At 39.6% G+C, this 269,320-nt stretch overlaps 7 protein-coding genes and 3 long non-coding RNA genes across 15 annotated transcripts; 3 read left to right on the forward strand and 7 right to left on the reverse strand.

Moving 5' to 3' along the window:
- Window positions 1-15,040: 15,040 nt before the first annotated feature.
- LOC122766985 (glucosidase 2 subunit beta-like) lies at window positions 15,041-139,062 on the reverse strand. Its single transcript, XM_044022277.1, has 15 exons — window positions 138,867-139,062; window positions 138,438-138,554; window positions 137,509-137,604; window positions 135,114-135,171; window positions 134,133-134,250; window positions 128,332-128,449; window positions 119,530-119,596; window positions 115,475-115,553; window positions 100,831-100,917; window positions 81,051-81,120; window positions 53,105-53,174; window positions 50,847-50,936; window positions 35,633-35,704; window positions 21,442-21,541; window positions 15,041-16,766 (listed from the first exon to the last, which is right to left on the reverse strand). Exons 1-15 carry the CDS (start codon window positions 138,946-138,948, stop codon window positions 16,629-16,631), a joined length of 1,362 nt encoding a protein of 453 aa, XP_043878212.1. The 5' UTR covers window positions 138,949-139,062; the 3' UTR covers window positions 15,041-16,628.
- On the reverse strand, window positions 90,936-92,533 carry LOC122766987. Its single transcript, XR_006360147.1, has 3 exons — window positions 92,257-92,533; window positions 91,320-91,400; window positions 90,936-90,992 (listed from the first exon to the last, which is right to left on the reverse strand). It is a non-coding gene; the product is annotated as an uncharacterized LOC122766987 (long non-coding RNA).
- Window positions 92,583-95,523, forward strand: LOC122766986. Its single transcript, XM_044022278.1, has 4 exons — window positions 92,583-92,627; window positions 93,190-93,303; window positions 93,762-93,969; window positions 95,047-95,523. The coding sequence occupies exons 1-4, from the start codon at window positions 92,584-92,586 to the stop codon at window positions 95,506-95,508; spliced, it is 828 nt and encodes a 275-aa protein (XP_043878213.1). The 5' UTR covers window position 92,583; the 3' UTR covers window positions 95,509-95,523.
- A 649-nt stretch (window positions 139,063-139,711) lies between the features above and the next one.
- LOC122766862 (doublesex- and mab-3-related transcription factor A1-like) lies at window positions 139,712-141,402 on the reverse strand. Its single transcript, XM_044022067.1, has 2 exons — window positions 140,805-141,402; window positions 139,712-140,646 (listed from the first exon to the last, which is right to left on the reverse strand). The coding sequence occupies exons 1-2, from the start codon at window positions 141,280-141,282 to the stop codon at window positions 139,850-139,852; spliced, it is 1,275 nt and encodes a 424-aa protein (XP_043878002.1). The 5' UTR covers window positions 141,283-141,402; the 3' UTR covers window positions 139,712-139,849.
- Window positions 141,403-169,125: 27,723 nt separating this feature from the next.
- On the forward strand, window positions 169,126-171,823 carry LOC122765780 (fatty acid-binding protein, intestinal-like). Its single transcript, XM_044020200.1, has 4 exons — window positions 169,126-169,300; window positions 170,292-170,464; window positions 170,803-170,910; window positions 171,001-171,823. The coding sequence occupies exons 1-4, from the start codon at window positions 169,234-169,236 to the stop codon at window positions 171,049-171,051; spliced, it is 399 nt and encodes a 132-aa protein (XP_043876135.1). The 5' UTR covers window positions 169,126-169,233; the 3' UTR covers window positions 171,052-171,823.
- A 4,049-nt stretch (window positions 171,824-175,872) lies between these two features.
- Window positions 175,873-212,619, reverse strand: LOC122766842 (RNA-binding protein with multiple splicing-like). 5 transcript variants are annotated; one of them, XR_006360115.1, is made up of 9 exons: window positions 212,132-212,618; window positions 198,343-198,420; window positions 197,539-197,577; window positions 194,590-194,652; window positions 191,508-191,658; window positions 189,554-189,681; window positions 186,755-186,818; window positions 179,246-179,365; window positions 175,873-178,691 (listed from the first exon to the last, which is right to left on the reverse strand). XR_006360115.1 is itself a non-coding variant. In XM_044022043.1 (8 exons), the coding sequence occupies exons 1-7, from the start codon at window positions 212,192-212,194 to the stop codon at window positions 186,756-186,758; spliced, it is 585 nt and encodes a 194-aa protein (XP_043877978.1). In that variant the 5' UTR covers window positions 212,195-212,619; the 3' UTR covers window positions 175,873-178,687; window positions 186,749-186,755. The 5 variants fall into 5 exon arrangements, 2 of the variants coding, with proteins under 2 accessions (XP_043877978.1, XP_043877977.1); XR_006360116.1 differs by having other exon boundaries at window positions 175,873-178,687; window positions 186,749-186,818; XR_006360114.1 differs by having other exon boundaries at window positions 186,749-186,818.
- Window positions 212,620-220,952: 8,333 nt separating this feature from the next.
- On the reverse strand, window positions 220,953-224,465 carry dctn6 (dynactin subunit 6). Its single transcript, XM_044022041.1, has 7 exons — window positions 223,291-224,465; window positions 223,016-223,080; window positions 222,627-222,732; window positions 222,255-222,343; window positions 221,775-221,822; window positions 221,461-221,603; window positions 220,953-221,366 (listed from the first exon to the last, which is right to left on the reverse strand). The coding sequence occupies exons 1-7, from the start codon at window positions 223,326-223,328 to the stop codon at window positions 221,268-221,270; spliced, it is 588 nt and encodes a 195-aa protein (XP_043877976.1). The 5' UTR covers window positions 223,329-224,465; the 3' UTR covers window positions 220,953-221,267.
- Window positions 224,466-224,815: 350 nt separating this feature from the next.
- Window positions 224,816-264,976, forward strand: LOC122766840 (zeta-sarcoglycan-like). Of its 2 annotated transcripts, none has more exons than XM_044022039.1 (8): window positions 224,816-225,091; window positions 236,245-236,439; window positions 241,016-241,117; window positions 249,341-249,431; window positions 251,521-251,643; window positions 252,497-252,569; window positions 262,335-262,458; window positions 264,160-264,976. In XM_044022039.1, the coding sequence occupies exons 1-8, from the start codon at window positions 225,053-225,055 to the stop codon at window positions 264,349-264,351; spliced, it is 939 nt and encodes a 312-aa protein (XP_043877974.1). In that variant the 5' UTR covers window positions 224,816-225,052; the 3' UTR covers window positions 264,352-264,976. The 2 variants fall into 2 exon arrangements, with proteins under 2 accessions (XP_043877974.1, XP_043877975.1); XM_044022040.1 differs by having other exon boundaries at window positions 249,344-249,431.
- Window positions 227,813-248,364, reverse strand: LOC122766843. Its single transcript, XR_006360117.1, has 6 exons — window positions 248,256-248,364; window positions 247,994-248,019; window positions 246,514-246,568; window positions 243,278-243,352; window positions 228,621-229,086; window positions 227,813-228,458 (listed from the first exon to the last, which is right to left on the reverse strand). It is a non-coding gene; the product is annotated as an uncharacterized LOC122766843 (long non-coding RNA).
- Window positions 262,231-263,973, reverse strand: LOC122766844. The gene is made up of 2 exons (XR_006360119.1): window positions 262,356-263,973; window positions 262,231-262,266 (listed from the first exon to the last, which is right to left on the reverse strand). It is a non-coding gene; the product is annotated as an uncharacterized LOC122766844 (long non-coding RNA).
- Window positions 264,977-269,320: the final 4,344 nt, after the last annotated feature.

Genomic DNA, 269,320 nt, shown 5'->3' on the forward strand with positions numbered 1-269,320 from the left:
AAAATTTAAACCTCCCTCAATGCATCAAGTTGCAAAAAACCCACAAGGGTAGCGAAGGATTTAAATTGATTAAAATTGCAGTCAGTGTAAAGTGTAAAGAGTGGAACGCCTCCTGGCTAAATACACAAATTAACTTGGACTGAGAATACAAAATACAACGAGTCCACTACAAAAAAAAGAAACAAGTAACATTAACAGAAACATACACTCAGAGCACTTAAGTTCACCATTGTGTTCAAAATATACTATGGTGTGTGTGTGTGTGTGTGTACAATATATTAAAGGGAATTCTGAGAATGTTCAACCTGGCCAGATTGGTTCCTGTGGGGCAACCTGTGACATTTTTCTTTATGTCCATTAAAAGTGCTCGTTTTCATCAATATATGTCTCAAATTGTTATTGTGAGCGTCTGATGACACTACCGAAGCACTCAACTCTCGCCCTGATTTCACATGAAACTCGGATGTTATTGAAGGAAGATGAAGCGACCAGAATTATGGCTAAATATGTAGCTGATGTGGACAACAATGACTGACTGCCATCCAAGTTTAGTGGACATTACAGAATGTGGCAGTTGCTGGTCCAGTTCTAAACAAACACACACGCACATACACACAAACACATTTCTAAACAGAGCCCAGGCTGAAAAATCCCAGAAATACCTCAATTAATAAACACATGTTAACATAGCAACAACAACAGCAGTAGAAAGGTACATATATGTAAACAAATGTGTGTCATCAGCGCTAGAATCTGGTAGAATCAAACCTTCATTATTTCTCAAAACAAGGAACTTATTGTCAACTCATTTGTGCTTGAATCACTCGTACAGAAACTCCGGTGCTAAGACAAGAGGTAAATGTGTGTTGTGATTACACAACAGTATTTGCTGACTCTAATGACATTAAACAATATTGTAGTTCTACAATATAGCAATAACCAACAGCCTCAGCCTGAATAGCGGGTGTGTAAGGCTGAAGTACACATTTTCTCTGCAGGAGAATCAAAACAATTACTTTAAATAAAGTTACTTGAAACCTGTAATAAAATCATGTTTTGACAGGGTTTTTTTTTTTGGTACATATTTAATATGCAATACTTTTGTACTGTGAGGACTCAGCATAATCTACAGGCTTGGTTGGGGAGCAACAATCAACAGCTCTTCTATTCTCAAAGTGAAATCATTCCAATTAAAGTCTCCAAGCGGCTTTAGCAAATGGGCTGATATTGTACATTCGGGAACCTTGGTATATTAAACAACAGTGTGAGTATTTTAGATATAATAATTACAGTACTACAGGTTTAGGCTGTTTGGACATGGCATGTGGTCTGCCTTTAACCCACAGAGGCATTCTGGCTGTCAGCAGCATCTGCAGCATCTGCAATAGTCCTTTCTCCTAGAAGACAAAGATACACACAAACACTCCCAAAAGGTTTGATTAGAACAGAATCAACCGGTTGAAGTGAAAGTGGGGATTTTATGGTTTCTACAGGGTTTTTATTTATATAGGTTTTTACGTCTGACCTGCAGGACCAAATAATACAGAAATAGGATATATATATATTAAGTCATATTAAAAAGTACCAGAATATAATGTGCATATATGCCATACATAATTCAAATTTACAGTATGCTGTCTTTATTTTGTCTTTCCACCAAGGAAAATGCTCTTTCAAATTATAATTGAAAAAGGCAGTTCAACAGATTGGGATGGAGTGGATGAATAGTGGCCCTTTACCTGACTTGTATATGGTCCCATTGACGGCCCCGTGTCATGGATATTTAACAGGTCCGTTCACAAGTGCATTCTCTCTCTGAGTGAGGTCCTTCCATTAAGCACAGCCTGAAATAATATGTAAGAGGTTATGCTGGATTAGACATGCTGCATCTCTCTATTCAAGAGGACAAGTGGTGATCAGCAGATATGCACACACATTAATGAGTCACTTGCAAAGATGAAAACAGTGAAACTGTGTTAAAGTAGCATTTTTAACCAGCTTGAAATTAATGAAATGTTGAAGCTCAAACAAAACAAGGCTCTTTATTTTAATGCACTGCATGCAGACATTCTCTGATCTCCTCTCTGCCACTGACACTTTTGTTGCTCTTTTGCATCATATTTCCATTTTGAAAGACACTGAGTGAATCCTGCTCTCTTGCAATTACTTGCAGGCCACGGTCAAACATGTTCAGTGATTGGATTTAAGTTGTTACATCACCAATTGTTGGAGCTTGGCTTCTGGCTTCCATCAACAAGACACCATCTATGTATCTTTCCCAAGAACAGTGCTGTGTTTTTCTCCCTGCGAAGAATAACCTTGGCACCTCCATTCTATAATGAGGCAGTGAAGAAAAGGGGGTGCAGATTAGAATAACAGCCTTAACTAATCCATAACAGACCAATGAGGTGCCATGTTTGGGAAAAACCGTGTCATTTCTCATTTCGCAGTGCCATGGCAAGATGTCTACTCTCTGTCAACTCCCCCACACACACACACACACACACACACACACACACAGCCCCGAGAATAGCTGCTGAGGCAAGCCGCCGCCACGAGGATGGAAATCAACAAACACAGCTTCTTCACTTCTCTCCTTTTTTCTCAGCTCCCACCAACAGTCTGAGGAGAACAGACAGGGAATCTATGTCTCTGTCTGTTGACTTAGGGAATCAAAGATGAATTTGAGCTCTGAGGAAACTACTGAGGACTCCAGCCCCATCTCAGGGACAGAGGTGGTTCTGTCAGTGATTGCTATTGACAGGTTTCGTTGTTGAGTGAGTGGCATCTTAGGCTGCTTTGGTTTCCTGTTGGCTCCTTCTGGTCAAAAGAATTCAAGATTAGGTTGGAGGCAATGAGAAAGAAGCTATAATATTAATAATCCTAAAAACACAATATCATTTGGATATCATTTACCACGCCACCATTCGCTTTGTTACTGGGGTAACAAACACTCACCACTGCAGTCTATATGCTCTTCACATTGGTTTCTGTTCATTTACAAACCCTTAATTGGTAAAACGCCATCTTATATATCGCTCATTACTCAATATCCATAACACCAGTTGTGCGCCTCATTCCAGCAGCTTTATTAACTTACTCATCTCCAAAGTCCGCACTTGTTTTGGTCATTTTTCGCCTTGTTGTTTGTGTGCCCTGTTCTTTTGGTGCCGTTTTGCTGCCCAGGTCGTCATCATAAATTTGAATTGGTTCTCAGCTGACTTACTGATGTCAGCAATGTTTAACTTAACTTATGCTTAACATGTTCAAACCCCGACATTCCACAAAGAAAACATTATGCAGAAGTAAACCTCCACCAAAGACACAAGGTTAACAAAAATGTCATTTCGCCATCAGAAATCTAATAATTTCCTCCTTGGCCAAAACCTACTTTCCCAAAAAATCTCATAAAATATCATCTTTCCTTTTATGCTGCTCACACACCCACAGACAGACAAACAGAGCTGAAAACAGTCCTTGGCAGATTTGTGTATGCAATGTGAAATTCATAAAGTTAAGAAAATAAATCCATGAAGTGGTCAAATTTATCTGCATTTCAGAAAGCGATGTCAATTGAAACTGCTCTTTCTTAGCCACAGTTGTTCAATAATCAGGTTAACATAAGCAGTAAAAAATAAAATATATGTTAATGGTACCACAGCGATATTTTTATTAAAACAGTGTTAGCAATTAAGTCAGCTGTCTGGCTCTGACATTTATTTTCTAACATGTACTGATATTTATAGAACAAAAAAGCAGATATAAATGATAATACAACAATAATAATTGTGAAACAAAGACGCTGAAGGTGTTCATGAGGAAAGAGAGGACTCTGACACACCACAGTAACTACTAATAAATGCTCAAGACCAAATTCTAATAAAATCAAAATAAAAATGAATTGTCTATGGGATTTCTGTGCCTGGTAGCGTGGACGTAGCCTATGCGTTTATGACGATGTCACGAAGCAAGTCGTGCAAAGCCGCGTTAACATGTTTGCTCGGCTAAAGCCACGAGCTTCTGTGCCTTTGTCTGCTCTGCTGTAATAAGACCGGATTCAAAGTTGACCACAGTCCGCCCAGAATAATGTCTCGTCCCTCATTTCCTCTGCAGCTCGTGGAGATGAGATCTCTTCACAATATTTACCCAGGGAATAATGATGTTTGATTTGACTCACTTCGGGGTGTGTCACTGTGAGGACGATTTTCGCCCACTCCTGCCAATGAGAGAGAAAACAGACAGAAGCTATGTCCACAGAAAAAAGAGCCTCACATCATTGTTTATGGATGATACGAGGCTGGAGTATTTCTGTGCTTGGCCTTCACAATGAACAACTGCTGTGTGGCTCTATTGCATTTCACTTTGATGCTTCTTTGTGCCTAATTCATGCTAAATTTATGGTACCTGGTACCTGGTACTTATTTACTACCTGCTCTGGCGAGGTTCCAAGCGCGCTGAATACTATGCCGTCACACAGAAATCAAGCCGAACAGTGCCGATCACTTAAAAAGACCTCACAATCCTAAAAACGTGAGTTCATCTCCAACAATTACCAGGGAAATGTCTAAAATCTCAATATTTAACAGAGGAGTGTGGTGCATTTAGTGACAGCACTGCCATGTTGTGCCGTGCCGTGCCGAGGCAAGCCGGGACCATAGTGGAAAAGGGCCAATAGTAAACATGCATTTTTTGACGCAACATTGTTTTTGCATGTCTTTAGTCATGTTGCCTATTTTCATGTACCTTTGTAATTGTTTTGTGCCCTTATTGTCTCTTTGTGGTCATGCCGCATACTTTGCTGTCACTTTAGATTGTTTCTCATCTCCTTCTGCATCTTCACGTTTTATATAAACCAATTATTATAAGAACCACTGCTGATCATGTACACTGAGGCAAACATTGCTCTTAGAGGAAAGATAAGGCAAAAAAAGAAGGGTTTAGACTAATTACAGATTCACACATAACTCTTGATTGGAATGCATTATGTCTACAGGCTGTTTTATCCCAAAGTAGGGCTTTAGAAATCCTCCAGGGTTGAGGGTTGTATTCACAAACGATGAGTTTCTGACGCAGCTCAGCTCAAACGCTCCTGACATCACAGCAGCAAAAACACAGTGTAATATTTACCTCATTACATTCTGCACTCTCTCTGAGGAGCAGTCATTTGCATGGCCATCTTAACATTGACAAAGATTTGCACACATTTTAATCATGCGACATAAAAAGGTATACAAAGTTGTTTATGACTGCTCCACCGCTGAGCATTAGTCGTGCACCATACAGCAGTGCACATTAAAAAAGATTGCACTTTGTTCCGAGCAGCGATTGCAAATCACAGACATCAGAGAGGGAGAGGGAGAATAGATGACTGTGGTGGCAGTTTGAGTCTAACCAAAACGCATTTACATATATAAAGCACGCAGCAGTGTGTGGACCAGGGATCTGTTTGAATAGCACGCTTCAGCCTGACTTCCCTCAGTGTAAGGAGTAGCAGGGGCCTCGCCGCTGTGACTGCAGTACCGTAAATTTTAAGTTGTTTACGGATGCTGCCATCTTGGTGCGCTCCGGGAGGGAAACTTGGAGCGGGGCCATTTACTGGCAGCTTGATGAGAGTGCAGTGAGGCGAGTTAATTAATACAACATCCCTGGGCCCACAGGCTAGGCTGCAAAGCTAAACCCAGGAGGGAGGAAGAGAAGATGAACATGGAGAGAGGGGACAGAGGGAATTATGGCACACAGTGGATAAAATTGGCCACAGTATCTGCTAGCAAAACACAATGGGACCACCTCCATCAAATCTTAAATTGGGATCAGACTACATGATATTTTGGTTAAAGATAATGACATCACAGCGCACTTCCTGGCAGCTGGGAAAGACGTCACTCATAAGAATCCAAACTCTCCTTCTGAAGCCTGGAGATTTGGGACTTGACCAATGCCATGCTGAGGTTTTACGAATGGAAATTCACCTGCAACAGGCACCTGTCGGTCAAAACCAGCTGTCAATCACACTGAAATCATCTACTTACCTCTAAACGGAAACACGAATTACAAAACTGACATTGAGGAAGAGCTGAAACTAGAGATGGAGGCCATTGAGGCTCAGGAAAATGTTTACCGTCAACCAGCGGTGTTGCCCCATGGTGGCTATTCAATCTCTTCTTACTTCCAGGTTGGCCTCATCTGACAAAGTTCTGACTGATGCTTTGCCCTCCATTAAACTGGACACCAACAGTGAAAGTAGAGTGAGACCTGGGCTCCTGTGGGAGAGGAAACAACTAAAGCATATTGAGATTCAACCTACTCTAATATGAAGTTGAGACAAGCTGATCCACTGGCATTCTGTAGGCTCTCAAACAAAGCCTTCCTTCCCCTGCAACTGATTTTTGGTAAACTGTATGCTAAGACATTTACACCCGTAGCACCACAGTTGCTGCTTCTCCTTTACTACGGCCTCACTGAGAAAATTCTGTTGGGCTCCATCAAACAAGAGAAAAACTTGCCTGGAGATAGGAGTCCATAGGGAAGACCTCACCACCTCCTCTCACTCTTTCTCTCTCCTTCTGTAACCATTTATTGTAGTTGGCAAAAAGCAACTTTAGGACCAAGGTTGTCCAACAACATTTTTCTTGTTTCCCAGTTGAGTAGCAGACGATGAGGACGAAAGCTAATAATCTGCACACTCAGCTTTTCTTTATTGTAATGCATGTAGAGTAGAGGATATCTTAAAGAATAGCACAGGCTGACCACTGCTCTACTCAAAAATAGTAGAAAAAAATCTTATTTTTGAAATAACAAGCTCACTCATTCATTGACTTATTTTTATCACGTTTGCAAATCGGCCAAAGGACGGCAGCAAAATACAGTAAATAGCGCGTCTGCCTGTAGACAAAAAGGAGATAGGGGCTATAAATACCCTGAATAAATCCTCCTAATCAGGAAGTGAAAGAAGCACGACTTGTGTTGATATAGGAAGCTGGTGGCTGAATCCCATTTTAAATGCTTTCGCCAGCTTTTTCTTTTGGTTAGTGTTTAGAATTCACTTGATAATTACCATATTAAAATGCATGTAGGAGTCTGTGCAGTTGTGGTGGGAAAAGATAAGACTGCGAGGGAAGGGAGGAGGGCGAAAAAAAAAGAAAGTCCACCGGAGGCCTATCAGTCAGTTCTGAATTGCTTTATAATTACTGAGATGCACAGACATAATTTCCTACTAAAAATAATGCAAAGTTTCATTTCCCTCCCCTGCTTTAATACTGTTGTGTGGGGGGAAAAAATCTCTTGCTCCTTCTCCCGAATGCATTAACTTAACCTCTTCCTGTATTAGTCAGTGTGGTGCCATGTTTAAGCAGAGTGTAGCCTAGTTTCTGCACAGCATGAATGCTGCAGCCTCCCAGTTTTGGGAGAAGAATCCAAATTCTGACACATTTGGGTTGGATTCATGAATATGACATACTGTCTAGCTACGGTTCTTTTAACTTGTCAGGGTTTTATTTGCATAGATTTCTCGTAAGTTTAAATCTTTTGTGTGAACCGACACTATTTAGAAACAAAGTTTTCCATACCGAGAACTTGGATCCTTCTGTATTTATTTGGCCTCAATTAGACTGAACCTGGTGACATTTTAATAGGGTTCATGATGAAGGTTTGGTTGTTAAAATGTAAGTGATTTCTTTTTCTTTCTTTTTTTTTTGATTTTCAGGCCCAGGGATAGATTTCTTAAGTAGTTCAGAGAATCAACCATCACTGCAGAAAATATAAAACAAGCAATTATTTTTGGGGTTTATTGGTTGTTTCCAACTTTGTTTTAAAGGGATAACGCCCATTTTTCACGCGGCAATACATTTTTTCCTTCATAAAAATAAGCAATTTATAATGTTTTTTCAATGCAGAAAATAAACCTGGTGAGGTCATAGTGATTTCATAAGGACACTAGACAGACTTGGCACAGAATTGCTGAGTTACATAGACAAGGCTCAGGGGCTTAATAAAGATTTTATGATGATGCATTTTGGGAAATAAAGAGTCTAAAAAACTTGCAGCCATGATGTTGAAATAGTTTTTCTTTTGTCAGCGCTGAAATATCAATGGTATTGGACATATTGTGATAATACTTCATTTTCAGTGTTTTTAAGGTTGTGGTTTTGGTGAATGGTGGTAAGTGCTAATTAGCAAGAGCTAATTGACTGAAACTAGGTTTGCACTGATTGACCAGTTCCTTATATAGATTTATTTTATTTATTTTTTTAGTCAGGAAAACACAATTTATACTACGGAACCCACAAGACAGTCTAGGAAAGGACGGGACGAAAAAGAAAGAGGTGGAAAGGAAAGGTTTCAGGAGGGGGTGTGAGACGGCCAGCAGGTTCTCCTATGATGAAATATTGATGCTGCTGACTTTGATTCTGCAATGGGTACTTTTGATCCAGATCTGTCGCGGCACATCCCCCCTCCCTCCACAACTATTCTTCCCCAGGTGTATCTCTGGTCTTCTCACTTTCGAAAAATGCCATCCACCCTCCACCACCTTTGATCAAATGTGTAGACTTTCAACAAGAACTTATAGAGATCAATGCTGTGTGTATATACAGGCAGGCGGATACTGTAGATCTATAACTCAGTATGTTTCAGTGGGTGCTGAATGACTGCCAGTGACGGGGCTTTGCAGTTAGTCTGTTGTTGTCTTTTATTTATCACGACTGCCGCTGCTGTAATTGATGACTGAATCAACACAGCCTGGAGAAGTACCCGCTGACTTCTTTCCCGTTTCTGAGCTGAGCAATCGTGTCTCTTTTCCCCTCACAGCACTGATGTGAAATTTAAATCCAATTCTTCCAAAAGCCAGAAAAAGCAGGCTCTCCATTATTTAAAGAGACAGATTTCATTCATGAAATCTCAGGGCATTGTTCAAGCTACAAATCCTGAGACTACTCTCGTCAGTGTGTTCACATCCATTGTTCGGCTCTCTGCAGATTTGTAGATCACCCAAGTACATCCCTACATGTTTTGTGCCTCTTTTATTCACTTAAAAGCATCAAGTGCTCTGTTTGTGTAGAAGTGTAGAGTACGTGCAGCGCTATGTCCCTGTACAATGGAGCCAAGAGCTGTCTGGCTGTCTGTCTGGCCAGTCATCCGTCAGCATGCTCAAGTCCCATATCACTATGTCTCACCTTCTAATGAAAAGCTAGCAGGTACTGAGCTTAAAATGGATGACTCTCGTGCACAGTGGAAGCTGTTGTGCACCCTTACCCTCTCCATCACTCTTCTTTGTCTCTTCTCGTTCCTAACACTCCCTGCAGCATAACAGCACTCAGTGTTTTGACTTTATTTGTCCGAGGGTCCAATTGTTTGATCTAAATGTGGTACTTGCTGCACAATGAGAAAATATTAGCTGCAGCAAAAGCTGGAAAGGACGACCCACAGTCTCCGTTTGCCTCCTTTTCAAAATGAAATTCCGAGAGTTGTTTTGAAAACTAAATGGTGTCTTTTTATTGCCTTATTCCTTAAAAGAATCCAGTACTTAGTTTTTCCTCTCCCCGCTCCACTAACCTGTATTATGTAATACAAAAATAATGGCCGAGTCTGGTCAAGCTATGTATCTTTGAGATGCAAAGCAGCAATGCAAACACTCATTAATAATTGCCATAATTGTATAAGTATGTGGAAACTGCTACACAAAATGGAGCAATGACTATTATCAGGTTGATAACCAATAATTACTTACAAACTCTGTGCTCATTAAGCAGCTCCTGTGGAGAAACTGAGCCCAATATAGCCCTCCAGAATCCCCTCCCCTCGCCCACCAGGATCCTGCTGCTCTCCGTCTCCCCCTCGTTATATCCCAGCAACTCTCCTCTTTCTTCATCCAGATTCTGCCTTTCATTCCATCTGTTATCCACGCTGTTCCGTTTCAATCACTTTCAATCACCTCACACAGGCGCGCACTTCTTTGTCCCCCACTCTCTCTTTTTCCCGGCCTTCCATCCTCTTATCTATGAGTAGTGATCACCATAATCTTTCTCCCCTCTACACATTTTCCTGCTAAATCCCAACATCCTGTTTATTTATGTACAGGGCATGCTGCTCTTGTCAACACCCCCCCCACCCCCCGCCTCTCTGGTCTTTCTCTCTGTGAAAGATTAACCATCCCCTCTGCATCTCGTCTCATCTATCATCCTAATGGTGGCTACAAGAGGGAAAAACAACAATTTGCAGAGGGAGAAACAGCCACAGAAGAGCACGGAAAGTGTTTGGATTGCCACCGTCAATCTAGTTTCCGTCTGTCACCGGTTGCATTTGCGTGGCGCATGTGTCACAGGACCGGAGCTCATCTAAACAGCTGAAATTGTCATTCACATATCCAGACTATCCATTTACAAGCACCTTCAGAATACTTTATACTTACCGAATAGGCCCCATCTTCTCAGTGTGGACTGACAAATGATGGATAAAAGTCTGCGGGGAGATAAAAAAAAAAAAATGGATGGATGTGGAAATGAATTAGTAAATAAATCCTCTGTTGCCTCAATCATGCAGAAAAGTCCCAAATAAAAATACCTTAGGTGAACGGAGGTTGCCGGTGTTTGGCACCACTTCATGTTACATAAATAAAATGGCATGACTTAATGTGATGTTTTAACAAAACTCAATAGTGTCAGCAATATTTTAACATAATGATGAAGGTTCTGTCGCATAATTAGCTCCCAATTTGTGATGTAATTTGTAGTTCTCTCAACTTTCTATCAACAGAAAGGTACTATGACCTCATATCATCGCTAAAGTTGTAAATTGGAGCAGGAAAGGCAGCAACTTTGATTGCTTTGTGTCTTTGAACTTGCTGAATCCCTGTAGCAAACGCTGCTACAAAAGGTACGACATTATTAGGTTTTATGCAAATTAGCAGCATCTCCCACCACTGTTGATTTGCGTCATATCCCTGCTGGTAAATTTGGGTTTGTAAGCAGTGTTCCTTTTTTTTTTTTTTTTTTGTCACTGCACTGTTTGACACACACTGTCATAACAGGGATCGTTCCCCTTGACATTTGAAACCATTTAAAGTAATCCACCTGCCCCTTGAACACGGATAATTTGTCCTATTTAGAGCTACAAGCTGACATTAAACCCGAAAATGACTTTGTGAGTGTTAGTATAATAGTATAATTGTCTATAATTGAATCATCCATGTATATTATCTTTTATATTTGGTGTGATTTATGGGAGATTTAAAAATGACCTTTTATACACTTGCTTCCCAGGCCTCGATCCTCGTCTCGCCTGCTCTGTGAGTGTGAGAAGGCGACTGCAGGAGGCCACTGGTAACCACATGCTATCACAGATCGGTCGTCCAGCCTCCAACCGCGACATGCTTACGCTCATCCGCTCCACAGGGGAAGTGTTGAGCCTCGCTTGCCGACGTGAGAGCACAAACAGAAACATTCACCCTCTACTTGGATAGGCAGTGCTGCTTATACCAGCCCTGCCTCCCTCTCCCAGTTTCACATTTCTCTCTCTCTTTCTCGCTGCTCCTCCCCTTGCTGTTCTCTACTCAGTGACTTTGTGTCTCTCCTCCTCTCAAAGCAGAGTTTTCCCTCAAGCGTCGGCCTGGTCTCTGTCATTTTTGTTGCTGTTTATTCCTCTATTTTGCGTATCATTCTCTTCCTCCCCCTTCCCTTTCCCGTCCTGTCAATATTAGTCTTTGTTCATCTGCATCTCTAATCCTCTCACTCCCCTGTATTCGTATGATGTCTGCATGATGTTCTACTGAGAAAAGTGAGTGATACTAGCTCTACTCTACAGTACATCGACTAGTGTCTTTACATGCTGTACATTTTTAGGTAATACAATATGCTCTTAATACACTACTTAGACAAGAATGTGCTATGTTAAAGAGATTCCTCTTTATTATTATTAGTAGTAGTAGTAGTATTTTTATTATCTGTTTTAGTTTGCTTTTGTGTTTCTCATCAACTCAAAGCTCTGAAAATCCAGGGTATTCTCACTTTGCAGCACAATAGTAATAATCTACTATTAAATTAAAGATTTAATAGTAGATTCAGTTACAGTATTTGGAGTTGGTAGAGACTGCAGCAGTGAATATTGGACTTAAACTCACCAGGTAACCAAAAACTATTTGCTGAAAGTAAAACGAGTCTTTACTTTCCACACACCCACCACACTTAAAGAAAAATGGTAACTACTAAAGCAAAATGGGTTCAAAGAAATACACTACCTTGAACACAGAATAACAAGTGCTGATGTGAAACGGTGCAGTAGTGTGCAAAAGATTTTTCTATGTATTAGCAATGCTATAATGACCGTACAGTATAATTATTTCCCAATCACTTATTTGAACATGCAAATAAGGACAATCCTGACTTTCTTGAAACTGGACTGAAGCCCTAATTAACTGGGTTATTGATTTAAAACCTGTGTTGTTGAGAAATATCATGCACACGTTGTACGAGTTAAACTCATTGACAGCTTGCTAATACATATTTATGTCACATCATTCCAATCTAAATGCCAATGATCCCAGAATTTGACAGACAGCGAAAACAACAAAACTGGTGGTGCCCTGGGACCCTTTGCAGAGTAGTGTACAGTATACAGTACTGTTTGTAACCATCATTTAAAAAAAGAAATAAGATTAAAAAAAATAAAAAACATGTGCTCACGGCTGACTGTGAAACATTAGTGTAAGCGAGTGAGTGTTGAAGTGAGGGAGATGGATGTGACTGTCGTACGCAGACTCAGCGCAAGCACCTTTTTTCCCCCCTCTCAGCCCTGAGGGCATAACTGGCCTCCCTTCAAAGACGGAAGCTTAAAAACAATCTCCAAAAGAGGGAAAGCGGCAGTGGGATATGGTGGGCGTCAGTCAACCAGTCAGTCAGTTAGTTGTCGAGGGCCTGGCTTTCTCCCACTTCATGGAACAGGTGGCCTGAACTAGTTTCTACAAAGCTGAGTCGGAGATTTAATGCAATATAAAGCCTCTGGGCCCTTTTAGCAATTTGGAGTCAACACACAAATACGCCCGCGCTCGTCGTGAAAGACTTTCCATCCCTGCCCCTTCATGTGCAAATGTGCTGAATGGAGGTGTGTAAGTATGTGCTAGCGTACGTCTGTGTGAGCTCAGCACGCGCTCAGCTTCCCCCACTGAATCACTCCCACAAGTCCCTCCTTCCCATTTTGGATGTGTGGCACAACATAGGTGGTCAGCCAGTTCAAAAACTCACTGCAGAGGCTGAAAATAACTGTCTATTTATATTTATAAAGTGGAGCCTGCCAATGCTGGAGCACACATGTAACTCAACGGGTTATGATCGATAATTGAAGTCAATATTCTACAGACTGTGGGCACATGTTTCATCCAAGGAGAAGTTCTTCATGAATCACCATAACATGGCCACCATATAGCAATGATGCAATACTAATAGTTTTTTCTGCAATATTGGAAGGAGCGCTGCTTTTCACAGTGTCTGTGTGATTGGCAACAGTTCCCGCCGCCGCTGCTGCTGCTGCTGCTGCTGCTGCTGCTGATTTAAGAGCAGGGCAAGATTAGTGTTTTTTTATGCTGACATCAGCTTTGGCATCTGTTGCATATTCAGAATGTTGAATGAGGGAGAGATTAAAATACAGAGCGAAAAAGTGTTGCTTCCTTGGGATGTTGGTGAATCAGAAAGGATTACATCCTTGGAAAAAGTGCTTTTGTCTCGCCATTTTGGCTGATCGATTGGCGCACGTCTTCTCGGAAGCGACTTAAACAGGATAATTAGTCGGTGAGTTGTCAGATTTTGCTGTATAAACACATCTTTAAACAGATCAACGATTCAACTCGAGCAAAAGGAACAGCACCAAGTAGAGTCTGTGCTGTTTGTGTTTAGTTTTAGCAGAAATGACTTTTGTCTGAATTGGTTGACACCTTCAGCAAAACACCTATTATTTAGAAAACCGAAGGTGAGAGTAAATAGTTTTGCCATGAAATAGAGTATGTGTATGGGAGCTGAAGCCAGATAAATAAAAAGCTGCGGTCCCTGGGCTACACAGCCTCAGGCTATTGCATTGCTAGCAGGCAAACAGACACACAGCTGCCCCGGCAGGGTAGGAATATATCAAGCAGCCTATTGGATACCTGACAAGTGATTTAGCTCCTTGCTTAATGAGCAGAGGGCTGTGCTGCAGAAAACCCACTCTCTAACATTACATAACGACATCATGGATAACATGCACAGTGAGAGAAGCAGACCGCTTTTGCAAGGGAGAATCGTGTGAAATCAAGAGATGTCACATTCAGTCAGCAGTGCATCACTAATAAGAAGTGAAAGCATGTAAATACATTAATGAATCTGCAGGGTATGTTTAGGAATAATATGCACGTACAGACACATGAACACAAACATAAACACTATCCATCATATTCCTCTGGCCCATGATACCTTGCGTGAATTGTGGGCGTGACTTCAGGCTCGTCCTATCGCTGCAGCAGAACTGGTGCTTTAAATAGTAACTGGACCCGAATCACAGGGCGTGATTGTGAAATTTAACATGGGAACATTCACCAGTTAAAGGGATGAAATGATCATTCCTCGTTTGCAGTGTGAAAGTAACACTACGAAGGTCAAGTTTACACCAACACTGATTAGGACAGGATACAATTTGTGTTAGATTTGACAAATTTTGTGTTAACATAACACTACTGGTTATATATAAACACTGCCAGAGTCTTTTACTGTGTATAAATACTGCATTATTACAATGCTATGTAACACCATCTGTATTTCCCAAATCATAATAAATGTAAAGAATTGTATTTACTCTATTCTTACTTCAGCCATTCAACTTGCTATGGATAATGTGAAAAGCTCAGTGGTGCATGAATAAACAGCAATAAGGTCAGTTTGCTTTGTTAAAGGAGGAGGGACATGATCTTATTTAAAGGCAGACTTAGAGCCAAGACAGAGACTTGGGGTCTAGCGACACAAGATCTGAGTTGACAACAACAATTGTAAGGCTTTGCGGTAAGTTTAGTGAGGTAGAGGAACAGTTACATTTGCAGAAATGTCATTTTATTTCTTTGACTATCTACAGTACATACAGTTGTATTGTTGTTAAGCCGTAAAGCTGCGGTCGGCAGGATGAATAGAAAAATAGTTCACTCAATCTCATCATCAAGTTGTCAAAATAATACATTTAACTTCAAACATTTTTGGGACTGCAGCTCTCTGTCATGAGTCCCTCTCACCAGATGAGCGTGGACAGACATGTGCTTCATACATAAAATACTGTATGACCCAGAGGGAATGTCTCACCTCTGAAAAGCTCTGCTGATATTGATGTCTTTTTATTGCATCTATTGTCAAACTGTTTTTTTTAGGCAGCTTTGCAGTGGAGGGCAGTATACAGACAGCTTCTTGGTACAATAACTGAGCTGGGATTGGTCAATGTCTCCTCTTATGGGCCAGATTTCCCAAAGGCTTGAAACAGAGGATAGATGAGCGGCAAACGACTCCATCAGTTTTCAGATAAATCCATTTACATTACACTGCCTAACCCGGCTTTAAGGGCTGCAGTGGAAACAGTATGTAAAGGACAATGCTGAGCTTAATTTATCCTATATTTAAAAACAGATTTAAAAAAAAAAACTAAACCAACAATGCATCCGTTTGTCTCTTTTCTCCTACAGTGTGGTGTGGCGTTCTTACTCAGACTGTAGCACTGTGTAGTCCCAGGCCCACTGGTTCCAGAGCTGAAGATGTAAACCTTTAAAAACAGGTCACAAATATGACACATGTTACATTTTAAAATGGGGCCAGATTTCCCAAAACAGCTGGATATTGTGGTTTTTGGCAAATGTTACTAAAAGAGGAGTAGGTGAACCATTTGCTGGGGACTATTATCAGCTGCATATTTGTAATCATTTGATGTTGTTTAGTATTTACAGCTGCAGGGAGGAGGTCACCACAGACTTAAACGCCGCCCTAATGTTCATCATAATGAAAGAACAAGAAACTTAGTAGATAACTTTGACAAAATGCATGATTCTGTTGGGTGATGGCTGTCATCAAGCCTTGGCTAAATGTGTATTTATAATAATAGATGATCAAATCATTGTTGGTTTTAGTTTTTTTCTTCTTCATTGATGTATTGGCAATAGAAAAATACTGAATATCAACAGACAAGAGTATCCACTATAATAAGGTACAAGTCTGCAGTTCTTCCATTTGTGCTTATAAAAAAACATCAACTTGACACAATAATCACTTAAAGTGATAATGGCAGATTGCAATGCAACTGATCTGTTATTTATTCAATAAATACATAATAATTGTATTGTCATATTGCTGAGAATTAAACCCTTATATATATGTATATACCTTCACTAACTCATGCAGCCTTTCAATACTAAGACATAGTAGAAATAAAGCTGCATTGTAACAATGAAAACTAAAGTGGAAGAACAGAGTTACTAAAAATCACATTATGACCTTAGCAAGACTTTGTTGGAAGTAAATGTTCTGGTAACAGATGTCAGAGGGGACCCTCAGGACCCTAGCCTGTCATCGCAGGGTAGACGTTTGGGGAACGGTTGGGGGCAGCTAGGTTAATCTAGGCTAGGCCAGTTGAGGGAGGGGTCACAGTTCACTGTGTATGCCCCGTTGCTTTAGCACTGGCTGACAGGCCACAGGAGTCTGAAAGTCCATGATGTACTGGCATTTGCTGGGCTCCTTCACCGATCGCAAGGCTGTCTCTGTTCCGCATGTCAGTGTGACCTAGAAAAGCACAAAGAAAGAAAAGTTGAGGTGGTGTGGGGAGAAGAGTGTTGTTAGGCTGTGTAAAGCGCCAAGGCAGAGTGTGTGTGTGTGTGTGTGTGTGTGTGTGTGTGTGTTTGATGGAAGACACCGTCCTACCTCTTAAGACAGTAGGTTTAGATGACCTAAAAAATAAATAAATCAATAAATGAATGAATGAATGAATGAATAAAAATTATAGCGTGAGTCGGGAAACCTTGAAAAGCCTCAAAACTGCAACACTAATTGCCCACTTTTTAGACCCACTCGTAGGGGGATGGGACCTCTTTCCCAGAATGTAAACAGTGTCTGCCATCTTTGCTAGCAGTTAAGCTAACAGGACCAAGTGGCACTGGTGGGCACGGGGGAAACTGAGGTTGGGAAGCACAATTTTTCAAAAATACTACAACCCATTCTAGAAATACAAAGCTGAATGCAAATCGGTTAAGTATTCCTTTAAAGAATTTAATATGGATGTAGGGAGACTCACAACAACACTCGACATGCTATGAACTAGCCACTAGTAAAACATAAACTCACCACTAATGAGCTGAAAAGGGGGAAGATATCTTAGCATAACTGACACACTTCTTTCAATAAATCTGTTCCCACTACTGCTTGTATAGTGCGACAAGAGGAGTAGTCTAACTGAACAGCGTTGACTGTGCACGCAAATGTACCGACTGATTCTCCATTCTCCTTCAAGAAGAATGTGGATCACTAAACGGCAGCATTATGTACAGACTCAGTCTTTGCACAGTGCAGCTGTCATTTCACACACATTCTGGTCTCTCCTCAAATAAAGTGAGCACACGAGCATTACTACCTCTCCTGCCATCGGAGAGCACAAGGACCAAAGTGTGGCTGTAACTGCGGGACATTATGGGACATCACTGCTGTTGACAGCACGTGTGAACAGGACAGAGGACGATGTGATTACCACTGTCATGTCATTTAATCTGAAACTTTGACACCCTCTGTAAGAGACTGGAGAGGAAAAAACAACTTATTTTACTTCTAGGGGGTTTCCATAGCAACCCCTCACATCATACTGCACCCAGTACAGACAATCCCTCTGGCGAACAAAAGCACCTAGTGAGGCAGAGAGATGGAAACTTGACAGGTATTACTGTGCTGAGTCTGGTACAAGTGGTGATTTGTTTTTTTTCCCCTACTTTGATTAAAAATGGAGGCATTTCACGTGGTGAAACAAAGCATTCACTTACAGTATGTTATGTTATCCATATAACCATTGTTGATTCAACAATGGTTATTGTTGAATATCGAGCCATATGTGGTGGACAAACGTTAAATTGATCAGATTCATTTTACATTCCAAACAAACAAACGTTCTATATTTTGTTTTCAGTAGCATCTGGGACAGCTTTGTCACCTTCAAGTAAATAATCCAGGTGATGTGATGTCATCTGGGTTATCTATACTCGAATTTGGAGACTGTAAGGTCAAACCAAGAGTGGAGTCTGAAGGAGGTGGATGTTTCCCAGGCAGTGTGGGTCTAATGAAAGACACTACTGAGTTGCACATGGAAAAGGTAGGATAAAGGTGTTAAGCACTAGATCTATACTAAAAAAAAAAGTTTTCCCTTTTTAAAATTTCTATGACCAATTAACTCTTGGCGTCTCTTGATCCGTCTTAGAATAAATAAGCACAAATAAGGGTTCTACTTAACAAATTAAGACTGAGGATTTAGCCTGTGAATATACTTGTGTTGTTTTTCCCCAACAAACATTAATTCAAACGTACTCATCTGCCACAGCTACAGCTAAACACACTGCTCACATGTAACAGCAACAGTCCAGCAGCTCCAATTCAATTAATAAATGAAACAGTTGAGTTCACTCTTCCCCGTGGACTTGAGATACACTGCACACTGCTTGAATTTGGATTACCTTGATATCCACCAGTGAAACAATACATCACTGGTCCCACTAGTCAAGTATAAAGAGAGAAGTGTGTTACAGAGCAGAAAGAGAGAGCACTACCCAAAGACGAGGTTCAGCATTTCAAATATAATGAGCGTTGACTTCTGACGAGACTTCATTTATGCCGACTGCACATGGTTAGAAGGTCGCATCAAAGGAATTCAGTTTAGTCTTTTCAGAGGGGGGCCTCTGGTTGGTATGAATACATTCACAGACGACATTCACTGGACTCTGATATGAAGAGAGGGGGCCAGGCAAAGAAAATTAGATGATTAAATGCACTACATTTTTAAGTGAGCAAATTCTAACGCAAAGATTATAAATGAAAGGCACAGACATGACTGAGGGAGGTGGCCAATCCTGAAAAGCGGGGGAGCTGCAGGAGAATGCAGCATTAAGCATAAAGATCAACGTGGACTGAAAAGCAAATCAGCTTACATCTTATGGCTTTGGACAAAACATCTTTCTTTGACTGACTGACACTCCACACTGCTCAAGTGCACATGCACAGGATTTGATTGTGTAAAAAAAAAAAAAGCAAACTGGGTGAGAAAACCTCGAGTTTTATACAAGTTCTCATTCTGCTGTATACACTGGTAATCTTTCTGTTGCAGTGGGTATTTGAAAACAGTTGACTGTGTTTTGTAGATTATCCAGAATAATTTCTAGGAAACTGTTTATGGTAAAAACAAGGTGCTGTATTTGATTACAGTAAGCACCTCATATTAAACTGTAAACTATATCATTTTGGCAGCACAAACTCTCAGAAGGAATCTCTAAAAGCTGGTCCAAGCACACCAAAAATGATCAAATTATCTTTGTTCTTCCTTTTAGAACCTCCAAGGAAACATTTATTTGGAACAGTATTTTATCAGTGAAGAGAATTCAATTATTTTGTATGTACCCCAATTGATGCAAACCTCATATATGACTGTTAGAGTCCGAATATTGTCCATTTCAGTAACACTGTCGGTTCAACAACAGCTGTTAGCTCAGAATAAAGCCGAGCTACCACAAATGAAGCTCAACACTTCAAAGAATTCTCACAGTAGCTTTACATTTTGACATATTATAAGTGACTGGAATTAATTATGTGTGAAATTATTCTGTTAAATGATGATATGTAAATTATGCAAAATTATATTATGTATTTATCATGAGAACGCTTGTTTAAATACAAGCTTTCAAGTTTAAAACCCGACCTACAAGGCTAGAGTTAAGTAGAAATAAAGAGAAAACGTCAAAATGATAAACAATTACTCTAAAAACATTGTATATCTTTATTTACTGTAATCTAACATATTTTGACAGTGAAATTGAATTGCCTGTGAATCACTAGTGAAAAAAAACGGTTCAGAGGAGGGAAAACACAGGAAGACAACATAAATATAGAAGGCAATACACTTAATACACCATTTGCCATCACAGTAGAAAAACAATGAAAAAAGAAGCAGAACAAACAAATATGATGTAAAACAAGAAAAACTCTGCAGTTAAGAAGTGAATGACAATAGTTTGTGTTGGCTTGTAATTTGGCTTGGGGATTTGATGCTTCCTTATTTATTTCTTTTTGTTTAGAGTTTAAAAACAAGGACTGGGATGCAAAAGCCACAACGGAAGTCAGCAGTTGTGGGGGGTTTTCTATAGTACAATCAATCATCAATTTGCATATCGGCACTTCTCACGAGATTTCAATGTGGTCATTTGGATTTGTAGAGCACCGATGTAGAAAAAAGTGACGCGTCAGTTACCCATCGACATCCGGACAGCGGAAAGCCTCCACATCTTCCGCCGCCGACTAAAAACACATTTCTTCCGACTCTACCTCGACTAAGACGACGACGACGAAAAAAAAAAATGTATACATCGCACTTATGACTAGCACTTCATAGTTTGGTTTACTTGAAGCTCTTGCTTACTTCTAGCTCTTATTTGTACCCAAATGTTTAAATGCACTTACTTTGATAAAAGAGTCTCCTAAATGACATGTTGTGCTATAGTCGCTCCTCTTGTTTTTGTATTGTTCGTCTTGCACATTTCTTTGCATAACATATTTAATACTCGGATTTCCTTTGTTTATTTCTAATTTTTCTTCTCTGTCTACCTTGTTGTGACTTTTGCCTGCTGTAACGATGCAAGTTTCCCCATATGGGACGAATAAAGGAACATCTTGTCTTTTTTTATGGTATTGAAAACAATTGAAATTTTTACGACTAGTTTATGCTTTCAGTTTTTTTGGACTTAATGCACAAGTAGTATGAAGTACCACAACTTTTATTAGTAGTTTATGGTTTCAATTTTATTGGACAAACTTCATGCATAAGTAGTATAAAGTACTTTTATTGTGTACTGCTGGTATTTTGGAAGACCAAAACTGCTTCTTGGTCTTCCATTCAGCCTGTTACTCTGCTTTCTAATAGTACACCTGCACACCAGCCAGCAGCAGTACTGCCCCCGATATACTGTCGAAAAAAACCCCATAAGTGCTGACTTCCGTTGTGGCTTTTGCATTCATCTTGAGTCTTCAGGGCCACCGTACAGGATGAATTTAAGTCAAAGCAGAATTCTTGGCACATCACCACATTAAGAGTCTCTCTTCATTTTGTTCCCTCACTGGTTTATTCTGCTCTCTCTCTCTCTCTCTCTCACACACACACATGTTACGTGTGAGTGTGTTTATATACGTTTTTGTGTCACACACACGTAGTACTTACTGTGGCACTGCGTGATCCTCCTTGCCAGCAGGGCTCTCCATTTTCATACACCATCTGACTGTAATGATTCTTTGGTGCTCCTGCCCACATCCCCCACATCCTGAAATTTAAGAGAAAAAAAATGTATACTCTTTTTCTTGACAAAACGACAAATTGCTTGAGAAAGAGGAAGAGGTTCTGTCTTTTTTTGTAAGGCTATAGGAAAAATGTGTAATTTCTTCGATAAACAATTGGGACAATTTGAGCCGAGAAACATATAATTTTTATAAACACCACTGGGCAGGTTTTTACGAGAAGCACTCTCTTCCAGGAAAAAATAAAAAGTTGGCAAGATGGCCAGTTTGGCACTTCCCTCTTTTGGTTTGTGGCCTTCTTCTCTTCAACAATGGAGGGGAAATATTAATTACAGTTTTTTGAGTTAAAGCAGCAACACACAAGGGACCAGGAAGAGAAAAAACAATGCCAGTAAAGCCCATCTTACAAGGGCTTCTTCTGCCCAGTGCAAGCTCATTACGTGCTCACAGAATCTTTCAAAGGGAATAAGGACAATCAAAGCGGTGCCAGTGGAAGCTGTCCAGCACAGTGCTGACAGATGTCATCTGATTAGACTTTCAGCAGCATAATTTCCTCTGATCTTTTGTTGACCTTGAGCAGCCTCTTCAAGGTGGTCTACGCAGTGATGCTGCTAGGAAGTGTGGATTTTTGTAAAACATTGTAAACCCGTTGGAGAGGTGAATAACTTGTTGAAAAATGGTTTTGCTCTGATCTCCACCCTTCACTGGTTTGCAATCGGTCTGTCATGGCAAATACACAGTAGCACTGGATAAAACATTGAAATCAATCTTTTCATTTTAGAAACATGCAAAGTAAATAGAAAAACAAAATGTCATGGCCCCCTTTTTTTAAGATCAACTAAAGGTTATGAATTCAACTTAACTTTTAATATGGCAAAGTGCTTTTCTATCCACTGTACAAGCACAACACTTGATCAATGTCCTTGAATTGACATTTCCAAAAAGGATTGAAGTGGTAAGATCTCATCTTGCCTTTAAGCACTATGTTTACATAGTATGGTCGCAGGACAGCAGATTAAAAAGTAGCCTTTCTGGCTGACCTACATGTTGTCAGAAACAACAATGAAGATGCACTGTCCCCGACAAACAAAACAATACATTGATTCATCCTTACTTCTTGTGTTCATTTGCCTGACTTCATGTCACACACTTGATTCAGAATGTCCAGTTTTAGGATTAAAATAAATAAATAAATAAAAAAGATCCTTGTGAGATAGAAAAGCGTTTTGACACTGTAGGAAACTATGCAGCCTTGGCGGAGATTTGTGCTCTTGTGCTTTCTCTACATAAATATCTTTACTAGTCATGTTGAGATTCAATTCTCGTGATGAGGTTTGTGCATTACGATGTTGCTTAACAACAAACCAGTTAGGCCATATTAATGAAGCACTATCACAATAGATAAAACATAGAACATGCAAGGCTGTGAAAAACAACAACAATATTCTACTTGGTTGTGTTCTGTTAATATCAATATCAATATCAATGTCCTCGTTTGACCTTGAATAAGACAAACATGGAGATCTCTTGGATTTTAAAAAGCACTTTTATTGACACAGTCAGGTCCCCCAGTGTGGCGTTTCTGCTGTTCGTGATGTGCACAGCTTATTTAAGATACCTAAATGGGTCACTCAGAGGTGAATTGCTCACACAAGTGGAAGCCGGCTGGGCCTGAGCGTCTTGCTTTTTTCCCTTCCTGCCCGTTTGATTGGGTTTTAGCACTCTGTTAGCACCAGGAGGCCCTCAAATGGATTGCTGTCAGGGCCAGCAGAGATGGTAAGCAGAGACGTGACAGTGCTTTGGCTCTTGCTTCTACTTGACCAGCAAACCCTTGCACATCACCTCATACGTTGCAAACCCCATCACCAGATACACCTCATTCCCACACCTCACCTTCGTTCACGTCCTTCTTTAATCTCTATTCAGCCCTCCTGAGCCCCAGGGGGCAGCGTAGTTCCCTGTCAATTAGGCTTGAGTTATCACTGAGATGTGGCCAAGACACTCCAGTCATTTGGACACACAGGAATCACAAGATGGAATCTTATTGACAGATCATTCCATGCCATAATACTTTCTTGCACTAGGTATTGGCAGCTCATTTTCTACAGCCATTCTACGCTTATTACCACAACAGATAGGTATTTACACCTACACATTGGACATTATTACTTAATTTTGCAGCATTAACAGGACTATATGGTATTCTGACTCTGCGACAGACGATAATAGCATGTGCAAAAATAGGCCCCCCTGACTCAATGACATTTTCTCATCCAATGTATCATTGTTTGGCTTTAAGCTGCAGCCATGATACACATGATGCTTACTTGCAGCAGCAGGGCCAGTCTCCTTATATTATCTGGGTTAATGTATATATATTTTCTTCATGTTGACTGAACTGCAGCACCTGTTTTCTGCAGCCAAGCTGGAAACATAGCTCGCTTGCCCAAGCTCACAACCAACATTACCATTTAGTACACTGATTTCCAAGGGTAGAGGAAGGACAGCAGACACATTTCTGTTTTAAATTCAGTGAAACACAAGAATGAAAGTGATTAAAATATGTAAAAAGATTATCACGAGCAGGGGAGAGTAAATCCCATCTTAGCTTTTGTGGAAATACATTTCTGACCACATGGAGACAGATCAGAAAGAGATTCCCTTTTAATTATTTATGGTAGAAGATATTAAACATGTGCTACTTTAAGACTTACAAAGTTGAGAATTGTATTTACATATATCTGAGTTATGACTCATACTTTGTCTGGCCTTCGACTAATGCCATGAAATGCACTTTGCAGCACAGATAAACCTGTAACAGCAGCATATCTTACCAGCTAAACCCATTATCCATGCATTTACTTTGCATTGTGAATGAGATAGTGGACCTAGGCGATCTAAGCCTCTGACTGCGCACATTAAGGAGTCAATTTCATTTAATTTCCTCTCTGAACTTGCAAAGGTGTGATACAGATGGAAGTGTGATTTAATTACATCAAGTACCAACAAAAACACCATTAAAATGCAGTTTTAGGTGCTTGAGACCTTTGGTGTTCTGTGGGTCTAAAGAACGGGTCAAACTGTTATGAAAAATGGTCTCAGAATATTGTTTTTAATGTGTTTTTGTAAACTAATCCTCATTAGGAATAATTAGTGTTAAAAAAGCTGATTAACTTCCTTTTCTTCGTGTGATAATGGCTTTAGCCGATATAAGCTCCTCTTATTTCTTTAAAAGGATGTGGTCGCCAGTGATTCTGTTTTAAACTTCACCGCAGCGCTAATCCTTATGCCTTGAGTGATAAATCCCGAAGATCCGCCCCTAATCTTGCTCAACGCTGAGTGGAGAATTATCCCCTCTGATATAGTCACAAGTCAACCTTTCATAAGTAATTATCATTTAGACAACTCCTCTCTGGTGCTAAAACATCCTGCATGCACTGAGGGGGGAGAGATCTGGGCCAAGAAATGTGAATTTGTGCGTATGTGATGCATGTCTCTGTGATTGTCGTTCTGTTTTGAGACCGTGGGCTTTCACTGGAGACAAATTGGATGAACAAAACCACAGGCAGAGAAGAACACAGTAGCTGCCCTGTGTTGTCTCTATGGTTGTCTCTGTTAAACTGAAAATAAATTTGCCTTCAGTACTTTCTTTGCATGTTTGTGACATAATAAATGTACAGACAATGCTTACATACACATGTACCATATGTATAGGATGTATTAAAAGTAAAGAAGCTCTAAAATATTATTACTTTATAAATTACGGACAATTACTTTCAAATCATACTTTCAATGATACTTTCACTTGCCGAGTCATCTGCAAGTGGACAAATAAAAAAGGTGCACTAGTAGTGAAACATAAAATGATACATAGGCCCTAAAGGCAAAAGGGGTGTAAGAAAATATTTATTATGCACTAAAATATCACAACAATTCATGGTATGGTACTGTATTGATTTTTTGAAAGCACTGTGTATCCATGTCAATATTCTTGTCAACAGTTTTCTGACAGTGGTTTCGTGTTGTACTAAAGGCTCCAAACTCTTGTTGACAGTAGGATTTTGGCCAATTCACGCTCTCACTCATTTTTACTATGAGAGTTTTTCTTGAAACTGAATATTTTTTGGGGAGAAATAGTTTGTAGAATCCCAGTATATCGTATCGTCACTGCTTGCTGCATCGCGATATGCATCATATTGCCAAATTCTTGTCGATGCACAGCCTTAACAGGCAGCTCATCTCACTCCCTTGTTAATAAAGACCATCAGCATTAAGCAAAGTCACTCTCACACACACACACACACACCAATTTGCAGCAACTGTCAAAGATTGGACAAGCCAGCACATGATTAGATTACATGTAAATACTTCTCTACCCATCAGCCTCTGAATCCTAACCTTGTGCATTACTAATGACATACAGTACCTGTGTTAAGATGGTATAACGTCTGTACTTATTACTGTCACCTTCCCACCGTAGAATCCACTCATTAGCTGCCACTGCAAAGAATTATAGCTCACAGCTAGGCTTTTTCACTGCTTTAACAAGGGGTCTGGAGCAGCAAGTTAGTCCCCTCACTATGCTGTTAACGTGCTAATCATTTACACCATGAGGCACGGCGCTGCACTGGCAGGTAGAGAGAGCAATTTGGAAGACCCTGCTTAATTTGGATTCTGTGAAGCAGCGCTGCACACACAGACAGACACAGAGAAGAGGGCCCCATTCTCATAGCCAAGAAGGAGTAAGCATTGCTAACCTCTGCCACTCAAGTAAGGTCACCAATCAGAGAACGGCATTCTGGGATGAGCACAGGCACTGTCATTACCGTGCCAGTCACTGATGCTCCTACCACCCATTGTGCCCAGCGCCTTAATAAATAATTCATACGTGTTGGAACATGTGAAGGGCACAGGCTCAGCCAGGACTTTGCTTTCACAAAAAATGGCTTTTATACTGTTTTATTCATTTCATGTATTTCTAGGGGTTGTGGGAAAAGGTTAAAAAGTAAATGTATATGTATGTTTAAAGTAGGAAATGTTTTTACATTAAACTGTGTGTACCAGTGATGCGATCGGCTTTACAATGAAGGTCGAATGTGTTCATGAACCAAACAAAAATAATTCTGCCATGGTGAAAAACTCCGGCCATGCCTCTGATGCTGCTGGCAAGCTTGCTGTAAGGCAAAAAAAAAAAGCTCAAGAACAACAAGAATCGGATTGGATGTCTCTCCTCCTGATAATCCAACAGCAACAACATAATCTGGGAAACAAATGGCACCAGTACCAGCAGAGCCCAGAGCTCCCACTGTACAGCACAAATGTCAAGCCGACTTTCTGCATATGGATTGACATGCCTCGGGGAAGACTGGAACATGTGCACGATGAGTGTGACTGGAAAAGGTCGAGAATCCAAGACTTAGTAGATACATAATATCAATAAATCTTTTGCACGTCAACTGCTGGAATGACATTAAAATTATGGCTTTAGTTTTGTAGGCCAGTTTTCTTTAATCCAGCACATGAACCTGAATGATTACTCCAATACTTTGAGTATAACCTACACGGTGCTGCATTAGCACAGAGACGTGCAGTTATAAAATAAATGTGCAGTTATAAAATAAATTCAGGGTGCATATTTTATCAACAACTCCTGACACATATGAATCAAGGCTGATGTCAAACCCAAATCAGTATTCCGTTAACAGCTCACTTGTGCCTCATTAACGAGTGGGCTAGATGTTGCCATGGTTACCCAACAGAAAGGCCATCGGGGGTTCACAGTGTCAACTCCTCCCACCCTCCACTGCCTACTATTTTAACCCTATCCTCAGACACACAAGGTTGTCACAAAGTGTGGGGACATAGATATACATAAATAGACATGACGTGTTCTATATTAGTGTGTTACATGACATCCTGACTGACTGTCAGTAGCTGCACTGGTAAACCATGGCCTGCTCTTCTTGAGTGCTGGGCATTAAGCGTCTGCAATGTTCCCAGGTAAAGAGGGCCCCTCTCTTTGCTAATGACACTCCAGCGAATGACCTTGACAGCTTGAAAATGAGCCCATTAAGTAGAACACTTAAATGTATAATTATGCACTTGTTCCAGTGGAACTGGTGTTACTTTGTGGGTTAAATCATTACAGCTCAGATAAGGTGGAAAAACATAATAATAAAATATATCAATTTAAAAATGCCTATCAAAACAATTAAGGGCCTCGACCGGCTTTGATATGAACAGATGAAAGGAAGCATCACTCAACGCGTTCAGCGAAGCAGTGGAGGGTAAAGCAAAAAGCAGCCATTAGTCTTTTTACTGAAAAAAAAAAATTGGTTGCTTGTTATCATTGTGACAGTTTAATGAAAAATGTAATCACGAGAGCAAAATAATCTAGACTATTTATGAAGAACTGGAGCACTATGTTTAACTTTTATGGGCTGCTTGTACAATGAAAACGTACATAAATAATAAAACCTAAAACATCTATAGAAAAGAAAAAGATGGTGCTGTCACGAATACATTTCAAGTATAATACTGGGTAGAGACATCTCCACACATTCACTGCAATTCTTCATTATTTATTCGAGTACCAAGTAGCTGCAACTTAGGCAGCCACTACTCTTTCTGGGATCAACACAAAATAAGATCTGTAATGTGTAACACAAAGAAAAAAACATAATGAAGCATTTTCAAACAAAGGTTTTTTTTCAAAAAAAAGAAAACTTGCATGGGCAAAATAAATTTGCTTTAATCTGAATGACATGAAATGGGCCAGTGGCTGTTGAAACATTACAGGACTAGTGTAGTTAGATAGTTTAGTGTCATAACCATTACAAGTGAAGTGTACAGTCAGTGAAATGAAAATTCATCTCATCCCTCTAATCACAAAGAGAAAATAAATAGTCGATAAAGTAATCGATAAATAAATCCAAAGGAAATAGTAGCATTATGTGCAAGTAGTGGTTTTTCAAATAACCCGTCAAACACTATGACATCAACTTTAGTAACACAAGACCATGTTATTTAGCACGTAACATGTCAAACCTTGAAGCAGATGGAGGACAGCAGTACAGGACCACATCGGGTGCAATGCCTATTTCTTAAGGTGCCTAATAAAGTGGCTGTTGGAAACTGCCTAGAAGATTTACTTAGTGGATTTTAGCCTGCGACTGCCGACCCCTAAGTCAGGCTATTCTGTCAAGAGGTGTTGAACTGTGTTATTTCCTGATTCAATCTCGGGTCGATTTTCAGTTTCTTTGTGCTCATTTGTAACCTGCTTGAGTCTGAGCAGTTTCACAGTAATAATCTTACAGCTCCCTTGTGATCGCTGTGCAATAAAATGGCCACCAATCGAGATAATTAGCTACAGTAATTTTCTCCTGTTTATACATGCGCAGCCAGTGCAAAAAACTGCAAGTGAGCAGTAATTAATCTTAGAAGGAGAAGGGACATAATATATTTTCCATCAAAACATCATTCCTTTTTATACTTTTTAAAGATTTAAGTTAGCCTAATGACAAATTGACCGTTACTGATCATGTATACATATTTTTTATTTTACTGTGTCCACAGAGCCGAGTCTCCATGCTTGCTAATTAATTTGCACAGCTGAATCAGTTGAGCTGAGGCCCCTAAAAGGAGTTTGACAGCCTGGAGGCACCCACAGCTTTGCACCTCTTTCTCTCAGTAACTGATGATTTTTAGATTACTTGTGGTTTTAGCAATGTTATAATGCCCCATAGAGTATAATTATTTCTTCATCACCTTACTGGAACACTTCCAGAAAATATGGGAAACACGTATGCAGTTTTAAAACATTTGTTTTATGAAAAAAAAAAAAAAACTACTTCTACAGGTGAAGGTGTCAAAACCTGTGTTCGTCCTACTATTTCATGTAGAGAAACATCTGTTGTGAAAGGTTTATTCATACACATGTATGAGTTAAACTCATATATAGACATTCAATCACATCATTCTAATCCAAATGCCAAGCCAAAGATCATAGAATAGAACAAAGCTGTTGGTGCCCTAAGACTTGTTTACAGTACTAGACATTCTATACTATACGATCTTTTATTTAGAGCAATGCGTGAACTGCATAGTGAAAACACAGTATAGGGTCACCAGCCTGGCAGCCTGTGAGGGAAAGTGTTGTTATGCTACATCTGTACAAGGCTAAAAAAAAAAGAAAAAGGAGTCAGATCTGTAAAAAGCTTACGTATGTCTACAGTAAAACGCTGCAAACAGCCAACCTATTTGTATTTTTCACAGTGGCCAGAACATCCCACTCTCTCTGGGGTTGCTCTTTCCTGTCATTTTTTTTCAACTGCCTGGCTCCATCGCAGTGGGCATATGCAGTCATTCACTGTGGTTTCAATGTTGCTAGGCTACCTTGCTTCTCCACTGTTTGCCGTTTGAAAATCTACTGTTCAATAAAGCAGTTCTAGGGAGACCTGTGGGTTTGAATACTGAGTAATATGAACCTGCAGGAGTAACTGACAACACTAATTAGCTTTTTGTTTCTTTTAAGTTTGACAATACCTTTTTTCTCCTTCCTTTCCCGCTCCACTAAGTTTGTGTCTTTCCTTCTATCAGAGGATCTATACATTTAACAATGAATAACCTACATTTTCGTCTTCTTTTTTCAAAGTGTACAGTCATAACCAGAGTGTTGACAATCTTTCCTTTGTAGCCTTCCCACTGTTTTTGAACAGTCTGTATATTTGTGTCTGCCCAGCAGTGTTGAGGTATTATTATTTCTGTTTTGTCTATCTCATTTCCAGCCATGGATGCTGGGCGTATTCCAAGTTTGGGCCGTCAAACACAGCATGTTTCCAAGGTTGAAGGGTGACCAAGCAAGCTGCCTACCGGGCTGTGTGCAATTTCAGCACTGCCTTTTACTCTCTCCTTGTGCGCCCTCGATGATGATGAGTGCAGAGCAGTTTGACCTCAGCACAATAGAAGGCCGAGCTCCTTGAACTTTGCAGGACGACACGCGCCGACCCCCGTGACCCCAACTGCGTTGCCACCTGATTTCCCACGAGTCCCTAAACAAAACACATTGGATGACCCTTCAACTGATCCCTTCCTCCTCCACAGCTGAATCACTCCCACTCTCTTTTGTCTGGAGGAAGATGCATCATAGTAAAATAGTTGTCATTGTTTTCTAATTTTTGTTTTGTCCAATCACATTTCTACATTCTAGATGTTTCTCTTTGTCTACTTAATCTCGGCACCTTTTTTTTGTCCCAAGTGAAAAATGAAGTGTAAAAATATTATTTATTTATATTTCAGCGACATTCTGTGTCTCTTATATCTTTACAGCTGGAACCATTTCCATGTATTTATCCTAAAACTAACTCTGAAAGCCACATGAATATTTCAAATGCACTTCCGCTCATGATGAAACGTTATTATGGCCAGGCTCTGTTGTGAGGGCATACTTTAAAGCTTTTTTTGTTTGTTTTTTGGCAGGAAATGTTTTGAATAATAAGCTAATTACTTATTGCTGACAATGTACTTCCTGGAGACTTTTAAAAACTTAAATGGATCACAGTGATAGCGAGCTGTGCTGCTGCTGCTGCTGCATGTATTTAAGCCATTTGACTCATTTGAGAGAAATTTAAATGAGATGTTACTGTATATTTGGTCCTGGCTGCTAACTGGATTCAACAGCTCCAGGCACATTCTGTTATATATTTGATCGTCCCCTTCAATGACAATCTGTTCTCTTGTTTCTAGTCAGATGCAGACTTTCTGTTTCTGCCCATGGAGAGACTGAAAGTCCATTTTGCTTTGTTGTGTGCACTGTCATCATTTGTGCAGCGGTGATATAATGTCACTGCATTCACTTATTTTCCTGTGGTCTGTGGTCCATTATGGTGTTACTGCTTCAGCAATAACAACGTTCAAGTTTAATGTTGCTTTAGATTAAGGCTTAAATTGTCTCTGCCTGGACTTGTGACCAAAATCAAAACACCCAACTCCTTCAATCAGCTGGAACCTGTATGAGATAACATCAATACCACACATGAATGGTTGTAAAGAGCTGCAGCAATCTAACTGCGATCTAAAAGGTCCAGTGGGTAAAATGTATAGTATCATAGTTGAAATTGTGTTCATTTGGCAGAAATTGTGGCTAAAATAGTTATATAATGAATTCAGATAAGTATACAAGCATCAAACCGTATGAATTGTTGTTCCATTAACCCAGAATGCGCAGTTCATCTCTACAGAGGCAGCCATTTTGGACCACCATGTTTTTACGGTGGTAGACTGAAGGCTACATAGGTTCTCCAAAACAATTGGAAGGAAAAGGTGAAGTGAGGGCAACAATAAATATTGCACAATTTTACACACTGTACTTTTAAGACACTGACACACTGAAATGAGAGTTTCTGTTTGCAAAGTTCTTAGACATTAACAAAAAAAAAAATGTGGATCCACTAAATGCAACCGCATCAAATCTTTGTGATAAGGACCTTCATAGAATTCGAAGCATGCTGCACTTTGGGAAAGTCCTTAGGCAGTGACTGATGAGGTAATATCCTTGGCCATCCTTCCTTGACTTTATGAAACACCCTGTAGGTGCTAAGAACAGGGCACATATGTTGTTTGGTGTACAGATAAACTGTTTGTCAAGAATTAGAGGAGGGTGAAAATTAGATTCCTTTTAGATATCTTCACATCAACAAATGGCAACATGGGCTAAAGCCGGTACCTTGACTTGCTAATGCATTGATATATTACAGTAACACGTAATCAGAAATTGCGAATAAATACACTAAATACAGCAAGTACTGCAACCTTTAAAACATCATAATTTTAAAGGTTCTGTATATACTGTAGAGGTAGTACACACACACACTTCAGCTGGGATAGTTGTAGAGAAACACATCAATACAACGAAGGCTGGTGGGAAATAAATGTGACATGCTGGTGACAAAGGCTGATCAATGTTCTGTTTAGTATATACTCTGCTCTGTGTGTGTGCACAGTCAATAGTTTCATATTATGTAGGCTCAGTTAATCACGAGGCGGTAGAGCTGCACTGACCATATATGCTCCAGCACATTACTGATTGTGTACGTGTGTATTTGTTTGTCTTTTCGGATGGAGTGAATTTTGTAAACAACCATGTTTACTGTCGCGTCATTGTAAGCAGCATGTCTGGTGTGGGTGGGGGTGTGGACATTATGAAGATGGACGACGCTGTCACAGAGGGACGGGGTTTGTCGCAATGCAAGCATTTGCTTCTACTCTGTTATCATTATCGTTGCTGATGTTATTGTTACAATGGCCATTTCGGGAAGCGGTTGAGCTGCCGAGTCTGAAAGGCAGAAAAGCGAAATGGAAAACGGAGACATTGGAATTCGAGTGGTGAACACGAGTTGTATAATATCTACATTTACAGATAATTGGGAGCATGCAGCATGACTGCTGTGCCTTATGAAATCTTTATGGCACTGTGTGTGGCCACAATATAAGAGCAAGCAGCTACAAAAGAACATTCCCAGGTTGATTTATTGTTTCTTAAGAACATTTGTATAGTTAATGGTCTAATGCCAACTATGCTGCAAAACCAAGCATGAAGGAAGGTTGCGGCTCAAGGAACAATTGTAACTTTTATGAGCCTTGACGCACTTCACAAACTGAGTGCTGGCCATGAGCCATTATCAGAATCCAGCCGCAACAGCATCCATTTAATGCGGAAACGGAACATAACTAATACAAATTTGTAGAAATGATGCAGGCAAGCATTAGCAACGTTAGTGGCACAGTAGTCACAGCTGCAGCTTCACTTTCATTGACAGGCCACACATGTTAATGTTGTTTTTCCCTCTCTACCCCCTTTTTTTTTTTTACTCCCTTACGTGGTTGTCCTTTAGGATGCTGGAGCAGGAGTGATAAATGCTGCCGTTTAAATCAAAGCACCCTCCTCTCCCCCCTCACCCCCTCTGGGGAGAAGGAGGATGCCTCCATGCAGATTGATATCAGGAGGCCCAGCCATATCCTGCAAGCGCTGACTGATGGTCTGTCTGGATAAAAAATGAACTTTATTCCCAGTGTGCAAGCTATGATTCATGTAGCTCCCCTACCCCTCCTTCCCCAAAACCATTTCACGTATACTCTCTGGAAACAGTATATAGTACATCATGTAGTGGTGCGCCGCCTGGCTACACCCAGAAAATACCAATCAGGTGTTTGTGTTAGGATAAGATAAAACAAGTGTCAAACTAGCATCTCTCTAAAGTCAATTTGCTGTGGAAAATGAAACATCAAAACTTCTAATCTTTCTGCGGGATACAGGAGGAGATGATGATTTCTCTTATTAACATCAGTCATTTTATGTGCACATATTTGAAGTCCTTCCCTTGGGTCTTATTTGGCAGCGATTTTGTTCCAAACAGAATTACTACACCATATGAGTCGGAGGCATGTTTTGACCACTGGTTGCATTTGGTCCCTTTGCCCTTCCATACATTCATGAGTGACAGGCAGGCAGAAGCGCTGGGGTCACATGACTCACAGTTAGCATTCTGTTCTTCCTTGTTATTGCTCTAAAGACATGGTGAAGCATCGCACTTTCCGCTCTAAAAGTGAGTGGGTAGCGTGGGAGGTGGCGGTGCAAAAAAGACAACACAGCCCTGTTCAAGAGATCCAATTAATTTGCCATCTAAAAAGCAAAACCTATATGTCCAGAGACGGATAATTCCTATTAATTTATATTTGTTGTCTCACTTCAACCACCAGATGATAAGTCAAGCCAAAAGGCATCACATCTCAGGAGTCAAAATGTTTTGACGATGCTGAAAATTTCCTGTGGTCATTTAGGCCTTTATATTGTCTCTTCACAAAACAAGTCATTAGCTTATGTGCCTGCACCAAAAAGCAATGCAATCCAGACCTCCTCTTTGGGAGGAGCTGCCACGAATCATAAAAGCTTTTTTTCCCCTAAAGGGTGTCAATGTCGGTGGAATAGTGTTTGCATAATTGCACCCTATAAAAGTGTCTGATGGCTGACGGTTAAGGCTAATGAGAGAGTGGAACAGGACAGTGAGGCGACATCCCACAATTATCACCTCAAATCTAAAATTCAAAGTGAAGAAGTACAAAACAGAGAAAACAGTGTGATATATAGATTGTTTTCCCTATAGCTGTATGAAAGAGGTTTTATGAGGATGAGAGGGTGGGGAAAAGTTGGTGTAATATGTGATTATAGAAGTAAAGTAAGTTACTGTTACAGTGCAGGTAGTGTTTTTGCTAACCGTTTGAGCAATGTCACATAATAATCAGTGCATGGACTCTAATGGGCAACAAAGAACTTCAGAAAAAAAGACCAAATCTTGTGAGATCTAAAGCTGCATTTCTATGGACACTTGATGGCATCTCTGATAGTGCCCAGGTGTTTCGATTCACACCAATGTCCATCAGTCAACACAGTCAATCCCAAGAGGACAGAAAAAAGCCGGAGCCTAATCCTTGAGATGAAACTGAAACCCTTTGAGACTGAGGAAATACAACCGCTGCAGTATATGAAACTTGCCCCCTGTTTGCCATTGATCAAAAGGTATTAAAACTATAATAGACATCTGTTAGCAATTGATCGAAGGTCATATGACGCCTAACAGAGATTGAATAACAATAAACACAATCAATAGTGCAAATCTTGGGTTTAGGATAACTTAAGCACCATAACATTGATTAAAAGAGCTTTCATAGGAGAGCAGTGGTGCTATTTGCTTCAGGTCCATTCATGAAACTGAGAATTAAATTGTATCTGTGCTTCAAATAAGAATTGAAGATAACCTTTTCTGGTTTTATTGGACGATAGAAGACCAAGGACAACACCATGCATTTCGGATTACATAAAGGTGCCTTAAGAGGAAAAAAAGCCCAGCAATTTGCAGCTTTAAAAATAAACAAGTGACGGTGTTCTGCACTAAACAGTGCTGAAAAGCTCTCTGTGTAAAGTGTCCATCAAAAGTTATGTTGTAAACAACTTGTCCTGGGTTATGTATTTTGTGCATTTCCATTGTCCCTGACCTGCACTACTGGTCACTGTGTGAGGTTTTATCTGTGGAGACAAAGGAGGAGGTGATTGAGGTACTTACCCTAATGAGACCTGTGTTCCTGCAGTGTTCTCTTGTGTGACTTGATTGAAGGGGCACAGGGTATAAGTGTACCTGCAGATGGGAAAAGCAGCTGTACGTCAGCAGTGGAAAAAGCAAACAAAGAGTATGTTGAATGGTGTTTTCTTGAGATTTTGCAAGATCAATTTTAGTGCATTATCCTTTATCAAAGCTGTTCTATGCAACATTTTACTATAAAACAGAACAAATGTGTTGCAGAATTACAATGTCCCTCAGGTCTATGGGGTGCTTTAGCTTAATTCTCTTTGTTGTTTTGTACTTTTAATCCTCACTTCAATTTAACAATTTACCATTTAACATTAACTCACTGCTCATATCAGGATCATTTTACGATGAAAGAATCGGGACTGAAGAAGCCATACCACCTGCTTAGTAGCAGTTAGCAAGGTTATTAAAAGCAGTGTAAAGCAAATGCAGAGATTCTCCTCTTCACACATTATACATGTTAGAAAATACTGGCAAAGGACATGTGGGGAAAAAAAACAGTGGAGTAAAATTTGAGATTTAAAGACAAAACAGCTTCTATTAAGTTCTCAAATGCTCTAACGAAGACCAGAGACACGACTCCTTATGAATGGTAATGTTTCTCTGGATGTGTTGGATGTATAAAGAATCAACAAATAGGTGGTGTGTTTTCAACCCGTTTCTGCTCCTCCAAATTACCCCCTCCCAAAAAACCAACAACAACATTCAAAAGCTCCACCTTAACTCAGGTCAATGAAAAACAGGTAATTAAAGTAAATGGAGGAAAACTTGGGGAACAAAGACAGGGTTTTATTATGAGCAGAAATACTGAGTAGTGCGACTCTACCTGGTTACCCATTGAGTGGGAAGACTGACGAGGAGCCACCCACAGATCCTCAACCAGGGCAAAGTGTAGGATGGGGAGTTAACAATTAGCATAGACTATCACTTATGCACTTGCCAGGGATAGTACTGAAGTAGAGGCACGATCACTATAGCTCCAGTAACAAACTGATCAAAGACCTTTGTGCTGAACCCGACAGGTGGAAAGGCAGGCAGGCTTTTTTCCTTGACATTGGAACCATTACACTGACTGCAATAAAAGAGCAGAGAATGCCCAGACAACCAAAACCAGAGAGGGAGAGCGAAAGGAGATAGAAAAAGAAAGAGAGGTGAGAAAGTGCAGGGTGGAGCAAAAGAAAAGGCTGTAGTGTAAGTCAGAGGAGGGATTAAAAAATGCATGAAAGAAACACAACATGAAAGAAAACGAAGAGAATCACAGAAAAGAGGGTTATTGGGAAATAACTAAGTGTCTGGATGCTCAGTTCGTTTGCTCATGCCCTCGTTTGTGAATTGTAGTAAATGCCTCTCATCTTAAATACTTCCATTTAGCCATTTACCCATCTGTATGTATGATTCAATGAATGCTCTCTACTGCCAGATACAAGGGCGAGAAGGAAAAAAGACACAAGCTTCTTTTGTGGCTGCAGAGTAAGCAGCAGCTCACATGACTATGGGACATTTTGGCAGACATTATGACTTCTGGAGAAAGTGAAGAATGTGTGATACTGTAGCAAGAAATGGTGTAAAGTATGAGTCTGCCGAAATTAAACCAGCTAAATGGAAAATTCAGCCACAATTCATTCAATTACCCATGCTTTTCATCATATGACATGTCAAAATGTCTGCTGTGACAGAAGCCCACTGACAATCCACTCTCCCTCCAGGGTATAGGGTTAGGCTATATGACAACGGCTATAGAGCAGGGGTCTCAAACTCAAATAACCTGTGGGGCACTGACGGTCTCATCTGGTCAGTCGGGAGCCAGTCAAGTGAAAAAAAAGCCCAACTTTTTTGGGAAAAGCAACAGTTGAGGTGGACGTTATGAGCTCATATCATCAATATGCCGTATTAATTCCTTTTATATATATATATATATATATATATATATATATATGTATATATATATATATGTATTTTTTTTTTTTTATTGCCTCGTGTGAGCTTTTCTGTCTTTTACTTCTTCTGTCTTTTATCCATTATTCTGTAGAGCACTTTGGCCCACTGTGTTTGTTTTAAAGTGCTTTACAAATAAAGTTAGATTGGAATTTCAAAATATAAGTGGTTGTTTTAATATGCAACCATAAAATAAAACATATTTATGATGCAAAATAATCTATTCATTTAAAAATAAAAACATATAGAAATTACTCGATACAACTTGATATTGTTTGGAGGGCCACATGAAATCGATTGGAGGGCCACATGACCCCTGCTATAGAGGCTTTCTCATTTTTGTTTTTGATAGTTTTGTGGACTAATTCAGTCTTAAACTAAATATATTGAAAATAAGATATTTGTAGATAACAACACTAATATCTCAGTGTGTAACAGTGGATAGACTACAATAGGTTTTGGTGCAGGCAGTGATGCTCCCTTTGGAATAAACTGTAAATACATTAAAGATCCTATGACCTTTCATGTATCACCATTAGCACAACAACACTGTGTCCAAGTACAGCCTGACAGAGCCACACAGAGCTGAAGTGCTAATCTAGTTTATCTATTCAGGATAAAAGCAGACCTAAGGGTTGGTCGATGCTTTCTTCACAGCTAGCCTTGACATTATTAAAGAGCTTCAACACCTGTAGTCAGCACCAGCATCATGACAAGTTAGTTGGACACCAACACTTGACAGACCTTACAACTGCTGTATTGTGCTATAATACTCATTCAGGTTTTTTTTTCCTCCAGATAATCTCTTTCCAAGAACCCCTAACCGCAAAATCAAAGGCCAACATAATATGATATTAACTTAACAGAACCCCTTAACAAATGACTAATAAACTGTAAGTCCCTCTGGACACTTGCTTCATTGTCCGAGATATGAGTCACTCATTAATCAGGTGTTTCGGCATCAACAATCATCCTCAACTGAGCCCAGAAACAGATGGAGGCAAAAACAACTGAGCAGAGGAAAGGGAGAGGAAAAAGGGTGTACCCCCGTATATCTGCACCTACCCCCACCCCACCATCACCCTCTCACCCTCGAGGCAAAGACATCCATCCCTGCCCACTTTTGCTGACACTCCAGCACTACATACTGTATGTATACACACAGAATTCAGGGCTATTTGTGTGCAGGGGAACTGTGGTCTGACCTTGGATTCTCACCTCCATGTGGAAGCAAAGAAGGCAACACACACACATAAACACAAACACACACACAAAATGTTGCTGGTGGAAAAAAGTTATGAGCAATATGGAGCCCAACATGTGAAAAGAGGTGCAGGTTTATTAGCTGCCTGTCTTGGAGACAGACAATTAAGATTCTCCCCCCGCTTCACGGAAATGTAATGTAGCAGAAAGGTCAAACCCGTACATTTAGACCAGGTGTGCTTCTCAGCTGGAGCAATTGAGCACAGTGTGACATTAAAGAGGTAATATGAGATGGACAGTTGGTGACAAAGATGTGGACGAGAGTTGCAGTGACTGAGTGAGTGGAACATAAGGTACAGCCACGAAAAAAAAAGAAACCAATAGAGTCAGAGGAAAGGGGATGAAGGAAGAGTAATGCTGTGCATATGAATCATCAAGTGAATAGCTCGCAACTGTGACGTGGGGAAAAAAAGGATAAGACCTTTTGTAAAGAAAAGATGCTAAAGCCCGCTGGGTCACTGATTAAACCTTTGGCAATAATTAGAAGGGCACGATGAGCAGGCGTTCAACAATTTCCCATTGAGTTCCCATTTCTAAACTCTACTCTGCGCCTCTTCCTGTCCCCCACTTTCGATCTGTCACCATCTGACATGCAGCTCTGACATCAGCCATAATAGGGTGGTACCACTGTGTCAGTCTTTGGCAGGTGTTCTCAAGCTGGAAGGTACACACTTAGAGAATAAATATCTTAGATGCATCCACTTAGACCCTCAGGCACTGTTTTATGCTTCACTGGATCTGGACTGCAGGCTCACTTACTTACTTACTTAACTTGAACTTGTAGCTGCTGATGTCTGGAGCAAAACCTGTCAGTTACTATATCAAATTCTGTGGAATTCAAAGATGTAAAATATGCAACGAACATTCCCGCACGACCTTTTCAATATAAATGAGCGTTACATTCAAACCATTGTCGAATGAGTTCACACAATGCTGATTAAGGCTATCAGCGCTACACAACTCTCTCCATGTGTCTCAGTATAGCAGGGTTTTATTTTCGTGTCTGCGATGACACAGGGTGACGCTTTCCACAGCACCACTGACAGAGGGAAGCATAATAGCTACAGCAATGATCCCATGCTGCTTCCCGACGTCATCAAACTACTTTTTTTTAGTTATTGTATTGATTGAGACACCTCCCAATGGCAGAAATGACAAGCATTTCAAGCAAATAAGTAAAATACGCGATCACTGGCACTAGGAAATAACAGCGGCACCATCCACAGAATTAATCATCTCAGACCAAGACACAGCATATCACATTTGTCAGATCAGGAGAATATTTGAAGCCCTGGCTGAAAACTACAAGGAGGCCTGGTCTTCCCTGTCCAGCACATTACTGGCAGATAAGGGAGACGTGCCGTCACTGATGATGTGTTCAAGTGCATTAACAGACGCATAGAATTACAATAATACATTCCACGTTCATAAGCAGAACACAAAGACACAATCGTTTCTATATCACAATAAGATACTGTTACTATGTAGCATATTTTTTTTTATATTGTATAACTTAGTGCTTAATCACTTAGTACTTTGATATTAACTAGAATACAGAAATACACAACTGATTAGGTGAAAGAACATTTAGGTGACTATTAATGCATTTGCAACTGAAATTTAATTTTACAACAAAATGAATATGTATTTGCTTTAAGGTTTAATGCATAAAGGACACTTCTATATCTTGATGACATTGTCATATTCCCAATCCAAGTTGGTAATTACAGCTATTACAGACAGGGGTGATTGCCAACTCCATAAAAAGATGACATCTACAACCATAAAGCATTACTATAAGATGTGTGGTACACTTCTGATACAATCAATTAGTGTTCACACTGGTTATGTTAAGAGGAAAAAACAGAAATATGTATTTTCTTAGTCTATACTGAGATTGAGTCAAGAGAAAGAAAGCGATAACAATTATGCTCTTTTCCCACTAGATTGTTATGTGATGGCGGGGGTGGAGTTCACTGTGGGTGAAACTGCAAACTCCAGCGTTGTCAACACGAGCTAATTGGTTTACAGGTAAAACTAGGTTCACTCGGCTGACAGGTCAGCGGTCAAAGGTGGCTCAGAAATAAACAGTGACCCAGTTTAACTGTTTAGTGGGAAACTCCAAAGAAACTCAAACCTATGGTCACACGTCTATCAGCAGAACGTGTTTCAACCAAAACACATTAGACTCCGGGGTCTAATCTTGTGATTTATTTCTTTTTAAATCACACATTTCTTTCAACTTAAGGTAAGTCCAACCTTTCATACTGCATGCACGTAGTGAGATATGAATTGTGTTGTAAATAATAAATCTTATAATGATAATAATAATAATAATATTGTACTGCAAGAGGCATTTATTTTACAGGTAGGAAGAAGTGTTTCCACAAAAGTGAAGGAGAAAAATTGTTAACATTTTCTGTTTAGGTATGATTAAAATAAAAATAATAATAGAAAATGTAATTGCTTTAGCACCTTTTCATGTGATGCACAAGATGTTTACAACTGAACGCCAGTTTAGTCACATTCATAGTAAAACAGGACATTTTAATCAGCAGAGAATGTGTAAATACACAATTTTAATTGAGCGTAAATTAAATTCAGGCAGGTACTGATCACTTGAGGTTAGGATTATATTTTTGGCTCCTTTGTCACTTTAACATATTAATGTCAATAAATCCTCTTAAGTCCAGTGTGTGACATTTTGGGGGCTTATTGGCATCTAATTGAATAAACTACCCATAAGTATGTTTGTACAAATGTATAATGGATGTTTGTGTATGATGGAAGTTGCCGGAATGCACTTGTGTTTCGCATGTTGATGCCAAAGTTTGCTGAACAAATGCAAAGAAGAACTCCTCCCCCTAAACCCACTGCATAAAGCAATGAGGTGAAAAAGGAGGAAACAGCAGTGAAAGTGGGAGAGTGTATAGAGTTCTGAAGGAGTATTTACATCCTTTTTGGAATGCAAAAGCCACCATAGTAACCTGATGGGTCTTTTGTTTCCATGCCACAACTATAAGATAACCTGCAGTGTTCAGACTTAATTACACCAAACTATGTTTATTCAAAATAACAATAAATAAGCCTTCTCTGCAGAGTAGTCACCTAATCTAATCTAATCTATGCGTAAGGATCTCTGTGGAAGATCTGCAGGAACTATTCTGAAGATCATCCATACTGCACAATGGATGTGTTTACTGTCAGTTCAAAAGAATAATTCTAATCCTCATTCAGACTGCAGAAAACTGAATACATCCAGGTCGAGTACAGCGAGGTGCAGGAGAAAGACTTGCAGCTCAGGAACCAGAGGCAGAACAAAATCATTAAATAATGTGTTTTAGTGTTGTTGGTGTAGTAAAAAGCTGAATCAGACATTGAGAGGGAGATTTGTTTGTGTGGGCATGGGGTGGAGGGTAAGTCAGTGTATTCATTGTGAACACAAAATAGCCCAGAAGTAGCTGGAAGCATTTAATCAAATGATTGTCTGTTAAGACAGAATCACACATAAGTAAGTAAAGTAAGTATAGGTAAGTCTAATATATGCCCCCAACCCCCCCCCAAAAACCTTAAACATCTGATCTTGTTCTGAAGACAGCAGGGTTTTCTGGCACCAGTATGTTTTTAAATCAGCAGATCCAGTGTGAACCTTTACATGTGCACCTTTCATAGGTGTTGGTTACAGCTGGCCATGATACAACGGTGCACTATTCTGTGTCTCATGCTGTGTATAATAAAGGTAAGTACAGAAACAAACAGAAAAGAAAAAAGACCTATTTGGGATTATAGCCCCTCTAGAGAAAGCTGCATTGTACACAGTCACAGTGTACTTTCTTTTAACACAGTGGATAAGAATAAAATTGGCACCTGGAAAAGGACATTCCCTGGACGAAACTCGAGTAAGTGCTGATGAAGCAATTTCTTTCCCTGTGTTTCAGGCTAACAAAAATGCAGAGCTTGTAATGTTACAGCATACTGTGCTTTATTGCACTTGTTTATGGCCGTTTTTGCTACTGTTTTACCAGTTTAATGTTAGCCTGCAATGATGATGTCAATATTACACCTGATGAACCAAAAGAGCGTTTAAGTCAGTTTCCAATGTGGTTTTTTCCAAGAGTGCGTCAGTAATACTGCAGTAAAGGCAGGTGGGTGTGAGGCACTTTTAGTCATGACTTTGTGGTGAAAATGTTCTGCAGTGTCTACGATAAAAGAAATAAAAGTACAATCGTGATGAGACTTTTGCTTTTTAGTACTCATAAAAGCTGAATTGCCAACTCATCAGGCCACAAGTGCAGCTGTGGAATCAAATTTTAAAAGTAAAAACTAAGGAATGAAAACTATTTAAAATTCTATCAAGATGATTGTGAGGTTTGATCAGTGCAATTCCTTTCACTTTTGCTGGCAACCCACAGACCCAGGTCCCCAGTAAAGAAGACACACACACAGTGGGCAGTTTTTCCAGTTTACCTTCATTTTCCACATGGCAACCCACAAATTCAACTCTGAATAAAATGCCGCAGTGTGGTTTTACCATGAGTCTGATTGAAGTCTACTTTTCTGACAGCTCATCATATTTTGGCCTTAGAATTCTTAATGCAAAGCTGAGAAGTCATATTTATTTTCATTTTTCATCTCATCCTTCTCTTCTTCAGTGAAACAACAGGAAAAAAGCGGGCGAATGCACAGCAGAGATGACTTTCCCTCATAAATTACCCGGTAAAAAAATAAAACAAAAAAAAAGCTTCTCCCCCTCAAAAGATGCCTCAATTTATGTGAAAATGGGAAACAAAACAAGGCAAATTCAAAGCTGATTCAGTTTTGAGTTTGCCATCGCTAAGGGCAAAAAGCCTCAAGCAGATCATTTAAACATGCATTCTCCCTGCCATCTTTCTCTCTTATATTATTATTGCTCCTATTCTAATTTTAAAGGTGATAAAAATTATGTGGAGGATATGATGGGAATCAGGTAAGAGCTGCTTTGTATTAACCTTTAAACTTTCTGAACAATGCATTGAACTATAAAATAACAGCACTCGAGTTTAGAATCTGATGCCACAAAACAAGATTATGAGATGACTTTACAGTAACTGCAATAACTACACATGCAATAAACCTCTCAGACTAATTTCACTGTGAGGGTTTTACTCTCTGATGCACATAAAAAAAACGACTGCCTTAAAGCAATAAACAATAATAGATAACAGAATATGAAAGTTGCTATGTAGGTGTAGAGCAAACTGGCTGAAAATAATTTTTTTTACACTTTTTCAAGTCAAAGGTGTAAAAGAAAAAATGGCTCCCAACACTAAAAATGTGTGAGGGATTCTACTGCAAATCGACATACAGAGGTGATAATTACAGTAAAAAAAAAAGGAGTGAACCAGCAATCAGACGTCAGTGTGAAACATCTGTTCCCAAGTTACTCCAGCTCACTATAAGTAAATAAAAGACTATGTACAGAGACGATACACATATTATATACATACAGATACATAATATAGTGTACAATGAACCATCTCTAAGGGTCTGTCCACATGGAAATGAGTGTGGGTGAATACGTATAGGTTTCCTTTTATCGTATTAGTGTTTCATCCACAAGGAAACAGCGTTTTGAGAGACCTGAAATAGCAGCAGGTGTAGGAAAATCCTAAAACGTCGCCCTTGTGTTTATGTGTTAACAACAAATATGCTACTTTGGGAAAACGATGGTGTCATAGTCCCACCTCTCTCTTGTGCTGGCATTCACTGCCCCCATCTTTTTCGTCTTCTTTGTTTTTGGTGTCGCATTACACTGCCATTTACAGGCCTGGCATATTATTATGTACTACAGCATTTTGGAAGAGTTTTGTCTGAATAGAGACAAAACGATACCGTGTTTACGGAAAACCTTTTCAAAACGTCAAAAAAAAATTACGTTTCAGTGTGGATATAGCCCAATGTATAAACTATACAATATGAAAATGTGGCTGGGGGCACTGGAACAAGCTTGAACATGAACATTAAGAGCATATAATTATACAATTCAGTACAACTATATGTCATATTGTAATAAAATTACAATGTAGTTGTTTTTTTAAAGATATGCTAAAAAAAGAGTGGAAAACAACGGATTGGTACATCATTAGTAAACATGCATGTTATCCTAGATTCACAAATACAATGAATCTGGATATAATCCAGCCATGGGTTGCTTACCATTTTGCTCTTACACAAAAACCATATAGGTGGAATTTCTAATTCCTTCTGCCTGCACAAATCCAGTTTCTGATGACATTTAAATGATATCTCATGATATATTATCTCATAGGTGCAGTTCCCAAAAGTAAGAGAAAGCATCGCTATGTCTTGCATGCAGATGGTCATAAGTGCCATTTGCTCACTTTAAATGCACAGCAGCATTACATGTCATTTTTACATTACATGTCATGTCATTTAGCAGACGCTTTTATCCAGCACCACACATGGTAATAATAATGGTAATAATAGGACATTTACAAATCTTAGCGCTCATTACTTATTTTATTTGGTTAAAAGCCTATATATGATCATCTTTTGTCCACGCTGAGGTGCCTTCGTCAGCTCATGGTTTGCTTCCTTCAGAGGAAATTAAGCCTAAATGCAGCTCATGATTTGCTGGCTAGTTGTGGTGTTATGAAACATGTTGTATAACTTTGCAACAGCAAGAAAAATAAAAATGTATCTGGGAAGGACAACTTGGCGCTGAATCACCTCATTTGAACTTTGACACAGGAGAACTTGGTGTGCTATGACAAGCTGAAATAAACAAGAACTGCTCTTTAGACTGTGTCGGCACAAACGACACACAGATCCACAGCTCACTGCCAGTTTCTCCTGCTATGAAGTTGGCTGGACGACAAAGACCGATAAGCTGTGGTGAATTTATGACCCCCATCACTGACACTCACTGTCAGTCCACTGGTCTTCGCGACCAACGGAAACTCCTGCTACGTCAGATGGACTCCCCTGCTGTGGACTGAATATTTTGGTACATACAAAACTTGCTCCTCTTCAGGCAATTATTTTTGTTTTGTTTACAATCATGAAAATGATAAAATGTTGGTGTCTGTAGTTTAAAAGACATCTAAAATGGTACATTACATCCTTAAAACGGTCAGTTTTTACAATGATGTAAAATTCTATATGTATGAGACGCAGTATTATCTGTGTAGTCAGAGCCTGATATAGCGTCTTCATCTGTGCCATCGATCTCGATTGTTGTCATGTTTATTTTAAAGTCTCGCTGCCATAAATATTCGCTGGCACTTCCAATTCCCTGAGCAAAAACAAATGCTCTGCCCCAGCAAATACTCTATTTATTCCTGAATATGAATTATATTGTACAGTACCCATTTAAAGATTGAAAAGCATGCAAGCTGTACATTATCATGTCTTCATTGTTCATCACTAAGCTCGGGACAAAAGAGCTATTAGCAGGGAGGAGATGTCAGAAAGTATTTGGAAATTGACTTTTCAGTACATTTGCTGTTAATCTGACTATAAAATATGATAGAAAAATATATAATATATAATATTAAAACAATGTTTTGTGTATTAAAACTATCCGATTTTCCTTGACAACTTGTTTTAAAGCAGATTAATGTTATCTCCCTGCCCCACTGTTATTGACAAATGACCAAACATGACCTTTTGAAGTTAATTAACTGCATGAGCAACTCATTAAGAGTAATGTTAAAATGCATGCTTTAATTTAACAGTGTCTGTGCCACATCCATCATAATTTGAAAGCCACTGGCTGTGACAAAGCGCTCCGAGGCAAGGGCCTGCATAAACAACACTTGTTTAGCAACATTACAATTATGATTAACAGATCTTTTGCCATTTTGTCCCTTTGATAAAACAAACAAGATTTCCTTTTCATGTGTGTGTATTTGTCTGTTATTGGTTGTATTTTTTACATCAATTTCCAATTGATTAACATTGAAGGCAAATTTCTTCTTTTAGTTCTTCATTTCCTGGAAACACTGACATGGCAGATGCTCTTACTTGGTTTATTACTAGCACAAGGTTCACTAAAAAATGTTTTCATTTCTGACTAAACTTGCCATCCACAGGCAGCAATAAACTTCCCATCTACAGACTCCAATCGTCCTGTCAACCCCCATTTGCAACTAGATATTATTCATGGCACAGCCGGAATCTACCACATATATGGCTCTTCATTTCCATGTTACTCTCACGGCAGTCAGCAGACACATCTAGGACTCCACGCCACCCGCCTACCCGTGGTTTATATCCAATTTGAAACAGGTCCCTCTAGGCTATCCTGATGGAGTCTTTCTTCCCTAGTAGAACCCGGTGCTCTGTTAAGGCCATGCGATGTTCTACTGACAGTTGGAAGTGTCACTTGTGCTGCGTTATCCTTCTCTCTTCTCTGTCAAAGCTGAACCACAGTGGCGGGCATGACTCACTGAAGTGCTGTACTTTCTAATGACACAAGAGCAGAGGCTGAGTCAATCTGACCTGACAGTCTTGCATAAATCACGGCCCTTTCGATTTAAGTTGCTTTGAGGACTGTCAACAAATCCACAGGAGAAATATTAGACTCTCCTGTAGGTAAGGGCTCCGCCTCTGAGAACTCATTATAGGGTGTCTTCCTTCATGCTGTGCCAGGCTCTGTTGACTGAATTGCCAAGCTTATTTCTGATTCACTGGCAGAGGCCTGCGTTTTAAATTCCCGACTCGTGATAAAAGCCCAGCAGCACCCTAAAGACCATTTCAGGGGAAATACAAGGATATTGGGTGGCTGCATTTTTTGGAAGCACAATTGTAAATGCAGTGTAAAAAAAGGTTAAAAAAAGTAGTAAGTGCCATTTAATGATAATGCACCAAATTCAACCCTCTACTGAGCTTTTATTCATGTTTTTTTATGGTCTGTAGAGAAACCAATGTAGAGTCTAGGCTACATCAATACTAGGTCTTCATTTAACAATCGTTTGAGCTAAGTTTTCCAATGTAATCTTTGTCTATATTAAAATGTAGAAAGGTTTATATCCCCTGACCATTCATGTGCATGCTAGTGTTTACAGGAAGTTGATTCTATCATTAACAATGGGGAACAGGTACAGACAATTTCTATGAGGCAATGACAAGGTGAAACAAACTGAGACTGTGTGTGTATGTGGGCCAAAAGAGCTGTGGGTTCACAGCTGATAGTTGAGTCACTACTGATAGGGAACCAATCAGGAAGTGAATCAGGAAACTGCATTATCAATTCCAGATGTTTCTGTTCTTGCCCGTTTAAACTAAAATGTTTCAACAAACGCAACTGGAGTCATCAGAATTTTAAACTTCTCCATGTTGGGGCTCTAGATGTAAGGTAGAAGACAGACATACAGGGTAGACTGAATGTGTTTTTAAATGAAAATGGATCATCTTGACATTAATCATTTGTAAATGTTCAAGAACAAAAGCCAGTTTTCCCCCACCTTTCAAATCAAAGTAATTACACATTTCCTCGGACAAACAAGAAAAGGCTTCAAGCCCCAAATCTCAGAAGGGATTCATATCATCATGAGGCAAGGAAGTAACTCTCAGAGACGCAGTGAAGAGGATCCTCCTTTGCCGAGACAAAAAGAAAAATCTCAGCTGACACTTTTGGCTAGAAATGAACAAGTTTGGCCTGCAGTATATAAGAGTAAACAGGACAAACACACTGTTCCTGTGCAGCTCCTGAAAAGCAATCAGCTATTTCTATTTCCTAGCACCATTAAGGCCGTCTAATATACCATGCTGCTCTACACATGTCAGTCTCACCAAATGATCCTCAACTGATTTAATGTGGAATCTTTTTCCTGCCAGGCCCCACACCAGCACCAACTGAATTTCATTCATTTGAATAATGCACAGCTATTAGTTATATCGAGGATAGGTGAGCGTTTCAGCTCGGGAAACTTCTATGGCTCCGAGCATTTTTTTTCCGATATTGGCTGACAGAATATAGAGGGAGCAATTTAATCAAACATGAGAGATCTTAGAAGGGTAGATGGTTTCAACTGATGAAGAAGCGGGAGAGAGAAGCATGTGCTTTTTTTCCATTACTGCTGAGGAACTGTAAGCTCTGCTAGTTTGCTACTTGAGGGCATGGAAGGGAGTGCTACAGAAAGCCGCTGGTTTATGTGTCTGTCAGTGTCATGTCTTCTCAGGATCATGGTTCAAGGTGAACACAAATATAAAAGGGGGAAGGGGGGAACTGGTAGATTACTGAGACGGTGCTGGTAGGTCAAAGGACCTTCAACTGGGCTGACATTAGACATTAGAGAATATTGTACTCTTCACTGATCTGAAGGATGAAAAATAACATGGAGTGTGTGTGATGCCAAGAGGCCAAGGATGAAAAGCTAACAGAGCACAGTTTGGTTCTCAGTGCAAAAGGCTGAGGGTGTGAGAATGAGAGAAATAGAAGAACTTGACCCAGTGTTCAAGAACTGGATTAACACACAATTTTATATTCACACTATTACAGCCTGCGCTATAGAAATGTTTTTGGGTAATGTTAAACTGTTTGCAAAACACAGAACGTTACATCAACAGTGCAGCTTTTCATTGTCTGAACCCTGTTTTAAAATGATGAGCTGTACCAGAAGTTAAAATAAATACATCAAGGCTAGAGAGAGTTTTCCTCTTAGTTGTTTATATTTTCAATGTTCAATCCCATTAGAACTACAATCATTCAACTCAAGCTATTTATCAATTATTAAGTTAGTTATTAATCATAATCAAAATAGTTAATTCATGAGACTGAATGAGTGAATTGGTCATCTTTTCCCTTCTTTCAAAGGGTGGTGCCCCAAAGGAAATGTATGTTAAGTCATTAATATAATATGAATATTTGTAATGTTGATGTTATTATTATTATTATCATTATTATTATCATTATTATTATTATTATTATTATTATTATTATTATTATTATTATTATTATTGTTATTATTACTAATAATAATAATAATAATAATAATCTTTGATAGCCAATAACTGATGGAAATGCCTCATTTTATGGTGCCTTACTTGATACAGGGCACTGAACCCCCTACAGGATCTTGATGTGGACACATATGTCTACACTATCCAATTGTGTCTTTGCTTCAGTGACATCAACAGAGAAGTCCTTCGTCACACCATTTAAGTTTCTCACAACCAGCGAGCAGCACCAAAACCCAAAATCATCTACAGTAAAAAGACAGATTTTTTCCCAGTTTAATTGCTCGAGCTGCAGATTTTGCCTCCTAAATGACAAACTATGCAAATAAATCGCACTGATGTGTAAGGGCATGGGAAAACCACAGATTCCAGATTCTAGAATGTATTTGCAGTGCAGATCTCAGATAATATTCTTTCAAAACTGAAACCACCCACGGGCTTCAAAAGCTCCAGCTGGCAAGCAATCCTAAAGAGAACAGATTCTACCCCAGCAGGGGCCATAGGGATGCAATGAGAGAGAGCAAAAGAAGCTCATTCTCTTGATTAAATTTAGTTGATTTAGCTGCTTGGCTTCTCCAGGGTGACTTGCAGCTCACAAATTATCAACTTTAAATGGTGGCTCTTTACTGAGATGGTTCACGTTTAATGCAGATAGCACTCGTTTTAGTACAGTGGCTCAAAATAAGATGGATTCCAGGCTCTAGTTAACATATTGATTTTCTGATCTCTAAAACTGTTTTATTTTTCTATCCAGTAACTTTTATGGCTACCTGCAGAGCAAGGGTAGTGGGCATGTAATTGCCTTCTGTGATTTCCATTATTGAAAGAACACAGGACTACAAAAAGCTTCAACATTGCACTGTTAAAAAGCAAAACAAAAAACAACATGAAAATGTATTTTTCCCGTCTGTGTGTGTTTTTCATTTTCATCAAAACAGTGTCATCTTTCTATGCCAGCTATCTCCATATTGATGCAGCCAAACATTCAACCATAAAAATCAAAAGTTAGTGAAAGTCAATCACTACTTACTCATATACTTTCAGCTTGTAACACTGGCTGTTCAAAAACAGAAACTCCCAATCTGTTCCGTAGTCGATGGCAAGCTTCTTCTGCAGATCACTGAGGAAACAATAATCAACACATTAGAAATTTAAATGAGGATTTTGTTTTTTTCTGATTAATGACACCACACAAGGTTTTAGATGTTGTTGAGTAAATCATTTGATGTACTATCCTTAGTATATGTGGGGAGTAAGCCCTACAACCTATCTATGCCCTTAACACAAAATCAGCAGAACAATAACACAAGTGCACTTTTTTTGTGAATGAGAATTGTTTTTGAATGTACTGGATCTGGAACAGTTATTGTGAGTCACTGACAAGCAGCTAGAACAACCCCTGGATGACTCCTAACTGTGCTGACGTTGTAGCTTTATTTTCCTTAACACATTCTGGGACCGACTTTTTGGGTATAGTGTTGATGAGGTGGCCCTTTAAAGCTCATTTCTATTCAGTGTCTCCAATTATATGGGCTGGTGAGGGCTGCTTTTCTTCACTAATCACAAATAAGGAAACTGAGCCCCATCTCTGACGGTGCATGAGGCCTTATTTCCATATTCATAACACCAAACTGCTAATGGGGTTAACAAATGTTTAGGGAGGGTGATTGTATCGCTTGAGGTTGATAAGGTAGGGCAGCGTGGGAGGAGGATTCGGGGTCAGAAATGAAATGCAGGTTGCCTAACTGTGTGCAAATGATTCTCAGATAGGGCAGGGGTCATAACATTTGCAGAGAATGTCATTTTTCTTTTCCCTTTGCAGCACAATAGAGAAATAAAAAGGGATGGACTTATGGGGCTGTGACTTAAATTTATTGTTAAATGTATAAGATGAAAACGTAATAGCACATGCACACTACTATCTACACACTGATGAAGGATGTAGCCCGAAGAGACCAAGAGGGAAGACAACATATAACATATCTAGTCCTCCAACTCATGAGTAAAAGTGAGTAATTTGACTAGGAGCTATCTAAGAAAGGTGGACAAAGAAGAAATAGAGCAACTGAAGTCACGCCAGATCATTTTCCCTCTTTTCTCCCTCGTGCTGACATTTGTTGAGGGAAAATCGTGACCTTTTGGTAACTACCATCTCTATGGTCGCCTCTCCTCTCTCCCTACTGTAATGAACAGTTTGCAGGCCTGAGGGCCACAGTAGCTACTTATCAGCTATTGCTGGCTGGCTCAGAGCGCTGTGAATTTGAGAAAAAATTTGACAGAAAGCATGTATCAGGGATTTACAGCCAAACCTGCTCAGACCTTTTCCACCCTTTTAGCTGCTGTAAGCATGTAAGCATGGAGGGTGACAGTAATGTTGGGGCATGGTCATACATAGCACATTCTTCATCAGCAGAGAGCTGCTTCGCGTTTCCGCATGTGCACGCATGCCCACGGTTCTGTTTGCGCATTAACAAGGGTGCATGGCAGCGAAGTGCAGGGTTTTACATATGTACCAGGTACCAGCAGACATCATAATTTAACTTCAAGCAAATTTCCATGGTTATCATATTTTTCATTGTCTCTTTTGACCAAAACAAACATGTGCTACCAACAGAAAAGCTACCGCAGTCGGCGCCTAAGGTCCGCAGAATCAAACTGGAGGTTTGCGTAGTTCGTCAATTTAGGGTCTAATGCGGAAATGGGTGGCTAACAATAGATTCATCATGCAGACCATCACTGACCTCTGCACACACATGAGGACGCAAAGTATGACCCTGCTCATGCAATATAAAAATGCAAAATGCAATATTACCAATTAAAAAGTATTGGGGGTGTAATATTTTCTGGATGCATACACAAAAATGGAGCTACATTGATAGACCATGTTTCAATACAAACTAATTTATGCTTGCCCAAACTAATTCATGCCATATCTATGTTTATAGGTTTAACGTGTTTGAATGGTTCACAGGCAAGACGAGCAAGTCTCATCTTGTTCAAAAAAAGTTAACAGTCTTAACCACCAGAGCACAGAAGGCAATCAATTGCATTTGTTTTCCTCAGTTAAAATTAGCCTTATGTACCACAGTGTGAATTCATTACTGTGCAGCTTTCCTCTCGACATTAGCACAGACGGATGGAGTCTATTTTAAGGCCTGATTACATACCATGCCATCCTGCTTACAACAACGTGAGTAAGAAACACAGTCACCAAAAAGTAAGACAGTGAGGTTTTATCCATAGTTATAGCTAACCTGTGCTTCTATTTCTTTGTTATTTCCCCCTTACCTTATTTCCATGTTGACTGTATCATAGGCTTCTTCTACTTTCTTCAGATTGGTAGCCTCCCACTTTGCAGCTAGACAAAACAAAAGGTCAGACAAATTAACAATACAGCATTGCAGCATCTCAGAAGCTGCGTGTTGCCAAACAGTGGGCTCTTAAAATAGGCATTTATGTGTAACGTGTGCGAGAGGAGTCTGCAAGTAAACAGAAAATGGGTAACATTTAAAACAGCCGCAGCCTTTTTTTCATCTCTTAACGCTGATAATTGCTTTAACCGATACAGTGAGAGAAAAGACTTCGGAGGGAGCACAGGTGACCACAGTGATGATTTGTCATAGAAGTGTGTTCATGATGTCATACTTCTAGAGCAGCAACTAACAAATTATTTTCTCGATTCATCGCTTGGTCCATAAAATATCAAAAACCTTAAAAAATATTGATTGTTTTTTTTTTATTATTCTTTTATCACCAGTTTGTGAACTGTAAAGTCATAAACATGTGTATGTATATTTTACTTTGGTCCCTAGGTCAAACTAAAAGGGCCATTTTTAAAAAGGTACAGTTCACTAAAAACATTATTGACTAATGGTAATGTTAACTGCCGTAATGTGCATCTTGGTGTTGTGAAGAAAATAATGCCAGAAGTGGCATCGGTGCCAAAAACTAAACAGATGAAGGACAAATTAGCTTGCGCATTAGGATCTTGTGTTCCTAATAATGTTGATTGGACCCAAAACTGATTAAAACCTGCAAGCACTGCAGAGTCATTTGATACGAGAGTAAAATATGACTAAACACATCCCAATTGGTCAAAAACCCAATTACATCTGGCTTTGAGGGTTTTTTGACCAGTGGGAATGGGGTGCTATTATCACTTGTGGTCACATTTAAAAAAGTGACTGACACCACAGCAGAATTAAACCTGATATAGGGGTCAGAGACCTGGAGGTAAAAATTAAGGCAGCAAACAGGAATTGAGAGGATGAAAAGACTTCCACTGTTTCACTGTCTAAGGCAGATGGACCTAGGGATTTATTGGGTTTTCTAGCAGTTAACAGGTTTGTCTCCGTCGTTGAGGAAATTGTCGTCGGGGTCTGCCACCGTGGCAACACAGAGGACTGCGTATGCGGTAAGGACTGTGTGGGAAGCTGTCATAGCCCTGGCCTGAATACCAATTAGCCTGTTCTTTGCATGTGGTCTCAGCTGGTTGCCCATAAAGATACCCCCCACACACAGTAATTCCCTCGGCACCTATTTCTCGCCGAACCCAGTACAGATGTGGTGTGTCCAAGAGGCAAGCTGTGATTTTCCATGCTGTAATGGCTATTTTTATAGCAGAAAGATGGGAAGATCTGTCCCCAACCCACCTCTAATTCTTTCTCACTCCCTCAGAAAAATTGCACGCAACAATATTCTCTCCTGCCCTCTCTTACATACTATCAGTTTCCCTCTCATGGCCTATTTCTCTCTCTCTCTCACACTCACACTCACACACATGCACGCACACGCACACCATCAGGCTAGCCAATGACAAAAGGAGACATGGAATCCCAAGTGGATGACATTTGACCCCTTGCAGCAGCCCGGTCTGATATGGAGAGAGTGGTGATGGTGAGGAGGGAGCTTGAGGAAGGAAGGAGGAGGAAGATTCGGGTAGAGCAGCCATGCGTACAGAATTACCCAGAGCAGTGAGCACAGGGCGAGTAAAGCCTCCTGGATGGTCTCGGCAGCACCAGTCAGGCCGAGATAACCTGAGGCCGACGTACAGTGTGCCAAAAAGACCTCATGCTTATGGTCTGATGAGTGGCTGTACGGTCAATGGATGTCATGGCTTCACAATCAGAACAAGGATAAATTAATTGTGAGAGCCTGTTTTGTATATGCTATGTGTGTGTGTGTGTGTGTGTGTGTGTGTGAGTAAAAACCAAATAGCATCATGGATCACTTCAATAATTAGATAAATGGTTGTCTCGGCATTTTGGGGGCATTCACGTGGAAAAAGTAGGGCACATGACTTTATGTTGAAGCAGAACTGACCAGGGGATGACATTGCTGTACTGTATTTCCCTTTTAGCACTGCATGCTATAAAGAGGTCTGTAAAATCACAGAGGCAATGGACAGAAATAGAAAGGGAAGAATGCACTGTGTAGTACTGTATGTGCCACACTTTTGTTGAAAATCTCCTGTGCATACATACCTTAAACTGGAGAGCACAGATGCTCCGTTTATGTGCAAATGGATCAATAGGAAATGTAATTTCTCTGCAGCTCTAAGAAAAGAAGCCTGGCTGTCAGTGCAGCAGCCATGCTTAACAAAACAAAGGCAATGCAGTGAGGACACCCTTGAACCTCACTCTCTCATAAGCCACACACACCTTCAGTATGATTATGTCAAACTACCAGGCACATGTAGGAGTTTGCTTTGTTGCCTGCAAAAGACTGCTTTATGAAATAAAGATCGACAGAGTGTTTAAGCTTCCATGTTCTATTCACTCTCACTCTCAACTTCTTTTATTCACGCCATCCATCATCCCCTTCTCTCTTTTTATTTTGACTTTAACGTTCTCCTCGCCTTCAGTTTGTTCAGCATGAGCTCCTCAGAGTCTTCCTGTCACCCCAACCCCACTCTCACTGCTTCCATTTTCTCCTTTTTCCTTGTTGACTGACAAACTTGATGTTACTGCAGAGAAGAGAGTGGGGGAGGGCTAAAATATAGGTTGAGGGATTCTGTAATGAAATGTTTATGGTAGGCTATAACGGTGAACAAGACGCCTTTCAGATAGTGTCAACAAGGTTGGCGATAGCATTAACAGCCACCTGCTGTCACCAAACACTACAGCCTTGAGGTGCAAATTACTCCTCTTTCTAAAATAAGCTACTTTATGAAAGATAAACTTAACAGAGCTAATAAAGACATTAAAAGATTGCATTTTAATAATAAAAGCTGTGTTTGCAATTACCAGAAGCAGAAGTTAAACATTTCTTTTTCCTCATGTTTCTCTCTTGATCTGTTAAATCTCACAGAAGACTCTGAGTCTATAGCGCAGGCTAGTGGGAGTTGAGAAGAGGTCAATCTTGCCCCCTGCATAATCGCTGTGTTGGAGTGTCTGATTGTATTAGAGGTGAGTGAATAACAGTAGCTGGCAGAAATAGCATCATGTTTTGAACTATCAGTGCAATTCATAGCCGTGTGACTGACTCAGTTTGTATTTATTCTCCCACACTCTTCTTTTATCTACTGTGGTTGAAGGACAAGCGCGTCAACTCATTTAGCAGAGACTGAATTTAGTAATGGGTCCATTCACTGCACTGCTATTATATCATTATATAAGCCAATGCTGCACATGGCATGACAAGGACCACACACCATGTTACATGATCTTCAGAATGATCAAAAGGGTCCAGTTGTAGTGTTTTAGCTGCTAGGATTATACACTATAATCACCTTGCATTAGTTTGATTGATAAGATCAATCATTTAGGCGTCACTGGTTGCAAATAACATTGATCAACATGCAAGAGTGTTGGTTTTGTCACTGGAACAATTAATTAATCAATAAAATCTTTGTGATGGGCAACTTACACAATCGTAATGCTTAATTATTTAAAAAGTAAGGAGCTCAATCAATTTCCTTGGCAAAAACTGGTTCTAAAATTTAGGACTTGCCGATGCAATATTCATTATAATTATTTGTTTGATACTGGTCCAAATTGCTGGATTGGATTTTGGAGAAAGACAAACAGAAAATCCAATATGTTGACTTATTTTGAGTCAAAAGATAACAGAAGCAAAAGAGATAAGATAAGTTTGGATAAACAAAACAAAACTGTATCAGACTGATACCGGCTCTGTAGATATACTCAAGTTCTGTGATATTAGGGTTAGACATGAAAAAAAAACATTCTCATACTGAAACTACAAGGGCAGCTGATTAGCTTATCTTAGCATAAAGACTGAAAAAAGACAAACAGTTGGCAAACAGTTGGCCTGGATCTCAAATGACATTTGTGATGAGAGTTACACTAGTTGTACAATAAACAAAGATGATCCTTGCTCCAGGGTATTTGACAGAACCTCAGTCACATGCTAAAATGACATTAACCTCTTTTTGGGAGCATCAAACCCCACTGAAGTGCATCACCTCTAAAATTATTCTAATTTTAACCCAAATCTAAGAGGAAAAATATCACATTTTGGTTGGGTGTCATGTGCTAGATAATTAATGGGGCTGGAGCAGTAACTTCTTGGGAGTCTTGTCATCAATTCAAAGTAGCCAGGGAACCAGTTGTGTCACTGCTCGAACTAATTGTCACACATAAGACCCTTTTCTACTCCTTATGCATCATTAGTATACTAAACCTTCTCATTTCACACTAAGCAAAAAGATTATCAAAATAAAAAATTATCAAAATATCTTCTCTTATCTTCTCATTTTATATCTTAATGTGTAATCTAAATGTGACATTTTAAAAAGGAAAATGAAACACATGACTTATTTATTTGTAAGGTGTTAATGTGATAATAGTATTCAATTCATGTAATAGAGTAAAACACATGGAAATGCAGCAGCCAAAGTCAACTGCTCATATTACCGTGATAATGCTTAATCACAACTTAACATTTAAAAAGAGATGGGGGCACAATGAGCAAAATAAACACTCTGTGAATGTGGTGTGTGAGTGCACTCTGCAACAACTGGGTGCTGTTTATGAATATGTATGATGTAACAAAAGCCTTGGAGCTGACCTACTTCTGCTCATGACTTGGTCCCCTTCCGGGGTTACTCTGTCATTTTGCAACCTACTGTAATAGCAGGCGGCATGCAACTCTCATGTACAAATCAACATGCTTTGAAACTGACAATCACCATTGCTGAAGGAAGGAGCTCAGTAAGCGCAGCTGCTTGTAGGAACAGCCAGGGTCTGGTAACAACAGTTTATTTATCCATTACATGCATAAAGACATGAACATTTTGGCAACTTTATAGTCCTTTTGTTTCCCTTAGTCTGTTTTATTGTTTGTTATTTTTGCTTCCCTAACTGTCGACGTCAAGATCACGACTGTCAAAAGTCTGTCTGAGTCGTTATAAAAGAATAAACATCTAATGTTTGTACTCAAGTCATGTGAAATAAATGCAAGGAATTAGAGTAAATGTATGATGGACAAGTACAAACAGACAAAAGTGAGCTCTCGACATAACTGGGGCTGCACACTGGAGAGCACTCGTCTGCACCATCTCATAAAATATCTTTATCTGGGATCATCTTGGTACATTGCCAAACATGGTTAGCTTCAGGAGCTGGGAAAGAAAAAAAAATCTATTTCAGACAACACAAGAGACAGAAGCTGGCAGTTATTCAAACCACACTTCCAACATGAGTGAAAATGGGCCGATTTGGTGTATCTCTTGAATTGGTGCAATCCAATACAACCCTCCTGTGGCTATCAAAATGCACAAATAAGGTTGAGAGAGGGTGAGAGGCAACAGCTTAATGTAAGAAGAAGGAAAATGTAAAACATTCTATAACAAAAGAAAGCTCTAGACCCTTTCATTCCGCTCCCCTCTAGACTCTGCATTGCTTGCTCCATCGAACTAGCACTTGAGGTGAGCACAATTATGTCTCAAGGACGCGTTACCCTCAGCCGGGGTCAGGGGTCTCGATGCGCACTGCGTTAATGGCCAAACCCATCCTGCTTAACATTTCACATCTAATTTTGAAAGTGCTGAACAGAGCCTTTAATTAACATCGGCCCTTGCCAAGGTTTTGCAAACCTGCCAGAGCACCAATCCCTGTGCTCTCTTACACACTGAAGCTCCGCTGCCAAACATGCCAATTCATTTGTTGAGTGCTGAGATGCATTGGCTTAGAAAAGCTCCCTGGTCACCCCAATGTGAACTGAGGGACACATTGAAGACTCTGTATGTGGGAGTTAGAGGTGTAGGAGTGTAATTTTTGTAGAGAGACTGCATTTCTAAGACAAGATGATTGTTAAATAAGCAAATAGTTTAAGTTCAGCAGAAGGACGCTATGCAGAGTATTAAACTACAATTATTATTAGTACAGAGTGATTATTACTCTTTACTGTGCGTGTAGTGATGTGATTGCATTAGATGAACAAAAGGAAGAAAAACAGACTCAAAAAATGAAAGTATTACTTTAACAGTATTACTTTACACTTTATGACTATTGTCCATGCAACTTTATTAGTTTTAGAAAATAATTAAAATCTAACCAAGTTTAATTAATTTGCACTTTATTGTAGGTTTGTGCCAAACATTTGCACATTTCAATAACTGATATTTATTGAATGTCTAAATTGATTGAAAAACTTTCTTTTATCATAGTTGTTTGTCATGAGGCAGGTGCTGGGGTGGCCACTAAGCTCCTCCTGGAAAAGAACATGAAATGTGTGTACAGATCCATGACTGAATTGATGATGGAAGTCATTAGGTTCTGTGTTTAACTAAATATGGTGATAATATGTGATATGAATGCTACAGTATACAACTGTTTGTTACACTTTCCCCTTCTTCCTTGGTTTAAAGTAAAAGTGTCCCAAATGGAGCTGGAACTTATTTCTGGTTATTGGTGCCCATATGCACACAGCTCATGTGTTTGTACTACATAAAACAGCAGCATCTGAACAAGTAAAATGACAACAATAACACCCTGGACTGTACCAGTAGAACTTCAGATGGTCAGATGCTTGACCTATATGGAAGACTCAAGAGCATGATAGTCTCTTCTTTCATTTAATAGTTTGACAGCTTGAATCTACAGAAAAGACACATGATATTCTCTCAAGGTCATGGTTTTTGGATATACTTGCATTATGCACTATGCATTAGGTTTTCCAGCACCGTCTCAAAACAGAGATGGACGTCAGTTTACCTAACAAAGACAACAACAGGAAAATGGTTGGTGCCTGGTTGGAAGTCAAAAGCAAAAGGAAAAACTGTTCATCAAAGAATATTGTGTGACCTCAGAAAAAGTTTTCACTGCACCTCAACCATTTACAGAAAACACACATGCCACTATACTAACATCAGACAAGTGGAGGATAGCACACAATGTGGCCAATCTAAATTGCAGTGTGCTGCTGGACTCCCAGTGACACTCCCCTTACACCGAGTCACTGAATTACAAAATGGGGGGGAAAAGAACCTCACTGTGCCTGCATGAAGCTACATCCCATAAGCTCATGCGATGACAAATCTGGTTACGGGTACACATTTAACTAGCAGGATATGAGCAGGTTTTGAAAAAGGTCGCTCGTAGGGATTGTGAGAATGGATCCAGAGTGTCAGTTAACTGTTTTAGAATCTGTGGCAGACATTGGCTCGGGTTGCACTAAGTGGTTACTGGGCAGCTCAACCAGCATCATGGCCCAAACCAGCAGCGTTAGCACTGCGGATGGCACGCGCTCTGTGAGAAACAGATGAGGCAGCACAAAGGACAGAGCCGACAAAAGCAAATGCAGTCAAGCTGTAGCTCAGCAGGCACCAACTGAAATAGGACCTGTGATGATAGCACCACGGACAGCACCAGTTTACCCCATCTAAGTCAGCACCATGGAGAGTGCTTGCTGAGCAGGCACCAAAGAAACTAGAGCACACAGAAAAGGCTGGGATAATAGCTGCAACTACCCTAACACTCTGCTGTGCAGTTCAGACACACAGTGCGTTTCCATGAACAGTTGAGTCAAGATGCAGTTGTAACTCAGCTACGACATTTAATTAAACTACTGTCCTTGTCCCAGTATACAAGTGCTAGAGGGGAATAAATTTATTGAATGAAGTCTGCCTCCAATTCAATAGGTGGCAACATATAGCCCTTTTAGCTTAGCTCATTATTAAACAGTTTCCAGTTGACCTATTATGCCACACACCTGAACAACTTCAGCTAGTGGTGAGTTGGTAGCATGTCAAGCGCAATTCCATGAACTTTAAAATGTGAACTTCTTTGAGCTGAGAGTATTGCTTCAGTCTCGTCAGACCAAAAATGTACCGGCCTGGATTTGTTGGGATGTCTTCTTCTACTATTAAATGGTTTCTTCTTTTATTGCAGAGCACCAGGGCCAGTTTGGGTTTGTTTGGACATAAAATACATGAAATGGTAATTCTACTCCCATTCACATTAGCTGGGAAATTTTATTTAGTACAATTTCCTTTTAGCCATTCCTCATTTGCACCACATCTGACTTAAGGGCAACACCATCAGAAGAAGAGCCCCACAGAAAAAACAGTGATGTACTCTAAGCCTATGTGTCCTCCCAAAATGGAGGCTTTTCATAACATGTCAGACCAATTACAGAAGTAAAAGGTGAAAGAGAAAGACAAACATGCACTAACACACACACAAACGTGGACATGTTGACACATAGACACAACTGTGCAGTGAGATAACAACAAAGGAAGCAAATGAGTGCAGCAGAGAGTGAGGGGGAAGGGTGAGGATATCTGGGTGTGTGTATGTGAGTGCACCAAGAGGCATTATGAAGCCTGGAAGATGTTTTTTTTGTTTGTTTTTTTTCTGGAAATTGGCTGCTTTGGAGAGGCAGCACCTGTTGTTGGACTAAACTGAACATCACTGACTGTGCAGCGCCACTCTCGGCCCAGTGAGGACGCTGCTGAGCAGTAGTGACTTCCTCTAGCTTCGATGCCCCTGAAGGAGGGGGGTTAGTGGAGACAATGTGCCTTATACAGTACACATGCATACATATTGACAGCGTATGCGTGTGGTCCTGACATGCATTTTCTCCCTGCATCAGTCTAATCGCGGGGGTGGGGGGGTGCAGAGGAGAGAATGACAAGTGAGAGTCAAGTTGTCACGCTATGGCTTCATGGCGGTGCACTGTGGGATAGCTCTCACTGGCCCTGGAGCAAAGCTCTTTATAGCAGCATGCTTGGTTCTGACACTCACTCACAAACACACATTATGAGAGGATGATGGCACTGCACCTGCATGCACTACACCCGGCACACAAGTCTCCAAAACACAACGAGCAGCACTGGATATTTTATGCGATGCACATGCTTCTGTATACTGCATTCGTGACCACTTTCTACATCAATGATGCATAACTGTGGGCCATGCTTTACTAAGTTATGTCTTTCAGTGTGAATACTAAACTGTATAATACTGTTACTCTTGACTCATGATATTTATAATGTATGGACAGTTGTTTTCAAATTACACAAGTGCTTCAAATTAACTGGTTTTTTTTAATTACTTAAAGGAGCAGCTCTTATTTTTTCATACTGCATCTCTAGACAGTTCCCTCTGCCTCATTTACTTTTACAACCATGCTCAATCCCCACTGGGACGAGCATGTTACCTCCTTCTCTCCTGGCAGTGTCACAATTATGATCAAAAGCTGCCTGTAAGTGTGTGCAGCTTGTGTTTGTTAGCGTGTGTGTGCGTCAGGAACAAGTGTGGACAAAACAAAAGGCAAAGCCAACACCAATCTCTCTTGTGTCAGTTAATTATTTCCAGCGCTCAAGACGTTGTTACGGACTGAAGACGCAGCTTAAGACTTCACTGAGGACACTGCTTTGTGAAGGCACATCGGCCCTTTATATAATTGTAGAACTAGATGCAAGAGATGGGACTCTGGCTACCAACACTGATACAGCAGACACAGCCTGATGGCAATTATTTAGACGTCCACTTGCTAATTATAATAGAGGATGACAGGTGCCCAAAACAATTTGAGAGCAAACTGCCTGTGAGCTTCTGCGTGTGATTGTCTCTGCTTATAGTTAGAGATAAAGATAGCCAGTGCAATGTCTCATCAGACAAACGTCTCTCTTAGTTTTCAACTGGACACCAACACTCCCAATGCTTTCTGAGGATTGTGTTACCGAGATGCGTGTAGGTTTCTCTAGCTACCAGAAGCTAATTGTATCAGATCTAGGAAGGTATGAATCTAATTATGACGGTGATTCACAAACTTAACCAAGAATATCTCATGAGCATTCAATGTTATTTTGACTTTTCACTTTTCCAATTAACACTATAAAACTGATATTGTGTTTTTAAATAGCTGTTAGCTTTAGCTATAGCTGTTATTTTAATTAAAATAACAGCTTCGGGAATCATTTTGATGATCTGATAGGGAGAACGGTGCCTCTTTTATTCCAGCTATGCAACCTGAACTTCAGTCCACAATGAGATGGCGGGAACACTGTGAAAAGTGTGTCAATTAATTATAGTCACAGACTCAAACTGACACAATCATTCAATCCGGTAAAACATCAAATATCTGCCTTCATCTCAATCTCATCTGCTTCCATCTATTTGTGTGGCCTGTTTACTGTTACAACAGTGTATCCAGAAAAGCCACAAACTGTTCTTTGAAACCAAATAACGTGCAAGCTGCAGGAATAGGGTGGACACAAATTAGAAGAACCATCCCCTTTTATCTGCAAATGTTGGAGTTAAAAATATACAGCCTAAAAGCACATTAGACTATCTGAAGTAATTACCATGTTGTCCACTGGAAACATTTTAATTGTCCTCTTGATATTGGGAAAATAAGGCATTGATGTTTACTGTGAAAATGGAGGAAACAAGCTAAAATCCTCCTGAGTGAACAATCAGAGAATAACAAACAGATCTGCAGACTCTATTAGCTTAGCTGTTAGCGCCACCCGAGTGAAGCAGTTGGCAATCACAGATGACGTAACAGCGATCAACCACATGTAACAAAAAATTAAAGTAATAATAATGTTATTATTCAGGGAATGTTGCAGTATTTTGAAGGGACTAGAGTGTCATATTCGGATGAACTTGATTTTTGCAACAACGAAAAAAAAGTCATAACCCTAATTTGAATCAGATAATTGAAATTAATCCAGCAGAATTGAAAACAAATCTGTGCCTACTTGAGTGGCAGTTGACAGTTTAGTTAGAGTCACATGCATTATGCTACTACCTGCTACTGTCACCTCAAGCCACTGACCAGAGGACGAGAGATAACAACCACAGAGGCCAGCGATGGAAATAAGCATTTATACAACAATATACCCCTAACAAAGGTAGAAAAGAACATTTAAAATATATTACCCACTAAAATGTGCACAGGAGTAAGTCACGCACATCTCAAACATCAATCCTTTCTGTGTTTTTTTCCATGCCTCTATCTTTTTCCCTTTAAGTCCTGATCAAACCATACAATCTAATATGTGCCATCTACTCATATCTTTACACCTTTGTCACTGCAACACACGCATTCAATATACATCAAAGACACACACATACAGTTATCCTCTAGAAGTGGAGGGGAGACACTGAAACCTCCCATGGGACTGAGTAGACTTGGGGAGGAGCTAGCAGAAGGTAGAGGGTATATCCAATCACTGAAATCAAGACAGTTGACTGGTGAATAATGAATATAAATTGAATGCTGGCTTCCGCTGTGTGTGGCTGTGGTGAGGAGAGTGAGCTAATGCATAGCTGATGATGTGAAGGGGTGATTGTAGGGTGTGTTTTTACACACACTTAAGACAGGACTATATTACTGTCTGACTGTCATTTTGTCCACGCTTCTTGCCTGTACAGTGTGTGTGTGCTTCTGTGTGTCTGCGAATGAGGCCTATTGACATCCTCCACTGTGACCCTCTGACTCCTGACAGCTCCAATCAGTGGGATGAGTGAGAGGCAACGGGAGGGGGTGTTAGTCCACAGAGAATGGTTATGATGAGGGTGTGTTTGTGTGTCGATGAGAGGGTCTTGTGTGTGTGTGTGTGTGTGTGTGTGTGTGTGAGTGTGTGAGAGAGTGAGAGAGATAGATAGATACAGACAAGGAAGCTCAAAGCATATAATTCCACATAAGAAAGCAGGAAATGTATTTTTTTCATATGGCATACAGTAGACAGTAGGTAACTCAGGATATGATACAAGAAACATGTGCCAATTTACAAATATCAGAATACAGCCGTTCTGTGATGTATGACAGGAGAGTGATGGAACAGTGCACCATGATATCGGTCTAACTTGAGAATACAAAATATCCTAAAAAAGGTCCAAATGCAGGATGATTATCCTGCGTTAAAATTCTTCTGTTACCTCCGCTCAAAGCTGCAGCTTATCCATAATCACATCTCAGTCAGGACAGTAATATATATCCATAATTATATTGTATCTAATAATATCTAATATCTAATATCTAATACATATCTCCCCCAATAAATGTTTCTATCTGTGTAGTGAAAAGTAAATTAAGACATATAATTATGGATATATATATATATATATATATTACTGTCCTGACTGAGATGTGATTATGGATAAGCTGCAGCTTTGGGGGTGGAGTGGCTCAGTGGTTAAGACCCTAACGGGTCAAGTTATAATAACATTCAAAAAGATAAACATTTTAGCGAAGAAATCATTGTTAAAAATTCAAAAGTTTTAATTTTGGTTCATACTTGCAGTGTATGCTAGAAATGATGGAATGAGGATGGTTGTTACAGTGCTATGACGCACACATTGTCATTTTTCACTCTATGTATTCTAATGTAACCACCATATCCACTATATGCTGTTTACTTGCCATGTATCAACGTCAGTTTCTTAGTGTCTTTGTGCGCCGCCTTGTGTTTCAGAACATGTTGACATGCCACACACAACCGATGATTAACACCTCTGTGACTGTTTGCAGAGTGTGTGCGTGAGTATAAACAACTCAAAGGCCTCCATGTGGAAAAGAAAAAAGTGCATTTTCAACACAATTTAGTATTTAAATATAAAGCCACTGGCTCCGAGTGCAACATCATGCAACATGTCACCTCCCATTAAGCTGAGAATTATCTATTAGCACCATTGCCTGCACTGTGGATTGGGAGAGTCACATGCCAAACAGTCCGACCTGACATTTTCTATTAACAAGATCCAGATTTAGAATCCACATTAGTCCCTACATGATGCCAGTCGCCTGTGTGAATGAGAGAGAGGAAAACCGTTGCACTGTGCTTAACACAAACACATTCCCAGATGGTTTTCTTCTCCACTCAAGAGGAGAGCAAACCCACTGCCATTCGCGCACACGTATGTGTGATTTTTAACACACAACCGAAAAGGAGGGGGCGGGGGGGCGGTGGGACTGTTTTCTGTCGGCCTCCTTCAGCCAGTTAAGCCACTCTGAGAATTCAGGCTCCCATTACAGTTATCCTGCCTTAGAGTTGTGTAGACAGACAGATCCGGCTACAAAGAATGTCTAAACATTATTTTTCTTTCGACTTGTTTGATGTACAAGTGCTAAGAAGTTGGATGTATAATGTTAACACTCACAGAGCTGTATATATTTACAAAACACTACGTTTCAATGGTCAAGGGATCACAGCCATTCACACCCCTTAGGAGTCTACAGCAATACTAGCTACTATGAGGCTGTAGTTTTACCCACAAAACTAAACATTAGCACACAAATGATTGCCAAACTCAAAACTATGGTATCACATTAAGCATGATAATCCTTGCTTATTGACAATCAACAAAATATGCAGCTGAAGCAATAGAGGAACAATTGAAGTGTTTGGGATTCATTGCCTGGAAACCTTGAATATCTGCAAAAAAAACATTGTGCCTATCCACCAAAGAGACATCTTTCACTGGATCAGTAACTACTTATAATAAAAGCCAGGTGTTGTTTTGGACTATCCTCTTTGATATACTTTTGCAGTAATAGATCAAATGGTTGTTGAAACACAACACAAAGGATTAAGGATTGTCCACCTTAGGGTGTCAGTAGGGTTACTTTTTTGAGGATCATAACAACCTCTATAAAATGACATCATGGCACTCTCATTCAACACTATAAGGTAGTGGTGGATAACAGTATAAAATAGATTTGTTTGTATGGCGAGCGAAAACATTTCCAATAATCTCTAAAGCCATAGAAATCTGTGTTTCTATTTGAGATAACTTCTATTTTGGTTGCCTGTTAATGACGTCATCTGTTTTACTGTTTTTGAGATAATGTTCAGGACAAACCCCCGATAAAATGTCTAAGTGAGGAAGGAAATATTTGATACTGCTAATTAGTCAGTGCTAGTTTATTGTGTATTTGATAACAATGGTTCGTAACTCATTGAAGTTAGCAGTGTGTTCTGCTGCCAAAGCTCTCCCAGCAAAGCACAAATGCACAGGTGAACCAAATGAGACAACAACTCCCATGATCCTCATGATGTCATGGCGTTTGGTTTGATTGTTTTTTCGAGAAATCTATAGCAGCAAAAGTAACATACCGTGCATTTAAAGAGCCATGAAAAACTTCATGTTGCTTCACATTTTTTGTCTCTCCTTTTCAGCACCATAAAAATAAATCGTGTTAACGTGCTTGCTGACCAGGCAGCCAATTCGAGTAAAGATTGAAAGGGCAAAACATGAAGGAGTGTGATTTATGTCTAATCACGGCACTCACACTTTCATGACGCTATAGCTGCACTTTCATTTCAGAGGGTAGTTTGTTACGCCTAAAGAGCCCTGTAAAGGTCTCATGCTTCATGCAATGATATAGTAAAGGTACGTGGGAGTCGTGATGCAGCGCCACTCTCTAGGTAGGCCCGCTTCCCGTTTCTATGCGGGCGAAACTGAAGTGTGTTCCACTCCAGGTCTTTCATGAGCAGTTTAATATATGTTTCTGCTGCATGACATATCAGCCAATAATAGGCTTTCTGTTGTTTACAACTACACACAATTTTTTTTCCCTGCCAAAACTAGCAGGCTTACAGGTTCTCTTTCGTAGGAACGTAAAAAGCGTCACATTATAAATTCCCTGGTCTATTATTACCTTTGCTGTAATGACACATCCCACACAGCCAGTGCCAAAGAACTCCGACTGGAAACAGGCCCAAGGCACTATGTTATATCTTGCTAACCGCATTGTAGTGATTGAAATCTGAAAACGAAGTGCAAGACCTAATTTTTCTTTTCGCTCCGTAAGCCACACTCACTCACCCTGGTTTCGCTCATTCACCCACGTGCACGAGCTCCATCTTTTGCTCTTTAACACTTGTTGGCTTGCCGGTGGCTTCAAGAGCTGCCTTAAATGTAATAAATTATAGACTTCAAGACATGATTCAAACGAATACGATTCTTTTTGAAGAATGACATTTAACCTTGGACAATATGGCACCAGCGACATAACTTTGCATCCCATCCTGGTGATTATAATTACAATTGACAGATCTAACCAAAATGCGCACATCATTTTACATATCATTAAAAAGCAGCATCATTTGTACTACACAGTGTTACATTATTTGTTATTCCCCTACCTCTCATACACCATCTAGTCCCACCTGCATTAATGTCTCATTCATATGTATGTACTATCATGTTTTGAAATATCATATCAGCATGGTGCAGCTTCCGCCGTCAATGCAAGCAGCCACAGTAAAACGGTAAGTCTCAGCTCTGTGCATGAGAGGATATGAGTCAGTAGAAGACAACAGCATAAACTGCACAAATATGATTGACTTGTCTAATCCAATTATATTAAGACACCGTTGTTCATTTAAGATGTACATTAAGCTCCAATTTGAAGACTATTTTTTGATTAGCAGACAGCAACAGACTGATTCCTGTGTCTGTTGATTTGTGCTGCATAACATGATTCATGCACCGTCAATCAAGCTTGACTTGGAGGACGGCACTGTTGCTGTCAATCGCTACAACCCCAACATGCAAATCGCATGGAGCCACATCTTCACGTATAGTGTGTGTGGAGTTTGCACATCAGTACATTGAGCTCGCTTACATTTGTTTATCCATAGTTGTATTTAACAGCCCTGACATTTACCAAAATTGATTTCCTTCACAGCCTTGCATTTGTTTGAACATACAACGGCGATGACTCTGTAATCCCATTTTAATTAGAAAGATGTAGTGAGCACGCTAAGCTCACGCGCTCTATTCCCCGCAGCGATGCCACACTGGCAAGGAATCAATCACCAAGGCGCCGGTTGCCAGGGCAACGAACAGGGGGCTTCTGCACTGCTGTCTAAGTGGTAAATGATTGTCGGTGTAACTCATTGGCGGATGTGAGTGAGTTTTTATCCATCTCTCTCTCTCATTCTCTCTTCTTTCACCCCCAACCCTCCAATCCTCCAATCCTCACATATCCAGAGAGTTAATTAAAAGCAGACAACATGAAATAAATCTAAATCTGAGTAGAAATGAAACATACAGTACAAATTGAATTCTCACGTCAAGGGGTTTCAGGATGGGTGGATAGGTGGGGGGTGGCAGAAAGGCAATAGTAGTGAAAAATTAATATGCAGAGTGGGAGAGGTGTGAAATGGAGAAAAACATACACAGGAAAAGGCTGGTGAATGGAGGGGGAGGTGTATAGAGGCAGGTAACTCCAAAGGAAGGCATCAGTTTACTCATGACAGATTTCAACTTGGACACCCTTTTTGCAAAGCCTTGCATCAGGCCTAAATCTACTACTTCACTATTGGTTTCACCACTAATATTATTTTAGTTACTTGTCAGGCTGATGTTAATTGAAGTTTGCTGCACACCGACTTTTTTACATATTGCCTGAATTTCCACTTTATTTTTGTACAGCGGGAGGAAGCAAAAACATTTCAACTAAGCCTTTTTCCCAGCACCAAGGGTTACAAGTAATTGTAGTGTACTTTTATGAAGACTTAAAAAAAAAACCTGCAAGGTCATTCAACAAACTATCAAGCAGCTGAATTAGAAAATATCACAACATCACATGCTTGTCGTGCACAAAAAACAAGAATGGCTGAGTGGCAAAACACACACAAGGTCAACACTGTGATTCACGAGCGTGGTTTTTCCTAAAGAAAACAACACCTCACCACCACAGAGGGAGAGGTGACACTTTCAGTTGTATTGAAGCAACAAGTGACCATTCCTGAGTAAAAAGCTCTGAAGGAATCCTTTGATAGCCTCCAATCTCTTGACCTGCATATACAAACGACACACTCCCTGTGAAGATTAAGTTCTGTTGCACTCCAAAGGCAATGTTTGTGAAATATTGGGGAGGTGAAACTGCTGGGAAAGTTGATAAAATACAACTCAGCACAACACAGTAGCCCCACAAAGAATTTGTCATTTCAACATTTTGGGTTTTGTCGGAGCTTGTGCACAGCATAATGTTTTTAGCATTGTGACTGAATAAAATTGAAGACAGGAACTGCAGCTGTTTATATTCAGTTTAACAATGAAGGGAGCTTTGTGGAGGAAATCTACCACTGAATGTTTCAAAGGACCAACAGCGAATATGTCCCAAACACTCTCCCTCATTCTCTCTGTGCGTCCCAAATCTCCATTGCAGTCCAACTGCTGCTACATGAAGCTAATGTAGCCATGGGCATCTTTTCTTTTTTTTTGTATTTCGCTAGATCATACAATGACAATTTCTGATGCAGTCGTCGTCCAAAAATATCCAGTATAAGCTCTTACAATGCATCACACTGGAAACAGGAAACAAGCCTAGCCCCGTTAAAATGGCTTTATATAGCTTTAGTTCATTTATTCCCAAGTGAAAGCTGCTGGATGGGCTAACAATGTATAGTTGGAAGAAATCATATATACACACCACCTGTGCGCAATAATGCCAAGAAATAAAGTTATCCAGCCAGGAAGATGTCCAAAATTGTAAGCATTGATCAATGCCACACCACACTTAGCCTAGCTTAGCATAAAAAGTGAATATGGGGAAAATCAGTGTGCACTGGCAGAAAAACATGTCTACCAGAAATATCTGTATCTGTTGGAGTAAATTCTATGAAACTGATGTAAATGAATTGACGTTTGAAATGGGATTTGATGGTTAAAAAAAAATTATGAGGACTGAGTGATGAGACAAAAAAACATCACTATAAAACTTTCAAATCAGTTGGTACTGATAATTACCACTTCAAAATTGCAGATATTTACAGATGCTCGCTTGCTCCTGAAGGAATGAAGAAAAAAAAGGATAATTGTGGTTCTAAACTTCTTAAGAGACAGAACACACAAATCTGAGGCAAAACACTCATAGCAATCATGTGTTGTGTCTCAGCGTGTTATATAAATATATATATATATATATATATATGTGTATATATATATATATACATATATAAAAAAAGATATATAGTGAACTTTTGTAACATTGATATTGATGAAATTTATAACACGATATATGTATATCTTTTGACTTCTGACATTTGGCTGGATTTTGAATATCCAGAGTCATTACCAATTACAACCAGTTGACATTTATCTGTCAATACTAGGACCCACTATGGAATATCTCATGTCAACTTGTGTGTGAGATGATCGGCAAAAGTTTACAGAAATGGAAAATGTCTGTTGCCGAATCCCCCAGTGGAAAGTCTAAGGTTGTCTGTGTTGTGAAAATAGCACCGTTTTACAGCACTCGAGATTTCTTGACCCAAACTACATCTCCCCAAACCCTTTCTAAGTAGAACACACATCACACTGGCCTGAGAATGAAGAAGTGTGCACTCCAGCAAACTCAGGTTGTCCATCTGGCAGCAGGCACTGCCTGTCTATCCACTGGGATCATTCCGTCCTACTCTTCTGCCTCCCACCACTGTCTCTCCAATTAAAAGTTACACATCAGCCTCAAGTCTGAGCCAGACTTCCAGATGGTTGGAATGATATAGCAAGCTTTTCTTCTGTTGCATTGTCAGTGGAGAAATCAGTTACCTGTGAGTCTATTTTCCAAAAGTGCTGTGCAGTTGGGTGGTTGGCGGATGCTTTGGGAATTGAGCCGAGTTCTTGAGCGTAGTTAACTCCCCAAACACAGCTCTGTACTTTTAGACACAGCATTGAAACTGAGCGAGGATCTGCAGATTTCTAATGTTAATGTGAAGCTACGGTTTCTTTTAAAGACTTTACAGGAGACTCAGCAATTTTCAGTAAAAAAAAAAACAAAAAACAATCATTCACATTTTTTTAATGATTGTTTTTTTGTTTTTTGATGATCTTATCATCATCATCACTTAGACACTCAGAATTAACTGACATTTAAATGTCAATCCCAAATACACATAATCATTTAAACTGTATTCCTTTCATACTGTAAAGAAAAAAAATTATCAATCAAATATAAACATTTTATGAAATATTGGTTTATACATCAAATATATGTCTGAGGTATAAGCCGGCATGTGGAGAGACTCTGAGGGCTTTAAAATGCAGACAACCATTGAAGCATCTTTTAGCACAAGTTTATTTTCTGCCTAGCTCTGAGGCGTTAACATACATGAAGCCGCCGGTGACCGCAGATCACAGGGAAAGCATGTCAGCCTTTATTTTACCATCAGAGCGACTAGTACATGTTATCCCACATGCTTAAGTGCAGTTGACAGGTAAATCCCATGGCTGAGCATTTCTACCGCTCTCACGCTTCCTCGTGAAAGTCTTTCCGTGTAGGAGCGACCATTCGCGTCTCTCGAGGCCACCAGACTGCAGCTCTTACAGAATATAGAATCAAACTTAAACAACTGAGAACATAATCTTGGAAATCATAGGACGCGCAAAGACAGTAGCACAGCCATCATCTTCTCAGTGTAACCACAGCCAAGCCTTCAGAAATGAAATGCATCAGCTCCAAAATTACACTGCAGTTAACATCAATCAAATTTGGGAGACAACTTATGTTTTTTAAGTATCATTATAAAGCTGGCAACAAGCTGTCTCTCACACGAATATGGTGGTTTTATTATTATTATTATTATTATTATCATTATTATTATTATTGTTATCATTATTCCTGTTCCAAAAAACTCTGACAGGCACATTTAATGATAATTGTATCTGCCAGTAGACCAGCTTTTCAAAGCAACACAGGAATTCAGTAGAATTTAATCCAACATCTTTCTTGAACTACCTTCCAGTCGCCTGCTGCCAGGATGGATTGTAACAGAACGTGCCAGCCTCGAATGGTCAGACTGAATATTGCTGTGGTGGATATTACAAGAAAGCCAAGAGATGAGACTTGTGTGGAAGGAAACAGAAGATTCTTCAAGCAGAGGCTTTAAAATTCTATCAAGGTCAGAACAGAAGCCTGTTTGAAAGATCAAAAATGGTGAATTTCCAGGAAAACAAAAATAATTGGTTAGTTTGACTATGATCCAAATGAATATGTGTACAGTATTACTGCATCAATTGGTTGATTTTCTTAATTGAAGAGATGGTATATATTGTCTTATTATTCTCAATTATGTCATATTGATCATATGAAACCAGCAATGATCAGGCTCAATATGTTTCAAGTGAAGTTCTGGAGCTAGCTGTAGGCAAATGGACTCATGAAGATGACCATGACATGATAAATGAGAGCCCTCACATGTGTTTACAAGTTAAGCCTCAACATTAGATGGCTCAAGGTGGCATCTACAGTATTACCTCACTGTTGCATTTCACATATAAGTCAGTTTACACACACCTTCACATTGTGTGATTTTGGGCTCAAATCAGATCAAAGATGGCAAATATGAATCATCACAAAAGTGTGTTGTTTTTTTTTAGATTATACTGTGACATATTTAGGAAAAGCAGGCTGTGTGCGAACACCTGTAAGCATAACATGATATTTTGTCACGCAGTATAGCAGTGTCATCCTCATACAAGGACAGAGGTCATTTGAAGTTTTCGACCACTGCTACCGTTTCAGAGTCACAAATCAATACAAACTGACACACCAGCATTCAGCAGGCCAGGATCTCAGGCAGGAAAATGTGTCAGTGGTCATCTCCTTTGTCAAGATCATTACCTGCCAGATGTGGACAAAAGGTGAACTGTGTTGCTGAGCTTCAAGTTATGTCGCCATAATAGTTGCTAAAGCAGCACGGCGAGTAGTGAGGGGGAAAATTCATGCCGATAACTGAGAGCATAATGGTCACTTCCACCCTCTGTGTTAAACATACTGTAGGTGGGCACGTCCAGGGACTCTACAGAGGGGAAGACATTGAATGACAGGCTGCTGCAACATACTCCATGATGATTACGACTGAATGGATAAAAATGCAAAAACACAAAACTCTTTGCAAGGATTACATTTACCACACTAGATGACCACCACTAACAGCAATGTTTACACTTGCAACCTGCAGGGCTAGAACACTAAGCAGCAAAACAGATTAAATGCCCCCATGGCAAGAACCCCAGATGGCTGATAAAGGCTTTGGTTTGAGTGTGCCATTTGTATTGTGGTCATTTGTTTCAATGCAAAGAATAATTGTTTGCAAACGTGCAACTCGAGAGCTTGACATTATATTAAATTATAAATGACCTTCGGGCAGCTGCTCTTTTCATTATGTAGATTTAAAAGTTACATTGTGTCCACATCTGTGGGTACTAGGGTTGGAAATTTCATGATTTTTCCTTGACCTGTTTATATGCACGTAAGTCAAGGACCTTGCTCTAGGGAAGCTGCCATCTTGAGCCACCGCATTTTCTACAGCAGCCTGAAAGGACAAACCAGTAAGAGTATGTGTTTTGCATTTTAAAGTTAAAGCTGAAGAGAGGGCTGAGCAGAGGAGTCCATTTGTTAAAACCTGCAGTAGATGTCATTGAATTGAACTGAATTGAAGTCTTACACACTAGACCAGCGGTGTAAAACGTACGGCCCATCGCCAAAAACAGCCCACCAGAGGGTCCAATCCAGCCCACAGGATGATTTTGTTTTTTTTTTAATTTTCATACAATTCTAAATTTTTCAGTGTGAGATACCTTTTGTTGATCCACTGTGATCTCTATGTTGTAATGCACATGTGTAATTATGTTGTGTTGTAATGTAACAAAGTACAAATACTTTGTTACTGTTACTTAAGTCCAAATTAACATATCTGTACTTTACTTTATTTAGATTTTTCTAGCAACTCCACTACATTTCCTCTAACTGTCTTTGGTACTCGTTACTACCAACTAAAATCAGAAGAAGAAGAGTTGGTATTATGGTCTGTATTTATACAGGCTCCCGGATTAAAATTAGTTTGACACCCCTGCACTACACCTTTATGTAAATACAAGAAAGCACTGCAAATACATGGATCACAACCAAATTCAGAAACACAACACAACAAAACAAATAAGTCTATATTTATCTGTACTCCACTGAAGCCCAAACAGCCAGATAGGGGATAATGACCATTACCAAACTAAATCACTTCATACCAAAGATGACCAACCATTTTAAAATCAAAGCTATTTACCATCTCCTGGAATAGCACAGTGGTCTTTGTTGTGCCAGTGAGAAATGGAGGTTGAAGCAAAGTTATTTATCTCCATTGAGTTGGAAATTAACTTCTGCCTGCTAGCAGTTTGACCCACTAAGAACCCTGCTACTCTGCTGACCACTCAGGCAACGTGTGGCAAAAAATAGCATAGTATAGGGTTTATGACTGGAGCAGATTAGCATCACATTGTTGATGTGACACACATTTCCCAGCATAAAGGAAATAAGAGTGTCCTTTAGCTAACAGGATAAGAGATGTAACAGAAGGGAAAAAACAGGTTATTCATCTGACAAACGAGAGCAAGAATGTGCCAAAATTGCAAAGATTTAAAGCCTAAGTAAATACTTCAGTAAATGTGATCCATTTTACAAGTAATAATAATTACTGTATGCTGTAAGAGTTTTATACATATACAGAAATAATTTGGGCAGTCTGTCCAAATAGATTTGCTCCAACCATTTTCTGTTTTAAAGCAAAAATACAGCAAAAATCACCAACTAGAATTGTGTTTTGACAGATTTCACACAGAATCGCAAATAAATTCTGAAGGTATGAGAAACTGTTTTCATGTGTATGAAGGCACATAAAATCCTCTGTTAAAATAAACGTTTCAAAAACTGTTGGCTGACAAGCTCTGACACAACAGGACCCAGTTCAAACCAGCCATGTTGATGTTAAAGTTCTCTCATATTTGTATATCACTAAGCAGACATAAATCAGGTTGGAATTGGTGTCGGGGACAATATTATGGGGTGTAAGATCCAAGATAAACTGTAGATAAACATGTTAAATGTAAAATCAAGGAAAACAAATCATTTCAGGACAGAAATCAGGACCTCGGCGAGGGGTGTCACACGCATTGTCAGTCAGGGGTCACAAACATCAGCAATCTGATCACAAGTGGGCCGAACGAGTAAAAATAATAGCATAATGACAAGAACTCCAAAGTTTTCCCTTGGTTTTACATTTAATGAATCACAAAACATATTATGAAAAACCTGACAATGTTATGCTTAAGTTTACCATTGCCGAACACATTGCAACTTACAGATCACAGTGGATCTATAAAAGGTACAAAACATTTAGTCACAGGTATCTGGAACTAAAAATTCAAGTATTTCACATAATAGAATGCGTCAAGATCTAGAAATAATTTTACTGCACATATACAGTATGTAGTATTTCTGAAACAAAAGTGGGAGCTAATAAAAATGTGACCCCAGGATACAAATTAGGAATTACTGTATGTATAATTGCATAATTGTAGATGATTATCTTCAATGCAGTGTTAATGTTCCTGCTCTGCTTCTGGACAGAGAAACAATTGAGACGTCTAATCTTATAATAATATGAATATGGCTACAATATGGTTGCCTTTGTGTGAGCTCTGCTAAATTTCATGTAGCCTTAGAGTAATCCTGCAGAAGTCACTCAAATCTGGATTGTGCAAAATTACGTTGATGCCAAATTCCAATAAACACAGTCTACATGGATGATTCTTATGTTTTTCTCTGACATTGTGCTAGCTAAGTCAGTCGTGCCCATTCCAATGCACATCTCAATTGTAATATCTGTCAAACGTTTTTGCAGTATGTTTTCACCGTATTGTGCGGCTCTACCTCCGAGAATTTATGAGAGGGGATAATTGTTGATGTTCATACACTCACACTAGCAGCAAGACTAGAATCACCTGGAAAAGTAGAGAGAAATCAATACAACAGGGCTAATTGGGCTCAAAGCAGGGAGTCAGGAAATGGTCGCAATTCATACCGATTTCTGCAACCCAAAGATGATGAAGAGCACAAATCGAAAAATGACAAGCGAGAATATGCAGCTCCTAGTTAGCAATGGGGGAGACGCAAATCTGTAAAGTTACGATTTATCTGCTTCTCATCTATTCTTCAGATAGTCAGTATAATAAATATAGATTTATAACCATTTTAACAACCACATTTTTCATTTTTACCGCATGTTCTGTTTTATATATGTATGATCTCAGGTCTTGTTTAGTCACAAAAAATATTTTAGTCACTTATTCTTTTTCAGTGGCTTGTCTGCTAGAGCAGAAAAACACCTCACTGATTCATACATGTCAGTCAAACTATCATTAGCTGTCCACCTGAAGACTTTAAATGTGGAAGTATTTATCCGCCAACACCACCTTGGATTTGTCATTGATGTAAAAGTATCTACAAGTTCACACTCTATAATCCTAACAAATAATTCAAATATTGTACTCAAACACTGCCTGTGTAGTTATTACAGTACAAGACTATAACGCCAACTACAATACTTTGTTTTCAAGACTCTGGTCTACAGACACATTTTGGGTTTTTCATTGTTGACTGGCGGAGTAAAAGCTGTACAACTACATGCTTTTCCCCCTAAACACAGGCTTTGTAGGCATTTTTATAGAAGGATAAGCCGATAATATAAGCACACAGGCAGTCCGTCTCTTTTTTGCCCCACCAAAATTACATGTCATTTAGCAGACGCTTTTATCCAAAGCGACTTACAATGGAATTGAATCTAAAGCTTTGTGAAGCTGAGAAACAAGCAAGAAATTGTCTGACACCCTTCATTATCTGATTCTAAGGAGAAATACTGATGTGGATGTTGGTGTTTTTATGCATATAGTGTATGTCAGTATCTGTCTTTGGGATTCTCTCCGTCTTTCTCTCCCTCTCTCTCAGACTCTGAATCAGCAGGTCCCTTCAGTAAACAAGGCTGAGTGATTGTTGGATTTGCATATTCCTGAATAAATTATATTGCATTTCTGCGATAAGCAGTAGACTACTGTTTAGTCGCTTTTCCTCCTCCTTTTCTGCTTCTTCTCTACACTATTCAGCACATGCTGCCACGAATTAACCCTGATCATGAGGGACCACGGCGAGTGAGAAAGTGCTGCTCAAAATTCATGTTTTCAGTGGTAGGAAAAACGATGCCACTGGCCCAGACTGCCAACTGCGTGGATGGTTAATCAGGCCTGATGATGCATGCCTATGTCCGCCACCAAGGACAAGATGGTAGTGACGCTCAGCAGTGTGAGATGAGCGGCAGAAAGCCTGGGAGAAGAGGGGGTGGAGATGAAGGAGACTCAAGCTATGAAGAATCAAGACAGTTAAAGAGATGAAGGTGATGAGGAGAAGAGAGGAGTCACAAATATCCCATTCCCACTGGTCAAAAAAATGGTTTAATCTTGTGTTTTGTGGGAGACCAGTGGGAGAGGACTGGGCAATAATTCAATAACAATATATATTGTTATATAATTTCCTTATACATCAATATAACAAAGGTTCAGAATATATTGGTTTAAATGTTGATGTACTGTGTGAACACCCTTAGAGACACAATAATAACTTGTAAATGTGTTTTGCGTTCATTCAACAAAGAAGGTTACTCTGGGCCAAAATATAGATTTTCAATTATTCAACATATTTTTGAGAATAATAATCAGTATCGACTGATTCAATTGTTTTTATCGTGATAATGTTTTGGCAAAACTGCCCAGCACTATGTGGGAAGATGTTTAATTGGCATTCAGTCTCGGGTATAATGACTTAACAGTGCACATGTGTTTTTTTCCACTTCTGCTCTGATCATCATTCGTGTGTAAACATGCCACATGTCTTCTTTGTCCACTTAATATTTGACAGCGATGCAAATTCCGGTGTCATTTTCAGCGCAACATTAAGTGCATTCACCTTCAGGCTGTTAGCATAGCCATTAGCTATGGCTGGTCTTTTTAGCGACTTAATATTGTTCACTTGCCATGTAGGGACCAAAGTAAAAGACACAAAAATGTAACAACAATAATATTATCACAAGGCTCCATTTTGGTGGTGGTGTTCTTCTTCTGCCGGGACTTTAGGTTTAGCATGAACTGTGACATCACAAAGATGAAAAAAAAAAAAATCCACAGGACAGAATAACTCCTGCCAATGGGAATGGTGCTAATCCCCTTTTATTTTTAGAGCATGCTCAAATACAAGGTACACTTGCTAAGTTTAATGTGAAACAGGCTAAAATGAGTATTTGAAGGACAAGAATTTGTACCCACTGGATGGGGTTATTTCTTGTGGGGACAAATGCACGTGTGTGTGCGCGCGTGTGCAGCCAGCCAGGCAGGCATATGGACATGTGTGCATATTCACATCACAGTCTCTGTTGAAGCAGGGGGATGTGGTTGTTAATATGAGCAGCTACAGATTGTGGCCCCATTTTAATTACAGCCGTGACGTGCTAAAGAAGCAACCAGAAGAAGAAAAAAAAAAACCTCCTCCATTAAATCCGCATGTAGGCCTCAGCCTTTTCCCCATCAGATCAGCTGATGACTGCTTTTTTTTTCCTTCTCCCCCTCACTTCCTTCAGAGAATTGGGCTGGTGGTATTTTGGCTGCAAAAAGGAAACCATCGGACGGCAGGGGCATGAATATTCCAAATGACTAATGTTGCACATGCTTATTTTTGACATATCTGGCTTCCGCAGGGAAATAAAACACTTCTAATGCAGGGGGACCATCTGTTATCTGTTGCTGGTGTTTCAGAGCAGGCGGGCTCTGTGAGCTCACACACACAAACACGCTCAACACACTCAACACACGCTTAGAAATACACACATAGGCGTGCGGGCACACGCATGTGCGCGCAGGCAGACAGGTCGCCGCATCCTCACACAGCGCGGGGTGTACATAGACAGCAAGACACACGTGCACACACATGTACAAACAGCACAGTCCACTGGGAGCATGCACAACAGACAGGCTCTAAACTCCTTTACAAATTGAACACTCTATTTTTTTTTTTAATATAATTTAGTATGTTTGTCAAAAGTGCTGTAAATCTCAAGCTGTAGGGTGACAGGGAATGCACACACTTTTTTTTTATGCTAGCCATAAATACCTGGACCTGTCTCGCGGCTGCAGCTGGAGCACAATAATATGCTGGTGGTGTGAAAGGGGAATAAACTAGCTGCATCACCTTGAAAACAAAACAGGAGACAAACAAACAGCCCCCTGCATCAGCCACTCATCTACACTAAGTGCATTCACACTTAGATTTGTTTAGAACAACAGCCGAAGGAAAAGGTGCAGGAGAAAAGGTAAACATAGCTCTTTTACACACGGATAATCGGTTTGTTATTTTCTAACAAGAGCTCATAGGTTCACCGGAATAGCTCTCTGTTCAATAGAATATTTTGGATAACTAAATTTGCTACACAATTCCCTCTAAACTCCAGTGTCTCCACATTTCAAAGGTATAAATTACATTTTATCAAACATCCATGTGACGTCAGTCTGTCTGTATTTGTCTTGTAAACAAAGCTATTTTTAGATCAGTTTTCTCACAATGAAACACAATGCGTGTGTCCTCATAAATGAAGAGAAATCTTTACTAAACAGGTTTTGATTTAATTTACCGTTTGAAAGTATTGTCTATTTTGAGCAACAGTGAATCCCTGTTAGTGGCATAAGGTCAAGGACTCCTGTTATTGCTTGTGTACGGTGACAAGAACAGTAGTCCATTTAACTGGCATTAAAGTATGCATGGAAATATACTGAGTTTACACACATTATTGTCGGTCCACTGTGGGTGACCTTCATGAAGTAAGATACAAACTAAAACTAAATATAATGAAACTTGAGTTACAGTAGACTACTTCATAGAATGAATAGTAGAATAGCAGTAGCTGTGTAGGCAGTAAGGTTAAATAACTTACCTCTGTCAGCAGCCTTTAAATGAGAATCTTCACCGACAGTACTGTCTTCTGAGCCATGTGTGTCTTTGATCTACAAGCACATGACGACAACAGAGAGGGAGGGAGAACAAGGTCAAAGATCTATACACATATAAAACCCATGGCTCCATTAATTTGTACAATGGCAAAAATGCCCTGTGTGTGTGTGTGTGTGTGTGTGCATGTGCGTGCATGTGTGTGTTAGAGAAAGAGAGAGAGAGTAATTTTAATGGATCATTGCAGCTCAATCCTTGACTCTAATATGCACCTCCCAGCAGACGCTGTGCACTTGGAAGTTGCAAAATACAAGGTTCCTTTCTGTGCTCGAGGATCCTCCCAGGAGGCTTTGAAAGACAGTTTAATGATGAAAGACAACATGCATGGATGCTAGTGTTCTGTTTTAGGCCACGTGGGACAAACCTCCAGAGCCAAAAACAATTTAAGGCCTTTCATTTTCTTTTTTTAAAGCGCCACGTTCATTTAGAAAGATTCAAATCACATTGAGGATGCTCACCTTGTGGAAGCCATTAGAGGCAGGGATGTAAATATTAGTGAATGCTACAGTGGAACAATAAAATATTAATATACCAAATATATAAATATTGACATTTATCAGTAGGAATCCACCTGAGGTTAGACAGACCTGTGGTTTTACACTGTGCTATATTCTGCTGTTGATTCTCATATAGGTATTCACCTCTTAAACAATGTGCAAAGACATCTATTCGTTGTGTAGCTTTTATGTTGCAGCAAAGGACTAAATATGACCAAATACTGGGCAGAGAAAATATGGGTCTGATTTGATGACTTGTCACATGCCGTCATCTTTTCCTACAAAGGAAACCAGACTGTAAACTCGACTGTGCAAGTGAGAGGTGTTGGTGAATGCGTCGTGTGACTCACCACCTCTGAGGAGAACAAAACAGAAAAAAGAAAAAAAAGAAAAACCTGCTGAAGATCACTGTGACATTGCATGCAGCCACAAAGCAACTCGGGAAGACTGGATGGAATACAAATGTGAAAAGCTGTCATGTGCAAAGGAAAACCCTAAATGCTACAATGTACAACTCTATTCTGATACTTTCAAGTTAAAATAGTTTATAGAAAACCTCTTAAAGTGCTTGTAACAATTAGAGAAGGCCTAATTCTGAGGTGGTAGATCAACACTGTCAATCACTATAATAAGGTCTATGGTTTCCTCACTTATTATATGTTATACAGTACATTACACTACTTGAATTTCCTTAACTATGTATAAATCATTAATTTTCTACTGTTGTGTTTACTTTCCTCTGGTGCGCAGCAATGAACAAAATGCCATATTCAATAATTGATCAAATAAAGAGGAAAGCTAAAGCTCTCTGTGCTTGACACCATCAGTTCACACACTCGGCGCGGATACAAACGTGAAACAGTTCGTTTAAATGGCATCACCACTTGACAACTGTCTGTAAAATGTCTTTTGAGAGGATTCAATTCTGACAGAGTCACTGAATCGATTGGTTGGTTTTTAATTTAAGTGTTGAGTACATTTTCATTTTACGATATGGGAAAAGTCATTTAGCCAGTTTTCATCATTTAAAAGCTAGTTAACTTCAGATGATGCACTAATCGCAATTATACGACTGGAATTAACCGATTTCTCTACAAAATGCCAATTGAATACTGCTTATACTGCATGACGGCCGAATTATTAAATGGCACCATATCTTCTGTACGGATTTAGTATCACACAGGTAACATGTATAAGCCAACACGTTTAGTTGACCATCAGAAAATCCAAATTATTACGACAGATTTAAAAGATACTGAGGTTCTTCTTCCATTTCTTTTGACTTCTCCCTTTCGGGGGTCGCCACAAAACTGAGGTACTCTCATGGATAATATCCATTACTCACTTAGCAACAATAGCCTCAACAAGATAGGTTTCCTGCTTATATTGATGCACTGTGAGAGGCAGGATTAATGGAGGCATCACTTCAAGCTCAGTCCTCGCAGTCTACCTTCAGTATCATCATCATTCTCCTGTTCTTGTTTGTATCTGAGGACGAGACACCAGCAGTGTAAAGCCTTCGAGCTGCCTCATACGCTTGCTCCCAGGATTCAGCCAGCAAACAAAAACAGGCTCGCTCTTGAAAACTGTCTGCCTTTGAAAGATCTTTATTCTCCATCCCCCAGCTGCTGGAGATGTGTGTAACTGCTTAGGCACACAATGGGTGCACTGCAGGTATTTGTCCACGGAGAGACGAGTCTAGTAAATGAAAGAGGGACACACACAAGCCCAGGAAGAGCCTAATTAATCGACAAGCAGATATTTCTGAATTTATAATCATCAAACAGACTTCATGTTGTTCCTGTACCACCATCCTTCGCCAGCCAATCGTCCCAAGCGACTTACTTAAGAGACTTATCTTATAACTACAGCCCTAATCAGAATAAATGACTAAAAGCTCCAAGGGAGTTGAAGGCTATACACATTTACATCAGAGGAACTGATGCAATTTAAATAGCCGCCTGTGCAAAGACTTATGGTTCAAACCACAGAGAATTCGAACTTATGCTTTCAATTTATTCTTTGTTTTTTGGCAGTCCTATATTCATGATAGCCAAGTAAGAGAGGCACGGCCGCCTCCTATGAGTGCTGCGTTGAATTCCCTCAGTAGTGTGCAGAGTTGGTGATCGTGTCATATTCTACGGAATAGTTTTCAATATATAATGCATCACATGCTTTTGACAGTTTGAATGCACTTCACTTGTGTGTTCCCTTCATTTACTCTCTGTACATCTCTGTGCCATGAAACTTCCTGTCAAAGTTTTCCACTTAATTGTGTCCCTTCTCTTTAGATGAATGTCTTGTACACATCACAGTCAATAAAAGGCTGTGTCTATAGCGCTCTATACTGTAATATACTGTTTTAAAACCGAGGCAAGTGGCTGTTCTGCCTTGTAGTGCGTGTTTTTTTTCCACCCCTGTGGGAAATGTGACATCCCAGACGTGATGGCTAAAGTGTCTTAAGCGATGCGCCAGAAATGATGCTGGAATTTGAACTGCTGCCAAAAATGAAGCAGCTGAAGAAGAAATAAGCGTGTTCACCTTTGTCTTGTGCTCCTAATAATGCCAATCAAAGACAAAGCTGATAAAACCCACATGCATTGCAAAGTCATTTGACCTGGGAGTGAATCTCAGTGAAATGCCTGTTTTAAACCCAGTACAACATGTTTGGGGGTAGCAGTTGCAGCCTAATATTGCTGAATTTTCCAGACTTACAGAGCCTGTAGCTTTAAATGGAGCAATGCCCTTTTTTCAGCCAGTGGTGTAATGCTAGTATGTCAACCAGTTTTAGCCAGTCAGAACGATCGATAGTCAAAGTTTTAAGTTTTGATAACTGCCACAAAGCCCATTACAACAGATGGCACGGACTGTGAAGCCTCGACTCTCTGTGTAAAAAAAAAAGAAGAGTCTAACAGCTCTCTGTAAATCAAAAGAGACAATAGTGCAGCAATTTTAAACCGGCTTTAAAGTCAAACTAGGCTTGATGTGGAGACTTCAGTGTTCACGTCATGACTGGTATTTCTGCAGAAGCACAGAGTTTGGCAGGAGAGCAGTGAGACTCGTGACAGAGTTGCTAATGCAAACTGAACCTGACTGTGACATTTGCAGAGTTTAACTCCTGGAAGAGAGTACAGGGCCAATGCAGTCCCTGGGTAGACCTTCAGTGAAATTCAACATCCAAAACATTAAGTCACGATACCTTAATGGTAAAAGGACTGTCGAGATCTGATCTACCAACAAAAAATGGAAGTTATTTTTAAGTTCTACAGTAAGATCTACATGTAGTGCATCTGGCCTTATGAGTACAAATCTTCTTTGTTCTAGTGGAGGCAGACACTTCTAAGAAACACTAAGATTACTGCTCAGTCAAGCATCGACTACATCACAGTTCAATGAAGGTTTTCCAAATTGACAAAGTGAAGCCTTTTCCCTTATCGCTCATTACTGTGTGATAAAATATATAACACACGTAGCCTGGATGTTAGAGCTCACTGTCAAGCTCGGGGTCAAATTTTCAAGTGACCAGATGGCCGACACAACAGAACTAATAACAATGCTTCTATAAAGTTTCTACAAGAGCACTTCCTGCATTCAGTTTAATTTTGACATATTTGAGAATCTGTGCTTGAAGCATTTAGAAGAAGATCAAGGCAGCACAAAGACAATTGTGTGTGGGTGTAGGTGAGCATGTGAGAGACAGCATGTGTGCTCTGTGAGAAGTAAAATAATGACAGACGAGAATGGATGGCTGGTGATGTGGTGACAAGGAAAGCGACACATATTTTTGGGCCTCAGGCTGGGCAGCTGTGAGGAACTTCTTCCCTCTTATCCCCCCCGCCCCCCGCTCTGTGCCACTGTTCAAACAGAGGACAAAAACGCCCTGAGTGATTTTCCTTTTCCGATGCCACATATGGCTGCTGGCGCTTTCCGCTTCTGTGTCTCCAGCTCGCAGCGAGGAGACTGACGGAATGAGTCATGGTGGTTTTAACGAGTGAACCTTCTGATTAATTTTAATGGCACTTCAAACCAAAATAGTGTCCCAGCAAGAGATTTTCTCAACTACTGTTGCATGTTTTCATGTTTAACTTTCACACAAACTGAGATCTAGTTTAATGCTGTGAAAGATTACAGTGCACAGTGCTGCCCCCTTTTCTATACAAGCCATGTATAGAAATCATGTTTGGACGACAGGCAGAGACTGTTCATAAAAACGTGTCCTCTCGGTGCAGAAAGTGAATTATCTTGAATGGCCATCGGAGGCGACTCCAAGGCAGTCACAGCACAATCATTAGTCTCAGGTCCTCTTCAAAGCAGCATCACATCGGCTGTTTCTCAACACCCAAGTATGTAAGGACGTACTTGCAGACTTCCTTGTTCTACTGTTTGAATGACAGGTGGCGCCAAGCGCTTAAGCCTCATTACAAGTGAAATACTTTTAATAAATGCATATATATTTATTGTTATTATTATTTTTCACGTTTTAAATGTTAACTTAATTTAATTCAATTTAATTAAAATATACAGTGCCATTGAATTGGAGCAGAACTGAGGCTGAAGTGTGGACGTACAGAGAAGTATGCAAGTTGAGACATGGCCATCCATTCATCCAATCATGGTACCATTTTGAGTCAAATAATCACCGACAGGTGGTACCATTCAATATGGTAAATCATGGTTGTGAGTCGGGCCCATGCCCAAAACCAAGATGATTCCTGCCAAAATATTAAACTAGTTGTTCACAAAGCAATGGGTGACATCGCAGTATGTTGCCCCTTATCCGCAAAGTGTGTATTAGAATGTGATCTTAAGCAGCATACTTAGAATTGAAATGTGCAGTCAGCACTAAACTCACAGACATGCTGCATAATTATATGTGACATACTGTAGCTTGAATAAAACCAACAGCCTTATGGAAATGAAGGCTACACATGCTCAACCACACAGCATCTTTCATATGTGACTGACACCCTCGGCTGCATCCTGGGACACCAGTTCAGACAAGAGCAAGAGCCAATTAAAGTAGTTTAATCTTGCAATCCTACGTACTGGATGGAGAGAAAGATGGCAGCTTGTGTGTTGCCGTCACACTTTCAGGTCGTGCCAGTTGGCTTCCCCAACGTGTGACAGCGGCAAGATCCATACAGAGCAGGAACAAGAAAGTAAAGAGCAGAAGGGGAGAACATGGCAGCCGAGGATTACCACCGCTACATCAAACGAATATTGTCACAACAGAGCAACGGAGCCGCTCCTGTTAACTGTGACACCATACAGCTGCTCGTCACACTGAACAAGGAAAGGCGGAAACCTACTGTAAGTCAAGCAAGCACACTGTTTATTAAATAAGAGCAGAAGAGAAGCAAGAAGCTGGTGATGCAGTGGCAGCAGCAAAGCAAGCACACTGTAATGGCGTCAAACCTTTCATCCTTCCATGAAATTGAATGTTGGGGAGGGGAAATGAAGTGTGCCTCTCAATTACAGTATAAGCAATCACTGAAGCTTGCACTTGAGAAATATGATATTGAGTGTTGGTGGTGGCATTTAAGTAGCATTCAAAAAAAACCACCGACGTGATTATTTTGTAAGATTATTTTATGGTTGATACAGCACGTTTATGTAATGTGCTGCTAAATGAAAGGGAAGGCAAGTTGAAAAAAGTAAACGCAGATAGAATCATGAATGAAAATGTATGAAATAAAATAGACAATGTTAACAAAGAAGCTGGTGTTCGCAAAAGTTAAAATGTAAATTTTCTGCATCATCTTCAAAGCCCCTAATCGTGCAACATTCACATAGAGTGCAGCCTGGGCTAAAACAGATTTGTTTCCATATGTTGGTATTTTAACTCAGAGGATCAGATGGATCAGCAGAAGTTCTGTAGTCATACTAAGATTTCAAAGAAAGTGTTAAATCATCAGCAGCCAGACTCAACTGAAAGGGCTGTAGTCTGAGACAGAAGGAAAACAGGAGGGAAAAAAGAAGTGAGTGTCAGGACAACAGACCAAAAGGAGATGCTGTCTCCTAGCAGATGCTGGCGTATGGTCCTGTCAGTCGTCATCCCGTGCAACTCTCCCTCCTCGGCACAGTGAAACTGAGGCAATATACTACATGAAATATTCACAAAAGTTGTCTTTGCTTAAAAAGGATTGGAGAGAGGTGGGAGGGGAGCACAATTCTGGGATAGACAGACAGAGAGTCCCCAAAATGCTTTACTCAGGCATCTCCTTCGGGTGTGGGGTAGCGCACACTGAAACAGAGGCAATGTACCACAATGAAATATTCACCAATACAGTCTTTGCCTAAAAAGGATTGAACAGAGATGATGGAGCAAGAAGAGCTGTGACAGAGATGGTGAGAGTTCCCCAAAAGCTCTTGATGTCAAGTTTGCTTCAGCTTCTGTACATGGCAGGGAGCCCAGCAGGGGTTCCATTAAATGTTCACACAAATGTTCCCTGAACAGCGCATCAGTCTCCATGGCAAAAGCCCCCAGTTCCCTAAAATACTCCATCATGTACTCTAAATACCCAAGGCATGCTTAGGCTACTGTTAAAAGCCCAGGAAAAATGTAATGTAAAGACAATATCTTCATTCAGACTGTTGACATTTAGTGTGAATGTATCTAACCCTAACCCTTATGGAATTACAGGAGACTGGCGTTAATTATGTTAAGAAACCTATGATGACCCATGTTGGTAACCCTTCCTTTTACGGTCCGGTAATTACCAGGTAAGTAGTACCCTCCTGGTAACTGTAGATTATAATCCTCTACCACCCATCAGGGTGTGTAGTTTTGAACATGGTACCTGGCAAAAACTCATATATTTCCCTGATAATTATCAGGTAAATATTGGGGTGATATTAGAGTTTTACAGAGTAGTTACCCTGTAAGAAAGGTGGAATTGTACTGTAAAAGGAAGCGTGGTTTGTTTCAATGATATTACCATGTACTTTCCTTTACATAAAGATACAATGCATTTTGTTACATTCCTTCACACAACCTGTGACAAATACGCAAAAACAGGTGAACTGTCAAAGAGACTAACTTTAATCCTCTTAATCTGCAAAACAGTGAACTTGAAGAGAGGAACTTCAATACTCTTAAAGTGTAAAACAGTGGCATAGCTTTCAAGTGTACTTATATTTCAAAACAAGTAGGGCATGTAATTTAACAACAAAAAAGTGTCCGGTCAGAAGAGGTAGAAATAATCGTAACAAAATAAAACTTTGCTGATCCAAAGTGCAAACTGACAACGCCTACTACAAAATAAAACGAGTAAGGCTGACAACACCCTAGTGGAAATGGCAGTGAGTGGCTAGTCAGCGGTTATTGAACGATATCAAACTCTAGGGGCAAAGAAAGAAATACAAGAAATTTGGCTGAATCCCCACCAGATAAAACAAAAAGACAGTGCAGTAATACATTCAAATAAATGCAATTTTTTTTAATGACATTGAAAGTACTGCATTTTAGAGCTTGATCCCTCACTTTGGCATTTTGTATTTGATAGGGAGCAACTCTGTGGCCTTCCTCATTTTTTAAATTTTTTCCTGCAGGGGTTTATTGGCATCTACAAATGCCTTGCATAATTTTGCGTAGTTCGCTAAAGTCTGTTTTTCTTTAAAGAGGGGCATCTCCCCAAAGTCTGCGCCCTCTGTGGCTATCATGACATCTGCAATGACCGCAGTCCCTGCAATGGTATTCCTGTCCACTCCGAGTTCTTCACAGGTGTTGGTCATGCTGCGGTTTCGCCTGAAGACTTTTAGGACCACTTTGTAGCGGTGGACAACATCTTCTGGGCTCAGAACTACAAAACAGATCATCAAAAGAAAATACAGATTAACACTGTGTAATAATTCCAAATCTATTTATAATCCTGACATGACATGAAGATCAGGGGTTAAACCAGTCATCTTGTGTCTGCAGTGCACTCCTCTTCTTCACTCCATGTTTAAATTGATACAGTTGTGGATACTGTCTAAAGAGCTGTTTCGTAATAAGGCCAGCCTTGACTCTGGTAAATATAGCCTATAAGATTGTGTTTGGGTTGAGGGGAGAGAGTTACCTTAGCATTATGCCACATCAAAAAAAAATCAATACATGAGCACGCTACACTGAAATTATGATGGAAATGTGACTGCAGTGTCACAATAAAAGATGCTTCCACAAACATGAACATCTTCCGTAGACCTTGCTAGGACCATGTGACAGGAGTCTATGCAAAAAGCCATTAGCTACCAGGTCATCTAGCTTCAATGTAATGTAATCAAAATAAATATAACAAATTAAACTTTTCACTTCAATGTATAAAATGGGGTGCATTTACCCAATTGTGGGGGCATTTAAAAAAAATAAAAATAAATGAATAAATGGTGCATAATATTGCTGACTTGTAATGTAAACAACAGTGCTGTTTGTGTGTGCGTTGTTCCAGAAGTAACAGAAATGTGAGCCATCTTTTTCCAGATGATGGGTTACCTCTCTTTCCAAATGATGAGGATTTTTTGGATTTGCTCTTCTTCCAGTCATCATCAGAGGAGTCTGAAGACCCATGTTTTTTGTGTTTCTTCTTACACTTCCTCTTCCGATCCTCATAGGGGTCATCTGAGTCAGAAGAGTCAGAGGAAACCCCATTTCTCATTTTGCGTTGCCCTTAAATTTAGAAAAATAAAATGTTAGAAGTTACCAAATCTATGAGTTTGAGTATGAGTTCTCTTTATTATCATTATTATTTTCATTTATAACATGAAAAGAACAGCAGCATCACAAAATCAGGGAAAACAGATAAGGGGGGCTGGGGTACAGTACTTAAAAATGTGACATCACGTCACCCCACCATAATCAAAATAAATATTTTTCTGATTTTGTTGTAGTGGTCGTAGGTAATTCTAAAAAAAAATTGTGGGCAACCTTGGTTCCACAATGGTTGCAGTTGCAGAAATACATCAGCCCTGCATCCAGAGAGACAGCAGACAGCGGGGGTTTGGGGATTTCAAGTCACTGACTAAACACTCTTTCAGTGATTGCTGTCAGAATATAGAGCCATTTAAAACTTATTTTAACACGAAACAATTGCTGGATGTTCCTTTAACTAATCAAGACTCCTTTAGATTGTATTTACAGCCTACCATGTTGGTTTCTGGGGGAACAGTATAGATACCTTTTGATGTTGTGTGGCCGACCTCTGTGTGGACAGCCTTCTCTCGGTTGAAGTCACGCTGCTCTTTTAGCAATCGGTTCTCCTCTTTCAAGAGACGGATTTCTTCCTTCAGTAGCTGGTTCTCCCCTTTTAATTTTTGAAAGTCATCCTTTAACTTTTCCATGGTAGGTGCCTTTGTTGGTGCTTTTGTTGGAGCATTTTGTTGACTCTCTTCAACTACAAAAAGTGCAAAAAGACATATTAAATACTTATTATGTTAAGATTATCATATTATTTCACCGTGTTCACTCCCAAATTTGTGTTCAGTCATAAGCTATTCTATTTCATTTACACTTCTAAGCTTTGTAGGTCCCTGAATACCCAGGTATGTGAACTAAAATTAAGATAAAAATCATTTAGGGGGTTTAGCTCGTCTTTAAGAATAGAGTTCCTGACAGCCTGGCCCCATGCAAGACCACTGTATGTACAACAAAGATTGAATAAAAAGCCGTTAGTTTATGGTTAAGACTGGCTATGGTGAAAACTTAAAATGGTTTATCTTACCACCATTGTCAGACAACATTGCAGGGTTCTCCTCTGGTGTGGTGTGCTGCTTTCTTTTGGTTTTGTGTGTGGTCGGCATGACTATAAGGGGTAAAGAAAATAAATTAAGAAACATTTTTCAGAAAGTAAAAAAACATTTGTAAACATTGTCAAGAGAATTTCATCAAAAAAACGCCACTTATAAGTAGTAGTGAAAATAGACAATCTAGTTCACAATGCATGTGTGTATTTAATATATCTTCTGTATGAATAGAAAATTCTCAGCTATGATAAAAAAAATCTCTCTGAGAAGTCATAGGCTTAATGTATCTCTAGTATATAATAATATACATAAATAATAGGGTTCTATCACGGTAGTTCTCAAAGTGATGCAGCTGATGCTATTATATTGTTTACATTTCACAGAATTGAATCTCATTACAGCTGATTTTACCTCAGGTAACATCACCTGAACATTTGATTTCATGTCAATACTTCACTGATCATGTGGCTTGTAATGTAGCAGCTAATAAACTAGTGTGAATACAGACAGCTGATAAACGTAGGGAAGCTAAAGACAGACTGACAGCTCAGGACAATATAAATGGAGCATATACAAATGTATGGACTCACACGGTTCGACCATGTGTGTGACGCATCAGACAAATTCCGGTGTTAAACGTGAACACACGACACCTGACATGTACTGAGAATATTATGTGAGAGTGGAGTCTGTGTCTGGAGAGTGTCTTTCTCACCTTCAACCAGAAAACCATCGGCTCTCTCTTCCACTTTCTGTCTGTCTTTGCTACACGCGGTGCAGAGCGCGCGTAATCTCTCTCTCTCACTCGCTGTCTTTCTCTCTCTTCCTCACAAAGTTAATCAAGACTCTAAGAAGTCCAATTTATCCAAAAAGTTCAAGGGAATGGAGAAAAAGGGGGTCGCATGTCTTTCTTACCAAGGTGGATGTATTGCAGAAGATCCGTGGGTGGTGGTCCGACTCCAACTTGCATCCTAGTTTTTCTCCCCCTGCCTCCTCGCGTTATTCCGAGTGCTACGTATCATGCGTCATTACGTATGCTCCGTTGAATGCCCGCGAAAAGCGCAATTTCCTCGGAGATGCTAGCCTGTGCAGTTTGAGACAGACTACTCTGGAAAGCGTAATATGACTTTGATAAGAAGATTACATGAGAGGACAGCGCAAGGACGTAAACAGTTGATAGGATGGCTCCAGGAGGAGAGGCTATTGGCAAAGAAAAAAAGATGCCCTGTTTGCAACAACAAAATGAAATTCAAAAGAACGAACACGACCAAGGACGGCTATCGATGGTAAGGGATGAGCATCATTGCCACACATTATTATTAGTATTATTAATATTATTGTTATTATTATTATTACTATTATTGTTATTATTATTATTATACATTGAAGTCAATGGCAAGTTACATGTATTTCCCCCCTAAAAATGACCATATTGACAATCTAATGTTAATCATAATGTATGTTACTTCTTCTAACTATCTTTACAGTGCATACTTGCTATGTTGAAGGAATGATTGGAATACATTTTTAACAAGACTGCAAGAATAGTACAGCAAATATAGTTTAACAATTCATGTTAACCTCTTTGGCACTTGAGGCCCTGTATACTGGTCCCGTTAAGGTTAGGAAAATGTTTAGACCTTTTTGCAAAATCTTTGCAAAATACCCACTTTGAAAGCCTCTGCTCTAGATTGCTTTCTGACTTAACCCAAAAAGTTGCTAAATATCACAAGTCAAAAGAATAGCAAAAAAAAAGTACAACACAATTAAAAAACAACACAATGCAAAAAATTTAGCACAAAAAGCCTGGGTCTTGTTTCAATTGTGGTCATTTATGTTATGTTACAGGAGCTGCAGAAAATCCTTTCACAGGGGCAGGAATATCACAAGGTCCATCAGAGATGGCTCAATATTCTCCCGGTCTCACATGTCATTATCATCATGGATGAAAATTATGCACAGGTTGGTTGCTCTGTCTCTCCCTCTCACTTCTATTTAAATGGCTTTGTAGGCATGATGTAACACTACATATTTTGACAAGTTAAACATTTATGTCTTATGCTCTCTCTCAAGATGCATACATGTGTTTTGTTACATAATAATAAAGCCCAGTGAGAGCTGATTAAATCAACATTGTTTTTTTTTTTTCATCTTAGTCAATTTCATTTTATCTTTAATCTATTCCAATCAGGCTGACCTGATACTGTACATGCAGATACCACATGTACACAGTGTGTTTTAATATAAATAGCCAAATGCATACACACATATTGCATAGTCAATCAAAAAATACAAGAAATCACACATGTTCATCCATCCCAACATCTGAGGCACCAATAAAACTGTAATTACCCCTCCCTGACTCCAAAACTCTCCCATCCTTGTTGCTAATATGTAGTTGTCCTCTTTATTTGGGTCAGTTTGTCACAGGGTTTGAGGAGAAGACATGTGGATATGCTAGAGGATGGAGTATGTGGGAGCAGCAAATCACTGACTAGGGTGACTACACTTCTACGTGAAATTTGCTGTGCAGCAGTCAGACGACTGGAGAGAAGAAGGGAAATGCGAATTGGAGGGAGAAGAGCTTTCGTAGCGATAGATGAGAGCAAGTTCAGACACAAAAGAAAGGTAAGCTTATATTTTGTTCATAAAATGTCAATTTCTGTTTTGTGTTGTACGGTGCAGTAGCTGTTTAAACAAGGACAATAGATTTTAAAGAAATGAAAGGGATAGTCCACTCAAAAACATCTACAATCTATAAAAGGTTCAACTTAGGGGTGGGACGAGATCTTGCAAAATTAATACGTCGTGAGGAAATATAAAATATATATACATTTAGGAGATAACTTTTGGACCCACTGTCTAAAACCTGGGTAGCATGTCAAAAAACATTAATTACTGCATAAAGTTGCTGAAACGAACAACAGTGTTTTTTGTGCAAGCCTGGTCTTTAGTGTTTTCTTCTGGAAAACAACTTGCAGGTGCTGAGTGTGTGTTAGAGATGGAAATTAATTATTTTAATGAAAATAAAAAATGTTGTCCCTGGATGATGATCTTTACTTTATGGGCATTCTGGGATTTCTTGGAAGGTTTTTTTGACCACTGACCACAAAATTTCTATACTGCCTTGATCCTCGCAATTTCATTGTACAACAAAAAACAAACAACAAAAAAAAAAACTTGTACATCGCACTTATGACTAGCACTTCATAGTTTGTTCTACTTGAAGCTCTTACTTACTTCTAGCTCTTATTTGTACCCAAATATTTAAATGCACTTTTGTAAGTCGCTTTGGATAAAAGCGTCTGCTAAATGACATGTAATGTAATGTAATGTACATTCCATTGTACATTCCATCTTACCTTTACCTTATCTATGTCTCAGAATATGCCATGCGGGGGTAGTGAATTTGGAGAAAAGGCCCTTGAAAGTCCTTGAAAGGTCCTTGAAATTGATGTAGGTGTGGGAACCCTGATCCAAATGCCTATGCCAAATGGCGTCTACATGGAAAAATCTTACTAGATATATGTTTTTATTAAAAAGTAAAAGTGTTGAGCTAGCCCTATGAATTGGTCATATGCCAGGCAGTATTAACATGATCATGGAGGTTGATCAACAAGCACCAAAGTGATTGCGACTTTAACATTCTCAAATGATGCATTTAAGTTGGACTGCCTTTAAGCATGACATTTTGTTTATTTTCAGTATGGACTTGGACGATTTGGAAAGACCTGGCGACGTCGCTCGTGGGTCTTTGGGATGATGGAAGTCAGGCGGTCCCGTAGACGCCCTGTTTTAAAACTGGTTGAAACTCGATCCAGGAGGACATTGCTCCCAATCATTAGAAAATATGTTAGACCTGGAAGTGAAATCATTAGTGATTGCTGGCGTTCCTACAACCGGTTGTCCCATGACGGCTACATACACTACCAGGTAAATCACCAGAGGTATTTTGTCCACCCTGGGACTGGTGCCCATACGCAGCACATTGAACGGGCGTGGCGGACTTATAAGGAGGACATCTACAGGTACAGGGGGAACCTGACAGAGAAGGCCTTGAAGATGAACTTAAGGTTCATTGAGTGGAACCACTGGCTCGGGAAAGAGCATAGGGAGGGCATTCTTGGACGCTTATTTAAAGACATAAGAGCATTTTACAAAGTGTAACCAGTGATGAAGTACTGTACTGCGTTGTGTTCACCTCTGTTGTCATCGTTTTCTGATTGAATAAAACACTAGTTAAGTTTACTTTATTGATCCTGCGGGGAAATTTGTATTCTTTATGGTGCAAAGGCTCAAAGGCTTTCTTTTATTGTACAGCTTCCACTTACTTTATAAATTGTAGACTTTCCTGGTAAGATTGCAGAACATTTTCAAAAAGCAGATTTATTCCAAAGGATATTGTAAGAACATGGTAATTGTACAGGAACAAACAAGGCTTACTTTTACAGTACAGTTACACCTTAATTACTGGGTAACTTGCAAGGTTTCACTTGATAATGTTTTGGAATCTATGTGGAACAAGTTCCTTATTACTGGGCAAAAATCTACTAAATACTGGGTAAATACCTGGTAATCACTGGGGAAGTATGAATTATTGCCAGGTAACACTGACACAGTAAAAACTACCGTATCTGTAACACCACTACTAATTGCCAGGAAAGTACATGGTAATATCATTGAAACAAACCACGCTTCCTTTTACAGTACAATTCCACCTTTCTTACAGGGTAACTACTCTGTAAAACTCTAATATCACCCCAATATTTACCTGATAATTATCAGGGAAATATTTGAGTTTTTGCCAGGTACCATGTTCAAAACTGCACACCCTGATGGGCGGTAGAGGATTATAATCTACAGTTACCAGGAAAGTACATGGTAATACCATGGAAACAAACCACGCTTCCTTTTACAGTACAGTTCCACCTTCCTTACAGGGTAATTCACAAGGTTTTACCTGATAATGTTTTGGAATGTACATGTTACACATTTGTAATTACTGGGTAAATACCAGTTAATATCAGCATAAATACATAGGGGTTATTGGGTAAATTGTAACTACTGGGTAATTAGAAAGTAATTACTTAGTAAATAGTTGCAAGTTATCAGGTTAATTCTGGGTAATTACCAGGTAAATACCAGAGTCATTACTACCCTCACTGTCACCACACAGGTTCATTGGTAATACATAATCAATAATAATATCATAATTCCTGGAGAAATACATGGTAGTTTGCAGTATATATCTAGTAAATACTAGGTAACTAGTTGGTATTTACCAGGTAATTATCAGATAACTACAGGTAAATATGTGATCATTTTTGAGTAAATACCTGGTAATTACCAGGTAAATACCAGGTAAGTTATTATCACCCTAACAAAGTCACATATAGACAGATTCAGCGGGTTTATAGTCTACAATATGCAATTGCAGGATATCTACCAGGTAATTTTTGGGTAAATACGTGGTAGTTGTCGGGAAAATACCAGGTAACTTGTTGGTATTTACCAGATAAATATCAGGTAAATATTTTTAACTATGGGTTTAAAATCTACAATATACATCTAAATATACATATATATCTACCAGGTAATTATTGGGTAAATGCCTGGTCGTAGTCAGAAAAATATCTTGTAAATACTGGGTAATTACCTGGTAAGTACTTGGTAATTACAATGTAATTACATTTAATTACACTGTTATTACTTAGTAAATACATCTTATTACCAGGTACTTACCTGGTAATTACCGGACCGTAAAAGGAAGGGTTACCAAAATGTTCATTAATGACCCTATTTCACCGATAAAATGTAGATGTGTTTCATAAGTAAATTAAAATACAGTTGACATGACAAAAAGGATGACGTAATCTACTGACACTTTGATCAACAAACAAAAAATATCAGGGAGGGTTGAACTGGGAAGAGAAGCAAGCAGAAAACCTATCAGACTAATCTCTTTGCGAGGTACAAAGGTTAGGTTGATCTACCTCAAGGACACAGTAGGGAAGCGGCAGAAATACACATTAGGAATAAAGAGAGGAGAGACGGCATAATTATGGTTGAATTTTGAAAAAGTGCGACATTTGGGAATTACGGAAGACAAAATACCAAAAGAAAAGATGTGAAAATAAAGTTGTGTCAGGCCAAGTAAAAACCATTACGTCATGATTTAAACCCCATACAGTTAAATCATTTTACACAAATATGGGGCAAAAGCAATGTGCTGTATAAGGTTGCATCAAGCAACATGAATGTGTATCTCTTCAAATGTTATTTAGTCAAACCGAGGACAAAGCAATGGAAGGCAGATTGAAGTCATATTACAATTAGAGGAAAAAGACTGAATAATTAACTCCTAATTAGGTTTATTAGAGATGTGCCGATTCATTAGCAGCCATTTTATCTGTGATGGCCTGTGTTGCCAGGATATGTGTTATGAAAGGAACGCAAGCATGGTGTGGAGAGTGGACTGCAAACACGCCATTAGCCGCCGCAGCTTCAGTGCAAGGCTTCAGCACGACAAAATTAAACACAGTCCTTTTGAATCTGTGTGAAAAGGTCACATCTGTCACCAGTCTAATACACAGTAATACATTCTGCACATGCACTGATCCGGAGCTTTGATGTGCGCGTGTCAAAAAATGTGAACAAACAGTGTCACATGTGAAATGAATCGCACGATCGACTGGCGTATAATGGATGGGCTTTAATCATGCAGTGAAGAGCAAGAAACCAAGAGGAAACTCAAACGCTTACGGGTGGCTTATGAATCCTTGAGGACGTTAGACGTCATGTGTAAGGACCATACAGAAACTCACAGCTTCCTGCAGTATCACAAGCAAATCGTGTGATTGCTGGATAAAAAGTGCTTATTTTGATTACTAGATCAACTCACGATTAAATATAAAAAAAATAAAAATATAAAAGAACATCATCTTCAAAATAGCAAAAGAAAGGATGTGCACAACGATGGTAAGAAGTGAGGCACAAGGTACTTGAGCTATAAGATTTCTCAGTACACTCATCAACAACCAGCCTGTTTTCATACATAAAAAATCGGATTTGTGCGTCACAGATGGTCAAACAAGCCTTTAAGCACCTATTTGCTCCATAGCGAAGGCCATAAATAAATAAAAGGACTAGAGTACTAAAAATTTATCTTTATAGCCCTTTGTATTTAGTCAAAGACATCAATTGTCATCTTAAAAAATATAGGGTTTTTTTTTTAGAAAAAGCTTATCTGTGAGCTCTCAGGTTATTTTTTAAACTTAAAAAAAGAAGTCAGTGTTTCATAAGCAAGAGACATATTCTTATGTTTCACTTGGTTTTTCATGTTAATCCATGAATGTGGAACCAAATAAAAATCTTTTACCTAAATACTAAAACCTACATGACTATAATTCAAATGGGATTATTTTTTGTTCCGTTTCACATACAATATAGTGATCTTTAACGTCTCCAGTTGGGTGTCACTGTCAGGTTAGTCCTGACCCGCAGCTGAACATGAAAGTGTGTATGGGTTGAAATCAAATCCGATTAAAGCATTTCATGGAAACTGTAGTTCTGGTCCAAAGCAGGTTCCTACCTTACTTTACAAAAAAAGCCTTTATTTTCCATTCAAATACTGAGCATGCTAGTTTATTTTGTTCAAATGGAAACATATAGATTTATTTATAATTGTATGTATAAGGTATTAAAAAAAGTATTATTTTGCTTTGCTGTAGGTTTGGTGATACTTGTCGGCATCACAACTCAGAGCGGTGCTGCTTTTGCAAACAATAAAGTGCAAATAAATTCCATATGTATGTCTGTTGTGTTTTCTTAGAAAGACGGAGGACATGAGTCTGCCTTACAATCCTCATTCTATGATGAAGCAACACCAAGATAAGCCAGGAGAATTGTGAAATCTAATCTGAACCCCAGTGGTTTTTTTGTCTATGGAAATGGCTAACGTCTTATCAGCAGAGTGGGTTATTTGAGCAGATTCATGCTGTGGCTTAGTGAAGGGACTCAATCACTGTGACCCAGCGATAGGCCTCACTGTCGTCCTCTCCCTCTCCCATCTTTTTATCTGGAGGAGCGGAAATGAAAGGATGGTATCTCGCACTCTCTGCATCTTCGGTTCAGGAGATGGAGAGAGGCGCGGACATTTTCTTCTTGGCTGTAGCTGACAGACGAAAACGTGGTTTATAAATCTGTGCTCAGAATGAAATATGCCCAGCAGTTTAGGGACTCTAAATTAACACAACCCCAAGAAAGGTTTTATGCTGTAATTTGTGCTGAGGGTGTCATGGTAGGATACAAACCTGAGATAAATCTAATCACACTTCGGTAAATTAAGAAGCTTCACAAATCACCAGCAGCAATATTTACAGCTGGAGAGTTTCATAAACAAGCTGTGTTTATGAAACTCTCTAGCTGGTTTTAGGTATGGATAAAGACGTTGATTACTTTGATTAACGTGTAACAGAACGGCAACATTTTGCATTCATTCACTCAGAGGTAAGATGTATGCACAGTGCTTCAACATTGGTACACTTTGACGTATAGATTTACACCATCAACCAACCAACCCACCACAGGCTTGTCCTCACAGTCTCACACTATTATAGTAACCAAGTCAAGCTAAATCCTGCTTTTTCAACAACACCTCAGCTTTTCTGATCTACACAGACATGGGGCATTATGGATAACTTTAGGTTAAAGAACAAAGCAAACACATCCACCTCCCATTGCTCAGTGATGCATAAACACTTCAGATGATCAAGAAAGCAGTTTTAAAACAAAGACTAAGAGCTCACAACCATGCTAACAGCTCTTTAAAGTTACACTAGGAACACACTTTAAGATATCAGACCCCTGAAGACAGGTTTGGATACATTTTCTGAAATGATATTGTGGTATAGGTAGTAAATTAAGCTAATGGCTCTCCTGTCTATGTTGAACGCTCCCTGTTCAGTGCAGACGATGCCTTAACATAACACTTATTTTGTAGCTACAGGAAATGTCAGGTGATTACCATATTATAATTACATTATATTTTGTGAGGACCGATTTTATGGAAAATCACCCAAAAGTTAGGATATTTCAGAAAGGACTTCAGTGACGCACCACTGACCTATATACCGGTTAGCATTAATAAAAATAATTACTAAAAGTAAATTTATTAATAAAAAGAAAACCATAAAAAACAACTGTGACAAATGCAATTTCCAGGAAGAGCCCATTCCAACAATTATAGGATCCACAAATAGTCACTACTGTATGTCACAAAGGTTCCAACAGAAAGTGAATAATTTGATGTGGAAAGTGTGGTAAGTGAGGCAATGAATTGTGCTTTGCTGGTTTCTGGAGTAAGTGGGACAATCCACGGAATAAAGGATTGAGGCATAAGAATTGAAAATACACATTGGAAAAGGTGGAAAAAGCAGAGACAGAGAGAAAGGAGGGGGTGTTGGAAAAATTTAGAATAATGGAGCTCACCTTGACACGGTCTCCTTTTGTCAGGATGTCCCAAAGTGTGTGTCGAAACTTTGTGAGATCCATCTGATGGGCTCCTCCCAACAAAGCCTGGGGAAATGAAGTGAGGTCTTTTTACAATTACTCAGTCAAATGGCATTTAAACACATTCAATGTGTAAACACAGTATAAAAGTCTCACATCACACATTCTCACTGGCGTTCAGCATAAAAGGATTTTTTCTTCTCTTGTAACTTAATACAAACCTAATACACAACCTGCACTGCAAATATTCAAGTCTTCACTACATTGTGACTCATATATCTCAAGATGTCCACGAGCTTACGATATTGCATCTTTTGTCGAGAGTCCGTTGGCCCCACAGGTACGGACGTGAATTACATAACTGATAATGAACAGTGTATCATCCCTCTCACATTCAGCTCACCTCCCAACTATCTCTGCTGCCATATCTGCTTATCCATTCAAGTCACTCTCTCATTAAATCAGCCTTTACAGCCTAACAGAGGAAGTTTACTGCCTTTAGAAGTCAAATACCATTCATCACAGAGAAGGCTGGCTGTACTTATATGGATATACTGCATGTTTTAATTCACTGGTGGACAAACATATCATTCATCCTAACTGAATAAACATAGACTATTGCAAGTAAAAAAAAGGGGCAACACGGAGTGAGGAGCAAATTAATCGGCTGCTTCTGCCAGCTGAAATTGAAGTCAGTGAGGCAGTGTGCACCAGTGGATGCCCATCAGTCACAAGTGCTTGTGCGAGGCCAGAAAAAGCTGAATGTGACGCTCCTGCACATTGGGAGGTACAGAATGAGGACAGAGGGGTGGAAGATGGTGCAGTTTCCAGTGTTTATTCATCTGAATCCGTGTCCCCTGGAAGCCATTTTGGCAGCGATGCATCACAGTGGGCGATGACCTTTAGATACTATGCACAATTAAGCTAATAAACACAACTGTGTACCGGGACACTTGGACTGGAAGGCAGGTGCTGTGAATCACCTTGGACGTGAGTGAGATCTTTTGTGCTTAGGTCGTCTTTTCAAACCCCAACTGAAATGTATTTGGTTGAAACAAAGGAAAAGGGCCATCAAGGAGGAAATGAGCTGAATGGGAGGTTTTGTTTGCAGCTGAAGTTTATTCGACCTTTGAGAAGTCAGCAGCCAAAGTTTGGTCAGATACTGTGGTAAGAGCAAAAAAAGAGATTTACTAGCTCTATTTCCTCATTTTCTAAATTTTGAAGTGTTGCTTACACAAATTCAGACATTTAAAGATGTGGGCTGTCAGAGGTGGTGATGGGTAATGTGGAATATATTTTGAGATTAAAAACTATGCTCATATTGCTACCATCTGTTCAAAAACCATAGAAACACATAAGCTTTTCCTGTTTTACCAATATCTGAAGTAATCCTATATATTATAATTTTTTTTTTCCATAGACATAATCTTATAAGTATCGGACCACTTATATTCGACTAACATTGATGCTAAACATGCAACATTTCAGCTAGCTGAAAAATAACAGCTGTAAGTTGTGCACTTCGAGTAAAGACAGGAAACAAAAAAACAAACTTTTGAATGAAGAGAATAAAGGAAAGAAATCTTGTCACTGAACTTCACACATGTATTACTTTAATACGCATTATGTGTCAGAACATTTCGTCTGTACACCCTGTCTGAACTGCAATTTATGAGATTTGACTCCTGTCATGAAAATTCTGCAACAGTTCTGACAAATAAGCTCTACATTTGATTTAGTCCACGGGCACTGATATAACTGTATGCAAAGATATTGCTTTACAGGGAGAAAGAGAAGAGAGGAAAGATCAAATAACATGGTTACATACTGTGCTATGTTATTTGATAGTTCCAGCTTGTTCCAGGCGCACAGTTGTTCTACAAATACCACTTATATCCACCTGGCAAGACAATATTGGGTTTCCTGTCGCAGTTATGAAATGTATCACCTTGCAAATATATGGAAACAGCACAAACAAAAAGATGAGACAGCTATTATAATGAAGTTGCACAAATAGAAAATATTACATCTCCCACACAGTATTTAAGGACATAAAGCATGTGTGTGCATGCTGTATGAATAAGCAGAGAGTCGCATACACGTAATAAAGCTGTCAGCCACTTATATCGATTTGCCTCATTTAAGCATCCCTGTCAACTCAGTTTGGGCATTTATCCTTCACTCAGTTGGATACTAAGAAACAAAGACAGCAGAGCAGCATGTTGTTCAGAGGGATAGGTATTCACTAGTGGATGGGAACTCTTGACCAAATTAAAAGAACTCCTTGCAGGTACGCAATATGACATACTTAACAATCACCTTTAAGTCCAGAGGTCCATTTTTAAGCCCAGATGGGTTTCAGTGAAACGTTCACTGGTAACTTCAGATAAGAACAAGTTTAATTTGAAGAGAGATTATCAATGCAAACCTGAAATGTCTGCCTCGCACGGCTCTGTGGAATCACTATATTCCTCTACCTCGACAGTAATTGTATCGCCCTTTTTGAGAAGTGACATTAGTCAAGTGGAAGACAAAGGTACGACTGCTGCAATATTAACATTTTTGTTATTCAAATCAAGAAAGAAAAGACACCTCTTCGTGTTCTGTTTGAGTTCCTGAGAGGAGAAGTGGAAACGGGGGAAAATGATACTAAATAAGTGAGGGAAGAGATGACAAGCTATTTGCTGACATCTCATTAAAATGTAACCAACGCAGGGGAGCTTTTTACAAACTAAACACATGTTTACAGTAATTGTGACTTAAGCATCAATTGATGCGTCCCTGAAGCTGATAATAATCTTGCAATGTAGTGGGCTGATTGGACCACCTGAAGCAAAGTGATTAAGCAAAGCAAAATCAAAAGTTCATCTAAAAGTGTTTGTGTGGATACAGTGGCAGTGCAGGGACATAAGGGGGCAAGGAGCATTTATCCTGTATAACACATTTTTTCATCCATCCATCCATCAGCTGACATAGGGCGATAGGCAGGGTACACCCTGGACAGTTTGCCTTCGCAGGGCCCACATAGAGACAAAAAACCATACACTCTCACATTCACACCTATGGTCAATTTAGATCAATTTACCTAATCCCCATATTGCATGTTTTTGGACTATGGGAGGAAGCCGGAGAACCCGGAGAAAACCCATGCACACACAGGGAGAACATGCATACTCAATGCTTGTTCCAACTAGGGCTCGAACCCGGGTCTTCTTGCTGCAAAGGCAAGAGCGCTAACCACTACGCCAATCATGTGGCCCGTCTGGGGGGGGTTTTGAGCAGCAGAATTTATTTTTTGTGGGCGGTTCTTTGTGTTTTGAGTCATACTCCAACCTATTTGCAGCCATTTTTGCTTTAATTACGCAATGTTGCCGTCATCTCCATTTGTCTCAACATAAAATGAATAATTTCCTATTAGCAGTGCAGGAATGTTATTGGGTGACACGAGATCTAAACAACTGAGTCATGTGGTGCTGCCTTTTTAATGACAGGTTTCTTGTCCAGACGACACAAAGGAAACTTGGAGCTGCATGGGGAAGGAAACAGAATGTGATTGGCATACAGGCACGTAATGAGGCAGCTATTCAGGGATTACGGCATCAAAAAAATGCATCACATGATCACGTTCGGGAGAAGCCAAACTCATGATCACAGCGCCGTACAGAGAGAGAGAGGGTCACATAGAGGTGCCCTTGAGCAAGGCACCCAATCCCCCATTGCTCCCCAGGAGCAGATAAGTGCTGCCCACTGCTGCTGGCTTGTGTGTGTGCACTACTGGTGTGAAATAGGATGGGTTAATTGTAGAGGACAAATTCACTATCACTAATTGGTGTGTGTGCAAAAGTGACTAATTCTAATTGGCAAAGGGTTTTAATGAATGGACATTTGTTCATATCCAAAGGTTATGCATAACCCTTATCAGATTTTAAAGGTTTCACAACACAGTTTTAGGTCTACATTGTATTGTAAAAATAAATAAATAAATCACTCCAAAAAAGTAGTACATTTCATAAATCAGCTCTACTTCCATTTGCAAAGCTCACATATGAGCAGAAATGCACACGACAGGTTTCAAACAAGGGTTTCAGCCCTTAATGGCGTAAACATCAGGTGATGTTGTTAGCTTCTTAAAACATGTTAATGAACGGCTCCCCCTTCTCTTAAGATAAATGCGATGGATCGATATATAGCATTGCATCAGTCTATATTTACTCAGTATCTGGACCCAGGGAACATTTCATAAAGGCCATAGGTTTGGCTTATCACGGAGCTAAATGCCAATGTAATTATTAGCGTCTGAAGATAGTGGAAAGGGAAGCACATCCTGCGGCAGTACACCATATTTAATTAATAAATGTCACTCTGTAGAGGGAGAGAGGAGAGTGCATGAGAAAAGGAAAAGAAGCAGAGAGAGGAGGGAAAGGGAGGGAGTCAGAGTGACAACAATACTGATCTTGACTTCAGTGCAGACACACAACTACAACCAGTAAATGTAAAAATGAACAAACAGGAGGCAGAGACAAGCGTGAGAACACTATATACAATCAGATTCTATCTTTATTTGCTGTAAAACATACAACAGTAGGGAAACAATTAGATGATCCATTCTTGCATAACATATTAGTCTTCTATACAAATGTTGTTTCAAGATCAAAAGATTAACATACTTATAAATACTTTCATATTTATAGACTCTTTCGATGTCTATAGATCTGTCATAATCATCTTAGAAGTCTTGTAGGGTCAAAGACAAACAGCTAATGACATTTACTTCAACTTTTAAATCTTTTTTTTAATCTTTTTGTGAGAATTATGGCTAGAATATAATTCTGATAGTATGTGATATATCTATCTATACTATCTGGCTATTCAAGATGTTTTTACACCATTTTTATGATTCTGATCAATGACTTCTGTCTGTAAAATAAAGGTATATGGCTCTGAAGTAAGAAAATGAAGTCCATGCTACTAGCATTAACTATATATTGCTCCAATTACTTGGCAGACATGACAGTGGTGGCAGACATCTTTCTTCAAAGCATGTCGCCAGTGTTCAGTGAAGCATTCTGGCCATATTTAGGGTTAAGTTATCATGTTGGATTTTACCTTTTTCTTTTTTTGATATCTTATCCAGTCATTTTGGACTGAGTATCGTATCAGCTCAACCGTAGTTTCCAGTCCAGTCGATGGCCAATCTTTTGTTTGTCGAACAAACAACAATTAAGACCATGGAGACAAGTTACTAGGTCAGTCATTGCAATTAATTAGATTCAGCTTTGTGTAGTTGCTTGTAGGCATCCCATAATCAGTGTAGTAGATCAACAAGCTCAATCTGTAGCCAGTCTCAACACTGAATCAGATTTTTTTGTTTAAAAAGGTTGATGCCGATTTGAAAAGACTTGTTGTTGTTTTTTTTTTAAACTGCATACACTAATGTATTACAATAGTATTCTGGCCTTTTCGGTTCTCACAGTGCTACCACTTAACTAAAATAAACGCAGAGAGGAAAAGTGTACGTTCATGTCACTGGTGTTCAGTAGTGGAAGTCTGCGTCCTATCTCACTTTGGTGGAGGTCAGAAAGGTCAGGTGTCCTGTCACTTTGCTTTTCCTGCTGTCAGGTAGCATGCACACGACAGGCAGCTTGTCAGAGAGGACACAAGCTCCCATGATGCCCCCCCCCCATCACACCCACCTATTTTTGAGTGCTACTTGAGTCATGACTACACCTGGGATCGTCTCGCCTTGGTGCCATTTTTGTCATCGGATCAGCTGCTGACTCCAGCCCTATATCTCCTGCCTTTTGTTCTCTGCCCACGTATTAACTGTGAACTGCATGAAAAACAGAAAAGGAGTTGAGGCGGCTTTGAAAAAGGAAAATAGATTAGGGCCCTGGAAAGCTGAGAAAAACAGAAAAAAGACATCTCTTAATGTTTCTTATGCAACAATTTCTATCCCTCTCTCTCATTTCTTCTGAAGGCGACACTTCTCGGCACACAGAAGTGGGTATTCTTGTTTGGAAACAATAGCAGGCGTGCTTCTGAGGCAACTGTTAAGCTACTGCAAAGCAGATGCTTTTTTCCCTCGCCAATCAATTTAACACCTACACCTCCCCTCTCCTCCTTCATGCTGGCTTTGGCTCATCAGTTTTAAATGGCACAAGACATTCTCGCATTGTTCTTTTGACTCACTCAGAGGACAAGAAACGTCTCTGCTGAAGTAACAGCCCTATCGAGGCTTAATCACCAATAGGTTGGGTCAGCACAGATGAAACATAAAACACAGCACGACAGCATATTACCGAAACACAATGCCACAGTATGTGAAGGTTCCAGTCTGTAGAGGAAATTATATTTGAGGGTCTGTAAAAAACAGGATGACAATTTGGAAACATTCCCCATCGTTCTGAATCTTGTGCTAGACTGAATTGCAAAGGAAAAGCCATCTGTGTCTGACTCTTATCCCTGGCTTCTCCAGAGCCTGGATGAGCCTGAGCCAGCAAATGTCAGTCGGATAAAGACCAAGCCTGACAGACAGACACAGGAGTTTTGTCATTTCATGTGTCATCCCTTTGCTAGCAAGACCAATCTTCGCTGGTCTCAAAAGCCCCAGGATGATGGGGGGAGGAAACATTCTCAGGGTGAACGTCAGGTTGTGTAACTCCTCCAAGTGCCATGGTAGCTGAAACGTTGAGGACACACACTGTTGTGATGCCCCTGCGGCCTTTGAGAGCTTTCATTATTGTCTTATGTGCTGTGCAACGGGGTCACCATGGAAACACAAAACACATCAAGCGTTTCCCAACAAAGGACATGAGGTTCTTCAACAAGATGTTCTTCCAAGAGCTAGTGTGGGTCACAGGATATTTGATGTGACATTGTGATATTTAAAAGAAATTGGTTTCTGCAGTTTATCTGCAGAAAAATGCTATTTCAATTATTATTTGCAGGCTGCGAAAGGCCTCAAACAAAAATAAAAATTCAGCTGGTAACTATACTGTAGGGCTGGGCAATCCTGTGAAAATGTATTAGCAATAATAACATGCTATCACTGTCGAAGAAAAAAGATGAATGATGTCACGCAGAGCAATCAATTGCTCCGAACATAAATCCCCTTGTTTTAAATGGAATTTGTACATTTCCTATGATGATAGTCATCAAAATATAAGTGTTTCTGTTTTTCTCATGAGTAAAGTCTATATATGATTATGTGTCACAAATACCTTTATAGTTACAGAAGTTACAGCCATTAATCCAGAATATGACTTCCATATTTACCTATGTTTATACTCTGAGATAATATATGTAAATATATAAAGCTTGCTCCAATATACTGTTTTGTAAATTATTTACCATTGAGGGAGTGCAAAGTTTGTATGATTACTTATCAGGACAGTGGAAACTGAACTACTAAACTGAAAAACAGTTTTTAATCATTATATTTATAACATTTACACTGACCATTTTTCACATGAGCCATGAACTGTTTATAAGTTCTGTAATTACTAGATCCTTTTCTTTTACTGTTAGCTGTGGAGTCTGAAATAGTTTTCCTATGCATGAAATTTACAGGAATTTACAGAAAACAAGGTCTGCGTATGTAGTATGTTACTGATACATCATTTTCACTTCAACAATCTAGTCTTATAATGCGGTATCATCAGAGCTGCATTAAGTGCAGAACACCACACTGCCACCCAGGTATTTTCTGGAACCAATGCCACATCAACAGAATTTGCAGACTGTAGATAAAAACTTGTGAATATATTAGCCAAACTAAAATACAAAACCCAAGACAATTTCACACCAAGGCTGCACAAATCCAACTCCTTGCAGATTGGACTACTACTGTTATTGATACTGAGCCTGTGAGAAACTAACCACACCACTAATGTTTCTAATAATTTAACATTAAAAAAAAAAAAATATGTTATGTCTGTTATACCAGGTGTATTCAAAACATGCTAGAGCATTTCAGTCACAAATTCCAATCTAAATACCAATGATCACAGCAATTGACAGACATAAATTTGGATCACTAAAGAATAATGCCTCACGAAGGTGTCTGAAACATTGAAACTAGTCTCACAGCTACAACATGCGTTGTGTTCTTGTGATACACTGTAAAATCACAGATCAATGCATTCACTTGGGAAGCACTGACAGATTGTCCCACTGCACAGTGTGTACCCTGTTCTCATGAGCTGCAGTTACACAGGTGCAACGTCAATAGTGTTTGCCAAGTGGTTAAAACTGATAAGAAAGCAAATGATTGCCTTAAGCTTGCTTTCAGGCTTTTTTTGTCAGTACAACTTGTAAGACAGAATTTTCAGCAATGAAGTCAAAGAGATACAAACACAGCTATGCCATTCAACTTAATAGAGAGTTACACTGCTGCTTTTTATATGAAGAGCACATTATTTTTGTTGCCAGAGTTAGTGCCATTACCAAAGTCTCCACCCACCCTGCACACCACCTTTTCCATCTGTTGCCCTTTGGCAGGAGCTACAGTTCCATTAAAACATGCACCACAGCATTTAGTAACAATATAATGTAACTTTCCCTGGGCCTTAAGGCAAGCAAACACTAACTCACCTGTTATATTGTTAGGGGCATAGTTTTAATCAATTTTAAATAGTCTCTTGGTCCTTCAGGGAAAAAAAGACTGGGATGTTATGTTTTGCTGTGAAAATGGAGGACAAGCTAAACTGTACTCGTCAGTGGACAATCATGACACCAAAGCATCTTAAAAGCAGCATGTGAAAGTACTTTGGGTTCCAGATCATATATGGGAAAATAACCAAGACATCTGCTGACCCACCTGTTAATTCAGTAACTAAGAGCAATTAGGTCATCTCATTTGTGTGTGGGCAGGCAATTTGGAGGAGGGGGTCTACAAATATCTTTAAGACGTAGCATGTCATGTAATATTCTTTAGCATTGGATTTGATTCCATTTGTTGATCTATTTATTCAATACTCATTTAATTCCATAGATCCTTCCTCTGTAGCTGGCAGTATTTTGTTGTGCTTGTTGAATATCGACATTTCTAATGCACGTTTTAAAATAATGCCCTGACCAGGATAGCACTGTATTATCTTGTATTTCCTGCAAAGTCAATAAAGCTTTCTATTAAACTCACATATATAATATTTTCTATTGTTACACCGTCTTAAAAGAATGTGACAAATAGATGCTGTTCATAAAAAGCCAGTCATAGAGACAGATCAATAAGACAGCTCTTGATATACGACACCTCTGTCAGGACTTGTTGGACCAGCAAAAAACAATCCCCGCTCACTCAGCTCCTTCCCTCTCTTGCCTTTGACCTGCCACTGGTTCCATTACCTGTGCCACCCGTGCGACCTCAAGCACATCCAATCTCAGCGGTTACATAACAAAAGAGGAGTAGTACAGGGAAGATTAGAGGTGCAGAGGAAGAGGGCAAAGCAAGAGATTGACGAGTGGCAGGTGTGCAGCCCGAAACAAATAAAAGTCTTTTACAGTTACCACCCAAATCATTCCATGTGGCCCCAGACCCCCGCCACCTCCCTTCACCTTCCCCTTGCCTCAAAAGAACATGACATATTACAGTGTTTTTAGCAGGTCTGTTTTCCTCCATCTCCGCTCTAAAAACCGCAAATCACTCCACCGCTGGTTTCAGCCTGTCATTTTCCATTATATAACTTGAAAGTGCTCTAGTCATGAAGAAAAAACATGACATGTGATGGGAGGTGGTGGTGAACTGAGGAAGGCAGGAAAACCTCTTTTACCATCAGCCCTATTACCCTTGTGTACCCAGATGGCTTTCAACACAAGACTATAATCTTGCTGGAGTATGCAAACTCTGTTTATGACTACCATGATTCATGACTCTAGCATTAGTTGGTGAAGTGTAAACTGTGGTTGGGTTACATCAACTACTGTATAACCCACAAGCAAACACAGCAAGAAACAGGAAGTCTGTGCATAAGCTATAAAAGAAACAGCATGGCCTACATCCATACAGTCAGTTAAAAAAAGAGTGGAATCCTAAGTACAGCTTAGGTCTGCAGATATTAAACTTCTACAGTACTCTCAGTGACGCAAGAACATGCGTTGCTCCAAAAAAGACATTTCAGAAAGTTAAATATAGCTTTAAAAAAAATCTGCTTATGAAGACCCATAAAAGCCTCACTCATTAAATCCTAGAATATCTGTAAGATTATGAAGCCTCCCAACAAATGCACGAACAAGGAAATTCTTGGCAGCAGACGAGAACTGTTCATTTTTGAGGAGGGATCTCTCCCTCTTTTGAGAGAGCGAGGCAGGAAAACGGCTCCAAAGGCCCTACCCATAAAAAACAAAGAGATTAAATGACCTGTGAATGTGACTTTCCATTTTTTACCATTACATTCAACTAGGGGGCCTGCTGCCCCCTTCTGGTTGCTAGCAAGTAAAAACCCATTGTACTGTATCTACAGCAACATTTCAGAACATTCCAACAGATTCCTTGTGTATCAGTGCACCCTATCCTGCATTCTCATTCAACATTTTATATCTTCTCTTTGAGAAAAAAAAAATATTATCTATCTCCTCCTACAAAAACAGAATGCAAACATGCCAGGTCCCCCTCTGAGGTGAGTTTCCACTGTTGGAAAGGGCCAAATGTCTACCAGCTCAAACAGATGGTGTGAAGTTGCTGACCTTGGCGGGCAGTGACTATAGTGCTGGTGTTTGTTTTCAGTGTATGGATGTGGATGTTATGAACATGAAGAGAGCTCAGTGCAGTTGCAACGACACAAAGGTGAAGTCAATGCTGCTCGGTTTGCTCTCAGTTTCTGTGGGATAGTGTTGAACCACCGTTATGATCACACATTCATCAGCTAAACAAGAATTTAGGAATTATGGCTCCTTTCCAATGGATGATCTAAAAATTAAAAAGAACAGGACAGCAACAATATGCATTTCATAACAAACTGCAAACATGTGATAGTGTGAAGATGTTTCACTGGTTTAAACTGCAGTGTGTGTACAATTTTAATTTTAACATATATATCTGTAAGATTCAAACCAGTGATGATTAAGCCCATCAGCTCCACTGTGTTTCTCAGTACAGCTGTGTTGAGATTTTGTGTCGCCCGGTGACATTCCCATGCTGCACACAGAATGTGTTTTACATAAAGACAGACAGACGCAACAGCAACATTGTGCTAGTAAAGCAAGACGACTACAAACAGGTTGGAGTATGACTGAAAACTAAAAGAAGCACCCATGCACCCAAGTTTCAGAGGTGAATTCTCACTCACTTCTACCGCTTTATCCTCCACATGAGGGTCGCAGGGGACGCTGGTGACAATCCCAGCTGACATAGGGCAAAATACGGGGTACACACTGGACAGGTCGCCAGTCTATCACAGTGCCACATTGAGACAAACAACCATTCACTCTCACACCTATGATCAATTTAGAGTGTCCAATTTTCCTAATCCCCAAATCTGCACGTCTTTAGATTGTAGGAGGAAAACGGAGAACCCGGAGAAAACCCATACATGGGTAGAACATGCAAAATCCATGCAGAAAGGCCCTTGTTCTGACTGAGTTGTGAACCCGGGTCTTCTTGCTGCAAAGTTAAGAGTGCTAAGAAGTGAATTCTACAGCTCAAAAATCCAGGTCGTTCAGCACTTTGACTGCCTGTGTATATACCAAACACTCCTTTAGTCAGGTCCAATAGTTTTGCTTGACAGGTCATTTCCAAATGAAGAATGCAGCATACAAATAATATTACATCGTTCAAGTTCATTATAATGAGTTAGTTAAGGTTCTGTATTTCCTTTTGTCCATACACCACTACCTCCCAATTGTACTATAGTAGCTACACTGTCTTCATTTCTTCCTTGTTACCAACTAATGTCAGTTCCTTTACTGCGTATAGGAACCCTGGGGTATAGCCAATATAAAACTGTGAAACAAGCAAGATTTACATACCCACTAGCAAACTATTATTGGGAATTCCCAACCTATTGTGCACCTACAGAAATGTTATACACCTACACTTTAAAACGCAAAATTTCCAAATTGTCTCTCCTCTGGCCAAGTAACTTGGTGTTGATAAAAGGAGATTTGGTCACCTTTTTAATCAAAGGATTTATTTCATCCTCTTGTGAAAAAGGAAAAAAAAACATTCTATTCTATGCTCAATCACTTTTTGTTTCTGGCAGACTGAGTTAGGGGCTTTGAAGGGATATGCGTGGGTAGTTGATGGATAAGTGAAATTCACCTCCGTACAAATGCCCATTTCTTGAGAAAAGGCAATTTCCTGGGGTTCTGTTCATAAGTACAGTCCCAGCTTGGTCACACATCCGTGCTTTTGAGAATTTATTGTTCTATGGCTATTGCCAAGAGAGGGGCAGTACACTCTTCGCAATGATGCTTGATCGTGTTTAATGTTTCCGTTTGGGTATTAAAAGTGCATGTTTCCAGGTGTATGACATGTTAAACATGCTGAAAAAGGGTTGAGACAGCCTGACAAGAGTGATGTCTTTTTTGACAATGAAAAGATATTCCTCTTGGATACTGACTTGGATTATCTCCTAAATGCAAGTGAACTTGACTCTGCATTAACAGTGGTTTCTCCAGAAATGGAGGGCTATAACATAATGATAGAATTCTGAGGGAGCGGCACTTCAGAATATCCATTTTCCCTCCCAAGTGGAGTGCCTCCTTTGATCATCAAATTGTTCTCCTGAAAATCCTCTCTGTTCTTGAATTATCTGGGCCGCTGGAGTGGAAACTAAATTTTCTGTGGAGGCTAAAGCTTCTAAGGAGACTAAAGCTTCTAAGGAGAAAGCAAAAGAATGGGGGGAGACTAATGAAAAAGTGCAACACAATTTGAAATAAATGTGCTAAAAATATGTATTTTTTCATATACTGTACATAAGTATATTTTTATGAGCGACAGAAGAAAAGTAATCAGGATCTTCAGAAGTCTCTTCCTGTCTGCCCACATAAGAAAACAGCATGGACCTGCGGTATGTTTTGAAATTCATCAAACTGAGAGGATCTACACTTATTTGGCACATGCAACAGAGTTACAGCAACAGCACTATGATGTTAAAGTTGACAGAAAATATACTTGCTTGATAGAAATGCTGAAGGATGCAAAGCAAAAAATAAAAGACTCATCAAGCAAAATCTCTGAATCCCTCCCAATACACATTAACTTGTTGCTGCTCTTGGACTTTGACACACTACATGCAGTTGCTTGTAAGTTTTAATGCAAGTTGCCCGTTGACTACAGTCATTGGAATTAAACTACAATTTAATTTGCCCAGCTTGATCACCGTTTGTTGTGGTTGCGGTTAAGTCCATATTTTCATTTTTATGCATATTCATACCGATTCATCCTCTTTAGATGTAGTTGAATTCATCAGCAATGCCTCACCGTTTGACAGTAGAAATAACAAATCAGCACTGATCTACCTCTACCTCTCTCATGTTGGTTACAGCCACAGCTTTGGTGCTGCTCAAGTTTGTCTGTTTTTTATTTAACAGCCTCAACAACAATTTCTCATATTGGATTTTACAGGAGTAAAAATTAAAAAGTCAATGCAAAACTCACATTCACACCTAAAGTGGAGGTCAGTTTTAATTGAGAAGAGTAAGCAAACATTGTATCCTGTGATTGTTTGAAAGAGTGCACATACTAATTGCTGGAAAAAAATATGGAGAGGGAAAAGAGGAAAAACTGAGCTGAAGCTACTTTGTTTACAGCCAGAGATTTTGATATCTGTTGCCTGAGAAGAGGAAGGCTCAACAAGTCTAAAGTGAAAACAAACAGCTTCATTCTCCCACAATCCTGCTTGAGGGGAAATCACTGTTGGGAAATTGTGCTTGTCCTGCTCGGAATTCAAATGAATATGGAAGGGACCCTGTTGTGTGTGTGGGAAAAAACAACTAGGCACTCAATCTAAGAAAGGTACAAATATCAAGAGAGTAGGCAAGGGTAATGTAGCTGTATTTGATCAGTTTGGACAATGTAAAAAGAACAGAAGTGCAAGATTTGAGCACACAGCTAATGCATGGTATTTTTCAGCTATAGAATAACTGAAATATTGAATAATATTGACATTAGCTTCCAAGTATACGTGCCAGTGTCATGATATAGACAGCTTGTGAGTGTCCCCAAGCCAGGTGAACATATGGTAACAGTCCCGACTATATGTACTATATTTAATTATTTTGACATATAACATTATATTTTATGATCTGCATTTATTTTAAGGTTGTATGTCTTTTAGAAAGAATGAAATAGCTTGGTGGGACACAGGAAGTTGGAAATAGAATAGAAGAACAAAAGCGTTGTACATTTTAGTCTTTTAATTTGAAGAACTGACAATAGAATTAGAAAAATAAGCCATCTTATCTTAGGGGAAAATATTGGGGAATCAGGGACACATTTTATATGATCTGTGGGAGCTAATGTATTATATCATATATAATATATATATGAAGCACTGAGAGAAATGCAGTGCATTCAACATATCTTGTGGTGACTTGTTAACTTCATGATTTCACACTTTAACACCCGTTCATGACCACACCTACAGCCCTGTGGTATGAAATGTATGATGAAAACACAACTTACCACTGCTTCATCCTCAGAGAGAAGCCGCCCCTCATCATGGATGACTGTCACTTTTGCCTGAAGTTCATCCACTGTTATTCTGTTGTATTTTAAGAGGGAAATACATACATACAGTAAGAGTTAGAACAGGACCTCTCTAAATAGCTTGTTCTACAAGGTTAATACTTTGCCACACCTATGAATTTGGTATTGCTGGCATGCCATGGAAGGAAAAATTAATAAAGAAATCACATGCAGGTTAAAAATGGTTTTGTTTTGTTCAGCGGTGTGTAGAAGCAAAGTCAGTATAACAGAGCAATAGCAGGGTCTCGGTGTAAAATGGTCACAGTGTGTGTTTGTTGCTCCTACATCTAAATGATTTTCACACAGTAGATCACATCATTCATGATTTCATCATAATGTATACATTAGCACCTTCATCACTACAGCTGACACCAGTGATGAGGTGTGTGTATACCATAGCACTTAAAAGGCTCCCAACACATCACCACCTACTCGCTGTAAGGACCTTTCAGGAAAACCCTGAAGATACCGACATCCACATTGCGCCTGCAAATAATGTTCTTGAGGCTTTCAAAACATTAGATTTTGGTACACATCTTGTTCTACAAGACCAGATTGTGAGCTAATACACTTTACTGCTGGAATTTCACTTGAGAGTAAATTGATTTTCATTTTGGGATTAGCTCATTTTTACCAGATTGGCCTTATTCAGGATTACATTGATTCAGGTTCTCTGTGCTTTTAGCCCATCAAACCCTGAGTGCTGCACAACAACACTGCACACAGCACAATCATGCAAGCCTCCTCTTATCCTAGAAAACTTGGATCTTTTCTTCAGCCATTCTTCCCTGCTGGTGTCTTTCTCGCAAAGGTTCCACGTAAACTAACACTACTGAGCTGAGATAATGACTGCATAGCTGAGATCAATCCCGGGAGTCCATCAGAAGCGGAAGTGCAGGCAAACATACAAAGCGAATAGCTTGTTCCACTAAAGAGGATCAATGCTTAGGGTAAGTGCTGGAAAAAAGCAGTGTCTTCCTCCATTGTGAGTCAGCACAGAGAAGCAGCTCTAAAAAATTAAATGTGTGAAGAAACATGGCTTTGGCCCCAATTAGAAAAGGCATTTACACACATACTGTATAGACTACTGCAGCATAAGAGCAGGTGCTTTGCACTGCACAACTACAGTTAGTTTCACTAAGAGAGTGATAAACATTAGGGAACTCACTCTCACATACACTGATAAATCTAGACAGAGGGGAGGGGATGAAAAGCACAACCTGTTCGTGGGCCTTTGGGAGGCTCCATCATGGTTCATTTCCTGAAGCAGTTGGTAGACTCTATTTATAGGCCAGCATACTGGTACCAGTTAATCCTACACTGGGCTGCCAACTGCCTGCCAGCTGGCACAGTGGGCCGCACTTGTGTGTGGCTCTTGGTTCAGGATGAAATAACCGCGAGGAAGTCCACGAGTTACGTTAATGACCAATGTATAAGAGCAAATCTTTTTCCCGATCACAAAAATTCACAAGAGGGACACTCACAGCACATTATATTTAGTTTCAGCGTATAAAAATTTAGGATGTTTTATTGGAAGTAATGTATTATAATACCAATATGTTATATTTGCATGGGAGAAAGTTGTGCTTTTATGGGGATAGCCATCCTGCCCCACCATAAATCCATAGCAGCCTGAAAGAATAAACCAGCCAGAGAGTGTTTTCTGTTACAAGTGGAAACGTACTATTGGCGCTTTTCCACTACACAGTTCCAGCATGACTCGGCTCGGCATAGCTTGACTCTACTCGTATTTTCTGCTTAGGGATTAGGGATAGTACCTAGTACACATTTAGTAACTGCTCTGTTGAGCTGAGCCGATACTAGGACGTGACATCAACAGACTTGTGTTGCGCTGGATAAGTCATGAGTGCGACGTTCGACACAAAAAACAAACCAAACAATGCTGAACTGTAGATCAGTTAAAAAGACGGTCATGGAGTAAGTACCGAAGCAATCTGATCCTAATGTTTCACTAATGTTTACACTGAAAACTACTGCTTTGCTCGTCACTAGTTTGTGTGTGTCATGTATAAAAAGGATGGCGCTGCATTTTCGTGTAGCCGTGGTACGACTCAGCTCACATTAAGGTGGTACTATAGTAATATAGTATAGTAATATATATAGGAAATGTTCTCTGACAAACATAGGAAAAAGTTGAGTGAATAGAGTCCATCTTTGTTACGATCTGCACTTCATCAGAGTAGATAAAAACTTCTTTCCTTCATATATGAAAAAATAAAGATAAAAAATGTCTGTGAATCTGCATGAACGGTAATTAACAATTCCTATTAAGTAGGTCAGTAGTGTCAGTAGGGACAAATCCAAAAGTTTTTTGTACAGTGTCTGTAATGTACATGCTAATCGAACACAAAGTCAGCAAATTCGCTGGCACTTGCAGACATGTATACTGGTTTCTTTCCAAGTTTCATTTATCATAACAGCAACTAAATCAAGCTTGACACCTGTGTGTGTAAGCTGTGAAGCCTTACAGAAAAAAAGTGGTGATGTTGCATACATACAAAAAAGCCTCTAACTACTGCTTTATTCAAAAGTGCATCAATACACTGCTCCTGCTTCAAGATAACCAGCTCACCAAATCCCACCGACTGTCGGACTGAAACAATAGCTGTGTAGAAATACGCAGTACTTGCAGATATTTCAGCTTAGTAATGCGTTTGTTTAAGAACAGAGAGACACCGTTTGGGATGGAAGGGATAGAGTGCATGATGGAGGCAGAGAAGGGGAAGGGATTGGGGGGCAGAAGGGCTGAATAATGGTACACATCTAGAAGCAGGAATGCATAAGTGGGCACACAGCACTGTCTGGAAATTTGCTGCACAAGCACTTTGTCCTCAATGCAGCCATATGTTTTATAGCACTTTCAGTTTACTACTATACCCAGCCCTGCTTCCTTTCCAGGAGAATACACCCAGTTAGCTTAAGCAGTATTGATTTTGGGCTTTTTTCATGGGTGTGATGTGAAGGTGAGCAACGGGTGGATGGCAGTGGAGAAAAAGCACGGAGGACAGGATCATTGAATATTACGTGCTCCGTTTCTCTGCAAGCCACCAGCAAATTTACACATCTTGCTCTATAGCAAAACGGATGCCTATGTTTTCAATAAAGACAGTAGTTAAACAATGCTCAAGAGCACAAGTTCATCGGCTGAGGTGGCTAAGAGAACAAATAGGTGTAGGAGGAGATGTGTGCACTCAGCTCAGACTGATGAGATTTGACTGTATCAGATATCAAGGCGGAACTAATGAATGTATACATATACATAATTATTATTACTGATACTGAACTCAAACACCAGTATGACCAAGTAGAGGAAATATAAAAGGAAAAATATAATTTTCAAACCCACTGTCAAGGATCTTCCTTAGTTGTGCCACATTTTCTCTTCAACTTTGACAATGTAATTATTCCAGGTTTGGTAAATTTGCTGCCCTATAACTCCTTAAAAATGATTATTATTTCTGGTTTCTTAAGGTTTTACATCAACACAGTTTTGTTTCTGTGTCCTGTGTTGTCTGCCCTACAGGTAAACAGTCGCAGTTTTTGCATCTTTTTAAATAGCTAGCAAGGGCTAAATAGTTAGCCATTAAAACTATGTTAAGTGTAAACTTGAATTTTGAAGGTTAATCTTGAAATAACATCAGTCAAATTAGTAGTAGTAGCTCCACTGAAATACAATACAAAACTGCAAAGGAAAACCACTCATTAGTCACAAACAAATTTTGAGAATTTTTTTCTTAGAATACATTACAATATGTTAAAAATATAACATTGACAGACTTAAAGATGTTTAAACAAATCCCTTTCCTCGATAAACCTTTGCCAGCACAGTTTCTAATTGAATGTAGCTTCTACTATTATGGCATATTTCAGTTTAAAAAGATGACAGACATGCATGGGCTTTGGAAGTATCAGTTTCATTAAAAAAAAAACACTTTGGTACGGAATGAGTAGTATGTGTGCATGTTAATTACCTGGCATCTTTATTGCTGTCCAGTAACTGGAACATGCTGGTTATGGTGTTGTTGTGATGTCTGAGACCTAAAAAAAAAGAAAAAGAAAAGATTTGACATCTGAATTCATGAAAAACCACCTCATCATTTAAAGAAACAGAATTCAAGCAGTTCATGTTCATGTTATTTTTCATAACAAAAACAAGTAGGATGTTCTCTTTAAAGGGTAACTAAACAGACTCTTCTGAGTCTAACTCCACTCACTGATGAGATGATGAGAGGAGGTGGTAGGGAGAGGGCAGAGTGGAGAGCAGTGCAGGGGGCGTGGTCTGGTAGTGAATCTGACCCTCACATCTCTTCACCGGCCACACCCCACTTTAATCAATTGAAAGAGAAAGCCGACAAAGCGACAGTGTCGGTTTTTATTTATTTATTATATTTATTTTTAAGTATATTTTTTGGGCTTTTCATTGCCTTTAATCAATAGCACAGTGGAGAGGGAGAAAGGAAATGGGGAGGCAGAGAGGGGGAACAACATGCAGGAAAGGGCTGCCCAATGCGGGATTTGATCCGGGCCGCCTGCAGTGAGGACCGTAACATCAACAGCAGCTTTACAAAGTGAGCTAAACACCGCCCCGGTGCCGGTTTTTATTAAAGGATGGAGAACAAGCCTTGCAGCAATTATCAGAACTAGAATCAGAATACTTTATTAAATTTCCGGGGGGAAATTGTTTAAATAAGAGTGTGACAAAAGAGTAGACCAGTGAGTGGACAAAGAAAGCCAGTGGAAAAAAGTTGAATGCAGTAGCTGGTGTTTGACCAGAGAGTTAGTAGATATGCTGGCTTTTATATGTACAACTTTGATACTGAAAGTGTGAAGATAACCACCTGGATCATTAAAAAAACATTACTAGATACCAATATCCATTGAGTTTTACATGAAAAATGGTTTAAATACACTTTAATTACAATTCAGCACAATAAATGCTAATGCATCTGAATGCAAACTGAGAGGCATGGGTATGTGAAAAGAGGGGAGCTATTGGATTTTTAAACATGGGGAGGAGAGGGGGGAGGATGGATGTTCTTAGGCAATCATGCAATGAGTCAGTCACGCTGTGCAAGAACATTTGGTTTCCCTGTAGGAAAAAAAAGCACGTCAGAGTCCAGAATGCAATCAGGAGGCTTTGTGCTGTAACGGCTGGTACAACAGCGATTTCCCTCTTCTCCATTCATATTCACAGGCAGATGAAAAGGAGACGCACAAACTTCTTCAACCCCCACTGCAGAGAGCATGTGACTCTACCCGATTCATTTTTGTGAATTGCTTTCATTGGAGTGGTAGGGAGAGGAAGTTCTCTTATGTTCGACATCTTCCCCATCATCAGCAGAAGGGAGAATGTAAAGGGGCAAACTGATTGGCCCCTAAGTCTGGGGAAAAGCACTTTACATAATGCTAATTGCGCATCCGCCGCAATTACCTTTTCGTACTAATTGCAGAAAAAGCTAAGAGTGAAATTAGCATTGTACAGTAGAGAGCCTGTATAGAGTGTGTGCTGAAGGAGCGTGAAAGAGAAATTAATATAACCCAGTTCATGAAATCAACCTTGCCAAAATGAACCATAAAAATATCTATAAAGACATGGATTGGGATTTAAGTTTATGCAAAATTCTACATTGCACCTCGACATGACTGAAAGCAACAAATGTCAGACCGCTCGCCTCCATTTGTTGACTCTATCGAAGGGAAAAACATGGTTTGCTAATATTCCTCTGCAATACACACAACATCTGTCATATTAGTGGCCTATTCTTTTGTTTGAACAGCGGTCTATTCCCAACCTAATGCTTGACATTCTCAACCCATCCTCTAGTCACTGTCTCGCAAAAATGAGCGCCCGGCGGAGGAAGAGAAATGGGCTCATCCCTCCCTCCACTGCAGAGCTGTAGCTATGAAAAACAACCATAAGGAGGATAGATGGAGACGAGAGGAGAGGAAGGCAGAGAAAGAAAAAGATGAAGTGGGGGTCGGTGGTAGGTGATAAGAGGAAGAGTGGGGAAGAAAATAAGTGAGGAGAGAGTGGGAGGGTGAAAAAAAAGAGAGAAAGGAGGTTCAAGACATTGGCTCTTTAGGCCGATGGCACATATAGGGGTCTATGTTTACTAATGGACACCATCACTCATCCACCCATGTTGCCCTGGCGATAGCACAGCACACTCGTAAAGTAAAGACGGGCACAAAGAGAAGAGAGAAAATGGAACATATCAGCAGGAGACTGCAGATCTTTGCCTCGGCTGCAGACCATGTATTCACATAAAACTTTCACGGTTATTGTAGAAGCTGCACTCCAAGACTAACAAAACACACATTTTGCTTTCTTTTTTTACACTACAAGCAATATTTCCAGGCAGGAAATTACTTCTGGAAAAAAATGCCTCGAGTTGGAAATGGATCAAGGAGATGCAGGTGCTGCATTCAAAGTTTCTTAACGGAAAAGAGGAGATGGAGTAAACCCAAAGATAGAATCTATGAATAAGTGGTTTAACCTAAATCCTGCATCTGATCCATGATGTGCTCATTGTAATATATTCATCAGGGTTGTGATTATAAAGCCATGTACTTTTATATTCAATACAAAATTTTGTGATTTTTCTTTGGAATGTGTCGTACAACAACCAAGGGTTGAGTCAATGGCCAGTCAACAAACTTCGCATCATAAGCAGCTACAAAATTCATCTTAATCTTTCCAGTGTTTGCAGTTGCAAATGTATTCTTGCAAGTTAGATTGCTTTCTAGACCAACTGTACACAAAACTCAAAATATGTTTACATTTGGCTTTTAAAATCTCATGCACTAGCATATTAGGACAGATTTTTCCAACACAACAAATAATTTGTTTTGACTGTAAAGCTGCTGTCAGTGATGTTGTCTTTTGGCTAATGTTTGGCTCCTCCTCCATCACCTCATGAACATTTTAGTTGAGGGGGTGGGACATTTCATTCATCAGCAAACATGTCACTGACCAAACATCTCAGATTAGTGACACGAATATTGAGCTATTTTGAGTTTTTTACTGAACCAACCTCCAAGCCACGTTTTTAAGATTGTTAATTAGTTTTAACTACACTGTCAGATTAATTTATTTGTCTCTGGCCAGTCAGGGTCCGGCAGTCTGACCAATCATCGCATAGTAGCTACTCAGCATGCTTTTGGAACCTCGTCGAAGTAGGTACTACAAATAGTACCTAGTACAAAGTTAGTGGAAACTCTACTTAAATCGTGCCGTGGTGAGGCCAGTAGAGCCGGTGGAAATACGCCATTTGAGGACCCAAACCAACTAGAAACAACACTAATCTACAAGGAGCTACACTTAAATCCATTTTCCACCACATAAACAGAATTTGCACACTGAAAATCTGAAAATTTAAATATTAAATTGTGAGCCAGTATATAGTTTAACATGTTTCCTTAATCTCTGACGACATGGTCATTTTATGATGTAATAAAATACATTTCTTTCATGCAGCTCTTTTGACTAAAAACAAAGAAGATTAAAATAAGGCTTCAGGGTGTCTAAGTGGGTATAAATAGCATTGTGCAGTGGCCAGACATTTATTGATATTTCTTATCAAGTATTAAGATACAGAAAAAAATGACTTTAAAATAAGGTATTCCAAGATAGACAGTCTGTTTTTGTGTTTTGTGTTTTTTCTAAATTAATCTGCATACCATACAGAAAGAAATGGAAACCCAGCAAAGTAAGAACCAGCATCTGTGTTTAATTTAAATTAAAATATACATTGTGACAGTCTATGATTATCGTCCAAACACTGGGAAGGATATACTTATATCAAAGCTGACAAAATGTCTGGCAGTGGACACACTGAGCCCAGATTATCCTCAAGGGACAATGAAATCCTGTCTGGAAGACAAATATTTGGTTTCTTCACTACATATTTCCATGTTTTTAATATCCACACAGCCTTATGCAAAAGACATTGTCAATGATGAAATATATTAAACATGCTAATGGTATTAATTTCAGCTTTGCCCAATAAATGGACCTGCGTACAGATGCCTGTTTGGACAAGGCTATTATAACATTTCATGCTATTACGTTCATGAAACGTGAGCCATTGGTGCAGGTTTAAATGTACAAGGATTCAAAATAGCTTTAGCTGCCCAAGTTCCTCATTGAAAACATTTACAATGTGTTTGACAGTGGGTGGAGTGGCTCAGTGGTTAAGACCGGTACCCTGTGCACGAAAGACATCATGGTCGCAATGGTCGCAAGTTCGACTCCACCCATGGCTGATTGTACTCAATTCCATTGTAAGTTGCTTCGGATAAAAGCGTCTGCTAAATAACATGTAATGTAAAGTATGTTGCAGTCAAGATTGCTAGAAGTAAAGCTCAAAAGATGAGGTAAACATACAGTAAATAAGTCACCAAATAAACTCAGTAGTATGTCCAGTGGGTAACGGTTTGGCTGTTTATTTGATTTCATATAGGTTTAGTTTTCAGTCATCACATTAAGCCATTAGGAATTATAACACACATTATAGCCCAAACCAATGAAACCAAGGAAATCAGTAAATTATCAATTATTTCCATGTTTGACAAACCTGTATAATAATGAATTTGATGACTAAAATAGCCAAGACAATTTGAATGTTTTTCTTAACTTGGCTGGTTTGACATCCTGCCTTCTTCTTAATTTATGCTGTATGCTGCCCTCCTGTATACCTTTGTAAAACGTGAGGAGCAGGAAAGAGGTTTGCAAGACAGTCAACTGGAGAATTCAGGTCAACTGCTGGATTAGCAATGAACTTGCAGAAATCTCCTCAAACTGTGGGTGAACTCTGAGAGCGTGTAGCTTTGCATACTGGGGTGGACTATTAAAGATGGTGCCAGACGTTCAATACAGTATGACTATATGACAATGTAATAAAATATAAATTGCTGGAAAAGGATGCAATCTTCATGTGAACTTGTGGCTTATCAAGGATGGCATTATGATGGAATTTTTCAAAAACAAGCTCACACGATCAGCGTCTTCTTTCGACTACCCAGGAATGTCATGTTATTGAATGAGAATGTACTCCAGATTTCCCAGCATGCTTGTATATATATCTATGAATAACGTATTTAGAAGTTTTGTATGGAAGAAAAACATGAGAACAGTGCTCAAAATGCCAACAAAGAGAAAATGACAAGGATAAATGGTTTGTATTTATATAGCGCTTTTCTGGTCTAAATGACTACTCAAAGTTGCTTTACTCTACAGTTTTGCCATACACCCATTCACACGCTGCTGGCACAGCAGGCCCAAGGACACGTCGAGCTACCACTGAGCTACCGTCGCCTCCAGGATGAGGACAGTAATTTTGGTGAAATTATATTAATTTGGCAGAAATTAAAGATAAAAAATATTATGCTACCATTTTAAAGTGTACAATCACCTAATTGTAACAATTAGTTTTTCATTACCCCAGAATGAGCCTTTGGTCTTAAAGTTTTTTGTTCCATAACTAAGAAGTTTAAAATGTCTTACTGCGTCCAACCACAGCAGCAATGGCACGCTGCGAGAGGCTGTGCAGCGTATATATATATATATACATATACACATGTATATATGTATATATATATATATATATATATATATATATATATATATATATATATATATATATATATATATATATATATATACATATATATATCTATTTATATATATATATATATATATATATATATATAAATAGATATCCATATACATATACACATATCTCACAGTGGACAAACAAAACATCTTTTGAGTTTTGTACACACAGTACTGTGCATGGAAACATAAGGCACTTTTCCACTACACAGTTATAGCACGACTCGGCTAGGCTCCCTCTTTTGCTTTTCCATTAGGAATAGTACCTGGTGCCTTTTTAGTACCTACTCTAGCACAGTTCCAAGCGAGCTGAGCCAATGCTAAAATGTGACGTCAACAGACAGCCGGCCACTGACTGGCAAAGAGTGTCTTCACTCGCATGACACAGGAATCAAATGATGCCGGACTGCAGATTAGTTTAAAGATTTAAAAATCCTGACAACATGCATAAATCTCCAACATTTAGCAAGGGCACTTCTGAAACCTCAATGATTCCATATACCAAAAAGAAACTTGCTCGTCATCCATTTGTGCGTCGCATATAAAACTCCAGTTTCACACAGTCGTACTGTGACAACTCTGCCAACGTTGAGGCGGTACTATGGAGTAATGGAAAAGGACGTGCCTGGTACCCAAACTGTGCCGGGCCGAGCCATGCAAGCACTGTATCGTGGAAAAGTGCCAATAGTGCCTGTGGCACACATTGCCACATAAGAATCTAATTTTCTTTGAGAGTACAAATAACCTGGCCCTTTTAAACTTCTCAATAACCGAGCATGAAGCCCTGGAGACACATTTGAGCGACAGCCGCAGTAAAGGGAAGGACTGTTAAGTTTTGCTTTGCAGGCTCAGCTAGCTGTTCTTCTGGTTTTTCATCCCTATTTTGAAGGACTATTGACAGGTCATAAAAGGAAAGACATGATGGTCATGAAAAACAAAACATTGTGATGTTCCTTTATTTAATTGAGGCAACTCAACCATCCATCCTCATGGGTCTCATATAGTTTAAGTCCCTTTTAAAGAAAAAAAACGTTTTATGGGTTCATCTTATAAAGTGCTTTGCAATCAAAATGTTTAGGTTAGGAAGCAGGTATACAAGATGTACATGTATTAGTCAGAGGTGCAAATGGCTTACAGCTAACAACAGAGGCCATTTATTTAATGATTTAGAGGCACTTTGTAGTAATACAAGAAACCTTTTAGACCTGATTTAAGGAATGCACATTGGTTTAGATAAGTGTGAGACCTTACTGCATAACATGTAAAGCTATAAAATATGGTTGGTAAGAAACAACAACGTATAAAGCGGCAGAGATTCTGAAATACTGGCTAGCACTTAATCAAAAAATAACTACTGTAAACACTTTGTTTTTGGTTAAACAAATTCAAAACAAGCTCAGACACAGAGTGGGAAAGATGCTTCCTTGCTTACTTCACCTAGACAATACAATAACAGGAGCAAATATTGTCAAGAAGTTGTAATGCGTATGCTGATCATTCACTATTCAAGTATTAATAAACATTTGATGTCACAGGGAGTGAAAAGAAAAGGTTTAATAATTAGCCTTTAAGTTTTTGAATCTTCAACTTCAACACACTGAAACTGCCACATCCACACAAAGTGTCATTAGACATGCATAATAAAAGCCTAGATGGATGGCCAACATGGACAAGACATGCCAACGTGACCACGGAAATGAAAATTGATGGTTGTTTCACCCTGAAGATGAGCAGTAATGGAAGAAAGGGATGACAGGCTCAAGAACGCAGGGGGGCCACTGACATCTGACAAAGGTCAGCTGGCACAGCAGGAGACATGATGGATGCATGCTTCCAGGAACAACCAAAGTCAAATGACCTTTATTGCAATCAAAACTTTCACTTGAGGGGCAGTTTGACACAAGATTATTTCCAACAATTTACGACAACAGAGACGAATATGAGAGGAGTGCGAGTAGAGTATTAAAAAGCAGACAACTGCCACTACTCTGCTTCTCAACGACTACATTTTAATTCAAAGAGAATTTAGTTTAAAGCTGCGGTGCATAACTTTGGGTGATTTTGTTAATGCTATTATTCTGCCTATGGTCTTCAAGAACAGAAACTAAATTTTGTAACATGATTTTTATGCTGTGTCTATCTTATAACATATAGCACAGACAGACGACAAAGTGGAAGGATTTCAACAACCAGGTTCTTGGAGCAGTAGTTTTTTTGTGTATGACTCTCTGTGTATCAGTCCTCTCTCTTTACTAGCACAATGGTGCTGTTGCCATCATCTATCTTGATATAAAAAAATCACTTCCTGTGTGCACAGGGTAAATGCTGCCAGGTCTAAATATCTCTTTACTGAGAAACACAGAGGGAGTCATGTGGAGCTGATAGACTTAATCAGTAATGAGGGAACTCTTTTGACAGTAGTATTAATGTAACACACATTTGTTTATATACAACTATTATATATTGTATTTATTATAATAACAATGATAATAATAATAATAATATAAACTATTTGGATTGTACATCACTTTCCTATATTTTGTGTAAATGTGTATGTATGTTTTATGAATTACAATGTAAAGCTCTACAAAAATACAAACACATGAGCTCATTTAACTCCAGTCTCTACTCACAGCACACGCACGTAATGATTCTAAATCCTTAAAGACTTCAGTGCAAAAAATGATTGAGTTCATTTTTCATCCAGCCCCACAAATTTCTGTACGTGCAAGTTGGAGTGTCACTTAAATGCAGAGCCAGCTTGTGCTCGAAGTGATAAGGGAATTTTCCTGTGAGTCATAAGTAACTTCTCTCTGATGGGTTGAGGAATGTAAAAGGAGAGCTGTGCGACTGTAATATGCTGCTGCTCAGCACTCCTATATGCGCTCATTTATTTCAATGGCACAGGCACTGGTATTTAACCTTCCAGCTATTTCGCAAGGTCTAACATTTGCCATCTTGGAACATTTGGCCCGAGGTTCTAAGGTCAATTTACTTTTGTTCAATGTGAGGCTGAACTGAAATGAAAGTGAAGCTGCCCTGTGGCATCTGTGGCAATGACCTTATTGTCGGTAAACTGAGGCAATACTGCGGATTGGCCAAATTGCTTGGAACAAAGTGGAAGCAAATCATGGCAGGTTATAGCTGTCCTGACACTTACCACTGTCGCCCGCTTCCAGTGCCTTTAATGTTTGCTCTGCCTCATTCTTCCTCCGCCTGTGTTCCTCAAGTTTGATCTGGAGGTCCTCGGCTGCCTGCTGAAGCTCTCGGAGTTGGGCCTGAAGAGAAACAAGAGATATCAACATTTAGAATTACATAGCAGACATTACAGTTGGTGGACATTTTTAGGTCTGTCAGTTACAGTGATAGTACATCAGTAATTACTGATACAATCTGATTTATTGCCTTGTATTTTATCCTGGTCTTACTTTTTATGCATGGTTTGTTGCAAATATCTTCTGTTCTTATATTTCTATAGACTTCATTTACACACATGTTGTTTTATGTTGTAATGTCTTTGACTGTAATGCTTAACTTTTAAATATAATAAAAAGTCATGTCACGTGACCTGCTGCATATAACTCTGTGTCTGACTATAGCGATGTTTAGACCTCATGTGTCCCAGTGACATTCCCACACTGCACACAGGAAGTGATTTAGTAAAGGGAGACAGGTGCAGGATGGAGTTTGAATGAAAACTCAAATTATTCAACATTTGACATAAAACAGACACTGTATACTAAAGAGACATGTTCATCAATCAGATTACATTAAATTACATGTCATTTAGCAGACGCTTTTATCCAAAAGCAACTTTGAGTAGGGGGAATTGAGTACAATCAGCCAGGGGTGGAGTTGAACTTGCGACCATGAAGTCTTTTACACATAGGGTACCGGTCTACCACTGTGCCACTCCACCCCCAATCAGATCTTCATGAATTATATATTTTTTGATTTTTATCGGTTAGTTGAGGGGTCCTCAGGAATATATGGCTCATAATTACTGTCCAAATTTCAGGAAAGATAAAGAAGTTTTAATTCCATCTATTCTAACTGTTAAGACTCAAATGGCTTGCAGACTATTGTCTAATTACTGGCACGTAGGTCTATATTTTCTATTAAACACACAAATAAAAAATAAATACATGTCCAACCAAAAGAAATTTTTTACTTAATATAATTGTATCCAGCAGGACAGTGGGACTTTGAAGATTTCATAGTGAGCACCTCTCTCCACACATACACAAATGTTCTTCAATTTCCATGGAGTTTTGAATGTTTTAAACCAAGTCATCGTCATCTGCATCACTTTTTACCCATGGAGATAAAGACTGAATGGATGTCACCGAGTCCCACTATACTGTAGAAAGACATAACCACATCCTTTTCCCACTGTGACTTATTATTTTCAGTGGTAGCTACAGAATTGGAGGATAAACTCTAGTTTTGAAACTGTGCCCCCTCTAGAGACGGCATCTTTTAGTTTGCCATCAGTATCATCATTTGTAACAAAAAAACATTACATTTATGACACAATATATATCGCCAGTACAGTTTTCAGCAGAACATATTTTTTGCTCGCGTTCACTGAAAGAAAGCTTCATTCTTAACAATCTGGCCTCATATTTAGCTGTAACTGCATATTAGTAAAAATATTTTTACACAAGTTTAAAGAATTTGCCTGTCATAGGAAATAATGGCAAAATCAATTAACTGATTATGCATGGCGTCTGAATTGATTTAGCCAAAATGACACAAGATGTGAATCTATAACGTTCCAGTTGTTGGATTACACAGAAGCTAAATATACCCAAGAACTAACACAATCGCTGACATGTAAAACTAAAGGTCTCGTCTGCTCTTCTTTCTTCATACCACACCCATGTATTCACAATAACTTGTACGACAGCACTTGGGTCTTCAAAATGGTCTACTTAAAAATCACATGAGCCAGGAATTGTTGCCATCACAACAAAGAAATGACAGCTTTTGACAACCATGCATAACCTATCATCGCTCTGTGTAATGGACCAATTAATACAAAAGAGCCACAGCTCCTTGTTTGTGCAGTCCAATCACTCCTCGGAGACTCTCATAATGCAGTGATGGATTCTGCCTGGTTCAAATAGGGATGACTTCGTTTCTAGGCCACGCTGCCTACTTAGCCACCTCCAGTTTGCTGCAGTGATTTATAGGCTCCATTTTGAGTGCGCGATAACATATTTGCTTGTGCATTACAACTGTAATATGTAGAACATTGTTGAAAAACACCATACAATGCGGGGATTTAATGCACACATAAGATATGTTATTTATAGATTTATAGATATAAATAAGGAGTTTAGAATATATTGAAGTATGAGAAAAATAAGCAGTATTCAAAATGGGATGGATGTGTTCTAATTTTTGTCTGTTCACATATTTTCCTTTTGCTTCTCATTTTAGATGACAACCCACTGCGACCCAATTATCAATATAATATTATTGCTAACTAAATATACACACATATACATACATACATACATATATACACATATATATATATATATATACATATACATATATATATACATATACACATATACATACATATACACTTATACATATACATATATATATAGATACAATCACAGGGGGTGGAGTGGCTCAGTGGTTAAGACCGGTACCCTGTGTGCGAAAGACATCATGGTCGCAAGTTCGACTCCACCCCTGGCTGATTGTACTCAATTCCATTGTAAGTCGCTTTGGATAAAAACGTCTTCTAAATGACATACATTACATAATGTAATACATATAATTATAACAGATATATTCTGGAGTGATTTTTGAGAGGTATACTTTTGACAAATAAATCACACCTTGAATGCATTTCTTAAAACATATACCAGTAAATCTATTCCTCAAATTTACTTGGCAACCCCAACAGAAATTTCTGCAGCCAAACAAGCCTCCAGAATTGCGATATAGTGCCATGAAGATGTTTTGCAAACAGAACCTCAGAGAGGCACCTGCAACCAGGCTTCTTTTGGATGATACCAGTTGTCAGCCCCACTGGTGTCCAATCATGTGTCCAATCACTTTCTTTATTTTCCAATAAATGGGAACTTAATTCACAAAATTGACACTAAAGACCTGAAACCAGCAATGTAGGCCATTAACTCAATTAAGTTAGATGCAGGACGTATGCTCATTTTCCCATTAGACTTTCTTTCAAATTTCTTTTTGCAACTAGCATTATCGCCCCCTAGTGGATATTCAACACATTCCTACTTCCTCATTGGTGACCTCAACTACTGGAAGACTACTTATCCTTTTAATCTGAAGTCTATGTCCAAAAAAACAGTCTTTAAGAATGAGTGGTTTAGAATAACCAGCCCTACATGTTCATTTACATTCTGTCTGACGTACTGACGAAATGAAACTTGAAAAAGCTTTATTAAGCAGCTAAAAACATTTTAAAAAGGGAGACAGAGAAATGGCAAAAGCAGCAAACCATTTCCTGCTTTAAAATGTACACTACATAGGGCCAATCAAAAGTAAGATAATCACAAACCTTCGCAAATAGGATTTTATTGAGCACCAATTGTGTCTCAATTAATAGCAGCATTTGTATTTCACACAGTGCTCACATGCTACACTCAGCTTTCATTGTGCGAAGGCTTCCAATTTGATTAAAATATTTTCTAGTGTGCCAACAGCAGATTCTGTTTTAACCATTGAACAGTAAGAAGAGTTCACTTTTGTGTCATTGTGTAAGGTTTTTCAAGATGAGGCTCCTGAGGTAACCCTGCCATATCAACAGAGACACAGTAGGAGAAGAGGACCACAATGTGCAGCGGGGCTCTGAGGGCTGGGTGACACTTCAGCCTCGATCTGCCAATCAGCCGCCAAAGAAAAGAACATGGGGGGGGGAGTGCAGACTACACACTCACAGACCATCTATTGGCAAATCAGACACAAGTGTGGGTGTGTTTGTGACAAAAAAGTGGCCTTCAGTCGAAGAAGTTGTCCATTTACCTGGATTATATGAAAATACATGACTGACACAAATGGTTCTGTAAAGTGCTTTAAACTCATTTCTGTACATATAAACACAAGGACTCTGACTGAACTGGCTGCTGATGAGCCCTTTCAAATCCCAACTAAAATACTTTTTTAAAATGACAGATATACTGGTTTTAAAATTTCAATTACTTATGTTCTACCAAAAGAAAAGGAAATTGCTGTTTGTGAGCCAGCGCTGACCATCCATCTATTTCCTAAAGCACAATAATGCATTAAGTAATGAGACCAGTGAACCAGTAAATATAACTTACAAACATCTAAAGAGACCCTCGGCTGCCAAATTTACCAATTTAATTTGCACCGAACTCCAGGGCTCCAGTTTCTAATTTTGCCTAGTGCTTGTTGAACGTAATAGAGAGCAGAGAAAAAGCTGAAGTACTTGTTCTACTTGTCTTGAAGGTCTATAAAGAAAACATTGATTTAAAATGGGCTTGATTGGCCAGGTTCTTGTTCATTTGTGCTGACTTACCACAGCCATTTACTGCTTCCAAGTGGGTGCAAATAAAGCATCATACTTGAAATTCTCAATATACAATCTAATGCAAAGCTGATGGTGAGCGGAGAATATGATGATGTTGATGGATTAACAGATGAAAGTCCAAACTAGGATTGTTTGGACAGCAGGTGTAATACATTTTTTACTAATCATCATAATGTACAGATACATTTGCTATGCTAAAATGGCATAAATTGATTACAACCCAGCAATAATGGCTGGAAAAGTGCTTTTTGACAGTTGACATACCTAGAAAATGCTAATCTGATCATGTTGACAGGACTGATTGCACAGCAGGCTAAGGTTGGTGCAGAAAATTGCACAACAGATGCCTGTAGCAGCAGGTGCCATAAACATGTTTGGTCACAACAATATCATAGAGCACAAGCTGCTCATTTAGACCAGGAATACTCAGAGCACAACACATCTAAAAGCAAATTAACCTCAACGTCCCCATCAATCAAGTGTGTTAGCTGTGTGTCAGCTAGCAAGCCCCATATTGACTGGCAGCGCATAACACCAGGGTGAAAAGTAAATTGAATATAGAGAATAAAGGAAACAATATCACCACAAAACCACTGCAAATTGGGGCCTTTTTATGAAAGCATTAGGGCAGCCTTCCATTATTAGGTTGCTGACCACACTCAAAACACATGCAACAGATGTAAACAACCCAAGACAAAGTAGTGACATGTAAAATCAAACATTAGACTCCAGAAGAATGGTATGTATACAATCCTCAAACAAGCTCATACTTAAGCTCAGTCCACACATATGTAAGTGACTTTCTGACTTTTATACACACAAATTGTAGGTTAGGCCTCTGAAAATGTGACTTTTGTGGAAAAGTTTTTTAGCATAAATCAGGGTTAACGTGTTCCAAAAGCACAAAACACCACCACGGTCTCACAGACAACCTAACATGGCTCTAGGCGCTCCATTATTCAAACCATACAAAAAACAGAGGATCACATCCATCTAAAAGGTTTTACACACTATACCACAGGAAAGGACTGATGATTCAAGGCAGATCTTGGCTGAGTTTTCAGCAATGTATTACTGATTTACTCGTTTGAACTAGGTTTCGAACAAATAGTTATTTCTCCATTGTGGAAAAAAGCTGATACAGTGAAATTAGTAATAAAACTCAAGTTTCCAATCAATTTACAGTTACCCTTTTCACCAGATCAAAAGTTTAAAATATGTATATGGTGCTTTATTTTTTACATCATAGGATACAAATCCTTGAATCAATTTTTGTAAAGGTCAAACTTTAATTAATTAATATAAATTGGTAAAACTTAAGTTCTTAAAGTAGGAATATGATAAAGCTTCTGAAAGGGCAACCCTGATGAATTTCCTGTGCTACTGCCACATGCTAATAGCTAGTAGCATTGTACCTGCTTCTCCCTCCAGAGCAGCACTCCTTCCTCAATCAGTTGCTGCTTGAGTTGCAAACCCTCGTCCAAGGTCCTCATCTGGCCCTCCACATACGCTCTCTCTCTCTGTCCCAGATTCCTGGAGGGGAGTAAGAGAGAGGACGCACAGACATCATTACTGAGAAAACATCGGCCACCCCTGCTTCAGTCATTGAGATGGCGCAATCCAATTTTTAAGGACTCACAGTACAGCAGGAATCCAAATGGGAAAATAGAAAAGTAAATAAGATGGAGGCTGATGCTGTGTGGCTGAACTAAATTGTTTTTGAAGTCTAGCAAACACAATAAGCGTGTGCACCTTGTGAAAACATAATGAGATATAGTCTGCTTATAGACAGCTTTGAGGCGAATGGCAGTGAATTAAATTATTGAGGACAGCAAAGAAAAGAAGTTACATTTACAGACCAGGCTACATTTCAGCATCATAGCTTTAGAAAATGAGTATGACCTGGCAGGAGTCTGAGTTCTTATACATGTTTTTATTCACTTTAACTCCAAAAACTAAAGTTTCTGCATTAAAATCAGCCATGGATCATCTGAACATGGTGACTAAATGTACAACAAGGAAAAGTATTTCCCATGGACGATCAATATCGTGATCCATTTACAGTAGATCACAAGAGTCAGAGTCAACAACTTCAAGTTTTTAAATCATAGTGACACTATGCCCCCTGGTGGCACAGTGAATGAAACATGGGTGCAGCAAGTGAGAAGTCAGTCACACTGATGTAAAATAAATCGCCTTACATTAAAGAAAAACTAAAGAAAACATTTTGTTTTGTTGTTTTAATCAAATTGCACAGTTCCAAACATTTCGAAAAACTGAATGGACTAATTGAATATTTCTCTTCTACAGCTGTGTAGATGAGACCATCTAATGAGTCAAAAAATGTTATGTAAAAATGTTATCTTGTAAATACAAAATCTCAGTTATCTACTGACCAGCAAGTGTTCTGGCAGTGAGCATGGCTGTTGTATTCATCTGAGGCATCGCAGCAATCTGTAAGAGAAAAAAAAAACACATAAAAAAAATCTAATACACAGTCGAGGGAACACAGGAGAATTCAACTTGTCAACAAGCAGAGGTTAGCAATGTGTCTTTATTACCAGCTGCTACAGAGAGGCTGGTATTGTTTTTACTGTGTGTGTGTGTGTGTGTGTGTGTGTGTGTGTGTGTACACTTGTATTTGTTACTTCTTTAGGACCTTTTCTGGCATAAACATTGACCCTGTCAGGATCAGTAGTCCTCATGAAGACCAAAACCAGGTCCTAATGAGGCAGAACCTAATTTCTGAGGAACTGGTTAAGTTTAAGGCTAATATTTGAAGAGTGGTTAGGTTAAGGTGGGCTTTAGGCATTATACCCGGCCATGGTTAAGGTTACAGATTATGCTTTGTTTAGGCTGTCCAAATTAACAGAAGTCAATGCAGGGTCCTACTAAAAATAGCAGTGCAAACAACCAAAAACATGTTGACATGCCAAGAACATGAATTAATAACAAAAACACATTGAGAACTATTTTAGGTATTTCAGAAGCAAATTTACATACAAAAAATTGTGAAGTGTTGCTGCAGTTCTTTTCTGGACAAAGCAATACATTTTAAATGTGTGAAACTGTACAGCATTTAACAGAGAAAAAGGGAACAGAAAAAGGCAACAAAATCCTCTGACATTTGATCAGATATTAACCAGCACTGTGTTTGTTAATATGTATAAAACAAATATGTAAAAAAGCAGAATCACACAAGCCATTCCCCATTTCCAGTAGCTGGAAACCGGTTGGAGTAAGACATACACACAAAGAACAACACAAACAAGCTCCCACAAAAGTTTCAGGAATGAATTATAAAACTGTTGACACTATGAACACTTCTTGCTCCCACACACCCATGTACTGTATAAACACAAACGCTCCCTTAGTCAGGTCTGTTGTTTATTTATTTATTTACTTACTTATTTATTATTTGACAAAGGCTGTTGTTAGATGAGGTTTGCAGCCCACAAATAACGTCACACTGTGTCTGTTTCCTCCCAATACTAACCAACAACTGGAATATGTTCCAGACTGATGTAAATTACCATAAATTAATAAAACTGTATTCTCTTCAGTGCAGATAATGATGTTCTATCCAGTCAGTTTTCATCCATAAAAAGCAGAGATTTTATCTTAGTGTCTGCCTGATATCTCTCTCGCTAGTTGAGAGTCTCTTGAGATCAGTCAGTTTTAAGATCAGCTGCATGGCATTTTGTTAGTGCTCAGATCTGTCTTTTTCTCAAATGTTTTAACCCAAGAGAGTGGACACAGTGTGAAGCTCCTCAATTACCCAGAACCCCATTGGTGACCATAGAAACAAGAGCATTACCACCCCGAAAAGGACGCCTATGAAACCCTCTCAACAACCAGTTGATGAAGAAAAGCAACATCACGTTGGCTACTAAGTGACTCTGTACAGGGCAGGGAAGGTGTAAGGAGACAAGTGGGAGTAAAATAAAAGGCGAAGGAAAGAAAGCAGCAGCTTTGTGAAATATTCCCTCACTGTTCTTATATATGTCTTTTTACACTACATGGTTGTTCATGCTGTCTAATGTTGCTGAGAACACTGGTGACAGGGCGGCAATGTCGACAATGGAATGTATTGATTTTATCCAAAGTGGAGAGCCACTGCAGAACTAAAGTGGAGGAGAAGAGGGGCTGAAAAACTACCTGATTAAGCACAGATATGTGGTCGATTTTACAGGAAAGAATGATGAAAAGCCTTGCAGATTAGAACAGGGTGTTTTTCAAGAACTGCAGAGGGAGGAAAACAGTACAGCGTCCACAAGTCCCATCTCATATTATTAGTATGTTTTTAAATGAAGACAAACCCACTCAAAGACAGTGACCTACTCCTTTCTTACGAACATGTTGGACATAAAACAGTTCTGCCATCGATGCCACTGACCATAGCGTGACAGTTACTTTTGTTATATTTTCCTCCGTCTCTTCATGCTTAATGCAATTCTTGAGTTCAACTAATGCTGATCAAAGTAGAAGGTGATAAAAGCCTGCATGTATACAGACAATTCCCATTTAACACATTCCCACTGGACAACAATAGAAACTTCAGTACAATCTACCATGTAACTATCCACCAGTTATTTTGAACAAATAAGAGAATTCAAATTCTCCAAGTATAATCTGTTTATCAATACAGCACTCTACAGCATCTTTTGTCCTTGAATAGCGCAGCAGCAGAAAACAGTATTAATCCATTGCCTTACTTGAAAAGGTTTATATAATCACCTCTTGGGAATGTACTTTCTCTATCTGCCATGATAAAATCTCTGAAGCACTTACCACAGATGCCATCATTGACTCGAGATGACGGTATGTAGTGTGGTCGAAAACCCAGATTGGTGCAGTAGAATCGGCCACGAGGACAGGCTGATGTTCCTACATGGGGTCAGGAGTCCAGGTTAGCATTGTTTAGTGTAACAACATCCAGACACCAATACAAACTATTCATAATTCATACACAAGACAACAGCAGAGTATTAACCTGTACTGTCATGTCAAACCCCTTGGCATTGATACCATAACAGCTGCTGCTAAGGTTGGACCTCTAATCTCTGGCAAACCATCAAATATTATAATAAAAAAAGGTCACTGTAAGATTGTAAAACAGACAATGACACGTAATGATCTCCTTAGTACATGTTTTGCTGCAGTGCATGTGATAAGCACAATTAACAAAAGTATAAGCAATCATGCATGTTTACTATATCAAGACTCGAAAAAGAAAATAATTTAAACGCTGCTTAAAAAAAGAACATACATAAGGTTACGTTTAAGTGAAAAGGAAATGTATAGGCTAATGAAAACCACAAGGCAATATTGTGGATGCCAACTGCTGTTAAACTGTGTGCAGCAGCTGACAGTGAGAGCGCTTTATAACAGTAACCTATCTTTATTTGTGTGCAGCAGCTGACAGTGAGAGCGCTTTATAACAGTAACCTATCTTTATTTATTTTATCTGCACTTATACCGTATTATAAATAAACATATTAATTGTAATACTGCTCATTTTTATATCTCTGTTTACACAACTTTCTTATTGTTACTCTGCTCAAGGTCTACTTATTCATTTACCCTCATTCTTCTTCTGTTAACAGTGCATGTTCCACTGCTATGACTGCTCCATAGCCCCTTAAATTCCCCCACTGGAGACAAATTACGTTTATGGAATGTAATCGAATCTAATTCATAATAGGTGAAAGAAGTTTTACCTGGTTCATCAGAGCCATCATCACAGTCGCAGTAGTCATCGTTCACCTGCTCAAACGGGATGATTTTGGAGCCATCGATACACAGGAAGGATTTCCTCTCTCTGTAGAAGCGTTTGTCTGTTACAGAATAAGAACATCACTGACTGATGCATTATGTTGATATTACACCACAGCCAGAAACTAACCAATTGAGTGGAGAACAGACTTTTGCATCGCTAACATGCATAAAAGGTCAACGGTGATGTCGATTCAGTTTCATTCACTAAAAATAATCAGCCGGGTGTTATTTGGTGTCACCATAACGTGCACGCTGCGTGTCACTGTAAAATGAGCGTTTGTTTCAGTAACGACACGCTGCATGGTGCGGAGTCGTTCAGGATATTTGCCAGGGTTAGCATTAAGCTAGGTAATAGAGGACGGTGAACTTACACGACGAGGATATCCCTCTTATTTTCCGCGAGTCTGCGAAACCACAACAAAACACAGCTGCGATAACAATGTGGAAACGCATGTCAGTTGGCAGAATTGTCAACTTTCCCCCGCTTGCCTCGTTAACAAAAACCCGCTCAAACCTGTTTAAATTTCATGACATGCGACGGACATTTAAACGGGATACATCCATGACTTCCTGAAATAGGCGGTCACGTGACGTATTCCGGGCGTGTAGTTGGTCGATTCTATTATTTCCGACGACCAATCACAAGTGAGTAAGGCTTCCAGGGCAAAAAACACATAGAATCACACTGTTTATTATGACATTTAACCGGTGTTGGAAAGATGGTTCTGGTTAGAAATCAAAGTGCAACTGTCTCTTTGAAATAACAGAATAGACAATGTCATCACAACATGGCACAATATACAGATGAAATAATTAGTGTGAACTTAACAATTTAAATGTGCCACACATTCATATATCTATTTAGTTTGATGTCATCTCTCAGTGTCCTTTCTTTTACCAAAGGTCTTTAATACTATATTGTAAAATGATATTAATTATCTACATTGTAACATTGCATTTAAATCTATCTATCTATAAAGTACTATATTACTATGTGTAACATACTATAGATAACATAATGATGAGAATTGTGGATACATGACCCCAAAAGTTGCCAAGTGCCCCTTTTATACCCCAACTTTGGCTGTGCACATATATTTTACTAGTGATGCTGCTAAATAAGTGTAGACATAGCTATATGTTTTAATTCTCATGCATGTGAGACATAGAGAATATACACAAGATAATGAGCACAAATGAAAACAATTATGACTTTCTTTCATCTTTTATTATCAATAAACAATATGTACAATATGTACAGTACAGAAAACCATGGGGATGCAATGTAAAAAGATAAATCTACAAAGACAATATAGAAAATAACTTTTTTTTCACGTGTTGATTTTTCATTTTGTCATTTCTCACTGCTCAGCCTTGTGTACAGGCCTGCTGCTGTGTTGCAGAGTGACTCTTTGCTCTGGAGGTAAGACAGGTCACGTATCATGCCTGGGAAAGAATATGAGTCCAAGGGTGGACGCAGTGGAAACACTGGCATCAGTCCGGATGTCATGTATGGTGACATAAAACCTGCCAAACTGCCGTTTGAGGAGGAATATGCCAACCGCAAAGGACTGACACCTAGGCGAGGACTGAGCCCGTACAGACTCTCACCCCCTGCGGCTGTAGGTGGCATGTGGAGCGGGGAGAAGGCTGATTTGCTCCCCAATGCACCGAGCGTACCGAGCGCACCGGGCAACCCGACAGAAGGCCTGAGCGCGCTTTGATGATTGGAGCTTTCCGAATCGAATTTGTTCTCTTTGGAGCTCAACACCAGTTCAATGGATTTGACAATGTCCCCTTTGCACGTTCTCACCATAGACTCTAGTGTGTCCCGTTTCTGATGGGGGAAAATCTTGGCCATGATGTCGGTGGGGTCGCGCTCCAGACTCGGGTAGTCATGGCTGGGTTTGTCCATCTCACTCCCTGACTCCGGGTCGGAGGAGAGCGACCTGTGCGGGCTCTCTGTGTGGTCGGAGCGCTGGTCGAACACCGGGGAGGAACTTGCACTGTCATGAATGAATGAACTCGTGTTGTCCTTGTTTGGAGACGACTCCTTGTTGCCATTTGGAGACGGCAGCCGCGTGCCGTGGGGTGCAAAGAGGGGTCGACCCATGAGCCCGTTGTAAATGTTGTATTTAGTCAATTTGTCATCTAGCAATACGGATGACAAAAAAGCATTTTAGTTGAAATAGCAATCAAATAACAACAGGTATCCTCAAATTAAAACATAGCACAACTGGTAATATTAATTGATATAATGATTTATTTTACAAAAATACGTAATCTCTCAATTTTCTATTTCAATTTACCATCTTTGGGGTTTTCCGCTCCAAAAACGTCAAAACTTGGAGCTGCTGGAGTGCCGCTGGTGGTCGCAGGCCCGCCTGGGCCCACAGGTGATCCCTGAGGGATTCCTGCCTCTCCTCCGATGCCCGAACCGGAGTACAGCATCCGCAGCTCCCGGGCCTCGCTCTCCTCCTGAGCCTGTTGCCTCCTCAGTGCCACCTGCGCCGCCATCACGCGCTGTCGCTCCGCTATGAGCGTGCACTTTGCGCACACGCAGTCTCTCCAGCGACAAAAGCGCTTGTGGCCTTTCAGCGCGGACACCACACCGTGGTTCCTGCATCTGGCGCACTTCGGGGTGCGCGGGTATCCCCTCTCCAACGGGGGATTACAAGCCCGGAGGAAGAGAGGTGGAGGGCGCAGGAGGGAAGGAGGCACCTGCAAACCACCGAGGGGGTTGGCGGAGTGCGCGGCGAGGCCAAGGGGTCTAATTCTGCTGTCCATCTCCCGAGAGGGACTGAGTGCAAAGTCTTCGTATGGTCCAATAAAGTAATTCAAGTGTAGACATTCACCTTCTGTGGGTGAGCGGAGTCTGAACTGCCACTGGTAGCGTGAACCAGCGCCTTAAGTGTCTCCTCTCCAGGTGGTTTTACATGAAATACAACACCCTCGTCACACCCCTTTCCGCTCCAGCCTCCCCTGTTTATTTGCATCCCGGATGAACTGTGGTCTAATCTGATGCAACTGAACCTGCACTGTTAAATATGATAGTCCCATTTTGTGAAATCATGTATTAACTTTAAAGATCCACTGTGTGACTTTTGGTGAGTTTTGTTGTGTGGAGTTCTGTTAAACAATACTATCAGACCTGACTGAGGGAGCATGTGTGTGTGTATACAGTGGTAGAGAAGTATACTGAAATATTTTAGGGCAGCAGGTGAACTTTTGTTTACTATGGGAGAAAGCTATAGTCTATAGTCCTCCTGGATAAAGAGCAGACTTCATTTAATATTAAATCAGTGGTGTAGTCTATATGATATACAGGTTTACACAGTAAACATTACACAATGTGTATTAATACTGTTTTTGACAGACGTTTCAGTCAAGCTATTTGTTTTTGCAAATAAAAGGAGGGGACTTTAACCATGTTCATTTAAAAAAACAAGTAAATATTTTCAAATTCATCATGCGCAGTCTTTATATTTACAGTAATTAGTATATTGGCTGCAGTACACCACACCACACTACACTGTATTGAATTCCACTCTTACAGTTGCTACATGGTGGATGCAAAATTGTAGATTTTGTTGAATTAACAAAGAAAGGAGGTCAAGAAAAGGAAAATCATGTTGCCTCAGGTCAGCTACATACAATTACCCCCCTTTGGTTGCCCTGCAATGAACAATGAATATTCACTATTAGGATGTTTTTAACAAAACAATGGCCCTCAACAACAGCCACAAAAGCAACAGGTAATTATCTACCTGGTTATTCTGTTGAGCAAATTACCTTGACAAAAGACCCATCTGTCAACAAACACCCAGTGAGATTGGCGGATAACTAATCACACCTTGTCACATGTTTCATTCACTTCTCTGCATTCAAACAGGATCCAGTTACAAGCGGCAGATTGCCTCACCGTTATTACACAGAGAATAACTTGAGCATAATGGGACAAACACAGCGGCAATCACCCAGGGAAACGCAACTGAACCACTGTCGGCCAAGCATTTGTGTCTCATCAACCATACTTGGATGATAATACAAAAACTGCATTTGTTCAATCAAGCCCCGCAATAAATACCACACATTTGACAAAACTACAAGAATAAGTTCAATTTTTGTCCATGAGTGAGTGTGTATTGCACATTTCTGAGCCTCAAGTGCTCACAGATCCCTCATTATTAAATAAAATATCAATAATGGAAGTATCCTTAGCTAGCAGACATCCCCTGATCACCTTCCAATGTGAGAGCGAGAAATCAGTGGCTTCCCTTGGTCTCCCCTCAGCTCTGTTTCCACCAGACTCTCTCTGAATAATGGATGTGGGTTAAAGAGGTTGTGTGTGGAAGCACTCGACCCCCTTGTGGCGTTTTACTGAGATAATGATCCTCTGAAGGGCGACTCTGAAGAAAATCTGCTGCCGCACAAGTCAGAAAATGACGCCAAGGGTACAATACACTGTGATTTGATGCAGATATAGCTGTTATTAGTTATTAGTGTTAGAATTCAGACTGCTAGGTGTTTCACTTTGCTGATAAAAGATGATTATAGTTCTTAAAACTTCAACCTTATAGGCGACTGCAGGGCATATGTCTGCTCCATCAGCCCTTAAGTGGTGGCTCTTATCAGCAGAATGCCATCAGCCCTTCCTTTGCAACGTGAGGAAAAGAGCACGCACACCTGCACTCATGCTCCTATGAAAAATCATATTGTGCAAAAACAATGCCGTCAAGTGGCTAAAGCATCCTGATAATGACTCTAGTGAATATGAGAAGCAAGCTGCTATTTGCAGAAAGATGTGCCAGAATTGATGGGCCTTGATAGATAGGGGTTGGGCACAGACTCACTCCAGCTGTGCAGGACATGACAATAATCTGCAAAAGCATCCATCAACACAAGAGAGCATATATGGTATAAAAAAAAAAACATAAATAAATGCCTGTGATGCAGATGCTATGTCGACGCAAATGCAGCTTTTTTTTATTATTATTATGATTTCATCCACTGTGAAGTGGAATTTGAGGTTTAGATTTGTGGCTGGCAAGTTTATCCAGGCACATTATGCTGCTCTCACCTGGCTTTCTTTTTAATACAGACAGATTACGGTACTTGTACCAGTTGCAGCGAGTGGCTGTGTTTTCACTGCATATGCAGCTCTTTTTAAAGGCTTAAATTTAGACTAATTTTGTAATAACAGAGAAGAGAAAAAGGGGAACAAAAACAACTCTTTTGGAGAAGCCTTTATAAAGTAGATTATAGATACAAGCTGTGGTGTTGTATTTACTCATTCACTTGCTCTTCTGTTTGACAATAGATCATAGGATTACAGGTTAAACAGGCACTTAACAGTTGTTTAAAGTGTCTTCAGCTTGTATCGGTTTCTGGAGATTGAGACAATGTCATTTTTCAACTAGTTTGTGCCAGTCCACCATTTGATCATTATCCATTTAACAGGAAAGCAACTTATCATGTGCTGTTATCCATGCTTTTTAGTAAACCTCCACTTCCATGGTTTACATGGATGACGTGTTTTAAGCCATTTTTTTTCTCTCAGCCTCACCCTAACACGGAACACAGGGGATTATCAGGGAAAAGAGCAGTTAGAGTAGATATGGCCAGCCAGTGTCTTAATTGTGTTCTTAACAGATCTGTTCATGTCAGATATGGTGTTTCATCACAGCCATGTGCCTCCCAGGACAGGGCTTTATCGGTGCAGCTCCTTATCTGACGCAAGGTGGCTGCTAATCTACTCACAAATCTCACAAAACCTGATTATGTCTCCCACTGTCAGAGGATGGAGGGAGGGAGGGGAGGAAGAGGTGAGAAGGTAAAAGCTGAGCGGAAGAGAGGCTCGTCATTAAAAAGTAAATCTTCCTTCTATTATTTCTTTCTTTCATTTCTTGTGTTATAATTAGATTTGTGCATCCATTCATCCTAAAACGTAATGAAAAACAAAAACAAATACACTTTTTCTCTCTTTGCTGCTGTTGTTTTGTGTAGCGACTTATATTAAGTGTTCAAAAATGTAAGTATTTACCTATCTATCTTACATTTCTGTAAACCATGGGGATTTTAAGTTGCAAAAACATAAACTGTTCATGTCACAGCAACATTTTGCAAAATTCCCACACAGAGATGGAGGAGTGAGCAAAAGCAAGACATTTGCCAAGCAGCAGACCACAGACAGGATGTAATGTTATTTGTATGATTCATCCTTCATCTGAAAACAGGTTCTGTCAGGCAATACTATCAGTACTGAGGGAGAGTTTGTGTGTATACACAGTGGCAGAACAGGCACAAGTGGGGGCAAGACTAACTCCAGTAAGCGTACACATGCAGGAGTAATCGGACTATGAATCGCATTATCCAGGAATGTTAGTCCGACTAAAACTAGCTCGATTATAGTCGGACTAACGTTAACATGCGTGTTAACATGCATGTAAACACACTGATTGTCATGAACCTTAGACCCAGATGTGACAGAAATCCACAGGTGTCACTATTTTGAGGCATGTCAGTGTCTCATATTTCAGGACAGTGGCATTGTTGTTGTTTTTTAATTGAGAGCACTGACACTGCAACCGGTTCCTCTGTCCTCCAGTGTGTGGAGGGGTTTGACCCTTGTGTGTTTACTTTCTCATCTGTCACTTCACACCCTTGTCTTTCAAGTGCCACACAGTAGCCTCCACTTCACTGCTGACATGGCCACCAGTGGTGGCTGTCAGGTTGCTCAGGTTAGTGTGATGCAAATGCAAAAACACATACTTATTTCAGCGTAACTTCCTCTCCACTTTAATGTCGTCGACAGTCGAGTTCAAACTCTGGGGGACGAAATAAAAACAGAGTGAACTGTAGTGAAGTGTGTTCTTTGCCATGTGTGTGGTCTCAGTGGAGTTGAGCGAGCAACTTTGCTTTTAGTTGAGCTTTCAAGATTCTTTTTCCTGTTTTTTTTTTTATAATTCTGCCGAGGGATGTTGACTGTCGCTGTGCCGTTGGACTTGGTTTCACTGTTTACGACGCCTGGGGCATCAGTGACGCCTTCGCCAGCATCCTACGGAAACATCCTCACACAAGTTTCTCTGGAGAATAGACACGGAAGCTGCGTTTGAGGTGTAAACCACAGTCACAGTGAAAAATTAGAATTTTCCTCCAAAATAAAACCATTGAGGTATTTAACAAAAAGTAACATTTTGTCTAAAACAGCAACTGAGCTAACCAAAGTTAAAGTAATAGTGTGACTTAGCCTTGTTGACGACTCATACTTTTAACTGTAACACATTTCTCAAATACTGCATTTAAATTGAGTTTAAATGATCAGAACCCATGTGCTATATCATCAGGTGACATATTAGCCTCTGGGGGTAATGGTCAATATTTTGGGGCTTCTATAGTCTAGGCATGAGATACCATCTAAATATTATCTGTGTTACTCATCTCATCTACTACAATAATGTAAGAATGAAACTTAATGATTTGTGATTTGCTAATTGCGTTGTTTCCACCCTTTCCAAACTTTTTTTTCTTAACATATGAAACAACGAAGCAAATGGAAGAACTCAACTTAAACAGAACAGAGTGTCTGAACTTTACCTTTGAAATCCATTTTTATTTAGTTCTGATTTCTGCATTTAATTGCTTTGGTTTGCTTTCGTGTTTTGAAAGGCACTGTATAAATTGAGTTGATGATAATTTTATTAATAACATTATTAAGACTATTACAGTAGTTTGTAGGTGGCAAGTCACACCATCGCAAACCAGCTGTGACTCGAACATGCGTAAAACGGTGTGAAATTAGTGTTATATGATTAAAAGTGGCTGTCAGGTGTAGGCAGTTTCCACATTGTGCAAATGCCAGTTTCTCTGGTGGATGAAAATTCAGGTAACGGCCGTGCTGCAGCCAAAATCTATTATTCTATTTTGTAAAAACTGAACTTATTTCGTAGCTCATGCAGAGATTACACACACACACACACCAGTGCATTGCAATAATTTGGACAATAGATTATTTTTCCTCTCCCTCTACATTCTGTATTCTGCAATCTTCTGCCATCTTCTTGTCCCCTATTCAATATTCCTCTATTTACTCTGTGTCTCCTCCTCTCAAACCTTTATTGGTGGTCTGAGTCTGGTAGGTATCCATCAGGGCCCCTCACTTAGCCTGGTAATGCCTCAGCGCCAGGGAACAATGGTGGACCAAAGACAGCCAAGTTTGCTCATGAGCACTGTGTGTGTGGATGAGTGTTGTGTGTGTGTGTGTGTGTGTGTGAGAGAGAGAGTGGGAGTGGGTGGGTGGCTTATGTGTGTGCACCCATGTGTGTATCTGTTTTTAATCATGCATATTACATCTGCATCAACATCATACATGTATAAGGAAATGCTGGTTCACTTTTACATACCAAGCCATTGTGAGCTTGTGTGTGCATGCATTTAAGCACTGTGTGTGCGTGTGTGTGTGTGTGTAACATTAGTACCCTGAAAGGTTCTGGTCAGGTGCCAGTGAATGCAACCTTCACTGTCTAAACAGGTTAAGATTGAACCCTGAGAGTTCCCCATTCTGCTCTCGCTGTAGCTACACTCTGTTTGTTTTCTGTCAATGACACTTCTTTACTCAGCAATACACTTACAAAGAGAGCTTTGCAGCGCAACAATGCATAACTCAGTGGCAGATGAGCACAGCCCTCTGTCAGGATTTAAAGACTCAGGTTCCTGGGTGTGTATTTTCTTCATAAAAATGTGACACTTGATGGCGAGCATCAAGAAACAAAATGTGGTAATGACAGACAAATTGTGGGAAAGAATCCCATGTTGGTACTATCCAAATTCCATGTCTTGACAGAGTTGGTGCAATAATTACATCTTAATTTTGGACATTTTTTTGTTGTTGGTGATGTTATTGTTCTGCCTAGTGTCCTTCATCTGAAAACAGGCTATGTCAAGCAATACTATCAGACCGGACCGTGGGAGCATTGCGAGTATACGGTGGCTTTGAGAGGTTTTTTTTGAGCAGCAGAATTCACCTCAACTTTTCACTTCTTTGTGTTTTCAGTCAATGTTGCTGTTGCCTCCGTCTGTCTTGACTTCAGAAATCACTTCCTGTGGGCAGAACAGGAATGTAGTCAGGCGACATGAGATCCAAACACTGTTGTACTGACAAATTCACAGAGTAGTGTGGAAATTGCTTAATCAGCTCTGAGTGACAGCATTTAATACTGATCAACTTTTAACACCTTTTAAGGCTTCCTTTTCCAACTACACATCTTTAAAATGGACTGCGCAGATTAAGCAGGATCTGCTTTCACCTACATGCACAGAAAGATCTAAAAACACAGAAATGCTCCAGCCTCAGTCTTACATACAAATAGGCAAACAATGAGACCTCCAAAGCACTGTTTACTCGGTCTTGAAGCAAAGGATCCATCATCATCCTAACGGGAAGAGGGTCTCTGGTTCATTTCCGTTTGCTGAAGAGATCTTTGTCAGATGTGAGGGTCTTTGCGATCAGATTAAAGGACTAGAAATCCTGGCAGTACACTAAATCTGACAATAACTGCTGAGGAAGTTATATAATGTCATCAAGAGACAAATGCAATAATATTTGCGTCAATGAAACAATAGCTAAGCTTTTTAAATCTATTGTAGTCCCCACCATCTCTTCAGAAACCTGCCTCAAGCTGCAGGACATTGATTTTTTTTCATTTTTATTGTTTTTTTGTCTTGGTTATGTATAATAAGGAACAAAACAATCTTACATCATCTTATGTGTTTACACCAATCCAATATATAAGCCCAAGGCTTTTTTTGCATCAATCTATTGGATATCCCAGTATATCAGTAATTTAATACAAAAGAAACTAGACAGAAATAAATAAGAAAACCAAACAGATATGATTCAAAATACATATTGATTATAGCAGGTTATATGCGACATATATGCAAACTTAAATATGTATACTGCATGTGATAAATGTGTGTCACGAGAGATGCATAAGTATCTGTGTCACTGTTGCAACACTAGGTCACAGTTAGTACAACATCGATCTTGGCCACGGTGCATTAACAGTAATAAAAGAGCAGGACATCGGAGCGCAGGGTGAGACATCAGCGCTGTGCATCTCTGACAGCGTGTTATGGGAAAATCTTCCAGGCTTTCAGTTACAGACAATAACAGCTTAGAAATTGTTAAACATTGTCTCTGATAGCAACTGGCATCTGCAAACAGATCAGATGAGAGTCGCTGCTGAGATTAGAGGAAACGTGAAACCGCCAGAGAAGCTGAGGCATTTAGCAGCGGGTCTGTTCGTGTCAAGTTTCGGCAAGAATATAATAAGAATAAGAATGCATTTTATTTCAAGGTCACCTTACAAAAGAAAAACAACTACAGAACAACAATAAAAACAATTAAAAAACTATTAGAATACAAATAATAAAACAATTAAAATACAACAGATATATTAACAGAGGGGTAAGCCAGTCTGAGCAGGTGTTATTATGAGCTCATACATTAAGAGTAAATGCAAATTTTGTCATTCTGTGCAGGTAAGTAAAACAAGATTTCTAAGTTAACAAATTGTTTTTTAACACAGTGAATTTCCAAGACATGACAGAACCAACTGTTCTAACAAATACTGACCAAATCTGCTCTGCAGTCGTCACCCTGCAGCAACTGTCAGTCCATATTTCACATGAACTCTGTTCACTTCTCACTTAGGGAACCACTGAGACGTGATAAACCTGTTACAGCTGAGCAGAAAGATCACAACACCTCTGTTATTTTTATCTTTATTCCAAGGTACACGACCTTCCCTGGCATTGAGTCAGACGGAGGCGCACAGGAGCACAAACGCTGCCATTTAAAATGTCACACTCTGTTGTGTTTGATTAAACAAAGGAGCTGCCACAGACTGCAATGAGACACACATTTGAAGATATTTATGTAACGGTCACTGATGGAGGAACTTCAGCTCATACGCAAGATTACAGCAACAACTGAAAAGTATTATAGTATTCATAGTATTTTTGAACTCGTTGTCGGTTGAATGCAGAACTGGATGCATATGTGAAAAAATATATCTAGCAGACTCAATTATGAGGCAAAAAAAATAGTGTTTACTTTTATTAAGTGAGAATATAGAATGTCAACATACATAACAACTGTATTAAAATATTGATTCATTTCATGAAATCTTAAATATAATAAGATTATAGTCAAACAAACACGTTTATACTGTGACTGCCACTCTCCTGCACAGCATAACCTGCAGTATGTGTGATGTGAAAACTGCATTTCATTTTCTTTTCTCAATGTTTTACTTTGTAAATTGTTGCAGCATGTGGGTGATGACAAATATGGTGTTTGAATATAAGATCTGTTGCCTTGATTGTTTTTTGTGTGTGTGTTCTGTTGGCTCCAAACCATAGCAACATGCATCTACATGGACTGACACCTGGATATGGTTCAAAACAGCTGAGGAACCACAGCCAGTCATCTACAGAGACAGAGGCACAGATAACAACACACACTGCAGTCTATTCAGAGGTAAGGACTGCAAAATGCTGGCTGCATGCAGATTCATCTCAGATAAAGGATAAATACAAAATAAAAGTGCTGACCACAGGTGTGAACAAAGCACCATTTTCAAAAACATCTCCAAATGGGGGACTGTGTGGATCTTGGGGGGAGTTTTTGAAGATCTTACCCCTTCTCATCTCCAAACACAAAGATAAATGGGATGTTTTATCATGTTAGATGTTGTATAATTGTACAACTGGAGTCCCAACATCAGTGCGGGCTTCAAATTCTAAGAACTGCAACCTTGAGTTCACAGGTTTGGGGAATTTATCTGATTATAATGCCCTGAATCGCAAACACGGCTTATCATCACCATCATTCACATTTTGATCAAGATCCTCCTCATGAAGCTTTAGAGAGTGTGAGAAAGTTCCCGGACCTATTTGAACTCGCAGAACTGTTTACAAACCTTAAAATCCTTGATAAAAGGCACTTTTATTGGATCGTATGTGTGATCTCAGTCACACATAGAACTATGTTTCTAAAAGACCTGTGTAATTCTTCCCACTCAGAAACATCATTAAAAATGGCACAAATGTGTAATCACTGTGGGTATGAAGTTTTAGACAATCTTCAGTGTCTAACGGCATGGATTACTGGTGTTTCCTGTCAAACAGGCTTCTGGTATGTATCTGGGTTTTGTGTTCCATCTACTGAACAGTTTATATCATCATTTGACCCGCAACATGACTCTTCTTAGGTTTTTCAGTGTTAAATTGAAGGTACAGGACTACATGCCAGGTTTCAAGTGAATTCATTTACTGACATTACCAAGAAATGCACTGAAAAGCATACTTTGATAAATTTAGTTCTGCAAGTATATATATATGCAGATTTTGTAAACATGGACGACGGAAATTTCCCATTGCCTGTTTTTGTGACATCATGTCATGAATGCACCAAGTCTACCAGCGATAATGTGACCATGGTTACTGTCTTTCACTTCAGTCCTTTGGAGCTTGAACAATTTTAGATTGCGGATGCACTGTGATCACAACGTAATAGTCAGAGTGTCATGTTTCCATCGCTCACAGTTATTAGACCTGCAGTGAGGCTCGACTGTATCCACGGACACAGAAATCCGGTTGTAAATCTTGGTTGTCAAATTAGATTTGTGTCACTCCAGTATGTAGTTCTAGAACAAATATAGTGTATGATATGAGGCCATGTGACATGAGTGGGAATGATCAGACTGAGTTGTCCTTTAGACATTCTCTGGAGCCACATTTGGCCTGCAAATTCAGTATAAGTGATAACGTCAATAAAGTTACATCTTATCTCGAATTTGAACAACGTGGCTGATCGTCTGAAAGCAGCAATAGGACAAAGACTAGATCAGAAGACACCAGTGAAGCCACAGTAACCAAGAAATCGATATCAGAGCTGCAAAAATATATTTCACAAAATGATGTAGTAGCATTAATAACAGGCAATACAGCAGCGTCTCTTCCCGCTACGCTCCAGGTCACGACGCGGTCAGATGTAGTGTTTAGAGGAGCTTCAAATTTTGGGATCAGGACTTAATGAGAGGACGAGAAAACAACCTGCTGGTGAGAACGAGGGGGACGGCCCCAGAGACAAAGCGTAGAGGGAAGGGATACAAAGGACAGCTTAGAGGACCTCTGATGTCACCCCTGCACAGGCAGAGTGGCTCTTTGACACACAACTGCCTTCACTGTGTTGCTTTTGTCTGCTTCTTGTCAAGCACGTCCCTCTCCTACAATAATGAGTCCTTTGACAAGTGATTAACTTCATTGTGGCTTTTATTTTTTTATTTTCATACAAGTGTTTGTATTAACAGCAGGTCTCGATTGAACTGCTATTGTTCTATGCAAGCCTGTTCAGCGAGGAAAAAGCTGTGAAAACATGAAGGGATTCTTCTAGTTGAGTTAAAAAGATCTAGAAATCAGTCCACTTATTTGTTTTAATTCCTACACTTTCCCCCACATTTCCCTGAGTGGATAGAGATTTGACTGGAGTCAGCTAAAAAAACACAAAATGATCGTGTGAAACTTTTAAATGTAAACAATTATCCCTTCAATGCCGATTAAGTCTATCACTTAGATCTTGTGTCCCAAGTTGACATTCTGACACTGCACACAGGAAGTGATTCATTTACGGCAATGCAGGCAACATTGTGGCAGTAAAGCGAGACCACTGCACACGGGTTGGTGTATGACTGAAAAAAACAACGAAGCGCTCACAAAACGTTTCAGAAGTGAAACTCAAATAATAAAACAGCTCATCCAGCGGTTTGATGTCCCTGTGTCCATCAGTCAGGTCTGGTAGTATTGCTTGACAGAGCCCATTTTCAGATGAATGATGCAGCACACAGTAGTGCTATACAATATTAATGTCTGTTCACAAAGGCCAAAAAGAGGCAATTAAGAGCACAGCAAGTTTAAATTTCACATTTAATAAATTTTTTCATCTAATCATTTTTTTTTTTAAATGATTGAATACCAAAGAGAATTACAGTAATTAGTCTTTAGCCTGTTAAGCTTAGAAGTTAAAGCGAGTTTTCTCTTTCTGCTCTGGATAGGATTTAGTTTTCATCCTGATATTTGACAAATTTGTGTTTCCCTTCACGTGGCTTTGATCCTCTGTGGTAGGCGGGGGGGTGCAGGAGTTTCCAAAGGGATGACCGCTCCCTGATGGGAGAATTGTTTTTACCCCAGCTGTGATTTGCTTCTGCTGCAACATCTAATTCCTAATGCTATTTTGTCAAATCAATGCGTGGACTTTGTCTTATTAAGGCCAACCTGGTTTCCTATAGCAAGCAGGGTGCTTTAACCCCCCAATGAGGGCGGCAAGCTGAGGCTGCCCCTCGCAACAAAACAACACACCACTCCACAACAGCATGACACTTCCTCAACCAGCAAATGAGATGAAAGCCTTAAAACCACGAAAATAGTGGTTTGAAAAAGGCTTCTAAAGCCAACGCTACCCTGCCAGCACAGAATAAAGACGGGCCATCCACCTGCAACAAAGGCCTAACACAACAGGCACAAACATCAAAGTGTGATTTCACCAAGGGGAAAACAGCTATTTGTTAGAGAGAGCCCACTGAGAAAAAGGCAGGTGAATTTCCAGGTAATAGCATATTGCTGTTAAACACCACAGTGTATTTGTGTTTCTAACTTTTCCATACTATGACACCTTTCATTAGAGAATGCTGAGCAAACTTTCACCTCCTCCAGTTCATTGTGCTTTGCCTTACATCGGCATCTGCGTTTTCAGCATTTGTTTCAGCAAGGCTATATTGGGCCACAAAATCCCAGATTGTGTCAATTCAATTTTGATAGGAACTAAATGAAAAATAAAACAGAATTTATATTGTTTTATTTTACTGCATTTCTTACAAAAAAAAAAAGAAGCGCATTTATAGGATGATTATTTAACATTTAGAATACAATTGTTCCATGAAAGTACATTTGACGGTTGTCAGTGCACAACCCAGTATTGAAATCTGACCATCTGTGTTTCAGCCTCAAAATGTGCAGCTGTGAATGCAGTGATTTTTGACAACAGCAGAGCTTTTGTTCTCCGTCCTCGTGTGGATTTACCTGGCTCTGTGCAATATGATCGCACTTTGATCCGAGAAAAACTACAAGGAACAAGCTGAAGGTTAATAAGGTGTGAAATTCCTTCAACAAGGAGCTTTTTGTGACACTTTGAATAAACACTTATCCCGGAGTACACTGCCATTGTGTCTTTGGAAGTCAAAGTGAAAGGACAAAACTTAAATCGAGGTCAATTGAATGTCAATATTAATGCTCAAATGAATGAATGTGAAATTTGGAATTATTTTGGAGGGGAATTTAATACTCGTAGTATAAAATATATGCAAATGCCTTAAAATATGACTACATTTCAACATAATAAATATGGACTTGTGTAATTGTCCTTAATATAAACAAATATTAGGTTTGCAAGTTTCACTTCCATTTCACTTTTTATCTTTAGTATAGAAATGACAGCAAAACAACAAATGTGACTCAGTTCACAGGCATTTTTAAACATGATAAATTCTTACCACAGGAAAGCAAATATGTGTTGGATATCATACAAAGGAATTCCAAAATGCCATGTTCATGATCTCACTGAGAAATTCGAAAGGTTTGGGATTAAATCAGATCAGGTAATCAGATTTTGCCATGCACGTGGATGTTTATTAGACGAGCTGTAGTGAAGTGTGGGAGTCAGAATACAGCACATTCCCCAGTTTAAATAGAGTATAGGCATGTCAGTATTGAGGCATGTGCAAACAACAATCAAACAATGATAATCTCAATTAGGAATCACTAAAATGTTGTTAAATGCTACTGGCACCAGTCATTTTCTGAATACATTTCATCTGAACACTGATGAACAACAAACATAGTCATTTCAATACGTGCAATATTATCTAAGTGTTCAAATGTGCGGCGCTTCCCGGGGTTTGCAGGCGACACATGCTCAAAATATCCAAATCTCATGAATAATTTACAGCCACAGGAAAAATGATGGCAAATAAAAGTTTGTGTGCGCAATTGCGTGAGCTTATTGTATTGTTTTATGGTGCTTTTTATCAACTACTAGCACTTTACTTCTCTCATGGTGCACTTGAGTGTGGTTGTGTATCCTGCTATGTGTTGAATTAGTCTTCACCATGCTGCTCTTAACCTACAGGGACGAATGAAGCTGTTTGAAGTAAATTGAATTGAATAATTTTTCTCCATCAAAATGTGTTATGCAGCTACACAATGAAAAGGTTAACAAGCAAATCACTCACGACCACTTTTCTTTTTTTTTACTCTTTTCTCCTACATTTCTAAGCAACAACTGACAACGGCTGACTAAGCTTGACAGCTACTCTGGAACGTGAGAAAGGTTGTTCCTCATTTTTTTCTTTATCCATGGGCAAGTTATAATTCAGACGTTCAACTCCCAGCATGCCTGTATTCCTTCCACCTGACTGTGCTCTTTGGACGTCTCCGAGTGTCTAAGTGACCTTATACTAGTTCAGGCAGCCTTTCAGGGGCTCTATTTTCTAGGTGATTGACTCTGAAAAACAAACATCGTAATCCCCAAATGTTTCCCCTGTGTTTGAGGAAGGGTTGCTGAGACCCGGGGAGTCCTGCTCGGTTGTATGCATGTCATGCTGGGCAATAACAGCAGTGGGCGGAGCAGGATTTTAACAGGTGGAGCGATACCACAGTAGCAGGATGGTGCAGACCTGCCAGAGCTATCCCAAGAACTCTGTTTGGGATAACTCCCAACAATAGTTTGCTCCAAAGTCTTACCCTTTCATTTAGATGATAGAAAATAGTCATAGTAACATGTTTAACATGCTCATTTTACCTATTGGATAAGAGCTTGTTGGATGGTATTAGTATTTTATGGTTATTCACATTCTTTTGGATTGAATCATCCATTACCTCTTCTATTCCTTTTCCTGTATCTCAGCTGTTTTGTATTTTAATGTTTAATTGTGCAATTATGGTTGATATATTACAATTCAGGCCGTATTGTATAATTTACTATGCACTTTTGTTAAAAGAACCATGTGCCAATGACACACTTATTATCTCCCACTGGTGGTTTTATCATCATGCTCTGGAAGTAGAAAATAGGACTGTGCTGAACAATATGATGAACTTAATAATACCTATATTCTCCTGATTTATTTGTTCAACACTTCAGTAATCATGACTTTCAGTAGATTTTCAATAATATACTGAATAATAATGAAAATGAGATCAACTGGGAATGACAGAAAAAGGTATGGAATCAACATCACTGTGATGGAGCGCCTTAAATGTCTGTACCAAATTTCAGGGTTAAAACAAAGATGTTGAGAGATATGACGTCATATCTAACTTTAACGCTATGAATGAAAACAATTAATGTATGTATTAAATTGCAGCCATTTCCCTTAGTATATTTGTTAAGGTGAAACTGAAAATGTGTCTATAGGTCGCCCCAACCTAAAAAGGATAAGCTGTATTAGAAGTCGTCCTATGTCGATGGTTAATAATTTGCATTAAGATTCCAGCAATCAAATATTTGTACAGATCGCCAAGACCAAAGACCACAGTTGACCCGACGACCACTCAGCAACATTACCATCCACAGAGTGAAGTGGCAAACTAAAAATACATGAACGTTCTTTTTCCAGGCAGAGTTGGTATTAGTTTATCTTAGGCTCTTAAAATCATCACTTGCTATGCAGGCAACATGACTCAGACAGATAGAAACATTTATAGACCATTAGTCACCACTGCTTCTGTTCTGTCAAGTCTATAGTGACGGATGAATGCTACACTTTTCCCGAAAAACAAGTCAGTTTGTCTCCGTCAGTCAGCAGCTTAGATAAACTACAAGATCTGTGATTAGTCAACCTGACGAGTCAGTCCAGTGCATTTTTACATGAGGTTTTTCATTTTAATCTTAATCAACAACAGAAGTACATATAGATGAACTATCATGTAGCAGTGAATAGAGATTATTCCACAGTGCTTACATTAGTTTGAGCAACTTGTGCAAATAAATGAATCTCTCTAATGGGCTCCTCTTTCTTAATCATAATGAATCGGAAGAAGTGAGTGATGCTATGAACAGTGGCAGAGATTCGATCATGCTTCATTGCGACAGGCTACAGATAAGCACAACCACCCACATTAGCACGCAGGTAATTATTTGGATTTCAGGGAGCAGGTGGTGATGGAAGCAGGAGTGTCCGTGATCAGACTCCAGAGCATCTCCAGATAAACATCAGGGACTCAGAGACACACTGACACCAGCCCCTGCAACACTCAGCAGGAGCCCCCATATTTCTTCGCAACCGCACTATCGCTGCTCACTGAATGTCATACAAAACTGGGATTCCTACTGTCTGTAGTCCAAGGGGCCAGGGGAAATGCTGGACCATGTGCTGGGTTATGGTTTGTACCAGCATGGAAACAAAATGTATTTTTGTCAAATGGGACCGACAGCATTTATAAGTCTGGTCTGGTGGGCTAACGTCTTCCAGGTTGCAAAATGACACCATGTCACTTTTGATACCAGAAGTCCAAAGACATCACCTGCAACCTACTGGATGATGCTAGCTGTGGTGCTAGCAGTACTGTGCTTGGTCGTCCATTTTCCTCTTAATGGGAACATCATTTATATAATGATGTTTTATTGAAGAGGACATGAAACTAACAATTCAGACATTAACTCTTCAGAAACATATTCACTGACACAATTAATCAAATAAGAAGTAGGTTAATTTTCCCATAAACGTTTTTCAAATGGAGTTCTTCATGCAAGCAGCAGTATTACCCCTGGTGGCTATTCAATAAATTGTTACTTCCTGTGCAAGCTGTGTGAGATGGGGTGAACGCCTCTCTTTAAACAATATCCACCAACATCACTTGCATTTCTTATCCAAACAAGGCAATCAGAGATGGCAGACTTCACGCCATTCACGCAACAAGCCTCTGTCGGCCTCTGCTGGTCATATTGGCAAGTGCGGAAACACAGACAGACACACAGAGCCACTAAAAACACACCGTGGGGTGAAGTAACAATGTCAAAGTAAGCACTACATACACTGGTGCTTTCAGTAAGTCACCTGACAAGGTTGAAGCCTGTCAAGCAACCCGCAGACAGACAGACAGATGTTTAGACAGCATTTATAGAATGCAAGGGACTTTACAGTTTTGATTCAGATTTGCCACTCTCACAGCTAGAGTAATATATATGACACACTGTTAACACAACAGTTAAAACACTCCTAACTATATTAACATAAAAATGAATAATGACACAAAGCTAACAGGTTTTAATGAATTACTTCAGCCAAGGTTATGTACTCAAGGACAGAGAAAGATTAGACATGGTGTATTAATGACAGATTTGATGAATTAATAGTCTAATTTGCCATTGTGTTAAGAACAAAGCGATAACTCTTTGTACAAGTAGATCACGAATGTGTCATTTCGGGCTCCGGAAAGAATTATGTTGAAAGCTGTTTAACAGAAACTGCATTTAATTTTCCTTTGCAAAATAAATCAATGGATTATTTCCAAATACAATATTTATATGCACACACTTGCTTTATAGATATTACCTTGACTGTCAAAAAGTGATCAAATACTGCAATCATTTTTTTACGACAGTGTCTGATTAAAGAGCTTGAGACAATGTTGCTGTGGTTTGTTGTTGGCAGACACTGCACATACGTGACGAGAACCAACTCCACCTTAATCTGCTCATCTCTTCTCTCTCTCTCTATCTCTCTCCTTTTGTACGGAGGTTTCAAGTCATCACAGATAAGGAACATTTTTCACACAGTTAATCAGATCGTCCTGATGATCTGCTCCCCTGAAACATGCATAGATTGGCATGGTGTGTTCCTATGAGACATTCACCTCAGATCTAATCCCCACTGAGCTCCACACTCTGATGGGAGCTGGCAGGCAGCTGTGGATGAGTTACTATGGAGAGATTATGATTGTGTCATGCAGCGTTGGAGAAAATGGCTGCGATCTGAGGTGCCTACTGGTAAAATGTCCAAGGAAACTTAAATGTCTGGGGAAGAAATTGAATAAAGTGTCCATAAGTAAGTTTGTTTGCATTTACAGTGGATTTACATTAAATTACAAATCATTTGGTTTGTGTTGCCTTTTACCTGCATTGTAGGCAAGGGCCTTGGAGTGGAGGAGTCATTTGGTTGTTGCACTCTGTAGTCTCACCACGAGATTTCACTTATTCATAATGTATAAAATACATTATGTAAAAGCTACACAATTACATTTTACATAATGTATTTTATATTCAAATCATTGATAAATGTATTCAAAAAAAGCCAATTAAGTCATTCAACACACAATTCCTCAGTTTAGCAGTATTTAGATCTAATGTCCGCACAACAACATTCCCATTCAGCACACAGGAACTCATTTGTTTTATATAAAGACAGACGGTAGTAAAGTTAGATGGCTGCAAACAGATTGTAAGAACTTCTTGCCCCTGCAGTGCTGCTGCTGTATGCAAACATACACTCCCTCAGTCAGGTCAGATAGTATTGCTTGACAGAGCCTGTTTTCAATGACACAGCCTACAAATAATGTTGCATTGTCTTTGTTCACATTGAATAAAAAGAGTCAGAATAATAACTTTGCCAACAATAATAATCATCAATAGTTGAACACTACAGCTTTAAGTTTCTATTTGAGTGTAATCCAGAATTGGTTTGCTTGTGTTTGCGTTATTCTTTCGGCCTGCGTCATATTTATGCATTTGAACGTTATAGAATCAGCACTTTGCTTAAAGGAACAGTTTGACTACAGGGACATGACATCACATAAAAGCATCATAAAATGTTTTAAGTTACGCTGCAATGTTACTGACTGAGACAAAAGAAAGAAAAGTAACACAACATTCTGTAAATAGTACCCCTGTTTTGTCTTTATGGCAAAAAAGGCAACTTTAATTACCCAGGGATGCATGAAAATGGCTCCTTCAGGGCACCAGTCCTCCATTTTGCCAGCAGTCATTAATTAGATCTAATCAACACCACAGGGAAAAGTTACCATCAAGACTAATTAGTCAAAATGGAGCTTCTGTAATGGGAAACAAATGAACAACAATTGTTAACTGTAGCTCCACGCTTTATGACTCATTCAGTCTCAGCGGGGGAGATTTTTGGAACAGCAGAATTATATTAGTGCTTGATCACTGTTTGGTCTGAGCATAAGGTGCTTTAATAGGTCTAGAACGACAAAACGATACTGAAGGATCTTTTCTGTGTAGAATTAATTTAGACCTTTACATATGTAGCTTGCCATAGCCATGCTTTTTTGTGCTTAATTCACACCAGTTGATAAATTCCCACAAACTACTGTTATGTGTATATTATTATATATAAATTAAAAAGGCCACCAGATAATTCTGGCTTTCATGTAGTGTTAATTTAATTTTATGGATTTGCAATTTTGTAGTAATGTAATAAAATGTTCTGTTTTATAATCATATCTATGTATCGTCTATTTTATTTTACTACATTCAAGTTTTTTTCCCTCATTTTTAGAGTGAGCACATACAGTGCTAGGACCCTATTGTAATTCTGTTTATCACTGTTAATTGGTCTTTTGTATATTGGTGTTAACTATTTACAGTCAAACTCTTTTTCTTGAATTTTCTTATTTTGAGTAACTTTACTTTATTTTAAAGATTATAAGTAATTACAGTCAACTGCATTGGTCAAAATGCACACAAACACAATGGTATATTTTTTTAATATTATTCTTTAGTAATTTTCATAAAACAGTCCACTGAGGGTTGAATAGATTATTTTCAAAAATACTTTAAATACTTTAAACATCCTATAGCCTGTACGGAATTTTTGAATAGCACTTGATTCGTTTAAATGCCCCAGTGGCAGAAAATGAGTGAGTGAAAAACTGCCACATAAATAAAGTTGGAGTTTGATTGCCTATTGTGGAGTGCCATGCAGGCCTCCCCTCCAACCCCAGGCCTCAGAGGTCATGAGAAATGTTGACTTAATCTTTCTCTTCGTCCCCACTCTACTTCTGAGAGTCAAGGCACTGAGTAAAAAAAGGAACCTTTGTTTCTCCCACAGTGCCGCAAACAAAGGGGGTTGGGATTGGGGAAAGAGTACACACACACACACACACACACACACACCACCTGCAATTAAGAGCTTAGAGTTTGTCCTCTTAGCACAAAAACCCTCTGCGACTGAGGAGAAGAGAGGAAACGTCAAGATTAGGTGGGAATTACTACAAGGGTATTAGAAAAGCTGTGAGAATGAAGACGTTTGTCACAGAATATTACTTACAGGAAGCCTGAGGACAGTCACCTTATACCCCAAGGAAGAGTAATTGTGGAGGATTTTGATAACTACTGGCTATTGATGACAATTAAGCACTATAACGACTTGGGTTGGAGGTTTGCACCACGGTCACACACCCATACATCATAAACTGGCTTCTGTTTAGCTGCCCATATGTCGCAGTGATAATTAATACATGGACATCTGCTGAGGATGAGGAGGTGTTAAGTTGTCATGAGAAGCATGAGAAGTGATGACATTTAGAGAAAACAGGGCGGTGCACTGAAAGTTTAAACAGTCGGTGTAATACAGAGTGAAATGTCTATAGCCGAAGTGTCAGAACTGCCCAAAACTCTGCAGAAACATTTCGCTCAAGTGAACTTTGCTGAAAATGCCAACTTCATTAAAAAAAAATGGGTCAAATGTACTGAGAACAAATTAAAATCAACCAAAGTAGACGAGATGATTGTAATTAACATCTCTTCAATCAAGCAGGAGTGTGGGAATTTCACCTTCATGTTTTACTGCTGAACTGGTGCTGTAAGACTTGCGCTGCCATTTTAAATGAAGATTTAGAATCATTGGTCAGCCTTACAGCTGCAGTGTAGATCATATGTCGTTGTTGTTATTCTGCCTCTGGTCTGGCAGAATAACAACAACGACATATGAAACGTAAACGTAAATGTAATATTATTTATATGCTGCACCCTTCATCTGAAAACAGGCTCTGTATACACAAGCAATACTATGTGTACACAGTGACAGCGGAGGGGCAGGTGGGGGGTAATAAGTAGCATTTATCCCATCACCCTGCTGAAGGACCAGGTTGAGCAGCAGAATTCCCTTCTGAAACATGTCACTTTACTAGCGCAATGTTGTTGTTGCCTCGTCTGTCTTGACATAAAGGCAAGGCAAGGTTATTTACATAGCACCATTCATACATAAGGCAATTCAAAGTTCTTTACAGAGGCAGAGGATATCTAAGGATATATAAATATTTGTTTATATTTATATAAACAAATGTATAAACAAAAATAATATATAAACAAATGTGTGTACATATATACATATATGTATATATATATATATACACATATACATATATATATACACACATATATATAAATAGTTAATCATTTATGTTAATTGCCATTTCATGCAGATTTGAAAGGGGGAAAAAAAAGGGAAAGTTTTGTGCAAACTTAGCCATATTCATCTGAATGAGTGATGGTTTGTGCATGTGCAGATCAGGATTCAGGAGCACATTGAGACATTTGTCATGTTTTAGACAAAGCAGCACACGCTTAGGAGAACGCCTGTTTCTAATGACAAAATAACTCAGTCAGAGATTTTAGCAGTGTGTTTATGTAAATACCCTGTAGTCATCAACAACCGAGGCTTGGCTTTATGTACAGAAACAGAAGCAGTTTGCCTCTGAGCAGCTGCAGGAGGGTGATGTTGAAGCAGTTTTCCCCCTCTCCTCTGAATTATCTGGGTTTCATTTATAGACACACGCTGCTGCCTCCATACTTAGAGCCATAGATTGTTTCAGCATTATTACTGGAGATAATTACAAAACTCACCACAGCATCTTATAAGATAAGGTCAGCTGAGCCTCCTGCAGCGAGAGATTTAATAGCCAGGAATATTTACTGTATTTATCTATAAAGTCCATGCTTGAAAATGAAGCTCTTATATCTCAGAAGTCACTTTAATAATTGTAGTGTGGGCAAGCTGGGACCTCAGAAACTACAAGACTAGCCAGCCATTTTGAAACAAGAAGCTTCCAACACAGGCAAAGAGATAAAGGATTTCTCCTCTGATATGTGAAGGTTACTGTGGTTCTCTGACACGTGTGGTTAAGGTAGGGGTGAGTGGGGTGAGTGAATGAGTCCTCCATTTGTTACAATCTGCAGTCTCACCATTAGCCACCAGCCACAACCCTCATGTGGAGGATAAAGTGGTAGAGGATGGATGGATGGATGGATGGATGGAAGCTCCCATTTAGAGGAAATTAGACAGTAAATCATGGCACATTTGAGTGAACACCAGTGTGATGGACAGCTGGTACTGTTCAATAGAAGCCTGGTTGCTGTCGATGTCTGTGACTTTCTGGTTTCAAAGACTGACATAGTGTTGGTCAAAGGCAAACCTTGAGGTTTCAAAATGGGACTCTGGCAATTTTTATATATTTAGTGTATGATTCTTACACACTGGAGCTTTAAGCTCCTGATGAAGGTCACTACCGGTCACTACTGTACACTCACAACTCTCACACACTCTGCTGCTACCTTAAGTAACACCACTGTCTATAACTGTAGTTTCCCAGTCAATTTCAGACAAGGATTAGTAGCTTAGCACATCATGCAAATACTGAATAGTAGCATGGAGGCTACGGCTACTGTATATGTGTTTAAGGGTTTGTGGAGCTACCATCCACCTCCAGAAGTACATGTTAAAGGGTTCTGCTCACGGGGTGGTATTACGTGCCGCCTGGTCCCGGGTCTTTTATGAACCCACACCCGGGCCATGCAGGTAGCCCTGGAGCAGCCGGCGTCCTGTGGTGGGTGGCAGCACCAGTCCCAGCAGAGGCTGTAGGATGTAGATCAAGCCAGGCGTGTAATTCCTCTCTCAGAGCTGCAACGCACCGTCGCTGCAGCAATATAAATATGGAAGGGTGAACCTCTGGATAGGGGAGATGAGGGGGGTAAAGCTATTACCAAGAAGAGAGCCATGGAGCAATGAAGATGAGGATTTGTTTTTAGCATAGTTCATGAATTTCAGGGCTACAGTTTTTATTACAGGGATTGGGAAAAATTTACATATATATATATAAAAAAAAATGCAGTAACTTTTCTGTACAACATTCAAACCATGAAACAACAGAGAGAGGAATATAAAAAATAATCTCATGCTGAATTTAAATCACTTCCTTCTTGTTTTGTGGTGATCACCCAAAAACCAAAACTCCCTCATCTGACTGCATAAATTAATATATTTATACAGGACTGTGAGTTTCTACTTCACTTGAGAGGGTGAATTTACACCACTCTCACTGGCACTCACTGAATGCTTTGCATCACTCTTTCCTAATTTGGAACAATTATCCCATTTCCCCTGTGTGAAACACTGTTTCTCATTCAGCTGAATCGACTGGCTATTTGTCACCGCCGCTGTGCCATGTGCTCACCTCTTCTCTATTCATGTACACTCTTGTCAGTGAGACTGAATGCCTGCTTTCTCGGCTGTCTGAGGCTCATTTGAAATTCAAATATTGCCTCATTGCTGAACCTCAATAATATTGACTTTCACGTTACTCTCTAGAGGCTGCGGGTATATATTTAGGACGGGACTGGGGTTTTTTCTTACAGTGTGCACACATCTGCTGCCTTTCTGGACTGAAGTCAGTGGAAATCACCAAACAAAGCCTGACACACATTTTCAATTTAGTTGCTGTCACTGGAATCCCATGGGGCTGCTTGTACATGTGTAATATTTGAATCTAAGTTCTCCAAACAACTCCTGAGTGGCTGCAGAAATATACTGAGCTAAAGGAACAGTGCAACTGTGAAAAGGTTTGACTTGTATCTGAATTCAAATATCTGTAGCACAGTGTGAACAACAACAGGTCTGGCATCAGTGTCAGCTTACCAAAGAAGGACGTACACGCAGCATCTGCACCAGTTAACCACAAGATGGCAGACTACAGCAATGAAGTTTCTGGTCACAGCAGAGACTCTGTGGATCATAGAAGGTTAAATGTATTAATGACAGGGTATTAAAGTGTGGCACCAAGCAAAACTAGAGGACTATATAAAAAAGGGTTTGTTGCAATGTACAGTGTCTTTTTTCTTACAATTGTGTTACTATCTACAAAAATTAGAGAGATTTCACAGATCTTTATGTGCGGGAACTGCATACAGTTCATTTAAATCATGTGACCGATTCATACTGTCATAACTGCAACAACACTTGTCTGGAAACTTAAATCTTAGTCTTAGTTAATTGTCAAACACTTTGGTCCACAAGAAAGAAAAATGATAATCATGATATGCCAAAGCAAAAGTGAGTGTCTAGAAATTACATGTTCTGTGTAATAAACAAGCCTAAAAACAAATTATATATATATATATATATATATATATATATATATAAGAGAGAGAGAGAGAGAGAGATAATTTACATAAATAGCAGTGAAAACAGTGAAGTCAGTGGCTCAAATGCTCTGAAATAGGGCCTTGCATTAAACATTCACCAAGATATGCACATATTCACTGTGTTGAATCAGTGTAGAAAAAGATTTTGTCTTTGCTATTTTTAAAACTGCTTTGAAGTAGGCTTTTCTCAGTGGGGGAAAAAAAATGTAATGTAAATGTAAAAACATTTCAGCGCACCAAACAAGGATTTAGCAGCATTGGAAGTAAAATGTGAAGAAAGTTAATGGTTCATTTTGTCATGTTGTCAGGCCACACTCAAACAAATCTGATCAAATCTGATCAACCCACCTTCCTGAATCCTTCCCAATGAAGTGGATAATCTGATCATTCATCAGTTTAGATTATTCTGTTTAATTAAACCGTCTTTGATGGAAGAAGACAAACAAATGTACAAGGGATAAGCAGGTAATTATCAGTTACTGCAAACATTGGAATTAGTGAACCTATATTGCAGTCATATACTTTATTGTACAATATTGTGCTGGGACCAGGTTCAGTGTTAACATAGTGTATGAGTAATTGAGACCACTCGGGAACACAGTATGGAAAAAGGATAATTGAAATAATTGCATGTTGTTATCCATCAGTGTATGACAAAGTGTAACATCAGCCCCAGAGACACAGAGACGAATCTCTACAGGCTGTGTTTGCTAGAACACAGTAAAGGTGAAGGTGGAGGAGGAGAAGGAGCTGAACGTCTGTTTGTGGAGAAAACAGTAACATGTGCATAATATGAGCTAAAATAATACTGGGCTTTGCCACGTTAAACTTGCATCATGCCAACAGTCTATAGGGCACAGTAGATCAGGTGAGGCGAAACACAGTCAAAGTACAAACTGACTTTATTGACAGCAATAAACGGGATTATGAGAGGAGACACAGACTGCAATCAGACACTAATTCTCAGTCCTATCATTACTTTCCTACAACATTTACTCTCACTGCGACCGATTGTAAAACATTCCGTTTTATAGCTAATGTGTTATTCAACTGTAAATATGCTGCAACTTTATGATAAGCACCTCTGGGGGTTAACACAGAGATTTAGTTGCAGTCCTCTCTATCGTTAAACTCAAAGCAGACTTTTAAGGACAATCTAACTCAACTATCTCAGTGTTTACCCATCCATACTGGAAACAGGACAGATATCACTTTCTACTGCATATTTAAAAGTCATTTTCAGATAGATTAGACCCACAAAATTAGAATCCCCCCCTGCTGATTTACCCTGCAACGTTTTATAAACAACATCCCTAATGTGGCATCAGACAACCTACTCAATCTGGTTTGACCCCTAATGTATTTTTATTCTGCAGCCCCAGTGAATTATAATGATGACGTAAAATATGATCCATTCCATCACCATCTAACACTATAGATGCCTCTCTGTTTCGCCAACATATTTGAATTACCTGCCTCATTCACAAACTGCTCCTCAGCTAATGCTGTTACATTAAATGGAAGTGACATATCATGGTGACTGGGAGCCTCTTGAGGCGTAAACAATGCATTCAATATTCTTCACGAAGTCCATAATGCCACATATCAGCCATGAGTGCACGGCTTTCCTCTCAAGAACGCAGCTATAGTACTCATACGTCCAAGAACTCAAGATAAATACTACTGCCACTACTTTCCCTTTTTTAAAAATATATTTTAACCATTTTTCTATGTCTTTTACTATGAATAAGCTGAATTTCTTTATTATAAAACTAGTAACTATAAGTTTGTGTCTGTGCAAGAAATAACCCGACACACCCCCCACTAGAGTCCATGGCAAGTGGCTTTAACATTTCACTTCACTGACGTTATTCTTACTAGTCAAATCTATAAATACAGATATGTGCAATCATGTTTGTTTCAAGTCAAAATTACATCACAGATACACCATAATTCAGTTTTTACAAGTCAGAATAAAATAGTGTTTGCCATTCGTGTGTATGGAGTTTGTCACCAACTAAATTGTAGATATCTCTAAATCAGAGATATCTATCTTTAATTCAGATAACCACAATGTCGTAATGACTGGTCATAATTTAAGTTCAAGATAATGAAGTTGTAGATATCTCAAACTTGAATTATGATTAGCCACAATGACATTGTAGATATCTGAAACTGGAATCAGAGATATCTACAATATCCACAACTGGCTTGTGGATAACTATAATAACATGAATGGCAAAAGTGAGGTCATTCTGACTAGTATAAACTGAAACTTGGCGAATTAAATGTTAAAAATACTTGCCATAAGAGTCATTAGTTGCACTGTATTAACACTTAGTGAGCATTTAATGAGCAGGTAACAGAATTTACTATTTGTAGAGCGTAGCGAGCTGCTTTTGTGTTTGCAGTCTTTGTGCCAAGCTAAGCTAAGCTAATCACCTGCTGAGTCTCTATCCCGTCACTGACCGCCTAATTAACTACACCTGTTTAACTGATACAAACTGAATCAACTGAAAGGAAAATAATTAAAGTTAGTGAGCTTAATTGAACTGGTAACAGAATCTTCTTACCTATTTGTTGTTTTTTGTGTGCGCAGTCTTTTATGCTAAGCTAAGCTAATCACCTGCTGAGTTTAACTATACAGTCACTGGCCACCTAATTAGCTACACCTGTTCAACTGCTATGAATTGAATCAACTGAAAGGGGGGAAAATAAAGTAAGTGGACATATAAGGAGCTGCTAGCAAAATGTTACATAACTTATTACAAAGCCAAGCCAGCTTTTTTGTTGATGAAGTCTTTGTTAAGCTAAGCTAATCACCTGCTGACTGCAGCTATGCACACTCACCAGCCGCTTCATCAGCTACACCTGCTCAAATGTCTAATCAGCCAGTGGTGAAGATGACCTGCTAAAGTTCAAATCGTGCCTCAGAATGAGGAAGGAAGGTGATTTTAAGTGATTTGAATATGTTTGACAGGGTTGTTGTGCCAGACAGGCTGGTATTTCAGAGAGTGCTGTCACTACTTGCTGTCCATCTGTGAATGCACATCAAACCCTGAAGTAGATTCAGATATTACATAATACACTCATGGGCCACATTATTAGGTACACATGACAGTGTATTTGTTTTTGTAATTTGCTTAGTGTAACCATCAGACAGACTCCTGGCCTGAAAACATAAGCAATGTTTTCTCAAAATGTTATTATTACTGTGCACAATACTAAAAAAAATGGATATGGCATAAAAACATTAAAAATAAAAAATAAAATAAAAACCTAATTGACCTCTATTTAGTGGTGGGAACAATGTGAGGTAGTTGAAAAGCTCCAGATGAAGCTAAAAAAAAACAGACCTTAGAGTGGAAAATAAAACCCTGCTGTCCTGAGGTGTTGGCATCTGCCAAGTGAGTCAGTGTAATCTAATGTAATTGGATACATCAGAATGTGCTTGACCTACATTGTCATGCAATGACACAATAAGACCATTGTCCAAAAATGAACGTAATCTGTGATGCAATACTCTTCAGGGGTACATACACTAGGCTCCCATACTGCATGTTTCAAAGAATGCATAGTGTAACAGTGATTAAACTTGATAAACAATGGCACAGTCTTTCAACTCTGTACAAACACATTTGCTTCTGGGTCACTACTCTTGTCAGTGTCACACAGAAATTCCTGTACAACTCATTTCCATGCAAGGCACAAACTAGGTGACAAAGAAAGGATTGAGGAACAGAGAGGGGCACAGCTGAGAGATTGCCATGGCAGCCATGTGAACAGCCCAGTCTTTTATTTATCTTTTTCTCCTGCCCTGCACAACAAGTCCCACAGTGTGCCTCTGTGCCAGATTCACAAAGAGGGAGTTGCCCTCTGGTTTTATAGGAGCGTATTATCCTCGAGGTTGTGCAGCCATCACCCTACATTTGACACAGTCTTTAAAAGGCCACATCAGCAGACAGATAATCAACGAGATAAAGACGAGCACCTTCCATGTCAGCTCGGGGGTGGGAGTGACCAGCGTAAGGTTGCGGAGGGGTGAGGGGTGATTGGGAGAGGGGAGGGGTACATATCCATATATATGTGTGGGCCTGTGGTCATTCACAATCCCACGATCTGCAAGTACCACATCATCATCATCATCACCAGCTTGCCTTCAACCCAACGAGCCTGCAGCCATGACCTTCAATGGAACCTGGAAAGTTGACCGCAATGACAACTATGAAAAGTTCATGGAGCAAATGGGTGAGTGTGTGTGTGAGAAAGAGAATGAGAGTATAGTTCACAGTTAAGCGTCCTGTTGTCTGGCTTTGTGATCTACAGCAGTGGCTCTTTTCATACCAAGTACCACCTGAGAAAATATTGAGCTCTCAAAGTAACACCGTTATCACCAACATGAAGATACAGTGGTGTAAATAGGCCAAGCAAAGTCAGCTACAGACTTTTCACAGGAAGCATATTTATTCCCAATAAGATCATTTGCTCTCTCATCATGCTCCTCTTCCTCACATCTACTTCAGACACTGGTATAGTGAAATCAGATTAAGATGGAGCAAGCGATGAGGTGACTCTTTATTATTTAATTATTATTACAGTCATTATTATTGTTTTGTTAGTTGTTTAATTTTCTACACACGGTGGTCAAAATTCCGTAGTATTTCTGATTTTCCTCCAAGTACCACCAGAGGAAGCTAGAGTACCACTGTGTGAGAATCGTGGATCTCCACCACCCAATTCACAACGTAATTTGTGGCAAAAAAGCTCATTTCTGCACTCGACGACACTTCAGACTACTTCTACTGCCATTTCTGTAACGCTTTATCTAATTTTGAGCAGGTAAACCTAAAACAAATCACAATTTAAATTTCAAACATTCTGCAAATTCCGTAGACCATCCCTCCTGGGTGACCTACGGAATTTGAGGAGAACAATGAACGTAAGTTTAACTTTATGATTATGCTGAAGGAAATTTGATCGTCAAAACATAAAAAGACAACAACAAAAGGAACAAAAAAAAGTGTACTACAGTGTAGTGAGGTGTTGATAAGATCAAGCTGATTGTTGCGTCGCTAAATTTAGATGCATCCTTTGGACTTAGACACAGTGTAATTCTGAGGGAGCAGACAGCGAGAACTTCAAATGTTGCTTATTTATTCCAGCCTATAATAGCATAGCACATATTATATGTTGAACATTATGCTTTTTTTTTGCTTTTTTTTTCTCCCTATTTAACAAGGTATTAATGTCGTGAAGCGCAAGATGGCAGAACATGACAACCTGAAAATCACCATTGAGCAGAACGGGGACAAGTTTCACATCAAAGAGTCCAGCACTTTTCGCACCAAGGACATTGACTTCACCCTGGGCGTCCCCTTTGACTACAGCCTGGCTGATGGCACTGAAGTCTCCGTGAGTTTCCCAAAGAGCTGCAGATCGACACGTTCTCAAACCAGCGGCAGCCAATCCAGATGATGCTTTATAATGTTAATGCAACCAGAAAAGCTTTCAGAATATATGGAATATTATTTCATAGTGATGCATGAGAAAAGAGAAAATGAAGCCAGTTTTGGAGCTACTGCTGAAAGCAGCGGGAAAAGTTCCAGTGTATAATCATTACCCTCTGCAATGGGTAGAGTAACTGGAATGAATAAAAGTCAAAATTGTTGCCACCAAAACTTGGCCAATACAGATAAATGAAACGTGACGTAAGAAGAGCATGTAATAACCCACTGTGTATTTATATCCAGGGTACATGGGAGATGGAGGGCGACATGTTAAAGGGTAAATTCACCAGAAAAGACAACAACAAGGTCCTGACAACCACGAGAACTCTGGTGGGAGGAGAGCTGGTACAGGTCTGTAGGTCCACATCGATCTTTACACAGTTCCAGTGAAATATGTTAAATACTGCAGCTTAATAACGCACGTCTGTCTCCTCCTCACAGAGTTACAACTACGAGGGAGTGGATGCTAAGAGGATTTTCAAGAAGCAGTAACCTGGAGTCTGCAGTTTTATATTTTATTTTTTATATCGATGGCATGATATAGATTTGAATTGTTTTTGTCCGAGAGTCAGAAAAGTCAAGTGTATTCTCATGGGCTTCCACTGCAAATACCTCTAAATGTCTTTATGGTTTTACTCGATGAATTATGGTCCAGGGTTCTGCAGGATGACCTCTGTGAATACTTGAGAGAATGTGAATACAATTGATGAAAGCAGATAAAAGCAGGGAAGCTGAGAGGAAAACAAAATGAAGGTGAACATCTGTCACCAAGTGCCTTAAAAAAAGGAAAATAAAAACCCCACTACCACAAAAAACTATAAATGTCAATTTGACTGTAGTGGAAGCATCCACATCCACATTTTGAGATTTCTATTTCCTGCAGTAGAAGAGAATACAATTTTGTTTTCTGTTGTTTCTTCCTGTGGTTAAAAAAAAATAAAGAATGGTCAAAATACTCCGCAGGATGTATTGAAATTGTATTGTATTGTGTATTGCATATTTGGGATTGTTTTTTTTTTAGTGGGCATTTTTCATAAAACTATCATTTTCACTGTAAAAAGAAGAGATGGATCACAGTTCATTTAATTTGACTGCATTTAGTCCCTTCATCACTGTGAGGAAACAGCAGCACAATAACAATCCCACACAATATGAAAAATATAATGTCATCGTTGTGCCTTTAACCTGTTGGGAAACATGCTGGTTTGCACTAATGGCTCTTTGACTGTCTAGTCTGTAACAATAAAGTGATTTTAATGAGTCACGTGGGTCTAATACTAGTGTTGATTTTGACAGAAAGAGAATATGAGTGAATCTTGAATAACTGAGGTGTGGCTAACGTTACCAGTTCATCACCATCATGCATTAATACATTCAATCGTTGGTTAGGGTTAGAAAGGTTTTGTGGAGATAAAACATCCCAGCAGCGTCTCACATGATGACAGCAGGGTCCGTCATGTGCTGGCCTTCAGGTGAAATCCTCAGCAGTGAGACAGAAAAACACATGATGGAAACGAGGGTGACAGGGTCGCAGAAATGCTGCGAATAATAACTTTCATTCAAGTGGTGAAAAAAAAACTTTGAAGAGCAAGGAGTACATAAGCAATTTGGTTATTTGACCAGAGGAGGGCGACCTCAGCCTACTTTTACAGACTAGAAAGCCTGCCGTGGATTGGCATGTCCACCAGATAGCTCAGTTTACATGTATATACTGTACATATACTGCTCTTTTACTCCTGTTTGGATAATGTCAAACATGACTGTGCAGTGACCTTATATGATGTTTTACATATATATATATATATATGTATTCATTAGAGAAAATAGGAGAGGTGTCATACTGTGGGTGCAGGTTGCGGCGCCTCTCCATGACCACTGGGTAGCGCTGTGGAGCTCTATGTCCTCTGAGAGAAAGGGCCTCAGTCTTGCATGATATCATCCTCGGTGAGGTTATCATATGACACACAACCCCATACCCCGTAACTGGATCTCAAGTCAAAGTATTAAAATAATATCACTGTGTGCTCGCCTGGAATCAAAGAGGGGATTGTACAGGGATGACATGACTTCAGTGAGGAACAGTGCAGTAGTGGGAGAGTTAGCCCCAAGTGTTTTGATCGGGTGCAGGGGCCCAGTCGAGCATGGGGGGGGGGTGAGGAGGAGGAAGAATATTAACATGGAGCCTGGAGAGAGAGAGCAGTGCTGCAAGAAACCCACCCTCAACCACCCACCTACCCCCCTGCTGTGAAATCCAACTCACTTCCCTCACTCTGAAGTCGTCAGCTTATCTAAAAGTATAATAACCACAAAAGACGGTGTGGGTGGGGCTTTTTGGTTGGGTAATGTTTCCAAGAACCCCCAACACACACACACACACACACACATGGGCCGATCCCTGTTCACACAGTGACTGTGCAGACTTCTGCAGACAGTGTGCAGGCTGCTGGATGATGAGTCACTGGTTAGTCAGTGCTGAATACTGTATCTGAGCCCTTTCAGATGCCCCGACAGTCGGGGATTATTGGGGACTCATGCCACTGGACTGGACAAGCTCAGCTAAATTTAACGTAATGAAATATCTTAAATGGGTCACGGTGCATTTTTGTACCACTGGTTCTTCCCCCTGAGGGATGACGGGGACCCCATTATTTATTTTAGATGGTCTGACATATGAATAACTATAAGAAAACGTATCCCCCTATTCACTCTTCCATAGGCCAGGGATAGTTGGTTGGCAGTTATCTTATCTAACTACTAACTACTGCTGGTTTCGCAAAGAAACATATAATGTCAGTCAACATTCTTAGTCCCTAGTTGTAGGTCTTCTTCTATAATGCATGAAAATTGACGATAATCTGTGAATGACAGCGACTATTGTCCAATAGTAAATGAAAAAATATATATGAAAACACACTGTCCCCAAAAGTCAGTCGGTGGCAAAGAACGAAACCAACTGTGACTTTACCTTGGTTAGCACGTATCCAGGGCGGGGTTTGGCATCTCATCTCATCTGTCCAGGGATTTTCAGCCATTTAAAAGGAGAGAAAAGCTGCAGAAATTATAACACATGCAAACAAGAGCACACACACAAATGGCTTATGAATATATATATATATACATATATATATATATATATATATATATATATATATATATATATATATATATACACATACATATATATATATATATATATATATATATATATATATATATATATATATATATATATATATATATATAGCTTCCTGAGTTAATTTGGACATTTGCCAGCAAATACAACTACAAAATGGCTATCAGGAGCAAGTCTTTTGGTTTCCCTTTTCTTATGACAAACACAGACTCCTGGCATCTGCTTGTAGGATAAGTAATTTCCTCTCGAGCAGGCGTAGAACATCTGTGCTGGTTGACTGTAGTTTGCAGAGCTTGTGAAACACCACCCCAAAGGTTGGCTAATGACAAAGAACAACGATGCTGCCTCAGTTATATCAGGGGGAAAAAATAAGTTACACTCACACTAATTCCCGGTTACTTCTGTTAAATGTTTTTTTTTTTTTTTGCCTCATTGTGTGAACTCAACTCTCTATAGTAAGATTTCAACTTCACTTTGTTAAATACATTTATTAAAATGTAATTTTTTAATTGAAATGATGTACGCCGTGATTCAAACCATTACAGAATTCAATTAAAAGTGCATGGTAAACACAAAAGTGGAATGTTTTCAAACAAGTGGCTGAGTTTGGTAGACTTCTTGAGACTTCCTTTTTAAATCTGTTCTTTAAAGCCCCATTTTTCCATTCTCCACTTTGTTTCTTCTCTTTCTCACTTGGCCACTCCAGGCCTGTGTCCCACACTATAGTAATTTAATAGATGTTTTTACACGGTTTCCTTTTCTCCACATGATGAATTTTAAAGTTTTGGTTATCTGACAATATGTCTGGTTCATGGCCCATTACCAACAACATTTCAAACATTCTCCCCAGAATCTGTTCTACCAAAACATTGGCATGTTATACTAAACTAGTAGTTGGGAATAATAGTTTTAAAGTGATAATAGGCACTCTCTTGATTGAGTATTTGGACACTGTTACTGTTGTGACTGAAAACAGTGGTTACAGTGAGCAGTGGTCAGTGCTTTTTTACAAGCCAAGCAAAGCAATTGTTTGGGGCCATGGACAAAATACAGACTGGCTGTCTAAGTAATGGATAAATCTAAAGATATAAAGGATTTTTAATTCAACAGTGAGGACAGTGACCCAATCCACAGTGTTACCAGTTAAGTGTGCGCATGAATATCTGTCCCCTTGCTTGCACATATGAACACAGAAACCCTTTTACTCCCTACTTTTCTCTGCTTTGACACCCTGTGTGAAAACCCTCCAAGCATGGATGAGTGAGTGTCATGTGGAATGACGATCTGACAGAGAGCAGTGGAGACAGTGAAGTGAGAGACTAAATTGGCTGCGGCCTGCGTCTCAGGAGTAGCTGGCCCGTGTTAGGAGGGCTATTCTTACAGAGGGCAGTTAGGGGTCTCCAGTTCCCCTGGTGCACAAACCACTTTGTAAGAAACACATATCTTTTGATGGCCGCCTGGGATTATGGAGGGAGTGTTACCCAATGACAAGTGTGCGAGAGAAAAAGAGGATATTTTAACCTTTTTACAGGTGGCTGAGAGTTCAGCTTTGAATGTCAAAAAGATTAGGTAGACTGAACAGGAATCTTTATTTTCTGATCACGTTATTATTCAAAATGATTCTTTTCATCCCCCCTTTAATAAATGTAATTTGTTGTGGAGGGTGACTTATGACGCAGCTTCACAGTTTATCAAAGGCATCATGTGTGACATCAGGGAAGCGTTTAAGGCAATTATGGATGAATACATCCATGGAAGAGCGTGGGTATCTATTTTAACTAAAACACTGATGGCTAAGTATTTTCAACGAGCTTTCAAAGTGAAGATAATTCTTATTAAACATCATGCCAGCTAAGCTTTTAACCTCAAGTAACATTTATTCACCACTATTAAGGACCATGGCAGAAACTATAATTTAATGTCTCTTTTAAAAGTACAAGGGAGTAGCATTATAGGTAGCTAACGTTGCTGGTGTTAGCTTGCTGCTCGCTTTAGCTACTAAACTTGATATGTAAGGTAATAGTAGCTATAAGCGAGCAGCAAGTTCAAGCCAGCAAAGTTAGCTAACGTAAGGTAACAGTAGCTAAAGCTAGACACAGGCTAACAACAGCAAAGTTTAACTTCCCTTAATACATTACACTCACAATAACATTTAGAAAATATGTAATCATGACAACAAGGATGATGTCAATTTTTAATGACCGATTGCCTGAAATGTCTTCATTTAACATTTTCATAAAAAAATTCTCATTTTGATCACTTTTTTTTTGGTTTCAAACAAACACACCTCTGCAATTCACTGAAATACAGTTTCTCCTTATGAGGCTAAAGTACATAAATATCAACAGTACTGTATGCATTAAGGCAAAGAAAATAACACACACATGCCGTGAACATGCACAGAACACACAGGTATTCACACAATATACTGAAACAAGGAAGGAGTATTTTTCATTGACAAAAAGAGGGATCATATTAATTTACGGGAACTTCGGTACCGTACTGCTGACAAAACACTAAAATATCCATTCGTTCAAAGCATGTTTTTCTATGGATTTCACAGTGAAGATAAAACAGTATTCATATTTCAACATACAGTATGTTCCAATCAGGAGGCTGCAAACACAAAATGAAGCTCTAGGGGAAAAAAAAACTACCAAAATGAATATACAATTAAACTTACAATAATACTTACAATTAATCATATGATGGGCATTGTCTATGAAATTCGAAAACATAATACCCATAAAAACATACACACACGCACACCTTATAAATACTTATAAATTTGGTGCCACACTCGGCTTAAAAAGGTCTGTAAAAGCAAAAACTGCTTCAAATCAGTCAAAAATGATGTGCGTGCATATCATCATCATCATCATTATAATTGTTACTATTATTATTATCATTATTATTAATAATAATTACAAACACTGAGTATATGATTCAACTAGTCTGATTGTACACATCTGGGCTAAATATGAAGAGGAAAGATTATTGTTTTATTGTTATTTGACTGTCACATTCCTGAAAATATGTGACTTGGCCTTATCATGAAAAGATGAAAAGATGTTTGGTTTTGTACACGACATGAATGAGAATTTTGGCGTCAAAGTGTCAAAGAAACATCATCACTCGATGATATGTCATACAGTAGAGACGTTATTGCAGGCCCAGAATACACACGATTATAAAAGTTGTGTTTTTTTCTTCTCACAGATTCCAATCTTTTGTATGCAAATTCTGACTTAACAAAAGAAGCTTGAATCACATTGGCTTCCTAAAAATAGACGAGAGAGACAAAATGCTTAAAGTGAACATCCTTTCAGATTCAGATTGGCTCTTTGGAGTGACACCAAAGGAGACATGCAGCAAAAAATAATGTCGTACTTCATAAGGAATCAGATTGAGGACTACAAAGCAGTCAGAAATGGAATAACTCCACTAGCCTAGATAGCTCTCCAGTGTAAAAAAAATGCCTTTGGTCTTTTATTCCTCTGTGCTGTGCTGCCGTCCTGCTGCTAGACAATGAGGAGGCATATTCCTAATTATAGCAGAACTCAAGTCTGCCATGTATTGCGGTCTCTGAGGTCAATCTACCTTCATCACCGTGGGCTAATTTCTGTCGATGACAGCACATGAGCACATCTAAATACCTACAAAACTGAAAAACTACGAGCTGGATCAGACTGCTCAGGTGAAGCAACATTGGTGCAGACACCACACAAACACACACACGGGCAAATCTAAATCCACACAGTATGTAGAACAGACAGGAGCGGGACTGCTTGGGAGAGCAGGATGACTAGCCATTTTATAATGACACACGCAAAAGGAAGGGCAAAAAAAAAAAAGGTTCGTCACGCACAACATTAATCAATCAAACAGAACCATTTCAAACATCTGGATTACAAAAATACCTTTTTGTATTTCTTTAAAATATCTAAAAATGTACAGCATTGTTTTTTTTCGTTTTTTTTGCAAAGTCATGCTTCAACATGTATTTAATAATCATAATAACATTAATATGAATGATATACAGAATAGTAATAATTATAGTAATATAATAACATTATCAAGCAGTGCTTTGGCCACACGTCCACACATATGGCCTTGCAAATTGAGAGAATGAAACATACATGCACTCCTTTGGCATGGTTGTATTTACAGATGCATATATATAATGCAAAGCAAAATACCTGCTAACGCTGGGCTACGTCCAAGTAGCATCTTTAAACCAATCTCAACCTAGATGAGAGTTTAACTTAACCTTCCACACATCTGTAAATGCACGGAACGTCTGTCTACCTGTCTGTTAACCATGTACCTGTAACTGGTGTTTGGATAAAAATGCAACAGAAATATCATTAAATGAGCCACTTCTGCTCCGTCCTCATACAGTAGAAATTAGGAATGAGGAACAGCCTTTTTCAAAAACCTTTTTCAAATGACGAGGTGAAACCGGTACGTGTTAGCAATTCATTACAAGCGGCGGTTGAGGCTGATGCAGTGTGTGCTCTTCATTAAATGGGTCACATGATAAGAGCACCAGGGAAAAATGCATCGTAACCTAATGAGGGAGCAAACAAGAGCACCTGCGCCATCATTTCCAAGGCCTCCGTTTCCGCCCGACTAAAATGCAACCCCAGAGTTAACAAACAAAAACAGGGCCAGCAATGTTTCCAAAACTCCTGAGTGCACTGGACGGCAGGTGTTAAATGTATGTGGTAGCAAAACTACAACGTATTAGTGTGGATGTAGCCTTAAGAAACGCAATGCTGTCTGTCAACTGCTAAACAAGGGGTGTGTGTGTGTGCATGCCTGCTACCTTTCATGGCGCTGTGAGAGGAGGTGGAGCCAAAGCACTGCCAGTAAATCTTGAGTATGTAACAGTATAAAAACAAAAGAGTTGGAGGGATTTTGGGGACGGTGGTGGGGGGCTCGATGTGTGATGGAGGCTGGGGTCTAGTATGTCCTGAGGCCCAGAGGCTGCTGCTGTCTGAGGGAGAGAGGGAGAGAGAGAGAGGGAGAGAGAGAGAAAGGGGATATAAAGAAAAGGGTGAGGGTTGTCATGGCCACCGCACACAAACTCTGTGCACTAATGAAAACACAAGGGATCAAGCAGAACTGGTGCAAAACATGAGCATGTTTAGACGCCCCATAATGACACACAAACACGTATATATGTGCAGACAGAAGATAGATATTGTAAGGTAGGTACATGTAAAGGATAACATACATCCAAAATGTGTCTCGTTTTCCTCTGAATTTGACACACTTGTCTCTTGTGTTGCCGAGAACACACACACATCTGATTTGACAACAAGTCTGGGTTTGCTTTCAAAACGTTCAGTGAAACATACTCTGATGAAAAGTTGACAAGACGTCAGTATGGCTTGGTGTGGTCGTGTCCCAATAAATAACAAAACGAATATTTCACCACAGCGTTTTCCTACAAAACCACACAGTCATGTCAGCCAGGTGGCAGAGTGAGCCGAGTTGCACATCTTTGGGCTGTGCCCGCTGACATCATCGAGCCCTGAAAGCTCTTACCGACGGTACGCTGCTCCAGGAGCTTGAGTCAGGTCAGTCCTCCTGGTTTCTAATTGGACATGAGAAACAATTGGCAACGCCTGTCACAGCCGGCCACGGCCACCATCACACATCAGGAACCTGAGGACGCATAGGAGACAGAGTTTGAGACGGAGTGGTAAAGATGTTGACTCAGATTTAAGGCTAATTAGAGATTGATTTTATTACTGTACACACAGTCCTTTTTTGATTCATTTATGACAAGCCTTCATTGTCTGACCGCCGTTTACTGTCTTAAGTCTCACTAGCAAGGCAGGTTTCAAAAATGTGAGTTGAGACAACATGTGCGAGTCAGTGCGACCACATTTTTTTTCCTACCACAACTGTAGCAAGCTTCTGGCTAATCTTAACAGTATGTTAATGCAAATAAACTGAGAAGAAGATGCATTTTGGTCAATGGAACCAAAACCTGCTTAAATGTGACTAGTCAAACTAGACACAGACACCGGAAATCTTCCAGTCACCAAATCTTCTCCCTCCACTACAAGCTCCTCCGTTGATTTAGGATTGCACTAAAAATAGGGGTGTTCAAAATCAATGTAGCATCAGGTCAAAAGATCCCGACTTTTCCAAAGGTCCCACTCATTTTGCAGACAAGAACAGGGTCCTATCTAAATGAATGGAAAGGGTCATTATGTAACTCTGTATATAATAAATGGTAAGTTTTACTCTCATATATTAAATGAGCAAACACAGATATGCTATATCAGGGTCTAAAAACACCATTTCCCAAAATGCAATTTGATAGCATCCTTTATTATAGATGCTCTCTGTTCGTTGAACACCTACGCTTTTACAACTCTCACACCACCAGGCTTTCAGTCAAAGCCCACGCTGAGATTACTTGCAGTCAGTGATGTCTTCACAGATATTTTCACAGACTCATAGCTCCTCCATATGCCGCACAGCTGGTTTCTCAGGATGTGAGGAACTCCATTTTACTTCCAAACTCAATTTCACACGTGGAATTAGCAGCATGTCATTTTTTAAAGGGACAATTTCACCAAATATATTCAGACCTCAAAGTCAAGACAAACAGGATGTCAGTGTCAGACTAATAACCATATCTCCCACGATAGTTAACCCCCCCAACATGTCCTCCCACCACCAGCAGACCAAAGAGAGAGGTCAACCCTCCGACCCTCGCATCCACCCACAGATGTATCACCAGAAATAGACTTCTCTTGGGGGCCGTGGTAAATCGGGTTCAGGGGAGAGGAACTCTTTGGAACAATAAACAATTAATAAACCAAACATGACCTTGTGAGAAGAGAAATGAGAGACACTGTTGCAGGCAAGGAAGGAAGTCAAGCTGGGAACTGTTCATCGTCCAGAGTTTTTTTTATTTTTTTTGAAGAAGTACGGCTGGCCTAGCTAATGCCCTGTTGCGCGTTCAATCAAGGGTGAAGGAATCGATGCGCTATTGAGCTGCATGGCTAAGCTAATGCGACACATACTTCCAGACCGTACGATTTGTTCGAGCTGAGACACCAAGGTTACAGATTGGGTTGATCATTGAACATGTCTGTGTAGATTAGGAAAAGGTTTAGTGATTCATGGGCTTAATGTGTTACATCCAATAACTCGGCGCTGGTGCGTGATGTGAGAGAGGTAAACACGGAGTGTTTGAGAATGTGGGAGGTGACGGAGCTTCTCATGAATGTGTGCAGTGTTTTTGTTTTATCGCAGAGAGACTTCATGTAGCAAACATTCCTCCCCTTGTTATCAGTGATCATTGATTTTGTGCTTAAAATGAAAAGGAGAAAAGAAGACTTGTTCAAATGTGTCCCCAACACTTGGGTTTACAATAAAAGATTTATTGTAAGTCATTAGCCCTCCCTACCAACTTGAACTGTCAATATTTTGCAAAAAGTCTTGTCAAAATAGACAAAAGAAAAAGGTGTGGCAGATATATAACTAACACATGTTCCTTTATTGCCAGATATTTATCAACAGCAATTAGGTAAGGACACAAAAGAGAGAGTAAAAATGTGTAATAGACCTGTAATTGTCACTGAAACAAGGAACAGTGAATCAAAGAACTGTGAAATGTCCCTTTAAAGGTAGGCAGTAGAGGCAGGATCGCTAGAAATGGTTCATTATCAAGTCTGATGTTGTTAAATATGGATTCTAGGGCTGTATCTCTCTATTCATGAATCAGAACCATAGCACTCTTTGTAATTATTTCATAAATAAGTTAGAAATTTTACATTTCTTTATTAACTAATGGCTTTTAACTAATAGTTTTGTGGACATGCTGAAAACCTGCACAACCTGCACAAATCAAATCAAGCTGCAGTTCAACTGCATCACCCTGTGTGGATACTGTATAAAGTGTTCAGCAGTTGGACACTGCAGGTATTAAAGATACAATAAGTAACATTTCTGCATTAAAATATCTAAAATTGATGGGATGAGTGCTACAAATTTTGTTTTGTTACATTTCAAAAACACTCTTTTAAATCTATATTTCCATTCAAGGTGAAGGGCCATTTCATTTTAGTTGTCTTTTAAATTACATCCTCCACGTTACTGTCTTCTGCTATAACCTCTGGGATAAACCCCTGTTAAACATGGGGCGAGGAAGGAAATATTTGGCACTACTAGTAAGTCACTGTGTTTTCTTTCTGTTATTGTTTCGGTTTATTTAATGTATTTGTCATTAATGGCAACGTGAATAACGTGAACCAAAGGAGATAACAAATCCCATGATCCCACGCTGCTTCCTGACTTTGTCAAACTGGCTCTTTTGTTGTTGTTTTTGGATTGTTGTTTTTCTGTCTGTAAAATATTACAGACAGAAATTGTAAGTGAAAATGTAAAGCAGAGTTGATTTTTTTTTAGTCAAAGTACTGAGACTCAGTGTGGTCCTTTTAGACCCTCTACCTGTGCAGCGCAGCCATGAAAAAGAGCCCCCGTCTGAAGCCCCTTTAATCCGGAGAAAAGCCTTTAGGCCATGGCTGTGTTTCTCACATAGCAGTGATAGCTGCTGGTGTAGGGTGGTGATGAGTGCAGCTGCTGACATGGATCTAGCTCCAGAAACCCACTGCAAGGACGAGACCCCAGTGCATCTATGGCGTACGCCTATGATTGTGTGTGTGTGTATGTATAGTGTATGTGCGTGTTATGCATCAGCAGTGGGTGAGAGAATAAAGTCCCACTTCCTTATTAGAAGGGGCCCCAGCTGTTCCTCAGACCTCCTGTGGGAGTTAGTCCAATATTGCACAGGAACCATTGGTTTTGTCGGGCGATTGGCCAAAAAGGTCCTCAGGGCAGGCAGTCAGAATACACACACGCACATGCACGCACACACATACATACATACACACACACACACACACACACACATAATTGACTCTCACAGACTCTCTCTCACACACACTACACCCCTCCCCCCACCACCATGTCTTGTCAGATGGAAAATCCGGATTACCTTTCCCTCCAGTTCACTAGGCATTAATGTCCACTATTAGGTTGTCTTTGGAAGCAACGCTGGACCAGAGTCTGAATGTCAAATGTAATTCAGCTCCAAAAACATGCAGATGAATGACTGGCTTAAGCCCCCGCGGGTATTACAACAACAAAAGCTTACACTACAGTACTCTGTAAAAAAAAAAGTCACTCAAAAGGCAGCCAACCTCTTTTATGAAGTAGCACGACTGAAAATACAGTTATCTAAATGGTGATTCTTGTGACAGGCAGGATGCCAGGTGATTAGGACAAGTCATTACCAGCCACGACTAAAGACTCCTGACAACACCTCCCCCGCCCCCCAAAAAAGTCTACATATTCTTACAATGAGTGGTCCCTATCCGTCAGATGCCAAGACAACCACTAACCAACCACAAGCCTCTAGAATTCCCATTGCTGTCACTAATAGCCTATGGTGTGAGCAACAGTTCACAAATGCTGGCTTTCTGTGAGCTCACCATCTTTCGCAGATGGCGGCGCAATCAGCAGACGGCTTCTCGCTGCAATCTCAGTTCAAGTTTATTCTTGTAGTCTGGCTGCTAAAATTGTTTCACGAGCGATTTGGTTCTTGTTTGCATTGCACAAATAAGTAACACCCTCGTCACAGCTGAGCTCAAATCAAGTCGCTGTGTTTCTAACCTGTAACATGACAGTCGAGCCGACTCACACAAGATCTGCAATGTTTGCAAATACACATTATGGAGATAATGGGTATGTCTAACTGCTCACATGTGACACATGTAAACATCACAATGTGATTAAAATGGTGATATGTAAAATCTAAAATGCTTTAGCCTCCACATCATTTCTTATTAATGCCAATAAACGTACAGAATATAAAGTGTCTGGCATATATTCAATATTTATATCACTATATCTATGAAGGGAGATATACAGTGAACCATAAACTCTACTAATAGCAAACCCTTGTACACAGACATTTACAGAGCTTTCTCTTGTGGAATAGAAAATAAATGTTCCTTAAGGACAGATTCACCCAGCTTTTTTTATCCTACATGATGTTGCTGCCATCTTCTACTTATTTACCTAATTTGGAAGCTGTTATTAAGACATATAACAAATCGTATGAGTATGTTTCCTTGGCATATGTCTACGTTTCTACTTGAAGAAGGCAAATTCATTGTCATTGTCCACTGTTCCACTCCTTAATGATGGCACTGTTGCATTTTTCTTGGACATATCAAAGACCTATGTGCTTTACTGTGTCTTCTGCCTCTACATTTATTCCATCTACCTTTAATTACTTTTTACAAAAAATACTTTTTACAAAAAACATTCCAAAATGGAGTATTAGTCATAGTTGTAGGTTTAGAGGAATAATAACAATTTTTTTTTTTTGCCATGTTTAAAACATTCAGAGGATGAAACTATTTTCACAGGGGCAACATCTTTAGGAAAGTGTGGGAAAATGTTCACAGTGAGGTTTTGAGGGACTGTTTTAATGAAACGATGACTGCAAAATTCAGATTATTATTATCAGGCTTGCCATTTGGGCATGTAGCATTACATTACATAAACTATATAATCCAAGTATGTGTTGCATATATGTGTGTATACAGTATAACTGCTGCACTCGCCTGTAATTATCACAATATTCTTGCCGGAGGTCTCAACTTCACTTCACCCTCCCGGATGTGGGGATGATGTTGTTCAATTGCGGGGCTAATATCCACTGGGGCAGCCTGGCTGACCAAATGACTTCCTTCTGGTTTGATAGAGTAGTAATTATTTCCTCCAAGCCCCTCCCTTCCTCTTAGGACACCCGCCCACCCCAAAATAGAGACAAAATCCCCACAACATCAAATTAATCCAACAGCTTTTTCTCATGCAGTATGCTCAAATGTCTGGAAATAGATGCAGGGTTAGATAGAGACGGCAGAGGACTAGCATCAATCAACAGCTTGATGAATGTGAGCTTCCATGCCACTGCCACCTCCCACCAACTCTCTGCCGACTCCCTAAGGGGTCAGGAGAACATGTCTCTTCCTGTCCCAAGACGTTGAAGGGAGGCTGCTGGTGACAGCGAGACTGGCGCCGTGCGCTCAAACACACACACGCATGGAGTCACTCAAAACAGAGACACAGACTAGCAGGGGATTTGTTGTGCTTTGTGGTTTTGTTTTTTTGTGGTACAACAATGTTCAGTTGGTCTGAACCACAGAGTTGGACCCGCGCATGTGCTGCGTAGTTCGGCGAGTAGTTACGGTGAACTCACAGACTTATCGAAGCATTTAGTAGACACCAACTGCTTTGTGGACGCACTGCAGCGTCACTAAAATTATTTCATCTGTAATTTACTTTAAACAGAGCCCCACGTTAATCAATTTTTAATAAAGATTAATTAAAGTGGCCCTTCCCAGGTACCTCAGCAGTTCATGGTGCATATTCCACATTTACGACCTTAAAGAGCATCACATTCTCCATCTCTTTCCGTACCGCCTTCTTTATAATCCTCCACTGTGTACTTAGTTATAATACAGAAAAGGAAAAAAAAAAACTCTCTAAAATTAAAACATGTATTTCATTGTGCCAGGGTTTGACAAAATGACAAACACACCCCAATATCTGCTGCAATGTACCAACACAAATAGAGGACAATATTCTGTGTTTATTGTGGTGCAATAAAAAAATTCCCTCATAAAAAATAACAATAAATACACAGCGTCTTTCTAGTAGGCAGATATGAGCACCTAGTAACGTCTTATCCTGCCCCAAAATAATTCAATATGAGCAATAAAATGATTTGGAATATTACACTCAGATCAGTAAGACTAATTCTGTTTATTCGTGTGATTATAGAAAGTTGATCAGTTAGTGTGACTAGTCATGACCATATTAAAACATACAAAAGTGAACATTGTTTCTTCTCCAATGGTCTAGTCTCGACCTAATTTTTGGTGCATCCATTACCACAATTAACAGCAAGTATTTGGTTAGTGGACTGTATGTCCGTTTGCAAAATTCCTTGAATGCATTTCATAGCTGTTCCTCTAAACTCATGCACTGGATTGTGTTGGGTGTTTTTTTTGGACAGGAAAATTGCACTATTACAAGATTGCAGGTTTCGCACAGACAACACAAACATAAATTGTGAAGTGCAGTTAAGTTAGTTTGAAGAAAGCAGACACCACTAGATCTGAAAGAGTTGATGTGTGGAATATCTGCCTTGAAACCAACATCTACATATACCATGGGAGTGGGGGGGATTTGGAGATCAGATAATCCCCACTGACTGTCAATTTATATGTATGGTGTGACAGAGGTTGCTCAAATTTGCCAAGGCATCATACTCCTAGTACTTGAGTAAATGTACTCTGATAGGTGATGTTTATAATAGCAGTACTATAAGTCACTCAGAGTACTTCATTTTATCACATCACCTCATATTTGCTGAGCTCTACCATTCTGTTTCATTAAAACATCGGCATTGGCGCTCGTTTTACATTCTGTTTGACTCGCTGCCTTTGATGTTCCAGATCAAGCATCACTTCAATGGGAAAAGTCGAGCCTCAGTACCCTGTGACCTGAGAGAGGAAAATAATGGAGCTCCCCCTTTAAATTGCCTCTTTTATCTCTTATGATGCTGCTGCAGTTTAATTGACTGGCTGGATTTAACATGTCCACATTGACTTCTCACAGGCTAACTTGTTTTGTGTTATTGAACAGTATGTACTCACTGGCAGCTGAAATGTGACTAATTAGATGATTTGTTTTTGGTTGTTGGCAAAATGGAGCCTTTACATGTGAGATCTGAGGGCATAAAGAGGCCACTTGCTTTGACGCAACCACCACGTGCATGGAGCAACTTCATGTGAGATTCTCGACATGTTTAGGAATACATCTGCGCCTGTTTCAACAAAGTGTCATAACATTTACCGAAGTATTTTCACAACGCACCGCAATATACATTTCTATGTCATCACAGGGGAGGAAGCTTAGTGTGTGTGTTCATGTGTTTAAGTTGTTACTCACACATACTTCAGCAGAACTGCCTGGACTTCCATCCCTGAGGAGTTCCATCTGCAGGTGGGAGCCAGCGAATCTAAACAAAAACACGTGCATTAACACATGTGCACATCCATACAAGGTTTGACAGGGCATCATACAATATACTGTATATGCAATCATACAAACTTTAATGTGATGTGAAATATTCCCAACAATTTTTTTTTCCTCTGCATATGAATGTCTTTCATCCCGTAATTTGAATAAAAACACATACTCTGCCCGGATGATTTCATATTTTTTACTAGGGATAGGAATTGGTCAGTAACAGTAAAAATGCTGGATCTAATATTGGACAAATAAAAATGGAACATCCGATACAATCAAAAAATCCTATATATCACATGCTTCACTACGCACAGACTGCAAAAGTATAAATAAAATCAGCAAAAGCATTTTAGCCGAGTCATGTTTGGGCTCTTTATTTCTTCTTTTTGTTCCACAGTTGGAGAATTAGGCATCGTTAACAGCTTCATAGTTCATAAATGGTCTAAAATGACTGTATCGGACTAATATCGCTAGATACTCGAGTTTGTGATATACTTATTATACTATTCAAGAATAGGTTAAATACAAAGCTATCTATCAACTATCAACAAGTTAGCTTAGCATGTCTGGATCTGTCCAAATTTTGACCAATCACTAAAATCTCTGACATTTTTTAATAAACACATTTTAGTTCCTTGGTTTACTCTCTTTAAGCTAAGCTAGGCTAAGCTAAAAAAAAAAAATAAGCAGCTTCCAGATGTAGCTAATAGTAGCTAGTGGTATTGGGGAGAAAGAAAATTGGTCCAACTGTTGCATTGTTCCTCTACCTCCATGGTTCTCAAACTGTGGTACGCGTACTTGGATGAAAATACTGTTCTACTGTATGTACCACGGTGTGTGATCAGAGTGGAGCTGAGGAATTTTGACCGTAGTATGTAGAAAATGAAAAAAAAAAAATTAATGAAAAAAAATTGACGTATATGTGAGGAAGAGGAGGATGATGAGCAAATGCCTTATTAACCTTATTAGGAATAAATCTGTCTCCTGTGTGAAGTCTGTAACCGACTTTGCTCGGCCCGTTTACACCACCTGTATTTTAACGTTGGCGATAATGCGTTACTTTGACAGCCTAAAATTTTTTCTCAGGTATACAAAGTTTTAGAACCACTGCTCTACCTTATATTAGCAATTTTAACAAGTTGACAAGCCGTTTGCTCCACATCTTCACAGCTTTTACTAATCATCCCAAATGACTGTACTCTCGCTGGAAATGATGCCAGCAGTTGGATGAGGCAGAGAGCTGAGCTCATCTTAGCATCACTTTGATGTGATCACTTTAGTGTGAGGGCTTTACTTGTTTATATGCACATTTCATATCTTCTATCAGCATATAGTCAAGGTCAGAAGAGAATGAGTGATGTTAACATTGACCACAACCACTATTGAAATCACAAGGCCGCATTTTCTTTGTGTCAGCATGTGTGTGTTCATAGCCAATGCACGTAGAAAAAAAAAACAGCTAGGCAGATTCACTCATTTAAAATTCTTATATCATCTAAGATTCAGCTTTACTGTCTTTGCTGGGGCCTTCATACTTAAATAACCATATACAGAACATGGAAATATACTCTGTATACACTCTAGCAGAGAAACTACAACATTTAAATACTTCAAACTACAGAGTAATCAATGCAAACAATTGCAAAAGAAGAAAAAAAAAAGAAATTGAATATCTAATACTGAGATCTAATCAGGGTCAGCCAGTGCCAAACATTCATGAGAAGAATTTCATGGGATCAATATGGAATTATTATGTGAACTCACACTGGACCTAGGCAGCTTAAAAGACCTTGATCATTTGGATCAAGTTTGGTGGAAAAGGAATGTTTTAATTAATGAAGCAGGTGATGATCAAATGATGACGCAAACCTTTTCAAAAGAATCAAAGCGTTCGGTAATGTGCGTGACTGTGTGTGTGTGTGTGTGTAAGAGAGTAATTGAGTTGATTAAAGTGACATGTCATGAGCATTTATTGATTCATTTAAACCCCAAGCTGGGTTTTTTCGGTAATCCTCCACTCAAGAAGGTGCTTTACCTTTATTGCCATACTTACTAAAATTATATTAATACTTAGAGTAAATTGATTATATAGTTAGTTTTTTATTATTATTATTTCAAGACATAATCAGCCTTTAAGACTTAAAATTAGTTTTGTAACAAATAATTTGTTGCAATCTGAATAAACTGGCAATTCCAACCTTGAATAAAAACTAACTTTTTTTAACTGAATATGATGTTCAATTTAGTTTAGTTTAATAAATGGGATAATAACTATTCAGTAAATTTCCCAGCATTCTTAGCAACAGTATCTATACCTTGAATTCAAATATTTATATTAATACTATCAGCAATTTCACCATCAATAAACAATTCTGTTGTGTCAGATAGCACATTTATTTCTTGACTACTATTTTGGAAATGGTAGTCTGAAGCCATGGTGTCATTTTTGTTATTCTACTCAGTAGTTTGTACGAAGATAAGCCCTGCAGGATTTATTATTGACTTCAAAAACTGTGCTTTGCAGCAAATAACTTCTTTGTAACTTAAAAAAAGAAGAAGAGAGGATGATTCGGGGTGTACTTCAAGGTGCACACACCCATAGAGCAGACCAATGACCTCGGGGCTGGCAGCTGTGTGTACAGTGTGCTCAGGAGGAGGTGAAGGGGCAGTAGTAGTGGTGGTGGTGGTGATGGTAAGGGAGGAAAGGGTGGGTCTGCAGGTTACCTGAGCATGGAGTGAGGAAGGGTAGGTGAAAGCGGGTGGGAGGGCCGGCGACAGCTCCGCCGGGTAGAGTGGGTATGACGCCCACACATCTGGGCTGCTGGGATATAGAGCAGGCACTGTGAGCTCATCTGTGGAAAGAAGAAGAGGAGGAGTGGAGTGAGGCGAGTGGCTAGTGGATGGGTGGGTGGACAGGTGGAGGTGGAGGCTGTGGTGGTGGTCAAAGAGGTGCACTACAGTTGAGTATCAATTATCCAAAGTAGTTTCCTCTCATTTCTTTTCTCTTAATCGTTTGACAGTTGCATCATAGCTCTCACTAATGTTCACTGCCACACTAGATTTCGTCACTTTTGGAATGTAGCAATGTAAATGCTGTGTGTTTTATTGGTAATACTTTCAATTACAGCACAGTAAGACTATGCTAAATGTATGTTAACAACTGTTTTCTGGCAATACCATCGTATGCCTATAGTAAGCACTTGGTAATAACAATGGAAAATGTGTGCAGGACATAAAGATATCACACTTTTTTTAGCCTGTTAATTTCCATTAACAGGCTATTAACTGGATATTACTTTGGAAATAATTGTATTATTACTGTCAAATGTTCTCCTTATTACTACACTTTACCACTGTAAGCTGGAATTTGCATTAGAAATAAAATGGGATCACAAAAACATTACATCCACTAAAATGTATTACCATACTGTACTGTCACTGTAACGTGTTACCATTTTATTTAGTGTTACAAAAAGCTATAAATTGCATCGACATGTGTGCATATCTGTTTCACACTAGATCCAGAAGCAACAAGCATTAGGGACGAGGAAAAATACTGATGACAGTATATCACCATCTTAATATATAATGTGATTTGATGGTGCAAAAAAAAGGTTTTCCATTATAAAATGTAATTTAGTGCAGGGAGTTTTGATGCTAAAACGGCCACATTTACCACTGTGCACAAACTTTAAAAGCATAGCAACAGCAGCTACGAAATCAGTAAATCATATTCTCATGATCTCACCAGAGCCGTCTCATATGAGGAGAAAATGAGAGGAAACCACCTCAGATGCGATGATTTACTCACCGAGTCGAGTATAACGTGACGGTGGGGGGAAAAAAAGAGCATAGTGCATGAGTGAAGAAATAGGTGATAGTGCAGAGTGGTACAGAGTGGGTGAAGACTTGGAACAGCCACTCACTGGAGAAACATCAGATAACTTTGCTTTCTGTGTATCCTGGTAAATGTTTATCAAAGCAAGATCAGGAAAAAAAGGGCTGATTTAAACATCTCTTATCAGGAAATGACAGCAATTTCATCTCCCTGTGATTACGTCATGGTTTCATTAATCGTTTCCTTCCATTTTCCACTCGAGCCTCAAGTACACACCCTCTCTCTGGCACTAACTACAACAAAAAACACACATACACATCCAAGATAAGAGCAGTTTGGTAATTCAGGAAGAATGCACAACCACAGCTGGCCTGACATCAACTGTCAATCACTAATTCTTGCTGAATCCTTAACCCCTTGGAAAAACATTTTACTTAATGTGATAGAAGGACAGGGCTGCATTAGCAAATGTCTGATTCAAGCAAGAGTGATCATATACTGTTTATTTAACATGTATTATTTTTTAACCCATTATAAAGTGCACAAACTCTGATCATCTCTGGTAAGAGATTATACAGAAATGTGTCCTTTACATGAACGCACGGAATGACAATGTTTCGCTTCAGAACAAACACCATTAAAAGACAAAACAATTCTTCCTTTTTCTAGAGATTAGAAACCAAGCTGACATGCTAGTACTCCTCTAATGATGTACAACATAAGATCCTAAAAGGAAGCAGCTGCCCAGCTACCTCAAACAAGAAAAGCTAATGGCCAAAGGAAGCAGCAGCAGCACAGATGAGCTGAAAAGTGAGACGAGCTCAGGGACAGAGGACTCACATGGGTCTCTGCTGATGAACTGTGGCCCAGGGCTCTGCTGAGATGGAGGAGGGTTGGGAGTGCCGACCAGCTTGTTCTTGGCCATCTTGGTGTTGGCCTTGGCAAACTCCAGCCGCAGGGTCTGGGGGATTTCCGGATCAAACCTGACCCCCTGAGTTTAACCAGAAAAGATGAATCAGCTTATTATGCACTCTTACATTAAAGCAGTCACCACAAAACGACACACATACACATTTAAGGTCTTAAACAAGATTACATTCCAACTCTAAAAATGATGCTTAAATAATAAGAATTTTATTAAAATAGCACATTTCAGATAAAAAAGAAAAAAAGAAAAAAGAAAACGAGAAAACTGAAACAAATATAAAGTCACATCACGTAAAAATATGCAATAAAGGGGATACTGGCAAAAAACGATGAATAATCATGAGAATGAACTCTTAAACTTTTAAAAGAATAAAGATCTAGAATAAATATGGTAATTCATATAAAGCCCAAGTGAATGATACCAAAATGAGTGCAATAACTATTACAAAATATGATAAATCACAAAAATACAATAAAATGATGAGGTAAAAGTGGCAAATGAACGTCTGCTTATAAAAGACTATTCAACACAGAAATGTGGAATATCTCTGGTTATTTAAGAAAGTACAACTTCATGTTAATAACCATGAAGAGCATGTGAAGTACGCCACACTCATTTTGTTGCTGTGCATGAGGCTTCGTCCTGGATCAAAACGTGTGGAAACTCTAATAATCATTTTTCAGCATTTTTCTGTTGTCTTATTCACACTGACTAAACTTGCAAACTTTAAGAACATATCTCTCCTTGTCTCTGCAGACAAGATGTTTACAGAGCTCTTAGATGGTGCTTGATTTCCAGGAAGTCCACGCCTCTGGAGGCGTTTTTGTTTATTGAGATTCGGGTTTGCCTCTAATGATGTTACACATTAGGGCGGTCATACTTTGCTGTAGCAACCGTACCTGAAACAAGTTAGTGATTTTATTGGCAGCTGACGTTGTGATAAGAAGATAGATCGTTGACAGATTTGCTGTCTGAGGCTTTAACGTAGTGATGAGGAAGACTAATTTAGAGTTAGTTATCAAGCACATGTTATTTTGCAATCTCTGCCTTGTTGTGTGGTGTTTAAATGTCCGATGGCACCCGTGATTTAGTATATTTTTCATCGTTCACTATTTCCCAATTATTTCCCTGTCAATGTCTTGGCAGCTACTTGGACTCTAAAGCTCGCTGTCAATGGCTCACTGTGTATTACAGTATTATTCAGGTGATGATGGATGACACCTATGGCTAAAATAAATAGATAAATCACAGCCTGATGACACAATCCTGGCCAGCGCATGATGTAATTTTTACTGTGGGCAGACACCCATGTAATATAATATCATGACAACAAATGAGCGTCACTGCTTATGGTGAGCCAAATATTTCTGATGAATTCTTCGGACGCTGATGTTAAAAGCCTTCCGACATGCCATGAGTGATCATGACGAGCCACATGGAGATTGTTTCCCTCTCTGATCTACATCAAAATACCTCCACATGTGCACTAGTCCAACTCGTTTTTTTTCTCAATTACTTTTCGCCGAAGGAAAAACAAGAAATGTGACTTTAACAAAGGTCTTCTTCATCCAAACGGAAAAAAAAACACACCAAAAAAACAAAGCTGCCACTTGTTTGCTTTCCTTGAAAACAACATACACGGAAGAATTTCAGCAGCGATTCTAAACACTGCTTCATTGACCTTGTTTGATTTTAGAGCTACATACGAACCAGCAGAAAAACAAACGCAAAGGTCAGATCAAATGGAGGAGAAGTTCTCTGCAGCAGAGGAGTGAGAAGATGTGGGGATGGGATTCTCCACTCGTCCCTGCAGGCTCCGGCAAAGCTGAGCCGAAACAAGCGAGGGATGACTCTTCTCATGAAGGAGAGGGAATTAAGTAGGATTGGCTTGGCTCAGTGCACTCATAGCTTCTGCCAGTCCAGGCTGTGAGGGTATAATAAGGTGCATGAATATAATGAGGCCTGAGTGCATCGCAGTTTGAACTGTTGAATTTTTTTTAGCTTCTTAACACCTCCTTTAGACATCTGCGCATTGGCTTGGTAAAGATTACAATTGTTGTGCTGGTGCTATAGCGAGAATGGAGTCGTATTTGTCCATAGTTTACAGGAAGTTTAAGAGAACTAATAAAGCAAGAAACAAATGACCCTCGTCTGACAGTTTCTCTTGTTTCCATAATTCAGCATGTAGATAGATGTTTGCAAACTCTGGCTTATCTCCATATGACCCCCGGGATGTAGCTTTCCCCCGAAAAACAAGAGCACTGTTCAACTCTCAGCACCGCCGAGTGGTTCTATGGAAACAATCTGACTATTGTTGTCTCCTAATAAGATGATAATTTTTGTCCTTTTTTCAACTCTCTACTCCGCGTTTGATATCTCCACATCTGAGGGTTGACAGATTCTGCTCACATTGTCACAGCTTCTTCTTCTTCTTCTTTTTTTCTTTTAGGAGGATCATAAAACTGTTCTCTTTCCGTTTCAACAAGATCTTAAGATGCAAAGTCGAAAAGGTGGTGTGTATATATAGAAAATAAAGTGGTGTAAAAGCTGGTGTTCATTACAGTCTATGAGTCTGTGCTTTGTTCAATCGAGCTGAATAAACACTGCGAGGACGAGTCTCTGTTTTATACTTAAACCTGCTTCATCGAGGCTTTCTACCGAGCTTCATTCTGAAACAAGTGAGATTAAAATTAAACCCTAGATCAATATGTTCTTGAAGAAGAGCTAATTTCCTCCTGACCTTGCAGGATCAATGGCAAAGCTTCAGGAAAAATGCTTCAAGTGTTCAGACATACAGAATATGTATCCTTAAAATGCTTCTATTTGCTTTTAGTTTGGCGACTATGAAGCCAAATGTTCTGGGTTTCCCCAATATTACTGTGTATGCATTTGCACAGAAGGGAGGAAGATCCTTTTTCCAAGTCATCACAAGATATACAAGCGCTGAGCTGGTGCCGGTGCTGGAGCAGAGCGCGGCGGGGGCATGACACTTACGTTCAAGGCATTCTTAGCAGCCTCTGCCTCTGATCGACTGTCAAAGCTGACAAAGCCCACTGGCTGGGGAGACAAGAGGAGAGAACAAAAGAGAGAGAAACACGGTTAAAGGCAGAAAACTGAGTCTGCATTTCTGTCAGAGTGACATAGACATGTTCTTTAAAATACATTTTTTATTTCTCCTCATATCCAAACCCCCTCCTCCTCTGCCTCTCCCTCTCTCTCTCTTTCCATCTTTATTACTGTGTTTACAAAACCTTGGTGAGATAGAGAGAAGGAGGCTGGATGCTTACTTTGTACAAGGAGAGTTCATCCTTCAGCTCCCCTATGCCCAAATACGGGCAAAGTGAGAGCCCGAAAGTGCATGTGAGAGGCAGAGAGGGGGAAAGCTGAAAAAGGAGAAGACACAGAGAGAGAAAGGAAGAAAATGGAGGGGAGGGGTCATGAGAATTTGAATTTAGAGGTTAAAGGTGAGGTAAAAAAAGAAAAGTGAGGTGAGAGGTATACATTCTGAGAAACCATGCAGTGTGTTCTTGTTCACATCCACTCCGGCGCTGCTTGCTTTGTATTCAGGTGGCAAAAAGAGACAAGGATGTCTGTTTGGTTGTCAGATTTCTAACAGATGCCGCAGATGTGAACAAAGACTAGACAGTTTTTGCAGGGGTTTGAGTGCGAGGATGGGGATGATGAGGAGAGAATGAAATCTCTAAACATGTTGCTCCCATGAGGCTGCACTGCTGTGTGATCTGGAAGAGCAGTCTAGGGTTATGGGAATTTTGAACAAGTAATGTGAAGAGGAGGAGGAGGAGGAGGAGGAGGAGGAGGAGGGAAGTAAAAAAAAGAAGAAACACACACCACACACAAAAAAAAGAAAGTCGGACTAAGTGAAGACGTCAGGCAGAGGAAGAATAACAGGAATATAAATAGAAAGGGCCTGAGATCTGGCTCTTGCTATATAAGGAGATGGCAGTGTGTTCTCTGACTGGAGAGGGAGATCGATTGATTTACGCCGCCATTGTCACTGCCATTAGCTCCGAGGAGAGATACTCAAACAAAGCCAGAGGAATGTTGTCCAGCACTTTGTGCAAGAGCCAACTGAGTGGGAGAATCAGCTGACGTTTGTCATGCAGAAGATGGTAATTATGAAACTAAGGGGAGAGGTGGACTCCAGTGAGGGAGAGGCTAAAGTGCATGAAAAAGTCACTGATTGTCTCACTTATTTATTAAACAGGTAGAACCAGCAGAGCAAATCCTGCCAAAACCAATTATTCTACTTCACAACGTTTAGCAACAGCAGGTTATGTGAAGGTCAATGATGCCTTCACTCACAACTACACCTGCAGTGATTGGTCTAATATTTATCGACATATTACAGCTACAGTGTGTACATTCTGGCATTTTTGGAAATACATGAAATACAATCAGACCTGACCGAGGGAGTGTTTGCTTCTTATACAACAGCAAAGCAGGAGTGTGCAGGAGCGGCTGCATTTATCCCGTCAAACTGTTACACAACCAGGTTTCTCGAAACTTTTGGTGGGTCATAGATGAATCACTTCCTGTGTGCAGTGCAGGAATATTGAGAGTTGTGTGGAGCTGACAGGTCTAATCGCCATTTTGGGAACTCATTAAACAAATATTTGAATCCAAATATAAAAGTTCTGCACTACACGAGGATGAAGAGCAATATTGTAATTTTACTCCTTAGAGGGAAATTTAACCTGCGTGACTTCTGTTCAGGGGCACCGTGCAGAGCTGGTGTCATTTAGAGCCAATTCATAATTAGAGCAGGGATTTCTTTTATTAGACCAACAACGAGGTGAAACTGAAACTAAGTCTTTACGGCGCTTTTCATTCACAGTTGACAGTTGTGTCATGGCTGATAAGGGCCTGTCAGGAAATGAATTTGGATACCTGCAGCATGTCATCCACAGATCTCAGTTTTGTCCATCCAGAGTAACGAGGCCAGGAGTTTTCAAACTAAAATGCATCCAGCAGTGTTGCAGAACTGCTGGGAATGGGATGAGTTAATAAGTTAATTTTTTTCAAATCACTTCCAAAAACCCATTTTACAGACTTTGCCTTTGTGCAATGCCGTCCTTGCCCTCATTAGCTTTTATTTCTCATTTGTGTTTATTGTATTTGACATTTGGTGTTATTTATTAATTATTTTGCTTTGACATTTCTCTTGTTTTTGTTCCCAAGTATCCTGTTTGTTGCTATAACTCTGTAAATTTAAATAAAGAGAATTATCATAGTATACAGTATATTATATGTTAGATAGAGGGCACATGAAAATAGTGGCATTTGTAACTATGAGATGAAACTGGTAAAATCCCAAACCAAACACCAGGATTTTTCACTACTGGAAAAAAAGCTTCCCTTTGTTCTTATTTTAGAGGTATCCCACTCAGCACATTCACTCTCAATTGCCCCTAAACCCTCCTAATGAGCATGTCATGTGTTTATGGGAAACAGTGTGATGTGCTAATAAGTACAGTGACATGTAGCTAAATTGCTTTAATCTGGATGTGGATACCTGCCAGCTGTGCTCATTTTCAGTCCCGAGCCCCCAGAGGAAAAACTCCACCATCAGAACCTCTTCTGTGAAAACGATGGCTTTAACACCTCAAAATTCTTTTCCCATATCCGTTCCCATCCATGCACATCCCACCGGAGTTGACTGACTGTCACTACAAGCGCAGTTCCAAAGGCGAGCTGGTGCAACACCTTTTCCACTTTCCCTCCTCTGAATACATTTTTCCTTATTTCTTCCTGACAGAGAGTGCTAATCAATCTGTCATAGTCAACAAGCTGATAGAGTGAGGAAAGACGGGGAGGGACAGGAAAATGAAGAGATGACATCATTCATGGTGGTGATGAGTTAGAGTATGAGCATGATGAGGCGCTCCGATAGTGTTTTTGTATAGAAACAGTGTGCAGCTGTACCTGTTTAGAAGTGAGTTTTATCAAGGAACCTTCATAGCCCTGAAACAAAAAAAAGAAAAACAAATGTCAGTTAAGAAAGACAAAGCCATTATTTTATGTACAAAATATTACATTTCAGGGACTTTTAGTGCTAACATTTGCATTTAGTAAAAACTTAACCAAAGCCAAATTGTTTTAAGGGTCAAGGCGCTCAAATATACATATTGACTTGAGTGCTTTCCTCAGTCATGATATATGCTCACTAATGCATACCATGAGAATTATCTAAGAATGATATTAGATGCGTAGCAATCTAATATATATATATATATATATATATATATATATATATAGATATATGTATATATAAAATAAAATAAATATATATTCATACATATATAAATATATATATACTTATATAGTTATATATTTTCACTTTAACTGAGCTGCAGGTATTGTCCCATTAAAGTGCATTATTCCATTATTCACCTGAGCTTAACTCTTGAGGCGCGAGTGCTGTGACAAAGTGAAGATTCTGAGGCTGAAGCAAACAGCTTTGTTTTCAGTAGCGCAGGCAGCGAGCTGATTTTTCCATGAGACACATACACATACACCCCCACACACACACACACACACACATAAGCCTCCCATGGATCATGGTGTGATTGAAACTGGGCCTTAGGAACATGGAGAGACACTTGGACCTTGTAGGAGAGTTTCCATTGCCGTTTATTTCATCACCATTAATGGAGGTCCCATTGACTGCTGGAAAGAAAGCTGCTAAGAATAGCTGCAGCCCATCCATTCAAAAACATACAAACATACCTTAAATGGTCTGAACAGGAGGTAGAGCTCCCGCGGCTTAATATCCAGTGGTAGTCCACTGACAAATAGCGTTCGGACCTGAGGAAGACAAGAAAGAGATCATGTATTTTTCATTAACCTCCACTAGTTATAAATAGCCACCTTGCATAGCTGACAGTAAAAGATGAGGTTATGAAGAAGAGGACACTGAGCGCAAGTTAAGTGTCTCCCTGGTTTGGTTTGACAGTAAAAGATCTGACTTTTCAGTCACTTATAGGGATGCACCTCAGCGCCTCAGCACAGCAAACACTTCTCGCCTCATATGCCACAACAACATTTCTACACGACATGCTCTCCTGTGTGATCTACAGCCAACTCTGTTTTATGGCGATTCCTCCCTCTTAGTGCTTACCTCTGTTTTACATTTGAACTTCTCAACTCGGAACTTGAGCTGACATTGCTGGGAAATCTAATGTATTTTAACCAAAAAAAGCTACAGGAACATCTTACTGTTATAGCTGGTACAGAATGAGAGTTGGGAAGAAAACCACAGGGGGGAGAAGTTACTTCAAATGTACTTCGGGTAAGGAATTGTTTATTCCATTATAATGTGTTTGTTGACAAAAAAGTCAAATGAACGCAGTGTGATAGTGCTCGGTTTACTGCAGGTAAAGTTTAGGTGTCCCAAAAGGAAAGGTCTATTTTTAAAACAGTCTACAGCCAGAATTTTAAACTGCATAATGTCGCCACAGCATCAATTCTGAAAGATGGAAAAAAAAAAATGGTATGACATTGGCGGATAATGCATCTTACATCTTGTACTTTGAAACCTATGGTTGCACAAACGAATCAATTATTAATTAATTTATTAAATTCAATGATACTCGATGAAAAGGTTTAAGTGGATTTTCATTAATGAATGATGTTTTTGAAGTTCTTAAATGTTCAGGCAACAAAGAATATAACAGATAACTCATTAGAAATGGATGAGTTTTTACTGGACAAAACAAGACATTTGAGAACATCAGGTTTAGGGAACATCTATAAACATTTTCTGGCATTTTATGGACCAAACAACTAATAACACATTTGCAGCCCTACTTAAAAGAGCAACAAAAGGAGGCTAAACAGAGCAGGAGAGGTGCTAATACCTCCACCTATGACCAACATTTTCACATGGACATTTTCATCAATCAGAAAATAATGTTCAAACTTATCTTGTTGAAATAAGTCTATACAGTTTGATATAAATCATCAAAGAAATAGTTGTTCTATTGTAAAATGTAGACAGATGTCTGGGATTGTTTGGCCTTGGTGGCTAAGTGCCTCATTCAGTGAAGCGCCACAAAATAAAACCAATGATTATAAGGCAGACTAAAAAAACAGCTTATTGCTTATTCACTTTCTTGCAGTGAGTGCAAGATAAGACTTTTTATTGTTTCTAGATCTGTTCTGTATGAAAAATAATCATGCAGTGGTTTAGCTTAGTTTACTTAAGCACACAAAGGGAGAGCCCTCTAGTCTGGCTCTGTCTGAATAAAAACAAAAAAAACTGATAAAGCTCACTAATTAACATGTTATATTTAATCAGTTTGTCTGTACAAAAATGCAAATCACTGCCAAACGCAATGAGCTGATCGAGGGAGTTACTGCTATGTGTGTGTGTGTGTGTGTGGCCCATGCGTGTACACTTTGATTTTATGTTAACCTAATTCAACCAGCTGCCGGCTCCATCTTCATACTTAATGCACTTTGTGAGAGTGCTATCGATCCTTTTGTGTAACTCCCAGACATCGTGGCAAATCGCTTTTCTGACATGTCTTCAGTAAAAAGGCACATTTTTGCAGTGTCACTCCTTAAATGATATGACTAGCACACCGTCTGGCGAACATATGAGCACACATGAGTAGCACTAACGCCAACGTTCGGTAGCAGCGCTGTGATACACACTGAGGTGCGGAGGTCTGCTCACACGTTGGAGGTGATGAAACGTGGAAAATCTATTTGCTACATGTAATTGTGGACGTCTGTGCTTAATAAAGGGCCAATCCAGGAAAGAGTTGTTAACGCAGGTATTTATAACCGTAAACTACAACATGTGTCTCCAATTAACACAGCAGCTTGATTTTCACATGTAGCCTGTTCAGCATTACAAAAGAATTTAAAAATCTTCTCTTGATGATTGTAATAGACAGATTTATCATATGGTTAGATAAGTTTCTATTTTATACAGACACTTATTAGAGCTCCTACCTAAAATTATCACCCCTAATTAAAGTTGGCTTAGTGCAGGAAAATAATTGCTTTAACTCACAGGAGATATCAAGTCAAACAATAGACTGTGTGCATCAAGCCGACTTCCACCATCTCCACCCTGTGCACACAAACATCAATACTGTGAAAGTGGTTTTGATTTAGTAATTGAATTATTCATTCAATAATTTGATTCTATTTTAGGGTGAATTTGGAACAGAAGTGTCAGTATGCAGTTACACGGAGTAGATCCAAAGATTCATTAGATAAAGGATTCACAACTCAGGGGACAAAGGAAGTGCTGATCTAACACTACACCTCATTCCCACATGTAACCTGATCCGCACCACTGATGCCAAAGGCAGCGCACCACACAAACAAAGGAGCTTAGCAACTGGGGGAGCAATAGCTGGTTAGTGCCAAACCATCCAGCCAAAAGGAAAAAAAAAAACTCATGTCCTCAACTTTCTCACCTTCACTCTTTATCTTATCTTATCAGAGATGAACCCTGCAGCAGCCATCACTGGCCTCTCTCTGGCAGATTGGATTGAGGTCTGTTGAGCACCTCCTTATATGGAGCTTCATTGGAACAAAGAGTCACAACAGGAGGGTATCAAACAGACACGAGTGAGGCCATGCACTGACAGCTGTTGATGTTGATAAAACTAAATGTGGTGGTAGAATGATAAAAATTAATTGTTGCGTCACATTATGTCAAACTTTTGAATCAAAACAAAACAAGTGTACTGGTCCTCACTTATCATATAAAACTTTAACGATAACATGGATATATTTCAATGAGAAAACATGTCTACGCAAAGTTGTTCCTCGACATAATTTCTCCAACACTACATAAACATGCCATTGGCACAGACGTTAAGAAAACCTTAGTCATCTATCCTTCCCTTGCCAGGTTCTTATCTTGACTCATGAGCTGGATACGTTGCACACATTCATTCAAACACAAACACACCAATGAGCCCTCCACACACTCAGAACAATGGAACATTCTTAGTTGTGTCGGACCTCATTCCTGAGACTTCCTGACGTCAGCTGTTGTGATATATGATCATTTCACAGTGTGTCCGGTGTGGAGCTGACTACACTCGCTGGATACGAGATGACTCACAGGCAAATGTGTCAACAGTTGTCTCCTGCAGGCATCTGCTTTTAATCACAGAATCAGGCTTTATTTATGTTGCTTTGAGACGGACTTGAAAAGAGCAAAAAGAGAGCATGCAGCCGCCAGGTAAAGTGAGACACCCAGATGTCATGAGGTAGTAAATAAGGTAAGGGTCAGGCCATGGGCTGACATGAGAAGATGTCTGCCGATTTGCAAAAAGCAAAGATCACCTCTTTATAAGGTTTTAGAGACACCGCTTTATTAGTTTCTCGTGAGTCACATACCTGCATTTCCATAGTGCTGAGTGGCCGACAACAGGCCTTTGAATCATTGACCATTTATGGCGTACTCACACACCAACATACACGCAGACCCCTATCAAAAACAGCCGTTCCTGCCTACCAGAACCCAGCTGAGTACCTCACAACTGGCGTACCAGTGCAGTTCCCTGGCAACGCCTGAGTGGAGCACAGCAGAGTGTGGAGCCCCGGGGCCAAAAGACATCAGATCCTATTAAAGCCACTTCTGCAGCAAGTCCCAGGGGATCAATGCACCTCTAATCAGAGGTCCTTGACTCCACAAGCTCTGGATGAGGTCATCACCCCATTGATGCTATATTATTGCACCTTGCAGGTTCTCCGGTGCCTCTCTAAGCTTAAAGAAAGAAGGGGTGATGGGTGTGTGCTCACAACACAGCTCAATAGCTCATGTGTTAAGGTGTTATCATGAAAGATAATTCTGATTTATCACAGTTTATATCTTATTTTAGTCAAGCTTGTTGAGCGCTGGTGAGACAGTGTGCCAATTCAATAAACATTTTGGAACAAAAGCATCAACTAACAGTCATTTTTTTCCTAATTAATCTATAAAGTACAGTTTGTGAATATGTGTTCATCATCAGCGTTATGTTGTACTCCCATTCACTGCTTTACCTGACCAGCAGCTCTCAATCCGAATTATTCACATTCTTAAATATAAAACTGAAAAACCTTCATGATAGGGAAAAAAAGCTAGAACCAGAGAATGACTCTCAAAATTGCTAGGGATAAAAGATTAAACAGTCATGACTGACAGACTCAGGTAGGGTAGCACCCTCTACTCAACAAGTAGAGGAGGTTAAAGTTGAACCAGGCAAGTTGATTTGGATGTTAACAATGGACAATTTGATGTAAATTGTACAGCTGGTCTTTGTTTTCATAATACGTTTGACAAATCTGAAGGTTTCCTATTTCAGCTTCTGTTTCTTTGTTTGTCATTATCATAATAGAGCTAAAACATCTGGTGTTGCAAAATAAGATACGGAATGTTGTTTGTTGTTGCTTTGTGACTTTATACATGCAAAATTTGACTTTGGTTCCGAAACATGGAGGCCGACCTTCCACCACACAGCTGTTTCACTTTCAAATGCCATGAAGCTCGAATTAACAGAGTCATAAGCTGAAAGCTGGAACGACACTCGACTGGAAACACCATTCAACACAGGCATTAAAATATTTAACATTTCCTCCAGCTGCAATTTGTCAGCCATTAGGATGAGGCAGCTTGATTTTATTAAATGACCTCGCAACTTATTCATGTGTCATTTCTATTCAGTTTGCGATCTGGGGTCATAAATTTGTTACACCGATTGCCTGAAATGCCTCATGTCTGCTGGCCTGTTTGTCTATCCGAGTTCATTTTTTGACCGTACGCTCTGGCTGAAATGAGGGACATGACCTTGGCCATGTGAGACGATTACTACGTGTTTCTTGCTCCCTGTGTGTGTGTGGGACTGTTTGACAGCCAAGTTAATAGATACAGGTCCTTTATGCCAGATGTTTCAGGCCACAGATCTAACCTTGAAGCAGTGAAATAGGGTTTAATGTTTTGTCAGAGTACGCAACAATGTGGCAAAATACCTGCATATGAAATCAAAAAAAGCTCAAAAGAAATCTCTTGTTGCCCACACACCAACACACACATTAGTTGCTTTTAAGTCTACTAACACACGCACACACATAGATCTCTGTGCGCTATGACCAAGCTAAAATCAAAGGCTATGCATAAACCTGACTGAGCTCTGGCCAAGCCGAGTTTCCTTGCATCAGTTAAGTGCCATGTTATTAAACAACAGTTTAACTGACACTCCTTTGCCATCCAAGTTGTCGTTGCTCCGTGTTGGCATCGCCCTCTGCCTTCTTCCTTCATCTTCCTTGTCAGAGAATGTGAGGAGTGAGAGACTGCAGGCCCAAGCGGTGTCAAACAACCATAAATGGATGACTCCGTTTGTCTGTTAATTACCTGGGGTCAATGGGTCAAGTTTCACATTTATGGTCAGAGTTCACAGGTTAGGCCCCAGTTATTGTGTGGGTCAGAGGTTAACTGTGAGGTTGAGCACACTCCAAACGTCACAATGGGGCAGCAGGGGTGAGTTTCTTTGTTTCCCCCCCCTCTCTCTCTTACTCCCACAAGTGCTTTTGAGCTACAAGTAAAGCTCAGTAAAGGTCTGTAAATGTTCCAACAGGTTAACCTTTAAAGGACATTTAAAACAAATGACCGAGGAAAAGGAAAAAAGTGCCCACTCTTTTTCCTTCTCTTGCTCTGTGAATATTCTTCCTCCTGTCCGTCATCATTGACTTAATGACACATGGACACTCATTCTCATTAACAGTTTCTGACCACAAAAAAAAGTCTAAAAATGTCACCAGGATGACATGTGGAAGACAAGCAGCCCATTCACAGACTGTCAACAACACAACAGTTGGACTCCTTGGCTGTCCATTCAGAGTTCATCAACATGTGTCACGCCTGTTTGTCCTCTTCTTCCTTTCCATCATCTGATAAGTCTGGAAGAATGGACTTAACATTCCACAGCATTCATTAGCACAAACTAATCAGCCAAGTCCATGTCAGCGCTCTTTGTTGCTGCTTCCCCAAGTGCACACCTTAAACTGTTTGGTTTTGAGGTTGGGTGGGCAAAAGTTACAACGAAAATAACTGATATGTTGTTTCTTTCGGGCAAGAAAACATTTCGAGTGTGTTCAAACTCACTGTTCTTTTCTTTGTAAGTGATAGCACTTGAAGACTTTATATTTGAGTTTGCCAACAAAAATGTTCATTATTATCAGTATATCTATATACTGTATGTGTCATTGTTTTGATAAATAAATGATCTGCTTGACTCCTCCTGCTGGAGGTAATGTTCAGAAGTTACCAGAGCAGTGTCTGCCATGGCCGATTTTGTGGCAAGAGTTTCTGTTGTTGCTTATGCGTTGTGGTGTCCACGGTGTAGTTTGATGCCCTTGGTTCAACAAAAACGTTGGCCACTGGGAGAACTGACTTGTCCATAAGCTTTGTTTGGACAGAGAACAGTTTGAGTATAAATACTTCAACATAATATGATTGGCTAGCACCTGTGCTGTAATACAGTCATTTAATTGGCTGATGGGTGCACTCTCGCTTGCATGGACAGTTGAGCTTTGCTCAACTTCTACTGCACGGAGCACAAACAACGTGAAGCCATAAATCTACAAAGAAGATCAGCAACATGTGCCATTACCCCATTCAAAGTTATTGAGCAGTGTTTCAGTTGAAGCCTCCTACGCAAACACGTGAGCCTGTTAAAGCAGCACTGTGTGAAAGGCCTATCAATGGTAACCCATTGAGGATTATCTACAAACTTAAGTTTTGAGTTTGGTCCCACATTTTCAAACTAATCTCGAGTCCGTTCCATCTTGTTGCTATTCTTCCTGGCCTGCTTTTTAGAGACTCTTCCCATGACCAAAAAAGGCTGTTGTGTTCAGAGATCTCGGGGGTCATACTTTTAACATATGAACCAATAATGGATGAGGAAGAGTGTCTGTTTGGACTAAAATGAAAGCGAGAGACACAGAGCAGGATGAAAAAGTGGGGAGGGGTAGGAAATAGTAAGGAGAAGAGACGCAAATTATAAACAGTACCAGGATGGGGGAGAGAAAAGGGGAGGAAATGGCAGGAGAGCAAGATAAAGGGCAGGACATAGGAAAGGAAAGGAGAGGGAAACAGAGTGGAAAGGAGATTAAGGTGGAAAGAGGGAGCAGGAGAGGAGAGGATTACTGCTGAAGGAGGCTAGAGAAAATAAAATTAGTCGAATTTGGAAATTACAGAGTGAAAGAAGAAGAGTAGAGCGCAATTGAAGTGTACAGAAAGGTGTAAAAAGAGACAGATATGTGTAAAATGGTAATGTGTGAGTAAGTATTGTTAGGTACAATTGACCAGACAAGCACATAAACACAGTATGACAAAGGACGACACTGTCTCAGCGCAAGCTCACACTTCCCTCACTCATTAATTACAAAGCAACTGACAACTGAGGCCTTTTAAGGAAAGCAGCACAATGCAAGGGCCGCCTTCCTGACTCCCAATCATTTTTGATTGTTGTTATGGCCCGAGAAATATCTATTTAAATCTTTAGTACAATTCTTAAAGATGGTCTTTTTTTCTTTTCTTCTCACATCAGTTTAGTCAGCTATGTTTGCCAGCCGCTCCTGACGCTAAGCCTTGTTGTTGTCTTTTCAAATACCTCTTGTCGCACAGCTGACAAATGGCCAAGATAAGATGACAATTCCCCTGGCGCTTTTATAAATAAACCCCAACCTATCAGATGGGTGGTTGGGGAGAGAGCCCAAAAAAGGGGCTTTGCATTGTCCGATCAGGGTTTATATGATTTTTAAGCTGTGAATGTAAGAATACCCCAATCTACAGTAAATCAACATGTCGCCGACCTTTAACAAGCTGTTAGATTCCTTGTATGTTTCCCCTTCTGACCCATCATAGCCACTTTACCTTCTAAACCCCCTCGATAACATTTCATGTCACAGAGCGTTAATTTATCTGCATGCCCTTTTCATAGATACGCGCACACTAACGGACCACACACACACACACACGCCCAACGCCAACGCACTACAGTCTGCCGTGGCCTCCCTCCGCTTTACAGTGTCTCTTCAGCAGTGGAGCCCCTCCACCACCACCTACGTCTCTTAATGGAAAAGGTCACACTGGCCACATGACCTGTTATTTGAAGAGGACCTGGTGGATGGATCCCCAAACCAGGCCAAGCACAGTCCAAATACACCCCAGGGAGACACGCCGCATTTGCTGAACCCTGCTTAAGTGGTGTTCTGTTTCTCTTTGGGCGCTCGTAAATATCCACTTACGCGTTTATGATCAGCCAAGAACTAGAATCAACAGATGTCTGACAAGCTTCAAACTCCTGCTGTGTGTTACTATGGACAGTGTTTTCAAGTTAAGACAAGGAAACAATAAAAGCATCGCTGTAATTACTTGCTTGTCGAAAATCAGGTGCAGTTTGACAGTAGAACTCCAGTGTTGGGGGAAGGCTGTGCAGGTCTCGACTTATAAAAACACAAGTTAGCTTGAAGTAAACTGACAGCTAGGAGGGATAAGGTCAAGCTCAGTCGGGTGACTTGGTTAGCCATGATGCATTCTTCTTACTCCCAACCTGTGCTGCATGTCCTCATACTCCACCATCATTCCTTTACTGTTCATGACCCCAAAACAAACTCTGCATAACAACAATGAAATCAGTTATTCCCCATGCCTATTAAACTACTTCTCTGTCTGCCTTTGTTTTGTCTGACCTTCAGTCCACTCAAATACTGCATATTCAATTCACAGTGGCATAAAAAAAACAAAAAAAAAACTCAGTAAATCCTTACATCTGAAAATCTGGAAGAAACAAATCATCACATGATAAATGACTTAACGGATTAATCAAATGACTTAAGATTGATTTAATCAAATTTGGTCTGCAACTAATGATTAATCTGCTAATGATGCTCTTGATTAATTGTGTGTTCTCTAAAATTAGCCTTAAGCCATGATGATGTATTTCACATGATTTGGCTTACAGCCGAGTTTGCGATGGAAAAAAAGACTTTTAGTATGACAAAATAAAATTTCGGATTATCAGATTTATCAACTAAATATTTTGGCGCTAAAAGAAGCAAATAAAATTGAGAAATGATTTAGGTGTGCTAGCTTTGTTCCCGCAATGCATGCAATCTGTCATAATGTGTTCCCCTCTTGATAACACAAACATGGCTGGAATTTGTCGCCTCACCTCAGCCTTTACGACTCACATCACATCACATCACAATCTCTACAGTTAACAATGGACAAAACATTGGATTCTTGTACTAATTCCTCTACTTGCAACTAAATCAAATAAACTCTCTTGGTCTTCTTTTTCCATACAAGGCCTGGAATCCACAGCTGGTCAAAGTATATCTTTGGCATCCACTATGTCAACTGCACAATGTCACCTCCACTGCATCAGTAGCCGCTGAGTGCCACAGTACGTGAAAGCATCCAGAACACCCGATAATAAAGCTTATCAAACTAGCTCAGGAGATTAGATGCTACCCGGGCTGAAACTTGCATACCTCTCCTGCAACAAGACCATGTTTGGTGAGCAGTGAACCACACAAGATAAACATTAAGCATCGTCGAGCTTTGGTGTACACTGATGATGGCGTGTGTGAGGTTGAGCAGTGAAGCAGGCATGAGAAGTCGAGCTTGCTACGGCGCTTTACTGGTGCGAATCAGTGATCCATTGCGTTACATACTTCACTGGGGATACTGCTGTTGTTCAGCATGTGAGAGTCATACCAGCAAGGCTGTTAAACTTTGGCTCTCATAAGATCATCCTTTATGGTTACATTTACTGTTGTTAAGCACAGAGCTGTTGGAGGTAGCAAGGGGAACTTTGTGGACATTCCAGCACAAGAGTGAAACTGTTAACAGCCTAAGATGCAAACACTGTCCAATTAGTCATTTTATCACCAATAAAGCAGTGAGTATTTACATATATTAAAGCTGCAGGAAGGACGTTTTTAATATAAATAATAAATATAAGTCTCTTACATTCAAATCACCATCAAATTAGTTCACAGAGTAGTGATTAAGCCTCCCTGCTCCCAACAGCAATATTGTGCTAGTAAAGTGAGATTTCCGTTAACAGGTTGGAGTTTGAGTGAAAACACCACAAAACATTTCAGAAGTGAATTCTACTGCTCAAAAAACCTGGTCTTGTTCGATGGGATTAACACTTCTTACCGGTTGCCACTGTAAATTGTAAGCGCTCCCTTTGTCGTGTTTGGTAGTATTGCTTGACAGAGCCCATTTTGCAGATTTCAAATAACGCTACATTGTTTCTGTTCATGAAAACCAAACGGAGGCGGAATAATAACGTCGTCATCGTCAAGAAAAAAAAAGAAATTCATACTCAGAAATCATCGCTCATAGCCAGAAATGAGCAGGATTATTATTTGTCTCGTGTTTTCTGTGTGAATTTCCACACTAGTCTGCAGAAGTGCATGTGTATGATTGCACCTATAAATGCCTGCTTGACTATGAGAGTGTTAATGTGAGTGTGTGTCTCTGCTCTGTCTCTGCTCCTCTGCATACAACGCAAACCATTATACCGAAAGATAAAGCGGTGCTGTCTCACCTCATATTAATTTACCTGAGTAAATTTAGGTTCCTGCCAGTGTGGATGGCTTCCAAACATTTCCATGACCATTAGATTGGCGTGTACATTACTCTCTCTGTTTCCAAGTCTGTCTTTCACGCAAAATCATGCAAATGTCGAGTCCTGCTGCTGGTGGACATGAAATCATCTTCTATTGAATTAATTTCACAAGAAATAAAAACTACACATTAACCAAAGGTTATTCTACTTTTGGACTACAGTGCTTGTTATGTTTAAGTAAATAAATGACTAGCTTGGTATTTGAAATGTTTGGACAAAGAGTCACTGTTTCCCAAAGCCTACAACGATGCCTTTAGTTTGTGTATTATGTCTGACAACTCATCCATAAAGTGAGAATGCCCAGTTCAGTGATAAGAAAAATATTTTTATAAAAGCACAAATATTCTCACATTGGAGGAGCAGAATTCACCAAATGTTGAGTGAAGAATAAATTACTCAAAACATCTTTTTAAAACAACTACATTTCCTGTGGACCTACTAATTGATTAATTGATTAATCATTTGAGCTAGATGCTATGTCCAGTGATTTATTAGCTGGTAAATGGGAATTAATCAGATAATTCTCTTTGGCAGAACCACAGAAATAATTACCAGGCAGCTAAAGAAACTATGTTGAGCCCTGTGGTGCTGAAACAATTTGATGACTAACAGATCAACAGAAAATATTCTCTAATCTAAAAAAAAAAAAAAAGGACATTTGTTTGAGATTTGGCCGATTTCTCATCTCCGATATTTAATATGATTTGATTATTCAGGGGTTCAGAGCTGCTGGTGGTTCAAAACCAAACCACTTTTGTCCCTTTGACCTCTCAAAACATGTGACGAGCCTATTAATCATCTTTTATAGACTGTGATAGTGTTCATCAATACACTGAATTGTGATAGGTTATTATGAAATGAGAATAGATTGAGTGGACTTTTGAACACTTATATTTCCGAGAGGCCAGTGCTTCTTCTGTGTGGTGTTAGAGTGACTGCTTGCACCCGTAGTAACCTCAGGAGTGGGCCAAATATGGTATTACATCAGACTGTGTATGTTTGGCTATTTGGTTACAAAATGATGAACAATAATCAGCTGAGCCTTTATCAAACTGCTCCAAGACAAATATCGGATATGTATACCTTTCTTACATCACTTGGCCACAGATGTGCCGAGCTCTGAAAATAACAAACCCTTTGCTTGGACAGACATGTTTCCATGCCGACAAAAATCACAGCATGCAAAGAGTCCCACGACAAACTTTTTCCTCCAAGAATGCGATACGATGGCTCAAGATTGTGTAATGTTTACAGTGGAGGCGAGGAAGAAACTGAGCCTTTATCTAACACATCATGATGGAATTTTCACCAGAAACTAAATGTGGGTTACCTCACCTATTTTTTATTTTTTTTGGACAAACAATAAGAGTGTTAAGATGTAATTGAGTTACATGCGTAGAGAGGCTCGACTGTAATGTAGTGCATCTGGGTTTAAAAGGCTTATTGCCAACATGTTGCAGCAGCAGTTGTTGAACTTCAATTGCTCCCTTAGCTTCAGTGAAAACTAATTTGCCCTGGCTCAGAATTCCCTTCACCACTGTATCTTAGTGTGGTGTGGAGTCTGACTTTATGGTACAGTGAGCCAGAGCTGGCAACACTTAGGCCTGTTGTCTAGTAAGTAATGTAGACTTGGTTTGAGACTTTCTCAGCAACAACATGCAAGTGATTTATCATTTGTCAGGTCCTTCCTTGATCCTCACTTTATACTGTACCTTGTTGTAAACTATTTAAGAAGTCTTTAATCTGGGTTTAAAGCGTGACGTGGTAGGGATACACTGATTTATTAGCTGATAGTCAAATTACTGACTGTTATCGGCCAATCAGACACCGCCGACACAAACAGCAACGTTTATCTGGGCCACGAGTACTAAAATCAAATTCAAAACAAACAAACAAAAAAAACTAAAAATGTTATTTTCATAAATCAAATATAGTATTCTTTATTTACGTGAAGGGTTGACAGAGTTCAAAAATAGTTCAGTAATTATTTTAGAAAGATTTAGAAATATATCTTTGTGTCCTAGACAAGAACTTGTAACCAGCCAATCAGTATTGGCCGGTTACAAAATTTGGATTTTTAACATTCGTGTTATAGAGTATTAATATTATTATTAAGTGTTATAGAGTTCAAACAAGATGAAGCACTACTTTGTTAATTTGAATGCAGTCGGGCTAATAGTGCAACAAAACAAATGTAATGTTTACAAGCTTTAGAATAATTAATTAAATAAGTTGGAAAACATTCTTTAGTGATTGAAGTATTATTATATTCATTATATGAATTTTTGGGGAGTGAATTGGTAATTATTCAAATATAGTGACAGAATGAGGATCTGAAAGACTTACTTTTTTTATAAGATGGTAGACAAAATAAATAAAAAATAAAAAATATTATAGGCTATAAATTAGGGCTCCAACTAATGCTTATTGTCATAAATCTGCTGTTTATTTTCTGAATTAATCAAAAAGTTGTTTGATCCAAAACATTCATCAGGTTTTTTTTTATTTCTTTGCTATATGGAGCATGTAAGACATTTAAGAGGTTTAAAAATCTTGTTTTAACTAAACGTGATTAATGGACTATCAAAATAGCTGGGAAAAAAACCTGTTGTAAATGTGAACGTCTCCACACAGTAGGGCAGCTAGGGCATGTAACTTTTTCGAGCTTATCTGTGCTATGGCAACCGAAAATGTTAAAGTAATATCAAAAAGACAACTAAACAAGTATATAAATGTGACAGTGACACCGCAGGAGACTTGCTGAGGGTCATGGTTGTACACATGAACATGAAACGAGCTTTCAGACAGACAGAGAGACAGACAGACAGACAGAGAGACAGCAGGTAGGTGTGGATACTCACCTCCTCTTCGTGGTTGGTGAATTCGCTCGGCTCGTTTTCTTTCTCGATTTTGTTGTTATTCATCCTGAAGCGGACTCTGTCACTTTCACTTGGACTGTCTTCTGTCTTCCTCTTGTTCTCCTGCCGTCTTCCGCGTCGTTCTTCTTCTTCTTCTTCGGCTTCTTCTCCAGGACCAGAGCCGTTAAAAGGAGGACACAACGGACTCCGACAGCGCGCGGACGCTGTCCCACTGACCCGAGCTTCCCTCACTACTTCGGCGACATCAATAATGACTCCAGATATTGTTTTTCATTAAAACAGAGGGAGAGTGGGCCGTGAGAGCTGTGTCTGAGCTGTGGGATATTCCTCAGCACTCCCTGGAAAAGCTTCACCGCGGGCTCTTGTTGCTGTTCCCCTAATGAAATCACGGTAAATGTGGACTGGACCGTGCCGCCGGCAAACTTCTTCCCTCTCCCCATCTCCGCATGAGGGAGGGAGGGGTGGAGGAGAGGAGGAGAGAGGGGAGGAGGGGCGGAGGGAGGGAGGGGTTTAGGGTGGGGTTAAGGGGTTGGATGCACCGTCTGCTGGGCTTCATCAAGGGCTGCAAGAAGATACAAGAAAATCAGTGCTGGTCACTTCGTGGAACAGCTGGACTCAGACCAGGTCAGGGCTGTTCCTAGGTTTCAAAGGGCCAGGTTCCCCTTATTACCTCCTTTCTGAAGAACAAGAAAAAGCCATATTATACATCATATAATTCCCCGATAAGGAATGAATTAGGGGAGTCACATGCAGCAGAAATATGTCTTCAAAAAGAGGTGCCCATGGGGTTGTATTCCATGTTGACTTTTTGCAACCTGTAATTAGGCACCTTTTGGGTAATACCAGCTGTCCGTCAAACTGGTGTCAACTCATATGCTTTGCTTTATGGGAATATCATTTACAAAATTAGACGGCTACTGAAGAACTCCTGAAACCAGTAGCTGAGACCATTAACTCCTCAGGAAATAGTTTACTGATGTTAGACATTAAGTGAGAGGAAAGGTCATTTCCCCATAGACTTGCATTCAAATCAATTTATTTTTGCAATTAGTGGAATCGCCCCCTGGTGGCTATTCAATATATTTTTTTACTTCCAGGTTGTGCTCAGCGAGCAAACTACAAGTTGACACCCACATGTTATATACAGTAAATGTTTATGTCTAGGTGTTAAGCAAACAAAACTTGGAAGCTGTTTGATTGCCACAGCCTCACTGAATTAAATAATGCATAAAAGTAAGAAAAATATTGAAACAAAGATAATGGATTACCAGTAGCACATTTCTCATGCCCCAGCTTTGCTTTTATAAACTATTCAGACACTTTGTCTCAAAGTCAACAAAACAATGGTAGCCTAAAGTTTATTTATTCATTTGTTTTGATGGCTTAAACATTTCTAAATGTATTAAAGCTATTTCTGCTTTAATGAGTCAAATAGGCGGCCGCTATAGTTGATTGTTCACTGTGAAGAACAGCCTCCACTTAGCCTTTAGCTTCGCGTTTTATACTGGAAACAGGAAACAGCTAAACATGATGATAACAGAACTCCAGGAAGTTAATCGCCTTGGCCAAGAAATAATCAAGCACATTAGTCTCCGGAAAAACCAACTGTAGTTTGCACACTTTTTGTGGATGTAAAACAATATTAGCTATTGAGCTTTAAATGTGCTAGTTGCTTGGTGGCTTTCAGGAAATGTTTTCTTTGTAAAGTTTTTGTATGTATGTTCTACATGACATCATATCACTTAAGTTTTGTTGTCATTATACCATACATGGTCATGCTAAGTAGAATAAATGAGCACTGACGGGTCTAATGCAGGTTGACACCAGTTTATTTATGTAATGCTTTTGCATGGTCCATAAGATCTCTGTGTTAGGCCTGCCTCATTAATCAATGTCATGTGAGCTTATCTCAACACCCGTCATTATCTGATGTCTTTTGAAAATTGTGTTTAAATTGCATTCATATGGGCCTTGTTTGACATAGTTCAATAATGCTGAATTATGTGTACCTCGATTACCAACAGGTTATACACAGGTTGTGATACATGCTGTGACATATTGTATTTAATTGGATAGTTAAATCACTTTTCTACAAGTTCATGTGTTTAACTATTAACCAGGCAGCACATACCATTCGTTTCCATCATAAATCTGGCAGTCACAAGATGTTACCCAACAAACCACGCACACTCAGAAGTATTTTCCTTCTCAACACCTTAAAATGTAGCACTCAGCATGTATATATGCCCAGAACAGGAGACACAGATAATTATCAACCAGGCTGTGTAATAAATATCACATGGTTGTTTCGCAACATCCCTGGCAAAAAGTGAGACTCAGGTGCAGAAACATTACCCGAGCCGGTGCGAGTAATCAAAACAAGATTTCTCAAAAATGTCCACGGTCATGCACAGATATGAACTCTGATATGTGCAAAAAAAAAACAAGTTGCTAACCAAAATAACAAACCACGAGGGCAGACCCAAGGCACACAACGATACAAAGGCAGCCTGGCAGAGAACAAAGAAACGCAGAGAACGCAGAAGGGGAGTATATGAGGAGCTTTAACTGGCAGGAAATAAGTGGGTGGAGAACAGGTGAGGATGAGGAAGCACAGGAGGACAGGACCTACACCGACACAGGAAGTAAGCACAACAAAATAAAACAGGACTCAGACACTGAAAAGGTGACTACTACTGATATTACATTTCAATCCTTCCAATGTCTTTTGTCGTTTTTCAGATTTGCAATGAGCAAAGTGGGGTGTGCGTGTAAAGACGTACTGGAGACGGCAGCTGACATTGCTCAAGATAGGAATTTGATAACAAGTTGCATTGATCCACTATGAGCTCACCTAAGACCGTAGGATTTATGACCTTTAAGTAGCGGAAACGGGCAGACCCTGGAGCTGTGTTACTGGTGTCTCAACAACAGCAGAGATGAGCAAACACTAAAAACTTTACGGGCACACCTTGTACTGTCTACAGAGCAGGATGCAAAACAGCCTCATAAGCAGCGATCAGGTGACAAGCCAGCCTTGAACACTCCCCGCCGTTTTGAAACGTTTATTTTGAGCAACGGCTTCACTTTTGTATTTGGCGATGAAACATTTCGGGAGCTGACAGCAGCTCAGCAGTGGGGACTTTGACTATATACAGTATTACATGACATTTATTGCAGGGGACAGACTTGCATTGTGTGACAGCCAGTGTAGGAAACAAAGTGAGTCATTTTTGCTGAACCCGCACCCCAGTAGCAACAAAAGAAGGAAAAACAGTCATTATGGATAGGTCTTTAAGATTTGTGCTCTTTTCCCTCCCTGATCGTGTCTATATGAATTACACTGCATCTGAAGAATGCACGTTCAGGAAGGGACATGGCATGGCATTTTTTTATGCTGATGAGAGGCAGTTCAGCATGAAGGGAGAGGGAGGAGGTACTTCGAAGCAGATAAAAATGGAAATGTTACCCTTGCTGCTCAACACCCCAGTATCAAAGCCTCCTGTTGGAGTCGAGGGAGCAAGGAGGGGGAGGAGAGGTGGGAAGGAGGAGGAGGAGAGGAGAGGAGAGGGGGAGATGTCCCAGCTGTGTTTGACAGGTCTCCGGGCTGAGCTGTGTGGTCTGATGCTCAGAGAGGGACACACACACACACACACACACACACACACACACTAGGGGTCCAAAACAGAGCAGCAAGGAGACAGTCTGGTCATGATGTCCCGGGTAACATGTCAGCAAGCTTTGACATGGTCCAGCCTCGCTTCAAGATAGCTCTATGTTATCTGGAGGCCTGTGAGTTTAAAATAAAATGAAGTAATGTTTATCAAACTGGTCGGAGAAGCTGCATTAGCTTTGGAGACAGAAGCATGCATGATATTTTTGTGCCTTTTTGCTGCGTTGCCGAGCGTTACACGAGAAGATTGAAACCAGTCATGCCAGGATTAATCGTCCCTGAAAGGCGAAAAACTTTAATTGAAGGGAAACATGAATCGCATAGCCTATATATTATGTAGAACATCTTATTTTGCAGTTCCTCAGTCTCTGCTCAGAGTTAATCTCTGTAGAAGTCAGCATGTTGAGAATGTACTTGACAACCATAGTTAAGAAGAAGTTACGACGATGAAACACAATTCAACTTTCTCTCATCATAAACTTAAATGCTCCGAAACAGATGTGTGGCAGGTCTGACCATCTATGTCTATCACTGTGACATAATCTGACCATGACTTCTTTAAAGGTTTTTTTAAAAAAAAACGACTGTTGTTTCATATTTTCCCCAATATGGTCTTGCAAGCTTTTTGTGCAAAAATGAATCAAATGAGTCATAAGTTTTTATGAACAGTAAAGGTTGTTGAAAGCACGCTTTAGTCACCTTTTGACGCAAACTATTTCAAATCTTTATGCTTCGCAAGCTAGTAAATAAGTAGCTACACATTGTCATAAAAAAAGAAACTGACTGAGTGCCAGAGATCTTTTATTTCATTGCAAGAACCACACACTAATGACTGAAAATTGAGACACACCCACACTGGGTGATCAATATCATCCTCTGGATCAGTGACTCATAGCTAAAAAGCCAGCTTGATATGAGCACAAACACATGAATCTGTCATGACACAATGCCAATGTATTGACCAGCGGTGGATCCCACCAGGACGACTCCTGTGGTTCCTGACTTGAACACTTGAGCAGCGAAAAAACGCGGATAAACGAGCCAGAGCGACGTCGCAACCCATTCAGAGGTCACCTGTGAAAAGTGGGCCTGCGTGTAGACCTGAGAGCAGCCCTGTGTTCGGCAGAGCAACACACTTCACCCCTTTGAGTGATGTGGGGTAAGTGGCTCTTTAGGCTCCGAGCCAAGCCATTCCATTCCTTTGACTTACTGATACGCACCATTCCTCCCTCATGCACTGTGCCCTTTGATCTTCTTCTAAGATCACTAATGAGCAATTTGTGGTCAGATTGACCTGCTCTAATTGGCCTTAAGAGGCTTGGTACTTTCTTTTGGTCGGCCGGGTCTTTTACAATGCTTCTTTCGCAAACGGAGGTTGTTTTTTTGGTTGTTTTTTTTTTAACGCAGCCACTTTGGCTGGTTCTGGGTTGGGGTTTTTTTTGGAAGTTTTTGTAATCGCTGAAGTTCTTTCCATCTTTTCAAATAGTGTCAGTACAGTCTCCAGATTTTGTGCTGTCATAATTGTGATTTTCACCAAAGAACCCGCCTCCATTTTAACCAGACTTTGATTCAGACTTGCTTACAGCCACTCAAGCAGCTCTTTAGACTGTGTGTGTGTGTGTGTGTGTGAAAAGTGAAGTCTTGGAAGTAGGATCAAAGTAGCAGTTAGCCACAAGGGGGCTACTCCATTTATTGCAAGCAGAAACCTGTTTGAATGGGGAAATTAACCTAATTCTGACTTGATTTTGTTTGAACAAAATTGACAATAAGTCTTATATATATAATTTGACACTGTGTCCAGTAGGAGCATGGTGGTAGGTGTAAATTTCCGGTTTCAAAAAATGACTACGTCCATATGGTTTTGACCAAATTCCAACTCAGTTATTCAATCAAGAAACGTTGTGTAACTTTGTGTAGCTGTTGTATAACTATCATGTAAGAGGCACAAAACACACTGTGTGCAGTTGAGTTTTTACGCTTTTTCAGGCTGAGACTGAGAATGTTTTAGGCACAATACTGTGAAGAAAAAGTCATAATGAGTTCCTGTTGTTCATTATGTTTCCTTTGTTGGACAAACTTGATGAAAGAGAATGCAAGTGCTCTTGTGGTAAAGTAGGTTGCATTGTTGAGTAGTGACATAGAACATTGGACGGGGTCTCGCTGAACAGCTGGGTAAAAAAAAAGAAAAAGTGGTAAGACACGAAAGGGATGCCTGCTCTGAAAGAAAGAAATAAAGTTACCTTTCCCCTCTGTCATACATGGGGAAGAAATACAGGAACACATGAAAGAGACAAGCCTGTGTCAGTAGAATGTAGGATATGCCTTTGTGGTTCAATGGGCAGAGGAAGGGCTGTCAAGAGCAGAGGCCACTCTAAGTGTGTCTACTTGGCTTGAATTCCCAAATGTTGACACAAGTCTACATAATGGACTATAACGTTCCCTTTGAGTGAGCCTAAAATGCCTTAAAGCAGGTCAAAGGGAAGTACGTTAAGTTGTAACTTCTCCTTTGTTGTGCAGCAGGACCAATAAAAGGTTAAACTAAAACCCAGCTCCTGGCTGAGGTCGTCGTCTTTCCCCTCGCTTTTAATCTTTATTGAACAAAAAATAAAAACAAGGTTTATAAGCTGTCGGCGGTGCAGTTTGAGCTGAGCTGCAGAACTCTGTATCCTGACATCTACTCGCTGTGAAATAAAGTCACATGTCTTCTCATACATTATCGCCAAATCATTGTGGTTAACGTTTATGTTGATGGTTTTTGAATGGCAAAAATCACTGTTAACCATTGTCATCATCCTAATCTATATCATCATCCTAATTTTTTAAGTAACCTAACTCTAGACATTTTGTTCTATTACTATTTTATTACCATGTCTTAAACCTTTTTTTAAATTTGTATTATTATTATTGTTCTTTCTAATGTATTATGTCTTTTAAATTGTGTATTCATTTGTGAAGCACTTTGCAACATTGAAGTGTTATATATATACACAATATTACACAGATTTACAAGTGGGATTCAGCCTGTGGAGAATAAAGGAGCAATTTTCAAAGGAATGGACCTGAGAGTCACTGGAATATAATATCTGTCTCGAGCGGCAGATGGACGAACCAGACTTCACTGATATCCACAAACCTGTGCTGATGACTAAAAAGTCGTGGCATCCAGTTGTTCTGGGTCCCTGTTGTGTTGGAATTAATTATTTCTGTGGGATTGCAATGGAACTCACTGCAACCTATAGGTCACATTTCACTTTTCAAAGGTGGACTGGATCTGAAAAAGGTCAGCTGTCACAAAGACTTTATCCTCGAAAACCAACTGGTGGCCTGTTTGAACACGACTGACTGCAGTGGACGACAACAACACTGGAGGACAAAGACTGAAACAGTCAACCCATCTTTTTGCGCAAGCGACCTCCTCAGTGCCCAGCACTGAATGCCAAACTAAAATCTCAGGCTTCTCTCTTTATTTTATGATAAGACATTATTGACTCTTTGGAGAACTGTGTGTATTGTAGCTGAGGCCAAACCCTGATTTGAGATAATCCTGTTAAAAAGTAAACACCACTGTGACGTGAACAAATGAGTGGAAGCAGGATAATTCAGTTTCCCAACAGTACAGTAAGGGAGAGGTATAAATAACTCCTTCCAAATATAGATCACCATTTGAACTTCCTCTCAAATTCCTGCCATGGGTTGCTATCATCACGGCCATTTTGCCTCTGTAAAACCCCTCTGCAGATTAACAAGCCACATAAGCCCCCCCCCACACACACACACACACACACACATTTGTGCAACTGTGCACAGCATCTGTCTTCCTCGTCATATTAAAGTAAACTGACGCTTTGGCAACACCCCAAAATATAAATGACGGTGGTGATGGTGGTGGAAAAAAAAAAAGCAAGGGAGGTGAGAACAGAAAGGAGCCTAGACGTGGCCCCGGCTGCACTCCACTGCTGAAATAATTAGCCCCTGGTTGATGTGGACTCCTCGTGGGACTCTGCCATGACATGTTCAAATGAGTATTGGCAGTGTGCGACACCAGCTGTGGGCCTCCTACAGGGAGCTGCTGCACTGTGCAGTACCTTCCCCGTCGACTGCAACACAAACCCTTTGAAGTCTGAAGTACAGGAGCAACGGCCTGAGCCTGTTTTAAGACTTCAGCTGAAACAACAGTGAAATGTGACATCAGACCTCTTTCAAGTCAGGTGATTCAGGTCATGATAGGCTACTGACTGTCTACTCTACTCTTAAATCCATCCACACCCAACTCCTGTGCGCCTGTAGCACAGATGGGAGCACCACCCAAGGGGCTTTAACACGAGGAGGAGGGCACTGGGCATAATTCAGACCCATCCTGCAGGATAAATGCAACCACACCCATCTCAATTACAACAAACCATGCACTGTGGAAATCCCACTGTACCCTGGCACCAATTTGGCAACACCCGGTGGGAGGGCGCAGGACTGGCAACCCACTGAATCCAAGATAGGGACTAAATCGCCCAGAGGAATCTTTTTAGGAATCACTTCTGCTCAGTAACTGCACTTTTTAAATGGTAATTCCTGGTAGTCACCAGTCAGTGCTTCTGTTGTTGATTGCAACTGTGTTTTCAGCCCACAGATGGGAATCAGTGATTTATTTTTTTTTAAACCATAAAAAACATAAATAATGTATTATGAATAAATAGAATTTGAAAATTTGCACATTCGGTCGGGCTTGCACAATTCATCCCAAAAATAATAAAAATTGCAAAAAAGGAAATGTGTGGCAAAAGAGCACTGTGATGATATTCTGCAGTGCTGCAGGAATCCACTGGGCCAAAAACCTCTCCCCTCAGGTGAGAAAAGAACATTTTGTTGGTTGACAGAGGCTGAAAAATGTCATGATTTTAATACATATGTTTGTGAGAATGACAGTTGAAGCAAATATTATTATTATGAATCATACCGCAGTTGCAATATCTGTCATAATAATCACTTTAGGATTTTTGACCATTGTGTGTAGCTCTAAAATTTGTTATCACTTAACTAAGACAAAGCCTTCAGAGCAAATCTGCACAAACTGTTGCTCAATACTGCCTCCCTGTGGGCACAACATGTAGAAAAATATAAAGCCACACCACCAGCTAGAATGCAGTCTTTATTAGAATATTGTATTGCAATATTATAAGTGAAACAATTATAAATGACTATAATTATTTAACATAATTGATCATCTAGGTCGTATTTGGAAAAGTCACATTATCCATTATGTCTGACAGTAAAAGTGCAAAACAGTAGTAGTGACTGTATGTCACAGAAAAATGGTGTTTCTCGTGTACAAGAAGAAATGCAGTGTGTGATGTTAATGTTTGATAATGCAAGTTACCTATTGTTTGTTGTGTGTGGGTGTTAAGGATGCGTACAGACACTTTGGGTCACAGGAGGTTTCATCCCTCGGTATTAGCTTCTGATCGGTGTGCCGCTTCCCTTCACCGTCTTCTTCAGGTGGTGGTAGTTGGGCAGAATCTTCATGAGGAAGTCGAGCTGCAGAGTCTGAGGCTTCAAAAAAAACAAACAAAAAAAACAAACATCCTTGGTTTAGTTACGTGAATACCAACGATATGGCACAATCAAGCGTCAGTGGAGAACTGACCTGCGGCTTCTCACTCTGCACACGCCTGATGCAGTTTGAACCATACACCACTGTGTTCTCTGGCACCACCTCGCACGTGTTGACCTGGCAACACGCGCCAATTATGCAGCCACTGGTCAGAATCACATTTCTCCCGAGATCAGCTGGGATTTAACATTAGAAAAGTGAACAGAGCCCTGATACATATAAAAAAATAAACAATATCAACAATTACTGGTTGCCATTAGTCTCTGGAAAAATGTTCTATAACATCAACTCCATCGTCCATATTTGCGCATACATTGATAGAGGCAGTCGAAGACTTCTGTACTTACCCTTGGACTCAATCACATTGTTGTCTCCAATTTTCAGAGCTTGTGAAACTGTGGCAGAATCATTAAGGATTTAAATCTACTGATGAGGGATTTAACATTTATAATCTTGACTTGCAGACTGGTGTCTCATTAACACCAGAGTTCCAAGGTTGATTTTAGGAGTACTGAAGAAGACGTCACTGACCTGACCCTGCAATACTTACATACAATATTTGATTATAAAAAAATAGTCTTAATAGAGAACACTAGTGGACAGTTTTTACAGACTCTTTCCTTTTTTTTGCCAGCATTTGTCTGTCTGTGAGCAGCGTAACTTAAAACATTTAGGTTAAGATATCAGTATGTTCTGGTTCCCCTGGATACAGAAGTGTATCGACAGTGAAGGAGAGTGAGGGGTCATTGCACAGGTTTGCGTCTCTACGCGCTTCCTCTTGTTTATGAATTTAATGTTTTGCTCAGTGGGAATAGGAAAAAGGATACCACATCCAACTTCAAACACATTGTTGGTCCCGATCACCATGGCCTTTGGCTCAACTCCCTCTGTGTCGGGCATTATGTTCTCTGGATAACTACAGACAAAACACATGAGATATGTGTCAGATCGAAATGAAAAAAAAGAGTTTGAAATTAGAATGTGAACAGCAACCATAGCCAGTTCATGCTTAACCCTAACCTTAACCTAACTGCAATTCAAACCTTAGCCCTAAACTTTACCCATTCCTCAGAAATGAGATACTGCCTCATTAGGACCAGGTTTTGGTCTCCATGAGGACTACTGATTCTGACAAGGTCAGTGTTTATGCCAGACAAGGTCCTAAAGAGGTAACAAATACACACACACCAATGACTTGCCTGTTAATAATAAGAGCCTGCTCCTCTATTAGATTCCCCTCTCCAATGACAATAGGCCCAGCCTCTGCTATGATCCTTGCTTTCGGGTGGACAACTGTCCTTGCACCTGTAGACATAGAGATGCTGATGATACAGACAATGCTTGCTTTATATTAATGTTACAACCTAATGCTTATCCAATCCCATTGTATTGATAAAACACATTTTCAAACCACAGGGTGAACCAATAAGTGCATTCGATACAAATGAATTAATAAGAGGGCTAAAAGACATTTAAGCATTTAAAGGAAATAATAAAAATAATAACACATTAGAAACAACTCTCTCTGGGTTAAAAGACAACGAAAATAAATGTGTTTCTTGTAATAGTACATTAGATACATTCTCACCTATGGTCACATCTCCTCTTATTTCGCTTTCAACACACACAACGGCCCCAGCTGCAATTTTAATGCTGCAAGAATAAACAGAAATAAACAGAAAGTCTGTAAACATTAAACACATGATATATAAATATATCCTGGTCCACCATCTTTATGCTGCAGTAGTACCTGGCCTATAAATAACACATTGTTGTCGTGTTTTTCATTAAAAGACAAAACCGAATTATTTTTCTTGCTCACAGCATGCGTTATTACATAAACTATACAAATGAACGTCGTACCTTTTCTGTGCCATTATTTGCTTGCTGGCGTCTGACATCCTTGCGATGTTGCGATGAGGAATCGATTGGTCGACAATTGACTAGTGAGCCTAGTTCAGAGTTGATGTTCATGTTTGATTGCGCTTGTCTGGAAACATCAGCTTGGAACTTTGCTGCCCTCTGCTGGATTTAAACGGCATGCTCACCAAACGTTAAAGTATTTTAAAATGTATACAAATTGCAGTTTTTTTTATCCTCCTTTCCTTCACACTGATAGCTTTAACCAATAAAAGTTTTTCTTTTCTAATATTTAAGCATTTTGTCATGTAACGTATCTAAAAAGACATGTATAGAAATTACGTGTATAATGTATAATTATCTTACCCACGTTATTAGCTATTCTGACTCTTTTATTCTTCTCTTTAATTGTTTTTAAAGAAAGTGTGATGTGTTGTATTTTTGAGTTTATATTGATTTCTTTCTAATGTTTGTGTTTTAATTTATTTATTAGATATACCTTCATGTATGAAACGTTATTAATACAAAAAATGGCCTTGTTTATAAATAAATAGCAAATAACCCAATTAGCATTGAGTCAGTTCAGAGATTGTACACTATTGACAAAGGTTTGCTCTCACTGCAGTATCACAGTAAATCCTGCAGGGTTCAACAGTCACCAAAGAATAGTAGTCGACTCACTTATAGGTCAAGTCAGTTACATTTACGGAGGGAATACTGCAGGAAATCATGTTCCTCTATGGACCAGAGTTTCTTAATAAAAAATAGTTAATAATGGTGGCTACTGCTGCAGCTGCATCAATCTTGAATGAAACAGTAATTGAACTGGTGTATTATCTGTGGAGTGGAATTTGAACATCTTGCCAAGTCATCTACAATCTAGTAGGATGAAAAGGGAAATTACATTAAACAATGTCCCTTGTTTTCAGAATAAACCAGAGGCTGAATTTGACAGCAAATGAAAGTCAAGAATGTACATAAGATCACAATTCTGCTCATTACATAAATATGGTCCATCCAAGGTTTAATCTAGACTATGTATTTTAGATTACACTGCTGATTACAGTGTGAAACAATTCACATAATATGAAGTAGGAAGTACTTTGCTGCCACACTGGACTTGTTGATAATAATAAGACATTTCTCTGTGAGATGAATAAAGTATCTATCTATCTATCTATCTACATTTCACATCACTTCAGTCGAGTAAACATGAAAAATAAAAGCGACACAATAACAAAAGAAAGATTCAAATACATACATAATTTAAGAAAAAATGTGCAAAATAAACAAATAGTAGTAATTGAAATAAAAAAATATTCTCGAAGGCTTTGTTTCAAGACATACAAAAGTATTGTTTACTTTCACTTGCTCTTTTACATTTCCTGTGGTTAATTACCAGAATGAGTTGCTTTTTGACTTTTATTTTGTGAATTAATCCTCTACCGGAAGTACAGCGTGTCATTCCGTCTGACTTGACAGCGGTGAGTTTTGAAGCGGAGCGACTGGTTTCAGCGTAAAGTGAGGAGCGGACGGAAGCACATGCGCTTCTCTGTCCGTCACTTATGTTCAAAATAGGAGATTTATCGTATTCTCTTATAGTAGAACAAAAACTTAAACAATACAATTAAGTGAAGTGTAGATGCAGCTTATGTTTTTTTCTTCCCCTAAATGGCAGTGAAGAAGAGATTGGTGGGAATCTCCCTGTTTTTTAGCTTGTTTGAACTTGGTGTAAATATGGAACTGGGACAAATGAGAGCGTGACATGGAGCAGTCGACCACCCTCGACATAGAGTCGCTGAAGGTAAGTTTATAACATTTATTTAATTTTTTTTAAAAGGGAAAAATGTGACATGAATCATAATGGTGAGGTTTATTATCTGTGTGGAGAACAAGTGAACATTAGGAACATTAACATTGGAAATGGATGTGTTTCATTTCTCTATAATTTATTGTTTTATTTATATGCCTTAAAAAAGGGAGAGGGAAAAAAAAAATCCAGTTTCCATCTGCAACAGGTGCGTCAGCCGCTTCATTAAAGAAAATCTCAGCTAATGAAAGATGAATGGAAAGTGTCTGCTCACTCTTTCAGTCTTGCAGCGGTTGCATTTTTTCCTCTGCAGGCAGGAACATCATGATTAATAACCAGTGACCTGCGCTCAAACACATCAGGAGTTCTCCGCCTGGAGTTCACTATCTCCCTTCTGCACTGTAGCTCATATTGTATGCATGTATCCCCCCCGAACACACACACACACACACACCTCCCACCCACCATCCACTACCATCCTCTCCAAGAATCACAGTAATGTGACAGCCTATGAATATTCTGCCTGCGTGGTATTTCATTATCATTCTAGTCTAGCATGGGGGGTGAGGGATGAGGGGATGGAGTAGTGGTGGTGGGGGCATTAACCTCTGGGTACAGTATGTGCATCTCGTCACTGTGCTGCAGTCAGTGTGTGCAAAAGAGCTGCTGGCTTTCAGAAAATCCACACAGAAGAGCCTCTGTTCGGCTGTACACTCAAGTCTACACGCAAGACTCGGCATTGACTTCCATATATTTAGACAAAGAACCAAAACCTCATTCCTCATCCTCGCCTTAACCTATAACCACAAGTCAAATCTTAAACCTATCTTCAACTGGATCCTCAGGAGTGAGGCTCTGCCTCATTAGGACCAGGCTGGTTGGTCTCCATCAGTGTTTGTACCAGTAAAGGTCCTTAAGAGGTAACAGAGACAAGTATACACACACACACACACACACACACAGACGCATACACATGTTAGAACTCTTCACTGATTCCCAGTCATTTAGAAAAATATAACCTCATCTCTAACCTTCACCATAAACAGTTCATGCCGAACACTGACCTTAATCTAACCACAAATTACATCAATCAATCAAACTCTATGTGTGTAGCATTTGTCATGCACAATAAACACACTGTGCTACACATAAGAACATCACCCCTTACACACACACACACACACACACACACACACTCTCTCACATCTTTCCAAACACATTCATTGACACATACAAAGGTCATCATAGATCACCAAGGAATAAGAAACACACAAAGACGGGAGCAAAGGTAACATTCAGCCAGGACTCAGCAGTTAACATCTTAGATTTAACCGAAACCAGACCCACAGATGAGGATTACTGCTCCTGACAAGGGCAGTGTCTATACCAGAAAAGGTCATGAAGAGGTAACACACACACACACACACATACATACACACACACGCGCAGGTTCACACAGCTATCCTTTAAGGACCCTGCACTGCTTCCCATTCATTTGGACAGCCTAAACAAAGCTTCATCTCTCACTCAGCCTTAACCAGTAAATGCCTAACCCTAAGCGTAACTATCTTCTCATAAAAGAGGTTCTGCCTCATCAGAAACCAGGTTTTTGGTCTCCCCGAGGACGACTGGACCAAACAAGGTCAGTGTTTATGTCAGAAAGGTTCTTAAGAGTCAACAAATGCAAGCGTACACACACACACAGACACACACACAGACACACAGACAGTTGGGAAATCAGTGCTGCTCCACTCACTCTGAGCTGATTCAGCACATAACATAGGCAATTTGCAGGCATGGTCACTTTCAGCTAATTCCTCATGTTAAATGTCAGTTGTGACTCTTTTTTTTTTTTTTTGATTTAATGAAAACGACTGTAAAGTTTGACAATGTTCCCGAATCACAGAAGGGACACGCTCTTCGTTTAGAATTCCTTCTAGCAGTGTTTCTGTGAATAATGCTGTCTGTGTTCAGCCACACTTCCCCTGTGCATTTCACCAATGAATGCAAATGACACCTATGGGGAGAAGCTGTCCAAAATGGCCCCACGTTGACTCTCTGAAGGATTTTCTAGGGATTAGCAAGGAAAAGTTAGAGGAGTGTGGGGCAGAGAAGTGTGTGTGTGTGTCAGTTTACATCAGCGGTTTGTTAACTCTCTCCCCCAGTGCTGCAAGAGCCATCGTCAACACCAGAGAAAGAGCTGTGAAACTTCTGAAACTTCACAAAAAACACCTCTCAACTTTAAACGTCCAGTGTGTAAAATCTACGACAATTATTTTAATTTTGGCAAATATTGAAGATAAAATAATTTTACAAGTGTCCAGTCACCTGATTGTATGTATTCATGTTTTTCATTACCCCAGAATAAGCCTTCTATATTTACAGTATATCAGGAGCAGGGTCAGCCCTATAGACCACCATGTTTTTACAGTGGCCCACAATGGACAAACTCCACACCTTTTGAATTATGATAATAACTGAAGGCTGCATAGTTTCTCCAACACACTCGGAACTAGGGAGGAGCTGATATGATATTGGTCGGATACTGGTCAAAATCACTGGATCACATATTGGAGAGATAAAGATTTAAAATCGTATCCTCCATACATCGCACAGTCCACTGTGTAACTGTAAAAAGGTAAATAAAAATCAGCATTATATAGCATTTTAGCTGAGTCATCTTTTGGGCTGTTTATTTCTGCTCAACAGGAGAAGAATATTTGTTCTACAAATGGCAAAAATGTGTTGTTTACAGCTTAAATGACTGTATCACACTGATATTGGTATCGAGTTTGAGATATCGGTATTGGACATGGAAAAAGTGGTATCGTGCCACCCATACTGGGAACTTCACCAACAAATGTGGCAACATTTAATGCAATGTACCTTTAATAAGTGATGCAAAGGTCAGAGGTTTGTTGATCATTTGTGTGCTACAAAAGTGCGTTCATTTTTTATGAAAGTGTCCTCAAAAGCAGATTTAAGAGGCAAAGGAAATTCTCTTTGAAATCTCCCCCTCAAACACGTCTGTGATGTTGCGGCTCAGTTCACTGTTCACTCTGATTGAACAGCCCTGACCTTTCATCGGGCCAGACTTGTTGGAGATCTTTGATCCCTGTAGCTCTTGTACTTTCACTTGAGTCATACCTTGTTACCTTCAGCTGAGGGAAGCGGCCTCCTGCCGCACATCCACGCAGAAAGGGCAACCGCTCCACCGGCGCTGAAGCCATCGACGAGCTCCGCCGCTATTGTAACTCCAGCAGAGATGATGCGGCCACCAAAATTGGATCTTGCGTCCAAGTGGAGCGTCGATCGACAGCAGCGCCCTCGCCCTCATGCTTGATTGTCACATCAACAGCATCTGAAATGGTTACATCAATACGTAGTGTTGCACATTTTGAGAAATATAATTGGCTTCTCAAGGCTACAGGCATGAATTCAGGCGCCTGTCTGTTTGATTGGGCTTTCTGTCAAAAGCCCACAGAGCCTAAATAAACAGGTGCTTTAATACTGTATGTCAGACCTGCAGTGTGATTGTGCCAATTTGTTTTTTCCCTGCTGCTGCTGCCTCAGCAATTGTGCCCGGTTCATAACGCGGGACGGGTGTGTAGCTTTGCAGTCATTAGTGCGTCTCCAGTGTTTTCGTAACTCCTGCTGAGGCGTGGACGCCTGTGGGACTCCTGTGGCACTGCTGAGTGAGAGAGAGAGAGAGAGAAAAAGACAGAGAGCACTCGCCGATTTGCTGATTAACATTATCAAGAATTAATCGTGTCTTGTATTCTTTCATTAGCAGCTCCTCAGACACATTTTGCAGCCTCTGCAGCATCTCACTGTTTGATCAAAACAGCATGTAGAAGATCACCCTCTACGCTAATTGGTGAAGATGAGGCTTGCTGGCACTGGGGGTGCAGGGACTGCTGGGTAATTGCTGGCTTTGGCTGGATGCTTCAGTAGTAAAAAGCTCAGAGGAGACCCCAACCCTCAGCTCCCTGAAGCAAAAAAACAGAAAGAGCACAAACTTAAAAGGGATTGATGAAGTTAGTGCAAGGTACATATTAACGTGAATATGGTAACACAGGAAATCCACAAGAACCTTTTGAGTTTAGTGCATGTTCTACAGAGACAGCAGTGTTTACTGCATATTGTACCTTTAAGAGGCAAGTTGCTGTGTAGGTGTTGGTCTATTAATAGAAACTACATGTAATCAGGACTGTAGGAGGTAAACCATCTCTATCACTGAGTAGATCTCAGAACCATTTGTTTGTTGGTTGTTGAGAAGCAGGGTGATAGATGACTGGTCTGGCCTTTTTTTTTTCTTCTTCTTCTCAGTGATCGGGGGTTTGATTTTTCCAATACTGTTTGTTCATGTATGAGCTAGAGGACCAACTTCAGTGGAATTTCTTTTCCGCACAGTGATACAACACAGGCCCAGTAACACCGCATTCATCTGGTGAAACGGCCAGGGTGTGATTAGGGGAAAAAAATCCTCAAGCGTTTAGCCTCACTCACCTGTAGTGCCTCCCTGAAGTAAAGCAGCAGTAGATGATGTCAATATATATGCAGTAATACAGTGAGTTTAACCAGTGATCATTTTAAAATGGTGCACCACAGCAAAGTTTCCCAAACTTTTTATACCACGCCCCACTTTTTAAAAGGTAACAATGCTTCTGGTTTATTCCTTGTGTCCTGTTCCCCCCATGGTATTGATCTTGAACATGTTTGTTTTTTTTAACTTAACCCCTGTGCCCTTAGCTTTGCTCTGTTCCGTTCTGCTTTACTTTTACTTGAGTCTGCCTTTGTTGCCCTGAGTTGTCCTGCACTTGGGTCCTAGATAGGGTTACATTACATTACATTACATTACATGTCTTTCATCCAAAGCGACTTACAATGGAATCAAGTACAATTAGCCAGGGGTGGAATCGAACTTGCGACCATGATGTCTTTGGTACACAAGGTAGGGTCTTAACCACTGAGCCACTCCACCCCCAACTTCTAGTTGTCAACTTCTAGACAATTGCATTTCAAATAAACATAAATAAATCATTTTCAGGAGTGCAAACATTTTAACACAAATCTTTACTGTTGCCTTTGTCAGGGTTTGTTTTATTTTGGTTTAGATTTTTTCTTAAATATGTTTTTATTTCAGTCAAATGCATATTTTTGTGACAAGTCAATGATCTCATTTTTTTCTTGTTCACTTGTTATGTAAAATTGTAAATTGATGTCCAATTCTTTAATAAAAATGTGGTCACAAAAATGATCTCTGTGCAAACTTGAACGTTATATTTACTAATATATATACTTCAACTTTGAGAGGGCTCCCTCTAACTGTGTTCCCTTCACTCTTAAGTGCAGTTTGTGTCCAACAGAGAGAACAAGACGACAGACAATTTGCAATTAGCCCTGTAGTGGTTAACCCTCATGCATTCCACCCACAAATAACCATTTTCCCACTCACGTCCATATTTTTGCTACTGTCCATTTTTGAGTTTACTTTTATAATACACAGGAGACACAGAGAATCGGAAAATACCTTTCATTGGGCCATTTCTCCTGGATACACAGCTGGAGGAGGGTTTTATTTTCCCTAACACAAATTGCAATTCCATTAGTGGACTGATCAGTAATTTCTTTGTCCTGGTTTTGCACTGACTTTAAGTGCGTTCTGTATCTGTTCAATAAGGAACATGTCTTTTATCTTTCAAATACAGAACTATTCCTTATTATAAGGAAAGGTTGGCAACCCTAGTCCTACTTCACAACCGTGACAAAAATGAGACCACGTAAATGTGTTCAGGCAGGATTAGCAGGAAATATGATTGATTATATAGACATTGTGCGAATGAATCTTACTTACACTTTGCTAATGTGATAGATAGGTATGCTTGTTTTAAGTAATGCATCCTAGTTCAATTACAAGAGAAGAGTGTACCACACATCTGGTGTAGATTTCTGTGTTTTATCTTTATTTTTGTGCGCTGTTGGTTACAAGTGGGCTTTTACTTTTAGGAGTGTGAAAAAGGTATATATGTGTACACATTAAGAGGAATTCTCAACTGAGTTCTTGCAAGCAAAACAGCTTTGACTTAGCTCAATGTTAGCTATCATGACTTTGTTAACATTAGCCAAGGTAGTAAGTTTAACAGTTGAATGATTTAGCTGAGACATGTCATTTAAAAACACAAACGTATTGATAATATGGAGCTGTTAAAAACATTTCACATAAACACAGTTTAGATTGCAAAATGTTCAGGTTGTAACTACACGAAAACTTTCTGTTTGTTATCAACTAGCCACGGGATATGGCAAATAGTTAACAAATACCGTAAAACTATTTGTGTTTGTCATATTTCTGCTCAGGGGACTCAAATGAAAATGATCTGGGGGGCCACTGAGTTTCTAGTCTGATCAAGACTAGAAACTCTGATCTCTGATCAAGATTTAAGATTAAAATGATATCACGATATTCATTCATGACTGATTGCAATAACAACTGTGATAGTATTTCACCGATTTTAAAATAAAAGTGTTTGTTATGTATATAGAATGATACATAGCTCCATTAAAAAACACATTTATGACACAAAATTAATGTTGTTGTTTCACAGTTATGAGTTTTACATGGTCATATGTTCCTGCGGTGACCTCCAACTAACCACTACTGATTATTAACATGGTTTTCCTTGTTGATGGATTAAAGGTGTAGATTTCTTCACTGTGAAGTTTTAGTGCAGATATGACCTCAAGTGAGGAGCTGCATTGCTTTATAATGAGTTTGCATATTCAGAAGCAACTGTTAGGCCGACTACATCTGACATCAACTGATGAATGGGATCCAACATAGTGTGATATGCCTGTGCAGCTTGCCTTGTAATCAATACTTTGTTTCTTAAAAGTCAGAGTAGTTGCTCACAGCAGCGGCTGTTTGACATCTCGATCAGTCCAGTCCAGCATGTTTCTGAGAGTCAGCTGTGACCAGCATGCTGAAATGACAGAGTGACAAAACAATAGGTGCTGTGCACTCGTCCTCGTGCTCTGTGAATAACCAAGCTTCAGGAGGCCTGACTCGACCAGGGTGATTTACTGTATGCATTAAGTCTCTTGCAAAGCAATCACAGGATACACCAGCGTTGAGAACACCTGGTTGCCATGGAAATTGCAAGTGCCGAAGTTTCCCCCTAGCAACAGTACATTGAAAATGAACATATCTGTCCAGCAGGGCCAAGGCTATAGGCTAATAGATGGGTGCTTGTTAGGGCTGGTGTTTTGCTTTTTTTGCTCCATACTTTATATATTAGGTTTTATTGTTACCCCCAGTCTTAAATGTTTTGTAGATGATCGAGTTTACGGTTTAACTCCTCACACGCACCATATAGTTGTGGAAAGTTGTTAAAATGTGACACTCCACAGGGAGTTTAAATTCAGCCTCAGAGTAAGCACCTCTCATAATGCTGCTGCCCCTTTGCTCCGTCCCTGGTTAAATTGGAATCACTGACATTTTAGGACAGTGATATGGGTCATTTGTATTTGCAGCAGACATTTGTGAGGCATCTGCCACCAACCTGCAGATGTGACCTTAGCTGTTTGTCCAAGGAAGCAGTCACTTAAAAGAGTGGATTAAGTTGTGAGGTGGTGACAGAGTTCTTGGCTACTTTAGAGATTGTCCAGGACAAGTGCAGGTCATTTTCAGAGCAACAGTCAATAATGGGAAGAATGTGGTTATAAAAGTATGTGTATATATATACACACATATATATATATATATATATATATGTGTGTGTATATATACATATGTATAGATATATACATATGTATATATAGACACATTTTTTAAAGCAGTTTGTATTTTGTAAATGTTGATGATAACTTGTTGAGAATATTTTTTGGAGTATTCGTCTGAGCAGGCCGTCTTGCTTTAAGGGTTCATCGTAATTTGCAACACATTAATAACAGTTGTTTACAAATGTCAGCAATCAGTGAAACAAGTGTTATTCTCCAGAACCAGAATTCAGTTATAGTTTTGTCCAACCTTACAGACCACAGCTCAAAGATATTTCCCCTCACTATCACACATGACAATAAATCATTATATTCAAGGAGCTGGAACGAGAGAAAATTTGACTACTTCACCTGTCAAGTGACTCAAACATTTAATCTACTATCACACTCGAAGAATAATTTGCCGAGCTGTAGCAACCAAATAAATCCTTCTGCTTTGGGGAAGTGTTTCTGAGAATTGCTGGACAGCCTGAAGGTCATAAAACTAATTCTGGCACTAGCCTAAAACCATACACATTCTGTACTTTTATAATCACTGAAATGAGAGATATTGATTTATTACAACAAGAATAAATAAATGTCTTGGCTGTTCATTAAACGACAAGTAAACAAAAGTCTTTATTTGCCGAACTAAAGAGTCTGCACTCACTCTGCCTCAATAACCGAGTCACCTGTTAGTGTGAATAAAGCACGTGGGACATAGGTTCTTTATTTAAGTTATGCATTCATATCACTCCCGGGATCTCAACTTTGCACAGGTGTGTCAACCATGATCGTGTGTTCATGCATTTTAAAGGATTCTGTGCTGGTGCCATGAATCAATAGTCACTCCCGTGGATGTATTCATAAGGTGAACGGTCCAGTGTGCAGCATTTAGAAAGGTTTACAGGCATACATTGAAGATACTGTATGTGCTTGTAGAAGTACTCGATGAATCTAGAAAATAATTGACAGAGGAATCGATTACGAAAATAATTGTTAGTTGCAGCCCTAGTTGTGATTTAATGTTATTTTCGGTGTGTGCAAATGCCTAGTGTTTTCTGCTGCACACCTATTTCCCTAAGGGAACAAACAATGTATCTCGTGATTTACCTCACAGTGCTCCGCAGATTGTGGAACATGAGAAGTATGACCCTGGCCTTAGAATGAGCCCTTCATATGTGTCTGAATGGACGAACCATCCGTGTGCAGTTATCGTTTTGGAACTGAAGCTTACTACTGTATGTAAATGAAGAAGTTCCTGTTAGTATGTTAATGCCACTAGTTCCCGTATTGCAGACAACACATTTGCGCAAGCGCACTTTGCATTACCGCAATTACTGTTTGTGCTATTGGAAAAAATCTGTGCATATTTTCAATTGTTTGGCCTGTTTTTGGACATTGAGACAAAGACTCAAACAAATGTTAGTTATACTGTTCAAATTTCAAATTTAACGTTCAACTACAGTGTTTTTTTTTTTCGAAATTAAACTCTTTTTTTATAATTTTAAATTGTTAATACACTATTTTAACATGCAATAAGTTGCATATGACTGCCAGATACTTAAAGTTATTCTGTAAAAATGGGCAAAAGCTCTTAGTCAAAGCCAGATGGACATTTGACATTTTGGTGTTAGGGTTTAACCAAAGAGTTAAAAGTCTGCACTTGGACTAAGACAATAATTTGTCTTTTTTTAATGTCATGTAAACACGTTAGTCCAACTAAAATCAAGTCTTAGTTAACAGACTAACATACCTGGATAATGTGATTTATAGTCAGATTACTTGTGCGTGTATATGCTTAGACTTGGCGTTCTGAGCGTGGACCACAATTTCCTCCCTGGTCTAGCTAATAGAGCGCCACCTACGGAAGCTGAGTCAGATGTACACAGCCAATAAAGACATTTTTTTCCTATATGCCGTATACTCGGGCTCGGCAAGTTGTCCGACTGCCTGTCTTAGTAGTTTGCTCAATTAAACCGTGCACGTAAACGTACTGGCTGATTCTTCCACACAGGACCTTGAAAAAAGAAAAAGACGCAACATTCTGCTGTTGCTGCTGCCGTAAATACTACCTTGGTTTGCACAAGCTTTATTCATCATCTATGTAAGATTGTGTGGTGGCGAGCTCGCCTCACTGTAAATTCATCCCAGCAGCAGAACATTTCAGGACTCCACCAACACCACGGTCTGTGATGTGGAGTTTCACACTGTCAACTCACGGTCACAATCGACTGGAGAACAGCAACCGCTAGTCCCGGCCCGGACAACCACGCTTGACAGGCAACATCCTCTCTGATCTCAGATCAGAGTGTTCATGCAGCAGCTCTGCTGTGGCTGGCGGGCACTTAGTTTCTCAGCCAGAGTGGAGAACATTTTCTGGCATCCCCATAATTTACCTCCTGTTTTTCTCTTTCATAATGTGAAAGACATAGTTGTGGACTGACTGCCGTGGCAACTGTCTCCATTAGCTTAACATCTTTCACTGCGTTTACTGCAGGCTCATGTCGCCTTCTTAGTGTCTGCGGGAGGTGAAATATTTACCCCATGAAAAGGCTGATGAGCAGTAACACTGCAACGATTCCAGCTCCAGTGCAGTCGTAAACATCGGCTGCAGGAAGCTGTCAATCATGGCTTTCTCTCTGAAAACAGATCCAGTTTGACAAAATGTCAACAAGACGAACAAAGCTGATATTACTACTAAATTTATGAAAATTTAATGTACATTGAAAAGACCATTAATGGAAAGAAAGGATTTTGAGGAATATCAAACAACTTGCCAAATAGTGAAACTTAAATGAATCGCCATGATTAGTCAATAATTATTTCTAATTTGTAATCAATAACTCATGGTTTGCTGTAGCGGAGAAGCAACAGAAGTGGCACTACTAAACCGTGGCCACTGCCACGGTTTCTCTCCTAATAAAATAAATATCCCAAAAGACCTTGTTTTCTGCACACACAGCTTGGCGGATTACTCTGCTACCAATTCTGTTTTTTTATAGCTGGCTATACCCAGATATGACATGCCAGAATATAAAAATAACTCAGAAATTTCCTTGAAACAAATCTGCACTACATATTCAGAATTTTTTGTTCAAGGTGCATCACAGATACAAATGCCCCTCAGTGTCAGTTTAACTGCCAAGCATGAACAGTTCAGGCTGTGCCCATGCGTACGCTCGCGATGTGGCTTCACCTTCTGCACTTGTAACAGCATTACTTTTTTTTAAACTGTGAAATAACACTGCCATGCCACAGCTCAGAGCCATTTTTAGTGGTGCTTGTAAGATAATAACCTCTTACAATACATGATTGCTTCTGTGAAATGAATATGTCCTTGGCAGTCTGCTAACATAAAGGTTCCTGTGTGTCTCTCTGTTTTCCAGATTACCCAGGAGCAGTTTATCCTCGCGTCCCAGTCCCTCCATCTCCAGCGACCGGGCTATGATGCTGTCTACCCAGTGGGCCTTTATGGTTGGAGGAAACGATGCCTCTATTTCTTTCTGCTGCTGCTCCTGGTCACCATGATAGTTAACCTGGCCCTCACAGTGTGGATCATAAAAGTCATGAATTTCTCTATGGTGAGTACTACAGTGGAGCATTGTCCAAAATGAGGCTGACTCAGTTGGGAAAGTGAGGTTATGAGGCTGGATTTTAACTGTTGAGATTATTGGCTTAATGGTCTGAAACATATTAAAGGGGACCTATTATGCTCACTTTCCAAATTAAATGTTTTATTCTGGGACTTCACAAAAGTAGATTTTCATGATTCACAGATCAAAAAGGTTCTTATTTATCTCAGACTGCCTGTTATGCAACCTCCCAGTTGAACCTCTGACTGTAACAGGCAATATTAGTTCAGGCTTCCCTATGGACTCTCCTCTCTGCTGATTAGCCAAAGAGCTGGAATGACTTTATTTACACATGCCCATTAGAATGTTCCACAGGCACCACCCCGCATGTTGTGAGCTTTATCTCAGCTGAATTTGATAGAGAATTAGAAGAGACGTGGCTGCTGAACTGAGTGACACAGAATGTGTTCATCTCAGACCAAAACCAAACAGACAGATGCTGCAAGCTCCTGTGACATTTTCAGGGACAATGCACACAATTTACCATTTTGTCAACAAACTCCCAGTGGCAGCATCCTCTCTCTGTGACAATTTGACCTCCGACTATTGCGATCACTCCTCCACTGCTTTGCTTCCCATCAATCTGTGTCAGGAGTAAAAGACCTTATCAGTGGTGTTGGTGTCGCTCTAGAAAATGTACTTCACTGCTCCCCATCGCTCAGGACTCAATAAGAAAACACAAACTAAACTACACCCTTGTTTATAGGCGATACATTCACTTTCTTATCAGCTACTACATGCTGTATTTATGAAAAGCCTACTGGAGAAATAACACCTCTCGTTCTTCCTGTCACAAGCGACGTCAAAATTTACGGACTCATCATTTCAGGTAAGACAGGTATACGACCATCTATCAGAGGACACCACACACAAAACCTGATGATGGCTACAGCCTGAAAATCACTCGTTTTTTGACAATGATGCAGCTTCAAACTACAGAGGTTCTAAGAAATTCCACCTTAAAGCTGCAGTGAGTAACGTCAGGTGATTCGTTGTTTTTATTATTATTGTTCCGCCTTTATTTGCTCTTCATGAACAGGAACTCTAACAATATTTGTATGAGGAGTCCTTTATCTTAAAACAGGCTCTGTCAAGCTATACTTGACTGATGGAGCATTTGTGTGCATACACCAGTAGTGCAGCGGTGGGCAGGGTAAGAAGCATTCATCCCATCAAAATGCAGAGCGAGCAAACTTTCCTAATCAGTAGAATTCAGTTCTGAATCTTTTCGTGGGTGTGTGTGTTTTGTGTCTCGATTTACGAGCGTAATTGTTGCTGTGGCCTCGTTTGTCTTGACATAAAATCAAATGCCTTTGTGTTTTCAGCATGGAAATTAGATATAAACACCATTATACTGAAAAAACACTGTAAGAGCCTTGTGGCGCTGATGGCCTTAATCATCATTGTGGGAACTCATTTGACAGTGGTTTGAATCTAATGGATGTTTGTTTATATTTAAATGTTATGCACTACGGTTTTGAAACACATGTTCCGACAGCCAATATGATACTCAAGAGGAAAAAGCCAAACATAAAAATGAAAACCCTGATTCACAAGGGGTGGAAAAGTCAATCTATGCAGCCAAGGATGAAAGATATTGTGATGATAGTTGTAAAGCAAAATGGTGAACAGGCAGATTCATGTCATTGATTAAACAAATTCATCTTCTTCTGTTTGCCATTTATGACAGTTATGTCGTCAGTGTCTTTCTATTAAGCCCCACAAACCAAAGCACGTCTGTTCACCTCCGGTTTATTTCTGCCACTGATGCTGATCCAGGCTGTCAACTCATCAACACTAGACTGTAGCAACGCTCTCCTGCCCTCCCACCTACTCGTCTGACTGACCGCAGCGCATGCTCATCTCTGTCCACCCACTGCATCACCTTGACTTCAGTACAGGAATGACAAGTGCACACTGTCCCTCCCTCCTCTCCTCTTTGGCCTCCTGTCTGTCCCTCATGACTTCTGTCACCTGTTGCTGTCTATAATTATCTGTTATGCCCCCACGGAGTCCATTTGTTCACCCTTCTCTGCAGAGCTGCCCCTGAACTTTTACTTTGCCAATTGTAGCATGGTAAGTCATACGCTTATTTTCCTCCAAAGTTAGGCTTCATCAATATGTAGGCGGGTATTTTTTGGAAAACAAAGGTTTTCCTCTTCCAGTTTTAAAAAATAATCCTGTCCACACGTGACAAGTTCTGAAAAAACATCTTCATCCACATGAAAATGCAAAAAACAAAATTCCTCTACATCAAACTGAAAAATCCATAGTTAACAAAAGATACGACTGGGACATGATGACTCAGTCAGTCCAAGTCCACTGACGTCCTCAGACGTTGCGATCTACACGGGAGTCATTTGTTTTCTTGTGGGAAGTAGGTCATATGACGAGTGAGGTAAATCTTCGCCATAACGTTGCGGCTGATAAGAACCAAACAGGAAGTGAATGCGGACAACAGCGTCACCATATCCAAGGGTCTCCATTTTTGCTCGTCTCTGCTAAAACACTGCCCACAAGTTTTTAAACAAAAATGGAGTCAGCAGCGCATTTGAACCGAGGCAATTAAAAAAATGAATGGTCAAATATGTACTGTTGTATTCACATTTCATTACTAAAAGTGCGCTAGAATGCGATCAACTACAGGACTAGTGCGTTCACAATCAGCTGTTTATCACAAATCGTCTGACACGAGTTTCTTCTCATACATTCCCACAGCAGCACAGTACAACCTCAGCTTCAATTGATATCTGTGAGAACACAGATATCAATACACACAGAAGTTCTTTTCCGCCGTGGTGAGTGAGACACTGATTGGATAAATGCTGGAAAATCATCCCTTCCAGGGAAGCTCAGCGTGTCTGGGAATCTATGGAGCAGTGGGAGGGTGCAGACGCTGGGCTGATGCATGATGATTGGAGGAACTGTCTGAAAAGCAGAACCACTTTTTGATTGATAGCATTGTAGAAATATACACAATACCAAAAGTTTTCGCGGGTAAATGTCAGAAACAACTAACAGCCCGTTGTGTGTTGTTTGGGGATATAACCCATTTCTGTTTATACATATTATACACTGCACATACAAACACTATTATAGCATTTCCTTGTTTAATTTTTACATAATTTCCCCCGTTCAAAGACCAGCAAATGTCACTGTATTTAAACTAATCCATTTTTAGGGCTCTAAAACACCACAGTAATGTGGACGACTTATCTGGAGTAGAAATTCTGCAAAAATAGAGAAGTGTCGATGTTGTTGATCCACCACCAAAATCAGGTCCTGGATAAGTAAAAGATGAAAGACACGCACACAAAGTTTCAGAATTGCACCTCATTTTAAACACTCTTGGCAAGTAGACATTCCCCTTTGTATTTTATATTTTGAGTGTTAGCCAATGGGCTATTACTGAAGAGAGATCGGATGAGAGAAGCTGACAGACAGGATTGTTGGGGTGAGATTTATTGGCTGGACAATTTAGTTACATACACTAATGCAGCATGAGGTTCCCACTAAAGATAAAATGATTTATAGAAAGCTCATTATAAGGCATCTAACCGCAGCAGTGCGCAGGAAGCTTGCCAAAAGTTACGCACTGCAGCTTTAAATTGCAATTACACTTACTTATGAGCTAATCTCCTGCAGAATACATTGCAGTGAAAGTTAAATCAAACACCACACAGATTTGATGCCCGCAGTGACAGCTAATTTACAAATAAATGAAAAACTACCACTTTTTGGACCAGAGGTAAAAAAAAATAATAATAATACACCCACCCATCTAATCTGAGACTTAAATTTCCTCCGTAGTGTTACACTTTTTCTGTTTTCACTAAGTTAAATAAAAGTCTTGCCGGCCTCATGTGAGGTAACACAAGGCCAGTGATTGCTGTGGCACTAAAACAGGAATTGAGTGAATTAACTATTATTACGTTGTTGTGTTCATGTTTTCTGCAAGAGCTTGAAAAACATAAGGAAAACTTCCACAAGAATGACAGCCTCTAATAATATTCATTATGGTAACATTCACAATAGGATTAAGCCAAGTCGTGCAGATTTGTAGAGGTATAATAAATCTTTTTCTGCCTTTTATCATTTCAATCTCCTCAGCGTTCACGTCCACGCTTGCCACATTAGCTTGACTCGCCTCACTTTGCCTCCCACTGCTTGCAGCCTGTCACACGGACACAGCTGAGTGTCTGTGGCATTGTCACCTCGATGTCAGGTCCTACTTCTTGCCTGTCACTCAGCAGTGCTGCCTGCTCACCTACCAGTCTGGCATGTGCCAGCTCCGGCTCTGTGTAATGCAGCACATTATGAGTTCACAGTAAATCTTTTTTAAATATATGGGAAAATCGTTGAAAGCTACAGTGCATAACCTCTGCTACACTGAGACACTGATCCAATCGGCATTGTTTAACAATGTTTTGAATCTAATAAAGACATTTGTTTAGATATTCAAAAGTTGCATGCTACAGTTTTTTGCAAATGCAAGAAAATCAATTCCTGATGATCATGATTTCAGGATGGAATGGGAAACCTCCATTTGAACCAGGATGGGATTCACCTGGAAGGAATCTCTGAGTTTCTCCTGCCACTCTATGTGAAAGAGATCCAGTCCAGACAGGTAAGTTCCAATTGCATGTTTATCAGTATTCAGCACCTCTGAAAAACTAGCATCAACTCAGATACGATGATGAGAAATGTCTCTCCAAGGCTGCAGATGAACTGATATTCAGCCTTCAGATTTCAAGAAGTAGTGATCAGTTCATTACCAACAAGGCCCACTTCCCTCAGACTTGATGATCAATGTTACCTCATAGTTGCTCCTGGATAGAAAAGATTAAACTCTGTCAACAGCTCCTTCTCTTCATCGCCTTCCTCATTTCCTGTCATCCCACAGCACTGCGCTATCAGGGTTTCACATCAACAGGAAATGGGTAATAGGCTGCCTCTCGTTTCTACTCAGGACACATGCAACCCTATAGGAGATTACAGACGATTACAGAGGGACCAGCGTCCCCCTGGTGGATTTTGAATCAAGCCCATATTATAAATCCCCACTTCCTCCTCTTTGATGTTTAGTAGATTAACCAACACAGCTCCAGCGCAAAGTTGATCCAAATATCCTTCTCCCACACGAATCACACGGTGCTCTGCTGGATCATCCCCCTTTTCAGTGATTAGGCATGGTGCAGAAAGCAATTTCAAGCTATCGAAGCCGGGATTCCATGTAAATTTGAATTTTTAAGGGGCTGTCGATGGAGAAAGTGGGCCGATAGTGAGCGCAATTTGCCACAGCAGATTTGGAAATGCCCACTCTCCCACTTTGATGTTCCACTCTGAGCTAAATGTTGATTTAAATAAAACATTGGTGCGCTTTGCAGTAACAGACACCTCAAGGCCGCAGCAGACACACAAGCCCAACATTGGACAAAGCCAATATTTCATCTCCCAGTGCAATACCAACTGCGGACATTTTTACTGTCTTGTTTTACAGACAGCCTGGGCAGTGGCACCCTTATCTACCGGCACCAGAGATATTTGCAGGACAAAAATCTCTGTGGGTCACTCAATATTTCTCACCTGAGGAAATATGTCAAGCACTGCAAGAGCAGGGATTATGGTTAGCCAATGAGTTCATACAGTGCACAAAGCTGTTCCTCAGCCCGATAACCACTATTGATCAATGAGCCATTACCGCAAACAGCAATGACCACTGTAAGGAACCACAAATATCTAACAGTTAAGTATACTATGTTTTTTTTTTTTTTTATGTTCAAAGTCCAAGCTGCTTTACAATCAAGTAGCCAAACTCAAAGGCGCTTCAGTTCTTCATTAACGGCTGAAGCTTTAATCTGTAAATACCAAGAGGAAATAGCTCCCGCTGTGTTCTTTTGGCAGTGAAATTGGCAGCAAATTTCGGTCCAGTACCCCCTGAAAACAGGACTTTCAGTGTCATGTTGTTAAATGAGAGCTGGTGATATTACAAATATACCTTGCACTAGAGCCAGTCCACACAAGCCAAAATATAAAAATATAAACATGAACTTTATCTGAATTATCTCTGTATTATACTCCATTGTAGGTGACCATACTTCAGTATTATTAGTTAATTTTTGACTTATCTGTGTTCCATATTTCCTCCTTACTTATCAATGCGCTATCAATTATGTCAGCTAAAAGCCAAAAAGGATTCTGTTTATCACAAAGTCCATAAACTGAAAGGTTGTTTTGTTAAAAACTGAACTACTGAGCCAAGAAGTGACAGGAAACAGATAACAACATTGAATATGTGTCTCAGTATCTACATTTAAAGCACAACAAAACATATAAGCTCCGCTTCAGTCTCGCCTATGAAAATTGCATTCTACTGTCTGAGACTCATCTGAACACAACGCACATCCACTTTATGCAAATATTCACAAACACATCAGCAGACTGAGACCATAGACTTGCCATTTGGACATCACACATTATACTACAAACAAAATATGCTGTGAAAAGAATATAAATAACCAGTAACACCTACAAAGGAAAACAGGCAAAGTGATTAGGCTTTGCAGGTGAATGATTTGTTAGTTCTTCTTTCTGAATAATTCTGAACAAATTTTAATTATACTCACTATTGAAAAGTATGTCTTGTTATACATAACAATACACAGAGAAGCATTTAACATCATGGTTTATCTTGATCTGGGTTGGGTGTTTGAAATGTTTCTGTTCCTATTGTGATGCAATACTGAATTTTTGTTATGTGATGGATTAAAATATATTTATATCACACCTGGACGACTTTGATTCACTCTCACATCTCCCACCAGCTTCCATTTCCAATTTCTCCAAACAGCCGACAGATGAGCTGGTGAACATAAACATTTAAATGCTTAATAAGAGACAGAACGGTAACACACATTTTATTCGTTCTGACGGTCAGAGATACTGTATGTCTGTCTCTGTGCACCATGAACTTTGTCATGTATCCAGTTTGTTGTACCTCCTGTGAATTGGTAATAATTTGCATGTAATGTCTGAAAAAATAAGACAAGAGGATGGATTAATAACATATATGATGACAGTCTGCCTCTGGCGGGTGACATTTCTAGTGAAGAGTTGATATCAAACACAAAACCAATTTAATGAAAACCACACTATTTGATTTACATATGAAAGTACAGGTATTATTGTGCGATGCTTCTGACTGAAGGTCCAAATGTAAATTGGACAGTGTGACTGTTTCAATGTGAATTTTGCTGCAGGTTTTAGTCAAACCTGTACTGTCTGTCACAGCCGATGAAATAATCTGTATTTTTTTTCTTTTTTACCCTTGCCCTGCAGGCTTTACCTATGCATTTCTATCTCTCCATCTCCCTATCCATCCATGCAGCTGTCAGCCTCCACAGACAGCTCAGCACACATGACATTTCATATGGTTTTGGCCGAAAAAAAAGAGGCCAATTTAAAAACCATTAAAAAAAGATTCCCCAGAAAGAGTTTAATGTCAAATATTTACTTTTTGTATTTCAAGACCATGATTAGCACACAACAGCTCCAGTTAGACCTGCGAGAGCCAAAACGATTCTATAATTTCAGGCATGAAAAGTCAGTTTGACACTAGAAAGTTCACCCAGCTGAAAGCAACACAGCGACTGTAATTTCAGGCTTTTTGAAAAATATGTCATGCTGGAAATCTCTCCTTTCCGACAGAACTTTTTCATTCACAGCGTTAGTGTGAAGCAGGCAGTTATTAACCCTTTCACTTTCATATGACGTGAATTTCGAACATGATAATGGAAGAAGTAAACAAATACTCATGTCATGTTTGATCTGTTTTCGTGGCTGATGCTGTTGGTTTCTGGCAAAACTGGAATAAAGGCTAAATTGTTTGTGCCAAACCACTAGAAAATCATTCCATTTTACATTTCTGTCAAACTTGATGTTTCTTCTTCTTTTGTTACTTGTGCATCACCCCTTTCCAAATTTGTAATCGCTCTAGAATCTACAATATGTATTTTTGTGTAAACCCATGCAGACTTTCCTTCTGTTTTGTCAGTTTTTCCACAAATATAATATTTTGTCTTATTTATTTGAACACGCTGTTTAGATTCTTTCTCAGAACACTGATCAATAAGATAGGATCAATAGTAGTGGGGTCCATTCAGATCTGTTGGTTTTACTGCTTTGGAACTTAGTGACTTTACAAATTAGTTGAACTTGCTCAGAGGAAAATGAACAGCTGTGACATATGGTTATTTTAGTCATGAGTTAATCTATTAACTATTTTCTAGACTGTTTCCTACTGTACCATTTTCTCTTCTTAATTCTGTTTCCTGAGCCGACATCCATATGTGTTTCCACTCTTCTTGCTTTACTATATATTAACTCAATTAAAAAAAATATTGACATGCCAAAAATAATGTTGGTTTCTTCCAAACCTAAAAATACAAGTGCCCTCTACAGTGCACAAACCAAAAGTATTCATTCTCTTTGATTTCTTACAGAAGCAGAAACATTTAAATATCCACATGCAGGATCATTTTAGAGGAAAAAAAATAGAGTATAAAAATCTTGAAAATAGTACAGCTTTACAGTAAAACATCAGAAAATGTTGTAAAAAATATTGTCAATAAAATATTGATCACTGTTTATCAAACAGTTTTAATGCTTCCTTGTTATATGGAGAAAAGAAACCAGAAAATATTCACATTTAACAAACTCAACAAAAATCAGACAACATGTCAAACTCAACACTAAACCTGATTAATCAATTATCAAAATAGTTAATGATTAGTCTTAATTAATAATAATGAATTGATTATTCAAATAATCGTTGCAGCCTTAGAACAGTTTAATCTATCATCAATTAATTGAAGCAATACATTGTAAGAACATGAACAGAACAATAATAATAATTCACCTGGATTTCGTTTAAAACATCCAGTCATATTGCAAACGTTCACCCTAGTCAGTGACGACACTGCTGACGTCTAAGTTTCAAAATAAAACAAATCTATAAAAACCTGTTGACATCATCATCATTGTTAAATATGCAACGTCACTGTTGAATGTGAAATGAGGCAGGACAGATACAGTTAATCACATCTCTCCTGTTCAGACTGTTGGCTCTCATTATCGTCTCTGGAGACTGATCTATAAATAGCATCCGATGCAGGTCGGTTATTGTTGGACTGAAACATCTCCCTCACTCACTCTCACGTACTTGCTTTGGATGAACATAATGGAGTTGATTGTAATCGCCTGGATTCAAGCAGATGAGGTCTGAAACCATTTAACTCTAAACGCTTGTTGTATCAGGGTCTTAAAAATCTGAACATCCTTAGAAGCAAGTTTGCAGAATTCAATTTAATGGAGCCATCTGCTTTACACTGGAAAAACAAGGGCTTTTAATATGAAAACTATTAAAACATGGGTTCCAAAAATGCCTGTACCCTGCATTTGCATGGAAGATTTGATATTTGAAGGAGGACATTAAGGAATAATAAGCGTACTTTTTCAACTTTGTTTTTTTTTAATTATGTTTACTTGTTCAGCTCAGAATGCAAATTAGCTTCTGGTAAAACACAACTGTAATTAAAAGTCAAATGTTTTTATGCAAATATTTGCTTAGGATTACAGTAAAACCCTCTTGATCTGTGCTTTAAATATTTAACACTCACAGGGAGACAGGAGGTTTCTGACGGTTTCATTGAAGCGCTGTGTTGTGTTCTTACTCCAGGCTGTGATGTTAGTGATTGTATGCAGGAAAGCATCCTTTCCTTAAAAGCAGCTGTGGTCATTTGTCAGTCTGATGGGGCTCAGTGCACCTACAACAACAAGCTACATTTCTATGTGCATTCACTCTGGTCTGCACTTGACCTTCCTCAACAGGCACGGCGACTAAAACGGTTTTATGTAACCCCGCTGAAGTGTTGAGGAGAGCAATGGCGTTTCAGCAACGGCCCCTCAGGAAACAGTTAAAGAGCTATAAACTCTTAAAAGGGATACTTCAAGTTGAGAACTCACATTTTTCCATGACGCCGTGTGTCCCGGAGAACTTCTCAGTTCATGGTGTGCATTTCTATTGTGGAGGAGCAGGCAGGGAATGAAAATGAAGCAGATGACTTCTGCAAAGTTACACCACACAAACTTCAAAAAATCTCCTCTGATTCTTCTTTAGAAAAGGCATGCAAATCTATAAAAGCCATCACAGCACAATTGTCAGCTCAGAGTTTAACTGAATATTGAAGATATTTAAAAGTTCTCTTCTGCAATTCCAATTCAAAACACACTCTACATGGTTTGTTAAATTGTCTAAAACATGAAAACAAGGACCTGGCATTGCACTGCGTTCATGCAGGTACAGTAAATAACTGTCCCACTGTCCCACAATGTAGCTGCTGAGAAATATCACATGAGGAGATGACGAGGTGACAATAATGGACTATAAAAACATTAAATACATTAAATATTCACTGACAAAATTTGTGTGAGAGTGAAATATGGGCTAACCTTGGCTGATGCTTCCCTGTCATGGAGAAAATGATCAAAACCCTGGCATGTCTGTCTTTAATTTCCTCTCCACTTTCAGCCCTCTATATTTTAAGACACTTGTTTTGCTTTTACACATTTATGAAAACCAAAGTGATGTTTTTTTTTAGGTTTGGTAACATTCAGCATTTCTCACTGCTCTGCTGGCAACCCAGGTGTCGCAGTGCTACGAGCTGTGTTATTGGTTGGGTGGTGGGCGAAGCACAACAAACCAAAACACAAACCGTGTTTGCGGCCATGAATTAAAATTTATATTGTGAATAAACTGGGTTAGCTTCCTTAATTTCTGATGATATATCATAGACATTTTATGACTTTCTATCAAATATTCCTTACATGTACCCCACAGCTTCATTGGACCCTGACATGTGTGAACTGTGTTGACGGTAGTGACCTTTCTGATCAGGAGAGTCCAAAATGGAGGACCCCATCCCTACAAAAGACATACACTATCGATGGCAGTGTGTCATGATAATTAACAGCATTAAAGCTGCATTGATCAATATTTTTATATATTAAACAAAGTTGTTAAATGATTAATTTTAATAGTCACTTAGAGTGATGAACCCACACACAGACTGTTTTGAATTTATAGCCCACACTTTTATCGTGTTGGCTGACACGCAATGTCATTTTTAGATGCAGCTGGCAGCGATAACAAAGAGACAGTGCACCTGCCCAGCACCACACAGCTGGTGGACATACGGGAGCATTAAGCAGCTAAAGAGCCAGATTTCCCAGGAGTTAGAGAAGACCAAAACACAGTTAAAAGGAGAGGGAATTATTGACTTATTTTAAGCTGCTGACCAGGACTTTTTAAGATTAAAGCAGCTGTCCAGTTAAAACTGAGACACTGTAGCAAACCCCAGCCAGATTATGGTGAAGTGTACTGATGTTTCTAAAGGCTTTCATATATGCTCAACCTTAAGTCTTATTTGAACACAGGTTCACTCACCTTTTTCTTCAGAAAACACCAAAGGGCTAAAAGACAAATAACAACATAAAATAAGCTCTTACAGGTATATGAAACAAACAAATTAAGTCAATTAACAATATGCAATCGTGCAGTAGGCCTACAAGGCACGTACAATGCACCTACACAAAACTAGCATAACATTCTGTCAAAGCTAATATATGACTTAAACAAAGCACAGTCACGTCTTTGCTATACATTTTAAACATGTAAGGAATATAAAACACGTAAAACCAGACAATACCTTGTTCCCATTCCAGTCAAGTGTTAAACTGTAACCTCTTGAGCACTGCATGTCACAAAATAAAACATTTACCTTGCTGTGTTTAAAAACGTCAAGGCAGTTAGTTAGACTGCCATTGGTCACTGTTTCACAGGAAGTACTTCAAAATAAAAGCTCGAAATAACACAAGTTCCATTAATAAATTAAAAGCTCACAGGATGGAAAAAAATACTTAAAAAAACGACAAATAATACATTTTTCTTAGCTTTAAACAACATTATTGTTTTTGATGTGTCCTTTATCTGAAAATAGACTCTTTCAAAGCTAAACTATCAGAAGTGACTGAGGGAGCGTTTGTGTGTACACTACACCAGCGCAGGGTGGGCGGAGTCAAGACACATTTATCCTATCAAAACACTTAATGAACAGTTTTTTTGAGCAGTAGAATCTGAAATTGTTTGTATCATACTCTAACCTATTTGCACCCATCACACTTTACTAGAACAATGTGGCTCTTACCTTTGTCTTGATCATAAAAGAAATTCCTGTGTGCAGTGCAGAAATGTTGCCAGGCAACATGAGATCTAAACATCATTACACTGAGAACTTCAGAGAGCCGTGTGAAGCTGATAGACTCAATCAGCATTTGACAACTATTTGAATGTAATGGACATTTGTTTATATTTAAAAGTTATGTACTACAGTTTTAATGTAACTTTTCTTTGGGACCGGAGAATTCATAAACTCAGTAACTACTAATTAGCAATAACATCACGTATCAGCAGGTTTGTATGTATTTAAAAGGAAACAAAAGTGAAAACCAACATTTGCTAATGGCACCAGACAAAAAAAAGACATTCAAATGTTAAATTGTAATGTCTTCAAAAATATATATCCAGGGAATTTGTTGAGCATTGATGTAGGCATATACAAACAATAGATTTTGGAGGCAAAATAAAGTATGTCACCTTTGGTTTCATCCACATAAATTTCATCATCAAAACCACACAAGACTGATGGTAAAATATTCTTTTCCACAGCAAATGTCTGGACAGATACATGAATTCCATTTATTAATTCTCTCCATCTCTGTGTTTTTTGTTTAGCAGGAAAACTTGTTGGTCTTACGTTCAGAAAAGAATGTGACACTAAACGCCAGAGACAGCCAAGGTCAGCTGACCGGTCAGCTCACAGTGGGTGAGTCTTTATTTCTTACTATTGTGTGTTTTGTAGGAAAATCCATTTGCTACAGTAAATCTGTGTTTCCATCATGGTACAATTCAGTTTGGAACGGTAAAGCCCTGGGTCAGGCTTGCGTTTCGACTGAGAACAGTGCCTTTACTTGGTAGGTAGGCTGTGTGCTGTGCCAACAATGGAGGACAGACAATGGAGGAGATCCAACAGCTCCTTTTTTGTGTCTGTTTGTCAAGCTTTATATGAGAATAGACTGCGGGTCGCAAGGGAGTGACGCTTTCCTGTCGCCCAATCAGTGGGCTGTCATGGGTCTAGCTCCACCCGTTACTATGGTACCCCAAGGGAAGGGTACTGAAAAATGAAATGCTTGGGGGGCAGTTGGTTATTTTGGTTCTACTCAGTGAAAACACGCCATCAATCACCTGTTGCATTAGAAATTTGACGGGAAACATGAATTATTTATTCATGCTTTCTCTTATATACATGTTCATTCATTCATTCATTCATTCATTGTCTTACCGGTTTATCCTATAAGGCGGAGTACACCCTGGACAGGTCACCAGCCCATCACAGGGCCAACATATACCATTCATCTGATCCTGGCTGTAAACTTTTATGTTTTTACTTTTTTTATTAATGATTTTACTAAACCACAACAAGTTCATTTTTATATTCTCTTTATAATCATCTCCAGGCCTGTAAAAGAGTCTTTGGTTTTCTTCCAGACAGTAACCTTTGATGCACTTATTAAAAAGGCAATGGATTCGTCTTATTATCAAGTTAAAACAACAGTCAGTCCAAATTAGCAAAGTCATTTACGTGATTAATGACCACTGGAAAGTGGGTGACCTGCATATTAACATCAGCAGCTATTGATCTGAGGCAACTTAAGTTGAGATTTGATGTTGATTTGACAAGACTAGTGATGTGACACTTTTCGGTCACGCTTGGCCTCCCTCCAAAAATGAACGCCCGCTTTTGAACAAAGTGCTTTTTGCCCGAAATGAGATGAAACTCCATGAGAATAATTAACTTCCCGAGCCGTTGCAGCCCATGGATTAATGGTGGGGAGAGAAGGTGTGGGTGGGAAGGGGAGAAAGGGAGATTTGCGAAGTTTCTGCATGTACATTTGGAAACAGAAGTCACGTGGATAGGAATTAATATTCATCTCCAGTGCAAAACGGCACTGATTTATCTCCATTCATTGTAAAAGCACGGCTGATCCAGCTTTGTTAGGCACCTTTCATTTGCAGGCTGAACACTTCACATAGTATTTCACAATGCTAACGCTCTTACATGCATAAACTAGTATCCTGAGGCTGATTTTCCTGAGCCAGAAACGCATAAGGCCGCATTTGTTTTGACAGCACCATTTACAATGTTAATGTTAGCGTTTAAGGTGGAAATCTGTCCTCTACTGCATATTTATTGTCAAACTAAAACATGTATTTAGCCCATGAAAAACTCATGAAATATTGAACAGGAGCAGATCAGCAGAGCGAAGAGAATTAAAAAAAAGTTTGAAAAATCCTGATAATCTAATCTAAATTGTTTTTGTAAAGCCTCTCTCCAGCATGGTCCCGTACAGTATGCATTTTAATATGATACATATGAGAAAAAGAATCAGTCAACTGATTGTTTTTGTTTGTTTATGTATAATTGTGTTACTAGCAAAGTGAATATTCCAATAATCTATTAATCTGTTTTTTACTTGTGACAATAGCCACACAATTTTAGCTGTTTAATAATGTAGCCACGTATAAAAAAAGCTGATGCAATCTATTACCATTATGTTCCAAGTGTTGTAGAGAGAATTAAGTGCATTATAATTCTGGACTTGTAGGCAATCCTGTACTACTCACGAAACTTTTTCATTTCACTGTTCAAACATGTTTGCCTGAATTACTCCTAAAGTCCCACTTGTCAATGTGTTGCGTGATGCATAGGCAATATGGGGATTTTTGCATGGAGGAAAGATAAATATGTAATTTTCAGGAACAGAGATGAATGTCAGAGATTTAATCACTGCCAGCAGGAGTGGAACTGTAAAAGCAGCTCCAGTCCGTGCGTCTCTCACCCTCTTTCTCTGCAGGACCTGAGGCTGTGGAAGCTCAGTGTCAGAAGCTGGAGGTGCGAAGTAGGGATGGAGGCAGACTGCTGTTCACTGCGGATGAGGAGGAAGTCATCATGACCACAGAAAAGTTCACTGTCACAGGTAATATACTCTCAGTTAATCAACGTTTCATGTACAAACAATAAATGTTATGGATGGATAAAGTATATCCTACTGGTGCCTTTATAACAACAATGTTTAGGCCCCAATAGGCATCGTAAAACCTTAAAAATGAGTATCAGGCAATAAAGTGGCTGCTGAGTTTGTTTACATACTGTAGCTCATACAGTTTACAAGGTTCCTGCAACAGTTCACAGCCAGAAGATCACACCTTTACTATCACTCAATTCTGTGGATGGGATAGACTGCATATAAAAAATAGGATGTAGCAAAGTGCCTGAAACCTGTGTTCTCTTGAATGGCCAAGGGGCGACTTCACCGTTTCACGTTTGTACGTATGATATCTTTTGATTTATGATATCAGTGGAGAGTTAAAGGAATAGTATTACTAGAATAGGGGTAGTATTTTTGAAAAGAATTGTGCTTTCCAACCTCAGTTTCACCTGAGTTGAGAAATATTTGTTACGTGGTCCTGTTAGCGTAACTGTTAGCAAAGATGGCGGTCACTGTTTACATTCTGGGAACGAGGTTGAGAGAATGAAGATATTTCTCAACTCATCGGAAACTGAGGTTCAAAAATACTACCCCTATATTCTAGTAATACCAATGGCCAATTTTACAATACGCGATGCCTCACACTGCAGGTCACTGTGGGTTAGCATTTGGTCATTAGCCCATTTTTTGGTGTCACACTGTCGATCTGCAAGCAGAGGATGACCACCTTAAAACACGGTCGTACTCTTTACCAGGGGTTGACTGGCAGCTTTTACAGTGGCTTAAATGTTGCTACAGAAACGCTTGCCTTGAGATTTATAAGAGTACATTCTATTTTCAGGCTCCGAAGGCGCCGTGTTTGGACATTCAGTCGAAACTCCCTTGATCCGGGCGAGGGCCTCTGAAGACCTGAGGTAAGAAAATTCCTTAAAGCTCAGTGTCACATGTTCATATCCTGTTCAGTTAAAGAAGATCTTTGATAAATGTGGCATGGCATTTTAAAATCAATGCCTGCACTGAATTTAGAGATAAAAGAAAAAGCGGCGTGCACGGCAGGAACCATTATTCACCAGCATCATCATCATCATTATTATTATTATTCTCCAGCAGCCTTGTGTAAACTCAAGCATCGACTGGTTGGCTCGTTATCACACAAATTTAAAACAAGATTTGACCATTATATTAATTTCACAGCTGAAGGGCGAGCTAATTTGTTAGTGATCCTCTACAGCAGTCAGGAATTGATGAAAGCATGTGAGGAGAATGGAGACAGTGGCTTAAGTTGATGCTTATTGGACTCGTTCGCTCCTGTGTACATATGTGATCCCAACTGCACGCAGCCCGAGGCCCCGAGCTCGCCATCGCTCCCGTAACGAGCTATAACGAGCGCGGTTTGTTGTCCACCTGACTGGTCCTGAAGGGAGGGCTGGGATCAAAGTTGGCAGAAAAAGCAGTGTTCTGGCAGCTAATTCCTCCAGAGTGAGAGGAATACTGATGAGGTTTGCTCTAAAGCATGCACTCACACACACGCACAGGCTCAGCTCAGCGGTCACCATCTGCAATGTGTTCAAAATCTCAACGAGTGGCAACCGAGAGACGAAAACACCGACATGACGAACGGGATTCAGATTTTCTCCTCTCCGTCAGAGGCATTTAATCCACGCGTTGTTGTGGTGCGATTCCGATTGTGTGGTTCACATTAAAACACTTTAAAATATCATTACTGCAGGCGGTTGTCAAAATGACCTCAATTATCAAATGACTGAAAAATCTCCACAGACACAGGAATAAAATTTCACAATCTATAGAAAGGGTAAAACACAAACAACATGTTGAAATAAATAAATAACTATAATAGCAAAAGCTTGATTACAGTTATCCAGTTATTCATGTCTTGCGTAATTAACAACTTCTTTTAAAAAGTCCTAAATCTAGATCTGTGTCCAGATCATGCAAGTGTTTCTAAATCTGTCCTGTTTAGTTATTCTGTGACAAATGTGGCTGAAAGTTGTGTGTTTTCACATCTTTTATAGTGTTATGAGGACATCCTGCTCTGTGTATCAACCACATAAAAAAGGACGTTTATGCGATGATGAACCAGGTGCCTAAACCTAAACTAGGAATATGGTCATAATCTCCCTAACTTCCCCTGTTTTATGGTCCATTTTGCAAGAATTAGTGACCTCTAATGGTGAGAACTGCTGGTGAAAAACAGGTAAATTTGATTTACCAATAAACGAGGAGTGCTGGCTCATCAAATTAAAACATATCAAATTATTTGCAATTATAAAATGTAAATTAATCACCAACTTCGTTGATAACCAATTAATAATTTTAAAGTGTAGTTTATGACGTTTGGGGGGAAAAAAAATCATACAAAAAATATATAATTGAAAAACAGTTTTGAGTCAAAAGCATTCATCTTGTATATCCTGTGAAAAGTGATACCAGAGTTTGTTATACATGTGTAAATCAGATGTATCATCTAATATGACATCATACTGTATAATTACAGCACTGAAAAGGATTGTCTGACTGAAATAGAAATTCTCTCGACACCCACTTTCCATTTACTTACTGACCATATCAGCTGGAGTGCAGCTGATTCAAGACTCTGGGAGGTTTTTCTCAAAGTCGAACATTTGCATTAAAAACGGCTTGCTCATCTTCTTCTTTTTTTTTTTTTAGATTGTTTGTGTGTGGCTTTGACACTTTTCATCTGAATATCTGTCCTCTCTCTCCACATCCCTGGACGCCTGACAAGTTGAAGGCTTTTTTGCGAATCACTCACCAGCTGTGAGTAAACCTCTGTGGGTGATAAAGACTCGGCTTGGCTCACATCCATGAAAGTCACATTGCTGCGTTTCATTCTGTGCGAGCCAACAGCAATCTGGAAGAGAAAACAAACCAAAGAGACCGTTGGATCTTCTCATCTTTGAAGCACCTGTTCTTCTCCTTCATGACTTTATCCGTTAACACTCAATGCTTAACTTTGTCTTCATTAGTCATCGTGCTGCTTCTAAATAAATGGGTATACTGCGTATAATGCCTCCGTCGGCTTTCGTTTGACGTGATGTTCAAGTTGATTTTTGGAACTAACTTTAAAAAATTGTGCTGGACTTTGCGTCAAATCGACTCATGTATGACAGTTTCAGTCTCAGGACAAACCGATTCATATTCCCAATGACCGTTTTCCTGAGGGATTGCTGGTCACTTTTTAGTACATGTTTTTACATCACCACCATAAAACATCCATCCATCGTCTGCCACTTTATCCTCACTTTTATAAAAACTCACCACTGACACTCCCCCCTCCCCTCTCTTGCCTCCTCGGCATATACACATTGTGGAGCCATGTCAAGACAATCATCTAAAATTAAATTTTTACACATTTTGGCTTTCACAAATATTGTGCCATATTGCGATTTTGCTCAAATGTTGATTAATTGTTCAGCCCTACTATAGTGTACATGTGTGTGTAGTGCCGTAAAGCGAGTTGTGCATCTGAGGAGCCATGACCTTGCAAGGTTGGTTTTCCGCTAACAGACAGTGGGGGGAGTGGAGACAGCCCACGATCTCCCCACAACAAGATATTTAACCATCACAACGACTTCAAAGCTGTTAAATTAGAGTCAAAAAAATCCTGCGTAGTTCTGCAGTGAATTATTTAGAAATCCTCTGCCCAAAAGAAGAATGCATTATAACCTATAAACCTATAAATTCATCTTACAACAGTTATGCTGTACAAATGTTTCAGGTACTTTAATGTGAAGCTTCATAAAATGCAAAAAAATATATATATATATAAAAAAAAAGGGGTGCCACACTACCACTTTGTAAGACCAAGTGACACAACAGTTTTTTAAACAAGAGAACGCAAGTTCCATCTCGTAATAGCTAATGTTTGAATCATAAGCCTCGAAATGTCTTGTGCCAAATATTATGTCACACACTCGTCTTTATCTTGCTTCAGCAATTAATTTAAACAATAGAACGGAATAATGACATGAAATGAAGTTTTAATGACACAATTTCCCAATGACATTTGGGGAGAGAAAACAGCGTGACAAGATTCATTTTAAAAAGCTGAATCACTGGCATTTTTGCTTCAATCCACAGTATAGCGTTAACATAGATTTTCTGTCCATCAAAGAATCAACAAATATTTTAGCAGTAGTATATAGTGTGACCAGTGTGATAAATCTTGAATTCCTTCACTTAGTAGACTGACTTTAAAAACTAAACTTCTGCCTTAAAACATGAGTAAACTCAACACAGAAAGTTAAGTTGTTTGTCAAGCGAACACTTCCTGGTTACTGAAGCAATTTCAAATTAAGTCATTTTAAGTCAAGTCGCTTTTAAATACATTCCACCTCATTTCTCCTGACCAATACTGTCATTTGCCTAAAAAAACGTACAAAAATGGAGCAGAAACACGGGGAGCAGACGAGGAACACGCGAAAACCAGAGGAATGGACAAGACAGAAAAACAAACAAACCAAAATGAACCAACACAGACAATCAAACACAGGTGAAACAAATTAGGTGGGGGAGACAATCAACAGGGACGACGGGACAGGAAGCAAAACTGGACAAGTTACCAATAACTTCAAAATAAAACACCAGCACAAAAAAACCCAGGGTAAGAAACAAAACACAACACCCTGGGCCACACACCCATTTACCACTTGGCCAACATTTACATTTCGTCAAATGTTGGTAACTTGAAGTTTAACGTTTGTGTTTTAAATGTCCAAAAATTGTCACAATAAGTTGTATTAACAGTGGGGGTATAATTCTTTCTCTTTTTTTTTATGATGTAGAAAACATGTTTGTTTATGCAGAGCGGCTGAACTGCAGCAGAGATGTGTCCGTCCGTTTTTCTTACAGCTCTGTAGTCGCAGCCTCGGCTCCTTCACCTCCCAGTCACCTCTGGTGCTGTTTGAGGACTTTTTTTTTTGCCTGTACATGGACATTTTTCTATTAATTATTAATGATATGATGAAGTCATTCTGTGTGACTTTTTTTTTTTACTGTGTCATCCTATTTGCCCACGTCCACACAGACGTGTCTATACGGAACAGAGAGTGGAAAAGTGTCTGACCAACACAACAAAAAAAACATTTCCACGTGTCAATCGTGTCCAAACCTTTTGAATTTTTGAAATAAACTCGCTGGAAGCTGCTGTCTGATGTTAAAAGCAAAAGCAGAGAGCGGACGGGATGTGAAGCCTCTTTGGTTTCCTACAGTGCAGAAATCACATATCCAGCATCCCAAAGCAGGAAAACATTTTCGAGAGCTTTTGGTTTGATTTTCTCTGGTATTCTACAGATGCTCTCCTGCTCCTGCAGTTTGTCTGCATCATGTTTGGCCTTGTCGTCGGAGCTGCTTTGAGGACAGTCTCCGCCGTAGCTGTGTCCACGCGAGAGTGACAGGTTCATTAAGACGATAAAGGCAAGAAGGGAACAACTCTTCTTGGCCTCACTTTGCTCTGGTCAGTTTTGTGGGACTGAGATGTAGTGCAGCAGGGGTGACTTCTTGTTTTTATTTCCCTCACCTTTTCTTTTTTTTTACTGCAGTAGAGAAATGTGGTGTTTCTTTGTTGTCACAGATCTTACTGGCCCATGAGAGAAGGCAATTATTATATTATACAGAGGTAATTATCGATGGAGGCATATTGGCAGTAAATGACATTGGTGGTATTAACAGTTTAAAAATCCATCTATCACTGCTTTAATGAAGATCGGGCTCCTTTGGTTCTCTCAGAGTTTATATCAGTCATTCCCAGAGACTGGGTTGAGACCCATTTATGGGTTCACTTGCATAAGTCTTTCCAATTTATCAATCATGTCTCATGGCAGTGTCTTGTTAACCTTTTCAAAATAATAGTGTGTGTTACAGAAACGGCAGCATTATAGTCAGAAACGTTATATTATGCACAAGTTGTTGTTTTTTTTTTATTTTAGAATGAAGTCCTTGACTGTGATGACGTTTTATCCATGCATGCCTCTTCTCAACGCTCACGCGCCCTGGATGCAGTTTATCATGGAGCTTTAAGGTTTTATAAGTTTTGATTTAATCGCTCTTACCATGTGCAATTATATACTGCAATTTAACAGGATAAGAAAGTGGAGGGTAGTCCACCGTCACATGTTTTGATTCTTAGTCTAGCTACACTTACAAACCGGTGTTGTGAACAGACATTAATGTATTATAACACGTTTTACTTGGCGTAGTTGTTATTTATTCAACGTCTTTTCATTTGGTAACATCCATCGATCCATCTTCTACCACTTTATCTGTGCCAGTCCATCACAGGGCCCCATAGTGACAAACCACCATCCCCACTCTCTATTTGGAGTGTCAAATTTACGTAATCCTCAAATCTGCATGTCCGGAGGAAACTGGAGAACCCGGAGAGTGCTAATTTGGTAACATATTAAGTTGTTTTTTTTAAAAAGTACTGTAAAATCCCCTACATTTGAATATATTTAACATTATACATGACTATGTAATTAGGTACACGGGACACCTAATGAAGGAGCACATCTGCCTCAAGGTTTGACATGTGTATTCAGAGATGGTCAGCTGCATGCCTCGGTTGGTCATTTGAGTCACAGTTGCCTTTCTTTCTTTTCAAACTAGTCTGGTCATTTTCCTCTGACCTCTGGCATCAACAAGGACCTCTCTCCCAGAGAACTGCTGCTCACTGGACATTTTCTCTTTGTGGTTTGGTTTCTCTTTCATGGTTGTGAGTGAAAATCCCAGTAGATCAGCAGTTTCAGAAATACTCAGACCAACAACCATGCCACGTTCAAAGTCACTTAAATCACAGTTTTTCCCTCGTTCTGATGCTCAGTTTGAACTTCAGCAGCTCTCCTTTGACCATGTCTCTTTGTCTGAATGCTTTGAGTTGCTGCCAACTACATCATTATCATAGAATATAATATCTTAACTTACCTCAGCGTCAACAATAGTAAAACATCCTCTATATATTAGATATTGTTAGATATCTGAATAGAGTTGAGCTTAAGTTTTTTGGTTTTATTTTGGAGTTGAAGATTTGCTCATTTAGTGCACGTTCAGGTCATCATTAAACTGGTTAACTTGTTTGATTCAGCATGGCACGGTTACGTTCTGTTTCCACTAGCATAGTACTTTTTTTCAGTACCTGCTCTGGCGAGGTTCCAAGCGCGCTGAGGCGATACTAAATGTTACGTCGACAGACTGCAGGCAGGACGTCTTCACAGGAAGAGACGTCCGACACAAGAATCAAGCCTGAACAATGCTGAACTGTAGATCAGTTAAAAATACTTAACAATCCGAAAAATGTGGTTTAATCTCTAACAATTACCAGGGAAATGTCTCGATATCTCGATATTTAAAAGAGGACTCTGGTGTATTTAGCGACAGCACTGCTGATCACGAACCCTGCCACTGTATTTCAGTCCAATGACTGTGCTCCGGTCATGGAGGAAGTACTGAACAAATAGTTTTAATGAACTGATTCTAATGATTCAGTTACGCTGAAAACAACGGCACAAGTCACTAGTCACTTGTTTGTGTGTGTCGCGTGTAAAACCAAGTCACAGCAGTTTCATGCAGCCGTGCAGTGATGACTCCGCCCATGTTGAGTAGGAAAACCCACCTAAACTGTGCCGTGCCGAGGCGAGGCGAGGCGAGCTGGGACCATAGTGGAAAAAGGCCATTAGTGCAAATTAATACTACTTTAACTGTCATCTAAGCGTGACACTGGTTTGGTGTAAATAAAACAACTATAATTAATCCTATAATTTAAAGTGATTGTGTCATTTGTGTCAATAACAATGTCAAGCACCGGCTGCTCTGAGGTGAAGGGTTGACCCAGCTCTGCATCTTATTACATCATAATGAAAGAATTTTTTCTGACCTGCTCTATTTTTGTGTCTATATATATATATATATATATATATATATATATATGGGCTCAATGCAATATTGTGTGTGATTGTGACCTGTAAACTTGTCTTTCACCTTTGCAAACTTCTGTCAACAAACACAGTGGATATTAATTAACCTCATCCACAGTGAAATCAGCTTTGGCCATCAGCACGTTCAGTCCAGCACGGCTCTTCTGTCCACAGCTCTGTGATACACAATGACCTTTCCGGGGATGTAAATGTCATCATGAATGCAGCAAGAAAGGCTGGTCAGATTTTTTGCAGAGGATGAGGGAGTATGTCGTAAACAGCCTTTATGACTGCAAATACCACATCAGGTTATCTGACGTTCCGAAGGAGGAGGCAGCTTCTTTTCTTTCTTTTTTCAAGAGAAAGGGGGAAAAAAAAGAATTGTCTTAAATCTAAGTGCAATGAAATATCGCGTGAATTATGTAAACATTTCTCCTTCTTTTTTTATCAATGTTACAAGGAAAATTGAGACAGCGGTGAATTAGTGTAGTATTTGTATGAATTTAAATAGAACCATTTTCTTTTTCCAGACTGACATTTCTGCTGTCTGATTAAAAAAAAAACCTGCCTGATAACATTGTCTCCATTTTCCATTTAAAATTCATACCAAATTACATAGCTTTTACCAGGAACTGTCCTAGGAAATTACAATTTGTTCAATTCTGTGTGTGTGTGTACTGTTCATTAAGAAGCCTGGTGGAGAGAAAAACAGGGGAAAAAAACCCCCACTTAATATCGATTATTTATTTCTATAAAGAAGTTAAATACAGCAATAGCAAATGAACAATGAACACGGTAGCAGCAGATTAGTCTGAGCAAGGTGTCCAACCCCCATTGCTCCCCGTTGATTGGGTTAATTGGACACTCCTAATTGACTCCTAGTCTCCTAGATGTAGATCCCCATGACTGTGTGTCCAATTAACCCTAACCCTAATAAAGAATTTTAACACTTCACGGGTTAATTAAAATGTGCAGGCATTTAAAGTGAGTACTAGATCTTTCATTTCATTGTAGTTATAAAGAATATTGGAACTGTAAATGGTAAATGCTGGGCAGCCACTGATATATTCGACATTACCTCGTGAATAGTAACAGTGAGTGCTGTAATCAGGCAGCAGGAAGGTGAAATGTGACTTCATACTGCTGCTTTTAGAGCCTCACACACCAAAGCTCTCTGTGCATTAAACTGGGAGTCGACTGAGATGGTTATAAAAACCCAGGAGACAATCCGTTTAATGCTTTATTTTGGACTGAGTCTGAAACAAGCACTCTTGAAAATTGAGTACTTTGTCTTCTGGCTGAATTACCAGAATACACAGTGACCTTGTCGGGATCTGTGGTCCTCACGGGAACCAAAGTTTGCTAATGAGGCAAAACCTCAGCTTTCAGTTCTCGGTTATTGTTAGGTGGGAAGTGTTTGGTTCTGTCCATGATGAATGGAAGCCTGTGCGATGTCTTTGTAAAGTGTGTGTGGGTGTCGGTGTGATCGGGTTAAAAACAGAAGTGTTTTGAAAAGTTAGAACCCATTTTAACACGCCATTGCTTTTTTGGGGGCTGTAGAGGTACTGCAGGTGAGCTTTGGGAGGTCATTGAAAAAGAAATGTAATTTTCAATTTTGTAAGCTTCTAATTACTAAAAATATTTTTCAACATATTTTGTGAATATCCCCCAAGTCGGGGATAATGGGATAATGGAGTTGATTACAGTTGTGATGATATGTCAATTCAGAATGTAAATTGTGTCACCAGTCATGAGCTGTAGATGAACTGCAATAAATTACAAATAAAGAGAGCGGATCAAGTTAACATGAATGAAGCAGCTATCACTACCATATTGCAGCCTGAAAGGAGTAAGGAAAAAGAATAAGAGCAGTAACGACTTATCAAATATCATTCCAATAAGTGCGGGCACAAACAGTTTCAGGTCAAATGCATATTTCACAGATCCTCTCCAAACTATATCTACTGAAAGCTGATTTAAAGTCAAAGGGGCTTTTGAAATGCAGATGGAATTCATTTGCTTTTCTTTCTCTCTCTCTCTCTATTCTGCTCACGTATAATCCGAAATGTGTGTCACTTTCAGAGGGAATGGAGATTTAAGCGATTTCAAGACAGCTCCTTTAAGTCTTCCCTTTAAAATTCATTGAAAACAGATTTGGGGGAAGATGGGGGTGAGCAAATCAATTTGAAATGGTTATGAGTTAGGAAAACAAAATTCACATTGATTGGCTCTTGCTCTTATCTTTCCACATGTGAACAAATAGTCCATGGAGGGAAATGTAAATTGCATTAGCCTCACTTTTCCTGAAGGTCAAAATCAGCTCGAAAGCATTCTGGATGAGTATATTGAGAAGACTTTCGTGAACATAAAAAAAAAGCACCTTTTATATTCTGCAGGTGATGAAATCATGGTGTCACGGCTGACACCAAAAACACGTGTATTCACCCGAACTCAAACAGCAATATCAATAAACTGGTTTGCTGTTTAAATATGACACATTTTCGAAAACTCTGCTGTCGGCGATGAAAAATAAACACTACGATTCAATGTCATCAATCCGAGCTAAACCAGCAGTTGCGTAAGACTACTTGTTTGTGTAATAAAGTGAACTGTGGCAAATGCAGCCTCAGCTGAAAGGTGAAGTTTTATTAACACAAACCTCCTGAAAGTATAAACAAAATAAATGGATGAGTTCATGCACCACATTTTTTTTTTTTTAATTCTTGTCAGACTGGAGTCTCCAACACGTACCCTGACCATGGAGGCTCCCAGAGGGGTTGACGTGAGCGCTGCCCAGGGGCAGCTGAAGGTCAGCAGTCGCAAGGACCTACAGCTGGAGTCAACAGAGGGAGAGGTGAGGGGGAGGGGTAACTATACTGGCAGTTACACATTATCTTTCACGCTAATACTTACATGTTTTTTATATGATAATTTCATTTTATGTCATTTACTTGTTTACGCGATATTATAAGTAAGACCTAACCAAGACAGGGTCAGTTAGCAGCATAACACGTGCGATTGGACAACCGTATTAAAAGCAATGTCAGAAAACAAGCTGGACAAATAATACAGACGAAGGACATTGCACAAGGCAGCAATAATTGGGCATTTATCGGTGAAGGAGAGCTGCAGCTGACAGTTTACTTCCTTTATTTAAAAAGATGAGGATTTTGTGTTTGTTCTCTGTTCTGAGGCGATGAAAAATTATGTCTGACAGCTTTGGGTGTAAGAACTGACAGTTTATTTGTTACTTTTAGCCAAATCTAACTTTATATAACATTATAACATTCAGTTTTTGTTGGGAGTGTTCAGCTTTACGATCACTGTATTTAGTGGTGCTGCTGAACGGTACGAAATAATATTTTGACCATAGAAATGTTGAAATCATACAGAAAACTTATTTATAGAACAGTCAAGTGGACAAATTGATTTTATTTAATCATTGTCAACTCTGCCTTCCCTGACCACACATCACTGCTGGACTGGGACCAAAAAATGGCCCTGGCAAAGCAATGTCGGCATTTCGGGAAAGCAAGGTTTCATTAATATTACATGATAATAATAACTGTAAGCTGTAACACCTGCAAACTATAACTTTATGACAAGCTAAAATAACACTGTAAGTTGGACGGATGAAAACAAAGAAAATGGAGTGTAAATGGGCTGGTTTCCTGGTTGATGCACCACAGCAACTATAGATGTTCCTTGTTAGCATGTTGGGCACCATTCTTCGATTGATTCTAAAACACAACGATCTGGATTCCAACATTTTTAATCTCACTTTCTTCCACTGTGTACTGGCGTCTTCTAGTTGTTCTAGGTGAAAGCCGGGGCGTGGGAACTGAGGAGCATGTGCAGAGCGCTCAGGCCAGCATGAGTCCAGTTGTAATTCGTATAAACGCACTCATAATCTGACTCCCAACCCAGGCAGCATCTGGATGTAAGCCACATCTGGCAGTGGTGTGGCACTGCTGGCGTTTAATCTGGCCCAGAACAAAAATTGATGTAAGCCTTAAGTGGTCTACACATGAAATAGCAAATGTGGCCCGAATATTCTTAAACAAATTTGGGCCATTGGGTCAAAAGTGTGACAAAAAAATGTGGACCACCAATTGTTGACATGTGGCGTTCAAGTGACCAGCTTGTGGCCTAGGTATGGCAAACAGGAGTGGACCACACAGGTACCATCATATGTGGGCCAGATTGTGTTACTTCAATTTAGCACAGCATCAGTCTGACTAACACGTCTAAAGGTCCAGTTGCAGTCGGACCAGCACAATCCTTTTTTTTTCCTAACGCCATGTAAACATACTGAGGGGAGAGCAAATGTGGTGACATTGCAGTCCACCACTGAAACAATAACCTTGTGTTCTATAAAAAAAAGTTCCACCTTCACTGTGTATCCTGCTGTATTTCACTCCACCTGTCACTTTGTATTTACTGATTGCGCCACAGTCATTTATCAGTTTGACTCGGTAATAAATTCCCTCAGGGCATCTGTGGTGATGTTATTTGAATGACTTCCAGCATGTCTCTTTGATGTTTCTCCTCCCAGATTCTTTTAGACGCCAACAACATACAGCTAGGGAGCCTCCCGCTTGGTGTCTACACAGCCTCTCCCAGTCAGGCCTCCCATGAGCAGGCAGTGTACGAGGTGTGCGTCTGCCCCAGTGGTAAGATCTACCTCTCCCCTGCAGAGGGCAGCTCCACCTGCCAGGCTATGAGCAACATCTGCCTCTGGAGCTGACCTGGTTGACGGACTTTCTAACATCTGCTCTGGAGCAAGCTGAGACTGAGGCTCCTCCCTTTAGAGCAGTTGATGGAGTGGAACTCATCTGGGAGGAGATGGGAGCTCAGACTCTTCTGTGTCTGAGCTGTACAGATTATTAAAGAGGCATCTAAGTCTGACACCAGCGGTGGTCTACTGAAGGTCAGGACTCACCACTGACAGTGTCAGAGGAACGGCAGTGAGAGCAGCTCTCTGAAATCAGGAATATCGCATACAAACAAGAGCATTTCTACTATCTTATATATTGCAGCCAGGAGCTTTTATTTTTCTACTCTCAATTCACCGTAAACATAAACACACACAGTCACTGTTTTTAGGTGTCAGAAAGTAGGAAAAGACAAAAACACAGGTGCCTTCTGCTGTGTCTGAATCAAAGGTTAGGAAAGTTGTAAAGATAGAAAGTGAAGTAAGCACAATTCTGTCATGTCTTTTGCCCCAGATTGCAAAGTTTTCTGATTATTTTGATCATTCTCAACAGATATTTTTACTTTTATCCACTGTATTAGCAGCTGATTTTGAAATGAAACATGTTCTTATGTGGCACACATTGTACTTGACTATGATAAAGACAAGTGAAAAGACACGGAATTGCTGTTTTGAGTTAATACTCAGACTTCTTTTTAAATGATGTTGATAATAAGAGTGTGAGTTTAACCAGGAAACTAGACTTTCATCGTATCACATGACCTTTACCGGCTCTTTTCAGAGGACTTCAAACGTCTCAGTAATTGAAAGCTACACTGCTTGTTCATTATTGACCTTGGAAAATGGAACAGACAATAATCTCACCATGCACTCCGTTTTGTAACTGTTCTTGAGGGGTTTTTGTTCGTATTACAAAAGCTCTTACATAAGTGCTCTCAAAATCTGGAAACAGGGAACATCTGCAATTCTATGACATGTGGGACCTTCCGTCTGCTGATGTAGGTCATGATGAAGACAAGCTACCGCGTGGATTTTTTTTTTTTCTTCTTCTTTTCCCCAAATCAGTGATACATTTTTAATGCCAAGTTGAAAGAAACCTTTCACATTTAATTGACAACTAACTCCCACATGTTGACGTGAACTTCTCTGTGGAGCAGAACACAAGAACCTGGCTGACCTTAGCGCAGCAGCTGAGAGCGAGGCGGGCAGCCATGAGTCGGCAGGCTCGCTATGGTGCAAGGTCATGCTCCACCCTACTTGCTCATTCTCCATCATCAGCGTCTGGCAGAGACGGGCTTGCTTGTCGGGAGCCACGAGAGCATTTTAATTAAGAGTGTAGTCGCACTGTGCATTAAGGCCGTGGCTCACAATAACGATAGTATGCAGTTCATACTGTTCCGTTCATGTTATCCTCAGTCTGGTGATAAATACCACCATGAGGCTGTTTTCAGACATACTCTTTAAGTCTGGACATTTTCCAAAAAACTTTATCTGCCAGCTCCCTGGTCAATTTCCGCCCTATTTCACAGCAACCCTGCCTCCTGGACGCTCAAGCCATACTCCATGTCTGGAGCCAATCCCAGGGCGAAAAGCGGGGTGCACCATGGACAGGTTGTCAGTCCATCGCAGGGCCAACACACAGAGATGAACAACCATCCATACTCTCACATACTCACACCTACACTTGATGTAGTGTCCAGTTAACCTCTGCAATTTCAGAACATGCAAACTAGTGGCTAGGCAACAGTCCTAGCCGCTATTCTGCCGCGCGGCTCCTTCGGCATACTCTAAAACAGGGGTGTCAAACTCATTTTTGTTCAGGGGCCACATACAGCACAATATGATCTCAATGGGGCCGGACCAGTAAAAATAGTAAAATAATAACATAATAACCTATGAACAACAAGAACCCCTTTGTTTTTTCTCCTTTGTTTTACATTTACTGAAGGATCATTTTACGAAACATGAAATTTCTTGAGAAATATAAGTGCAATTTCAACAATATCATGCCTAATTTTACTATTTACACAGCACACTGGATATCGGGAGCATTTGACATTACATTTAGATTAGTGTTAAATTTTAACAAATTCATCCTGGTCCGATTGGACCCTCTGGCGGGCCGGTTCTCAAACTCAAATGAGGTCAAGAGGAAAACACAACTATATTAAAATGATAACACGAAAGAAAGAAACATTTATGATGCTAAATGAATCTATCAATCTAATATCTAGAAATAAAATCAAAAATGAAGTAAATAATAACATAACTGTAATTAAAACAGCAAACAAGGTTATAGATGTGATTTAATGTATTATTTTATAAAAAAAACAACATATTTAGCATTCTGTTTATATTCTATCACCTCTGCTGTGTCTATAAGAGAGAGAAGGTCGTGGGCCCAGTTTTCATTATAATTATATGTAATCGATTTGAGGGGCCACAAGTTTGAGGCCTCTGCTGCTCTACAAACCCAAACCTCTGGACATGTTCTGGAGGACGTATCCGATAACAGCTATGATGCTAGCGAGTCAAAACAAAACATTCTAAATACGTATTATCACCCATCAATAATCATGTCTCATGACGCGTTTTTGTCCATTTCACTATTTTGTCTAACCTTTTACCGTGCCCTACTTTCTCACCGAGTCTTTTATTGTTTTCATTTTTAAGATGCACCATGAAATATGTTTGCCCGTAAAAATCGCCCTCTGTGGCAAAGTTACAATGGCCAAGTGCTCATTTTGCAGATCCATCTCATTTGCCTGTGCTGCACGGCGTCTACACTCACATGTGCGGGTCCAGCTTAAGTGACCAGCTCCAAAGCATTATTGCTATTATTACTGCACCTAAATGATTGAGTCTAATGTAGGAGTGGAACACATGTCTGACCATGCATTAAGGGAAAACAGTAATGGCCCTTTTGCAAATGATACAACTCAGCAGGACACGGCTATGAATAAAACAGACAATTGTACCAAAGTCAGCAGCCTGCGGATGCTGAAGTGGCTCCATGGGTCTTATTTTGATCATCAGAGATGTGCACTTAAGAGTCACACACACTTCAGAGAAGGCAAACTGAGTTGATGAAAAAAAAAAAAAAACTGTTTCACAGTATGATTTCAGACCCAGACACACAAAATAAACCAGAGTTTGCCACCAGGATTTCAGTTTTCTCACACCTTTGCACTATTAGTTTCCCTATTTCATTACAGGGAAAAGGCAGTCCACAGAATCTCAACTCTTTCAGATTTTATATAGAAGATATTTATCAAAAAAAGTGCTATGAAATATAAAGCATGTTTCCACACGCCACTTCAATTTCTTTCAATAAACCATCCTGAATGTTACAGACTGGACTCGGCAAGTGCAGTTTGGGTTTATTTTCCAGGAAAAGGCCATGGTAAAAATAATATATAATTTGTTTTACAACAAAACATTGCTTTGCTTTTCTAACAAAGTCTCACGAAGCCTTGGTGCAACTTCAAGAAAAGCAAACAACCTGGGAGTGGAAATGACTCAAACCTGCTCTCTACAGATTCTATCACCCATTTCATTATCCCCTCTTTCCCTGTAATGTTGTTGTGCATCTTGCCTCAGCATTTCATCTGGTGGCGGCTGGACCGTGATAAAGTCTTTCTCTCTGCCACAGGCAATCTGAGCAGAACTGGACCAAGCAGAGTGTTTTTAAGACGCAGGGTTAAGCACAGATATTGCTGCAGCCTGCTGCCGTCACGGCTGGGTGCACATCACAACTTCCCGCTCCTTTAATTAAGCCCAAAGTTGCCATCAAACAGCCAGATGAGTGTTGCAAGGACTACTGTAGCTTTTGCATTCTAATCTCATTTTTCAAAAAAAAAAAAAGCCATATGGAAGGGCTTCCGCCGCCGCAAATGTGTTGAGGACAACAGATCAGAAATTCTGAATATGTGATGCCATTTTTCAGCCAATGAAAAACACAGGGCAACTCAAAGTGCTTTACAAGGGCACATACAGTAACTACATTAAGAAAATCACAGAACCAAGACATTAAAATCAAAATAAAAGCTAGACATTGAAATAATAATCTCATAATCTCAGACTTTCCTTTACAAAGAATCAGTGCCGCCGTTTGTGTCGACTCAGCATCGCACTTTCAAACCACAGCTTCGTAGTTTACACACTCTGATGTCAGTCTTAAAAGTCACATCGTTAACGGTGACCTATGTGATGGCGTTTTTCCGTTACACAGTTCTAGCGCGACTCGAGTCGATGATTGGGCATCGTACCAGGTACCTTAAGGCTGTTTTTGGTACCTGCTCTGGTGAGGTTCCAAGCGAGCTGAGCCGATACTAAAATGTGACGCCGAGACTGTCATCACTGGAAGAGTGACGTCAAACGTAACGATGCCGAAGGGTAGATCAGTTAAAAAGACTTAAAAATGCTGAAAACAAGTCAATTTCATTCCAAAAGAGAGTGCTAGTATATGCCAATTGTCATCGAGATCAGTTGACCTTCTGGTTTGGTGCCGTCATGTGTCTGATCCACATAAAAGTTTCCATTTTGTTACTGCTGTAGTTCCATTCAAAAAACAAACAAACAAAAGAATAACCAACAGACAAAAAAAAGACTCACATGAAATAGACAACTCTGCAAATGTGTGCGCACGCCACAATCTGATCATTTCATTTTCGCGTCCAAGTAAACGATGGAAATACAAATTGCAACAAATCTTTTTGGAACAACATTTTACGCATGCAAACATAGCTCCTGTCTCTCATTCAAATCCTTGGTGGATATTCAACTATTTTTTTTTTTTACAGTGTGTGAAAATTCCCCTTCTAAAGCACACATGCTTTTTTAATTTTTTCCAAAAAAAGAAAAATAGAGCAAACAGTTATGCTAAATGGTCTATACTTATATAATGCTTTCCCAGTCTTAATGACCAATGTGCAGCGTATTTTTCTATCACACATCTTTCGTACACATTCTCACACTCGGCAGTCGTCAGAAGCAACGTGGG

This window comes from Solea senegalensis, linkage group LG3 (genome assembly GCF_019176455.1).
Source record: "Solea senegalensis isolate Sse05_10M linkage group LG3, IFAPA_SoseM_1, whole genome shotgun sequence".
NCBI classification, from domain to species: Eukaryota; Metazoa; Chordata; class Actinopteri; order Pleuronectiformes; family Soleidae; genus Solea; species Solea senegalensis.

What these genes read in the sequence shown, in the direction of transcription:
- LOC122766986 (XM_044022278.1), top strand. Translation starts at nt 92,584, where the DNA reads ATGAAATTCAAAAGAACGAACACGACCAAGGACGGCTATCGATG. An exon ending in TGGATGAAAATTATGCACAG is followed by an intron (nt 93,304 to 93,761) that starts GTTGGTTGCTCT and finishes TATTTGGGTCAG; the next exon opens with TTTGTCACAGGGTTTGAGGA. An exon ending in AGTTCAGACACAAAAGAAAG is followed by an intron (nt 93,970 to 95,046) that starts GTAAGCTTATAT and finishes GTTTATTTTCAG; the next exon opens with TATGGACTTGGACGATTTGG.
- LOC122766985 (XM_044022277.1), bottom strand. Translation starts at nt 138,948, where the DNA reads ATGCGTTTCCACATTGTTATCGCAGCTGTGTTTTGTTGTGGTTTCGCA. An exon ending in GACAGCAATAAAGATGCCAG is followed by an intron (nt 115,554 to 119,529) that starts GTAATTAACATG and finishes AAAATACAACAG; the next exon opens with AATAACAGTGGATGAACTTC. An exon ending in GAGGATCACGCAGTGCCACA is followed by an intron (nt 16,767 to 21,441) that starts GTAAGTACTACG and finishes GTGCTTTTCTAG; the next exon opens with GTCACACTGACATGCGGAAC.
- LOC122766862 (XM_044022067.1), bottom strand. Translation starts at nt 141,282, where the DNA reads ATGGACAGCAGAATTAGACCCCTTGGCCTCGCCGCGCACTCCGCCAAC. An exon ending in AGCGGAAAACCCCAAAGATG is followed by an intron (nt 140,647 to 140,804) that starts GTAAATTGAAAT and finishes CCGTATTGCTAG; the next exon opens with ATGACAAATTGACTAAATAC.
- LOC122765780 (XM_044020200.1), top strand. Translation starts at nt 169,234, where the DNA reads ATGACCTTCAATGGAACCTGGAAAGTTGACCGCAATGACAACTATGAA. An exon ending in CTGATGGCACTGAAGTCTCC is followed by an intron (nt 170,465 to 170,802) that starts GTGAGTTTCCCA and finishes ATTTATATCCAG; the next exon opens with GGTACATGGGAGATGGAGGG. An exon ending in TGGGAGGAGAGCTGGTACAG is followed by an intron (nt 170,911 to 171,000) that starts GTCTGTAGGTCC and finishes TCCTCCTCACAG; the next exon opens with AGTTACAACTACGAGGGAGT.
- LOC122766842 (XM_044022043.1), bottom strand. Translation starts at nt 212,194, where the DNA reads ATGAATAACAACAAAATCGAGAAAGAAAACGAGCCGAGCGAATTCACC. An exon ending in TAAAACTCACTTCTAAACAG is followed by an intron (nt 194,653 to 197,538) that starts GTACAGCTGCAC and finishes TTGTCTCCCCAG; the next exon opens with CCAGTGGGCTTTGTCAGCTT. An exon ending in CTGCTAAGAATGCCTTGAAC is followed by an intron (nt 191,659 to 194,589) that starts GTAAGTGTCATG and finishes GGTTAAACTCAG; the next exon opens with GGGGTCAGGTTTGATCCGGA.
- dctn6 (XM_044022041.1), bottom strand. Translation starts at nt 223,328, where the DNA reads ATGTCAGACGCCAGCAAGCAAATAATGGCACAGAAAAG. An exon ending in CAAATAATGGCACAGAAAAG is followed by an intron (nt 223,081 to 223,290) that starts GTACGACGTTCA and finishes TTATTCTTGCAG; the next exon opens with CATTAAAATTGCAGCTGGGG. An exon ending in TGCAGAGTGAGAAGCCGCAG is followed by an intron (nt 221,367 to 221,460) that starts GTCAGTTCTCCA and finishes TTTTTTTTGAAG; the next exon opens with CCTCAGACTCTGCAGCTCGA.
- LOC122766840 (XM_044022039.1), top strand. Translation starts at nt 225,053, where the DNA reads ATGGAGCAGTCGACCACCCTCGACATAGAGTCGCTGAAG. An exon ending in GACCGGTCAGCTCACAGTGG is followed by an intron (nt 249,432 to 251,520) that starts GTGAGTCTTTAT and finishes CTTTCTCTGCAG; the next exon opens with GACCTGAGGCTGTGGAAGCT. An exon ending in TGGAGTCAACAGAGGGAGAG is followed by an intron (nt 262,459 to 264,159) that starts GTGAGGGGGAGG and finishes TTCTCCTCCCAG; the next exon opens with ATTCTTTTAGACGCCAACAA.